The following is a 278,561-nucleotide window of genomic DNA, read 5'->3' as shown; positions in this document are numbered from 1 at the left end:
GCCCCTTGGCTCAAGGTCATGTGACCGCCGAACCAGACCCCCCCGGGCTGTGGTACTGTTCTCAAACTCCAGCGTCCCGAGAGTCTGGACTGTCACTGAGCACGTTCTGGGGACAGCTGCCTTCGAGGCCGGGAGAGCCGGGCCCTCGCGGGAGGCAGCGCGGCGAACAGGGCCGGCGGGGATGGAGGGGGGCCGGAGCCCGACGGCGCCTCCTGCTGTGGCCCAGAGGGTGGGCGCCCGCGGAGGGTGGGGCCGCCGCTCAGGCAGCCGAAGACCCCCGCTGGCCGGAGCCTCAAGGGTCGCCTTTGCTTTCCCCATGTCGCCCTGATTCAGCTTCGACAAGCCGTCCCTACACTTCCACCGGCGACCCTGCCGGTCCCAAGAAAGGCCGGTTCTCTCACCAGCGGCGGCCAGGGCTGATCGCCAGGCTCTGCCCCCACAGGACAGAGGGAGCCGACCTGGGGCTGGAGACGCCCGCGCCCAGCAGACGCCCGAGGGGGCGTCGCCCGTGAGCCCCTGCACGCTGTCAGCCCCCAGAGGCGGCGTCCGGAGCAGGAGGGCCTGGAAGCCAGAAGACGCTGTTTCTGGACGCTGCGGCGTTGGAGACAGTGACAGGGGCTGTCCCTTCGCCCCTCAGGACGCCCCCTGGCCCGGTCTGTGAGCAGAGGACAGACTGGAACAGGGAGAGTGTGTGTGCAGCTGCGTTCCAACCTGCGACCCGATTCCCTGGGCCCGTGCGGGACCTGCTGGAAGCCACCGCGAGGGACACGGAGGAAGCAAGGGGACAGGAGCGGCAGTGACACCAGTCCCAGCTCTGGAAGCCCCGTCGGCCCCCACGGCCCCGGCTGGAGGCCACCGCCCTGGAGACACAGAGGGCAAAGGGCACTCGGGGAGCAGGGGCTGCCCCCGCCCGGGCCGTCCTGCCCCCTTGGCAGCCACCCTGTCCCTCTGTCCCGCACCTGGCGTCCCTGCCCTTGAGGGGATGTCCCAGGCCCCCGTCCGCACCTCCCTGCTGGACTGTGGCCCCGTCAGAGGCAGGGGACACGCCTTCTGGGTGGGGCCCTGTGACCCTCGCCACAGCGCACAGGGGTCCGAGAGCGTCCGCCAGGCCCTGGCTCCGGCACTTCTCCGCATTCACCCGCCGGCCACTTGCGCCCCGCGGCCGGGTCAGCGCCCCGCTGTCATCCCGGCCACACTGTGAACTCACCGCCCCCTCCCCCCCGCCGCTGCCCCGGTAGATGAGAAGCGTCAGAAAGAGGACTCTGGCCCCTCCCCCCCGCCGCACCATGTGTTGCCGGTTCATGGGAGGGAGCACCCCCCCCCACCCCCCACACACACTCCACCAAGGCGGCGGGCAGGCGCCGCTCCCTGCGCGGAGGGCCTCCAGGAGCACGCCCCTCTGTTTAATGGGGCGCCAGGCCACGTGGGCCCCAGGAGCAAGGCGGGGCTGACCTCCTGCCTCCCCACCCCGGCTCCCGGGTCCCTGACTCGAGGCCTGGAGGCCCGGAGCGGGGACCGTCCGGGCGATCTGTTTGCGGGAGCCGGCCCGAGGCCCAGCAGCTCTCTGTCATCTGCCCGGGTGGCGGCCCTGCGGGGGGCTAATGAGAAGCGAGGTGTCAGGCGCGGGTGTCGGGGCGATTCCAGCTGCTCACGACGCCGACAGCAGGTGGGGCCACCTGCTCGGCCGCTGCTACCTGTGCGCACAGGCCCTGCCCCCTAATGAGCTGATTGCTGCCCGCGGCGGAGAGGACTCCCGGCCTCTCCCCCCTCCCGTCTGCCCACTGCTGGGCCGCTGCTCCCGAACGGGAGGCCAGCTCCAAGGTGGGCCCAGGAACCTTCAGGGGGACCTGCCCCAGTCTCCCGGGGGTCAGGGCGTCCCTGGGTGTCCCCGGGCCCAGGCTGGGGGAGTGCAGGATCGCTGAGCTGCCCCCTGCCCCACCCCCGTGCCTGTCCCAGGTGAAACTGCCCGACCCCCAGCCGACCCCTGCCCTCAGCTCCTGACAGACGCCCACCTCGCCCACACACAGCTCAGGAGTCCCTTCCGCAGGTGACCTCCCTGGGCCCCAGGCCCTGGCCCCGCCCCGGACTGGAGCCCCCCGGCCTGTGCCTGGCTCCCTGGCACCACCTTCCCGGGGCTGTGCCCTGACTCCCTGCTGCTTCCGGGACTCACGGTGGGTGCCCCCTGCTCTTCTGTGCCCCACACCTGGCCCAGGGGCAGGCTCGGTGCGGCTGCGGAGGGAGCGACGCAATGCACCCACCGTCCACACCCGCCACCCAGCTCGACCCTGCGTCCCAGGGCCCAGAGGCCAGCGAGTCGGTCCCCACGCCCCTCCCCTCCCCCCCGCCCCCCCCCCAGGAGCCGTGCGGCAGCTCCATAAATACCAGGGCTCCTCCCCTCTGCCCCCTGCTCTGCCCCCATGGGTGCTCAGGCCCTCACAGCGAGTCCCCCTCAGAAGGGGGCACCCCCTGCTGGGTGGGACAACGGATCCTAAAGCAGGCTCCGGGCTTTCTGAAAAAACAAAACAAAACAAAACAAAACGGGATCCTCCCGGAACCCCACTCCTCCCACAGACGGGGCAGCCCCTGGGCACTCCCCCACAGCGCCCGTCTTCCTCTCCCAGTTTCCCTCTCTGCCTCCTGGGCCCGCCCCTGGAGGTGCAGCGCCCGCCCCCAACGCAGGAATAAGCCTGGTCACATCCGGTTCGCAAGAAGAGGCTGCTGCTGCCCGTTCAGGGGGGAGGCACATTCCCGGGTGTTGGGGGGCAAGGGTCCCGCTGAAAGCCTGTAAGGAACCCCGGAGCCTCCTCCTGCCTCTGTCCCCCGCCCCCGCCTGTGTCCTGGAGGGAAGGGGGAGAAAGAAGCAGGACCCCGACGCCCGAAGCCGGCGGCCCGGCCCAGACTCTGAACAAAGCTGCGTCCGCGGAGCCGCGCGCAAGGCTCAGCGTGTCCACCTGCCCGGCTGAGCCCCGCCGCGCGCCGCCTCTCCGAACAGCTGGCCCTGGTGTCACAGCCAATTAGGCTTCGGGGGGAGTGAGAGGAGAGGAATGACACCGCGCGCTGACCCCCGCCGTCTCGGGGCAGATGTGGGGGCCGCCCGCGTCCCCGCACAGCCACGCCGCTAATTAATCACCTCGGCCGCCGGCCTGTGACAGCGCGGTGCGCGCGGGCGCACGCGGAGGCAGGCGGCACCTGCCCGGCAGCTGCGGGGGCGCCGCCGCCCCAGCCGCCCCCGCTGTCATCTGGCCCCGCACGCCTGCTTCTGGCAGGTTGTCACCGACGCCGCTGGGGTCAAAAGGAAGGGTGGGGACGAGGGGACACTTTTAAAGCCATATAATTACACAGAGCGCGGGTCGGCCGGGCTGGACGGGAGCCAGCCCGAGGCGCCGCGCTGCCCCCCTGCGGGGCTGCGCTCTGGAAGCGTCCGCGGGACGCGCAGGGATCTGCGTGGGAGTGAGGCCGGGGCCTGGAGGCCCCACAGCTAGGGTCTGCCTCGTCCTCCTTCCACGTATCCGCGCCCACCCTCCCACCCTGGCCCCCTTCCTCCCACCCTGGCCCCCTTCCTCCCTCCCCGCTCCCATCCCGCGTCCCTTCCGGGAGCGCGCAGCGCCTGCGCATCTTTCCAGCCGTGACTTAGAAGTCACCGCCCCGCCCCCAGGAAACGGAGCGTCCACCCCCTGCGTTTTCCAGTCGCTGCGCTCAGGACGCTGACGTGTGACGGACGGACCACGCACTGAGCGCGAGGCCCTGTCGGGGCTCCTCCAGGCCCCACGCAGGGTCTGGCGCCAGCTTTGCACTTACCGACATTTTCCAAATGACCCCGAGTAGGACCCGATCCTACGTCCAGGGGCGCAGGGGCGCGGGGAGCTGGGCGCGCACCAGCAGGGCAGCCCGCGGAGCCCGGGTGTCGCGCAGCAGGGCAGGGGCGAGGGGGCGGGCGGAGGAGAGAGCAGTACCGCGTTGCAGCCGCCGAGCACCTAGGCGACCCCGTGTGGTCGTCCTCTGCTTCCGTGGACCTCTGGGGCCCAGCCCGCTGTGCTTCTGTTAAAGCTCAAAACAATGGCCAGAGCTGTCAGCTCGGTCGCTGTGCAACATGTTCTCAGGCAAAACTCTGCCCCCGCTCCGAGACGGAACCTGTCCCTGTCACTCCTGCGCTTAGACCAGCCCCGGGGCTCCAGGGGCCGTGACGCCCAGGGGACGGCTCCCTTGCTCTCCGTTAGGACCCGGGAGCAGTCTTGTCTGTCAAATCCAGCCCGGACTCTGGGTCCCTCAGAGCAGAGCGTGGGAAGGGGGCTTCCGATTTCACGCCCCCCGCCCCCCGGGACAGGCTCAGGGTGCCTGCAGCCCTCTGTCCCCAGACGTCCGTTCTGGAGAGAGCCTGGGGGCTGGTCACAAACCCCCCGGTGGACAGGGACAAGAACGGTCCCCGGCAGCTACGGGCAGCGGTGGGAGATCCCGGCCAAGTTCTTTCCGACCTTCCCGGCGGTCTCGGGGGGTGGGGGCGGTAGACGAGCTGAGGACAGACCGGACAGGGGCTGGCAGCCTCTCTGCGCGGTCGCTGAGGCAACAGCTGCTTTAGCCAAGCGCTCGCGCGGTGCCGAGGACCCCGAGTCTTCTCTGGGCGGACGAGGAAAGGGAGGGTCTCCACCAGACATGCTTAGATCCCGGAAGCCCCCACAGTGTCTCTGCGTTTCCAGAGACAAGCCGAAGAAAATGCAAAAACAGCTTTGAAATAAGTGGTTTAACAAGCTCAGTAAGTGATACTTTAAAATGTCAGAACTGGAATTTGTAGCCTAAAGTATGTGAAAAGGTATCTAAACTAAACCGACAAGGTCACGTACACAGGGGCAGTGGCCGCCCAAGGCCGGTGGCCCAGTCCAGGGGGGACCTCAAGTCCCTTGCAGACACGTGCCCGGGACCAGCCCGGCCCCCCTTCCCGGGTGCCTGGCCTGCGACCCCTCTGGGTGGTACCGTTGGTGGCCAGCCTGAATGATGGCGGTGGAAAGGACATGCCCTCGATTTCACTTGTTCCTAGATTACATTTATGGGGGTGGCGGGGTCAACAGCGTCGTACAAGTGTGTGCACTTCGAAGATGGGCCAGGGTCAAATTCAAGCGCCCTCTTTGCTGCGTGACTTCGAGCCGCCTTCCTGTATTCAGCTAACACTCACCAAACACATGCACGCTCACAGATGCCACCTCACACACATGCTCACTCTCACACACACACTCATGCTCACACACTTTCACTCTTACACACACACTCACATTCACACACACTCATGCTCACACACTCACACACACACATTCACACACACACATACTCTCACACACTCGCACACAGTCACACACATACACACACTCACATGCATACTCACACTCACACACTTTCACTCTCATACACACTCACACTCACACACACACACCCACTCTCACCGCGTTCCCACATGCACGTCCTCAGTGAGAACATGGCGTCCGGAACTGCAGTGACCCTGGGGACACTGCGGGATGTTCTGGCCACACTCCCGACACAGAGCTTCCACTCGGGCGACAAGTGCCCTTCCTCCAGGCTGACACTGTGGTGGTGGACTCTGTGAAGTTGGGTGACAGTGCCAGTCCTGCAGCCACGTCATCGCTGGTCAGGACAGTTCCCTCAGAGCAACCACCAGCCCTGTGTGCGTCTCGTCTGACTTTTGACCCTCGTGTTGGATGTAACTTGTGCCACCAATTCCCATGTCACACTCGACATTTGTAACACACTTGCTGAGTGATGAATGGACTGGTGTTTGCTCTCTCAAAAGTTAATCTGCCCAGAAAGAAAGTTGATCAGTTAAAAATTTCTTCTTCCGCCCTGGGTGGTGTGGCTCAGTGGATTGAGCACCGGCCTGTGAACCAAAGGGTCGCAGGCTCTATTCCCAGTCAGCATACATGCCTGGGTTGTGACCCAGGTCCCCAGTAGGGAGCGCCTGAGAGACAACCACACACTGATGTTTCTCTCCCTCTCTCTCCCCTTCCCTTTCCCTCTCCCTAAAAATAAATAAATAAAAATCTTTAGAAAAACGTTTTCTTCTTCCTTTTCCAGCGTCTTGTTAGTTTCTTTTTAAAAAACGTTTCCCTGTGCTTGCTGCTGAACAGGGGTGCAGAGCTGCTGGGGATGCAGAGCAGCGCCCAACACCAGGCACCACCTCAGCTGGGGCCGTGTGTGTGAGTGTGATGATGCGTGCAGTGAGTGTGCACCTGCACTTGTGTGTGTGCGTGCACATGGAGGCGTGCGTGCATGTGAGGCCTCGTGTGTGTGTGCCGGGGGGGCATCGTGGCGTCTCTCTCGGGACAGACGGAAGGTCAGGTGCGGAGTGGGGCAGGGGCCCTGGGGTAGGGTCAGAATGCCGTCAGGAAACTTGCCCCTTGGTACATCTAGAAACGACTTCCGTGGGCAGATCTCTTCCTAGCTAATTTGCCTTTGACTATAAAATCAAAGTCAATAAACTAAAAAGCAGACGGGGAATTGGTCTGAAAAACAATGAGAAGGTATCCCAGGAAACAGAAACCAGAAGGGATTAAAAAAACAAACAGCCGACGAGTGGAACCTTGTTGGCGAAGTTTAAACCGAGCGAGGATGGCCGATGCCAGCGGCTCGGGGAGGGCAGCGGGCAGCGGGGCTCAGCGGAGGACCCGCCCAGACAGCAGGACCCCCAGGTAGCAGGACCCCCAGGTGGCGGGTCTGGGCCTACTCCTCGCGCAGGTGCGCCCCAGGTGGGCAGGGTGTCCTCGGAAGGGCGACGGCTCCACCTTGTGGTCACTCTCAGAACTGCAGCCCCTCGGCTGAAATTCCACACCGCTCGGGGCGCCGGTTGCGGCCGCAGGTGCCTCCTCTGTCCGCAGGGAGCCCTGCCCTCCTCTCGTGACGTCATAGAAATTACTTACGTGTCGGTGTCTGCCCCGGGTTCCTGGCACAAGCCCCTAGATTCTCCGCCACTTCCTGAGTGACAGGAGCGTCTTTTGTTCGACTGAGGTGGCTCTGGCTGGTGGGGGGGGGGGGTGCCCGGGTAGCTTTCGGGGGAACTGGTCACGGGGAGGCCCAGCGGACAGGAGAAGCTTGGAGTCCTCAGCCCCAGCGCGGCCCCGGAGGGCGAGCAGGGCCGGAGAGTGAGTTCATGACGGCTTGTACCCACGTGGCAAGGTCTCCATAAAAATCCCCAAAGTACGGAGTTCGGGGCACTTTGGGGTTGGTGAGCACCTGTGGGTACGGACCAGGAAGGGGCACCCCAAGTCCATGGGGACAAGAACCCCTCGCCTAAGGCCTCTGTTCATCTGGTCCTTCACGCGTCTCCTGTGACACCCTCTGTTACACAGCACACTGGCTGCCGTGACCCCTGAGTCCTGTGGGCTGCCCTGACCCGGGATGGAATCTAAGAAGGGGTCACGGGGGCCTCCGGTGCGCAGCCAGGCCGGACAGGAGTTGTGGGGACCCTGGGGATCCCCCCTGGCATGGACATCTGCCGACGGGAGGGGGTGTCTCGTGGGACGGAGCCCCTCAGCTGCGACGAGGTCAAGGCTGACTTCAGGCAAAGGGTCAGGACGGGACTGACCTGCGGGCACCCGGCCGGTGTGGCAGGGAGACCGCACATCCGGTGTCAGAGGCGGGCATGGGGTTTCCGTCACCCCCACCTGCGGCAGCCGCCTCCCCCCTTTAAAGGCAGCTGCGCTGACCGGTGGCCACAGCAGGCCTCGGAGGACAGACTCTGGCCGGGGGAGAGAGGCCAGAGGTCCACAGTACGGCCGGGCTGGCGTGGGGACATCGGCAGCACTGCAGTTACTAGGGAAATTCGAGCGACTTATTTTAAAGTAGGCTCTTTAATTAAAAATGGTTTTAAAAAATTGCCCGGGGTGTGGCTCAGTGGATTGAGGGCCACGAACTGCAAACCACAGGGTCCCACTCAGGGCACACGCCTGGGTTGCAGGCCAGGCCCCCAGTAGGGGGCGCTCGAGAGGCAACCACACATTGACGTTTCTCTCCCTCTCTTTCTCCCTCCCTTCCCCTCTCTCTAAAAATAAATACCTAAAATCTTTCAAAACACGGTTTTAAATAATAGAGCACAGAAGCGAAGAGCATAGTATAACCCGCCTCCCGTGGCCCCCATAGCTGCCATAGTTTATTCTGCGCCCTCTGCGCGCTAAATCGCCCCAACTGCTGCCGTTACTGCGAGACAAATTACATCATTTCCACGTAAATATTTTAGAAACTACCTCTCAGTCCAGACTCTGCAAGAACTAGAACAGTAATGCGGTGATCATGCCCCCAAATTAACAGTAGTTCCCTAATATCGCCCTCCGTCCAGTGTCCTCGTTTCTCCAGTTGCCCTGGGAGTTTCTGACAGTGGGTTTTGAGTAGAGACCCGGACGGAGTCCGTGTGCTGTGATTGGTTCCTACGCCGGTCCCGTGTGCTGTGATTGGCTCATACCCCCGCTACTCCTCTTTCTATAGGCTCCCCCTTCGGGCTGCCCCCCGCCGTGTGCGAGGTCACTGGGCAGACTGCCCTGCGGATCGGGTCGTGGTCCGGGCTTTTCTGTCTCACCGTGCGGCGACGTGTCCCCTGGGTCTCCTAAGGCCGGCACGGACGCCTAGGGGCTCGGTCACGCTCGGATGGGGTTCCGTCGCCCCCACCGCCGCGCAGGTGGGGCCGTGCGCTCCCGGGGCCGCGCCGTGACGGTGTCTGCCCGCCTGTCTCTTTGTCAGCCCTGGGGGCGGCGGGGGGGCGGCGCCGGCCGTCTCTGGGGGTCCGGGCCGAGCAGCCGGGCCCCTTTCGGGGCCACTGGCCCCCTGCCCACCCTCGAGGCTCGTTCCTCCTCCAGAGGAGACGCGGTGGCAGAACGGCGGAAGGCCGGAACCGCGCGCACGTGGGGAGCTGGCTGGGCAGGGGAGTCCCTCCCGGGCGGGGCTTACCTCCCTCATCGGGGACAGGGACCCAGGGCGCACGCCGTCTGCGAGGGTGGCGAGTCCTGGACGGAGTGCCTGGGACACGCCCCGCACAGAACACGGGCGTTTCTCGCCCCGGTTCCTCTGACTTCAAGACACACACACGGGCCTTCTTGTTTTTCTTGTAACTTAAGGTGTTTCAGGTTCAAGGACGTAGGGTGGCAGTAGAGGTGGCTTTTTCTCGGGCAAGTGCATCGAGCCCAAGTCCGTGATGTAGCTGGGACCCCAATAACCCCTAAAAAGGCTGGCTCTCTGGAGGGAGTGTGATCTGGGCCTGGAAGTTCCCCGCGTCCCGGAGGCTGAGCGTCCTGGGATTCCAGGCGCAGGCTCTGCGCGTCCCGTGCACAGGCCGACGGAGGGGGGGTTCTCGGAAGCACCTTGGGGGTTCTAAGATGGGTGCACAGTATTAGATGCTCAAGACAACAGAGACAGAACTCGAGGAAGCGATTGCCTCCTCGTGTTCTGTTATCTCCTGTCCCTTTCTTCTTCCCCTCCTCCTCCCCCTCCGCCTCCTCCTCCCTCCTCCTCCCCCTCCCTAACACAGGAGTCTGTCCTGGGGGTCAGATTCTGGAATTCGGCCGGGACTGTGTCCTGAATGTGTGTGCCCCCAGGAACTGGGGGTTGGAATCTACCCCCCAAGGGGATGGTGGTGCAAAACGGAACCGCCCCTGGCGGGGGGACGCTGGCGGCTAGGCTGGCCCACCAGACAGAGAGTGGACACCCAGCACTCACCTGTGGCCTCAAGCCACCAGCAGAACAGTGGCAGGGTCAGGGACAGAGTGTGTCCTGGGCTATTTTGGAGGGAGCAGTGCTGATCAGCGGCATGAGGAAAAAAATTTTTTAAAGATTTTATTTATTTGTTTTTAGACAGAAGTGAAGGGAGGGAGAAAGAGAGGGAGAGAAACATCCATGTGTGATTGCTTCTCAGGCGCCCTGTGCTGGGGACCTGGCCCACAACCCAGGCAGGTGTGCTAGACTGGGAATCGAACCAGAGACCCTTTGGTTCACAGGCCAGTGCTCAGCCCACTGAGCCACACCAGCCAGGCAGGGCACGAGGAAGACTATGATTGTCCACGAAGGGAGGAGGGGCAGTCGAGGCCGCTGCCGCAGGTTCCTGAGGTCCTTCAGCTTTCCGTTTTGCATCCTCGGCTTGTGGCCTCCTTGGGCCGCTGCTCCAGCTCCCCGCACCATCCGCTGCCTCCTGGCAGGACGCATATCAAGGAAACAAGCGTCTCCTGCCAACGTCCACACACTCCTTCCTGGCCGGAGCTGTTGCGTGCCTCCCCCCACACCCGGGAGGCTGGGACACAGGATGGGGGCCCACTGCCAGCCAGAGTGGGACAGGAGTCTCTGAGCCAGTGGGGGGGACGGGTGACAGACATGTCATTGGAGGGGGGACACTCCAACCACCTACTGAAACGACTGAGTCTCTGGTGCCCTGCACCCTCCGGGCAGGGGGACGGGGAGGAGCCTCAACCGGTGGCCAGCATGCGTGCCACCAACTCGGGCTTGAGCCAGACCCAGCGAAGCAACATCCCATTGCTTGTCCTTGGCGTCACCCAGCAAAGGCTGCGCGTGAGGTCAGAAAGGAGGGGTGGCCTCAGGCCAAAGGTCACGCAGCCACGTCTCTGACAGTTCTCGTCATGTTGCAGGGTCATTCCCCCATCCCCCCTGCCTGCCCCCCGCCTGCCCCCCCAGGCCAGAGGGCCCAAGGGTCTGCCTCAGCCTTGGCTGCAGGGCGCCGTCCTCACTGGGGAGCTCGGACAGACCCTGAGGCCCGGCCCTCCCAGCAGACGCTGACCCACGTCCCGGCCGACGGGGCCCGGGTCTCAGTGGTGTGAGCGTCTCCCAGGGAGTCTGGTGTGCCGCCCGGTGGAAAACCCTGCCCCCGGGGCAGCCCTCTGCAATCCTGCCCTCCCCACCCAGAACCACCAGGGGCTTCAGAAAAGGCGGCCTCAGGTCCCACCCGCAGAGGTCCTGGCGGACTTCAGAGGACCAGGCCGGGCCAGCATGGGGGAGCTCCCCCAGCTGGCTCCCATGTGCGTGCGGCCGCGTCTGGGAAGCGCCCCCTGGAAGGCAGGAGGGATGCGGGTTCCCGGGGGCAGTGAGACCGCTAAGAGGCTGCCCCTCCCGTGTGTCTGCGCGCACAGCTGTGTGGTGGCTCCTGACCTGGGGGGCACCGTGGCCCCTCCGGGGGCGTCTTACACATTTCAGATTGCTGGGCTCTGCTCTGTGAGGTTTTAATTCGATTGTGGGGGGCAAGGGGGAGCGGGGGCTGGAGTTGTTCTTGTTTCTGTTTGAAGCTCCTCGTGCGTTTTGGAGAAAGCCGGGGCTGAGGACGGCGAAGCCGCAGTGACGGCCATGGTGAGAGTCTCCGTGATAACGGCCTGGAAGGCTGTGGCTCTGCCCCTGGAAGCCCGTGTTCGTGGGGGACGGGGGCTGGGGGCTGGGCTGTACCCCCGTCGTGTGGTGAACTCGGAGGCACACCGCCTGTGGCGTGAGCAACCCGTGGGCTGGAGCAGGGCCCGCCCTCGCCTGCCTGCTCTTCTGTCGCTCAGCATGACGGGAAGTCTCAGCGAACGTCACCCAGGAACCCACGGTGCGGCCGAGGTGGTCTGCTGTCTGGAGGTACCAGCTTAAGGCTGCGTCCAACTCTCCACTTAGTCTGCTTAGACGATGTCACCGTGTCCCACCCCTGGCTGCCCTGCCCCATCCGGCTTTGGTCACACGGTTGGCCCGGGGTTGTGCAAACAAAACCACCAGCCTGGGCACGGCCCATGCCCCCTCCACCGCAGAGGGGACAGGCACTGGCAGGGACAGGGCCCCCCTCTCGCCCCCGTGGGCCCCTCAGCCTGGGCCAGCGAGGAGGCGCCGGGGCTGCCGGGAGAGATTGGAAAAGCGGGCGGTCCCCTTCCCGAAGTCCACCTGCTACACGGCGGGGAGGTTTGTGACCACTCCCTCACCGGGGAGTCCGTCGGCATCTGTGGGCGGGGACTGGGGCTCTTTTTTTAACTAGATGTGCTGGGGTGACTCTGGCTGACAAAGTTACGTAGGTTTCAGGCGTACGATTCTGTGACACGTCCTCTGTGTGTCACAGTGTGTGCCCACCATCCCCAGTCAGTGAGCTCTCCTTCCGTCCCCCTGTGGGTGGCGGGGCTTCAACGACCTGAGATGCCTCGGGCGGCCCAGCGCAACATGGGACTGTCCCAGCGAGAAAGCCCGTTTGCACGGAGCTGCCCGAGGAGCCCAGCTCTGGCTCTGGTAAACACGCAAGTTTTTGCAAAATTCTAATGTGCTTAGATTTCCTAGAAATGAAGACGCCAGGCCAGCCACAGGGGGTGCTGTTCTTTGTTTGTTTCGGAATTTTACCAGGTTTGTTTTTTAACTTATTTCAAAAAAAAAAAAAATAGCAATCACAGAATCTACTGCAACTCGGATGGCACCGAAGACGGCAGAGCAGCACATTCCAGTGTGCGTTTGGGTGACGCCGAGGAGGAGGCACGTGTCCAATAGCCGTGTCTTCCGGAGCACTGGGCCCCGGGATTTACATAATTTACACACTTACGTGCAGTATATGTCTAGGGGTGCGTGCATTTACTTTATGAGTTTCCTATTTTAGCTTTACTTTAAAAGGACTTCCCTTGGCCTCTCTCTTTACGTGGCAGTTAAGGTTTTTACGGACTGTTCTGGAACTTGATGCGTGCGAAAGCCGCAGTGGATTCCAACTGCAAGGAGCGCCAGAGTGTCAGTTAGTTCCTGACGGGGCCTCCCAGACGAGGCCCGCGCTCCCAGGCTACGGAGCAATTCTACGAGTCGTCCACTGGAGGGCGCCGGAAGCCCACCCAACGGGCAGGGCGCCCGCGGGAGCCCCTTTCTGCCAGGTTGAACCAATAGCCATGCAAATTGCGGCCGAGGTCGCCCACGCGGGCCTAGTTCTTCCCAAGCGCGTCCTCTCCTGCATCTTCGCTTTCACACGTGGGCCAGCGCCGGCCTGTCTTCTTCCCTGCGGTGCCGGGGGGGCCCGGCTGCCTCTCTCCCCGCATTGGAGGAATTCTCAGTGAGGGCCACGGCACGCGTGTGGGAGCCCACCCACAGCCCCCCGGGCACGTGGGCCGAGTTCAACCGTGGAGCCGTGTACGCGACAGGGCTCCTTTAACGCGGAAATGGACACACGGCTCCCGGAGGGGCGGAGCCTCGAGGTCTTTTAAGAAGCTGATTGGCCATCGGAAAACATTTTCCCGCGCGGCCGGCCTTCGCGGCCTTCACGTGGGAGGGAGGGGCCTCGGCCGCAGGGGCCGCGGGAGGAGCCAAGTTCGCCGGGGATCCGAACCGCTCCGGGGTGGAGGCGTGAGCATGCGCGCTGGCGTGTTTCTGCGGCTTGTCGGAGAGAGGGAGGCGGCCGCCGGGCCGGAGCAGACGCGAGGTGGGTTCGCCGGCTGCCACTCGGAGCTCCCGCCCGAACAGTGAGACACCCGCGTTCCGGGACGGACAGCGGGGAGGTGGAGGTTCAGGGACTGGTTCCCTCGGTGACGCGGGGTGGGGGTGGGGCGGGGAGGCGGGGACAGGGCGGGGAGGGAGCGCCCAGGGGCGCCTGCGCTACCTGGGGGTTGCAGGTGTTTACGATGTAACAGACTGAACCCGGGAGTGGAGCGCGAAGTGGGCGCTGCCGGGACAGTGGGGGGGGGCGGGGGAGGGGGCAGCCGAGCACGGGGCGCGTCCCCCTCGGGGTCTGTGCTGTCCCGGAAGGAGGGACAGTGTGTGGGGGGGTAAAGCCAGCCCTCTGGGGCCACACCGGCCCCGGACTCAGGTCTGGGGCTCCATCTCCAGCCCGAGGCCAGCCCGCGGGGCTCTGCACCTGCAGCTCCTGAGTTGCCCTGGAATGTGCGCTTTGCCGGAAGCTAGTTTTTAAAATGCCCATGTAATCGTCAACGGGGTGGTGGGGTGCACACGCGGGCAGAACCCACGTGTGAGCACCAGGCGGCGTCCTGCAGGGGCAGGTCTCATCGGCAGGCCCACCTCCGAGGGTGCATGGGGGGGCCCCCCTCCGAGAAGGGAAGTGGCCAAACGACCCTCCTCTCCGTGAGAGCATCAAGTAGGAGCCTTTCAGAGCTGGAAGGCCATGCAGGGGCCTCCGACCTCCTGCTCCAGGTCCGAACTGAGCCACCTGCAGCGCCAGGGCCAGACCAGCCTGCCTGCCACTGGTTTCAGCTGGGTGCTCCCCAGGGGACAGCTGGTGATGGTTACAAGTCACAAGTGCAGGTGAGGGTGCTGCGGACAAGCCTGGGGATGTCGCTGGTCATGGCGCTGTGCACATAGAGAGAATTACTGGGCCCAGGCGCCAGTGGCAGGGGGGTGGAGACGCTCTGGTTTTACCGGGCTCTGACCGAATCCCTGCACCTTGTGGTCCCTCCCCTGCCCCGTGAGCAGTACTGAGGCGTCGGGGCAGCAATCCCAGGGCCCCAAAGCCCACAGCACCCCCTGTCGGCCCCTTTCTAGGGGAGGTTTGCCCACTGGTCCGAGGGCTACCGGCAAACAGGAGAACCTCCGTGGTTTGCAAATGGCCGAGTTGTGTCTGCCTTCAACACCCCTTTTGTTTTGACCTTTCGTGGCTCTGTTCGCTTCTCCGTCCTCCCGAGAACCACCCACACTCTCTGTTCCCCGGGCTCCTAACCTGCACACCAGGCGCTGGGCTGAGCCGGCAACCCGGCCGCTCCCTGCTCCGTGGGGGGCCGTGGCCCCGTGGGGGAGACCGGCCTTAATGACACCGACGCCCCGTGAAAGGATATGGCCAACGGCAGTGGTTGCCCGAAGGCTCCGGGCAGCTCCTGTGACAGCTGACCGGGGCTCGGGGGATCCCTGGGGCGGGAGCGACCTGACCGGGAGTGAACTAGACCCCGATGGCGCGTGGTGATGGCAGGTGGGCGGAGGGTGACTTGGTGAGGTGACCGAGCCATGGGGACTCTGGGGGCTGAGGCTCGAAGGACCCGGGGCCGTGTGCTGGGGGCCCGGCAGACCCCACCAGAGGTCTGGCGGTGCGGTCATCCCCGTAGCTCCGGGGCCGGTGGGGGCGCCCAAGGGCATGTACGAGGACTCGGTCAGATTTCCATTTCAAAGTGTGGAAGTCAGACTCCAAAATAAAAAAAAAAACGTTGAACTCATTTGAAAAGCCAGTTATTTTTAAAAACAACGATCTGATTAACTTTAAAACATCTAATTAAGCCCTTGTGGCTTTTTCTTTCCTTTCTGCACGTAGTAGCCGGCGCAGGGAGAGAATTCAAACGCCCCGTCTCCCCTTTGCACACAGGCCGTGTGAGCCGACCGCGGGGGCTCTATCCTGCCGTGGCTTCCGAGGTCGAGCTTCCTTTGAAGATCCGTTGAATATTTATGCGTGTGTGTGTGTTTGATGTGAAAATCCCCAAGTCTCGCCGCGCCCTCCAAGTTTTCTGGGACTTTAAAGTGGGCTCATCGGCGAGTCTGTGGCATCAACGGCTCGCCGTCCACACTCTCCACGGTGCAGACCGTCGGTTTTCCTGTGCACGAGGCAAGTTTTTCTAAAATAAGCAAATGTTTCCTTTTTATTTTTTAGTTAGTTCATTTTTAGAGAGAAGGGAAGGGAGGGGGAGAAACACCCGTCGGCGGCCTCTCACGCTGCCCCTTCGGATGAGGCCGAGCCCTCCGTCCGAGTGGAGCCCGCTGGCCGGCGGAGACGTGGCCGACGGCCCTGGGAGCACCGAGTCACTCGCCACCGACGCGCCATTGGGCTCCTGAAAACTAACCCTCATCAACTCTCAGTCCTCCAGACTCAGCGGGTTCTCGTCCAAAGAACCAGGTTTTTGCTGTGGTTCAAATTTCTTCTCCCTGGCAGCAACTTGTTTGAAAAAAATGATCTATTTTTTAATGACTCTCCAGAACGGAATAAAATAATACAGCAGGCACCCGGGGGCTTCTTCTCACTCCAGCACCAACCCCGTGGGATCCCAGATCTTCTCGGAACCCGACGACACTGCACTGCCCTCCCTGGTCGGAGACGGGTCACCGGGCGGGGTCCGTGAAGACACAGACCCTAGCATCCCGGCAGTAAAGCAGACCACCTAGCAGGGGCAGGGGGCCCCAAAGGATCGTTGAGAGTTATTAGCTTGATAACGTCCGTGGTAACAAGTCCCGCACAGCAGATCTCCATGGCGATGCGCCTCCCGCCGGGGCCCCAGACGCCCATCTGTCCGCAAGGGTCCCATCGGCTGACGAATAAGGGGCGAGAGCTTCCTCAGGAGACCCACTGCCGGCGCCTCCAGCTGGCCTCCCGCCCGCACAGCACACACGGGGGCTGTTCCCGCGGCTCCCAGGGCCCCCGTCTGAGGTCGTCTGGGCCCCTGGGGGCGGGGACGCCTGTCTCCTTCCGTCCCTTCCTCCCCTTCCCAACACTGGCCCCCCGACAGAGGCGCTCCTGGAGCAGGCGGTTCCCTGGCGGCGGGGATGAGAACCCTCGGCGTGTCAGACCGAGCCCCAGCCCTCTGCAGAGGTCGTCGTCCGTCCGAGCTTTCCTGCAGGTATTGAGCTCCCACTGTATACCAGCTGCTTGTCGCGTGATGTTCACCGACCTGTGGCGTCCGCCTCGGGCGTGCTGGGCAGCCCCGCCGGCCGGCGCGGCTTCCCCGGGAAGCTCGTCGTGGAGCTCGGTGCTGGGCTCTCCGACGCCTCTGGGAGCAGTTTAATCCAACCCCACCATGACTGTGGCCTTGGCGGCCGTAGGTGGGCAAGGCCAAGCCTTCTTAGCCCCCCGAAGTTCTTCAAGTCAGAACGCTGTACTGAGTAGGGTCCCCGAACATGCGTGTGCCAAGCCCCGGCCCGTCTCCAGCCCAGGGCTGCCCTACCACGGAGCCTGGCCTGCCCACTCCCACGCGGCCCCACGGTTCCTCCCCTTCCGGCACAGAGAAGACGCCTGCAGTCACTCCGAGGCCGCGTGTGCCCTCTTCCTCCTCCTCCGCGCGTCGGTGGGGGCGCGTGGGGAAGAGCCGGGCAGCTGGGAGACGGGGCTTCAAGCGCAGACTCCACACCCGGCTTCTCTGGACGCACAGGTGGCCCGCGAGTGGCTCGGACCGGCCAGGTGAACGGCCAGTGGGCAGTCGTGACCCACCCGGTGGGGTGGGTCGAACCACAGAGCCGGGGAGAGCCTCCCGGTCTCGGGGGAACGGGGTGATGGTCGCAGGTCTCGGGCCTGTAGACTCACAAAGGTGGGGGCGCCGGGGACGTGGGGGCAGTGGTGGTGGGGGGCTGCCCTTCAGGGGGCAGGCCCTGGAACGTGACGGACAGGCGAGCCCACCTCGGACCCGCACTGTCCAGCAGAAACCCCGCGCCCGCCGCAGACGCGGTGACGCAGAGGAAGGCGGGAGTCGCAGGGGAAAAGGGGGGAAGAACCGGGTGCAGTTCCAATAGGATGTTTTACTTCACGTTTCATCCGGATTACCGTTTCAGTCCGTAGTCAGTGTAGAAACCGTGAGTGAGGAATTTTGACCCCTTTTTAAACAATTGGCTCCAAGCTCCTGCACACTCTGTGTTCAAACCGCATTTCAGTTGGACAAGCTGCACCTCGCGGGCTCCGGGGGCACACGTGATGGGGTGGCCGTAGGGGGCCGTGGACCCCATCCCTGTGTGAGCACGCTTCGAGGACGCAGGCATGTGTGGCCACAGGCGGGGAAAGATGCGTTTTCTCCCGCGAACGCGGCGGAAGCAGAGAAACGGGCAGCGGGTCAGACCCGACCCGCGTGACGCCGAGCTCTCGCGCGGCCCTTCCTGGGAGCGGCGCAGCCCTTGGGGGGGGGGTTCCCGGTGTCTCTGCGTCTGCACTCGGGGAGCAGCCGGGCCTCCGTCGGCTAACTAACCCCTGGAGATGCGCGGCGCCTCGCGCCTGCCTAGAACTGCGGAGGCGATGAGTCCAAGTCCTGGTAGGGCTGTGTTTTTACTCAAGTCTCCCTGGATCTTTTTTTTTTAACGTCGAACAGATTGCTGCACCGTTAACCCTTCGGTGTCCTGTCGTTGCCCGGGGAACTGAACCTGAACTTAGGGGACTGTCACTGGGGTGCGCAGAGGGGCCGCTGAGACACCCCGGGCCGCGGTGACTGGTGGGATGTGGGTTCTGGCGCCGCGATTCCAGCTGCTGGACCCGTTGGTCAGCCCGCGTGACGGCACGTGCAGGCTCCTAATGCACTCGCAGCTGCCCCTTCAGTGACGCACGTACGTGGCGCGGAAGGCCGGGCGGTTGGGAGGACGGAGCCGGCCACCGCCCCCAGGTCACCGTCTGGAGCAGGAGAGAGAGCAGTAAACATATTCGAAGTCGGCTGTTTGGGGGGAGGACGCCCTGGGCGCTGCGGGGAGACCAGGGAGGGAGCGGCGAACCCATTTGGGGGCACCCGGGGCTTCCTGGGGCAGATGGCCCCCGGGCTGAATGCCGGGGGGCCTAGGAGCCCCAGTGGGGGTGGGGGCGTGGCCGAGGAGGAAAGACTTATGCACATGCTACGATCACTCATGTACAGCTGGCTCAGCTGCTGTGGGACAGTCCCTGTCACGCCGGTGGCTCAGGGGCGAAGGCCAGCCCGTGCTGGGGACCCTGCAGGCCCCGTGGCTCTGGCCCCCCGTGGGTCGTCTGACCCCACTGCCCAGCGGGGCTCTTCTACCCCGGCCCGCCCCTCGCTGGACGTGTGGTGACTCGTTGGCTGGCTTGCAGGCCTCCCCCAGTGCCGTGGGGAAGGTGCGTGCCCAGGCGTCCCGTCCTGAAGCCGCTGGGGCCGCCTGTCACCCGGAGGAAAAGCCTTGGTGGGGGAGAGAGGCGCTGCACCCGTCCGGGCTGGCGCGGGGCCAGGGCGCCGGGCCTGCCGGCAGACACGGGGGCGGTGCCCCGAGCTGGAGACCGTGGCGGGTCGCTGGGCCAGGGCCCACTGCCCTCCGGCCCCCGGTCTGCGTCACTCTGGGCCGAGCCGGTGAGCGGGCGCCTGCCGCTGGGGACGTCACCAATGACCGGGACGCTTCTCACCAGCTTCAGAGTCCAGGACCGTGTGGCGAGGTGCCCCCCGCCGGCGCCGCCGGTCGAGGTGAACCGGCCGCCGCAGCAAGTAGGTCCCCAAGTGGACAGCGGCTCACCCACGGAACAGGGTGGGTTTGGGGTGAGTGACAGGCTGATGGAGCGGCCCCCATGCAGGCACAGATCAGGGACCCAGGGGGGCGGAGGGCGTGGCGTCTTCCACCTGCGGCTGCCGAGTTGCCTGGGGGCTGGCGGGGGGCCTTACTGTGAGTAACCCAGCGGTTCCTTCGCTGCGTAAGCCTCTCTCAAAACGCACAAGATTTAGAATTAAGCACCAAAACGTTGAAAAGACTGGACCATAGGATGAATGTCTCTCTCTCAGGAATCTGGAAAAACTGGCCATTTTGGTTACTGGGAATGTTTAGATTCTTATAATGACCCCTTAGAACAATAGTTTAGCTCTGTAACTTCAATTTAAAATAGACAATCGAATAATTGATTTAGTCCCAGAAATTTAGGTGGAAGTCCTACTAATTTTATATATGGTGTTAAAATATTTACGAGAACCTAAGGTTCACTGTATTTAAATCTAATTTATTAGATTTATAAGGATTACTTAGGTATGAGGAAAGTTTTTCAGCCAGATAATTGAAGTGTTTAAAGAGGAAATTGAATATGTTAAATTTATAAACGCAGTTTAAAGTTTGTGAAGGAGCTTAGCCCACATTCGGAAATGGAACCAAACATTAAGAGCGCCTCCTTCTCCCCCAAATACGACTCTTGAGATTGGCTCGAGTTAAAAATAAAATAATAAGATTTGCAAACTGACCTAAAAAGCTTAAGAGAGGATTACGTTTTGGGATTAGTGAGTCTAGTAAGTTGAGCGTTAGCTGCCACACCCAGAGGAGATGCATGATTGGAGTGTTCTGGCGCTCCTAAGCACACACGTGTGCGCACACGCGTGCACACACGCACGCACACACAATGCCTCAGATTCAGGGCTCCTGAGGTTCAGTCGACTTGGAACAGAAGCCCTGGACCGAGGGTCTCATGGAGCTGAGGAGACTCTGACTCAGTTTCCCCGTCCTCAGATTCTTCTCCCGGGAGTTTCCCGAGGGCACACCCGGCAGCTGGCGGGCCTGTTCAGCCAGTGCAGCACCCCCCCCATCCCGGGCCGGGTGTGCAGCTGCCTTTGAGGGGGACAATGCGCAGCATCCCCGAGTTAGGTTGTGTTTACGCTGCCGGGAAACTGGATATGAGCTGCCCGCGTAAGAGCCGTGATGCCCAGCACGACCCCACCACCCACTGATGAAAACAGACGCAGGCGTGGCAGCGACTGGAAGCTCGGGGTTCGAGTCTGGGGGGAGCCACGCGAGGCTGAAACTCAGCCACTGTTCGCGACACGGCCGAGGTGCCGGCCGTGCAGCCCACGTGCCCGGGTCCCGCAGCCGCGGTCCCGGGTGCTGACTGTTCGCGCCAGTTCCCGCTGCGGAGCTGCTGCCGGGCTGTCCCTCGGCGCCGACGGCGCGTCCTCCGCTCCCCCCGCTCACCCCGCTCTTCCCGCCTTGGGGGAGCCACTCCGGCACTGTCCTTGGCGGAGGGGTCATCGCAGGCACAGGTGGCCGAGGACCCCGAAATCTCGTGGCAGAGATTTGGCTAATCGTGAAAGAAACCTTGAAAACCATGAGTATATATTTTTAAATTTCTGGAAGTTTCATGAGTGCATTAGTGTAGGGATGGGGGTGAAGACGGTTGGCTTGTTATTTCGTGGCAGACACGCGGTGAGCTCGGAATTGTTGTGACTCCGGCTCTCCGTGCAAAACACCAGAAGTGTACCTGCGCTTTCTGCCCCCCGAGTTAGCCTCGAACGACATGTGTGCTGCGACACCACCCCGCAAGATTGCTCCCTTTGGGGAGCCCTTGCCACAGATCTCCCAGGCCTGGACTTGAGAAGGAGACACATCCTCCTTCTCACCTTCTGAAGCAGTAACCCGCAGCTCCCCATGGCCACAGGCGAGGAAGTCACGCCTTCAGTCCGCCTCCTGATGAGCCCCGCACCCTGCACCCTCCGCTCCTTCCTGTGGAAATGAGGGAGCATGGGGAGCTGCGGGAGATAGGCCGCCGCTAAATGTTTCTCAGTGATTTCATCCCAGGGGCCTTCGAACGCAGGCACAGGCGGGCCCACGGGCTCACACGGCCCGTCTCCCTGTCACACGGACGTGCACTCCACCCCACAGAGACATACGGAGACACACCCCATCACACAGAGACACACGCACACACAGACCCACACACCCCATCACACAGAGACACACATGCACACACAGACACACACCCCCATCACACAGGCATGTACACACAGAGACACACATGCACACACAGAGACACACATGCACACACAGAGACACACACAGAGAGACACACCCCATCACACAGAGACACACAGGCACAGACATGTACACACAGGCACACACACCCCATCACACAGGCATGTACACACAGACACACACCCCATCACACAGAGATACACATGCACACACAGAGACACACGCACACACAGACACACACCCCATCACAGAGACACGCACACCCCCCACCGCACAGAGGCGCACCCAGGAGAAGGGCTCATGGTTATTGTGCCTCCTGACGGTGGACTTCGATGTTAGTTGAGGAACTCGTTAATTCCGAACTCCGAAAAATATGCATAACGAGCAGGAGGGAAAGGACTGCCTGAATTTCTTACGCGGTTATTGGAACTGTCGCCTGTGTTTGTCTTCTGATGCACAGTTCATTCCTGTCCAAGGCGAAAAGCTTATTTGTCCCAATTATCTCCCCTTTTGTTTTGGCCACAAGACCCCCTTTCGTGTCATCCCAACCCTGGGTTGAGGGAAGTTGGGACATTTGGAAGGTTGTCGCCCCCACTCTCCATGGCGCCAGGCAGGTGCCAGGCAGGGGGAGGTGGCTCCCTGTCTCAGCTGTCCCTCGGCGCGGGGCCAGGCGTTGCCCGAGACCCCCGCAGCTCCGGCCACCACACCTGCAGGCGGCCCCTGACCCACCCTCACGGTCTCCTCCGGGAGAGCCTTCTCCTCAGCAGCCCCGCCCAGTCTGGTGGGCCGAACGAGCCACGGCCTTCCTCTAACAGGTCGGCAAAGTAGTGAACATCACTCACGCGATTGCCGTGCTCGTGTGCCCCGCCACACCGCCCCCGCCCAGCGTGCGTGTGACGGAACGGGGCCGTGCCGGCAGGGACATGACCTTGACTCCAGGAGGGAGCAGTAAATAAACGAGGGAGGAGAGACAAGGACGCGCCCAGCCCGCACGCTGGAGGGTGAGCGCGAGCTGGGGTGGGAAGTCGCTAAACCGGGGCGTCAGGAACCCCGGTGTTCGCTCCCCTCTCGGCCGGGCAGCCAGGTGTCAGGGGGCCGCTCACCCTCTGCCCCCTACTGGCGACTGCGCGAGAGTCCCACGTGCAGAGGACCCACGTGGCGTCCACTAGTGTCGTCCCACAGGGGCCCCTCCCCCGCATCTCCTCCTCCTGGGGTGTGGCCGGTCGGGCTTCCTCCCGTATCCACGGGAGAGTGTGCTTGCCGCCAGCAGAGAAGTTTGGGAGAGTTTGCTGGAGTTGGCGCCTGGAGGGAGTGTCTCAGGGCCCCGAGGAAGCGCCGGAGAACAGCGGCAGCGCCTGTCACGCACGTGGGACCGCAGGGGAGGACAGGAGGAGGTAGGGGACGCCGCGGAGTGGATGAGGGGGCGGGAGAAAGCAGGCGGGAAACCTCTGGGCTGGGATGGAGAGGCTTGTGCTCTCCTGTGGGGGGCGGGGGCGGGGGTGGGAGAGTTGGCAGTCAGGTCACCGCCCTCGGGGATGGCGTGCGGGCAGCTGGGCAGCAGTGAGGGTACTGTGCGCTCCTGTTCTGGTAATCGTGTTTTTTTTTTTTAAGATTTTATCTATTTTTAGAGAGGAGAAGGGAGGGAGAAAGAGGGAGAGAAACATCCATGTGTGGTTGCCTCTTGTGCACCCGCTCCTGGGGACCCGGCCCACAACCCAGGCCTGTGCCCTGACCGGGAGTTGAACTGGAGACCCTCTGGTCTGCAGGCAGGCACCCAGTCCCCGTGCGTGCTCACGGGGGCCCCGTGTACGGTGGCACAGCTCCCGTGCCCACCGGAGACCCGGCAGCGACGGGCAGGAGCCCTCGCTGAGCAAGCCGGCGGCACCTCTGCTTCCGCACTGCTTTCTGCTGGTTTGGGCGTTTTTCAGCATCTGTTTCTGATGGCTCCGGAGACACCCAGACACGTGGGGTCTGGGAGATAACACTGTTTCACGGCCCAGGAGGGACCGCGTGGGAGGGGCCCTGTGGGCACCGGGCGGTGTTGCGTCAGCCGGCCTTGAACTCCTTCCCTCTCTCTAATTGGGGGGGCTCCCTGTGAGCCCGCAGCCGGCCGGCCTGGGGCACCCGTCTGTCCCCGGGGCCGGGTCCCACCCACCCACCCGCGCAGCTGCTCCCCCCACCCCCGGGGCCTGCTGGATTTTGCAGTTCTTGCACTGAAGCAGGTAGAGTTCAGGGGGAAACGGGAGTTTACGATGGCGATGAAAAGCTAGTACAGCTATTGGGAAGTTTTTAAAAATCTATTTGACTAAAATGTCATTAAGACTGGACACGTCCAAGGAGCCCTTTGAAAACTGGGGGAGACCCAGCTTGAGGGCACGAGGGAATGTGCCTCACGAGGGGACGCTGCAGGTGACTCAGGTCAGGGTCGGCCGAGGGGCTGCGTCTGGCCGCGGAGCTGAGCCCCGGTGACCTGCGTCTCCTCCTGGCGTGCAGGGCAACTCGGGGCGGGGGGGGCGGCAGGGCAGCCGGAGCCAGGGCCTCCGTGAATCCGCGGCTTCATCACTGCCGCGCAGGTCCCGGAAATGTCTCGTAAATAACTTCTCACTTACCCTCGATGCACTCCCGTGGACCAAGAATCAGGTGCAACTACGACACCGACGTTCTGTGGGTGAAGCTGCTAGGGACCAGCATGAGGGCCCCAGGCGTCAGGTCACACGCGGGTCAAACATATCCCAGACCGGACACTGTCGTCTCCCGGTCATCTGTAACGACCGCTGTCTGTCGCCACCCGGAGGAAGAGGTAGGTCACTGCAGCTCATTTCCAGTTGAATAGAAACGACCCCTTTAACTGCCGATTTTGAAAACGTCCGATAAACCTTTCACGAAGAAACATGGCTGATCGGTGGCGACCATTTCTCTTTTCCTCCTCTGGAGAGGCCATTAAAATGGCAGTAAATAAAATTTCCAAATGTAGAAAGTGCAGCAATGAAGAGAGCGGCACAGATGGAAAGTTTAAATCAATTCCAGAGAGAGAGAGAGAGGCAGAGAGAGAGAGAGGCTGAGAGAGAGACCCAGAGTGGAGCGGAAGCTGTCACTGCCCAGCAGGACAGCAGGGCCTCCGCCACGTGACACTGTGGATTGTGGTCGGCGGGCCCGCAGCACCGCGTCACCCCCAGAACCCAGGAGGGGAGCAGACTCCTGGGGCCGGTGCCCAGGCCACTGGAGCCCGCTGGTGGCGGTACAGCCGGGGCAGCACTCTTGGCTTCCCTGATGCAGAGGGGTGTGGAGGGGAGGTGTACACCCCCCTCCTTCTGCCTTCCGCCTTCCCGCCTTCTGCGGGAACCAGGGCCACAGCACACGGGGGTCCTCTGCACCCAGCTGGCCCCACCCGGGGCCCCGTGTGCCTGCGAAGTCTGCCCAGCTGTCCCACGGGGGCTCACCCACACCCCGTGCCAACAGCCAGCAGCTCCTCGAGGTTTGCTGTGCGGTTGTTTTCGTACTAAAGCATCCTGGCAGGTGCGTTGAAAGTCAGGTCACTTTGCACGTGTGCTGGGGGGGTGGGGGTCTGCTGCTGGGCCCTCTGTCTGTCCCCTCGGTCGTCGTCAGGTCAGTCCAGGCCTCGTTACCGTGGCTCCGTAGGCGGTCTGCCGTCGGGCTTGAGAATCCCGCCTCAGTCTGCCTGTTTCTGAGGTGGTTTCTGGTGATTCCGGGCGTGCCATTTCCGCATGGGTTTCAGACTCAACTTCCCAGCTTCTGTTTTTGAAAAGCTGTGATTACCATGGTAAGGACTGTGTTTAATCTGTGCATCTTGTCCAAAAGCGCTGACCCCCTGACCACGCCGAGACCTCCCGTCTGCGGGGACACGTCTCGCTGTTTATCCCGGTGGTGTCCGGTTCTCGCCGGCAGACGCGAGTCTCCGGGGTTGGGGTCTTCCGCGACTCTTTGTTTAACTGATTCTCGCCTTTCCCAGGGTTGTGGGTGTGATTGGCCAATGGGATTTTTACACTTTCGTCTTCCAGCTCCTCCCCGGTGTCCCCTTCTGACCTCGTTTCTGGTGGCCTTCTGACCCCACTTGTGGGGTCTAGTCGCTTTCTTGTTTTTTTTTAAGATCCCATCAAGCTTTCCCTGTAAACGATTATTTCATCTGGGAGTGGTTCACCACCTTCTTGCAAACTTCCTGCTTCATTGTTTCTTGCCCCGGGGGAAGCCGGCGGTGGTCGGCGCTGCTTCTGCCCTTCGGCGGCGAGAGACTCGCCACGCATCACCGCCGTCGCCACGGAGAGCGGTCGGCTTCTCGGTGACACCTCTCCTCCGGGGGAGAGCCTCCTTCTGGTCCTCTCCCAAGAGTGTTTTTAACATCATAGAGGAGTGTTCAAGTTGGAGCATTTTTCTACCATCGCTGAGGAGATTATGAGATTTTTGTCTTGTCTTGTGTTACCGTGATGAGTTGCTTTGATGGGTTTTCGGCGATGCGGCCGGCACGGCCGTTTCGGAATACACTGTGCCCCGCCGTGGAGAGAGCTGGTTTTGCTGAGCGGGGCAGTGGGTTCACGGGCGATACCGACCCGGAACTTCCCTTTCCTGGCATGGCTTGACGACTTTCGGTATGAAGGTTATAACAACCTTGTGAAGAGATGATGGCGTTTCCTCTCCTCTCCATTGTAAATGGAGAGAAAACTCGAGAAGATTGCTGTCACTTCTCCTTCCGCACATCGGGCAGAGCGGGCCGGCGAAGGCATCTGAGCCTGGGGTTTCCGCTCCAGAAGGGAGGGCCCTTCGCTGCCAACGCAGTTTAGACAACAGACGGGACTGTTTACGCCGCCTCTTCCTGCTGGGTCGCAGACTCAGCTGAGTCTCAGGTCTTCAAGCTCACGGGGATTACTCCTATTGCATTTCATCCCCCAGAGGATTCCACTTTGGGCTGGTTTTCAGGTATCTCAATCCGAAGCTCTGGGAAGAGATGAGTTCCTTTTACTGTCCTGTATAAAACAGCCCAAGGGGCCTTGTGGTCACTCCCCTGGGCCGTGTTCCAGAAACGTCACGTCCTGAGCTCCTACCTTCTGTCCCCCAGCCCTCCAGCGCCCTCGGGTGCACCCCAGCACCCCGAGGCTCCCACCTACTCTTTATTTCGGCCGCAATGTTCCACGGAGCGAGTCATTGGTCCCTCGAAGCCTTGTCTTCTGTGGGCACTCAGCTCAGGTGACCACAGGCGATGGATGGCAAATGCCTGAGTGGCCACTGCATGCCATGGCCGGCCAGGGTCCACTCACCACGTGTAGAAACAGGAGCATTCACGCCTTTCAATGAGATCAAGTCAGAGATTCCCATCCTTTAGATTGCACTCGGGTGGGGATCCACACGAGAGGTGGACGCCTGCCTCGGCCAGGGGCTAGGGGTTAGGGGAGCAGGACAGTCCTGAGCGTGGCCGGATAAGGCACTTGTCACAGAAGTCGTACCCTGCCCAGCTGGGGTAGGGCCTTAAGAAGTGGAGGTGGGGAATGGGCGGTGCTGGGTTAGGAAGGGTGCCGGTGTGGGTGGGCGCGTCAGGACTTGTCAGGGAACCTGAGACACCAAGCACCTCGGCGGCCAGCCTGGGGCCGTGGGCGGGAAGGTCGTCGAGGGCGACAGGGACCCCTGTGGTCTGCGGCCGGAGGCGGGGGTGGAGGTCAGCGGGATGGACCATCAGGGCGGCAGAGCCGGACGGGAGGGACGGACGGTGAGCGGGAACTGGCTGGTCTCTCTGTGTCCCTCAGTCCAGGTGTCAGACTGCCAGGAGCTGCCCCTCACCTCGGCTCCCAGATTCCACGCAAATGCCCATCCCGGGGGCTCCGCCCACAACCCCGCAGAAGGGCACTCTGGGAAACGGAGTTCCCGGTCCCACCGAGGGCGGCAGGTGTCTCAAACACCCCGTCTTTCCTCACCTGCCCACTACCCCTAAAGGCAGCAGGGTGGGCCTCAGGCCCGCCGATGCAGATCTCGGGCGTGAAGTTTTACATGGTAAAAAAAACCTTCTGGGTCACGCCGAGGTGAAGGTGAAAGTTAAATGACACACACGCATCGCAGGGTCTGTGGAGAATTCTGACGTTAGTGACCACGTGGCGGACGGCGGTGGCGTGGCGTCCACACCTCTGCCCACCGGACCGGCACGCACGCGGAGGGGACGCACGGCTTGGCGGGCTCCACGCGGTTCACGTCTTCCCGGCTTTCCCGTCCTTTCACACTGAGCGTGGGACCCTTCGTGGTCGGACACTTCGTGAGCTGAAGCCACGCCGCCACGTCCCCCCTGTCACCTTGACCGGGAGCCGAGTGCTGACGGGCTGCCGCCGTGCACACAGCCCTCGCCGCCGCATCCCACCGACCGGACCCCGGGGCCTGGAACTTTCCGGCGCCCCGGGTGGGCGTCCGCAGCGGAGTCCCCCGTTCTGAATCCCGGGCGGGCCACTGGCCCTTCTCCTGGGCGCCCTACTCCCTCCGCCCCCAGGGGAAAGGCTGGCTCCCCTCCCCTCCCCCGCTGCACCCCCCTCGATAGACGTGCAGGCGTCAACCTTCTCATTCAGTGAGAACCACGGCCCCAGGCCGTGGCCCAGGCCGGAGGAGGCGCGGCCGCCTGGCCGCATCTGGGCGCTCCCAGCCTCCGAGAATCAGAGCCCGGGGGCCCAGGCAGGAGCTGCGACCCAACCTCGGCTGCCAGGGAAGGAGGGTCAAGTCCGACAACTGTGTCTGGCTCTCCTCTTTGGGTGGAGGTGGGGAGGGGGTTCCTCTGCCCCCGGGGGAGCAGAGGGGCCGGGCTGGCATCTAATTTCATCACAGAATCGCCCCCTCTGACCGTCCAGCGGCCTGTGCCCGCCGGGGCCGCCCCGCCGACTATATTTAGTCCATTATGAATGTGGAAGAACGCTGAGACTGATTCACGGCGACATCCCGCTGTCCGGCCCGATAACGTCAAAGCCATTAGCGGCGAGTGGACGTTCGCCCTGACAGAGCGAGCCTCGTGCCCTCCCCCCCACACCCCCGCCCGTCACGGTGGCCTGGACCCGGCACGCTCACCCTTCCGCTGCCCAGTATCACCGCCCGCCCCGGGGAGAGGGCAGGAGACGCCCGAGGGGGCTGTGGCCACGCGACCGTGTGGCTGGGACAGGGAGCCCGCAGTCGGGGGGCGGGGGGGGGGAGGCCTGGAGCTGAGCGAGGGGGTGGTACCCACGGGTCTCTCCTTCTGCCCGGGTCTCGTCCCCGCCTGTCTGGGTCCCTCCCGTCCCCTCTGCGTGTCCCCCCTACCACCGAGCTGCCGATAGCCCCTGTCTCACCGCGGTGCTCCCCTGGCGACCCTGGTGCTGTCGCCGCCATCGCTCTTCCTGCCCAGGTTTCCCAGAGGACCTGCTCCTCCGGGAACAGGCCAGGTGCGTGCTGTTCGCCTGGTTAGCTCCTGGCCGCGCCTGACTGTGGCCTGAACCTCCGTTTCCGCTCCTGCCAGCCGTGAGCTCCGCTGCCCGCCGCACTCCGGGCCTGGGGCAGCCAGCAGCGTGCGGCGGCTTCAGGGAAGAGGAAGAGGAGGGAGGAGGCAGGGGAGAGAGGGGACTTGAGGCAGGAAAACCCGGGGCCCAACGCTGACTGAGCTCTGCAGCAGGAGGAGGGTCTCAGCCACGTGACTCGGGCCTCTCGGCTACACAGGGGCAGGGGGGGTGGGGGGGGGGCAGTCTCCATGAGCTCCTGCGCTTCCACGCTCCGGCCGTGGGGGGCCACCCACTCCCACCCGGAGGCCAGCTGTGTCTGTAACTCGTCCAGGAAGTCAACTCACTTCGTGTACAGCTCCTCCAAGAGGTCAACCTACTGCGTGCACAACTCCTCCAGGAAGCCAACCTACTGCGTGCACAACTCGTCCAGGAAGCCAACCTACTGTGTGTACAACTCGTCCAAGAAATCAACCTACTGTGTGTACAACTCATCCAAGAAGTCTACCTACTATGTATACAACTCGTCCGGGAAGTCAACCCACTGCGTGCACAGGTCGTCCGGGAAGTCAGCCTGCTACGGAGCGCCCATCCCCTAGCACCTGGACGGGAGTGAGAGGCAGCTTTCCCAGTTCTTGCCCCCACGCCCCAGGAAGGGCCACCTAGAGAAGGGCTGACGGGCGCCGCAGCCCGTCACACAGGTGTCCCCGGCTAGTCCCCTCCGGCGTCCCCGTGCCCACAGCTCTCTGCTCTCACGGTGGACGTGCCCCACCTTCCGCCTGTGCCTGCATCTGGGCCAACAGCACGGGGTGGGGCGGGCCCAGAGGTGCAGGGGCTGCGTCGTCATCGGGGGGGCGGGCGTGCGTGGGGCAGAGCCACCGGTGGGAGCCCTGGGCGTGGAGTCCGCGTGTCCCCGAGTTCAGCTCTGCGCCCGCCGTTCGGAGCAGCGTCAGCAGCGACGCCGACGCCCCGCCCCGGTCTGGGAGCCCTCCTGGCAGCCACTGAGTGACTTAGCAAACCCTCCGGCGGTGGGTCCTTCCTGGAAACTGAAAACTAGTTAACGTTTATCTCAGCGGCTAGTCCCATCAAGTCTCCTGCCTCCCTGTCTGAGGCTCTGAACTAACGACGGCCTGCCCGGGAGCGGAGCAAGGGAGAGGTCGTCCGCCCTGACGGGGACCCGGGCGGCCTCAGCCCCTCCTGCTGACGGGGACCCTGGGCCGTGACAGCCTCGCCCCCCGGCGGTGGGTCATCGACACCCACGGGTGGTGTCTCCTCACCTTGGAGTCGGACGGGAGCATCCAGGGGGGCGGCTCTCGACCATGGCAGGGGCTCCCGCCCAACAGAATAGATACATTTTAAGGAATCAAGGCTGGAAATGTATCAGGACAAACAAAGATGCTACTAATGTCCAAAGTGTAACTATTTCAAAGTGGCAACTGACGAGTTTAGATAAAGGATAGGATACTTACGGTGCCCGCGAATCGAATCGCGGAAGAAGATTCCACCTTCCATTCCTACTCGATCCCGACCGCGTGATACATGTTTTTGCGGGGGAGAGAAATCACCGTAACATCAAAAGGTAGCTGCTATACAAGAGTAACTGTTCCAGGGCTGGTCACGTGTTTTCCTGTATTTACAGAGGGACGTGTTTTCTTGTTTCTCCGGGGCCTGAGCAGCTTGGCCAGTGATGACTGGTTAGTAGCACTCGGGTTGGTGTATTCAGACCCAAACAGTGCTCCCAGGGCCGCTCCTTCCCAGCTCCAGGGTCCGGCCCAGGACACCACGTGGCCTGCGGTCCCTTCACGCCACGACGGCCTCTCCTTCCTCCCGTGTCTGCAACACCCCGGACGCGCTGAAGGGGACACCTGGGCAGGTATGGGCAGGTATCCTGTAGAATGTTCTCTCGTCGGGTTTGACTGGCACTTAGACTGGCCTCGTGTCTTTTTTTACAGATTTTTAAAAATCTATTTGTAGAGAGAGGGGAAGGAGGAGAGAAAGGGGGGGAGAGAAACATGGGTGTGAGCGAGAAACATCCACCGGTTGCCTCTCGTAGGTGCCCCGACTGGGGACCGAACCCACGACCCAGGCATGCGCCCTGACCGGGAATCGAACCTGTGACCTTTCTCCCTGCAGGATGAGGCCCAACCCACTGACCCACCTGGGTCAGAGCAGGGCTTAGGTATTTATTTTAAGGCTTATTGTTTTGAGCAGCTTTAGATTTACAGAAAATTTGAGCAGAAAGTACCCGGAGCTGCTCCCCTATGCCTCTCCCCACCCCCAACAGAAAACACCCCCACAGCCCGGTGGGGCCAGGTGGGGTGGTGGGACAGCAGAGTCCCAACCCCTCGCCCCGCCCCCTCCCACCCCCACCCAGTGGGAAACATCGTGCTCAGGGGGCGGGGTGCTGCGCATTCCCATCCTGTCTGAGCTGCTCTCCGCAGCCAGAGGGCTTTCTTTGTAGCAGAAGTGTTACCAGCTCAGAGTTCTGTGCAGGTTTTCCGTTTTTTTTTTTTCAGCTGGAGTTAATTACGGAACAACTAGGAGGCCGTCTTGCCTGTGGTGTGAGCAGCACCTGTGGACTGGAGTTCTCCCCGCAAGAGCCGGCGCCAGCCCCTGGTGTCGGCCGCCCCCCGAGCTCGGAGGGTGGGCTGGCGGCCCCCCGAGTGCCTGCGGAGCCCTGTTTACAGGACCGGGGGCCTTCGGGCTGGGCCCCTTTCCTTCCTCCTTTGGTGGCTGGTGAGGAGACAGACATCTTCCAAGCAAAGCATCATGGTTTTGAACGGGGGACCTCAAACTTCGCGAGGGACTCGGGCTCTCCGGCAAGGGCGGCCCAGCCTCGGGTCGCCGGCGGAGTTACAGCTCGTCCTTGCGGCTCCCTCTGCGGTCCGTGTGCGTGCGATTCCGGGTCCGGGGTCTGACTCCCTTCTGGTCTGCCGGGGGGGTGGCCGGGGGGCTCCCAGCCCCGTGGTCTCTCAGAGACTCGCTCCCACGTCACGTCAAGGAGAACGGCCAGAAAGCAGACCCCACAGTGAGACAGCTTCAAGGTGCGTATCATCACCTTCTTCCCTCCCGGGTCCAGGTGAAAGGCATCGGGACGCCTCCAGGTGTCTGTGGTCTTCCGACATGTACCCGCCCTGGGCAGAACGCAGCTGTGGGGGAAAGCCCGTCCCGCAGCCCACACGGCGTGGGCTCCAGACCCCGGCGATGCCCCGGCCCAGCACCGTGCCCCCCTCGGCGCCAGGCCTCCGCCCCCTCTGTCGCAGTCCCGCAGCGGCACAGACCCCGCCTGCTGCCCTCGTCCCCGGGGCACTGGTTTTCGCCTCTGCGGCCACCGCGGCTGCGCCGTGCCTGCAAGAGGTGTTCTTGCCACGAGAAGGAAGACAGTTTCCCTCCAAGAACAGCAGCCCTTTCGACACTATGGGCCCCAGCGCTTCTCCCAGTCACCGACGTGCTCCAGGCCTCTGCCCCCCACCCCTCCCCACCCGTGAGGGGGTGTGACCCACTTCGGGGCGTGAACCTGCCTCCCTGTCTCCCTCTGCACGTTCCCCGGGGGACCTGGGACCGGCAGCCCGAGCCGCCTCCCCGACCTCCCGAAGTCTCGGGTCCAGGTCCCACGCACCGTCCTCTCACCACCCCTCCCCCACCCCCAAGAGGCCGCTCCTGCCCTTGCTTTGTCCGCGAGCCCTGCAGCCCCCACCTGCTGTTTCGCTGGGTTGGTTTGTCCGTTAGGGGACGGGGACCCCTCGAACACAGGCCTTTGCTCTTCCGCTGTGATGCCTAAGAGCTGCTTTTTCTTTGTTTTTTTTTAAAGGCCCACCCAAGGTATGTTCGTCGATGAGGGAGACAGAGAGAAAGAGGGGGTTGTGGGGAACCAGTTGCCTCCCACACGCACTCTGACCGGGGGTCGAACCCACAACCTTTTGGAGTGCAGGGTGATGTTCCAAGCCACTGAGCTGCCCAGCCGGGGCTGAGAGTCTCTCTCCTACGTAAGCAGGTCAGACCCCGAGCGCACGGTTCCGGGGTCTGTCACTTCCGTGGGTTTGGAGACCCCAGTGCCCCGGAGAGAGACCCAGAGCGCGGCGGCTCGAACTCCACCTTCCCCAGCCCGAGCGCGGGGTCTCCTGGAAGAGGGGCGTCAGCGACTCGGGACGCGGGGAACCGCTCGCTCACCTTCCTTTTTGGACCCTCTTCCCGTCTCCCGCTGCCCTCTGTTTTGTTTAAACGGTGCCAGACACTCGGGCAGTGAGCTGGGCCGGACCGCTCCGCACCCAGATGCCGGCGTCCTGCGGACGCTGTCGAAGATTTGTTTGCTGTCACGCAGCTTGTAGCCGCGCTGCGTCTGCAGAATCTGCGTCCTCCAGGTGAACAGCGAGCCAGCCGGTCCATCATCCAGATGTCTCCGGGCGTCTGGGTGTTTGTCATTGCCAGGGAACATCTGGATGCCGCGGAGCCGCTTCGGTCTGGATGCGCGTCTCCGGCGCGGGCCCGTCTGGGGTTCGGTTGTCCTGGATACAGCAGAATAAATAGCCTTCGTGGGGGGGGGGCTGGCACGGAGGCGCCTGCGCAGGGCTCCTGCCCTTGGAAAGCCGGCCACCGGTCCCCCTCTGAGACGGGATCAAGGGGAGGGGACCGGGGGACTCTCTGGAGGAGCCCGTCCCTGGCACGGGGTCGGGAGGGCGTGTGCCATCTGCGTTTGTGGGGGAGGAGCCTCCAGGACGGACCCCCGACTCAGAGGACAGGAAGGGGGAGCCCCGCTTGGTGCCACTTGCAGCCGGAAGTGAACCCCCATCCTGACTATGAGTGATGCCTGCCCAGACCTTGGGGACACTGGCCGCCCTCCGGGGACAGCGGAGGGGCGAGGGGTCGGGCGAGGTGGTCACTGGGTTCTCTGCAGCCCGGCCGCCCGCTTCCCTCGGACAGTGCTGCCCGCCCTCCGCACCGAGGACGGGGTGCAGGCGGCAGGACAGGCTGGCAGCGGGGACGGCGAGCTTCCCACCCGGAGGACCCAGCCCACGGCCGGGGAGCGTGCACGGTGCCGGCGGGGCCAGTGCCAAGACGGGGACAGCGCCCAGACGCCCCCGTGGGCTGGGGTGGGAACCCAGAGAGGCCGAGGGGCCTGGCAGCGGCTGGCAGTCGTGACCCCCACGCAGAAGACAAAGTCAGTGGTTGTCTACCAGTGAGAGCTGGTTCCAGGGGGAGGGGCTTTCTTAGGGTACGTTTCCATGGTGACTGGACAGGCCAGGAGACTGCCGGGGAAGGAGAGAGTGGAGAGCCGGGTGGTGTCCCCCCGGGGGGACAGGGAGGCAGAGGCAGCGGCCCAGGCCAGTGCGGCGGTCTCCAGCGCCCTCGGCACCAAGGCAGAGCCTGGGCTCCGGTTTCTGCTTTTCCGCAGGAGTCACGAGGCCACGGGGTCTGCGGGGAGGCCCCGACGGGGCGACCCCAGGGTCCGCAGACGGCAACACAAACCCCACCCTGCTTTCGGTTCCTTCGCCCACTCTCCTCACGGCGTCAGCTGCCTGGCCCTCCTCCAGGGACCCAAACCTGCCTGCTTCCCAAGCCCGGGTCTCCTCCAGGCCCCCGGGGGGCGGGCAGCGTGCCCCCCGGGGGCAGGTGGGGACCACGTCCTGCTGGCGGCCCTTTGCCCCTCCCCCCCTTGACTTCCTCCCCCTTCCCTGAAGGGGCCAGCCTCTGCGCTCCGGGGACGGAGTCCCGAGTCCGGTCTCCTGTGGCAGCTGCCCTGGGCCGGCGGGACTCATTTCCGACCCCGACCCCGACCCCGTCCACCGCCTCGGCTGGCCCCGCTGCTTCCCCCGCCCCGGCCACGGCGGGGATTCCAGAGGGAGGGTCCCATCGGCCCTGTGACGAGCCCCGGGCCCCGTCCTGCAGCGCCCCCGGATCCGGAGAGGCAGAGCGTGTGACCTTCAGGCTGCCGTGACCTTTGCGTGGGGCACACGGCTGGAGGCGCCACGGAGCCCCCCAGCAGACCGCCGACGTTGACACCCCTCCCCGGAGGCCCCCGCACACAGGAGGTCTGGTTGCGGGACACGTGTGTGGAGACGCCGCGGGTGAGCCGTGTCCGCCGCAGGACTGCCGTGCGGCCCTCTCCTGTCCGCCGGCTGGCGCACCCGCTCCCCCACCCCCGGCCACCAGGACCCCGGTGTCTGGCTGCTCACCTGCAAAACCCAGCTCTGACGCTGAGGGGCTGGGCGACCTTGACCCCCACGAACGTTCCCTGCCTCCCTCTGGACACGAGTGCACGGCGGCTTCGCCCAGAGAATCCGGGCGACGAGGGCGACACTGAGCGCGGCGCCCGCACAGGGGACAGCCGCCGACTCGTGGCTGCACCACCTCACCCGACGCCCGGGGCCGCAGCCGTCCGAGGTGGGGGCTGGGCCTCCGCTCCCCGTGGGCCCCGGGTAGCTTCCTGACGATGTCTCGGAGCAATGGGAGAGAAAACGAGACGTTAGTGACGGACGAATGAAATGTTACTCTGAACCCCAAATGGGGGAATGTGAAAACCATGTGTCATAACCTAAATACCACTAAAGAGCAAACTAATTTCCAACCTTTATTTTCTAAAAAAAGTGTCCGTTTCTGCTTCTGACGCCAGAGTCCAGTTCCTGCCCCCACCCCCAGCTTCCCGCCTAGAGCCACAGAGGTCCAGAGACCAGGGGCAGAGAGGGCTCGTCTGGCCACCACCGCGGAGGGGTCAGCGCGCCCGAGGTCCGTGCAGAAGTCAGGGGTCGGGTGCGGGCTGCCGCCCCTGGAGGAGGTGGGCCCGCTGAGTGCAGAGGGCAGCAGGGGAGGTGTTGGCGGCCCCAAGGGTGCAGACTGCGCCCCGACCTGTGCAGGGTCCCTCGGGGGCCCTGACTTCAGAACACAGAGGGTGACACCCCCTCCCTGCCAGGCCCCCTGCTCCCCGGGGGAGCCCGGAGATGGGCCACCCTGGCCACCAACCAGGCCACTCAGCCAGGGCCTCTGCCTGTGTTCTCAATCAAGGTCCCCCCGCATTTGCACTTTTGACCACAGACCCCTCCTACGGCCCTCCCTGCCTTCAGTGCCAGCGAGGCCGCTCGCCCCAGAGGCTGCAGGGCGGCAGGTGGAGCGGAGCGTGGGTCAGGTGACAGTGGGGGGTGGGGAGACCCAGGGAGAGGGAGCAGGGCCCAGAGCAGCGCCCTCCCGTGAGTGCCTCACACAGGGCCCCCGGAGAGGCTCGGACCCCAGGGCTCAGTCTTGTGGCGTGGGCCACGGCACTGTGCGTGTGCCGGGGACAGGGATGGAAGCGCCTGGACCGCACGTACGTCAGTTTATCTAAACACACTTCCCGGCAGCGCGGGGCAGGCCTGTCATTAGGCTGTAAACGTGCCTAATAAGCCTGTCTCCGCGCACATGCCAAAAAGGGCCTAATTAACTTCTTTTCCCTCCAGTCAGACGGCGGCGTGCGGTTCCCCGATGGCGTTTGCACGCTGTCTTTCTGCGCGTCAGCAGCGCGGCGCCGAAACAGCCCCGGTGACATCTACAAAAGCGCTCGTTTATAATTAGGACGATCTTGGCTCGAACAATAATGTCGCCGTTTGGAGCGGAGGCTCCCGTCTCTCTCACTGTAACGTAGGAGCCGCCAGCGGTCAGAGGGCCCTGGGCAGGCGGGCCGTGCGCGTGCCCAGAGCGGCTGGCGGCCCGGGTTTCGGGGGGGAGGGCAGCTGCCATCACAGATGACAGCCGGTCCTCTGGGCCAGGAGGCAGCCCCTGCTGCTGCCCAGGGGACGGCGGCCCAGGGACCGGGGCCAGGAGATCCTCAGATGCCCTGAAACGGAACCCCATTCCGACTGCACGTCAGAATTGCCTGCGGGAGGTTCGCTCCCCACCGACACCTGCTGGGTTTTGCCACGGAAGAATCTGACTCGGGGGATCCTGGGCAGACCCGGGGGCTCTGCGTTTCTCTGAACAACCAACAGGTAACTCTGACAACTTTTCTTTAACTGGGAAGAGTGCTCCCAACTCTCAGGAGCCTCGAATCAATCTGCGATCCCTGAGGAGCTGAGGAACCGATGGCCGAAACTCTGAACACGGGCCTAAACCTTAATAGTACTCCGATACCCATAAATCTGAGCCACACGAGATAGCGTCTTTCAGTTATCAAAGCAGCAGCGACTTCCTTTAAGCTGAGAAAGAGCTCCTGTTGTTTAGGGAGCACCCCCACTCAACAGCCACTTCGAACGATAGAATCTCCACGCGTGTGAGGAAAATAAGCCGGCGCCTTGGGAGAGAGGCCTGTGTTCACCCGGGGAAATCCGTCCCGAGGCCACACTGAGCGTGAGCCCCCGCGGAGGGGCGGGGGTCCTACCGACAGGGGGCCAGGGGGCCCGCCCCAGGTGGCGTGCTCAGGTGGGACACGGAAGCCGGGCGCTGGCACTCGGGGAACACGGTGAATAGGAGTGGAGGCTGGCCGCAGACCTGGGGCCGCAGACCTGGGCCCGACGGCCAGGGACGGCGCCGGGGGTGGTGCTGGGGCAGATTCGTGCACCTGAACGGGCAGCCCAGACCTGGCGCAGGGAGCCCGCCTTTGTGGGGGGGAGGTGGCCCTGCCCGTGAGGCCCCCCGGGAGGGGCCGGGCATGGCTCCACCTTCACATGCAGCCCGGCCACGGAGGCCACGGCAGGACACCCATCGGGGGAGCGGAAGGGAGGGGAGGAGACTGTCCAGGCGCCAGCTGCCGCTTCCCCAAGACCCGTCTCCCCAGAGCATCGCTCGGGGTGGGGGGGGGGAGAAGGCACAGTGGCCCCCCCACAGCCTTGGGAACCAGCAGCCAGTGTTCCCATCTCAGACGCCAGGGGTGATGAGTTGGCAGGGAGACAAGGGACAGGTGAGCGAGGGGTGTGCTCCAGCGCGGGCCCACCGCGGCGGAGGGGTGCGACCTCACCGGTGGCCGTGGCGGGGTGTGGGGACTGGGCAAACGGGGAGGGAGCCTGCTCTGCAGACGCACTCGCCGCTCCGCGCAGGTCTGGTCGCCGCTAACGACGTTTACATGCAAATCTGCAGGCGTGGGGCCCCGACAGTCAGTTCCAATAACACCTCGTCCTGAGCTGCTGGAGTTTTTGTTTGTCACCATCTAATTGATTTGTGTCCCTTTCAATAACTTGTTTCCTAGGGCTCGTCCCTCTCCGGGGCCTGCGGGACAGGTGGCCAGCCACCTGCATGTCTTCCTCCACTTATATTATCATCTTGTCACCTCCTCCCCCCCAGATGCCTGACGGCTGACGGGGACCGCTCGGAGGGGTCACTGGACGCAGCCGCTGTGGTGCTCCCCTGCCCCAGCTCTGGGAGCCCAGGTCGGAGCCGCCCCGCAAGGCCCCCCCGAGACGTGCCCCTCCCCCTCGCCCCCACCCCCGTCACCCAGTGGGGTCACTGGAACCGTGTCACTTTGCTCTGCAGCGAGAGTCACCTGACTCGGGCACAGCTCTGTGTTGTCTCGTGACACTTCTATGAGCTCTTCGGGGCAAAGGTGGGCTGTGTCTCCCAGCCCAGGTTTGCATGAGGTGTGGGACATGCATGTGCACGTACCCACACACGTGTACACACATACACATGTGGGCACGCACACTGTGGCTGTGCTCCGAGTTCTAGCTCCCCTCACCACTGTCGGCCGCCCCGTCTCTCGGGTCCCCTATGAGGGGCCAAGCGGGGGGACAGTGCGCCTGATTCGGGAGACCTCCCCGGGCCCAGGGCGAACCGGGAAGCCGGCCGCCCGCCGAGCCCAGGCCTGCGGACGCCAGAGGCTCCTGAGGGGCTTCACCGCGCCGTGCGCTGCCGACAGCGCTGAGCATCCCGGCTGCCTGTCGGGCTGGGGAGGGCTGGGGAGGGCTGGGGAGGACTGGGGAGGGGCTCCCTCTGTGCTGTGCCCACCCAGTGCTCCCCCTCACACAGCCCGGGGGCCCGGAGAGGCTGAGGGGCGGGGCCCGAAGCTCAGCAGTCCTGAACGCCCAGGACAGGGTCCTGCCGTGCACCTCTCGTGGGGTCTGCCAGTCGGGGGCGGGGGGGTGTGCGGGACTCCGGGGACACAATGCCTGGTCGCCCGTGGCTCTGACAGTGAAGAAACGGAATCCTCTCCCGGCCCCACCTTCTGGAGCCAGATCATCCATGGTCCACGGCAGGGGGCCGGCGTCTCATCCAGACCCCGGGCTCACCCGGCTGTGCTCCCGGCCGCACCAGAGCATGCCCGATGCCTCAGCTTTGTCCTCAGTGCCATTGCCTGGTGGCTTCAAAGCCACCCCCACCCTGGCCAGGTGACCCAGTGGCTAGGGGCGTCGCCCTGTACACCCAAACGCTGCGGGTCCTGTTCCCGGCCTGGGCACATACCTGGGTTCTGGGTTCAGTCCCTGGTCAGGGTGCCTGGGGGATGCAGCCAGTGGATGTTTCTCTCTCTTCCTCCCTCCCTGTCTTCCTCTTTCTCTAAAATCTGTGATCGTATCTTCAGATGGGGATTCAAAACAAAACAAAACAAAACAAAACAAATAAAATAAATTGGCTGCAAGCACTGCAGCCAGACAAACAGCCTCCCACCCCTGGCGATAAGAAGTGGAGGGTCCCTGGCTGTGTTGGGATCTGTGTCCCGTCTGAGTGAACCTGCGGGTGCGTCGGCCGGACGGGGGTGGGGGCGGGGAGGGGGTGGCGGCTGGCGGGGCGTCAGGGTCCCCCGAGTGTGCTCCCTGCCCTGGTCTTCCTCTTCTCTGTGCTGCCCCGTCCCCTGTAGTTACATTAGTCGTCCTGCTGCCCGCAGGAGCCCCCTGGTGGCGTCCTTTTGCATTCCCCAAAGAGCCTGCTCTGGAGAGGAGCTCAGAAACGCTTGCTGGTGGGTTGGAGGCAGAGAGACGACACAACCAGGAGTCAGGGCCTGGAAGTCCCGTCACTCCCAACGCCTGCGCCCTTCCGGGCCAGCCTGAGGCGTGTCCCCGGGGCGGCCCTGCAGAGGGGCCCCTTGGACAAGGGGCAGCAGGAGGTCTGTGTGGCGCTCTGCAGCTCAGTGGCCGGGCACACAGGTGTGTGCCCAGTTCCGGCACCAGGACCCGGCTTTGACCGAGCACGTCTGCTGCGGGACACGTGTGACCGTGAACACCGGCGGCAGAGTCTCCTGCAGTCATGGAGCTGGGTCCCGCCCCCATTTCTGCTCGTTCTGTCCCTGGGGGGCGTCTCCATGCCATGGCTCCTTCGCCTGCCCGAACCCCGCACAGCATTTAAAACCCTCCCGGACTCTCCCCGCCGGGTGGGGTGGGGTGGGGTGGGGTGGGGTGGGGGGACTCCCCGCTGTGGTCTGGGCTGTGCAGCCGGAAGTCACACGCAGTAAGACTATGAGTTGTATCTACACAGTAGTAGTTGCTACACGTATCGAGAGTTCACTACTTTCTAGGCTTGTGACGCGTTTTCGATACATTCTCTCCACCAGAAAGCCCCGTGAGGCAGGCAGGCGGGGCCGACTCTCCCGTGCGACGCGCAGACAGTGAAGACAACGAATGCACCACGAACTCCGAGGGTCGCCGGGAAGCGAAAGACCCAGGGCTGTGACTGCGTCGCAGAGGGCGGCGGCTCGGTGCCCGGGAACCGGGTCTGGAGGAGGGTGGGCACCCGGGAGGCCCTGTCCTGGGCGGGGCCGCGGGAGGGGTGGGCAGGGAGAAGCTTGGCTGAGGGCCCCCGCGGGCCGCGGGAAGGGCGTTGTGCAGCACACGGGGGCAACCACGAGGCCCACGGGCCGAACCCAGCCCGGCACCTTGCTTCTCCCCGGCAGCAGCGCCCCTAGCGAAGGGGTGCTTATGCGTACACAGTCCTAGAGTTGCACTCGGGCCTTTGGAGGCAGCCGCGAGGCGGACATGGGCCCGGGGAACACGAGTCTGACGCCCCTGGTGCAGGACCGGCCAGCAAAGCGCACACGACACTCTGCCCGCCGGGGGTCTCCAGCCTCCCGTCCCCCGCCCCGCCCCGGTCTCCTCCCGGCCCCCGGCTCCGCTCTGAGCGTGCCGGCGGGCACACTGGCCCCCGATGATCCAGGACAATCTCTTACCGCAATTGTATCTGCAGTGTCCCTCCTTGCCACACAACGAGACAAACCCGTGGGCTCGGGGGGCAGATTCTGCCGCCCCCACAAGCTTCAGGGAGGACGCCCAATCCCCGCGGGTCCTGGAGACGGGCGGAAGGGACGGAGACCCCACGCTTCCCGAAGACAGGCGCCGGCGGGGAGAGGCCCGGGATCGGGGGCCAGGCTCCCGCTGCCCGCCCGCCCCTCAGCCCGCGTGCGGTCCTCAGTCCTGAGCAGCCGCACCTGGGGCAGCGGAGGGGCGGCCGGGGCTCCAGCCTCAGGTCTGCGCTCTGCCCGAGGCGGGGGGGCGGGGGCCTTCGGCGTCCCGACGTGTAGAAGGGAGAGGTCCAGCCGGGCTGTTTCCAACCCCGAGTCCATCACACGCACCTGTCCTGTCTTCCTGCGCCTCGCCGGCCCCGGGCCAGGTGCGGGGAGGCGGGGCCGGGAGCCGTGCGCAGCTGCCGAGCTCCTCGCGTCTTCCCGCGGTGGCGTGCCGACAGATGTTTCTGAGTCGTAATAAAAGGTTAAGTATTTTAATAAAACAGACACATGTTGAAGGTGATCTGGGTTTCCAGTCAGCTCCCTGATACCCACGATTTTTCCCGCACATGCAAATGAACTGGAAGCTTATTAATGAGATGAGAGGCTCGGGCCTAATTAGCAGCGGGACTGGGGAAGGTTACCGGCGCTGATTCAGCAAACTGGCCGGATAATTGCCAGAGCTGGACTCCGGCAGCTTCTACAAAGCTTGTTAATGGAGCTCTCAGAAAGCACCTTCCTCCTGGCGTCCTGGCCTCAGGGCCCTGTCCAGGTGCCGTTGTTTTACCAGCGGGGGCCGGGGGGCAGGGGGCGGGGCTCCCAGATGGCGGGCAGAACGCAAACTGCCTTCCGCTGGGTCGCAGCCCCTCGGCGCGGAGACCCAGGGGAGCCTCGGGTCCTCATCTGCCTCCTGCTCGGAGCGGGGCAGCCAACGAGCCTTTTCACACTCGTGGCCTGTTTGACACTAGGCAGTCTGGTATTTCTGATATTATTTTGTAATCCTCACCCAAGAATATAAAATAAAATAAAATAAAATAATCGGCTCCAAGCACAGCAGTCAGACAAAATAAAAGAGAGAGGGGGAAGAGAGAGAGAGGGAGACATTGATCGGTTGCCTCCCGCATGTACCCTAACCAGGGATTGAACCCACAACCTTAAGGTGTATGGGGCGATGCTCCAACAAACCCAGCCACTGGGCCAGGGCTAAATACTAAATTTTATTGTATTTTTTAGATTTTATTAATTTTTAGAGAGAAGGGATGGAGAAAAGAGGGAGAGAAACATTGATTGGTTGCCTCCCGAGCGCCCCCTACTGAGGACCTGGCCCACAAACAGGCCTGTTGTGCCCTGACCAGGAATTGAACCAGCGACCTTTCAGTTCACAGACTGACCCTGGGTGCGCTGAGCCACTCCAGCCAGGGTCGGATGCTACATTTTCATGAGAACAACACACGTGGGTGGCGTGCAGCATGGCAGCCCTGTTCTTGGTGAGCCACGCCCACGAAACCTCATTCACACCCCACGGCAGCCCTGGGGGCCTGCATTCTGATGACCCTTGAGGTGCAGATGGGGAAACTGAGGCACGGGGTGATGTGCCTGGGGTCACACGGACAGTGAGGAGCAGAGACAAGGCAGAGACATTCTAGAAGGCTGGCTCCTGGATCCAGACTGGCAGCCACATCCCCACGCTGGGTCTGTGCCCTGACGTGGGGATGTTTAGGGAAGCCGGGCAAGGAAAGGGCCCCCACGCCCAGGCCGGCCCTCCGCAGTGGCCGTGGCCGAAGCAGAAACTTCTCTGGGCTTTGCGTGGAGGGTCCAGTGCCCTGGGACGTCCCCCGGCCCCGGCTCCTGTGCACAGCTCCTGTCCTGGGGCCCCGCGGGTCCTCGGAGCCGCTGCCCCGGCGAGAGGAGACCCAGGCGGCCTCCTCCCCCTGAAGCCGGTGTCCTGGTCTCCCTGCCCCCTCTGACCTTAATTTATTAACCTCCCACTCGGCCCTCGGCCCTGCAAGACTGGGTCTGGAGAGACGGCAGACCCCCGTCACGGGGCTCGGGGTCCTGGCCGGGAGCTTTCTCTGAATTCACGCAGACCCTGCGCTGAGCAGGGCGCGTTAGGTTTTAAGCCACGCTGACCCCGGACTGCAGGACCTCACGGTCCGAGCGGCAGACCGGAGGGGCAGGAGCCGAGCCGCTCCGCAGAGGTCACTCCGGCCGGCGCCCGTGGCCGGAGCAGGACCCCAGGTCACGCAGGCCGCCCGCGGGCTGGGGGTCGTTCCCGCCGGAACGTGCTCCCGGCGGGCTCCCTCCTACGGCCCTGCGCCTGGCCTGGGGAGTTCCACAGTCACGCTGGAGGAATAACTGTGTCTTGTGTGTGAAAGCTGGGGCTCATGTTCCCTCCACAAAGGCAGGGGGTCGGCTGTAATGTGGCGCGACCGCGAGGGGAGCTGCCGTGACGGGAGATGCGGTTTTCATTAGGGGCCCGGCCGGCCCTGCCCAGTGCCCTCCTCTGCTCCCAGCACGCCCGGCCCCCCCCCACCCCCGTCGCCGACCCTGTCACGTTGAGTCCCCACCGAGGTTCGTGACGTGACCGCGGCTCCATCTCCGGGGCGGGCCCCGGCGGAGACAGGCATTCCGTCCGCATCAGCTCAGCTCTGGGCGGAGGGGCTGGGTCCGCCCCCCCCGCCCCCAGTACTTCTCTCCCGGTTCCTGGGCGTCCAGAAGGGCCTGCCCCACGGTGGACGTTACTCCCTGCGCATTGAAACCGGGAGTGGGACAAGGAGGACCCCGGTGTGGGGTCTTCTCCAGAGTCACACAGCGGCCCCGGTGGTCCACCTCGGCCCCCTGGGGGTCTCCTTCCCCAGGGCGTCCTCGCCGGCCTTACCCTCTGGTGAGCTCCAGAACAGACACGTGCTCTCCCCTAGAATGTCCCTCCGCACAGTGTCGCGGGAGGCGTGGGTGAGTTCTCGTCACCGGACCTCAGGAATGGGCCTCGGAGAGTCGTCTGCCCTCGTGGGGTCTGGGGAGACAGGGGGCGAGACTGGCGAAGTTCGAGTTCGGGTCACCAAGGTCCTGGTGTCCACTGGCGTTGTCGTCACCCACCGTAATCTCCTGCCCTGGGGGCAGGCGGAGAAGTGGGGCTGAGAGGGAAAGGCAGCCCCTTTCCCGGGGGGTGGGGGGCGGCCACCAGAGCGTCTGGGACGAGGGGGCAGGCCCGGGGGGGTCAGGGTGCTTTCTTCGTTTGCATGTTTAATTAGGTGGGGTCTCCAAGGGCTTCTGAGCCTTTTTCCTTTTTGCCTCCTTGTGGGTTGTTGCTCTGCAGTTAGCGTCGGTGACAAATGAGTTGCCGGCGTATAAATGTCAGCGCGGGGGGGCGGGGGTGAAGTGTGGGGTGAAATACCGCCGTTGCCGGGGGAGCAGGCAGCGAGGGCTCCGGCCGTGACTTTTGAGGTGAGAGCGCTTCCAGGAGCCTGGCGCCTTCCTCGGAGGAGGAGAGGGACCCGGCTGGGGGAGACAGGGAGGTCTGGATACCCCTCTGGCTCGAGTTCAGCCCGTAAACCGCCCTCTGTTTGTCCGCTCGAGTGGTGTCCGAAGAAGCACTGCCTGAACCCCGGCTTGGGGGAACATTCCCTCCTTCCCCAGGAGCCTGCGCAGAGTTGCCGCGTGGGCGGCAGCGTCACCGGTCGAGAGGCGGGGCCGAGGTTCAGCCGTGCTTCAAGGAGCTCTGGCCCTGGTGGAGCCTGGGCTCACGAAACGATTGGCGGAAAATGCAGCCAGTAGCGAGCGAGCCGGCTGCAAACCAGGGGACAGGTGGCTCAGTGCCAAAGCCTTTTATCCAAGGTCCCGGTTCCATGCCTTCGCCCCCATTCCCAGAGCCCATGGGCCGTGTCCAGTGTCAGAGGAAAGTGACGCTGTGCCTGCTGTGGCTCGGTGGGTTGAGCGCCGGGGGCGGGGAGGCAGCGGGGGGGGGGGCAGGAGCCCGGGTCACGACCCGTCACGGTGACATTTGGACCTCAGAGGGAAACCCGACGAAAGCCAGCCCCGGCCTGCGTTTCGGAGCTGCAGACCCCGAGTCTGAGCCAGACAGAGCCGCCCGGGGTGTTAAGTGGGGGGGTCTGGAGAGGGTGGAAGGAACCAGTGCTGCGACCTAGAAGTCACGACTGTCCGTGAGAGGAAGGGGACCACTGAAGGACATTTCTTGCACCCGTGGGGGAGCCGCAGGGTGGTCAGGACGGGCTCAGGTGGGCTCGGCGTCTCGGCCGGCCGGCCGGAATGACCTTGGTGGAGGTCAGCCTCAGCCTCGCTGCTCTCCTGGGTAGCATGAGCGGGGAGCCCCGGCCAGGGGCTCGGTGGGCTGGAGCATCGTCCCGTGCACCAAAAGGTTGTGGGTTCCATCCCTGGTTGGGGGGCGCACGGGGCAGCGGGGGCAAACCACTGACGTTTCTCTCTCACATCGACACCCCCCCCCCGACCCCTTCCTCTCGGTCTCACATCCGTGGACAGGTCTCCGGTGAGGACTTACAGCAAAGCGGAGACACGGGCAAAGGGCCGGGCTCACGGGACAGCGCACCAGGGCCCAGACAGCCAGAACCCTTCCTCTTGCTCCTCCGCCCCACGTGGCCCCCAGTCCCTCCGTCACGGCGGCGTCACGGCCCAGCTCGGCGGCGGAGGCTCCAGCCCTCGCGTCCCCATCCCGGGTCTGAAGGAGGAGGAGAGACAGAAGGGCGGGTCGGGGAGCTTCTGAATAACAACAATCTCCACTGAGGCCTCAACGGCCAGCCTTCGGTCCGCTGGCCGCCCTGGAGGGGGTGGAGCCCACTAGCCCACGGAGACAGTCTCTCCCCCGGTGCACCGCCAGCCCCACAGATCCGAGGGCTCCCTGGAGGACCGGGGGGGCGGGCAGGGAACCCATCCTCCCCGCGAGCCCCAGAGTGCACGTGTGCCCGTGAGGTCAGCCCTAAGAGCACACAAGTCTGGGACTCTGCCCAGCCAGGGCCGCGACGTTGGGGGGGGGGCAGGTGGAGAGACCGCGGGACCCGTGGCCACCGTCCCGAAGGCACCGGCTCCAGGTGACAGGAACGCGCCTCCTTGGCTCACAGGCCCGCAGCCTTCGCAGGGGCTGTGGTTTCCCCGCCAGCGTGGTGCACACACGTCCCCGAGACGAGACGTCTGCGCGGGGTCCGAGTCTCCGCCGCTCCCTCCCCCCACGCAGGTGCGCGGCTCCTCCCCACAGGTGCGCAGAGCGGGCTGGCCGCCGACCCCACGGAAGTTCTCGGGATGCTCCTCCCGTCCTGCGCAGAGATGGGCTCCCTGAGACAACCCGCAGACAATGCGCGAGGAGGCGGAGGTCGGGGAGGGTCTGCAGGGCCCTGCGCGCCCCCGCCCCCGCCCCCGGGGGCCCAGAGGGGGCCAGAGCAGAGGGCGCCGGGAGGAGACCCGCGGAGAGTGGCAAAGAGGGTCATGTGCAGCAGCGAGCACCGCCGTATTTTCAAATGTCAGGTCCTTGCCTGCAAACTGCCGGCAATAAAGGCAGCCGCCAGCTCACCTTGGGACGTGCAGACACTTCTGGATTTACGAGCAAGGACATCTGTGGAGCAGGCAGAGGTCCAGGGGGTGGGGGGGCAGGCGTTCGGAAGCCGCGGGGATGGGACTGGACACCTGGCCTGGCTCCCCGGGAGTCCCTGCGTGGGGGCGGCCTCTCGGGACCTGCTCCCGACGGGCCCACCCCCGCCCTCTGTGCGCCGCCGCCGCTGCGTCCCCGCCGCAGCCTCCCGGGGAGAAGAGCCGTGTCCCAGTCACCCGAGACGCCCCTCAGTCTCCAGGACGTTTTGGGGGTGCTGTCACCCCCTGGGGACATTGCTGTTATTAACAGATTACGTTGAGATGGGGCTTCCTTGTTTTTGGGAGGCTGGGCTTTGTGAACGTTCCTTGTGAGAAGTGCCTAATCTTAATTCCCTTTCTAGAAAACCTCAGGACCTCTCAGAGGCAGACGCGACTTTGGGGACAGAGAAGGCGCTGCGGCGAATTTACCTGCCAGTAAGAAAGGAAAGGGGAGACTCGCTGGAGCAGCTGCGCGCCTGGGCTCTGGGGTCAGTCTCCCGTGGGTGTGAGTCCCGCTCCACGGCGTGCGTGCCACCTCCGGACAGGACATCCGGCTTCTCTGCACCCCAGGGGCCGCGTGGCCGCCGAGATGCAGGGGTTCAAAGCCAAACCCTTCCCTCCATGCCTGGCCTCTCCCCTCGTTGGTGGTAGGGTAACGATCAGGGTACCCTTTGCTGGTCAGAGGGACAGCTTTCTTAGTGTCCTCTGGTCTGACGGAAGCTAGCCCTCCGCGGGGACAGAGACCTTGCCCCACCCCGCTTGGGGGACACGCACATTCAATGCGCAGGCTCCTTACCCACCCCCCGCCCCATCCCCGGGGCGCGCTCCTGGGGAAGAGGTCCTGTCTTTGCTGAGAGGCCCCGCCCCTCCCGGCGGCCCCTTCTCCCGCCCGAGCCGTGGGACTCGCCGTGTAGAGACTGGCTCACGCCCTGGACAGCTGGCTGAGTTGGGTGGAGCCTTGTCCCACACACCAGAAGGTTGCAGGTTCGATGCCCGGTCAGGGCACACCCCCAGGTTGCGAGTTTAATCTGTCATCGGGGTGTGTTCCGGAGGCAACTGATCCCTGTTTCTCTCTCACACTGATGTCTCTCTCTCTTCTTCTGCCCCTGTTCCTCTCTCTAAAACCAATAAACATACCCTCGGGTGAGGGTTTTAAATCAAAGGGGTTGCAGCTGTGTTATGAGCTGAATGTCTGTTTGCCCAAAGCCCAGGTCCTAAAAGTTACCCCCTGGGGCGTGTTTCCAGGGCGAGGCCTCTGGGGGGCGACGAGGCCCCGGGGGCTGAGCTCTCAGGACGGGCCGGGGCCCCTCAGCCACACAGGGACACGGTGGGAAGGGGCCCTCTGTGGGCCTGGATGTGGCCTCACAGGACGCCGGGGACGCAGCCTCCACACCGAGAAACAAGTTCTCCCGTTTGCAGCCCCCCCCCCACCGGGGGCCGTGGGGGCGACAGCCACCCGAACAGACTGAGACGTATGCGAAAAGCTCATCATTTCGGGGGGAAGAGGAAGGACGCAGGGCGTTTGAGTTTTAGCGACCTTGCCTCCAGGGGTGACAAGTAAGCCCCTTAGGAGTACAGGGAATAGAAGTTACGTCACAACACCGATCGGGAAGAGAACGCACTGAACCACTGTCTGTCGTGTGGAAAAGAGACCTGAACTGCCACCGAGAACCCCAGGTCGCCCTTCTCTCTGAAGGCTGAACCTCACGCACCCACCCTGCGTGCTGGGGGCCCAGCCCTCCCCTCTCGGCTCCTGGGAGCACCCTCCACCGGCTGGGGCTCCGCCCACACCCCCCCACCCCCCTTGGCAACCCACGCCTTTGCAGACACAGCTGGCGGAGCCAGTGCCCTCCTCAGGGAACGGAGGGTCTCGTGGTGAGCTGCTCACCTGTCCCCCTGCTCACCTGTCCCCTGCTCACCTGCCCCCCTACTCACTTGTTCCCCTGCTCACCTGTCCCCCTGCTCACCTGCCCCCCTGCTTACCTGTCTCCCTGCTCACCTGTCCCCCTGCTCACCTGTCTCCTGCTCACCTGTCCCCCTGCTCACCTGTCTCCTGCTCACCTGTCCCCCTGCTCACCTGCCCCCCTTCTCACCTGTCCCCCTGCTCACCTGTCCCCCTGCTCACCTGTCCCTTGCCGGAAGACTGCACTGCCCCTCACGAGGCCTTTCTTTCTCACCCTTCTGTGAAAGGAGAGAGCGCTGTTTTGCATCCTATTCATAGAAAGTCAGACGGGCGATGGACGAACATTGGGAGTCTCTCAGGAAAAGGTGCTGAACAAGGACAGTGGCCTGTTTGGGAACCTCGCCCGGCCTCCGTGGACGCGGCTACCTGGACACCACGGGGCCATCCCCTTCCTTCTCGACCAGGTGAGACATCGCGTCACGTCCCCCCAGGCTGCCTGCGCACAGAAGGGCTCGTCAGTTTCAGCCGTGGACACGGCCCCGCTCGGCAGGCGTGAAGGTGTGTGGGGTGGCCCCCGCACGGAACCCCGAGCGCGGGCCGTGCTTTCTCCGGCCGCCCCGCAGGCGTGTGCGTGCCGCAGGTGCCGGGGGAGCAGAGAGCGGGGAGCCAGGCGGGCGGGAGAGGGAGGGAGACGCCTGAGCGCAGAACCGACAAACGAGTCTTTTTTTGCGCGTTAATCTCCTCACGGGAGTTCCTAAAAGAATATTTTCTTTTGGCTTTAATCATTTGAAAAATTTGACTGGAGATTTGCGTGATTAAGGACGGTTTTTAGAGAGAGATTTTTAAGTCACTCGAGGCTCTCGCCGAAACGTCCCTTCGGCGGGAGCAGGAGAGGAGCAGTGACTTCTGCAGGGCGGGGCGGACACCCGTCACCCCTCCTGCCCTGTCTCTCCTGACCCCTGTCCTTTCCCCTCCGTCTCTCTTCCCTCCTCGGGACCCCTCTCCGAGGGGCGAGGGCACCGTGCTTGTTCGATCTCCCTTCCATGCTGTTGCCCTTATGACCCCCCCCCGGACCCACCGCCCCCCAAACTCTGACGTGCTGGCAAAAGCACGGTTGCTTGGAAATTGGTCCAAAAAAGTTTCCTTGCCACCTGGCCGGGCGGCTCAGCTGGGGGCAGCGTCGTCCCGTGCACCAAAAGTCTGCAGGTTCGATCCCCAGCTGGGTGCGTACAGCAGGCAACCGATCAATGCTTCTCTCTCTCTCTCAAATCAATAAACGCATCCTCAGGTGAGGATTTAAAACATTCTTAAGAAGAATTTGAGAAGAAGAGTTTGCTTGCCTGCAGTTTTGGTACACGTGTCCCGATAACACTGTACTCGTGCCCACGGAGACTTGACTTCCAGGCCCGGCTTCCAGAAGACTCCACAGCGTGCGGAGCCTCTCCGAGGGCACAGCCCCCTGAGTAGGGAGGAGCGCTCCCCAGCTGAGCTGGTGGCTCGCTTGGGGTGGGGGTGGGGGCTCCCCCCAGCCCCGCCAGGGGACAGCGCCCAGGACGCCACTGGGATCGACGCCACCACATTGACACTGCCGCCCTCCCTCTGGGCCAGCGCGTCCATGGGCCGAGCTGAGCTGCGGCCCCGGGAGACCGAGGGTGCCGCTCCGGGGGCCCGGCTGCAGCCGGAGGCGGGAGGGCCGACACAGAGCCGGAGGCCGCCTCGGGGACGGGGGTCCTGGCCCACCCAGGCGGAGGCGGCCAGAGAACAATTTTATGGGCTCTGGTGGGAGGGGAGGGCAGGGTGCCCGGGCTGCAGTGGGTGCCAGGGAGCCGGGAGCCGCAGCGCCCACCGGGCCCAGAGTGGCTCCGCACACAGGCTGCACTGATCCCCCCGCCCCCCACCGCCCCGCTGCCGGTCAGAGGGGTTCCTTCCAGCGTTTTCCCGTGAATGCGTTTCCCTGGCTCCGGCGCGGGCTGCTGGCTGCTGGCTGCGAGGCGCGGCTCCAAACGGCCTTATCGGGACGGCAGCAATGGCCTGTTCACGGAGCCGACCTGAACCGCCGCCAGCGGAGCTCATCTGGTCCCGCCGGCCGCTCCCCCCGTGCTCGGGGCTGATAAGCACACTTCCCTCCCGACAAACGGGGGGTCCGGAGGGGCTGGGAGTGGGGGGGGGCTCCTCCAAGCCACACGGTTGGGCCCCAGCCCCCAACTGCCCTGCCTGGTCCCTGCTCCTCCCTGTCTCGGCTCCGGCTCCGGCTCCGGCTCCGGGGCGGCGATAATCGTGACCAGGCCCCTCCTCCAGGGCAGGCGTGCACCCGGCTGCGGATCCGCACCCTGCCCCGGTGGGCCCCTGCCTCCCGCTGCAGACGCCGCATCCTGCCCTCTTCGCGCCCAGCCCTGAGCAGAGGGCCCACCGGCCCGCCGAGGCCGTCCGCTGACTCAGCGGCAGAGAGCACGCACCTCCTTTGCAGGCCAGCACCCCAACTTCTCCCTCCGAGGAGGGAGCAAAGAGGACGCCCCTGCCTGCGCCAGATCTCCCTGCAGCGGGAGGAAACGGGGTCCTCTGTGCCAGCGCCTCTGCCCACCGGCCCCGCCCCGAGCGCTTCCCGCAGCCCCCGCCTGCAGGGGAAGGGCGGCCTTCCTGCTTGCTGCGGGCCCCCCGCCCCCCACCCCCCGGCGTCCACGGGGTCCGAGTCTGCCCCCACGGAATGGAGGGCATGTGCTTGGACGCAGCGGCTCGGAGTCGGCTGGGAAAAGGGACGGCAGGTGGACACGTGGGCCATTCCCGTGATCTAACGCGGGCGCCTCGGCTCTGGAACTCGGTCAGACTTGTGTCCATTACCCCCCACCCCAACCCCGCTGCTTGACCTCTCCCTCCACCTTGACCTTCCTCCTCACGCCTGGGCCCGCTGTCACACCTCACACCCAAGCCAGACACTGAAACCGCCCCGTTCACACGGCCTGTGTGCCCTCCCCGCCTCTGTCTCCGTGGGCGGCCCCCCCCCCCCCCCCGTTTCCAACACCAGGACCCCCGCCCCGCCCTCGCGCCTCCCCCGGGCAGATGCTGAGTCCCAGGCTCCCGCCTTCCAGGCCCGGGATCGAGGCCCCTCTCACCCCGGAGGCCGACGGACGCGTCTGTGCCCCTCGTCCTCCGTCCCCCCAGCCGGAGGGGCAGTTCTCCAAGCACCGAGGCGCCGAGGGGGCTGTGCGGGGCCCTGCCGCCCAGGCCGGTGTGGAGGTCCGGTCCGCAGCAGGGCGCACGGAGGGCGGTCATTCCGAACACCGCCCGGCAGGAGGGAGTCACTCTGTGGTCTGAGGGTGTGCGCCCCAAACGGCCCAGCTCTGGGGGCTGTGAACAGTGGCCGAATCAGGCTTTCTCGGAACCCGGGGGGGGGGCTCTCCCCACCTTCCAGGCCCCGCCCCTGCACAGGAGACGAGAAGCAGGCCCCTTCTCCGTGGGGTCAGCGCTCCTGCCTCGTCCAGAGACCAGCGCCGCAGCTGCCGGGCCGCCTGGGCGCGCCGGCCGGGAGGGTGGACGAGGTGGCGTACACCGCGCCCAGCTCGGGGGAGGGACACACGCATTAGGCTCCCACGGTTTGCACTCTGCACTGTCTCTGAGTGGGATGCTGCAACCACACTCTGTCTGGGTTCAGCCCAGACCAGCTCTGGCCCGACACGGCCGTCGCCCGCAGGGATGGAGAGCCCGCCTGTGTCTCGGGGGTTCCTGGGGCAGGCGTGTCGGGGGGCGCACCTGAGCAAGAGGGACAACTCATCCCAGCACTGGATGAGCCCAGACCTTCCCGACCTCTGCGGACCCTTTCAGGCCCACCGCAGCCCCGGGCGGGGATGTCTCCTGCCTGGGACAGACCCCACCCAGGCCCTCTGACCCAGGACATCCTGCGGCTCCTCCTTTAGTGCCCCCCCATCCCTTGGGCCATGTCGTTGACCAGGTTTCGGGGCCCCCAGACGCCTTCCCCCCACCTTCTCACCCTGCGCGCAGGGTCCCGTGGGTGGCTAACCGTGGGACGCAGGTGGGGCAGCGACACGGAGCAGGGAGGTTCCCCTCCCACAGCCGAACCCTTCGCCCGGGGCTCACGCCGCCCTCAGGCCCCAGCCTGGCCGTGGGCCTCCTGCCGCGGGGCCATGCTGGGCCCCGAGGCCCCAAGGAGGGACGGAGGGATGGAGGGACGGAGGGACGGAGGGACAGCTCACTGCGGACACCGGCTGAGACAGTGGCCGCCCTGCGGAGTCCCTCCTCAGGCTCCGGCTGGCCCGGAAGCCATCGGCCGCCTCGCGAGCTGCCGGTGTGCCCGAGAGCGCGGCTGCCGGACGCCAGCCGCCAGCCGCTGTGCCTGTCCCCGCCGCGGACGCCCCGCCCGCCCGCCCGCGTGCTGGGGCCACCGGAGACCTGACATTTGTCTGTTTGGAGAATAGATGAGTGCTGATTAGGCCGGAGCAGCTGGGAGCGCCGTGATATTTAGACGGGAATCAGGGGCCGTGCAGGAGCGGCAGATAAAGCCGGCCTCGCCTCTGCAAGCCGCCCTGGCCTGCTGCGGGGGGATTACCCCGGCCTCCTGTGGCGGCCAGATACAGTTAATTTCCTGCAGGAGCCGCGCGCTGGGCCGCGCCGATATTGCCGTGTTATTTAGACTAGAAAGGTCAGGCCCGCGATTGAATAGTCAATGACGAGCAGTCTTCGGGGACACGAAGCAGCTGGCGAGCAGAGACCCCCAAACCCAGCCCCCCTTCCCTCCTGCCTGGCTTCTGGCTGCGCCGCTGCGGCCGGCCGGTTCCTCTGCCTGCAGGCTGTGCCCCGAGCCCTCGGCGGGGCCAGGCCGGGCCGGGCCGGGGACAGGCCAGCGTTCCAGCGGCAGTCGGGGGAGGTGGGCGCGGTGCTCCTGGGCCGTCCGCCCTGGCCACCCGAGCACGGAGTTTCCAGTGGCAGGGGGTGGCTTGCTCCTCCTCGGGCCCTGGGGGCCTTGGTCCCCACGGGGCACTCAGTCTGCGCGGGAGCCAAGAGACGGTCTGTGGAGCCGACCTTTACAGCCCGTCCTGAGGGCGGGGCCCCTCGAGGAAGGTCGGGAGCACTCGAGGGAGTCGGGGTGCACCTGCCCGGGCCCCCTCCTTGCACAGAGTGTCTCGCTAACCCTGGCAGCCCGAGCTCCCACCCCACGGACACAGAGCAGGCCCCGCGGCCCAGCGAGGTCGGGCAGCTGGCGCCACGCCGTCCGCCCTGAGCAGCCGGGCAGGAACCGCGGGCCCGGGGCTCCCCGGTGCCGCGGGCACGCCCTTGCCTGTGCCGTGAGTACCCGGGAAGTCCCCAACGCCCATGCAGATGCTCCCCGACGCCTCACCCGCTCACCCCAGAAAGTGCTCTGAGACCCAGGTTTCCAGTAAACGCTTCTCTCTCGCTGGAAACCACCAGTGACCGTCACAGCAGCGGGCAGACCCCACACCCGGCCACCCGGCGCGGCGCAGGGCTGGGTGCCGCCCGGAGAGAGAGGACTGGGCTGGGGGTCCCCGAGGTCCCCTCTGCGTCCCGGAAGCCACGCACTTTGTTTGTTTTAGAGCTGGATCACAGTCGGCCCTGGAACAAGGTGGGTTTGAACCACACGGGCCGTTTCTACACAGATTATTTCCCACTGACCGCGGTCCGATGGGCAGCCCGGTCCCACACAGCGCAGGGTCAGCACCGCGGGCGGGAAGCTGCCTAACCGGGGGCCCCCGGTCCCGCAGTCGTTCCAGGGTGGACCGTGGCTTCTTACAAGTCCGGCCTCGCGATGGTTCTCCAGAGCACAGCCGGCTTCGTGGTTTGGGAACCTGGAGCACACAAGCAACAAAACAACCAGCAAATAACCCACCAGCTGACCAGGGCAGGTCAGCCTCGTGGTTCACGCCGTTCTGAGGGTCCCGGTGGGAGCCCCTGGGGCCCGGTGGGCATCGGTGTGGCCAGAACAAGGTCGGGGTGCGGCGGAGGGGCCGCGGGGGGATGGGCGGGGTGGTAGAAGGAGCCGGACCGGCTCCTGGGCTGGGGGTGCCCACCAGGGGGCGTGAGCTGCCTGGGGTACGAAGGCCCACTGGGCGGGACCCTGTGACCCACTTTCCCCGGTTTATGTCAGCCTCCCCCCCCCCGCCCAGGCAGACAGCTTGGTCACCATTGCCAAATCCGTCACGGGACGGCGAAGAGAAGCACCTGTTTGGCTTTTCCAAGTCTTAAAGCGTCGATGAAGACGTGACCTGAGGGCCCTGGCGCGGCGGCCGGCGTTCGGAGCGGAAGCTGCAGCCCGACACCCCCAGTCGGATCCCCCCTCTCCCGCAGGGGCCTCGGAGTCTCGGCCCGGAGTCCATTTCCAGAAGCTGCAGGGCGGGGGGGGGGCTCGCCACGGACGGGTGTCGCCTCCTTTAAAAGGCCCGAGTTCTCTCGTGCGGTAAGGTGCCGGCAATTCTCCCGCCTTCTTCCTCTCGGGGCTCCCTGCCGCTGCCCCCCTGCCCACCACCACCCCCCGAGCCAGAACCGCTTCCTCCCCGTCCGCGCCCAAACTCCGGCGGCGGGCCAGCGGGGCTGGAGAGGGGACAGCGGGCGCTCGTGGGTCCTGGAAGGCGGTGGCGGGGCGCTGCGGCTGAGCAGTCAGGGTCTCGGACAGACCCGAGGCCAGGCTGCTCGCCTGGAGACCCGGCTCCTTAGCTCTGGGGTCCCGCACCCTCGGGGACGCTGCTCTGGGTTCTCTGGGCTCTGGTTTCTTTGTCTGCAGTGAGTGTGATGGCACCACCCGCCTGGGACGGGGAGGGGACGGACCATGGGAGCAGGGGCGGGGCCCAGGGCAGACTCCGCCTCCCCGCCCGCTGCACGCCCACCCCAGAGGGCGGTCTCTCCAGGGCCGAGCGCGAGAGTGGGTGGGGGGGATGCGTGGTCCCTTCTCACCCCGCGGCTCTGGCGGAGGCAGAGACGGGCAGCCAGGACCGCAGTCCCTCCTCTGAACACGGCTCCGGAGGCGCACCCTGAGACGTGCCTTGGAGACAGCTTCAGGGCAGCACGAACCCCTTCACTCACTCACCCACTCACTCATTTGTCATTCATTCATTCATTCATCATTCATTCATTCACTCAACAGGCACCTGGAGACACCCTCCCAGGCAGGAGCCAGGGCAGCTGTGGGCGCTGCGCCCCACCGGCCCCCCGTTCAGGACGGGCCCCCACACCTGCCCCTTGCTCAGGGGACTGGGGTCGCAAGCAGGGTGCTAGAGCACCCTAGAAAAGGCAGGGCAAGCTGGTGCTGCCGTGTCGGGGCCGTGACAAGTGTCACCCCTCTCGGATGGGGCACGTGGTCAGAAGGACGACCCAAGGGCGCCTGGTGTCCGGCTGGCCTGTGCCTTTGCAGAGCAGTTTCCTCGTGCTGAACCCCACAGAGACGGGCGGGGGACCCCGTCTGGGCGGGCACTCTGAGGCCCGGCGGCGGAGGCTCGCCGCTGCCTCTCGGCACGGGCCTCCCGGGCTGGAAAAGGCCACCAGTGCTGCCCCGGGGTCCGTCGGGCCGCGCCCAGGGCAGCAGCCTAACGGCCGAGGCCCGCTGGGTGGGTGTCTTCCTCACCCTGCCCCCGGGTTGCGGCACCGGCTGCCAGCCCTGAGGTTTATAGGTGCCATTACCTATGAAAAATCTGTTCCATCGGAAGGCGGCCGGGGCTGGGGATGGGCGGCAGATTGCAATTTAACGATCAGATTAAAATATGCTAAAGCAAACAAATAAATAAGTAGAACGCCGGCAGCCGGGAGCCCCTCGCTCCGTGCCTCGGGCCCAGAGGCTGGGCCAGGGAGCGCTCGGCTCGTAAGTCAGCCCGTGGCAGGGTTAGTGGCTGCTGCCGTGACCGCGGGCAGAGCCGGTCTCCCCGAGAGATTTACACCCAGCGCACCGGAGGCTGAAGGGCCGGGGCCGGGGGGGGGGCGCCCGCAGGTGCGGGTGCTGGGGGTGGAGAGGGGGTACCCCCGCACGCAGCGGCCATGACGGTCCCTCGCCTGGCCCCTCCACGCGCCGCAGCCAGACCTGCCTCTCCAGTGCCCGTCTCCCGCAGAAAGACATGGAGGAACCGGAGACTCGGTCCTGCTCCCCGAGAGACTCTCGTGGGGACACTCGCCCGAGACCTGCACTGCAGACCCCGGCTTGCCCCCGTCCGTGAGAACGGCGCGGGCACCGGTGCCCCCGCTAGATGGGCAGGGAGCCCCCTGACAGCGGGGGGAGGGGTCTGTACTTTTGCTTGTGACACCCGGTGACAGTGTCCGTCCTCGGGGCCCCCATCACCCTGGAAGGCACGAACCCCACCGAGGCCCCCCCATCTCGTCCTCTCACCCCGCAGCCCAGCCCCTCGGCCTCCACGGCTGCAGCCACGGCTGTCACTGCCACGGACCCACAGAGCCCGAACTCGCAGCCACCAGGCAGCTCCCCCCCAGGGCCCCCCAAGGGGAGGCTGGGGGTCGCCGTGGCATCTGGCGGGAGAGGGAGGAGCAAGTCCATCCGAGACGGTCTCGCCTCTCCCCTCCCCCCCCTTCGGGGAACTGTCTTCCCACACTCCGCCAAGGGGCTGTCGCAGCACCGCCGGCACGTGTCAGACACACAGCCGGGACCGGGGGACGGAGCGCGAGCACGGGAGGAGCCACCGGGCGGGAAGGAGAGCGTCCGCGTGGGGGCCGAGGAGCCCGGCAGCAAATGCCAGCGGGGGCTCGGGGGAGGCCGGTCCGCACCTGCAGCCCGGACGACCGTCACTCACCCCGCTGCCCGCCCCCCACCTCCCCGGAGTCCCCGGGGCTCCCTCTCCCCCCGCAGGGCCCACAGCCCCTCGGCAGGCATCCGGCTGGATGAGCCGAGGGGGGGGGGACCCGTCCTCCAGCCGCGGGGGCTCCTGGCGGATTCGCTGTTCACCGGCCCCCTGGGCAGCTCGGAGCCACACTGTGCGCCGGGTGTATGCGGGGGAGCGGGGGGGCTGCTGGCTCTGGTCCCGCCCTGGGTGCGGGGGTGCAGGGGTGCAGGGGTGTGGGGGTGGGGAGTGACCATCGCCCGCCTCCTGGTTCCTGCGGAGTTCTCGGGGGACCGGGGTGGAGGGGGAGTGGCGGCTCCCACCCGAGGCAGGAGGGGTGGGATCGGGAGGCACTCGGGGTGCGAACAGAGTGGGTGGGCGACCCCAGCGCTGAGCCCGGACCCCCGGGGAGGGACGGGCAGAGCGTCGTCCGGGCAGAGGGCTCCGTGGATGGACGGAAGCGGGTCCTGGCGCACGGCCCAGGCCTCCCTGCCTCCGAGCAGAGCGGGCCTTCCGTCCGTCCCCAGAGCCCTCCCGCTGCCACCTCGGTGGCCACATCTTGCCCCTCTGTGCCCGGCCCGGACCTCCGAGGCTCCGGGACCCTCTCCTCCCAGCCCAGGTGCCGCGCCTGCCGTCCCTCCGCCGGCCCCTGGGTGGCGCTGTCACTCACAGGAGCTCCCGGTTGGTCCCAACTGCTCCCCGCGCTCAGCCCCACCCAAAACCCCCTGTGGACCTGCCCGTCTTGCTCCCGTGTGCCCCCCCCCCACCTGCCGCTGGGCTCTCTGCCCATGACACCGGGGCTCTGGGACGAGGGGCGGGGGGTGTGGTTCCCCAGCTGGGGCCCACACGGGCCTGGTCAGCCTGTGCGGAAGGGGACACCAGGCTCTCGACCTCCACGCCGTCAGGTTCCGGAAAGCACCCTCAGACCTGGCGTGAGGGCTGGGTCGGCAGGCCGGCCCCTCCGCGGAGCCGCGGGGTCCCCGTGGTTTGTCTTCAAACGTGCTGGGGCGCTGGGTGCTGGGGCGCTGGGAGCTGGGGTGCTGGGCGCTGGGGTGCTGGGCGCTGGGGCGCAGGCCTTTCCCACTCTTCTGCTCGCCCCTGCCCCGCCCCATTCCGACCTCGTCCTGCCCCAGCTGCCAAGACCCCACTCCAGGGGTGAGGACGGGCCGTGACCCTGTGGTCTTACCTGCACGGCCTCACACCTCCCCCAACATCCCCCCTCCTCCTCCTGGGTTCCTTCTGGTTTTCTTCCCCCCACGGTCTCTCCCCCACTCCCCCTCTCTGCCCCTCAGTGTCCCCCCCTCCTTGTTAACTTCTCTCTGTCCCTGCTGCCCTCGAGCCTGACGGGGTGCGGGTGACATGGCACTCCCTCCTGCGTGTGCGAGAGCTCTGGCCCCTGGCTGGCGACCTGCGTGGGGGGTCGAGGCACTTAGGGACGACCCTCTCCTCACCCCTCCCGGCCCGGAGTGGCCTCTGAGTTCGCCCCAGGCCAGACGCCATGGCGGCGTCTCTCGGCCCCGGGGCTGGTGGCCCCGCCGCCCCTCTGTTCGCGGCCCCGTGGCGTCCACGGGAGCCGGAGGTGCAGAGCCCGAGTAAGAGCCCCATTCTCCGTCCAGGCGGCCGGCGGAGAGGTTGGGGTGACCCCCCACCCCAGGGCTCACGGGCCGCCCCCCACGCTGCGTGTCCCCGAAGGGAGGCTGCGTCTGGACCACAAACGGCGGCGGAATCGGTTGCCGCTGTCTGTCTTCTCGTTTCGGGGGGGAAGGGCGTTGACGGGGGTCCGGGAGGGGGAACCACACCAGGGTGTGTGCATTTAACTCTTTGCAGCTCTGCTCTCCCCAGGGGCTGGTCTTGACCCCCTGGGGAGCCACGCACCGGTGCGAGTGACCGGCCCAGGGGGCCGGGCTGCCTTCCCGGGCTCCGGCCGTCCTCGGCCGCTGACCACAGGCGGGGGGCTGAGCCCCGAGTTCAGGGGACACACATGTCGGGAGCGTGTTGGGGATGGGGGGGTGTCTGTGTCCTGTCATAGAGGAGGACACTCGCTCCCTCCCCCTGGAGGGCAGCCCCGGTCCCGAGGCCACGCCCTCTGCGGAAGAGGTGCCGCAGCCCCATCTCCGATGGTCACGGGACGGCTGCCCTGGGGGCGCCCGTCGAGTGACGCATCCCCGGGGCTTGTCTTTTGCTCTCGCTTCTTCCTTTGGTCCCTGAGTGTGGCAGGTGCCCAACGCTGCAGGCGCTTACTGAGGGGCCGCAGGGCCAAGAAGGGGCCGCCTGGCCACAGACCACCCCCGCCCCCACCCCTGCCCAGGGGGCACTTGGGAACTGAAAGGCAGCAGGTGTGAGCGCCCACCCCCAGCCCCACCCCCAGGTGGGCGCCGACCAGAGCCCCGCCCTCCTGCCCAGGTGGGAACCGGGCGCTGCGGCCCAGGGGGCGCCGCAGCCGGAACTGGGAGACACCAGGTGCGCCCAGACCAGGCCCCCAAGGCCGGGAGTCTGTGAGGGTGGACACCCCTCAGGGGACAGAGGGGTTTCCACAGGACACGACGCAGTGAGGGGCGCGACTCTGGTGCAGCAGCCCCCGCCACCTGCCGGGGGCGGAGCTCCTCCCACCCGGCCCGCCCCCTCTGGGGGTGTCTCCCGGGCCCCACACCTCGCCTGTGACCGGGCCACAGATGAGAGACGGGGGCAGCTTCTCTGTTCGCGGGGCGCACGGCCGGCCTCCAGGCTCAGGTTCTCTGGGGACCCCTCCCTGGACTTCCCACCGGTGCTCGGTGCAGGGCGGCCGTCCCTGACCAGCGCTCCGGACGGCTGCTCCCTCTTGTGGCAAAGCTGCCACCTGCCCTTCAACAGCCCTCCCTCCCTCCCCGCCCCCCTTCTCCTCCTCCCTCTCGGGTGAGGTTGGTGGCCCTGAGGCCGTGCACCCCACGGCCACTGTGCCTGGGTTTAGAATGACCCGGGGGACCGTTCAGACCGTCATCGACGGGAGCCCAGCCCTAGGTGGGGGAAGGCCAGGGCCGGCACGCTGGAGAAAAAACACAGCACACGGGCGTGTTTTCTGCAACAAAAGAAACTATTTATTTGGAGTATGCATTACCAGTACAAATCAGGAGACTGCAAAACCTACACCGGGTCAGCATCGCCGGAGAACACGACCCGCGGCCGGTGGGGGGCCTGTGCTCTCGCGGGGCGGGGAAGCTTCAGCTTTCAAAACCAAACAGAGCAGAGCTTCAGGGGCGGGAGGGGGGCACAGCCAACAACCAAGGGAAAACACGTCAAAATAACTGGGAAGGCCAAGGGAAAATTAAAGAGGGATGTGCGAGAGGAGGACACGTCGAATGTTTTATTTACTTTAACAAAAGGGGGAAAGAAGGTTACAAAAAGGAGGTTCCAGAAAGCTCTGAGCTAGGGAGTGAAACCGCCAAGGTGATGTGAACCGCCCGTCACCCGCCGCGACTGACACGCCGGGGGGCGGCGCCGGGGCAGGAGGGTGCACCCCGCAGTGCACCGCCGCCGCCGCCGGGCTCCCCACGCCTGCCCGTCTCCCGCCCGGGGTCTGGCTGCTTCCGGAACACCCGGTCGTCGGTGACCTGGGAGACGTTCGCGAGGGGGTCTCTGCCCGGCCCGGCCGCCTTCTCTTCCCGGACCAACAAGGACATTCCAAGCCTCGCTCGGCTGCCGCAACGCCCAGCCCCGGAGTCTCAGCGGGGACTCGGGCTCCGCCTCCCCCCAGCTCTTCACCCGACAGGGGGACCCCCGGCCCGCCGCACCGCCCGCGGGCGTCCTCTGCCAGGAGCGCCCTCTCCGGCTGGGAGCGGCCCCTGGAATGCTGTTACTCGTCGGGGCGAGAGAAAAGGCGGCATCTCGCTGTGACAGGCACCATCTCCAAGGCAAAAGCCTTTCCCTGCGCGACGATCGAAGGTGCCCAGGCGGGGCCGTGAACTTGTGAAAGGCCGAAGGGGAGCCGAGCCCCTGACGTGGCCGTCCCCGGAGCGGCAGGGGCGCCACACCCTCCACGCGCAGGTGGGCCACGGGCGCCACCTGGGCCCGCCCTCTGGGCGCCGACTCAGCGCCCAGACCGAGCAGCAGCAGCCAGACACGGCCCCCCGGCGCTGCCGCCCGCGAGGACCGCAACAGCCAGGCCACGACCCCGACGGCGAACGAGAGCACCCCCCCCATAAACAAACCAAAAGCAACAGAAAACAAAACATCCTTTTCTGCTGTATTTTCAAGAGCAGGAGTAACGGAAGGAACTTATCTCTCGGTCTCGAGTTAAGAAACGCAACGGAGTGTTGGGTGCACCTCGGCCAACGCTCGCTCCCCCAGCCCTTTTTCGTTTTTCCCGTGTACAAAGGAGTAACTGTCACTTCCAAACGCCGTGGGACAGGAGATGGGTGCGCACAACTCGACACTGGGCTAGCATTCTTGAACTAATCCACAAATGCGAGGAGAGAAAAGAAAATGGGGGGGGGTGGCCGATGCGGCGCCAAAGAAACGCAGGGTGGGGGGGCGTCGCCCCGGGGAGGGGAGGGAGCCCCGTCCTGTGTCGCGTGCGATGAGGGTCGCTTTAGAAACTGTCATCATAAACACTGTTAAATTCAGGCCGCTTTTTGGCTTCCCCTTCTCTGAATGCACGAGCACATTCCGCACCAAACGCCGTCGCCAGGACCACAAAGAACGAGACACGGGCCGCGAGAAGCATGGGAAATGTTAATAAAGCTGAGAGGATCGTCGAGTATTTTTTTTTTAAGTTTTTTTTCTTTTAAATTTGAGTTTCTGTAGTTTCATCTTTTTTTGGTATCGAAGTCAGGTTTTTCTGGGCAGAAAAATAAAACTTGGGAGGAAAAGAGGGGGTGGGGCACGAGAGATGGGGGAGAGAGAAAGGGAGAGAGAGAGAGAGAGAGGGAGAGAGAGGGAGAGAGAGAGAGGGAGAGAAAGGGAGAGAGAGAGAGGGAGAGAGAGAGAGAGAGAGAGAGAGAGAGAGAGAGAGAGAGGGAGAGAGAGAGAGGGAGAGAGAGAGAGAGAGAGAGAGAGAGAGAGAGGGAGAGAGAGAAGGCCGCCGGTAGAGGACGGACTCACGGACTCGCCAGCCAGCGGAGCAAACGGAAAACTGGCTCAAGGAGGTGCTACCAGGCGGACGCACTGGGGGCGGAGACGGGGAGGCGGGGAGGGGTCCAGGTGGGCGGACCCGAGGGCCACGTGGGGCAGGGAGGGTGCCGTCCTCCCGCGTCCGCTGGGAAAGGAGCCTGGCGTCTGGGGGGGCACAAACTACGGGTAGGGGTTCCCGGGGAGGGGGCCTGCAGCCCCGGGCCGGCTCCGCCTGCCCTGCCCTTCGGAAGACCCTGCTCTCACGCCTCGCTGAGCCGAGAGGCCTCACGGCCACCGTGCCAGGTATCAGCGTGGCCACGGAGGAGGAGGAGGTGGGAAGGGGACACAGAGGCTGCACGGGACAGTGACAGTTGGAGCAGCTGCCGCAGGGCGCGGACCTGCCTGCCGGTGCGGCGGGCTCTGCGGATCTCCCCGTTGGCCCGGAATGGCAGCCCCCCGACCCCAGCGGGACCCCCCGGGAGAGCCCCGCGAGAGGTCAGGCAGCTGCGGGGCCCTGCGCTCCTGTCCCTGCCACCGAGGGCTGTCCCTCGACAGCCCCTCTCGGAAACCCGGCCGGGACCCAGTCCCACCACAGCGCCGGTGAGCACCCATGGGCGCCCACCGCACCGACTCCTCCCTCCACCGACACCCATACAGGGTGGGGGGGGCTCTTGTGTTCCTGACCGCCGGGCCACAGGGAGCACCCGGGACCTGCTGGGGCCAGCCTCGCCCCTCGGGGTCTCGCTGCCCCGGAGCCTCTGGGGCAGGGTGGACGGGACCGGGGCCGCCGCGCTCACAGGGCGCCCGAGGGGGGAAGCGCCGGCCGGGAGCCCCAGGCCCGAGCTTCCCAGCTGGGGACTGGTGTCCGCCCCGAGAGCCCGACCGGCCACAGCAAACGAACCAAAGAGCGACAAGACCCCGCTCTGTCCCACGCCGACGGCATCGGGTGTGACCACCAACCGGGACCTAGCCCAGGAGCACCGCCGCCCCACGCACCGCGACCTGGTGCCTGGCGCCGCAGATACGCTGCCCTCCCCGAGTTCACGCTTACACCTCGACCTCGAAGGGAACCCGCGTCTCAAGTCTGTCACACGCCCCGGCCGAGCCCAGGCCACCGCCCCCTCCGCAGGGGCAGGGCTGCACCTCCCTGCCGCACAGCCGGCCACGAAGGCCACGTGCTTGGGTGACACCGGGCAGCAGCTTCCTGGCACGCGCGTCGCCCTCGGACAGCCCCAGGGCACAGAGCTCGCCGCCAGGGCCTCGCTGGGAGCGGTGCCCCCGGCCCTCCAGGCCCTCCGGGGGCTGGTGCGCAGCGTGCCCGGCCGAGCTCTCACACGAGCGGCTCCTCCGGAACGGGATGCAGCGCCGCGGAGCACTGGGTGCGCCAAGCCACGCCAGGTCCCCGCGCACGGCAGACACAGGACAGACCCGAACCGAACCCTCGGCAGACGCCGTCGGCACCGCGCCGGGCTCCCCGGGGCTCGGGGGGCATGAGCAGGAGGCGAGGACACTGGGGACCCGGCTCGTGCATGCCGGGCGGGCGCTGGGGCGCAGGTGCTGGGTGCTGCCGGCACGGAGCGTCGGTCCCTCTGCTGAGGGACGGTCCCTCTGTCTGGGAGCGGCCCGAGGAGCCGCTCAGTCCCTCTGCTGGGCCGGCAAGGCGAGACGCCACAGTGGCCGGCGCGGGTGTCCGCAGGTGACGGGCCTCAGGCGGTGCTCGTGAGAGGCGTGTGTGTGCCTGCAGGCGTGTGCGCGTGTGTGCGGGGCGGCGTCCGGGCTTCAGGGCGCCACCCTCTCCTCCGCTCCATACCGTCCTCGCCGCGCCGCGCCGCGCCCGCACCGGGCTCTGCAGTGGGTTCTGGCCTCCGCCGGCTGCGCCTCTGGGCCCGGCTGCTCCGGGTCGTCGGGAAGACGGGACGCGGCCCTTCTCCTGCCGCTGACCTCTTGCCTGGAATCAGCCCGGTGCAGCCGCGCCCGGGCGGTGGCTGTGGCAGTGCCCAGGGCACACGGGGCTGGGAGGAGGGCGGAGCTGGGGGCGGGGAGGCCGAGGACGGGTGGCCTGGCGAGTTCCGGTGAGAGGCAGTGACCGCGGCGAGACGAGGGCTGCCTGGGCGAGGGCTCGGTGAGGCGAACGTGGCCCCTCAGACCAGCAGCGTGAGAACGCACCAACACCTTTATTGTTTCCTCTGCGTGTTTCCTCCTGAAACTCCTCCAGTTGCTGAAAATACCCTTCAGTGACGCGTCGGGGCGGGACCCGGGGGCCGAGGGCGGGGCGAGGGCCGGGCGGCGGGGGGCGGGGAGGGCGGCTTCTACCCAGAAAAGAGGGGACGGAGTACAAAGAGGTGTCCAGAGTGGCTGAAGCAGCGTCCCCCGGGGAGGGGGGCGGAGACGCGCGTGTCTGCTGGCTGCTCCCCCCTCCAGGCTGGCCGCTCCGGCGGGGGAGGCGCCCCCCTCGGCCCCGCCAGCGGGCGCGGGCCGGGCCGGGGCGCGCGGGCGGGGAGGTCAGTTGGAGGTGTCGGAGTGGACGCTGCCGGGGCCTTCTGTGGGGGACGTCACTGAGGAGGGGGTGGTCGCGTCCTGCCAGCCTCCGTTGGCCTGGAAGGGAAGAGGGAGAGACGCCAGTCAGTCCCCTGCGACAGCGGACGGGCCCAGGCACGGCCCGGGCCCTCCCCGCCAGCTCGAGCCGGGACCTTTCCGAAACGCCCTTCGGATTCGGTCCGCACCCGGCTTCAACGTCCAGGGGCTTCCGGACGGGGGCCCGTGTCCTTGCCGGGCCCAGGATGTCCCTGACCTCGCTTCCTGCTTCGGCCACCTGGGGACCCAGGAGTTCCTGTAACGCGGGGACCACTCGTGCCCCTCCGCCCCCTGAGGACACCACGTGCCCAGCGACACGCCCCCCACCCCCCGGGACTGTTTCCAACCGCGAGTGGGCGAGCCCCGTGGGCCCCGGCGACGTCTCCCCTACAGCCCGCCCTCCGGCTGTTCTTGACCGGCAGGCACCTGTGCTGCCACTGGGCGCGTCCCAGCCCAGGCCTGCACCGCCCACCAGACCGCGAGCACACGGCGGGCGGCTGGTCCCTGGCTACAGGCCACTCCCCACGGTGCCTGGCCTGACCCTGGTGTCAGTCAGGGGCTTGGAGGGTCAGGGTCAGGGTCAGAGAAGGCATAGGGACGTTCGGGGCGCTGGCGGTGGGGCCCGTGGTCTCGGGCTGGTGCACTCCACGACCCGGACTGACCGCCTGTGCCGAGCTGTGAGCGCCCAGGGGACAGCCCGGGGGCGAGCGGAGGCAGCGCCTGGTGCCAGGTGCGTCTCCTGCCCGGAGGGGGGGGGGCGGGCTTTCTCCCACTGAGCAGGCGCCACGGCGACACAGAACTGCATCGCCTGTCCTGAGCAAGTAACCGTGACGGACGACGTCTGCATCCCTCTGGTTTGTCCCCAGGGAGATCGGCTGGAAGAACATACACGGAACCCGCCTGCCGCGGCCCCGTAGCCTCACACCCCCTGGCAACTCGGGCTGGTCTCCACAAGGCCCAAGGACGAGGAGGAGAGTCTGAAGTCCCCAGGTCACCGCTGCTGAGCAGCGGGGGTCCCACGATGCACAGGACACACTTGGTCCCACGCAGCCTGAGGGCCCGTGCCCCTCGCCCCTCGGGGCTGGGACCCACCCGCACGCCACTCCCACCCCAGGACGCGGCGATGCAGCCGCCAGGTCCAGGCGGGGCCTCGAGCCTTCTCGTTTCGGTTCACGGGGCAGACGCGGCCCTGACGCGGGGCCCTCCACGCCCCGCAGATCGGGGACTCTGGAGGTTCCAGGTCCCCACGGAGTTAAAACTGGAGATTTGTTTCATTAGCTTCCCGGAGGTCGAGGGAAACCGGCTGGGCTGCTTTAGCTGCCTCTGGGTGTCCCGGGGCGGAGACTGCGTGGGTCCGAGTGAACAGCCCCGCTCAGAGCTACGGAGCGCACCGCACGCCGTGGGCACACACACAGCTCCCGCCGTCTCCTCACGGAGCGGACATGCGCTCAGGCGACACGGCACCGAGGAAGGGACTGTGCACACGCCCCCCCACGCGCACACAGAGGGAGGGGCGGCTGGACTGGACGCCCACGGCGTCCGCCCCGACGCCCAGCCGGGGCGGCCCGAGCGCAGGGCACGTCTCAGCCCCCGACGAGCCGCCCGCCGGCTGACCCCGCAGCCCCGGCGGTCCTTCCACTCCCACGGCCTCTGACTCGGCTTCGCTTTGCCGAAAGGCGCCGTCTCCTCAGGCGCACCCCGAGACCGCACGCCCCTCCGCGTGACCGGGTCCACCGGAACGCGCACACCCTCGTGGGGGCCACCGCGGGCCAGCCCACCGTCGCCCGTCTGCCGGTGCAGGAGGTGCCCCCGCCCCCCCCGCCCCCGGACTGCCAGGCCCACAGTGACAGGCCCCGGAGAGAGTCACACGCCAACTCCACGTCCCGGGGACGGGCGTCTGCAAGTGCGCCGAGGACACCACCAGCAATTTGGGTGCCATCACCGAGACAGGGCCACAAAGGCTGGGCTGGCAGCCTCTCATTTGGAGGGCTGTTATTTCTGGGAGGCACGGCCGCCGTCACAACGGGAACCCTCAGGGCCCTCACCTCCCCCCCACGCGCCCGCCCCTCTCAGGGCCCTGATTGCCCTGTCACCGGGGAGCACGCTGCTCACTGCTCTCCAGCGCCATTCGGTGCGGGCGGTCCTCGGGCCCATGGGGGTGGGGGCTGGGGGCACAGAGGGGGTGGGGACTCGGGGGGGCTGGGGGCGCAGAGCGGGGCCGCCTCCACCGCGCCTCCTCTGCTGGGGGGAGGGGCGGGGAGATCCTCACGTGGAGAATCCCGTTTACAGACGTGACGAGAGCGAAGGCTGGACACCATGCGTGTGCCTCGAGTCCTGCGCCCCTCGGCACGTCACGGCCGTGGGGGACGCCCCAGGACTCGGGACTCACTCTCTCCCACGAGCACAGCGGGTTGACCCCACATGCTAATTTGCCCCCTTGAGACGGTCCCAGAAACGTGCGCAGGGGCTCAGGGGCTGGAAGGAGAAGGGCGGGGGTCACGGGACCTCAGAGCCCGACGGCCGGGGCCAGGTGCTGCTCACGGCCGGTGAAGAAGGTGCCGCAGACGGACGTGACGGACAGACTCCATCTCGACCCGCGCAGGTGGAAGGAAGCACCCGTGTGTGCGAACGAGCAGCTGTCCCCCCGCCTGGCCGTGCCCCACCCAGGGGCACACTTAACTGCGGCCGAGACCGAGGGCGGCACCAGGGGCGTGGCAAATGCTCGGGTCACCTGCAGGTTCTGCTGGAAGACGGTAGGTCCAGCCCTACAGCCCTGGGTGTCTCGTCCGCCGGACAAAAGGGAGAGGAGCTCTGTGTGCTGACCGCACGCTGGTTCTCCCTCCCTCTGAGGCCCACACTCGTCCTGCTCCCGCCCGCCTTTCCTCCTCCCGGGGGCGCGGTCCAGCTCTCACTCCGGAGAACCCTCCGCGGACACAGTCTCCGCGGAGACAGTCGGGAGGAAGGTGGGGGCCACCCTCCACAGGAGCCCCCAGCACTCAGGGACAGAGCGTGCTCCGTTCCCCAGCTGTTTCCGAGCACGGCACCGGCGGGCAGCTCCCCACGTGCGGGTCTGGGGAGCCGTGCGGGAGAGGCAGGCGTCCTGAGAGCACGCCTGCGGGGCCAGTGCCGGGGAGAGCCTCCCCGGCAGCCACGGAGACGCAGACGGGAGTCGGACCCACGCGGGACGCCAGTTCGTGGTTCGGTGACTGACAAACGGAAGCACCCCCAGCTCGCGGGGGCGAGTTTGGGGGTGGGGGGGCCGTGGACTGCTGGGGGGGACGACAACTCAGTAGAGGTGCCCAGGGGACAAGTTCACGGTCCGTGTCCCTTGACCCATGCACTCCGTGTCCAGAGACGTGCTCAAGGAGGGGACAGAAAGCACACTCTCGGTCTCCTGCGCGGGGCTGTCGGCCAGGGCACTGTCAGTGACGAGAGTGAGGGAAGAGCAGGCTCCCAGTGCGCGCCCACCGCAGGGCCCGGGGCGGCGGGTCACGCCCCCCCACGGCAGGCCCCGAGGCAGGGGTCGGAGCCGCGTCTGGGAGACGGGCCGACGGCACGGAAGCATCCGCAACGGACTTCCCGGAAAACGAGCAGGCCACACGTCCGACGAGGCCACGGCGTCTCCGCACCACACGGAACACGTGCGCACACACACACACGCCGGATGGCTGCCGGGCAGATACATTCTTCCGTGTGGTCTCCCTGCTCTCTGCGCAAGTTCCGCGCTACATGCTCATCTGGCACCAAAGAGGAAAGCCGACACTTCAACGAAGTGTGTGACGGCAAGGCCCCTCCAGTGCGGGTCTCTGTCTGAGCGTCCGAGGCGCCCTGGCCGGTCCCCAGAGAGGACTGGACAAGGGACCGCGGCGGTCGCCGGGCCCATTGGGTTGGGGGCCTCGCCCAGCGAAGGAAGGCGGAGCCCCCCCCAGAACACTGACCCGTGACAGGTGTTCGCTGGCTGTGCCCCCTTCAGAGGGCTGCAGGCCGAACAGAGCCATTTGCCCAGACGAGGTGGGAGGTGCCCGGGACAGGCAGACCGGTCTCCGTCGCCGCCCTAACCCCCAGCGGCCGCCTCCACGCCAACACCCGCCCACGAGTGAGTGGACAGAGGAGCGGCGGCTGGCCCAGCTCCGGGCCCCGCGACGGCCCCTGCCCGGTTTGCTAGCGCGTCGACGCCTCTTTGTTGTCTGCGCTGTAGAACCACCCTGACTGTTCTAATGAACTTGAGTCGCGTCAGTTAACGCACGTAAACTGCCTAGCACAGAGAGAGAAGTCAGTAAGTGTTATTAATATAATTATTAAACGTCGTTTTAGCCGGTTAATTTCCTATCCATATTGTTTTTAATCGTCCTTTAATTTACTGCTTTATGAAGCCTGCTTATTCTATTACCCCGCGATGTGTCTCATCGCCCCTGCGTGCGCGCCCTCAGCCGCGGGGACCGCGCCCACGAGCCCCCGCCCACTGTGCTGCCACCTGCGGTGGCACTCGCGGCCTGCGCCCCGTGCTCGCTGTCCCGCCCTCGACCCGCCCCCCTGCGGCTCGCAGGGCAGGGGCGGCACGCTCTTCCTCCCCACCGCTCTGTTCTCACCTTCTCAGCTGCTTCCGACCTGACTTTGGGCGTCACCTCCTCTGTTTGGTCTGACGTCGTCCCTCTCCTGTGTCCCGGGGCCTCCGGCTGCCCTGGGCCTGGCGCCGCCGAGGGTCCCGTGCTGACAGAAGGGGCCGTCCGAACGGAGGTCCCGGCCAGCACGGTGATGTGGCCCCTGCCCAGGCTCCCTCCTGGGCCGAGGGCACCCCACTCCCGGGGTTTCCGCGAACTGTGCGCTCCAGGGAACAGGCAAACACACCCTCTTCTCCCGCGGCTGCCCCGGGTTCAGAGGGGCAGCCTTTGATGTTTCGCGTCTGGGTTCCCACAGGTCTCCACGAAGACACCGGGGCCCGGCCTCTGCCCTGCCACGTGACGGAGCGCGGTGCGGAGCAGGCTGTGCCCGGGGAGGGCCTCCGGCACAGTCCCCAGACTTAATTTCCACGCCAGAACCAGCCCATCTCAAACGTCCACGCGCCGCCCTGGAAGGACACGCGGCAGGAACCAAACCTGGGCCCTCACCACGTCTCTTCCACGCCAGCCGAGCTCCGAACTGTCACCACGAGGAAACACGGTGGATCCTCCGCCTGGGGGGTCCTCCCACCCCTCACGGAGCCCACGGGGCAGGGGTGGGCCTCCATCTGCCTGCGGGGCGGCGGGTGGGGGAGGTCTGCGGGGGGCGGAGGGGTGGGGCGGCACCCCAGCTCCGTGACGGTGCTCCCTGGGGGTCCCCTGGACGCCCCACCTCACGCAGACGGCCTCAGACCCCGAGTCTCCGTCTCCACAGCGGGCCGATGCAGATGCCGGCAGATGCCGGGAGCTACCGGGCACGCGGGGAGGCTGCGAATCAGCACTCCCAGGGTGGACGTGGGGGCCTCCAGTCACCCCGGCCCCTGAGCACGCGGCCAGCTGTCCTCCCGCCCCTCCCCTCCCCCCACCCCCACCCCCAGCACAGCCTTCGCTCTCACGGGGCCTCCCCAGTGTGCCCCGTCCTCTCGCGGAGAACCCCCGTGCACAGGCTGCCGAGGGCGGCCGTGACACTCGCTTCCCCGTGGAGCACGGCACGAGGCAGGCGCACTTCGGGGCCGGCTGATGAGTAAGAAGCCTGAGCGTGTGTGTGTGTGTGTGGGGGGGGGGGTGGGGGTGTGGGGGTGGGGGTGGGGGCTGCGGGAAAGGCCGAAGGAGAGCGAGGGGCGAGCCGCGGAAGACGAGGAGGGAGGCCACGCCACGCCACGCTGTGACTCGGCTCTCAGGCAGCACCTGCTTCTGCTCTGCAGCCTCCGGCGGCTTTTGCGGTGGGAATGGATGCGGGCCCTTTAAGAGCGGACACACCCAGTCAGAGCCCCAGACCTGTGCAGAACAGACTGTCCCGTCGGGTGGACAATGGGCCTGGGCAGGGTGTGGCTGCACCTCCGAGGGAGGGGCTACAGATGGACAGCAGGTGGGCGGGGCCTCAGGGGCTGGGCGGGCCGCCGGCAGGATGGGGACAGTCGCAGCCAGACTGTTCCGTGGGTGACCGCTCTCCCTCCCTTTCTCGTCCGGTTTGCTTTCTGAGACTGTGAGGACGGGGTGAACGCCAGAGAGTGAGGGCAGTAGGTCTGCACGCGAGTGTGCGACAGCTGGCGCAGTGCGTGTGCACGTTTAGTTGTGTGAACCGTGACCTCGGGAGGGAGCTGCGCGCACACACCGAACTCTGTCTGGCAGCTCCCGCGCCAGCAGCGGTCCTTTCGGCAAAGGTGCGCCGCTGACCGCAGAATAGGTAGGCAGCCCACGAGGGGCGGACGGACAGACGGACGGACAGAGGGTGTGGACGGACGCGGACAGACAGGTGATGGCGGGGAGTGGTGGCCGCCATAGGGGGCCAGTCCCCTCCCCGAGGACCAACGGTGGGAGAGGCCCCTTGGCGTGGAATGTGGCTCCCTGGACCGTGTCCTTGGGGACGCCACCCTCCCCGGCCAGGCAGCAGCTCACCGGGACAAGCCCAGACTCTGCCGGACAGTGAGCGTCTGAACCGGACGCACCGCCCAGCTCTTCCCTGTGGGGTCTGGCGGGACCCCGCCCCGAGCCGGGCGAGGCGGCTGGGCTCTGCTGGGGCTGTTCCGGCCACGGTCACAACGGCCTGCAGCAAGGACCCCGCACCCTGGTCGTGCCAGCCAGGGGCACACACCGCGTCAGGCTGGTCTCTGCTTCCCCCACCCCCACCTTCGTCCTCCATCCTCGTCGCCACAGCGAAACAACAAAACCTCCCCACGACCAGCCCTGGTTTTCCCTGGGGGCCCGAGCCAGCCATGCTGCCACCGCCCCCGCGGCCCCCCGAGCCGGGACGCGCCCGCCTCCGAACGGCAGCCTCCCCGGGCAGGCGTCCCGGCGTCCCAGCCGCTGTCACCGCGGCTGAGATGGTGGACGGCTGATCCGAGAAATCAGGTTGGACGGCTGTCCCGAGTCTGCGCTCGGCTCTCCTCCGTCTGTCCGATCGATTTCACTCCGCGCGGCATGGCTTGTCGCTACGGATTTCCCTGCCAGCCAGGAGCCGCCCAGCACCGAGGCCGGGGAAGAGGCCCCGCCCCTCCCGCCCACCCGGCCTCAGCCTCACCGTTAGCTCTGTGTTTCAGTCACCGCCCTTCGCCGGGTCGGAGAGAGGTTTCTCTTTAAGACCACAGACCTGGGTGCAATGGGCACTGGCCACCACTGCCCCTCCCCGGCCCCCCACCCGCCTCGTGGCGACATCCCAGCCACTGCCGTGTCCGGCGCCACCCATCTGGCAGCCCCGCACAGCGGCGGGCGTGTGGCCGCCGGTGCCACGCCAACACTGATCGGGTCTGACAGCCCGGCCGCGTGGCTGCCGGCTGCCACGGCTTCCGTGGGGAGAGTGCTGCCGCTGGCGTGGCTGATGCACGAGCAAGAGGGTGGGTGACCGTCAAGCCAAGGTGACCCCTGCTGGGTGTCACCGGGGCCCGCGGCTTCGGGACGGCGGGCGGGGGAGCGCGGCACGGCAGTCTCTTACACTGATGCCCTGCGGACTGTACATCTGACTGGCCGCGAGTCCGTCACTGTATCCTCCTGTCTGGCTGATAACATGGCGAAGGGTATCCACCTGGCGGGCGAACAAGAGGAGAGGTTAGTCAGGGGGGCGCAGGGACAGCGAGCGGCCGCCCCACGCGGGTGCCACGTGGGCCCCCCGGCGGGGCCGCCGCTCCAGAGACAGGCGTCCCGGGAAGGACCCCGCGGGGGAGGCCGGGCTCCCCCACCAGCCCCACCGGCCTCCCGTCTGGGCTCAGGGCGGCGGGCCGTGGCCGCGGGAAGCAGGAATGTGCAGGACCGCCCACCCTGTACCGGACTCTTCAGCGAAGCTGCGCCGGGCGCGGGGCTCGGGGCGGGGGTGAGGACCGTCCCTCCCGCCCCGTCTCCCGGGGAGCCTCCCTCTGCTGGGCGTCCCGTGCGAGTCAAGTGGGGCCCCTCCCTGAGAATGCAGTGTGGGCGGGGCTCACTCCTCCGAGGACCGAATGACGGCCCGCTGTCCGGTCACCTGACCCAGGTCTGACCACGGCTCCTCAGACCGGAGTCCAGGCCACTCCCCGAGCGAGGGCTGGCTCGAGGGTCGGCCGCTCTAGTCTGGACCATGCTTCCCTCCGTGTGCCGGCAGGACCCTGGGCGGGTGGGGGTCGGGAAGGCCCCGGCCTGCTGACCCAGAGCGCCCACCACCTTCGCCTGTCGGGCCTGGGGAAGGCGAGCTGCCCCGGGGGGCGCGAGGGCTCCCACCACCCGGCCTCCCTCCTGCTCCTCAACACGGCCTGAGACCGGCCACCGAGACGGAGGCCCCGGACCTGCAGGAGCACCGAGGGTGTGAGCTCGGTCTCCTGGCTGCGGGTCTCTGGGCCTCACGGGGGACGCCAGGCACTGCAGCACCTGCCCCCTCGGAGGCACCGCCGTGACGGCCAGCGCCGAGCGGAGGACCCAGGACGAGAGGGAGGCCTGCAGCGCGGGACACGCACGGCACCCCGCCCGTCGGCGCGCAGGACACGCCGCCCACCCTCCCCACGCGACTGACGGGCCAGAGCCGACGCGGTCACCCCGTGGGGGGGGACTCCCCACCACGACAACGGCTGTCTCTGCCCCGCTCCGGCCGGGCCGGGCCGCGGGGCCTGGCTTCCACGCCCCCGTCCCCCTGGCTCGCTTTCGCTCTCCCCTCTGCGGCGGCGGCAGCGGCGCGGCCGAGGGCCCTACCTGCGACTGCACGTTGGCTCCGACCTGGGCCCCTTGGTAAGAGTCCCCATTGAGTGACTGCACGCTCATGAACAAGTCTCCCGAGGTGGACATGTTAAAAGAGCTGGAAGAACCTGGAAAGGAAAGGACGAGGCACCTGAATCACAGAGAGGAAGAGGCTCCGCCCCCAGCCGGCAGCCGAGAGGAAGGCGACATGCAAAGCGGCCCCGACAGCACAGACACGCACACGGCCCCGCGGGCCTGGTTAGTAGCGAGAGACAGAGCGAGCGACAAGGGGGTCGGGGGCTCCCCAGGTGGGGCCGGTGCCACGGGGCGCCCGGCGGGGGTGGGGCGTCCGTCCCCACCCACTTGGTCTCCTGGGGCTGGGGACGGGCTCCAGACCTCGGACCCTCTGCCGTCCCCTGGAGTCTGGGGTCGGCCGGGGGCCGTGGGCCGGGCATGTGTGTGGCTGTGTCCTACGTATGCTGCTGCCAGCCCTCCTGCCTCCGCGCCGGGGACGGCCCCGGGGAGGGGTGCGCGGGGCAGTGCAGTGACGTGAGCGATGCCCAGAGGAGGGGACCGTCTCACTGGGGGGCCCACAGCCCCAGGAGGACTGCAGGACTGGGAGACCCTGTGAGAGTGGGCTGTCCCTCCCCGCCCCGGCCCCCGAGTGGGGCAGGAAGCAGCACTGACGGGCCAGGGGCTCTCGAGTGTGCATGGGGCGTGAAATAGTGACGATCACTGTTGTCGTCGCCATCACGAGTGGGCCTGGAGAAGAGCAGTCGGCCACCTGCGCCCCCTCCCAGGGACGGGCCCCCCTCGGGGTCAGCCTGGAGGCCCGCCCCGTGCCCCGGACCCCGGGGTGGACCTGGCCCCGACCCTGCCGTGACCTAGCCCCAGGGTGTGGAGAAGCGGGGCGTCATTCCCGAGGGATCGTGCAGTCAGCGCGTTAGGAAAGCAAGCCCAGCGTGCAAGGTGAGGCCGTGGCGCGCGGCACGAGTTGCGAAGGCAGCCCGGCAGAGGGGAGACCTTAGGGCCCAGGTCAGTGCCACGCCGCTGCTCCCGCCCCGGCTCGCCTGGGCGGCGCACTCCTGCCCTCGCTCTGCCCCACGGGGTCCGTGCCTCTGCTCTAACCCACTCCGCTCCCAGCCCGGGGGCCACCCACCACGAGGAACGGAAGGCCGGCCGGCGCTTCTGTGCGGCTCCCCCGAAGGCGCTGGCGGAGCTGGGCCTGGGGGGTGGTGGGCCGAGGTCGGCCGAGGTCCGGCTCTGGCCTGGCCGCCCCGCCGCCCGCGTGGCACCGGCAGCCCGCCCCCGGGGGGCAGGCAGAGGCCTCGGCGCAGCCTCACGGTGACCCCGGGGCCGCCCAGGCCTGCACGCCCTCCCGCCGTTCCTCTCGGATCCCCCTCCGAGCCCCAGAATCACGACCTAAGCGCCAGAAGCCATTGTGCCGTACGTGGGACAACACTCCCTCACGTAAACGTCGCCAGAGCTGGGAACAGCCGTCTCCGGGACACCAAGCCCTCACTGCGCCGGTGCCCTGGGGCCGCGCTCCCCCGGTCACACGCCAGGGACAGACACACTCGCGGTGCCGGCTGACGGCTCAGCGGGCGCCCGTGCCCAGGCTGGGAAACCGAGAGACCTCCGAGGGGCGGCCCGACACCCAGGGATGGGCACCCGCCGGCCGACCCGCGCACAAGGCCGGCGCGTCAGCGTTTACAGTCGCTGCGCACCGCGCACCGCCCGACCCGGCCCCTGACCCCGGTGTGTCTCTGGAGGCAGCAACCGCACGCAGGGACAGAAGTCTGCACGGAACCTAGATGCCGGAAGCCACGCTCTTCCTCCCGCGCTGGGGGCTGGGAAGAGCTGTCGCGAAAGGACACCCAGGAAGGGCGCGACCCCCAGACCGGCAGCGGACGGGCTCTGTGTGGCGTGGCTGCCGCGGCTTCTCAAAGGGCTGAGACAGCACCCTGCATGCTGCGGGCGGCCGGGGACCTCACCGTGCGTGGGTGGCCGTGAAACACGCACCCACCACTGAAGCCCGCTGCACCGTGCCATGCACCGTGTGGGTGACAGCCAAGGGCCCCAAGCTTGGCTCGGGACGGGGCGCGCACCTGGTGACCCCGGCTGCCACCAGGGCCCGCTGCACGCCCAGAGCTGGGCTGCCCTGAACGGGACCGAGGTGCCAGAACAGCTGGCCCGCGGGCGCCCGGCGCTGGCTGAGGTGGGCCTGGGGGCGAGCTGACACCTGCCCCCGAGGGCTGCGTTTCTGGGGGCCTCGGGGGGCTCACCCGTGTGCGGGAAGGAAAGGACCAACTCCCTCCACAATCGCAGGACGAGAATCCTGATGATATAAAGTCGCACCCGAGCGCGGGGTGTGCGGGCCCCGGGCCCCACCGACACTCCGGGCCCCCTTCCCTGTGGTGGGGAATGGGCTGCGGAAGGACCAGCCGCGTCCCTGACCTCCGGCCCCCCCCCCATCCAAACCACCGAAGGTGGGCCCTGGGACCACGTCCTGGGCTGTGCCCGGGAACGGGAGCAGACCTGCTCTCCCTTCCCGAGGAGCTCGCTGAGCTCCAGGAGGCGCCGAGGGCTCACTCACCGTCTCCGCGGCACTGCTAGGAGCCGGGCGCCTGCGGTCCGGGGACCGGAGCCCCGGGCAGACGGGGGCGGGCTGCGTGGTGAGGGCGGCCCCATGTCCCCCGAATGCCCAGAGGACAGCCCGGGGGGGCGACGCAGGCTTCCTTCTGACTCCCGCTCACGCCCCCCCATTGCCCGCGCCGCCTCCTGCTCCTCCAAACCCGCCCCATCGCTCCTCTCCGCCCGGCCCAGCGGAGAACGGCCGGCCGGCCGGGCCGACGGGAGACCCACGGGGCGGTGGGGGTGCAGGCCCAGGCTCCACCCCGGTTCTGGGAGCTCTGCTCTCTGTTCCTCTCTGACGTGCGGGGGAACCACGGGGAGAAAGACCGCGGCACAAACCTCAGTCGGCTGAACCCCTTCCCCGGCCTTCGAACCACAGACCCATGCACGAGGGCTCCCGCAGGCGCCTCAGGAGTGCCCGTCGGCCTCTGGGGACGGGGCCGGGGACGGGGACGGGGACCGCCACGCGGCCCGGGGGGACCGCGCAGGGAGCCGTGTCAGGGCGCTGATGGCAGCCCTCCGCCCACCCAGGAAGACCCCGGGCCTCCTACCTGGGGGGGGGGTGCAGGCGCGGGAGCCAGGGCCCCCCCCAACGGGGCCGGAGGACAGCCCGCCCCGGCTGGCCCTGCCGCCGCAGCGGCCCACCACACCCGTGCGGCTCAGCGGGGAAGCCCAGACCTGGGGGTGCGGGCCCGCGCGCTGACGGGCCGACCCAGCACGGGTGTGGGTGCCACCCCACGGCCAGCGCCTGTGACGCACAGGCCACTCCCTCCCTCCCTCCCTCCCTCCCGGACGCTAGAGGGTCTCCCGCCTCCCCCAGGGGCCTGTCTCCGAGACCCCGGCTCTTGCTCTTGCGGCCTCGGCAGCAGCACCGAAGGGGACGGTGCCACGCAGGGTCGCGCCAGAAGCACCGCGGACCCAGGTGGAACTGCGGCTTCAACCGGCCGTGTCTGCTCTCCGCGTTCACAGCTCCGTTCCCCCGTCTTCCTCCTCTCCCTCCTCTTCGCTCCGCCCACCGGGCCCAGCTCCGCCGGCACAACACCCCGTGTCCGCCCAGGGTCTCCAGACCCCCGCGGGCTGCCACGGCTGCTCGAACCGTGGCGGGAAAGCAGGCCCGGCGCGCACCGCGACACCGAGGGCGGTCGGGAGTGGCCGCCAGACACCGCGGGAGCACAGCTCCTCACGCGGAGGCTCTGGCGGGCGGGCCGGCCGAGGGCCTTCCTCGCAGGGGGGGCGAACGCGCACTCACGTGTAGCCGTGAATGTCCCTGGGTCCCAGGGCACGAGGCTCCAACCCAGACAGAACCCGTTCCCGCAGCCCACCCGTCCAGGGAGCCCCGTCTCCCCCTTTCCTTGTCATTGGGTCCCCCTTCAGATGGCGGATGAGCTCGTAGGTGGCGCCAGGAGCCCTGGTGACGGGGCGGGGGGTACCCTCCGGGACCTCTCCCTGTGCTGGGCCACGGTCCCCGTGCTGCGTGACGACGACGCCCGCGCCCCTGCGCACACACGACTGACGCCCGTCTCCCTCCTCAGGGGAGCTCGCCCGGCGCTGCTCTGTGCGTTGTCCCCTGCGACCTGGCGGCGGCGGCGGGGAGGCTCAGCTCCCACTTTCCGCCGTCGGTCACTCGGGGCCCGGAACGGTCACGTGACGCTCGAGGCGCCGACCAGCCCCTGGGGAAACTGGACTCAGAGTGACCTTCTGCAGGAGCCGGCTCACGTCTGCGGCACAGACCGGGGGTCGAGGTGCCGGCAGGCCCCTCCTCCAGCGCTCCGGAAAGGGAGAGAGTCACGGGGCAACCACGCGGGACGGCCACGGGGCCCGGGCGGGGCCGGGCCACAGCTGCGGCCAGCCGGCCGCGGTGCGGACAGACGGACACGACGCCGGGGAGAGCCGCTCCGACCTCTGCTTCCCTTCACAGCAGCTTGGCGGGAGTACCGCGTGTGCCGTTGCTCCTTCCGACAGAACCGCGCCGCTCCCGGGGAGCCAGAGAGAGCGCGGGCCTCGCGGGGCGGTCCCTGGGAGCGGCCGGGTCGGAGCTGCTTCCTCGCGGCCCCCACCGACGGGCAGGGGGCGGCCCTCTGGTTCCCACCCCGTTCGCCTGGATCTCTTGCCGACCGGACCGTGAAGGGGACAGACGGTGACGCACAGGAAACCCCAGCAGCGTGCGTGCTCTGCGGGTCCCCCGCCCGGAGCGCCGGGAGGGAGACAACTGGGTGGAGCCGAGCGTGTCTCTGCGTGTCCACACGTGCAAGCCCCGGTTGGGCTCCCCGCGGGACTCCACCGGACACAGGAGGCCGCGGCGCTGCAGCCCCGGGGTGCGGAGAGCCCCGTCCTACGAGCTGGTGCGGCCACCAGCTCACGACGCCAGAGGGGAACTGACGTGTCCCCAAGAACCACCCCGACACGCAGAAAGGGAACTCCCGTCAGTGGACAAACACACCTCGGGGTCAAATATCCGTGTACCCCCAGAAAGGCTGGACATCAGACTTGCTGTCATTTGTCATTTTGTGACCCAAGATATTCCAACGTGCGCCCCTCCAGAATCAGAGGCCCCCATTTTCCTAGACGCGCCCTCGCAGCCATGGGGTAAACTGTCATGATCTGAGACCAAACCTACTTAGTGAGGAAACATTTCTGGGTTTTCTCTAAAAAAAAAATAAGGCACAACATGCCTTCCAAAGTGCACACACACTCGGGCTGCAGTTCACGCAGCAGCGACCGAGTTCCACGCGGGCTCCACGCGGGACTCCGCACTGACGGGACGCCCTGCGGCAGCCGGCCTCTGTGGGGGGCGGCACGCACCACGTGTGTCCCCGGGAGTGAAACCGGGACACGGCCACGGCTGCCACTGCCACGTGGAGGCTGGGGCCTGAGTCATCTGAGTTAATGACCGGCAGTTTGCTCTGTGCTCTACGTAAAGAGAGCCAACAAAATAAACCAGTCAGGAGCAGCGACTACAGAAGGTTCAGGAACAATTGTCACCTGGCTCTGCAGGACCACCCATGCGGACGAGGTGTCTGCTGGAACGGGGGACGCTCGCGCCCGGAACCCGAGCAGGCGGGCGGCCCGGGGGCCGCGTCCCGGTGTCTGGTCCCGCCCCCTCCCGGGCATCTGGGGGGGATGTCGAGGTCACCCGTCCCCAGGACCAGCGCACTGTAACCAGACACTGCGCCTGCCCCCAGGCCAGCCCTTCCCACGGACCAGGAGCGCACCGCTCTTCCCGAACGGAGGGAGAGGCCGCAGTGGCAGCCGTGGCCGTGGCAGGGACGGCAGCCACCCCGAGGACTCTCAGGTACACGGCCAAGAGGCCGGGGACTCACGGCCAGGCCGGCGGCAGGGAGAGCAGGCACGGCGAAGACAGGGCCCCGCCCCACAAACTGAAGAGCGACTAACCGGCGGAGTTGGGCGTGGAGGGCGAGTTGGCTTGGCTCCCGTGGGCGGACACGTTGGTGGCCGTGACGGCCGTTTTGGCGGCGTAGATGTTGGCTTCCTCCTGGAACTTGCCTATGTTCTTCTTGTACCGGATCCGCTTGTTCCCGAACCAGTTGGACACCTGCGGCGGGAGGAGACAAGGCCAGAGCGTTACCACCACCCGCCAGGAGCACACGGGCCGGGGGGCGGGCGCGCCGAGGGGGCAGGCGGTCTTCTCCGGGGGAGGGGGGGGGGACGAGGTCACACCGCGCGGAGAAGGCCCGAGCTGCGAGAGGGCAACGGCGGCGTCAGGCGAGACCCTCGCCGAGCACGGCCGGCCCGGCGCAGCGACGGCAGCTCTCCTGGGGGAGCGGCTCCCTGAGACGGGGCCCCCCCAGCCAGGCACGCATTTTACGTTCGCTGACCCCTCGAGCACGACACTGAGACAAGATGCCTCTCAACGGTGAGTGCAGCTTTTGCAGCAATCTCCTCTGTCGTAGCAACGCTGACGCCGAGTTTGGCTACACGGACCTTTAAAGATCCATGTTAATTTCCGTCAACACCAATACATTAAATTCAAATTTCGGGGGTGCGGTCACTTCCGTGTGGACTGGCATCTTGCCTGCGTCGCACTGAGGCCCCAGCACGGTGGGACTGGGTCCGCAGACTTCCCTGTGAGTACCACGCCGGTGCGCCCGGCCCCAGGAGAGCGCGCCCCAGGCTTCCACGGCAGAGCCCACGCTCAGCGACCCTCACTTCCGCCCCCTGGTCCACGGGCTCCCCTCGCGAGGGTCCCTGCGTCGGGCTGGCCCGCCCGAGCCCCAGGCCCCGCACGCCACGCCCCCCCAGCCTGGGCCGGGGGGGGGGGGGGACGGGAGGCCAGCTGTCCTCCCCCTGCTCCCGCCCCGGCAGGAAGACCTAGGTCCCAAGTTCCAGACGTGACTCAGCACTGGAATGCCGTGGTGCTTCCACAGTCGCAGACAGACCACGGCCTGCCGGGGCGGGGGCTGACCACACAGGTGGGCATGGCTCACGGAGCATGTGCGTGGGTCCCGGCGATGGCCCACGAGGGGAATGCATGCAAAACCACACTTATTCTCGAGCACGTCAGCAGGACCGCACAGTCTCAGAAGCTGACTCCCAGAGTCCTTTGCGGCCAAAGTCCAACCACTGCAGCATCGGTACACGCGAGAGAAACACCCGGTAAGAACACGCTGTTCGCTGCACACCCCCGTGGGGCAGAGAGAGAGGCCTGCACCCGAGGACGCAGGGCGCCGCTGGGCCCTGGCGAGGTCGGACACGGCCCGTCCGGCCGCGCCCCGAAGTCCCGCCCGCCCCGACACAGCCTCCGCCGCGCACGGGCGGCCTGCCCGACCGGGGCTGCCGCTGGCTCCCGGAGCACGGGGGAGAGGAGAGGGGCCGGGGTTTCTCTGAGGAGCTGGGTGGGCGGGGAGAGGGGGACGAGGAGGTCGCGGGGGCGGGGGGGGGGGACTGCGGAGGGAGACAGGACGCGCCTGGGAGCTGACTAAACGGCTGCAGGGAGACGGGGACGGGGAGAGAGAGGGCGGAGGAGGGACGTGTCTGGGGACAGCTGCTGTCTCAGTGAGGGCAGTGGGCAGGAGGGAGGGAAGATGCCAGACACGCTCCTGGTGGCCCCCCCAGGCGACGGCCACGGCCGGGCGGCGTGCCGAACCAGCGTCCTCGCTAAGGGGCTCACCGTCCGCACACGCACAGCGGCCTGCTAGGCGCCGGCGGGCACAGAGGGCAGGGGCCGCCGGAGGCGGGGAAGCAGGTCTCCTGGGAAAACCCCGGCCGGCCCGCAGTGTGGACTCGGGAGGTGTGAGGGGCCACGAACAGAGCTGCGGCCAAGTCCCGCCGGGCGGGGAGCGCCGTCTGCAGACCTGCCACTGCGGGTGTGGGCGAGACCACTCAGGGTGCAGACCCGTCTCTTCCCGGGTCAAGGGCCGGTGAGAACAGATTCCTGGCCTCCTGTTCCTCTGCCCCGCAGAGGCCGATGCAGAACCAGGGTGAGACCCTGGGGCTCTCGCGGCTGCCCTCGGTGGGCGGCCCACCCCACAGCCCTGGGGCCGGGGAGGGCTGCGTGGGGGTCCAAGGGGAGAAGGACCATGGGCGGGCTTCAGGTGGGTTTTGGTGCACGGGCCTATTTCGGCTTTGGATCACGGGAGGACTCCCAAGAGAGGAGGTTTTGAAGGAACCGGGGATTTACGACAGACAATGGCGGACCACAGGCCGGGGTTGGTGGGGTGGGGGGCACGCAGAGACTTGAGCTGAAGACGGACTGGGGCTTCAGGGCAGGTGGCGGCAGGAGACCCTGTGAGAGGAGGGAGCGGGGTGGGGGGGGGACCGAGAGGAAGAGGAGAGCAGTGCCCAAGGGGCCGGAGGTAAGGGGGCCACAGGGGAGGGCGACTGTGACCCAAGAAGGGAGGGTGACCGTGAAACAAGGAGAGAGGGAGGGAGGGAGGAGGGGAGGGGCGAGGAAAGGAGGGGGCGGCTCATGAGGCACCCCCCAGATGTGGGAGCTGGATGGGGACACTCAGCCTTGTGCAGCCCGGGAGCAGCCAGGGCGCCCCCGGCCGACTGGGCCACGCTCTGATGCCCCCCTGTGCCCGGCTCGCCTGACGGCGGCGGGCGGCCTGGCTGCTCGGGCAGAGTGACGTGACAGCAGACGGTGCGGTGGCCTCGGGTGGGTGGCGGAGGAACGCGGTGACCCCACGGAACAGCCATCTCAGCAGGCCCTGACCTGGCTCTGAGTCTCCCCAGGGAGGGAGCGCGGGCTGCGGGCCGGGCCGGGGCGCCCCGGTGTCTGGGTTTGACGCCGGCTGGCTCCTGCACAGCCCCGCTGTCTTCAGTGGGGGCCTGGGGGCCCGCACCCCAGAACCAGAGCTCAGATAACACGGACGGCCCCACGGCTGACGCCCGCGGACTGCGGGGTGCAGGCTGGAGCCGCCCCTCGCACTCGGCGAGCACCAGGCACACTGATCCCCCTTGCCCCTGGACAGAGGGTCTGGGTTTGGACGGGGCGGTTGGAGACCCGGACAGAGCTGGCCACCCAAGCGCGCCCAGGGGCTGGGCTGTCCCCGGGCTGTGGAGACTGGAGACGACCTCCCACGGGGTCGAAGCACCCACGGAGGGCCTGGGCTGACAGGGAGCGGGCTCTTCCCACCCCGTCTTTCCGAAAGGGCGTGGCTAGGGCTGCTGCAGAGCCCCCGGCGCTGTCTTCACGGCAGGCCCCCCGCGTGGAGGGGCCGCTGTCCCGAGAGCCCAGCCCCACTAGGCTAATCACAGCTGACGGCGCCGCCCCCGCAGGGAGCAGCAGAGGCCGGGATGCGGCTCCAGAAAGCGCAGACGCTCAGCGCTGTCTCCCGCCGCCGCCGCCGCCTCCTCCTCCCGCTCCTCGCCCCTCTCGGAGGAGTGCTGGCAGCGCCCGTGGGCCTCCTCCGACGGACTGCAGGACCCTCCCTCCGGGCCCCAAGGGCAGGCCGCCGTGGCAGCCGTGGTGCAGACCGCGGGGGAGGCCCGGGGGCCCCTGACAGGAGTGCGCCCCCACACGCACTGCCGGCCTCCCCCCAGCACTGCAGCGCTGGAGGCCCGGTCCCTGAACGCCCACTTCCTGCGCCCTTCCACGGCGACACCGGCACCGGCTGTGGGGCAGCTCTTCGGGGGAGGGGCGCTCGGGGACATTCTGTCCAGCCTTTCCGATGCGACCACAGCGGCGTGTCTAAGTCCCTGCACCCCTTCGGTCCCAGCGAGCCCGCTAGAGAAGGCGTTTTCCGTCCCCGTCACCGGGACACCCCACCCCCGGCCGCACGGCCCCCGGGCTGGGCAGTGGGCGGGCCGAGGCTGCCCGTGTCTAAGGAGCGGCGTGAGAAGTGCAGGCGACTCTCCAGGTTCACGTGAGAGCCTTCTCCGCTCGGTCGGAGGGGGGGCCGGGCCCTGTTTCTGCCTGCCCCCCGCCCCCCAGGCTGCAGCCCCTGCGGGGCCCCAGTCCCTCGGGGTCAGGCTGGGCCCGGGGCGCTCACCTGGGACACGGTGATGCCGCACTTCTTGGCCAGCTCCTCTTTGGCTTCCTCGCTGGGGTAGGGGTTGCTGAGATGCGAGTAGAAGTACTCGTTCAGGATCTCGGTCGCCTGCTTGTTGAAGTTCCGCCTCTTCCGCCTGCACGGAGACAAGACACAGAGGACGGAGCCCAGTTCACACCAAATACGCGCAGCTGGGGAGGGGTCCGCCGGGCGAGGACGCCGGAGGCCAGAGCCCTCGCCGTGCGCGTGTCCGAAACACGGCGCTGCGCTGGCCTGGGGTGTTCACGCGGGAAGGGGGGCGGGAAGGGGGGCGGGGGGCGTGAGGTTTCGGCCGCCTCGGCCTGGACTCCCGCAGTGAGCGAATCCCCGCTGCCGGGTCACCTGGAGGCCGCACCACGCTCAGCCTGGTCAGCGGAGCGAGGAGGGTCCCACGGGCCTCAGGGCGTGGGCGGGGGGCGCCCACCCTCAGCACAGTGCCTGCTGCACGGACCGGGCCAGGCCCCCGCGCCTGCCCCTCAGGCACGCAGTTCAGGTGACTCGGTGTTCGCAGCCTGCGGGGCGGAGGTGGTCGCTCCCGCCCCCCAGCGGGGGGAGCTGGGCCCGAGGGTCTCCGCGTGAGTCTGCCACGGAGCCAGCACATCAGCTCGGACTCCACAGTGCGGCCAGCACGTGCGGTCACCTCTGTGCACGTCTCCCTCAGGAGCGGCTGAGCCCTGAGGTACAGAGGAGTGTCACTGTCTCTCTTCCCGCCCCGGGGGGGGGGGTACATGCCACCTGCCCCGGGGGCGTCTGGGAGAGGGCCCGGCGGCCTGACCTCCCGCCCGGAGAGAAGGGTATTTCCCCCAAGAGCGGCCGCCCAGCGGTGAGCCGACGCCTGCAGACGTGCAGGGGGCGGAAGGGAGGGTGGCTCTTTGAATAACAGCGTTTTTCTGCCTTTTAAGAAAAGTGCCACTTGAACCAATTTACAGTGAGGATTCCTTGCCGCCTGCTGCTGGGGGCCGCCTCACTGCGGACGCTGGTCGCCCCGCACTCCCCATGGCTGGCCTGGGGGGGCTCCTCCTTTCAGCTGGCTCCACCAGCCCGGGCCCTTTCTCGCCCCTGTCGAGACTCTTCCCTGCAGAAGAGCATCGCTGCTCAGCCAGGGGATCGAATTCCCCACTCGGCCAACAGAAAGCGGCGACCACCCCGCGGGACTGGAGACGCAGCTGGCGCGGCACTTCCAGGGTCCCGCCCGGACTGATCGGCGCAACGAGGTGCCTGGTTTTACCGGGCGAGCACCGTCTGTCCGCGGGTCAAAACCACACCTGTCTGGGCCGTGCCAAGACCCAGCTGTCCTCCCGAACCAGGCCGAATTCGCCGGAAGCGGGGCGGACTGGACAGGCGGCAGGCGTCCCGAGCTCCCACGTGACGGGTCCCCAGGCTTGTCCCCACGCAGCCTCGGGGCCTCTCTGCCCGAGGCCCACGGTGGTGTGGGGTCTGGGGCCTGAACCCCGAAGGCCGCCCTGACCGGGAGAGCCGGGCCACGGGGCCGTCCGCCCCACTGTCGGCACTCACGTCACGGTGTGGTGGTCGTGACACTGCCCACGCAGCGGAAGACAGCCGCTTGGGAACGAGTGGGCGGCCTGGGCCGTGCAGACGGCGGTCCCCACTCCCCCTCCTCGAGCCGGGCCATCTTCCCGAGGTGGCCTCGTCCGTCCGACGGACCCTGTCTCTCACCGCCCCTTTCCACGCTGTCTCAGTCTGGGGCCTGTTTGATCCCAGGACCAGGGGTTCCCAGAATTCCGGGAAACCTAGTGAAGCTGACACACTGATGATGACGCGACTAGAGCTAAGACTCCCGGCTCCTTTGCTACGGCGAGCAAGGCGACCGGCTCGGGGGCCAACATCTGGGACTTGGAGCTGACCAACAGCTTGGAGAGTCCGTCACTGGGTTTCGACGTGAGGAAATGCGCAGGCGGACTCAACACTGCGGACGAACACGGTGTTTGTCGGGGGCGGGACTGTGAACGGCAGGGACCCGAGTGGGTCGCACAGCTCGGCAGACGTGCCTCCCCCGCTGTCCCCCCCGCCATCCCCGCGCCGCTGGCTCTAGCCCGCTCCTGGGAGCCGCGCCCTGCTGGCCACTGCACCCGGCATGTCACGTGAGCCACCCCGAGTCTGGTCTCCTGTTCGCCAAAGCGGCTCCCGTCACCCACGTCACATGACGCCGCCGCACAGACACGGCCACTGCACATGCCGCTTGTCCGTCCGTCCCCTCCAACAGCCGCACTCCCAGCACGCACCAGCAGCCGGGCTAAGTCCCACCCCGCTGTCCCGCCGCGTCAGAGGCGGCGGGCCGGCCGGACCTCTTCCTCCCAGTGCGCCCTGCCCCACACCCCGCGCTGCTCTTCCGGAGGCGGCGTGGGAAGCCACCGTCCACCGTGCGGTGCCTGGCCGGCAGGCTCTGCGCCACGGCAGACCGGCTGGCAGCCACGTGTGGCTGCTGAGAGGCTGACACGTGGCTACTGAGCCCGGAGAGCTATGCAATCTCATTTGTTTCTGTTTGCTTTAACCGATTAGGACCTAAAGTCAAACCCCACACACGAGAGGGAGCAGCTCCAGACCGAGGCTCTGCAGAGACAGAGCCCAGGCGGCCTCCGGGCCGGAGCGCAGAGCCGGGGTCCACCCTCGGGGCGCAACAGGCCCCCACACCTCCTGCCTTCGCCTAGCCCGCGACACGCCAGTGTTTGTCTGAAGGGGGACACGCCCCCTGAGCACTGAAGTGCAGTGGGGGCTCCCCCCGCCCCAGTCTGGGGCCCTCCGCAGGGGTCCCTGGCCCCGCTCGGCTCCAAGAGGGGAGTGGCCCCTCCAGCCTTGCATCTGAGGATCTGGTTGTGCCACCGACGACAGTCACTCTCATCGCTCTCGTCATCAGCTGTACGATGACGTGCGACGGGAACGACCCTTGTCACCGCACAGCTGAGCGGTCCCCTGAACACTTGGTCCCGGACACGACACCAGGCTCCCCTCCTCGTCACCGTGTTTGTTCCTGGGGACGGACGGTCCCCGTGTTCCAGACACGAGAACCCAGCCACACGAGACTGCGTCACTTGGCCAGCGTCTCGCCGCTCTGAGACTCCGGACTGCCCGCCCCGCCCCTCCCCGCAGGGGGCCTGGCAGGTGTGGTCCGTGTGGTGTCCTGGGAGCCTCTGCCCCCGGAGGCCGGGCGCACCCGTGTTCTTGTCTCTGTCCTTCCCGGTGGCTGGTGCAGCGCCCAGTGGACGGCGAGAGTGCCGCTGGGCAGGCAGTGGGTCCAGCTACCGCCGTGCGGGCAGCCCTCCCCGACGCCCTTCCTCTCGGTGCCCCCCCCCCCCCCGTGCAGAGTCACCCTGCGCGGCCCCTCCGCCAGGGCACCATTGCCGCCCGCGAGGCGTCCTTCAAAAGTCAGACTGTCGCCAACCAGTGGGGGGGTCGAGGCTGAGAAAGATGTGTCTACAGCGTTGGATTTCGAGCACCAGCTCACTGCGTCTCCCTGCCCGGCCCCCTGCCCACAAGCTGCTTTACTTTCTGCAAGGAGCGGAGGAAAGGAGAAGCAGCGTGTGGTCGCAGCCCTGACAGCGCACCCACCCAGGACCACGGCACGAGGCGAGGCGCACGGCCGGAGGGCCGGCGCCGACTGAAAGAACCAGGGGAGCGTTGGCGCTGCATCTCCCTGTGCCGCGGGCAGTGGGAGCACGGGGTTGGGGGCAGCAGCCCACAGAGGCCTGTGCCCCCCGGCAGCCCCCCGCCCCGCCCCACCCTGCCTCTGGCTCACAGCCTGCCCGGAGCGGGAGGGGCTGCGACCCGCACGGCTGCCACCCCTGCGAGTGGGCCACCATCGGGGGGTGTGGGTCCGTGGACAGGGAGGTTTGGCGCAGAGCTGAAAACGGCAGCAGAGGCGCTGGCCGTGCTGTGGGCGCCTGCGCGGAGGGGGCTGCTGGGCGCTGGGGCTGCTGTCCCACCATCCCGGGGACGGGGCTGTGCCCACACCGGGGAGCGGAGGGGGACCCGGCCTCAGACGGGACCTGGGCACGGCGACGCGAGGCCAGAGCAGAGCTCGCAGGCTCCCGGCGACAGGAGCCGGGCAGAACCAGCCGGGCTACCGCAGAGGGCTCGCAGAGGACTCCTCCTGCCTCCAAGGGGGTCTCGCCCTGTCGGCGCGCGCCCTCCCTGCCCGGCCTGGCTGAGCAGCACGCACGCCGGCGAGGGGGTGCCCTTGCAGAGCGAGAAATGTGCGCCCGCCGCCCCGCTGCAGCCCAGGGGCGGCGCTCAGACACCCCCCGCTCGGGTTCAGATAGCTGCCGCCAGGCTCGGACGGCAGCGGGGTCCCACTCTTTCTTGGCACCGAGGCGGTGGAGGCTGGGGGACAGGAGTGGAGCGAGCCGAGTCTGACCTTGACCTTGAACTGGGTGCGGCAGAGCTGCGCGTCACTGCAAGAACAGACCCCGGGACACAAGGGCTCTGCCCCTCCCTCCTCCCCGGTCCCTTTTTAGAAGAGAGCTCAGTCTGGGCCCCGCTCCTCTCCTCCTCAGTATCTGCCATCGCAAACGCCGAGGCCAGCATTTTAACGAGGGGCGTTGCCATGGGGACGGCGGAGCGGTGGCTGCACGAGGGAAGAGCCGAGGCAGAGGCCGCCAGTCACCGGCCCCCCGCACCGTGCCGAACAGCCCACTCAGAGAAGCCAGGCTGGCGGCTGCTGGGGTCCCTGCCGGGCAGGGGGGTGGGGGGCACGGGGTCCCCCCTCTGGAGGACGCCGCCTGCCCTGGGCACCACCACGCCCGGCCGGGAACAGCGAGCTCCGGCTTACTTTCTCCCGGGAGCTCGAGCTGGCCCCCAGTGCTGCCCGGCTGGCACCCCCACGTCCTGTTCCGTGGAGCCCAGAGCACACCGGGGGGGGGGGGCGGAGACGCCGGGCCTGGGGCCTCGAAGACCACAGCGGCCAAACCAGAAGAAAAGCACAAGAAGAAAAGCACACAGCCCCAGGGAGAGAGACTGGGGCGCGGCCATCTGCACCCGATACAACCACGACCAGGACTTGGGCCCTGACGGCCCTGAGAGTTTCTCTGACGTTTTGGGGGTGTGCTGACGGAAGCCGAGGGCAGGCACACACGGAAGGGCCCAGGACGGAGAGAGGACAGAGGGACGACAGAGGCGAGCCCGGGCGGGCAGCTCCGCTCCCAGAAACCCACGGGAGGGGAGTGAGCCCCGGGGGGGGGGGCGGGGCGGCTGCTGTCGGCTCACGGGGAAGTCAGGGACGAGGGGGCCTTGGGGGCGGGTCCAGGGGTGAGCCCGGGACGAGCTGCCGCTGCCCACTGCTCCCCCGGCTGCAGGTCTCCGGGGGACCCTTGGGGTTTGGGAGACGCTGCCTGTGAGGAACCAAGGGGGGAAGGGGCGGCGTGGGCATGCTCCCGGGAGGGAAGAGAGCCCGTCCACTGGGGTTGTTTTCAGAAGCCGACGAAACACGCAGCGGACCCCGCCTCAGGGAAGACACTATCTGGAGGTGGAGTGCGGGCCGCGGAGGACAGCCACCGTCGGGAAGGGGGTCGTGGGCCAGCTGCCCGGAGGCTCCGCGGGAGGGGCTGTGGTCCCACCGCCCAGTGGGCTGGCAGCAGGCACCGGAGGCGGCCGGGGGCCTGCACGGACGCTCTGGCCTCGGGGCGGGGGCCCCAGCTGCTGGTTGTGCTGTGTGCACGGCTTCTGTCTCGGGGGACCTTGGGGCCCGGGGTCCCGGCTGGACTCTCCGGCCCCACCGCAGGCCCCGCGCAACAGCGCCCGCCAGGCAGGGAACGCCAGGCCTGGAGCCCACGTCCAGCCCCCGCGCCCTGCGGACCAAGCCACCGCCCCACCGGCCCTGGGTGCTGCCGCCGTAGCCCGGAGCGGGGCCCACGGTGACTGGCCCTCACGTGCTGTGGGAAGGGCCCGGCCCTCCGTGGGCCACTGCCGCGGCTCGAGAGACGCAACGGCCCCACCCAGGAGGTCCCTGGTGGCAGGTGAACCGAAGCCCCGCCCTTGCTGTCCCGGCAGCGCGGTCACCCTTACTGCCGGGACACACACCGGCCCCCAGCTGCCCGCTCCCTGCAGCTCCGGTCTGCCGGCCCTCCCACCCCACCCCACCGCACCGGCCGCCCGCGGCTGCGCTGGCTCGGCACGCGGCACGGGGAAAACGGGCCCCATGGCGGGGGTGTGGGGGGGGGCCGGCGGGGGCCACTCACCGCGCGTCCAGGAACCGGGAGCGCAGGATCATGACGGCCTCGCAGGTGCTCTGCTTCAGCTGCATCTGGATGGAGCTGAACTTGCGGTGGATGATGCTCACCATGCGCTCGATCTCCTTCGGGGAGATGGGCCGTGTCCGGCTCTGCTCGCGCAGCAGGTTCATCACGTGGGTGGTGAACTCGTTGCAGGCCTGGGGGGCAGGACACGGCAGGGTGAGGGGGCCCTCGGGGGGGCAGGCTGGGGGGCAGGACACGGCAGGGTGAGGGGGCCCTCGGGGGGGCAGGCTGGGGGGCAGGACACGGCAGGGTGAGGGGGCCCTCGGGGGGGCACGCTGGGGGGCAGGACACGGCAGGGTGAAGGCCTCGGGGGGGGGGCACGCTGGGGGGGGCAGGACACGGCAGGGTGAGGGGGCCCTCGGGGGGCGCCGGTGGCGCTTTGCCCGCGGGGAGGTGCAGGCGAAGCGACAGCCCACGCAGAAAGCCCACGGGACGCTAACTTACGGCCCTATGTTGGTTCTAAGAGGAAAGGAAATTCTCAATCGTTCTTTTGTCTCTTTCATGACCTCAGTACCGTGATACACGGGAACCTAACTTCGGTGGGGAGCTCAGGTCGCTGCCCTGCACCCCGGTGTCCACGGCGCAGTTTGGGGCCCACGAGGCGTGAACTTCGTGCCCCGTCTTTTACCCTGGCTCGGGAGAGGAGGGGTCATCGCCCGCTCCGACTCCCGCTCGCCCCGCATGAAAGCCCCGTTCGCAGGCCCCCGGAAGACCCCGCATCTCTGAGGCAAAGGGACCCGTCCTGGAGGCCCCGCAGAAGCAGCACTGACACGGTCTTCCCCGCCCCCCCCGCCGGCAGACGGGAGCCTCGTCGGCTCTGACCCTCGCCCCTCCACCCCAGGCGTCAGCTGCAGGTCACCGGCCCAGCTCCTGAGTGGACAGAGGCCTGGGACGGCGGGGGGCCCTTCCCGAAGCCACACAGTGCCCGGCGGCCTGGCCTGCCCCTCCACAGAGCCGGGGGCCTGCCCTCTGCTGCGGGTCCTGCCGTCGCCGCCTGCAGCCCAGCCCCCCGCCCGGCACTCCAGCAGCGCCAGTGCAAGGGGCGCTCGCGGCGATGCCGTCCGGGTGCGTCAGGTGTGTGCCGGGGAAGGCGAGGGGCCGCTCTGGGCTCCGAGGACGAGGGACGAGGGGGGGCCAACCTTGTCCCGGCCGCAGCGAGGCCGTGGGTGACAGCGTGGCGTCGCCGCGTGTCTGCAACACCGAGCCCTCCCTCCCTCCCTCCCTGTCAGCGAGGCCGTGACAGCAGCGCTTGTGCTGTCTGCTCCCCGAGACACCCCCCGAGGTCGGCTGGCCGACGCCACCCGGAGCCGTGTCCACTGGCTGCGTCTACACCGGGGACGGGGCGGCGGGGGAGTGCATGTGGGCTGGCCTGGACCCGCCTCCAGGTGGACGGGGGCGAACCCCTCCCTGCTCGAGGCCTCGCTGGGCCCGCCCGTGCGGGCGGGTGTGCGCACTCCTGGCCCTCCCTCCGGCAGGGCCGTCCCCACGGGGCTCAGCGCGGGCTGCGGGCGCAGCACCCCTCGCAGGGGCCCAGTGGACGGGGCCGCCTCCAGGGCCCCCTTCGCCGGGGGCCTTTGAAAGCCGCCAGACCCCTCGGTCCCCGTCCCCCTTCCCTGTGGCAGGGCCGAGTGCCTGGGCACCTGTCTGGCCGCACGCGCACCGGCCGCCCTCACTCCAAAGTGCTGGTCCCTCAGAAACCCAGCCCTGCGGGCGACCCTCCCCAGGCCTCAGCGTCCCCCCGGCAAAGGCCGAGGGGTTGGCAGGCGCCGCCTCCCGGCGCAGCGGGTACGAGCTGGAGACGTCCGTGCACCACGGTCCGTGCACAACGGTCTGCCTGGCATCCGCCTCCCCTCGGAAGGCACCGCGGAGACGCCAGCTCCGCATCCGACCTCCTAACCTCCTTCCCCCGGAGCGTCCCCACCCCGGCCGTGCAGCACGGGAGGGAGACAGACCCGGGCCGGAGCGGCTGGGGTCCAGGGCGGCTTCCGGCAGCCCCCGCCTCGGGGGCGGGAGGAGGGGTGCTGTGAGCGTGCTGGCTCCCCACTGCGAAGCCACAGCCCTCGGCTGGTGACGGTGCGCCTCGCTGCCGAGACGAAAACTCGCACGCTCTCCGCACCCACTCTCCCAGGGCCCCGCCCGCCCCGCCACCGACAGACAGCGAGGCCTCCACCGCCACCGTGGGCCGGCGAGACAGCGGCTCGGGACAGGCGGCGACGGCGCCCCGCGTTCCAGGGGCGGGGCAGGCGGATGGAACGCCACAACCCAGCCCCCTGCCGGCCTCCCTCCCCCCTCCCCGGCCCCAGGCGGCCCCGGCGGCCGGGCCGCCTCCGGAGCCCTGTGGGTAGCTGGGATGCCGCCGGGCAGGACCCCCGCGGGCGGGCGGGGTCCGGGACGAGGGGCCTGCGGAGACGTCGTGAAGACGGTGCTTCCCGGGGCCAGCATGGCAGCGGCCCCCGCGAGCCGAGCGGAAGGGCAGTCCCAGGCGCCAGCGCGAGCCGGTTTCTGGGGGCAGCACGCTGAGGACAAGCCCCCTGAGAAAGTCTCGCTCGGGTCCTGGGGTCTGCGACTGCACCCTGCTCTCTGCTCACTGACCTCCTCCCGGGGCCCCAACTGCGTGCGACACCCGTCCCCTCGGGGATGGTGCTGGGGCTGAGGGACCAGACGCTGTGAGCACGCTGACCTGGCCAGGCCCAGCCGCACTGGGTGCGAGAACGGGGGGCCCGCAGCGCCGCGCTGCAGAAGGCAGCACTGGACCCCGGTGTGGGCGGGGGGCGGGGGCTCGGCCCCTTGGAGCGTTGTCCTGGGCACCGAAGGCTGCGGGGTGGGTCCTCTGGTGGGGCACGTGCCGGAGGCAGCTGATGCTGCCCCCCCTTCCTCTCTCCAAAACCAATAAACACGCCCTCGGGGAACGATGGAAACGAACGTAACACGCGGGTCTCCGCCTCCGCGGTTTGGTCCTCAGGCCCGCCCGCCCCCAGTCCTTGGCAGCTGGGAGGGTGTGCTGAGAAAGGGGGCTCCCAGCCCCACGTGACGACGCATGATGACGCGTGACGATGTGTGACGACGTGTGGCGACCAACCTCCTCCGTTCCTGCTGACGGCAGCTCTAGGAGCCGCAGTATTTACCACCTCAGGGTGGGCGGGGGGGGGGGGGCCGGGTGGGCTCCCGTGTTCGGAGGGGTGGGGTGCGGGGCGCTCGCTCAGCACCGCGATGCTCACTGGCCGCCCGGTGCCCACCCGCACACCGCAGACGAGAGGAGACACACGGGCGACCGAGAGCGCGTCACCGCGTGCCCCCCCCCGCCCCGCCCCGCACGCACACAGTGGCCGCGAGCGGCGGCGCTGACAGGTCGCTCGGGCTCGGCAGGGCGGGGCCTGACCCCGAGGGTGCCCCGCGGGTCGGGCGACACGGTCCTCCCGGCCGCTCCCACCGCTCGGGCCGCGTGCTCTGCGAAGATGGACCGAGTTCTGCCTGCAGCTCCCTGTCCCCACCCCCCATTCTCTGGACGCGGTGCACGTCCAGTCCCCGGGGCCGCCCGGACAGCCGGCCCCCTGCACCTGCAGACGCGCTCAGCCCTGGACAGAGCGCAGCCGGCACCGCCCCAGGCGGCGGCGAACCCCGGATCCCAGGGCGACCCCGCCCCGCACTGGGTGCGCGCGCGGCCTGGGGCCCCAGACTCGTCACCTAACCTCTGACCTCACTGCCTCACCTGTGCCCGAGGGGATGACGACACCGCCTGTCCCGGGCACCCGACCTCAGGGTCACCCCAAGGAATGGATGTGATTGTGTGGCCACAGGGCTGCCCTCATTTTGGACGAGGGCAGAGGAGTGACCGGCAGCGGAGCCAGGGCACTGGGCCCCCCCTCCCGCCTGACGCCCGCCCCAGCTGCGGGTTAGTGGTGGTGGGGGGGCCACACTGGCCTCCCTCTGTGCCCCTGGCGTTCGCCCCGAGTCCCCGGGACGACGGGCCCAGGCAGGCAGCTGTGCCGGAGAAGGGCGTGTCTGACGGGCCCCGGGTCGCGTTCCCGGACCCACCTCTCCCCGCCCCCCGGCCCCCCGCGCCCCGGGGCCCCGCGGAGCCTACCTGCTCGTACTTCTCCAGCTCCGTGTGGTAGATCTGCCTGATCTGCGACAGCTTGGCTCTGTAGTCGGAGTGCTCCACCGAGTTGTCGGAGCCGGCCCCCCCGGACGCCGCCGCGGCTGCAGCCGCCGCCGCCGAGCCCCCGCCCTTCTCGGGGCCCGCCACCCCCTCGGCGAGCAGCATGTTGTCCAGTCGCATCAGCTGGGGGTCCGTGGGCTCCTCTTCCTGGGCGCCCCGGATGCTCAGCACTGTGGGGAGACAGAGGGGGACACGGGCACTGAAACTCCCATCGTTTCCTCGGGGTCGCCGAGTCTCTGCACCCCGCGCAGCGCGGCCTCGCAGCAGGGTGGCGCTCCCTCCCGTGGGCCCAGAGCCGTCAGGGTCACATGACGGGGCCGGGCGGGGGTGGTCGCCGCTCGCGGGAAAGAGGTCCTTCCGGGGAGACTGGGAAGAGACCCACGGGCGGTGGTGACGGGCGGTGACCACAGGGAGCCCTCAGGGCCACCGAGCTGCGCCCGTACAAGCAGTTAAAAAGGTGCATTTCACCCCAGTAAATGTGACGACACAAAGTTAGGAACAACTGCGTCACTTTCCTTTTCATCCCCAAACCACCAAATTTTAATGGAAGGAAAGTTGTCTCCTTTGAGGCTGGTTCCAGACGTCTGTGAGCCGGCGGGCGCTGTTCCGCCCTGACTCCGTCCGTCACACCGGCCCGGCCTACACTCCCCCTGCCCAGGGGCTGGGGTCGGAGTGCGGTCCATCGACCCCTGCGCCGGGCCAGCGGCGGTGCAGCTGCCAGGAGCAGCGGCCGCGGGCAGCCCCGGAGGCACAGCGGTGTCCCGGGAGACCAGGACTCCGCCCCGTCGGCCACCAGCCCGGGTGTCTGAACACACGGTGCCGGACTCAGAGGGCCAGGACTCGGGGGGTGGGCGGCGGCCAGGAAGGAGAGGGATGCCGTTTCCCAAAGCAGGGCAGCCACGGGGTGCAGGGGCGGGCCGGGGCGTCGGGGGATCCGGCGGACCAGCGGGAGCCAGGCGGGCAGCCCCTCCCCGAGTCGCACGTCCTGCCGCAAGCACGTCGCGGATCCACGCGGGCTGCCAGCCGCCACGTGTTTGTCGAGAGGGGACCTGGCGAGGCCTGCCCCTTAGAACCCCGAAGAACGTTCTGGGTAGGTAGTGACGGGGACAGAGGAGCAGGAGTCCCGAGTTCGTCCACACTTTGGGGAGGGGCTGGCAGGGTCCCTGGGACCCGGCAGGCGCAACGCTGGGCCAACGGGAGCGAGAGCCGCTGGGGCGGGGGGGGCTGCGTCTCGTGGGCCCGCTGGGCTGGGGCAGGGCAGGGACGGAAGTGCAGTGCGCGGGGACATCCGGACGTGTGGGGCGCTCCGTCACGGGCAGCACCAGCGGCGCCCCCAGCTTCTAACTAACAGACTGACGAGAACCAGCCCGGAAAGGGGTTCACGCAGAAACCCCAAGTCCCCCAGCATCACACACACGAGACACGGAGGTCGGGAGCAAGGTCGAGCCACTCCGCGGGCCACGGCAGCCGCCAGAGCAGAGGGTGGGAGGGTGGGAACGGGCCCCGGGCGCAGGGAGAAAGGCTGGGCGCTCGGGGGCGGTCCGCACCTGTGCGCAAACCCGCGCCCGCGCCCCAGGCCCTCCCCGACAGGCCCGCACGCTGACACCCCGGCCCTGGGGTGCGGCACAGGCAGCAGACCGCCGAGGGGTATTCTGCGGCCTCTCCCCAGGGAGGGCCCCCCTCACCCCGAGGCTGAGGCGGCTGTGCGGGGAGCTCCCTGCCCGGGGCTGGTCTTTGCCCAGCGAGGACTGGGCCCCGGCGTCACCCTGCTCTTCGGACACCGACACACAAGCCTGAGGTCCCCTGAAGCACAGGTGACCGCCCACAAGGCTTTGTTAATGAGAGCGCCACAGGGTGCCGTCTCCCGACCCGAATGCCCGTCCGTGAAGGTCGAAGGTCGAGGGTCTGCCCAGGAGTGGTGCCCACTCCGGCCCTCCTCCCCGGCCTCCGAGCGGTGGACCCTCCTGGCGCAGGGCAGGAGGGTGCGGGGTGATGGCTGTTTCTCTGCTGGGCTTCACGCGGTGAGTTTTAATTGCTTTATCAACAAAAATATTTACGGCTCCTTAAAAAGAAGGATCATCTCTGAATCACTCTGGACTGTTCCTTCGGCGTCGGCGTGGTTGTTGAAAAGCCTGGGCTGGGGCAAACCCCGCTCCAGCCGGCTCTCCCGACCCTGACGGCCAGCCACCCCCGAGAGGCCAGCGGCCACGAGCGACTCCTGCTGGTGGCTGGTGGGGGGTCCCCCTGGCTACCCACAGCCCTCTTGCACGGGGCCCAACACACACCATCTCACGGTCATTTCTGGTCCCGACCATGGAGGCATCTCCATGGGGCGCACGCACCTCGCCAGGGCGGCCTGCCCACGCCTGCCGGAGGGGAGGTCCCGGAGCCTCCGCAGCCCCTGCGCCCCACCTGCCGCGCTCACCCCACCGGCTCCTCCGGCTACCAGATCCAGTCACGGCGGTAGGGAGCGGGCAAGAGCAGCATCTGGAGGCTGAAGGGCTGGTTCCAGTTCTGGTGGCGACAGGGCGGGGACCAGGACACGCCTCCAGCCCTGTTCCCACGGGCTGCAGTCGAACTGAGACCACCACCCCCTCCAGCCCTCTGAGCACCCCACCCACCGCCCACTCCCTCGTTTAAACACCGACCGCGGAGCACAGCTGCGCACAGACTCCGCACACCGACCTGGGCGCCGGTTCCCTCGCTCTGGGCAGCACCCTGGCTTTAAGTAGAAGGAGGAAGGAAAGGGGCGTGGGCAGGGAGCCCCACCCACTGCGGAGGGCTCAGGAGGGCCGCAGGGGCGAAGCCCTGGTCCACCGGACTCTCCACCTCTTGGACGAAGGGTCCAGCGAGTCCCGGGCAATTAGAGGAACACAGCGGAAGGGTTAGCATGTCCCTTGGATTTTATCATTTCTCGAGTCCCGTGAAGACACTTTGAAAAGAGAAATCAGGGTCCGCTGAACCGAAATAGAACCGGTTTCCGAACACGGGCCGCGAGAAACGGGCCCGGCTGACATGGGCGGCGCCACGCCGCCCACGGTGGTGGCTCGAAGAGACAACCTCTGAGGGAACACCGCCTCAGGGCGGGGACGACGACGAGAGGAAGCCCTCCGCTCCGGACGGGCCTGGCCGCGTGCTGCCGTGGCCGCGGGGCGGGGCCGTCCACGCGCTGTGCGCACGGCCGTGCCCACGACAGGCAGGCGCAGGGCTCTGATCCGGGAACCCCGCCAGCGTCCCCAGAGGCGAGCGGGGGGGGGGTCGCCGGGTCTCAGCGGAGTCCACGCCACCTGTTTACACCCCTCAGGGCGGGCGCTCGGCGAGCAGGAGACAAAGTGATTATTTAAAAGGTCCTTTTATCCCCACGCACCCCCAAGCCTCAGCCGAGCCCTCGCCTGGACCCACAGCCACGAGCGCTCGGTCCCTGGGACCCAATTCCGGCCGCAGTGCTGCCGCTGGTGCAGTGCCCATCACAAGCGACCAGGGCCCCGGCCCCTGACGGGCGGCGGGGCGGGTGCCCCGGCCTGATGCAGGCTGAACCCCCCGCTCGCGCCGCTGCTCAGGGGCTCCGACAGTCCGGTCTGCGCGGCCCCGCTGCCGAGAACGGGGCCCTGCCCTGGATGCGTCTGCAGAGGGGTCCCCGACAGCAGGCTGCACCCTTGGGTCCCGATTCCTAAAGGGGTGTGTCCTTCCCGCACAGGTCCCGGCCGGTGTCGGGGCAGGTGAGTGGTTTCTATAGAAACGGTCGCTCTCCCTCTCCACAGCGTCTGAGGGGACATCAGATGAGGGGGCTGTCCCAGCTCGAGTCCCCACCGTGCTTGCATTGTCCCCACCCGAGGAGAAAAGACGCCGCGGCGCGTCTGGGACCCCGGGCGGGGGGGGGGGCTGGCCGGGGCGGGAGGACAGGGCGGAGCGGCCCAGGCTGGGCCTCGGCAGGACGGGAGCAGCGCGGCGGCAGCTCCCGGCAGCGCCCACTAGAGGGCACTGTCCCTTCGCTGAGGACGGGTGGGCTGGGAGGCTGGAAGCTTCCAGTCCTGGGGCGGCTGCCCGCTGGGAGTCACACCTGCAGGCCGGGGGGAGGCCAGACCTGCTACAGAGAGGGCTGTCCTCAGCTGTGAGCAGCGGTGCTGGGGCCCAGGCGGGCTAAGGGGCAGACAGACGGCAGGGACAGACAGCAGACGGGTGTCTGGGAGGGGGCGGCGGACAACCCCCCTCCCGCTCTCCCGCCAGGCTGTCTGCCTGCTGTGAAAGCACCGGGCTCCCCGCGGGGGGGGCCCCCCCGCCGCCCTTGTCCTTGCCCTCACCCTCACCCTCACGCGCGGGGGGCCGGGAGGAGCGCCGGAGGGAGGCCGGAGGTCTCAGGCCTCACCCCAGGGCCGCTCTGCGCCCTACCCCGGCCCCGCGTCGGGCAGAACCCTGGACAGAGTCCGGCCCCGGGGTGTGGTCCTCGCAGTTCCCCGCTCAGAGCAAAGTGTCCCCACCCGGCCCCCCCGCCCACGAGGTGCTCGCGCACACAGCTCAAAAGGCACCGTCCGAGGGCGGAGGGACCGTCCCAAGTCGCGGACACAGACTGAGGACACAGAGGCAAAGTCGCCGGGTGGAGCCCAGACGGGGACCGGGGTCTGGACGCGCCGCCCTGGGCTGCGCGAGGAGGAGGTGTGCCCCTCACGGGAGGCAGCTCGGGGGGCGCGCAGTCGGTCCTGCGTGGGGCGAACACTCAGGTGTGCGCGGACCCACACTGGCCGGGCCTGGCCGACTCCCCCGCGGGGAGAGGACAGCCAGACACGCGGTCGGGGGCAGCAGGTGCTCGCGGCCCCCGGCTCCTCTGAACCCCTGCAAACACGAGGGCCCGCGGGGGGCCCAGTCCCCGGACGGGTCCCTGGCTGCGCACCGTCAGGGCGCAGGGAGCAAGGTGGGGGCTCCGACCCCCGCGATGAGTCGCATCTCTCCCGCTTCCAGCCAGCAGCCCTGAGGCCGGGGGGGCGGGCAGGGGAGGTGCTGGGGACCAAACGGTCCCCGGGGGCAGACCCCTTGTCCTTGTCCCCTTCCTCCAAAGTCCTTTGCTTCTCACAGACCGGAGGCCCCGCCCCCGGAAGAGACTGGAGTCACTCGGTTCTTCTCAATCGCAGTTGGGACTGAAATCTCGCCCCGATGTCCTTCACCCCTAAAGCTCGGCTCCCGGGCGGGTCCCTGGTGAAAGCCCCGTCTTTGTGCGTGTGACAGTCTGTCCGGCTGGAGACGGCGCCTGTGGAGCTCCGGTCGGCCCGGCAGGGGCTGCGTGCCTGAGCGGAGGCCCGCCCCTGGTGGGAGGTCTGCGACACGCGGCTGGCCGGGGGGAGCCGTGTCGCCTTGGCAGGTGACCAGTCCCAGCCCAGCAGGCACTGGACACCACTCCGTGCCGCCCAGCGAGCCACCCCGACCCCCCACTCAGAGACCCCGAGGTCTCGAGGGTGCAGCCCGGGGCTCTTCCCGCCGCCGTCCCGGGCGAGAAGCCGGCCCAACAGGAGACGTCTCCAGGCGCCGGCCCGAGTCTCCTCCGGCCCCTCCTGCTCCTCTGCCCAGAGCCTGTGACGTGAGGAAGGAGCCCCCGCCCCGCGGAGTCTGGGGCCCCTCCCGCCGCGGAGCCCTGGCGGGCCTTCCCGACCGGGCGGGGCTCGGCGGGGGCGACGTCCCGGAAGCGGAGCGGCCCTTCTGGGAAGCACTCAGCTCGGCGGCGGCCTCGCCTCAGGCCGGGCGGCTGGCCTGCAGGTCGTCTCTAACGGCTGCTCTCGCGTCTCCATTAGAGGATGAATAAGTGATGACCAGGCGAGGGCGGGGGGTGCCCTCCAGACACAGGTCTGGGGAGGCGGGGTCCGGCCCGGCTCCGGGAGGGGAGCAGACTCCCCCCCCACCGTGGGCCTGGCTGCCGGGCGCGGAGACGCCCCCGCTCAGGACACGGACACCCCGGTGGGCTCACCGCCCGGGTGCTGCCCCGTGTCTGGGGGCTGCTGTGCTTCCCACCCCTCGACGACACGGGGGGGGGATGACAAACAAGTCAGCGGTCCCGGGAAGGGGCAGCCTTTCTGTCCCCACGAGGCTCGTGCCGAGCCTCAGCCGCAGGGACCCCCAGGGCAGGGCTCCTGGCGCACGCGGTGCGCCCCCACCCGCCTGCTCCTTCCGGAAGACAGCGACCGCTGAGCGCGCGGTCACTGCCACCACTTCCGACCCGCTGGTCACCACGGACAAACCCTGCCACTGATCGCTGCCGTGGCCCGGCCGGCACGCTTCCCCTCCCACGAGACGGTCACCCGCCCGTCTGCAGACGAGCCCCACGGACTGAGGGGTGCAGAGTGAGGACAGGGGGCACCACGACGGCAAAGGGCGGGCCCCGGCCAGGGCCCCGTGCGGGCTCTGTGATCAGGACTCGGGGCGCGCCCCTCTAGCCCGCTCCGCCCCTCTGCCTCTGTGACGTGGCCCCCCGTCTCACTGGGAGCACAGCCCCTCCCACCTGCAGGCGGGAAGTGGGGTGAGGGAGACAAGGACACGGGTTCTTCTGGGAACGGGGCCAGGAGGACTCGCTAAGCCCGACACGGGCTGTGACCCCGGCCGCCACCGCTGACAGCTGTTTTGTGCCCCGTGCACTGTGACCCTGCCGGCATTCACGGGACGATGTGAGCTGGACAGTGTGTCTCTCTCCTGCCTGGGACCGGGGAGAGCGGCGGCACAGGGAGGGGGGAGGAGGCCGGTCTGAAGTTCCTCCCACCACAGCCCCCCCACAGGCTAGCGGGGCCCTGACTTTCATGGCCACTGGGAGGAGGGAGACTTTCTCGCTTCCCTTGCAGCTAAATGTGGTCACGTCTCTTGCGACAAAATTTTCCGGTCAGCGATAGATGAGTGGAAGTTGCACACAAAACGCCGAGGAGTGTCCAAAGGAAGGAATGCCTTTCCTGCTGCTTCCTCTCTCCCGCTAGCTGGAAGGCGAGGACAATGGCTGGGGCTCGGGCAGCCCCTCGGGGCCCCGAGTTGGCCTGGGGAGTGGGGCCGCCTGAGGGAGAGAAACCAGACAGCAGTTCTCAGGGGCCGGGGACCAGCTACGTGGTTGCCTGGCACTGGGTGAAGACGGGAGGGAAACGCACTTGTATTTTGTTTGAGCCAAGCGACAGTGGGACTCGGGGAGAGGTTTTGTTTTACTTTGTTTGTTCTCGGCAGCTTAACCAAGCCAAGCTAACACAGGTGTGGAAGGACGGACGGACGGACACTGTGGGATTTCGTCTGTCCTCCTGAACAGACACTTCAGCGACGAGGACGCGGGGAGCTAGCTGGCACCCTGCTGCGAGCGGTCAGGGGCGGAGGGCGCGACTCCCGAGCGAGCACGGGCGGTCCTGTGGGAGGCGCTGGGCCGGGCTGCGAGTGCGGAGCCTGGCGCCCGCAGGCCCTGAAAAGCACGGGGGTCTCCAAGGCGCTGGGAGAACTTCGCGGCGTGCCCTTGAAGGCGGCCAAGAACTCTGCGAGCTCACGTGTACAGGAGAGACAGCTCCCCGCCAGTCTGTCCCTCCCCCGACGCCACGCTCACACCCAGACGGGACACACGGCACACTCGCTGCCCGGGGCCCCGGCGGAGGCCGAGCGGTCAGGCCCTGCACGCGGTGAGGGCGCGCTGGCCCCCACGAGGCGTGCCGCCGCCGCTCTGAAGAACAGGAAGGGACGCCCCGCGCAGCAGAGACAGCCGCCGGCCTGGCCTGGGCTGGGCTGGGCCCGCAAGTCGCGGCACGCACACACCGTCCATAGCTCCCCCACCTCCGTGGGCCTCGGTCCCCCTCGAGGTGCCTGCGGGCTGCTCTTGGCGGGGTGGGCCCGTTCGGGTAGGAAAAGGGGCCTCCCCGGGCGCAGTTCCCGCACGCGGAGGGCGCGCTGATCGGGACCGTCGGCAGGCGGAGGGCGGAGAGACCGGGAGAGGCACCCCCAGGAAGGAAGGCCGGGCAGAAAGCGCAGGAGGAGGATGAAGGGAGAGACAGGGTTCGTGCAGCGAGAGGCATCCGGCGACCAGATGTGGTGGCCGGGACACAGCACGGGGGCCCGCCCTCCCTCCGAGTCCTGTGTCACGGGGCCCTTCCCCGCACGGACTCAGCTCCGCGCGGGTTCCATCCTGCCTTCCGCTGGCCGTGCCCCTTAGTCCAGGGCGCGGCCGCGTCCCCGGGGACAGAGTCCCGGCCCCCCCGGGGAGCAACGCCCAGCAAACCCCTGACAGCTCTCATGTGCGTGCGCCCTGGGCGGGCCTCTCCTCTGTGAAACATGCTAACTCGTTTCTTTCTCCAGTATCCCACCCAAACCCCCTCCCCGAGGGCTGCCCATGCGCCGGGCGGGGTGGGCTGTGCGCCCGGGGGACACAGAACGGGAGACGAGGGCCCGCCCGAGCGGGGCAGCGGTTCCTCCGAGAAAAGCAGGCGGACGGCTGCAGCGGCGTGGCACGGGGGGCACCTGCCCGCCCAGAGGCCCTGCGTGCGACATGGTCACAGAGAAGCGTGCTGACACTGACCCCCATGTCCACATTCTGGTGACGGCCGCCGCAGGCAGGTGTGCAAACAGCTGCCCGTCAGTGTGGGCGCAGAGCGGGACCGGGGCTGGGCCGGGGCTCACGGTCCCCTGGCCGCCCCATCCTCCCGCCACCAACGTGGCAGCCCCTGGTGGGACTGGCCTGCCTGAGCGCTGAGACGAAGTAAACCCCAGGTCTCATCTGGGGACAGGGCGCCCTGCCCTCCCCGAGAGGGGGTGGGGGCCCCGAGGGCCCAGCAGCTCCCACACGCCCACGTCACGTGGCAGAGAGGCATCACAGACCCACTCCCTCCCCCCTGGAGGCAGGGGCTCTGCCCACGGTGCCCCCCCACTGGACCCAGACCGGAGCTGTACCCCACATTGGAGTGGCACCCCAGACAGGAGCCGGGCTGGGAGGAAGGGGCCAGGCGGCTCCCGGGGCGGCGGTGGGGGTCTCCCTGCCCTGTGGTGGGTGCTGGGCCCATGGCTGCCGAGGTCACCGCACCCCACTCTGTTCCACGGTCCTCCCCCCTCGTGCGGCCCTCCCCACCCAGACCGTGGAGTCTGGGGACAGTCTTGCACGTGGTGACCTACGGCTGGGGTCCTGGGGGCAGAAGCCCTTGGCTCAGAGTCTGGCCTGTCCCCTCCCATTTACAGCACCGGAGGTGAGCATTCAGCTGCTGGCGTGGAGGCTGAGAAGAGCACTGACACCCAGACCCCACCGCTCGTCCCCCCCTGCCGCCGGTAGGAGAGCTGGAGCCCGGCCCGCCAGCCCCCGGAGCCAGCGCACTCAGAGGCTGACACACAGTTGCGCCCCGAGAGGAGTCCACGGACACCGGTCTCGCCGGGCGTGCAGCACACACCGGACCGCGACCAGCGTGTCCTCCGGAGCAGGCCCCGCCCGGCCCCCGCCCTGCCCAGGAAGGTCAGCAGCCGGAGTTCCAGCCGTGACGTGTGGCCAGGGCCTGACTGGCCCTGGCTAAGGGCCCCGTCCACTCCTGCTGGGCTGTGGCCGCTGGCGCCCGGGGCACCTACAGGACGGGGAACGGCCTCAGGAGTGACGGCATGGGAGGCAGCCGTGGTGAGACGGGGACACGCAGGTGTCACGGAGGGGGGGGGGTCTGCTCCTGTTCCTGGCAGAGCCTGGCAGTCGCTGCACCTGAGCGCGTTTTCCAGGCCCACTGAGAGCATCGCGCCCCCAGATCACAACCCAGGGAGGCGTCGTCTTCCTCCGCCGGCCGCAACAGCGACTCGGCAGTGCCCGCAGCGCAGGGGCACGGCTCTGCCCAGTGACGGCCAGGCCAGCAAGCGGGGGGCGCCACGGGGGGTCAGAGGGCGGAAGTCAGAGGGCGGAAGTCAGAGGGCGGAAGTCAGAGGGCGGCCTGCACCGGCAGCCAAGGCACGGCCCTCCACCCGGCCAGGGCTGTTCTGCTCGTGTGCCCTGCTCTGCCGGCTCTGCCCGGGCAGCCCGCCGCCCAGAGGTCACCGTGGGGCCGGCCAGCTGGCCCTTCCCGGAAAGTGTGCCGGGCTGCCCCACCATGCCCGCCCGCCCGCCCACCCACCCGAGTGGGAGGAAGGTGGGGGGCGGGGGCAGCGCTGTGCAGGGCCCACACTCCAAGCCGCAAGTGCGGTTTCTACTGGAATGTTCCGGATCAGCAGCGGTCCTGCTGACAGGGGTCTGGACAAGCACACTCGGGCAGCGGCTGGTCGGACTGGGGTGAGCGGTGCTGCCTCCTGGGCTAGGATTTAAAACGTAGGAAAGGATCCGAAACCGTGTGCCTTTCGAAAATGGAACAACCGTGCTGCTGAACCCTCAGGGCTAACGGCAAAGCCCGGGTCTGCCTGGGGAACCTGCTGCGAACCAGCCCCGCAGCGGAGCGCGCTGCGGGCGGAGAGGGGCCGCCATGGTGCCCACTGTCCCCGCCACCCCCCCCCCCCGGCCCCAGGAGCTTCCTCCGGGTCCCTGAAAGGCGCCTCGCGGCGGGCGGCGGGTCTCCGGGTAGACGAGGTCTCGGGCACGGAGGAACAGACACGGGCGCTCCTGAGCCCTGGGGGCCGCGGGGTCTCCGCGCCCTGGGGAGGCCCAAACACGAAGTCAGCCCCCCCCTCCCCCCGGAGCTGGTCCCGCAGCCCGCCCCCTTCCTGTCGCCCAGCCCGCGCTCCCTGGCGGGCAGGCGGGCGGGCGGGCGGGCAGGTGGGTGACTGACTGCTCCCTTCCGCTGTAATGACTGCTATTAGCGGGCCTCGCCCGGCCCACCACGCTCGACTTTCAGCCCCTTCCCTGATTGCCTGCGGGGAACGCTGTGTCTCACGGGCTGGGTTTAACAGAGGTGTAATAAACGCCGAAGAAGAGATATTACCCAAAATAAAAAGTAGTTCGTCCCCCTGTGGCCAGGATCCCATGACTCACAGCCACGCTCCCTCCGGCTCCAGCAGTTTCCATTTGCGTTCTTTCACTTTTTTAGGGGCCCCTGGGGGCGTTAGGAGAGCTGTTTAAGAGAAGAGGCAGAGCGCCTGGAGCCGCTGTCGGGGGCGGCGTGTCTGCGTCCCAGACAGGCCAGGGAGCCCGGCGCGGGGCCCGGCCGGCCGGCAGCCCAGGGGACCGCGGTCGGCCTCCGGGGAAGGCAGCCGGGCCCCCGGCGCGTGCGGTTCCGGGCGTGGCTGCAGGAGGCAGGGAGGGTGCAGGGCCGGCTGGGCGTCTCCACTCCCGCCAGCACGCGCGTGCACACAGGGACTCGCACAGTGAGCCGTGCGCACACAGAGACTCGCACACGCGTCCTTCGGAGGGACAACAACGATGCCAGGGCCCCATTCGGCCGCAAGAAGCCCCGCCCCTTTGGAGGCTGGGCATGTTTTCAAACGGGGGCCGCTCGGCCCGAGAGGAAGGCGACGACCTGGACCCCCGGGGCCCTGGCAGGGCCCTGGCAGGGAGGGTTCCCAGCCCTGCGGGTCGTCAGGGCAAAGGAAGCCGGGGCTGGAGGAGGGCGGCCCTGGGGGTGGGAGGGGAGCGCCCTGTGGAAGGCTGCGGTCCCCAGGCCACAGGAGGCACCCACAGGAAACTGGGGGAGAGGTGATGGGCGTCAGAGGTCACGACAGAGAGCGGGACCACGGCCTGGCCACGTCCTGCAGGACAAGGACCTGGGACCGGCGCACCCAGGCGCAGGAAAGCTGCAGACCCACCCTGCGCCCCGTACCCTGCGCCCTACACCCTGCGCTCAGCCCTCTCCAGCCCTACGTGCACACGCCTCTTCCCGCGCCATTTCGGGGGGCCCTGAGGAAGCAGTTGAGGTTCAGGCGTTCCTGTGCTCCAAGCCCAGCCTCCTGCTTCATGGGTCAGTGTGCCAGGCTGGCCCTCGGGCCCGTGTCCCAGGAACCAGGTTTAAGGCGCTGAGGCTGCCATCCTGGATTCCGAACTTTTGAGCAAGGAGTTTGCATCTTCTTGCCCTGGGCCCCACACATCAGAACGTGTTTTCCAATTAAAACCTTTCTGGAAGTAGTGCCCCGATACCACCGGTCAGAACAGGTACCTCCCACTCAAGGCACCTTCCCTTCCATGGCCAGCGTCTGCGTTTGGGCCGGGGGCAGGCACTTTGGGACACCGCCGGAGGAGAACGGGCTCCGGGGGCTGCGAGTGAAGAGGAGGAAACGGGGCGAAGAGGAAAAGGACAGAACACGTCCGGGCGGCACGCCGTCCCGGGCTGGAGCCGGGGGGAGGGGACCGTCCGACGAGGAAGCCCCGTTTTCCGCGGCCGCCGCGGGTCAGGAGACTGCGGTGCGGGGCGGGGCCTCGGCTGCGCACCAGCTGTGTGACCGCGGGGCCTGTGGGGCCCTCGTTCAGATGTCCAGCGGGGCGATGTCGACGACTCGAGGACACACGAGATGAGAAAATGCCCGTGTCTCCGGTGACCCTTCTCACGCCTACACACGAACCGGCGTGTCGTGGTCCTGCCCCGACGTGCAGCCCGCTGCCCTGCTAAGGCCTGCCCCTGGCCTGCCCCCAGCCTGCCCCCCGACACCGGCCGGCCCCCAGCCTGCCCCCGGACACCGGCCGGCCCTGCACGCACGGTTCTCCCTGGCGTACTCGCGCCCCCTCTTCTCTGCCGCCGGGGTCCTCTCTGGGCAGCACCAGCTCTGTGGTCACCGCACGTCGCTGCCACGGAAGGCCGGTCACAGTGGCCACGCCGTCAGACCTCAGTCTGCCGTCTTCTGCGTGGCGACAGAGCTCCCGTCGGAGGGCAGGACACTCGGCCCTCCTCGTGCACCTGGCAGCCCGCCGTCGCTGGGATCTCCCGCCCCGACTCACCGGGACAGCGCGTCTGCGGCACCCTGCCGCGGCCTGGGGTTAGTGTGCAACCGGCAGACGGAGCTCAACGCAGGCTCCCCAAGGAGCCCCCCCCCCGGATGCCACCCCCTGGGTGCGCTGCAGGCACCGGCAGCCTGCGCTGTGACGGGCGGGTCAGCCCCGCGTCACCGCGACGGGAGCAGGGAGCAGGCTCCGCTGTCACGCGCGCCGCGTGGACGTGTGCCCTGTGGAAAGCCGCGCGGAGACGCTGGAGTCGTGCACATTGCAGGACGTCACGCAGAGGCGCCCGCCCCTCCTGTAGCACACGCAGGTGATGGGGGGGGCACCAGCCGGGCCTCCGCGGGCGACTCCCCGGCTCTGGGGCAGGGGGCGGGGGCGGGGCCCATGGGCCAGGACTGGAGTGGAAGTGGGCTCCCTGGCAGGAAGTGCCCACCCGTGACCTCGGAGACCTGGGTGTTCTTCTCCGGAAATAAAGGCGGTGGGAGGAGCCCTCCCTGCAGAGGCCGCAGGGCGCACCCAGGTCCCAGGGCGCTGGCAGCAGAGTGACCCGGGAGCCCGAGCTCCCTGACCCCTCACGCCCTTCTCTCGCGGCCCTCGTGGGAGCGGCACCGGGGCCGTGGACTGGGCAGCCACACCCTAGAGGGACACTCTGCTGGGGGCGCTCTGGGTCACCCCGGAGGACGCACCCCGGGCCGGAGGGTCGCTGCCGTCCCCGAGGACCGGCCCGAGAGGGGTCGGAGCCCGGCCTGGGCAGCGCCACCCAGCTCAGGGCAGCGTCCCGCCTCCTTGGCGCAGACATCGTGAGCAGAGGAAGGCGTCCCTTGTCTCTGCACACAGGCCCTCTGGTGGGGCAGGGCGGTCGCCTGGGGTCCGAGTCAGAGCTGAACAAGGAGAACGGCCCTCCCACTGTCTCGCCCAGTCAGGGACGCACGGGGGCTGAGGCTCTCATCCTAGGCCAGCTGCAGCGCCATCTGAGGAGCCCGCCCTGTCCCTGAGAGCGGCTGACGTCCCCGCCAGCTGCGTGTCTGACGGCGGCTGTCTCCCCGTCAGGAAGTGTGGCCGCAGCAGGGGGTCTTCACCGCTGGCAGCATTCTCCGACAGTCCTCTTCGAAGGGCACAGCTCCGCCCTCCTTCCTCACCCCTTCCCCCATTCTGACGCCTGGAATGCAGACGAGAAGGCTGGTGCTCTAGCAGCCGCCTCGGATCACGAGGATGCCGAAGGATCACACTTGTTTTCTGTTGTTTGAAATGGGGTGGGTATGGTTTTTGTTACAGTTATGCCTAACCCTAACACATTCACACTGGGTTTGAACTGTGACTTTGGTTAAATGGCTCAACCTCTCTAAGTCTGTTTACCAACCTGTAAAAAGTAGTAACAATAAACTCACCTCGTCAGAGTTACTGTGAGGGCCAAAACGGAGACAATGCATATGGAGAGTTCTTTGAACACCAAAAATTGTCCTGACTGAGTACCATTGCTAATGTTTTCCAATTTATTTCAAATTAAAGTAGGTCAATGATTTACAAATTAAACCTAGCTAAAAAAAGGGACTCTGATTTCATTTTTCTGGCAAGATTTTTTTGATTGTCAGAAAGTGAGCCCAAGGCGTGTAGAAGTGACCACAGTTATCACACACTTCTAACCACTGTGTTCCCAGGAAATCTGTGGCTACGAACAGGGGACGGTGGCCTTTCGAGTCCACTCAGTCCCAAGGTCTCACCTGCGTCCCCACGACCATCCGGGTCACAGACGCCGCGCCAAGAACCCTGGCGGCTCCCGGGACTCTCGCCCCCACGCTGCACAGCCCGGCGTCCACACCAGGTCCCCTCCGAAAGGCGGCCCCACACGCCAACGTGGAAAGGAAGCACGTTTATCTTTCAAAGGGAGTCGCGTGTCTGAGAACCACGGCCTCTGCTGGGTTCCCGGGCCTGCGGCCTCCGGGGTCGGCTGCGGCCGTGGAGAGGTGGGAGGCGGGAGGCGGCGGCCGGGGGAGCCCGCGACCCCACGCCTCTGTGAAGCGCAGGCGGATCCTCGCAGCGAGCGCGGGAGCTGTAGCCGAGCCGGTCTCCGACGGCACATAGGGACGCAGTGGGAAAGGACCTCTGTGGGGCGCGCGCAGGGTGTGGTGAAGCAGCAGTCAACTGACAATCAATCAGCGCAGAGGAAACTCGGCCGGCGTGGCCCCCTTCCCTGACGTTCCTGGCGGGCATCTGCACGAGCCACCCCCCGGTAAACCTCTGCACCCGCCCACCACCTCGCACTCCCGACCTGGGGGCTGGGGGCGCCCCACACGGACCCTAAGGAACAGAGCTGGAGGTTCACAGCACGCAATCCTCTTGACCAGAAACGCTGATAAAAACAATGCCCCGATAAAAGAACGTATTCAAGGTTAATTTTCCTGACTTCTGAAAACACTCCAAACCCATGCCTTTCAGCACGCACACACGTGTGCCTGTGCACACACGCACCCACAGACGCTACCTGTGTGCAATGATCACACGGGCACACCGGCACGCCCGCTGTACGTGCGTCTTCTGCTCTGTGTGCCGGGTTGCTGAGCGGGCTGCACACGTCTGAACGTGCAGAACAGTGCCGCCCCGGCCACCCACGTGCCCCTAAGTGGCGCGCGGTGAGGGGACCGGCCGTTTAAGGACACGGAGCAAGGAAGCGGTTGTCCTTAAGGTTCTTGCACAACCGCGGGGTCGGAGCCCAGGCCTCGACGACACCCAGAACCACAAAGGAGAGGGCGTGGTGGGGAGGGCGGGCAGAGGCTGCCCGCGCTTTCAGCCTGTGGCCTCAGTCCAAGTGCCATACTGGGGGGGGCCAGGGGGCGGAAAGTACCCCCCCAAATAAGCACACATTTGGCTTCCAGCGCGAGTTCGACCCACGTGGCCAACAGGGCTGCGTCAGGACCCACCCGGGGAGAGAGAGGCCGCCCGAGAAACTCCTGCCATCACGCCTTATTGTGTTACTCCCACTCAGCAGAGACAAAGAGACAAACCTCAGCCCCCGCTTTCATCTATAATTGAGCCCGGCCCAGAAGGACGGGGCACAGCCCATCTGTGAGGCAGGCGGCGGCGGCGGCGGCCGGGGGGACGGAATATCCAAATCGCTCCGGGCTGCTCCGCGGCGGCGGGGGCTGCAGGCGCGGCTCTGCCTGGGTGGGGGGTGGGGGTGGGGGTGGGCGTGGGGAGGACCGGGTTTTTTGATGTGTCTTGTTTTGCTGTTGTTGTTGCTGTTTGGGGGCAGGAATTAACCCAACAAAATGCTATTCTCAGAGAGAGAGGGAGAGAGAGAGAGAGATGCCACGCCATGCTTCATCCGCTTAGAGCCCTCTCCCTTTAGAATCCGGGCCCTGTTGTTCTAGAATCTTCCCTCATGTAAATAGGGAACCTATTTCGGGGGGGTGGGCGGAGCTGAGCCGCTCCTTCCGATGCCCCTAATCAGGGCTGCCGAAATGTGTGACACGGTAAACGGCTCGAGCCCCTGGCAGCAGGCGCAGTGGAGTGACAGGCTCCATTTAAGATGTCACTGCACATAATAAAGTGTAAAACTATACTTAAAATAAGCGAGATAGAAACAATAAACTTGACTCGGTATTTGAACTCTCGCAGACGCGCAGAGACGGGGCGGGGGCGGGGGCGGGGGGCGGGGGCGCATGTGGGCTCTGGGGCTCCAGCGGCTCCGGGTGAGGGTCAAGGGGCCGGATCCCGTGTGGACTGGCCGCTGACTAGCGCCCGGCCAGAGCCCGGGGAGGGGGGTCGGTCCACAGCCGCTGCGAGGGCCCGGCCCGGAGACCCCGTCTGCTGGGAGAGTGCCCCAGAGGGCAGCGTGGGCGCCCCGGCCTCTGGCTCCGGGAGTCCCTCCAGCCCCTGCGCCCACCCGCCCGCCCGCCCACCTGCGTGCGCCAGGCAGCCTGGCATCATGGCAGAAGGGCTAACAGTGTTGTCAAGGCTGGCTGGCCCCAAATTGGAGCGATACTTTTTTTCCTGAAGGCCCTGCAATTACTGTTCCACGTGGGGGTACAGTCAATGTCAAAGCTAATGTCTTCCTGATGTTTCTTTCTTTAAGAAAGAAAAACAGTCACAAATGGAAGCCAGCAGGCGGAGCTGAGCTGGCCGCTCAGGCTTCTGCGTCATCGCGGGGTACAGATGCGGGCTCCCCACGCGTTGGCCTCGGGGGGCTCCTGCACCCCCGGAATCCGAGTCCGTGTCCCTCGAGCGGGCAGAGTGGGAGCGGCCCTGCCCTGCCGCCCCCGCAGCGCAGGGCCGGAGCCCGGGCCCGGCCAGATGACCTGCCAGCCCGTTGTCCACACACTGGCCACCGCCTCCACCCCCCACCTGCAGTGGTGACTCGGGCAGGGACGCTGCCCTGTGCTCTGTCCGTCAGTCCGTCTGTCCAACGACTGCAGGAGACGACGCCTCGGACGCAAGCCCAGCGGCCTGGCCTGAGGGGCTCCCACCCGTGCGTGCGCGCACGCGGCCGGGGTCCGGGTGGGGGTCCAGACCGGGGTCCCGGAGGGCGGCGCTCTGAGCGGCAGCCCCTGCCCCCAAGGCGCCCCCACCCTGGGGTGGGCGGTGTGCATCCCGACGCCCCCTCAGTCAGCTTTGCGGCTTTTGAACCCAATGCCCCCCACCCCCTCACCGCTCCCCGGGGAACCCCGACTGTGCCGGGACACAGGCCCTCAGAGCGGGAGTCAGGAGCCACGGGCCGTGACAGCAGGCGCACAGGCTGACGCCGTAACGACCTGGGAGACGGCGCTGATCTCCAGCCGCCGCTGGAACGGTGGGACGGCCCACGGCGTTCGGCAAGCACTAGGCCCCCGCTCTGAGTCCGTGACTCTGTGCAGGGGGGAGGGGGGGGCCGTCCGTGGGCTGGGGGGCAAGGGCTGGGTCGGAAAGGGCCATGCCGACCCCCAGGTTGGGCAAGCGTCCAGGGAGGCCCTGAGCAGGCGCTGCCCCCGACAGCCACGGCGCATGCTCAGCGGACCCCCAAGGCCCAGGCGCCCCCACAGCTGGGAAGGGGCACCCCACAGCGCCGACTGCAAGTGCCAGGGCGCAGACACTCAGGGCGGGGCTCCGTCTCATTGCTGGCTCCCGCCCGACACCGAGAGTGGCCTCGGACACTGGCCGGACCGTTCCCACACTCCGGGGCGGTGACTAACAGGACTCGGGACGTTTCCCGGGTCAGCACGACCTGGGCGGTTTCCAGGACGAAACCGGCTGGGCCAGGGGCAGTGACGGCGTGATTTAGAGGCTGAAAAGGGCCTGAGAAAATGCCTCTTGAAACTTTTTCTCCTTTTCTGTCAACACGCAGGTGACCGCAGGTGGGGCGTGTGGGACGGCGGCGTCATTCACGGGGTGAAGAGGGTGGGCCCGGACTCTGCCGGCCTCCACCCTGCAGGCCCCGGGAGGGGAGAGCGTGCCCGCGCGGTGGCGGCCCACACTCCGTAATCAGCCCCTCTGAGGGCCTCCTCGGTCACCCTTCACACAACAGCAAAAAGACACAAATCTGCAGCGAGGTGAAGGGTGAAGAATCCAAAACGAGGACCAATCATTATTAGATTATGACGGCATTCCCTTAGATCTTTCCAGGGGTCATGTTAACAAAATGAAAATACAAGATTGCAAGACTTTTTCCATTTGTACGCCACGAGCTTGAACCCTCCAAGTCACGGCCAGCCCATCAGAAACAGCCCTGAAGTCCATCAGGTCGCCCCCTGCACCCGCCAACATCATGCACACACGTCTCCTCCATGGGAGCCTGCGTCCCCCGTCTTCCTGCTTTGTCCTGTTCTTGGTAAAAAGAAAAAAAAAAAGGAGCATCTTTCTCATGACACAAACAAGCAAACAAAGAAACAAACCCCAAACCGCTAGTTTGGTTAGTTTCCAAAAAAGGGCTGAGTGCCCCTGTGCCCCTCCTACTTCAGGCCCCCCTTACAACCCCCAGGGCACCCTCCAGTAAGAGCACGGCTTCTCCGAGTTGCTCCACAAACGTGCAATGTTTCTCTTCCTCTAGACTTCAGCTTTGACGACTATTGGAATTAGGCTTTTTGCTACATTGTCACAGAAGGCACTCTGGATTTCAATCTCCACTCTTCCTGGGTGCACACACTTGTGTCATGATCCGCCTCCGCGCGCGTGTGTGTGTGTGTGTGTGTGTGTGTGTACACAGTACCCACACACCCAGGGTCTGCACCGAAGGCGCCGCCTGTCCGTCCGTCCCACCAGCACCGGATCTGGGCGCTGAGGCGCACGCCCGGAGCTCCCGGGCCGCGTCTCCTCTGGCCAGTGGCTGTCAGGGCTCTCGGACTGTCACTGCTCCAAATGACCAGAATTTATGCGACTTTTCCCCCGGTCTACGTGCACAATGGTCGGATGCCTGAAGACCTTTTAGCCAAATGCATTTTTTAAATTGCAGCAAAGAAAAACTATTTATAAATACGACTGTGAGCACACGTCCTCAGCATTTCAATGCACAATCTCTGTGGAGAAGCCGCTGCTGTGATTTCTGCTGTGCTCAGCGACGCCCAAGTCACAGGGGCCTGTTAACAACCGGGGTTTCCCACGGGAGCCCATTTCCCGTGCGACTGGGGATGGAGGCTGTGGGGGACCCACGAGCCCCGTTGTGACACGGACTTGAGTTGCATGGGGCGGAGCGAAGGGCCCGTCTTTGAGCCGGCGGTCCCTGTGCGGTGCTGTTCACAGAACGTGACGATGGTGGCTCGTGTCAAAAGCCACCGTGCAGACAATGCCCTTCTGCAGACCGCCCTGAAGCAGAAGCCGGCCCTAAAACCGGGCCCGAGCGCCAGCGCAGATACTCCCGTGGGCCAGCGAGCTCCGCAGAGGGAGAGCGGCGGGCGGGGGGATGCGGCGGGAGCGGGGGCGGGTTTCCGAGTCGGGTTTTACAGCGAGCGCTGACTGGCACCGGGAGGCTACCTCGGGCCCCCAGAGCCTTCTTAAACCCCTGGCAGGCTGCCAGGGGAGCCCCAGCCCGCGGCGCGGGAAGCGCTGGGCTGGCAGCCCGTCAGGCACGGGGAGCTGCGCGGTGCCCGGGGGGCGATAACACTTTCCAGAGCGCTCACGCTAACAGTCCCGTGACGGGCGATTCCAGGGGCCCGAGGTCCCTCTCCCCGGTCCCCGGGCTCGGGGCTCGCGTCCGTATCTGCGAAGTGCACGGCCACGCTGCCGGCGTCCTGGTGGAGTTGGGGACGCGGCCCTCGGCCGGGCCGCACCGCTCGGCCGGGGTGTCCACGCGACCGCGCCCGGCTTCCCCTCACGGCCGCCCTGCGAGTCCCTTTATTGAGCAGAGAACGTGTTGCACGTGGGCCCCGAGGCATTCTGGCACCGGGCGCATTTTTACATCCTCAAAACCGCGCACAGCTCCCCACAATGAACACTCGACAGCGGTCCCGCCAGGGATCGCAGCTGGGGGCTCGTCCCCAGCGCGGTTCCCCCAGAGCCGTGGCCGGGGCGGGGGAGGAGCCCCCGCGGTCTCCCGGGGCGGCCACGCAGAGGCACCGTCCACGGCCCCGGCTCTTCCTCCGAAGGTCCCAGGGGAGGGGAGCGGCCCCCTCAGTTTCTCCAAACTCGCCCTTCGCCCCTCGGCCTTCACAGCCCCAGCTGCCCTCCCACGGCGGCCTCTGCTCCCTGCTGTGCCACGTTCGAGGCGAACGGGGGCTCGCGGCTCTCGTTTTCTGGGTCACGGAGGGAGGTCAGACTCACGCAGGTCCTTCTCCCACGCTCCCAGACGAAGGAGGCGCCCTGGGCCGAGGTCCCCGGAGCGCCCCCCTCCCTGCACCCCGTCTGTTCCGGGACTGCGCCCCGAGCCCCATCCCCGCCGGGGGGGGGTGGGCGCCCGTCCCCGGGCGCGGGCAGGCCGCGGCCTGCAGCCGCACGCGGGCCGGTGCCTGCTGCACGCGTTGAAACAAACCAGTCTCCCTTCTCCCGCTAAGCAGTTAAATTAGAGAGTATTCAATTAATAACAGCTGAATATTCTGTCACATTTAGGAAGATGTATGGTGAGACAAGCGAGCTGTGATGTATCTGACAGAAATGATAAAGGCTCTCCCAGCGCAGTCTGGCAGATACTTGGCTCCCGCCCGTGCGCCCGCCTGCTCCGGAGCGCCGGCAGCCCGGGCCCGGGCCCCAGAGCTGCTGCCCGCCCCGCCCCCACTGCGCCCCGAGAGCACGGGGCCTGCGTCCCCCCCACGGGCGAGCCGGGCACGCACGGGGCAGGCGACCACCGAGAGAGGACCACTACCCGCGCTGGGTCCACACCCCCTTGTCTGACACCTGCTGAGGGGAGACAGGTGGGCCCAGGCTCCAGGCGCCCCCAGACAGAAGCCCCCCGGGGCCCTTCACGGGAGGCGACCGCGTGCTGGGGATGGGGCCAGGGCCGGGGACGGGGCCGGGGCCGGGGCCGGGGCCGGGGCCGGGGCCAGGGCCGGGGCCGGGGATGGGACGGGGCCGGGCCCGACGCCGAGCCCGCCCCGAAGCCCACCCAGCACGCACTCGCCCGCCTTTACTGTCAGGAAAGCAAATGCATCTCTGGACCCAACTTAAATCCACTGGACACTCTGATGCCCACACACACGTGTGTGCGGGCGTGCACACACACACAGAGAAAACATCCCTCCCGAGAGAGTCTGTTGAACTGACACTAGTCCCAAAGACGCGGCGACAGACACGTCCCGGGTGCAGAGGACACGTGCCAGCACAGAATGGCGCAGGGAGGGCCTCCCCCCGCCCCTTGCCGCCCGCGACGCCCACGGCGGAGTCCCGTGCCCCGCCCGGATCGGGCCGTCCCTCCCTCTCTTCCGGGCCCACACACCCCGTCTCCCTCTCCGCCACGCCTGGGCCCCCGACGCCCTCTGGCGTTCGTGCGCGCAGACCACTGGGTGCCCGCGTGCGCCCTAGGACAACTGCAGGGCACGGGATCCCACAACTTAATTAGATCGGTGACTGTCAGGAGCGGGGAGGTTCTGAATTTATATTTTAATTAGTATTTAACAGCACTTAATTCGCAACCCCCCCGCCCCCCTCCACATTCAGCGCTCTCCCTGCGCTGCGTTGCTCTGGCCGGTTCCCGGGAGGTCTGGGTGCCTCCGGCGCCGGGGCGCCCGAGGAGGCCGGCGGGCCGGCCGGGGACTGGCTCGGGCCACGTCACCCCGCCCACGGGAACGGCCTGCCCCGACGACAACGGGGTGTGGACCTTTTTCTCTTGTGGGTTTTACCTCTCGTCTTAAACGCTCTTGTTTGAGGACGCGTTTCAGTTGCTCAGAAACAAGTTTCTCCTGCAGACCCAGGAAGGGCGAAGACAAAGCAGTGGTCGGAGCAGCACGCTAGCGTGGCGGCGGCCACGGCACGGGCACCACGTCTGCGTCCTCACCAGTGGGGTCCCCGCCCTGCACCCTCAGGTGTTTCTCACTCGCACGAAGACACACGCACACGCACACGCACACACGCATCTGAGTCCCAGAGGCCAGCGCACACGCAGCGGCGAGCCTCCGGGAGCACACAGGCACACCCCCCAGACCCGCAGACTCCCGAGTGCAGCCCTCGTCCCGGCCCCCGTGCGGAGCTGACCGCACCGCAGGGGCTTGTACGGAAGAGATGAGATGGGCTTTCTGAAAAGACACTGCACCGTTTCTCCCGTGCGGTGACGTTTTCGTGTAAACCCTAACTTTTCACTTAAAGCAAAGAAGGGCTTACGTCTGCACCCACTCAAACCGCCCTCCCACATCCGTCGGCCGGTGGCAGCCACACCGAACAGGGGCCTTCCACACCGGCCTGCCGGGCCACGTCCTCCTGACCCACGCAGCGGTGCTCCCATCGACGAGAGAGTCAGGCGCTCCCATGTACGCACCCAGCGACCCACTCCCGACCGCCCTCCCATCCGCCTTCCATCCCTCTGTCTGTCCATCCATCACTCAGCTGTGCACTCACCCACCATCCATTCGTCCACCAGCCATCCCTGCACTCATCCAGCCCCTCCTCCTCCATCTCCCGCCCGCTGGTCCATCCGTCGTCCACCCCGCCATCCGTCCACCCACCCACCCACCCCGCCGTCCACCCCGCCATCTGTCCACCCACCCACCCACCCCGCCGTCCAACCATTTTCTGGCCACTCTTCCGTGAAGTGTTGGTACAGTCACAGGGGCCGAGCCCTGCTGATCCCGGTAAGTGCGTGTGAGGAATCAAATCGACCGAAAACACCCAGCAACTCGAAACCGACCATCCGAGTACGTGGCCCAGGCCACTTTGGTTTTGCGGACAAGCAGCATTTGGGGAACTCGAGAAAGGGGAAAACCACAAATGGGTCGTCATCTCCGTGTGTCTGCCCGGGGCCGACGGAAGTAACAAATGCTCTGCATCGTTACTTCCTCCTGTTTCTCAGGCAATGCTAGCCTTTAAAACTCCCCCGAAAGAGAATCAACCAGTTGTTTAAATGATAACCAGGAAGTCAGAGGGAACGTAAGACATCCCTGTGCTGCTGCTGCAGGTTGTGAGTTCAGTCAGCCCGACACTGGCACATGCTCCGAGGTCAGTTACCCAGACTCTCCGCACCCCTGCCCACCCCCGCCCCACCCCCCTGCCCACGGTCTGCAGACGCGCCGCCCCGGAAGGCCTGCTCGGAGGGCGGAGAGCTGCCACGTTCCGGCGGCAGGGCCACCGGTGCTGCCTCTGGACCCGGCCTTTCTGGGCCGCTCTGATCTCTGCGGAAAGCCGCGAAGGGAAGGCAGGCATCTCAGAGGGCTTTAGATGTGCTGATTTCCTCTCCCTCTGGGGGCTACAAAGTCCCCCCAAGGGAGGAACTAACTGCCTGGCCGTGTCCGAGCGAAGCCATCAGGCCTGTCTGGAGTGGTACGCCCACCCTCCCAGCTTCCTCCCGCCCTGCCCCCCAGCACCCATCACACCCCGTCATCCTGCAGGGCTGGGCGCTGTTTCCGAACCCCCGCTGGGGACCTGCGGACGTGTGTCGACCTGCTCCTCGCCCAGAGTGAAGGACGACGTCGGGGCGCTGGCACCTGTGACCGTGAGCCCCTCCTCTCCCGAGTTCCAGGAGAGCCTCGGAACACAGCCGAACTGCAGTGTGCCAACGCTTCGGCGGTGAGCTCTGAGGTTCGTGACAGAAATCCCAAGAAGCCAGAGGCCTCTGAAAAACACGTGAACCACAGGAAAAGAATCTGCTCTTTGCCGGCGGCCCCTTTCCCTGACGCGTCACTTAACCTCGGTGCTGGAGACCTCGGCGCCCACCGCAGCCGCTCCCGACGCCCGCCAGGCTGGCCGCAGGCGGCCGGGCCAGCGGCCTGCGGACCGGCGAGGGGCTTGCCTCCTCCGCCTCCACAGGCCAGACGGGGGCCTCACTTCCACCTACCTGTCTCCCGGCCCGGCCCCGGGGACCCACGGCTGCTTCCAGGAGCCAGCAGGGACGGGGCAGCGGAAGGCAGCCGAACCCACACAACGTCTCTCCCCCCGCCCCTGGAGACACACACACGCACGCAGACACACGGATGCACACGCGTGCACAGAGACACACACACGCGCACACACACGGAGACTCGCATGCATGCCCACGTGCGCATGCGGGCACCCATGCACACAGACACACCCCCCCGTGTGCTGTGGGGCAAGCACGCATGGTGTGACCTGCTCTCTCTGTCTCGCACACTGGACGAAGGGCCCGGACTTGAGAAGGAAGCGGCACGGCCCACTGTGGTCAGCGGTGCGAGAACTCACGTGGGGGCCGGGGTCAGGACCCGAGCTGGTGCTCAGTGGCCCGGGAGTCGGGCGCGCCGCAGGGCCCGGGCCCGGCCAGGCCTCGAACCCTCACCGCGCGGCGGGGACAGCGGCAGACTCGGCAGAGACCGGAGGGAGGACGAGATGAGAAAGCGCACCCGTTTCTGGAAGAATTTCGTGACGCGTGAAGCCTTCCTTTAGGACCCCCTGCGGGCGGCCCCACACTGAACCAAGGCCAGAGCGGCCCCAGTCCAGGGGCCCCGCCGCAGACCGGGGACTGCCAGCACCCGGCGGACACCGTCGCCGAAGCTGGGAGGAGACGCAGGTGCAGCGGCTGAAACACTGTCGCCTTCGAGACGAGGGCCAGCGGGAACCGGGACGAGCGTCGCCGAGAGGGAAGGCAGCGGTCGCCGTGGGCCCTGCGAGCACAGGTGGGGCTTCCGTCCCGCTGCCGGGTTCCCTGTGGCGAGGCCCCTCGCCCTGCTGAGGACGGCGGGGGACCCCGTCCAGGGCCGAGCCCTGACAGGAGGCCTCACTGTGGCGGCGGCGGCGGCCGTCTGTATTCCCTGTCACCCCGACCTGGTGCCGCTGCTGCCACTGCTTCCTCTCTGGGCGCTTTGAGTCTAGACGGCGCAGCTCGACGAGGAGATCTAAACCACCTCACACGCTTTCTGTTGACAATCGGTGACATCTGAAGGCACTTCACCTGTAGTTCTGAGCCTCTTCTAGCATACTCGTGTTACAGCACTTCGGCAAAAAAACGATGTTACGCCGGCTGGCGTAGCTCCATGGATGGAGCGCGGGCTGCGAACCAAAGTGTCACAGGTTCGATTCCCAGCCAGGGCACATGCCTGGGTTGCAGGCCACGGCCCCCAGCAACCGCACATGGATGTTTCTCTCTGTCTCTTTCTCCCTCCCTTCCATCTCTAAAAGTAAATAAATAAAATCTTAAAAGAAAAGACGAATCTGTCCTATTAAAAAAGAACAAACGATGTTACTCTGGCGTTTCCTAAGGGCAGGGAGAAGCGCAGGTGGAGGCAGACGGTCGTCACGCAGACGCAGTGGCGTCCGTCCATGCGGCCAGGGCTTGGTCGTCACAAAGCACGCTCCGCACCAGCTCGCGGTGACGGCGTGCCAGGGTGGCGTCCGGGAGACGGCAGCCCGTGGCTCCCATTTCCGGCCTTCGCTCAGCCCGCGGCCCGAGATTCCCTCTGTGTTCCACTGTGACGCTCAGGTGTCCGGCTCTGTGCTTCTCCCTGGAGAGGAGGCACGGCGGTGCGGTGAAGACACGGGTTTTCACACCCGCTTCGCCAGGAGGGAGACCCGTGGCCTTGAGCGGCTTGCTCCACCTCTCAGACTCAGTTTCTCCGGCTTGGAAACGTGACCACGAGCACCGCCTTGCAGGCTGGGCGCAGAGGAGAACATCACTGCGGCCTTGCCGGTGAGGGTGCCGGTGAGACAGAGCCCGGTGGGGGCAGGTACCGGCCACGACGCAGCCCCGTTGCGGCCTCCACCTGCACTGCCACGGAGGACACTGCCACGGAGGACACTGCCACGGAGGACACTGCCACGGAGGACACTGCCACGGAGGACACTGCCACGGAGGACCGGGGCCTGCACGGCCCTCGAGCTGGTGCCGCCGACAGCAACAATCCCTGAGGTCGCCCACGTGTCTCCCGCCCCGGGCCAGCGGCACTCTGGGAGCAGGGCCCGGGTGCGCCCTGCGTGTTAGCCCCTCACCCTCGAGCACGCGTGTCCAGGGCGAGGTGTGGACGAGAGTATTCGCCAAGCCACCTCGACGCACGGGCACTCGACCGGCCACCGGGGACGCAGACCCACCCCGACACCGGCTGAGATCTGAGACACCCCCGCCCCTCAGGGGTCCGCAAGGACACGGGTCTGACCGCGTGGAGGCCGCACACACGCCAGAGCGGCTGCAAACGGGACCCGGCCTCGCACGAGAGGGGCTGTGATCGGGACGGTCTGCGTGTCGGACGGACGCGCGGTGCGGTGCCGGGAAGCTCTCCAGCAACCAGCGGGGAGGGCGGCAGCTGGGTGCGAGGGCGGGCGCGCACGGCTCTGCCTGCGTCTGGAAGGAGTGGCCGCGCCGCTGGAAACCCGGGCCCCCGGCGCCCCGACTGGAGCACACGCAGTCCCCGGCCCGTCAGGGACAGACACCCCGCGGTGGGGGCTCCCCCTGCTGGAGCTCCTGCACCACTCGCCGCCCCTCGAGCAGGGAAGGTGCCCTTTCCAGAACCCCCGAGAACCTGCTTTGCAAAGACGGGTGTTTTTTATTGGACTCTCAGATAAAACCACAACTCTCGGCTTTCCTTCTTGCTCATAAGTGTGTACCCCCCGCCCCCCCGCCCGCCATACCAGACACAGTTCCAGCTGGAAAGGTTAAAGAAATTTCTATTTTAAAAGAATTAAACCTTTGGCCGTCAGCTCCAGGTTTACAAGCCCCTCTCGGAATTGGAGGTGACACTTCTCTGCTGTTAGCAGAGGTGATTTTCACCTAGCACTTCACTATGGCTTTCGCGGTGTATAAATCAGGCACCAACACACACGCCGCCTCCCCCTCACATGGCTGCCCTCGTCTAGCGACCGTGAGAACGAAGACGACCAGGGGACCCATTACGACGCTCCCCCATTTATTAGAGCGGCGCCGTGAAAAGGAGAGGGCGGCAGGGCGGGCCCCCGCCCCGTGGAGCCCACAGGGGCGCCCGCGTGTCTGCGGTTACGTCTCCGTAGGGAGGAGCCAGAGGCTGGAGGCCCCAGGGGGCTGCCCTCCCCACCTCTGGGTCCGAAACACGGTGCCCTTCACTTAGGGGACCCTCCCGGGCTGCTGGTTCGCAGGAACTGCAGTTCCAACCTTCCAGACCCGCCCAGAGTCTGGAGGAGCGCGGGCGCCCACGCGGCTGCTGGGTGCGCTGGGTCAGTGAGCAGAGCCTCCCCGAGGGGCTGGGCCGGTCCAGGGCCGGGACGCGTTCTGTGAGCAGAGAGCCCTGGGCCCCTGGGCCGGCTCCTCCGCTTATTCTCAGAAAACGCGCAGCTCAGGCTGCACCCGGGCGGGGCGGGCGCAGCTCCGCACCCGGCGCAGGGGCACCCGGCGCAGGGACGAAGAGGAAGGGGGAGAGACAGCTGTCGCCCCGGCAAACTCGAACACCCACATGTGTGACTCACGGGCCACGAGCTTTCCACGCTTGCACCGTTACTGCGGCTGCTAGGCTCACTGCCGTGCCGGGTCTGACGGCCTCGGATCTCCGTCCTGCTCCCAGGAACAGAGCGCAAGCACCGACTCCCGTCAGCACAGCCTGCCTTCCCGCAGAGCCCGGCAACGCCTGTGTCGCGACGCACCGTCACTATGCCAAGAGGTGCCGGTCCTGCACGGGTCTGCGTTCGCCGTGGGTGCCCGAGAGCTCAGGTGCCGCGCCCGTGCCTGGCGCACGGCAGACACACGTCCCGTGTTCCGTGAGCTCGCGGGCCTGCTCACCTTCGTGCCCAGGCACCCCACGCAGCAGCACTCCCCATGTGGGAGGCGAGCCCCCAGCGCCGTGCGCGCAGCCCGCGAGGCGGCAGGCAGCAGAGCGGCCCCGAACGGGGCCCACAGCCAGACGGCCCTGAGCTGCGCTGCCCCCTCGCTTACTCGGACGGCAGGGAGGGGAGTGTGGAGCCGTCGAAGGTGCGTGTGCGTGTCCCCGGTGGAGTCCCCCAGGGCCCGTGTGACTCCGGACACCCCGCCCGAGGGCAGGGCGGCTGGGAGCCCACATGAGAGTGTGTGGGGCGCCCCCGTGTGCACAGTGTCAACACGAGCTCGGTGACTGGGATGAGAACATGCTCCCGGTCCGTGAGGGATGGGCACCCACACCGATGTCACCAAACAGACCGTCACCCCAACCAGCAACCCTGGCGCGCTCACAGAGCCACTCCGGTCTGAAAGACTCCGAAGTCCACCCCCCCGTCCACCCCCCCACCCCTGCCAGCAACAGCGGGAGAGGGGAGGGCAGCGGGCTCCGCTGGGGCTGTTGGGCGGGGGGGTGAGGGGGGCGGCCGCCGAAGAGGGCGAGACGCGGGGCGGGGGCACCAGGCGGCCGAGCCCGGTTCTCGGTTTCCTCAAGCAGCCGCCACCGTCGCCCGGCCGCAGCCCCCGACGACGCAGACCCGCGGGTCTCCGGGAAGGACTCACTCTGACGCTGGCCCGCTCCCACGCGGAGCGGTCTGGCCACCTCGGAGCACACACGCGGGCGGCTCTGCGGAGCGGGAGGCCCCGCGTGCCCAGGCTGCGCCTGCCTCTGGCACCGGTGGCGGCACCTCCTCTGGTTTCTCTTTGTGGACAAGGTGGTTTGATCTCACTCAGGAAGAGCCGGAGGCGTGATACCACCTTGGAAAACGGCCTGGTGGTCTTTTCAGGAACTCAAGTGCACGGACCTGCCACGCGCTTGCGGGCCCACCCAGGTCCCCGTGACGGCGAGAATGCCACGCCGCACAAAGGTCCGAACGCCGGCGCTCGCTGCAGCTTCGTGCGGAGAGGCCCCCGCTGACGTAACCCAGCAGTGAACCGACCGTGGCGTTTTCCCACCGTGCAGCACTACTCGGCCGCCACAAGGGCGGAGCACACCAGCACACACACACGTGGGGGGTGTGCGTCACGCTGCCATTCCGGGGGCCGCCCAGCCGGCCAGGAGAGGCCGCGGGCTGCGGAGCTTCCGGGGAACTCCGCCAGAGAGACCCGACCTGCAAGACAGCAGCAGGGCAGGCCCGCTGGGCAGCGGGGGGCCGTGGGGGGCACCGGGAGCTGCTGGGGGGTAGAGAAACGCCCTCCATCCGGACTGGGGTGCAACTGTGCACACACAGTAGGTGTGCTTATCTGTGTCGGTCACACCTCGAGTTGGCCAGAAATAAACATTTTAAAAAAAGAAGAAAGAAAAACAACAGATACCAATATGGTAGCACACACTCTGATGTATTTCCCTGACTTCATCGCAATTGATTTCTTGGTTCAGGGGTGGACCCCGCCCCCCTGCAGACACGTCAGGGAGCTGGTCTCCCGGTGCCGAGGGGGCATGGTGGGCAGCAGGCCCTCCGGGCTGCCGGGGCCCCGAGTCGGGCGGGACCGCCCGTGCGCGCCCCACCCCACCCCAGGGCCTCCCCGCGGGCTCGCAGCCCCTCCGGAATCCACGGAAAGCTTCTGGTGAACGGAGACCGGGGCGTCTGGTGACCCCGGCTTCCCGGCCCCTCCACACTGCCCTGCACCTCCCGTCGCCAGGGGCCCGGGCCACTGCGAGGAGGGCACGACGCCAGGGCCACGGGTCGTCTCAGCGTCTCTCCCCTGCCTCCCCCCCCACCCAGCGTCCCGGCGCGGCTCCCTCCCTCTCCCCGTGCTTCCCTCCCGCTCTGGGGGCGCCGTCCCCTCTCTCCCCGTCCGCCCGCCCGCCCGGCGTCACTGCCTCACGTGTGACTGACAGGCACCTTCTGACTCCCGGGGCGCCCCCGGCCTGTGCCTCTGTGAACCTCCGTGTGTTTCTGGAGGACGGTGCGTGCGCCATTGTTCCGCGCGTGGCTTCCCCCCTCTCCTTTGCTCGGGGGGGGGGGGAGCGGCTTTCTCCACGGGGCAGGGTGAAAGGGGAGTCGGGCGGAGATGCCGGAGCGTGGAACGAGAGGGGAAGGCGTCAATTAGAGAAATGCGCCCCGCCGCGTCCCCCTCGTGACAGGCGGGGTGAGCGGAGCTGACAGCCGTGGCCCTCGCCGGCCCTGGCAGAGCCTCCCGCCTGGCGGTTCCCGGGCCAGCGACACACGCACACTCACACCGGGCGTGCCCCTGCCGCCCCCCCGCCGCCGCTCCCCGTGACGGTCCTCAGGGTGATCTGAGGCCCACACGGTGGGGGGGGCGGCCCCCGGGCTGGCTGCAATGAAGCGGGGGGTGAGGGAAGAGGCTGGACAGGACCTGGCGGCCTTGCCCTTCGAGCCCCCCGCCCCCCGTGGGTCCTGCAGGACACCCACTCCTGCCGGGGAAGGGAGGGGCTCACACCGCGGCCAGGCCCCCGACTCCGGGGAAACCCACAGCTCCGAGTGTGGGGTCACGCAGCCCCCGGTCAGCGGTGGCGACGGCTGTCTCGCTGCGCCTTGCACCCCGCCCCTCCGCGCCGCCCAGCCCCCCGAGGGCCTCACCGGCGATAACCCGTCCTCAGAGCCTTGGCAGAATCCAATCACGACGGATACACTTCTTCCTCCGACTCTGAGTGAGTCTTCCCGCCGCTGACAGCCACCCCGGAACGCTGAGGCCGGGCCCTGACCGCGGGCTGACGACCGGGTGGGCCGGCACTGACAGAGCGACCTCAGGGGGCCCTGACGAGCCAGCCTCCCCAGCGGTCTGTCCCCACGGCCGCTCGGCCCTTATTAGAGCCGTCGGTTCCGAAGGCCGATGGCCTTGCTGCATCTCCTTGCCTGCAAACGACAGCAGGCGGCGGAGACGGGCCCGAGCAGTGTCGGCGAATCACAGCCGACCCGTCCTCCCCCCCTCGCGCCGCTGTGCCTGCGGCCCGTCCCTGCGGCCCCCGGCGGGGCCCGTGCACAGCCGTGATCCCGTGCGAGCTCACGCGTGGGCACACGGACACCACACGCACACGCTCCTGCACCGCAGAGCCACGCACACGCCCCACGTCCACTTGGCCGCGCTGCACCTGGGTGACGCACACCTGAGCCCGTTTCCTTTGGCGTCTCCGAGCGTCCAGCACGTTCTCTCTCGCGCCGCCGAGCGCTGAGTCCAGACTTGTTGTACCCGAGCGCCTCAGTTTACCGAGACGGCCCACGGCTTCCCCAGCGACGGGGGTGCTGCTGCGGCTGCCACAGAGGAGCCCGCCCCGGTGCCAGCAGGGCGCACGCGGCGCAGTGCCGACGGCTGCAGGACACGCACAGTCCAGCAGACTGAGCCCCGGCGTCACACGGCGACTGGAGCCGCCTGTTTCCGACTGCGCAGCGTTCCCGGACCGCGGAGACGTCTGGAGTGGCCCAGGCCCGCCGTCCGCCTCGCCCGACAGTGCTCGCGGGGCAGCCCGGCGAGCAACGTCCCAGCCTCTCCCTTCACCGCGCCTCCCCCCCGACCAGGGACGGCCCTGCAGGGGCCCAGGGCGGCCCTGGAGGGAAGGGGGCCTCGGGAGACCCCCTCTGCGGGTCAAGCTCCATCAGACCCAAGGCCACCATTGCCTTCCTCGTCCCTTCCACGCTGCCCGGACCCTCAGCAAGTGCCACCGGAGGGGGCAACGCTCCACTTGCCAAACCGTGTCTGTCAGTCCTGGCGACGGTGTCGTGTTGACTGTACCGTGACTCATCACTGCAGGGAACGAACTCAATGCCGTGTTATCCTCGGGGCCTAGCGCTGTGTGGTTGACACACGACACGCCCCCAGAAACCGCTGTGACACGGATCTCTCCCAGTACAGCTGTCCCGCACAGTGGGGGGAGCCAGCACTCGGGGGGCCTCAGCGGAGGGCACCGGCTCGCGGGACAGACAGACAGACGGAAACGGCTCCAGAGGCGCAGGGGGGGACCGCGGAGGCAGCTACTCGGACAAGAGCTACCAGGGGTGGTTAGTCCCAGAGCCCTCCGGGGCTACAGGCCACGTGCTTGAGGCGCGGGAGTGAGCGGTCCACGGAGTGAGCGGTCCACGGAAGGTGACCCTGGTCTGCCACGTGGGAGAAACGCTTCCCTGGAACCTCGACGGGGAACCCGGACTCGCGGTGACGCGCGCCTCGCGACAAACCCCCCCCCCCGCGCGCCCCGCGAGGAGGCGGGCGCCCTGGAAGCACACGCGGCACTCTGGCGTGTGCGTCCACGGTGCGCACGGCGCGCACCCCCGGACCCCGCGCGCGCACCCCCGACGCCCACCGCGGTCACGGTCCGCACACATGGGGGGACACAAGTGCGTGCGCACGGCGCGTCCACACGGACACGGCAGCGGGACCAAGGGCGAGCGCCCTGTGGGCGGAGGCAGGCAGGCCGGCCGGCCGCCCGGTGCCGACGGGCGCTCCCCGGGACACACGCCGCCCGAGCACTTCTGTGGGCGCGGCAAGAAGCGAGCACGCGAGAGGACCTGCTTTGAAACACGGCTCGGGCTCACTGTGCGAGCTACTTCCCTTCGGGCAGTGCCCAGTCTAGCGGGAGATCCGGAACTAGTGGATGGAAGCCGACATCTCTCATGGGACTGATCCAGATGGGAAGGGCTCCACATTTTTCTTTGTAAACGTACAGACGCCCACTGGGCGCAGGGAGAACCGCTCGCTGCTTCCTCAGCCCCCACGCAGGCCCCTCGCGTGGGCTCGGGGCCGACGGCACTCACGTGCAAACACGACCGTTTCCACGAGCCGGCGGCGGCGGTGCCCAGGACAGACACACGGCACACGTGGCCCAGGCACCTTCCCGGCACCAGCACCTGCATGTTTTGGGATTTCCCACTCAAAGCAGACCTTCCCCTGACCCCACTTTGAAACAACCTGTCCTGGGACTTCCTTAAAAGACACAGGGACCCGGGTCATCCCGGGGGAAAGGTGGCACAGGAAACCAGAAGACCGTTGCAGGCTGCCCTTGCGGGGGCTTCAAGACGCGTGTGACCCAGGGCCACAGGGTCTGGCAGGCAGGAGGCGCCCTGGGCCCCTGGCGGCATCACACCCCGTGGGACACAGTGCTGAGGGCACAGCCAGGGACACAGTGAGAACAGGGGCCTCTCGGGCAGCCGCAGCCCCCTGAGAGGGACAGGCGGGGCCCCCTCCCCTGCGGGCAGAATGAGCTCCGCCCACGGACCGTGAGAGGTCGAAGTGAAGGCAGCACTGGCATGCGGGGCCTGGTGGAGAACGGGGAGCCTCTGGGGGCGACGCCACCCACAGTCGCACGAGCGAGGCAGGAGCACCCTGAGGGGAGGTCACAGGGAAGGTTGCACGCAGGGAGAGAGAAGTCCGGCGAGGAGAGGACGAAACATGCGCCCGGCACCCAGAGGCGGGCAGCAGGCTCCCTCCCGAGACGGGGAGAAGGGGTCAGAGCGTGCACGTGGGGGGGGCGGGGGGGGCGGTCCGGGACACGGAGGGGCGTGGGCACTAAGGCGAAGGCGAGTCACAGCTGGAGGAGGCCGACGCAGGACTCAGGAGAGGGGAGCGCGTCCCGGTCACCAGGGCACCAGGCTTCCTGCCCACTGGGGAGAGCAGGGGCTGGCAGAGCTCGGAGCTGGCAGAGGCCGGGGCGGCCCTGTCCCGTGTGCTGGGGAGATCCGGCGCCTTCGCCATTCGTCCCCGCGAGGACGGACCCCGTGCTGGAGAGTTCGGCACCTGGGAGGACCGGCCCGGCCCAGGGCTGACGCCCGGCCTCCTGCTTTGCTTTTGCTCTGACGACCTGAGTGGACGCCCCGAGCTCAGCACCGAGACGGAAAGCCGGGCCCGCACGAGCTCCCAGGTCGCCCGCGGAACCACAGAACCCGAGTCGTGCTTCGCTCCTGCAGGCACCTCCTGGCGGGCCTGTCCCCAGCACGGTCCCTGCGCTCTCGGAGGCCGCCAGCGGTGGGAGGGCCGGGCAGCAGGGGCCCCGCGGGGGCCTGAGCGCCGACCCCTCCCGCGCCTTTGGCCGCCCCGGGCCCCGCTGGCGACGCCGGCGGGTCGGGAGGTCTGAGCAGGCCCCGGCCCCGGGGGCCCGGCGACGCCCGGCGACGCCCGGAGGCCCGCGGGCTCACGCGGGCCGCCGCGCCCGCGCACTCGTGTGGCAGACTTCATAAGGCTGGGCTCTTTGACTGGCGTTGAGTTTATGTGAAAGTAATTAACAGTAATTAATCCTTAATTACAGTAATTAGCCAAGTCGCAGTAAATTAAACCACATCTGGAGCAGATGAGGGCTTCCGAACGGGAGGCCGGGAGAGGCGACAACCGGGGAGAGGCTGACTTCATCTGACAGCGTCTGATTAACTCTACCTGTTGCGGGCGCCTCATTTGCATGTTGTTTTTGTTTGCGTTTCCCAGGAACCCTTTCCCCGCAGCCACGGGCGGCCCTCCGTCCAGCCGCCACGGCCCCGCAGCGGCCCCAGACCCCCGCGGGCGGCCGGCTGCCTGGGCTCTGTTTATACGCCGCCCCCCCGCCCCCCCCAGCAGAAATATAAATAGCAGGGGCCTCGTCAAGTGACAGGCTGGAATCAGAGGAGCCAGGCGGGGCTTGGCGGATGGAAGGGGAGATGATATGCACCATTAACACGTCTGCGGGGGGAGGGAGGCAGGCAGGCGGCAGGAAACCGCAAGGCGCTCGTGAGACAGGTCAGGGGGTCGCAGTCCCTGCAGAGGGGGCCAGCGCCCGGCAGGGCCGTGGCCTGCAAGTCACAGACGCGGGCACGAGCTTGCGTGTACACACACATACACACGTGTGTGTGTGTACACACACAAGGAGCGTGCTGGCAGAGAAACACGTAGGTCCGGCGTCTTTCTGACCTCATTGAGGCGAGGGCCCCCCACCGGGCACCCCGCTGCTGCGCACGAGGGGCGCACACCACACCCCGCGCCCGGAGACAGGCGTGCCCGAACCCCCGAGGGAGAGAAAACACGGCAGCACGTTGCAGCGACGGTGTTCGGGTTGCTTCTCTAACCCAAGGGGCCGGAGCCAGCCGGGTCCGTCTGCCCTGCCCGCCTGTGCGGGCCCCAGACCTGCCCGGTCCCCACTGAGCCGTGGTGGCCGCAGGGAAGGGGTGCCTTTGACTCAGCACCATGTTTGGGGCGGGGACAGGCCAGGGCTCGCGGGAAAGGCGAGCGCTCTCCGACTCTGACACCTGACTCGGTCGCGAGACCAAGGACGACACAGCGAGCTCCATCTGCGGGCTCAGTCGTGCCCGCAGACGGAGCAGCCCAGGACCCGGCCCCCCGCTCCCTGAGGCAGGCGCTGCCGAGGGCAGGGTCCGGGCGCCCCACCTCTGGGCGCACAGCTGGCATCGCCAGGTCACGGCCAATGAAGACAGGAGCTTCTGTAGCCGGTCTGGCTGGGGGGCTGGTTCCGCACCATTCCTCCACGCTGGCTTTCTTCGCCAACGCCATGGACCCTGGGCTAGCGGTCAGAGGCCGCGTCCCTGCACAGGGCACAGCTGGGCCGCGGGCTCGTGCTCTTGCTCTGGCCCACCTCCTCCGCGCCCAAGGGTGCCCTCTGCCACCCTCCCGTGACTCGCCACGGCCTTCGGGCATCCTGATGACCGCCCTCAGACCCCAGCCAGCCAGTGGCTCTGTGGCGGACTCGAGGTGTCCGACACAGCCGGGTCAGAAACTGGGTCTGTCCTAAGGAGGCTCAGCGGGGACGCTAATGGCACCCCCGTCATCACATTACTGGGGGGGGGCTAAAGGCCGAGATACTGATGCACGGGAACTATTCGGTTGTGTGTAATCATTATTGTCACCTGCCCTTTGCTTTGGGCACTTAAACGGAGAAACAGCACAGTGTGCTGGTGATCAGCACCGGCTCTGGCGCCACACTGCCTGGCTGCGTGCACTAGACAGGCCCCTCGTGAGCTGTGTGACCTGGGGTAAGTTAGTCAACCTCTCTGGGCCTCCCGTTCCTTAGCTGTAAAAGAGGAGCGAGACTTACACCTGCGTCATCTGCTTTTTAAAAACAAACTGCCTAAACAATGCCGAGTATAGCGGCAGGCACCTATTACGTGCTCTACAAATGCTGCCCACCATACACCGTATAACGTGTAGTGTATGTAGAGACGCGTTCTCTTCAGACAGCGCCTCTGGGGTCTTTGTGTCTGTGTAGAATGCATTCATGTTAACTTGTGAGTCCCTGGAACGCAGGCCCAGCCCGCACTGCCTTCACCGATAGCTTCTCAACGAGCACCTCAGGGTGACGAAGACCAGGAAAGGGGAAGGAAAAAAGGCAGGCACACGCACAGGCCCGGGGGAAGACAGCGAGGGAACATTCGAGAGGTCATCCGCGACCCCGGACGGCGAGCGGGTCTGCAGACAGGGCACCGCGCAGGGGAGACCCCCGAGGGCCGGGAGCGGCCGTCCCAGGCTCACGCCCTGCCTACCTGCTGCGGGGACTCAGCCCCACGGTCTGAGGTCGGTTACCGAGGGCGCCCGGACGCTGCCCCGCGCCTCTGCCTCGCAAACGCGTGTCCCCTCCTTTGTCCAGATGCCCTGTCAGACGCGTGAGGGGACAGGTGGCCGCTGTCCCCCGAGCGGCAAGAGGACCATGCCTCGCCCGGGCCCGGGCGCCCCGGCCGGTGCGGCGTCAAAACCTGAGGCCCTGAGCAGAAAACGTGTGTCTGGAGGAGACAGGCACCCCGGCTGAGAGGGCCCCCACCCCCGCTTCCGGCGAGGGAGGGGCCGGCGCTTCCTGCTCTGCCTCCCTCTCAGGGTGCAGACCACGTCCGAACGGGGAGAGGCTGTGGTTCTGAATGACGGGCTGGCCGCTGCCCGTGGGGGAGTGTTACCACGACAATAAATAATTCCTGAGGAGTGCGCACCACTCCCCTGCTCCCGGCCTCCTCCAGGAAAACAGAGCACCTGCCAGGGTGCCCCATGGAGGGGGCCCGTCCCTGCAGGACCTCTTCCGAGCTGTGCCCCCGCTCACCGTGGTCCCCGCCTGGACCACAGCCGCACGGTCCTCGCCGGAGGCAGTGGGATGAGGGACCGCCACCCCCTGCCCCTTCGTTTCCCTGTGTCCTCCGCAGACGAGGGAGAACCGACCCAAACGCCGGCGGACCCCACCCAGAACCCCGGGGCCGAGCGCCTCTCTGGAGGGACGGGCAGCTCTGTGCACGCCCCTCGCAGGCCGGCAGCAGGGCGCACCGCTCTCGTGGGAGCCGGGCGAGGGCCTCCTGGCACACCGAGGGCCCGTGTGCGGGGGACCCGCGCCGCGACACGGGCAGAGCGCCTCCCGCCGTGTGGCCGCGGGCAGCGCCACAGGCCGCCCTGGTGCGCAGCGGGAGCCGGTCAGCGCGGGGAGGGGCCTGGGAGCACACCCCGCCGAGGTGCGAGCGCCCCGGGGGTGCCGGGCAGGCCGCGCGAGCACCCAGTCCCTGCGTCCCGGCCAGTCGTGACGGAGCCCCCTGCGCGGGAAGGGTCCCACTCGACGTCGCAGAGTGCTGTGAAGGCAGGAAGCCACACGGATCTCGGGACCCCCGTCTCGCGCCGTGCGCGCCCGTGGGGAGCTGGCGTCAGGCGCCCCCGACTGCTGCGCGAGTCCACAAAACGGAGCCTTCGGGGTGTCTCTGCGCCATCGGCTGGTGCTGCAGACGGGCGGGTGAGGGCGGGACGGAGCCTGGGCAGCCCCCACGCTGCGCACCCCAGCAACCCCTCCTCCCTCCGGAGCGGGACCGGCCCCTCGGAGGTGTGCATGGAAGCCAGCCGAGGCGCTGCAGCTCCAAGGGGGCTCCGGCGGCAGGCGCAGCTACCTGGTTTTGGGCGTGCACGTGCACGGGGGCCCGGCACGGACCTGCCCCGCCAAATGCAGCCAAAGCTGAGCTCAGCAACGCCCCCCACACAGGCCCTTCCCGGCTGTGGGCTCTGGCCCTTCCTCTCATCTGCACGGTTCAAATTAATTATACACTTTAATTTCATGAATTATTAATTTGACTCTGACTCGGCAGCTTATGATTCTCCGGCGCTACAGACGCTACAATTCCAGCTTCATTAAAGCCTCAGCAGCTGCCTGGGAGACGGACGTTAGCTGGGGGGGGAGCCACAATAAAACAGAGCTTCCGCACCCAGCGGCCGTCCTCAGCTGCGGCGCGCAGGCAGGGCGGCCCAGCAACAGGCCCCGCCCCTTCCCAGCAGGCCTTCCCTGCCACGGGCCCAGGACCCACGAGGTCAGACGGCACAAGGGGGTTCACCCCTCCGTCCCCCCAAGCCCCTCCCTTCGCCCCAGCCGCACTCGCCGACTCTCGCTCTGGTGGCTGTGAGGCTGGCGGCCCCCGGGGACGAGCCGCAGCGGTGCTGACGCACCGGCAGGTGGGCAGAGCCCCTAGGGCAGCCCGGGAAGCGCCGTGCGTGGGGCTGCTCCGCTGCCAGGCCGGCGGTCCGGCTGCGGGAGGCGGTGAGGGATGGGGCGGACGGTGGTGCAGCTGCAGCTGGCGGCACGCTCGATGCTTCCGCACGGAGACCACACGCTGCCGGGGCCTGGGGCCCGCCGGCTCACTCGGCATCTCCCAAGTCCCAGAGTGACGGCCTCGCACGCCACGTGGCCGGCTGTTCTCCCGCCACGGGACGCTGAGCAGGGCGGGGAGGGCGTCCCCAGCGGTCCCTCGCTTCCTCCCGGGCGGTGAGAAAACCGCTCGCCTGCAGACGCAATTCCGTGTCCGCCGTGTGTTCCTGGATGACACTCGGCAGCTCCCCTTGGAAAGAAGTCCTGGGCTGGGGGTCACGCGCTTCTTCACACGACACCAGCCCAAGGGCCCGCTCCGCCGGCACCGCAGCCGTCAACAAGGGGGCTGCGGCCGAGGGAAGGGGAGAGCAGGGCCTCGGCCCCCTGCCCCCACGACGGGCAGGAGAGGGGCAGAGGGAGGGCCCAGCACCCCGTCCTCCTGCGTCTGTCCGGAATGCAGCCCTCTGCCACTGAAACACTCCTCAGAGACACGAGACCACAGCCCTTCCTCCCCGCGACCTGGTGGCAAAGCCACGTGCAGAAGGAAAAGGTCGGAATTCAGACATTCCCTTTGCTGCTTCAGAGATCCGAGGACCTCGGACCTGCGGGGTTTGCAATCGACGGAATTAATCACAGGAGACGCCGGCCCTCCCCACGGAGAGATCAGCAGGCACAGGAGCCCCGAAGGACCGCGAAGAAAGACGGGGCGGGCGACACGGGCGGGGGGGCAGGAAGGGCTGGAAACCGCGCGTCCCAGCGGGCAGGGTGCCGCCCGTGGACTGCGGTGGGAGGGGTGCCGGCCCCGGCGAGCGGCAGGAAGACCCTCCCGGGAGACAGCGACGGTGTGGGAGCCTCAGGTCTCTCTGGTCAGGGACAGCCCGGCCGGCCCCCCCGGGCCCTCCCCCGGCAGGGGGCCTGCAGCTCCGTCGGTCCCCGGGGTCCAACGCAGAGTCGCACGTGAAAGACACACGTGTCTGACAGGAGAGTCGTTTCACGGCACGCTCGGCCACGCTCAGGGCGGTCTCCTCCACCCACACGGGAAATCTCCGAGGGCGGGGGCTGTGTCGGCCCTGCCCCTCTGGTGCCCCGGGCCTGAGCCACGGCCCGTCGGTCCCAACGGAGGCTCGGCGATGCCCTTTCGGTGGCCGGCCGGTCCCGGGCTGTGGCCCGTCTCCGGGCCGGGCGGGGCCGGTGCCAGGCGGACAGCGGGGGAGGGCAGGCGGGCCGACAGCGAGACCCAATGCAGCGCTCGCTCGGGCTCCTGCCCGGGGGCGGGACCGGGCCTCCAGCGGCTCGAGCGTTCCAGCTGACCACAGCGAATGGCCAGGGAGGGGCCAGGCGAGCGCTGGGGAAGAAACACTGCTGGGAAACAGCAGCGCCGAGCTGAGTGCGGCCGCCTGGAGAGCACGGCCGCGCCGGTTTTCCAGTCCTCGTGCCTCGGCCCCGCCCTCGCCCAGCCCTGCACGGGGGGGGGGCGGGGGGAGGAGCAGGAGGACGAGGAGCAAGACAGGGAGCAGGCGCTGCACCGGCCTGGCAGCTCAGGGGCCGCCGGGCTGGGGCCACACCCTGGACAGAGGTCTGGCCACGCTGACGATCGGGGGCAAGTCCAGAGACCCTCCGGCTCCCGACCCCCGAGGTGGCCCGGTGGGTCGCCGCCGCAGGGCCTGCGGGGGGAGAGCAGCGAGCTACAGGCCCTGCGCACGGCTGCCCTGTCCGCCCCCAAGCACACCGGGAAAGACCCGCCTGCCAACTCGGAGACGCAGATGCCAGAGACAGGAGTCGACAGCCCGCCACGAACCCGAGGTGCTTCTGGACCCCCGGGGTTGGGAGGGTCTCCACAGACACCCCAGCAGCCCCTGCTCAGCGCCACCTTCTCGATGGCCTGAGTCCACCCAACGGACACCGCCCACCAAGGGCAGGCATCCTGGGAGGCCCACCCCGCCTGGGGAGACGCTCCCAAAACGTGCCCTTGGCTGTGGGGATGGTGCAGCCGCTGTGCAAGGACACACCTGGGGAGGACCCAGGGGAACCCCGGGCCAGCCCGGGCTCCAGACTGCTGCACACCTGCCCGGGGCAGAGGCCACCGCCCCTCAGGGTGGTCGCTGTGACCGTGATGGCGGCCCCACCTCCCTGACCCAACAGCACCCACGGGTGCTGCTGAAGAAGGCACTGGCCGGGCTGGAGGTGCTCGGGTCCCCGGATGGTCTTTCTCCGCAGGGGCCCCAGTCTGGGCGCCGCAGAGGCCCGCCGGGGCTCCCATTCCCCGCAGCTGCCGTTCCGGGGCCTCTCCCCAAGGTCCCGCGGGCCAGGCCCTGGTGCCCCAGGAGAGCCCCTGCAGCTCTGAGGCCGAGCCGTGGTGAGGGAGGGGGAGGCCGGCCTGACGGGGGCGGGGGTGAGTGTCGGCCGCGTCGCCCAAGGCTCTCTGGGGGTCAGCCATGCCCGCCGAGCCCCTGAGCCCAGGCGTCTGCAGAACGGCCTGCGGTCAGGACACCTGCCCGCGGCACGGAGGGAAACGCAGGCGGGACAACGAGGACGGCTCCCGGCGCGGAGAACAGGGGCGGCCGCCGTCCCCGCCTCCCCGGCGAGAACACAGCGTCAGGCCTGCCTGGGCGCGGGGCCTCCCGGCCCTCCCCCCCCCCCCCCGTGAGGCTGGACGTTCTGCATTCGGTACAAATTAGTGCCTCACGGTCAGAACCGACTGCCACAGGCGCAGGGCAGTGCTTTCCCGGGGGCACGTGTGTGCGGAGGCCGGAGACGTTCACTCGACTGTGACGCTTCCCGAAAAGGTCAGCGCGGACCCCCGAGTGCCACCGCGGGGACGCTCCCTGGGTGCGCGGCGGTGCGGTGCGGTGGGGGGGGTCCGCCTGCCCGGCTCGCCACGGCCGCCCTGCTCTGGTCGCCCGCCACCGGGCAGCGGCAGGCCGTGTGCCGCAGGAACCGGACGAGCACACGCGTGCACGCCCACGTGCACACACACACGTGCTCCACGTGCCCCCGGAGTCGCGGCGGCAGGACCGGGCCATCGCTGGTACGAAGTGACCCGCAGGACTGGGCCTCGGTTTGGGTGGGGGGACGGGCGCAGACCCCCCCAGGCACCCAGCAGAGAGGCCCGTGCCCGGGCCTCTTCCCCACGTCAGGGGGTGACGGCCCGGGGCCTGCACCAGGCGGCCCTCGCGGAACGGCGTCGGGTGCGCCCCCCGTGCTGCACCCCGCGGCTTCCCGTGGACTCTGCGGTCACAGCCCCGCCGGACAGCCTGACGCGTTCCGACGCTCAGGCCAGTGGAACGGGCTCACCCGGCTGGACACCCAGGGCCTCCTGGTCCGTCTGCCCTGCACCCCAGCACGCCGGAACCCGGGCTCTTACTCCACCTTCCACCCGAGACGCGAGAGACCACCTGCTCCCCGACGTCCCGGCCGCAGGACGGGGCACAGACGGAGACGCGCCTCCCCACCCCCTCGAGCCACACCGGCGTGGGGGTGCGGGAGAGCGAGCAGCCCCTCCTCGCAGGGTGCGGCCCTGACCGTGACCCCCGCGGGGACCGCACCCCCACAGCCTCCTCTGCCGCCGCTGGCCGGGGAGGTCAGCGGTGGACAGGAACCGGCTAGGGAGCCAACAACGGAACCCCAGGGCTGCTCCGAAACCACAGTCTCCCCCTAGTGGAGGCCTGCTAATTCGGTCTGGAACTTCGTGTTTGGTGGGGCCAGCCAGGGCTCCCGTTTCCAGGCTGCGCTGGATGACGATGCTTTGTCTGTCTCTCCCTCGGGATGCGGGGCCCTGGTCCCCGCAGGGGGTGTGTCCCGAGGGGCGCGTCCTGATTTTCTGGTCGGGGCTGGGGTGTCGGACTCCCTCCGCCCCAGAGCTGACAGTCAGTCCCTCTGCTGGGGAGGCATCGCTGGCCGCACCGTGCATTTGGAACCCCACCCCCGCCCCAGTCCGGACAGAGGCTGGTCTTGGCGGGGAGGGGCCGCCAGGGCACCGAGGACCCCTCCCCTGCACGGTCTGCGGTCTGCGTTCACCAGCGGCCCCGGGGGGGGGGCCCCTCAGGCCCGGGTCTGGCCCTGAGTGCACGGTCCGGCAGGTGACGGCGGAAGCAGCCCCAGCGCCGTGTTCTTCGACAGGCTCCCGGGAGGCCCGAGAGCCCCAGGCCGGCACCTTGTCAGTGCCGGTGGGACCGGGCACCTCACCTGGAGGCCCCTAACAGGTAGGCCACCCGCCGCTGGGCTTCCTTTCCGGCTGCCAGGAGCAAGTGGGACGGGCTGCGGGCGGCGGGGACTGCGGGCCCCGGGAGCGCCGTCCTCCGGCCCACCTCCGCCCGGTCCGTCCGCCCTTCCCAAGCGTCGTGCCCGCTCTGCCACCTCCTGCCGCCCCCGCCCCCACCCCGCCCCCGAAGGTGACTGCTCTCGGCCTCCGACGCAGCACTCGGTCTGTGCTGCGGGGCCTACGTGGGCACCACGGTCCACGCCACGCTGTCGTGCCAGGAGCCAGCTCTCGTGAGAGGAGGCTTCCTAGGTCCTGCAGAAAGGACTCACAGACGTCTGTCCTTGTTCCTGCCACAGCCTTGAGCTCAGCGCCAGGCGCTGGGTGAGAGCCCCTCTCCCGCCACGTGGCGCCTGCCGCTGCGACAGCCGGGGGCCTGCTGCTGGGTGCAGGCGCGGGCGTGGCCGTGGCGCGCCGGGCCCTGCTCTCCTGGCCATTCGGCCTCTGGCCAGCCCGCCCACCTTCCGGGCTCCCCACCCCGTCCCGTCCCGTTCCGTCCCGGGGGCTGAGGGTCCCACTTCCTACTCAGCCACCAGAGGCCTGAAGGGGCCGAGACCCCGAACGAGGGATGCCGCGGCCTTCAGGGCCGAGCCCAGCACCTGCCGCAGACCCGGGCCGTGGGGGGGGGTGTACACGTGGCGTCACAGGTGCAGACACCGCCCGGAAGCCAGCGCACACACGCCTCCTGCGACCTGCAAACACGCGCTGGCACGACCCACAGGCACGGCGTGTTCCCGTCACGGCCTGAACAGCCGGGCGCGCGTCTCTGGGACGCGGGCGAGAAGCAGGACAGCTGTGACGCCGGTGTCACCCCGTCCCTCCCCCACCCCCAAACCCAGACAGACACACACACACACACACACACTATGTCGCTCTGCCTGGGACCTGACTCTGCGAGGGGCAGCTTTCAGGCTCTGTGGGGCCGTGTCCTGGGCGGCGACGAGAGGGCTCGGCAAGGGAAGGGCCGGCGGGCAGTCCGGGCCCGGAGTCCGGGTTTGGGAGGAGTGAGGGGACTGGTTGGTGCTCGGGGGGGAGGGGTTTGCCCCGGCCGGGTGCCTGAGGCAGGAGCAGGCTCGGGTGGCGCAGGCCCTCGGAAAGGGACTGGCTAGCCCTCCCGTGGCCCAGCCCCCACCAGAAGGCCGGGCCCTCACACAGAGGCTGGCCCGGGCACAGGGGTCGGGTCCCCAGCCGTTCGGACCCCAAGACGATCGGGGTCACATAGGCAGAGGGGAAACGGGTGAGGTGAGGGCCCGGCCCATGAGCCCCACGGGTTCTGCTCCCATCTCGGGGACCAGAGAGAAGGGCCCGGAGCCCTGCACTGCAGAAGGACCCTGCCAGGGAGACCCGCGACACCCGCGCACCCCAGGGCCACCGGGCCTTCCCGAGGCTTCGGGGCCAACCGGCCCCTTGGAGATCAGCAGAGAGAGACCCCAGGGTCCTGCGGGACCCCCGCGGCACAGGCGGGAAAGCCTTCCGTCCAACGGCCGGGGACCCCACCACCGTCGCTACTGCTCCCGGGAGAGGGACCCGGGAGACGAGGGGCGGGGAACTGGCGCCCAGCCCAGGAAAAGCCCGCAGCGGGGGCCGTCCCCGGGAAGGGAGCAGCCAAACCGCCGTCACCGGCAGGGGCGCGCGACCGTGCACAGAAAACCTGAACGGCCCCACCGGAACACCACGGGCGCTGACACAGGGACTCAGCAGAGCAGCAGGACGCAAGACAAATATCCGGAAATCAGCTGCACTTACATGTACCAACAGTGAACTGTTAGCCAGGGAAACTGAGACAGTCCCACTGACACTCACTTCAGAAAGTACGATGAAGTACCTAGGACCACATCTGACCGAAGACACAGAAGGCCCACACTCAGAAGACCAGGACACACCGAGGAAAGGCGGTGGAGGAGACACGGGGGCGGACGCAGGTGCCGGGCTGGCGCACGGGAGGAGTCAGCGGCACTACGGAGCCCATGCCGCCCCCAGAGCAGTCCGCAGATCCAGGGCGATTCCCACCAAGATGCCAAAGGCGCATTTCACACAGAACTAGCACAAACACTCCAGACTTCGTGTGGGACCACAGAAGACCCCGGGCAGCCACGGCGAACCCGAGGAAGAGCAGAGCGGGAGGAGCCCCGCCGCCTGGCATCGGACTGTGTGCGTGACGAAGCCACAGTGAGCACAGCAGCCCGGTGCTGGTCCCTGCACGGAGACCGGCCGCAGACCCCTGGGACGGAACAGCACACCCGGGGACACGCCCACAGCCGTGCGGCCCCGGTGTCGGCAAGGAGGCCAGAGCACGTGGTGGGGGAGAGAGAGTCAGTGTCGGCTCTGGAAACGTTAGACACACACGTGTGAGAAACGAGACGAGACCACCTTCCTACACCGCCGTCCTCCATACAAACCCTAAACGAGACGGGCAGTGCAGTCTCGGGCACTGCTCGGAGCTCTGCGCAGCCAAGGTCACCATCGGCAAAAGGAAGAGACGGCCCGCCGACTCGGAGGACCTGTTTGCCACTTGTGCATCTGATCAGGGGTGAATATCCAAAGTTTATAAAGAACTTACACAATTCAACACGGAAAAAACCCAATTAAAAAATGGGCAGAGGACCAGAATCAACACTTCTCCGAAGAGGACATAGAGACGGCCAACAGACATATGAAAAGGTGCTCAGTGTCACCACTGATCAGAGAAATGCAAATCAGAGCCACAGTGAGATGTCGCCTCCTCCCTGTCAGAATGCCCGCCATCCACCAACCAGCAAACGACGAGAGCTGGCGAGGGCGTGGACAAAGGGGACCCCAGCGCACCGTCGGTGGGCACGCAGGCCGGGGCGGCCACCGCGGACAGCGGCGTGGAGACACCTCAACACACTGAGCGTGGCACTGTCTACGACCCAGCGGTCCCACTTCCGGGAACACACGCTCAGGAACCCGAGCGCTGGCGGGAAAGGAGACACGCGCTCCCGTGTTTGCTGCAGCGTCATCCGCGGCAGCCGAGGTCTGCGGGCAGCCTGGGGTGAGCAGATGCAGGAGCCGTGGCACGTTTACACAGCGCAGCGCTGCTGGGCTGCGCAGAGTCACGAGCGCCTCCCCAGCCTTCCGCCACAGCGTGGGTGGACGTGGAGAGCAGCGTGGGCGGACGTGGGGAGCAGCGTGGGCGGACGTGGAGAGCACCACGCCGAGTGAAATACGCCAGTCAGAGAAAGACAAGCACCGTGTGGTCTCACGCACACGTGGGATCTGATGAACAAGACAAGCTAACAAACAAAACGGAAACAGACTCAGGGACAGAGAACAGGCGGACAGCTGTCGGCCGCTGGGGGCTGGGGGCTCGGTGATAAAGGTGAAGGGATTAAGCAAAAGAAGAGAAAACAAGACCACGGTCGCAGACCCCAGTGTGGGCAGGGCCAGAGGGACGGGGCGGGGGAGGCGGAGGGAGGGAGGGAGGGGTGAACAGTGAGGGCGGGAGACCAGACTCAGGCAGCAGAACACACAGCACAATATGGGGACGATACATGATAAAACTGGACCTCCCAAACCTATAGAATTGTATCAACCAATGTCACCCTGGTAAATTCAATGTTTAAAATCAGAAAGCCTCTGTCTGGGTTTTTTAAAAACAGACTAACAATCTCATTCCTTCTCCGACCTCGGGGCCGTCCCCCGAGCCACCAATCGGCGGGTGGAGTCGCAGCTGCGAGCCACGAACCCGGGTGAGGACAGACTCCAGGGCAGACGGACGGGTCTGCGCCCCGGCGGCCCAGGGGCTCCAGTCCCCGAGCTCCGTGCATGCCAGGGCCCCGAGGATAGCAGCGCAGGGGCGGGGGCACCCACGCCCTGCTGCTCCGTCTCTGCACCCACTCCCACTGGGTGCCCCTGGAAACGCACCCCGCCCCCGGCAGGCCCAGCCTCCTCCCAGCACGGGAGCCTGACCCTGCACCTCCTCGGGGCCGGTCAGGGTGGGCCGGCCGGCCAGCCTCGCAGAGAGCAGGGAGAGGGCAGGAGGGGGGGGCAGGGGGCGGACACGGACAGACAGACAGACAGCTGGACAGCAGAGAAGACAGCCCGATGCACCTCACAGTGGGAAGGGATCTGCAGAAGGAACTAGGGCAGTGCAAGTGTGCTGCTGAAGGGAGCCGCACTGCCCGAGCCCCCCATTCACCTTGGGGCGTCTTCCTCCTCCTCCTCCTCCTCCTCCCCTTCCCGGGCGCACAGGCCCGACCTGCGGGAGGCGCCACCCTCCCGTGTCCTCCACACCTGCTCTTCAGCCACACGCAGTCAAGGCCCAGAGACCGGTCATTCGGGAGACAGAGGTCTATAGGCCAAAGCTGGCTGTCGGTCGGGCTTTACGCCCCGAGGTCCAGGGACCAGCCCCAAGCCTCCCCCCACCCCCTGCCGCCCCCAGGCTCTCCCACGGGCGGCGATCGGGTGTCCGTGCCTGCACCCGCCCCGCTCTGCATCTGCGCATCGGCTATCTGCCCAGGACTCCTAGGGCTTCGGGGTCCCGTCCTCGTCCCGGCACCCTGCACGGGGGAGGGGGAGGGCGCGGGGGAGTCCTGGGGGAGGGAAGCTGTGCAGACAGAAGCCAGGCCAGGCCCTGCCCGCCAGGAGGGGACCACGTGCAGGGCGACGGCCGCACCCCCGGAGTCCCGGACCCTGCCCTGCCTTTGTCTCCCAGCCCCGCGCCCGTGTTCTCCCGTTTGAGGGGTGGCCCTCTGCCCCCCCTGCTGACTAAACATCCCCTCGCCGCACTCTGACCCCCAGGGGGCACATTACCGCCGCCCGCCCCCTTCCTCCGGGAGCTGCGGGAAGCGAGACTAAAAATAGGCCGGGCCGGAGAGCGTGCCACTCGACTGCGCCCCTGTGCGCACAGATCTGCTTATTTTGGCCCATCTCTCCCCGGCGATAAGGCTGCTAACAGCCCGTTATCAGCCAGTCGGGGAAAATGTGCTCCAGCCTGATTAGGCCCGGTCCCTGCCAAGGTTATGAACAGCCGTTATCGTTTTCCCGAACAGAGTAATCCGGACAGTATCAGCTCACAAACATATGGGCCACACAGAGAAGATAGCCGCTGACGGACACTTCATTTTAATTGTAACGAGCGGGCAGCCGCGGCCGGCCGGCAGAGCGGCCCGCTGGCAGCGGACTCCGGCTCCAGTCCCCTTCCCTCCCTGGCTCCCACCGCCCGCGCTGCCGGCGTTCCGGGTGGCACCGCGGACAGGCCCTGCCCCAGACGTCCGTCCCCCGTCCCCAGGCACGACCCTGCCCCGAGGAGCAGCCGGGGCCTCCTGGTTCTCGTGGGGAAACACGCAGGGAGCAGAGGTGGGCGGGGGAGCCGCTGCCCAGCACAGCTCCTGCCCTCCAGCCCCCGACTCCACCCCGGCGCCCTGCCCCCTCGCCGCCCTGACCGCGTCCCCCAGCCCACGCGTGCCTGGCCCCGGGGCCTGCAGACAGCAGGCCCCGACCGCGGGGCTGGGAACATGTAAGGAGCGTCTGCGTCACGTCCTCCAGCCCCCACGCCCACGGGCACGCTGACCGGGGCACACTGTGGGGGCGAGCCCGTGCAGGCAGGGGCTCTGGGTCCGGAGAGCAGGTCGCCAGACCCGGGCTCTCCCCGTGCGGTTGTGACGACCTCACTTCTCAGGCCTGTCACAGGAAGTCACGTGGCTGCAGGACAGAGGGCAGAGGGGGGCCTCCCGGGAAGACGAGGTCGTCACCGTAGGGTTCTGGTGGACGCTTCTCTTCCCTGGCGGCGAGTCCGCAGGACGGCTGCTGTGGGCAGCTGGCCAAAGGGGCCGCCCTGTCCCTCTGGAGGGGCGTGAGGCTGTCCCCTTGCGTGCCACCACAAAACACAGGTGGGCGGAAGGGGGAGGGGGCTGCAGGCCGGGGCGCCTGCCTGCCTCAGAGGCAGAGCAGCCTCCCGCGGGGGGAGTGGGGGCGCCACGGGGCTCACAGCAGGAGGGGCCGGCGCAGGGACAGCAAGGAAGGTGAGCCCTGGTGTCCGCCCCTGACTCCGCCGCCCCCGCCAGCTGCTCCTCCCAGGGCCCGAGCTTCTCTGACTCCAAGTAGCTGGACACCCCGGACTCCGCCACCCTGGCCGGTGCCTCTCCTCCGCCCCTCCCCCTGAGCCCTCCAGCACCCGTCTGCCCCATCACCACAGACAGTCACGCTCCCCACGGCCCATGCTCAGCGCAGTGAGGTCCAGTACGGGAAACGTCCCCGTGTCCACTCTGCGCGGGTGGCCTCCTCATCGGGGGGAAAGGACAGAGCAGGAGGGAGAACGGGGGAGAGGTGAGGGGCTCGAGTGGAAAGGCCCTGCCACACCACCGCGGGGACCCCCTCCCTGACTCGGGGTGCCAGTTCTGCAGGGAGAGCACGGTGCGGCCTTGCCCGGGAAGAGTTCACCAAGCACTGCACACACGTGTGTGTGTCACACACACACGCATTGAGCTCACACCCTGCACAGACCTGCTGACCCACCCTCCGCACAACCAACCCCAGGCTCACGCCCGAGCGGCCTCCTGGCCGCACCACAGAGTCGCCCGGGTCCCGAGCGGCTCCCAGCCGGGGTCTCGGAGGGCCCCCACCACCTTGCGAGGCTCCGCGAGGCCTGAGGGGAGCCCACCCACAGGGCATTCGGACCCTTAAAACTGAGTCTGCGGGGTCGTTCCTGTGGCGACACTGAATTCAGAGAGGGGAGAGGAGGGGGTTCTGCCGCTGGCAGAGCCGAGCCGGGGCAACTTCTGTGTTACCTCCTTTCCTCGACTGCTCTTCGGCACCGGCCTCACCTTGCTCTCCCGACCATACACCACGCGGCTGGGAGGCCTGGAGGCGGCCGCGGAGCAGAGCAGCCACCGCCCTGGGTGGCCCGCGGGCGACAGGCACCCTGGCGGTCTCGTGCTCAGGCCCCTGAGGGTCCCGAGGGTCTGGCCCTAACCAACTGCCCCCGAGCCTGACAGACCGCAGCCCGGCCCGGGGGTCAGCTGGCTCGGGGTCGCTGGCTCCCACCACGGCGCTTTCTCCCGGCCACCTCCTCCTGTTCTTGTTTTCTCGCTCTCGCCGTTCCCACGGACGGAGCTCTGCCGGCCAGCTTCGGGCTCAGGAGACTCGCGGACTTCCTGCCGCGAGCAGCTGGCTCCCGGGGGGCCGCGCCCCCCTCGCCCCGACCCTGCTCCTGGGACGCGTGCACGTTCGGGGGTAGTGGGGGGTGACAAAGTGACCGTGATGTTGCGGGGCTGCCACCGTCCCGTCCGGGCCGTCCCAGGCCTCGACTCCATGCCTGGGTCTTCTGCACGTTCCCGCCGGGCCTCGGACCCTGCCCCCCGGCGCCAGCAGGGCGGGAGCCGGCCCCCCGCACTGACCTGCTGTGGAGACTGCGGGGGTGCAGAGCACCCAGCTGCGCGCCTGCCACCGGTGACCGTTCCTCCCTCACGAGTGAGGCCCCTCACCGGCGCCCGTGCGCCCCGCACACAGCTGTGGTCCTGTCGCTCTGCGGGGGCGGGTTCCGATCCAGCCGCCCTAGGACACCCACGGCCCCTTGGCCACTCAGCCCGTCTCCTGGCTTGTGTGGCCTGTGGTGGTGTGGGCACTGCCCCGCCTCGGACTGGCTGGTAGATCGGCTACAGGACAGCACGGCCCACCAGACACAGACACTCGAGGGAAAGCAAAACCCGGACTCTCCAAGGTGCTGCCAGCCCTCCCCGGCGAGACAGATCCTGCCCGGGGGGGCGCAGAGCCCTGCGCACGCACCCCCCCCGCGCCCCCCACCCCGCACACGCCCTCGCCCCACACAGCTGCTCGGTCGACATCACGCGGGGCCCAGCCCCTGCCGTCCACGGCCCTGCCTGGTCCCCGCTGGAAACCGAGGCACCTTCGGGCTGACGCCCAGGCACACGCGTCCTCGGCCCCCTGTCACTTCTTGGGGACACCCAGGAAGAACGGCTTCTCGTCTCCAGAGCCACGGGCTTCCCCCTTTTCCCCGAGACGGGCGTCTCAGGTTGGGGGTGCCTGCAGCAGCCACGCGCCTTCCCGGGACCAGCTCTCGGGCACGCGGTGCGTTCACTGTGGCGTGGGGGCTGCCTCCCCGCCTCTGCCGTGGACCACGGGGGGCTCTGGAAAAGGTCCCCGCTCCGTTAGTGCCAGGCCTCCCGGGAGACAGGGCCGAGTCCTCCGTCTCCGTCTGTCTGTCTCCCTCCCTCTCTCTCTCACACACACACACACACACACACACACACACACACACACAGTGGTGTCTGTCCCCTCGGTCACAATCCCATCCTGGTCGCCCACCCCTCCCACCCCCGCCCCAGGCCTGGCTCTGCTGGGCTCCTCCCTGGCCCCCGTGGGGACTCGGCCAAACATGGCATCAACGGGTCCGTCCGCACGGCGAGGCCCGCTGAGCCCGGGGCACACCCCCCCGGGGAGCCGGGTCCAGCCAGGGTCTCCTAACGGACTCAGGGCTCCCTGTTTCCTGTTCTCCCTGCTCAGGCCCTCCCAGACCCCGGGGTCCATGGCCCTGTCCACTCCTCGCGGCAAGCCGGCCAGGGGAGTCCGGGCGTCCGGGACGGCACGGGACCCAGCTCCCTGGGAGCGCAGCCCCGAGGGCCTGGGGCCCCTTCTGTGGGCGGCCTCCTCCGGCCCCGGGAAGCAGGGCCTGGACCCAGGCGGTGACGGGCACGATGAGGACGTCCCTCCTCCCCGGGGTCTCCAGCTGGCGTCGTCCGGGCTCTTGTGACAATCTGGCCACGCGGCATCTAGCCTGCACCTGCTCAGGCAGCTGTCGCGGGGCCGGCAGTCCAGCACATACGACATCCTCCGACGGCCGAGTTCAAAGGCAGGCAGACCACGTGTGCACACGTGTGCGGCTCCACAGACCACGATGAACACCACACTGGCCTGCGCACTTACAGCGTGGAAGCTCTGGCGCGGTGTCCTCTGGTGGACGGAAACCAGGGGTGAGCACCGGGTTGGCGCCAGGCTCGCCACAGCCGCCTGGCCAGGCCCCCGGGCACTCCCAGCACGCTCGCTCCTCTCCCCGGTGGGAGTTCCCGCCCAGCGCAGCGGAGGGACGCCGCGCAGCTCCACACGCCACCCTGGCAAGGCTCCGGGGCAGGGCGCAGCGACGTGCGGCGGCATGAGGAGGGAGACGCGGTGTCGCCCGGCTGACGTCACCCGGCCCCCCGGGCCGCAGAGCGAGGGCTCCACTGGACAACAGAGTCCAGACCCTTTCAGCTAAGAAACCCCTTCGTAGGTCACACGTGTCGGGAATTTTAAAAAAGAAGAAAACAAACAAAGCCCGCGTTATCTCAGTTATTTCCGCAGGCCCTGGGGCCACGAGGTGAACTGACGCCGAGTCCCACATCAAAGGGCCGTCCACCCGGAGATGCTTCTGGAACCTGGGCAGCAGGCAGGGCGGCCGGTGAGCGGGCGGGCGCCCGCCGGTCAGACCCCCTGAAGAGGTCGAACAAAACGCGGACCACAAGCTAAAAATTAAAGGCGCGTTGATGGTACCCCCCAATCAAACGTGCCAGGTGAGAAGGTTACGACCCAAACCACCTCTGTGCTTCGGGACACACGCGTCCGCACACGTCCGCACATGCGTGCATGAAAAGGCAGAGGAGCAAACACACGTGAGGTGCTCATCGTGAGGTAGCAGAAAAAGAAAATGAACGCCATCGGGTCCCGCAAGCGGGTGTCCCGTGGGCGCCGGCCCGGGAACGCGGGGCCCTGGGAAGCCGCAGGCAGACTGGGCCGTGCGGCGTCGCCTGAGGAGCGCGGTGGGGAGTCCGTGGGACATTCCGACCCCCAGGGGAACGCGGGCGCAGCGGGTGGGCGTCCGTGGGAGAGAGGGGGGGCGGCCCTGTGACAGAGAGTTTTCTGGCCCCGACGGCAGCAGCACGGAGGTGAGAAACCTGATCTAGAGCGTCACACACAGGACGAGGTTCCGCCAATCGGGTCCCGGGAAGACTTTCAGGGAACGAGAGACGAGAAGTTGGAAATGCAAACGGGACCTTCTTTCAGCTGTGCCGTCACGGCCACAGCAGAGCTGCCTTCCTGGATGCCACGGCCTGTCCCCTCACCCGCAGGGCGCCCCGGAGACCTCCCACCTGCCCGGGCCCCGCACCTGGGCCCAGAGGGCTGGAGGGTCGGCCAGGACCGAGGAGGAGGGCTTCCCCGAGACCCCCGCAGGGGCGGGTCCTGCACGCCAGCACCCGTCCGGTCCGACGGGGCTCTGCGGCTCGGGAACGGCGCTGCTTCTGAGATCAGTTAAGGTGTAAAATGTGCGTGCTCTGAGCCTTTAATATTAATAAGTCCTGTAACTAGCAGTTCCTCGTAGCTCCGGATTCTTGAGCACAACTAGAAAGGGCACTTATCCTGAAAAATCTAATAAATTTACAGTTTTATATACTTCCTTCAATTGTGAAAGTCTTGTTCAATAAACTTTAAAATGCCACTACAGAGCAATAACACAGACAGTATAAACCCAGCCCTGGGAAAGCTGTGTAGCCAGAAATTGTTCCCCTTTCTGCGAGAGCAATAAAGTTTTATATGTTTGAACTGACTGTAAAAAGGTTTGAATGTTGGCGACTGGGGAATAATCTGTCTTCTTTATAGTTATTATCATATTTCCCACAAGACCCCTTGGTCTGTGTCAATCCTTCCTGTGTGTGACACCTTTGTACTGTCAGCAAAAGCAAGGCTACTTTCTTTTTTTTCTAACTGTAGGACTTGTATCTGTTTTCCTTCAGATTACAGCTAACAGGAATAAATTATTTCTGACAACCATCTATTGTGGCATTTTACCAAATAAAGCTGGTTGTGAGCGGCTTTTTCGTGAGCGAGGGGGCCTCCCCTGCTCCTCGCCGCCCCCCCCGGCCGATCCGAATGCAGTGCGGGCACGGTCACGCCGGCGGAGATGCCGATGAAGAGAGATTTGCAGGAGAGAGCCCCCCGGAACTCAGCGGCGGCGGCGCCTCCCGGGTGCCGTCAGCTCTGCGTGGGGGCGAGCTCAGGGACCGGGGAGGAGGAAGTGGCCCGGGCCTGCCCGGCCCAGCTCAGGGGGAGGCCGCGTCCAGCGGGCTCTGGGGCCAGCGTCCCCCAGGCTCTGGTCACAGCCGGGAGGGGAGCCACGGGGATGGCCAGCGGGGACAGCAGCCCCAGCTGCCACACAGGCCTGGGCTCTCGGCAACGGGTCGTCTCTGCCGGAATGAGTTTAGGCTCGTGGTCATCAGCACAGCCCCTGTGTGTGTGTGTGTGTGTGTGTGTGTGTGTGTGTGCGTGCGCGCACGCCTGTGTCCACACCCCACAACTCACCAGCAGGTGCAGGGGTCGCGCCCCCGTCCCCGCCCAACCCAGCGGCATGCCCGAGTCTGCACTGTGGACCCCGAGCTCGGCCGCGCCCCCAGATTTGGAATCAGAGGTGGAAACGCCCAGAGAGGAGCCGGAGACGTTCGCGAGCACCAGGTCCCCGCGGTGCAGAGACGCGCTGTGGTTGGCACTGCTGGGCCGGACGCGGTCTCACCCACCCGAGGGTGCCGTGAACCCAGGCAAAATGGCCCTCTGCAGACCAAATCATGGCCAGGGTTCACTGACCCTGTGACCCTGGGGCCACGGCTCGCAGACGGGCGTGGTGCCCCCGCGAGAGCACTCGGGGCCCCTACCACCTGGCGCTCGCGGCGCAGACACTCGGCGGGGCGGCGCCCTCGGGCACAGGGCCCCCACCGCCAGCAGGGACAGGCAAACGCCAGGCATGGACGGCACCATCTGGATCAAAGCAGGGGCTTGAAAACACCATTTTTTTTTGGCAAAATGCTATTTAAACAATTTTTATTGGCTTAACTTGGGGGGGGGCATTGATGTGAGAGAAAATCGTCAGCCGGTTGCCTCTCGTACACGCCCTGACCGGGAGTCGAACCCGCGACTCGGTGGGACGACGCACGGCTCACTGAGCCACGCCGGTCAGGGCGGGCGGAATCCACGTCACGTGACACCGTTTGCTGTTTGATGCTGAAAGCAGAAGTCACGGCGATACTCCGGAGTCTGCACCTCCTCCGGCCCGCCAACACTCTCCTAAGGACGGCTCCGCGTGTCCGGAGAGTGAACACGCGAGCGGCTTGTCCAGACGAGGACGCGAATGCCCAGAGAAGGCGAGTGCCTGGCTCAAGGCCGCCCAGCAGGCACCTAACTGCCAGGGCTTGGATGGGGGCCCGCATCGACCGGACCCTCAGGATTTTGGAGGTGCTTGTCTCGAGCGAGACACGGGGCTGGCCACACCCAGGACACACGGGTGGGGGGAGCGTCTCGGGGCCCCAAGGCTGGGGAACAGCACCTGGCTCGCCGCCTCTCCCCGCCGCCCGGGCCCCTCCCACCAGCCCGCCTGGGCAGGGTCCGCACCCACCCGCTCACCGTCGGGCCCAGACAGCCCCCGCTGTCCTGACGCCGCCGAGGCGGTGACACAGGCGACTGCGGTCGCCCCCTGCCCCTGCCCCTCACTGCACAGCCACTGCAGCGCCGCACAGGAAACTCTAGTGGCAGGAAATCTATCTTCGGGTGTCACCAAGGGAGCCAAGTCACCTGAACGTCCCCTCTTCTTCCCAAGTGGCCAGAGCCCCCTCCCAGGTGTGCAGTGGAGCGGCCAGCACAGCCCCAAGCCCCCGATGGCCACTCGCGCCCCCGAGGCTCCCCGTGTCCGGGCAGCCCCAGTGTCACCAGCCCCCGGGGAGCGGCCGAGGCCGGGTGACGCGCCAGCGGTCACAGAGGCTGTTATGACGCGCGTGCACAGCGCAGAGGGAGGCGGCGCCCGAGGGCTCGGCCCTGCCACAACGAGCACCCTGCCCCCGGCGGCGCGGGCCCATTACCTCCCGTGTCTCCTCGCGGCCACTCGCCTTCCCATGAGCACCCTGGTCTCGGGATGAGTCCCCCTCCGCCTCCGTTTCTCTATCCATCACATTTAACACTCTGACAGTAACAGTCTATAATGTTTCTATTCTACAAAACCGCTCTGTCAACTCCGGCTTCCAGAGCAGCAACTGAGGAAAATAAATAACAGCGACGCGGGGCGGCCGCCGGCCTCCCCGGCTGGGCTTTTCCATGTTAGAGATGCTGCAGAGGAGGGAGGGAGGGGGGCGGGGGTGGGCGCCAGCACCGAGAGCTCCGCCGAGCCCCACAGACACCGCGCGGACCTGAGGGGACGGCCCCGAGCTTCCCCTCAGACAGAGAAGGGGCTCCTGCCTCCTCAGCCCACCTCCACGGTGGCACAGGGGGGCGGTACCCCCCCCCACACGGGCGCCTCGCCCTCCACCCTGCAGCCAGAGAATGGGGGCGGGGGCTGGACACTGCGCACCGCGCAGGGCACCTCCCGGAGCCCGGCTTTCTCCGGGAGCCAGAGTCCGGGGGGGTGGGGGGGGGGGACACACTCTGCCCTGGAGCAGGCAGTCCGGCCCCAGGGGCAGGCCGGGCCGGGCCGGGCCGGGCCGGGCAGGACGACTGGGAGGTACAGCCCTGGGGAGCTGCCTCGGCTCCACCTTCCCAGGGGTTTACCAAAACCACGTTTCTCTGCATCCTTTTGGACTGGAATCATTTAGGGACAATTCTGTTTCCATCCAGCCTCTTCAGAAAAACCCAGACGAAGAAATGGTGGATGGATAATCCTGAACACGCTCTGGCCCCTCTCCACGACACAGCGGCTGACCCCAGGGATGCCCGCGGCTGGTGGGGCTCCGTGGGCCCTGGACACGAACTTGTCTGCTGGGCTTGGCGAGTTCCCAGGCCCCCGTCACCGTGGCACTGCTGCCCGGGTCCCCGGGTCCCCACAGCCACTCCGGGGCCACGGTGCAGAATGCAGCTGCGGAGGGGACCTGGGTGCCTAGCCTGATGCTCACGGGCTGCGGGTCCCTGTTCCCGCCGTGCTGCGCCCCCAACTCTAACAGGAGGCCCCCCCCCCGGTGGCCGTGAGCTCACCCGAGCCGGCACCGGGGGTGGGGAAGAGGGCGCCCGCTGTTCATAAACGCCAGTGACGACTGTGCGTGTGCTGCGGCGGGAGCTGGGTGAGAGCCACGGGTGACCTAGGAGGAGGGGCCTGGGCGGTGGCCTCGGGGTGCCCTCAGGGGTCCCCCGCCCAGACGGACACGCACGCAGCCTCCCCGGTGTTCTGGTCCCGGCTCGTCGCCGCCCACCCTGGGTCTGGACAGCGGGACGCGAGGACGGGAGCGCTCGGGACAGGAAGACGGCAAGAGGCAGAGGACAGGACGAGAAACACAGTGCCGTTCCCAAGCCCGGAGCCACACGGTCCCACGTGGCCCTGACCGCTGGGGCCAGCGAGCACGAGCACCCTGGGCACTGTCTCGGCCACGGCCACGGCCACCGCCACTACTGCGCTTCGCACCGCAGAGCGGGGACAGACACTTCCAAACTGAGAGGCACCCGGAGGCGGGTCTAGCTTTGTCCCCCGACTGCTCCCCAAGGGCCGTGCACTCCCCCCCTCACAGGTGGCCGAAGAGAAAGGGACAGGCCCGGGCGCAGCCCCCAGACGGCGGGAACCCCGGGGGCTCCCTCACGCCCGCTCCCCAGCCCGGCGCCCACCGAGGGCAGCCGCTGCGAAGCTCCAGAACACCCCGCGTGGCCGCAGCGGGTCTGGTGGCCGAGGCGAGAGGGGCTGGTCCCGGGCGGCACCTCCTCTCCGTCCACTCGGCCCTGGCACCGCTCACGACCCAGCCGACCGAGGCGGAGGCCGCTCTGCACGCGGCTGGCGTGTGGGGGCGTGACAGGAGGACACAGAGGACGCGGTCGGACGCGGTGACCTGGTGCCGTCGTCTCCAACGGCCCCGCCTCACCACTGCTGCTCTCGGGGCTCCGGACCCTTAACTTGTCTGCTCTGGCGGCAGAAAGGAAAAGGCGGCCTCACAGGGCCGAGGTGTCCCCTGGGGACAGGGTGAGCCTTCCCAAGAACTCCCTTCCCGTGAATCAGCGTCGCGGCCACGCGGGGACCCAGGGGACGACAGAGGACAACGCGCGATCGGCACAGCGCCCGCCCTCGAGGGTGTGTAGTTTAGTGAAGGGGGGGGCGGCGGACGAACAAATGGCTAAAACGAACGGTTGAGCAGAGGGCGGAAAGTGAGGAAAACCACGCCCAGGAAAGCCGTGGCGCCCGGGCACAGAGCGCGGCAGAGGGTGTGGCCGCTCCCACCGGGGCGAGGGCGAGCCCCCAGGCCGCCCCAGGGCGCGGCGCTGGAGAGGCCACCCCGCTTCCGGCCACAAAGGGCCCGCTGTCAGTCGTCGGCCCAGGTTCAAATCCCGCTGAGCCAGTTCGCACCTGGGCCTCGCAGGGCTGGTCCCTCCGCCCTCTGACCCCAGGGTGCTGGTCGGGTGGCCGAGACCAGGACGGCCTGCGCCTCGGAGCGCGTGCAGGCCGCACGTGACCAAGTGGCGGATGAGTCGGCCGGGCCCGGGCAGACCCGCTTTGACGCCAGTGAGCGTCAGGATCACCCCTCCCACCCCTCCACCCCCCGCAGGAGGGGAGGCCGCCACCTCCCCACCCAGGGCCCCCCAGCAGAGGGACGGAAGGGCGGGGACGGGACACCAGATCCCGCAAGGCCTGGCTCCTCCCGGGACAGGACACCTGGGAGCCTGAGGCTAAACTTCGGGGACGCCTGGAAACGGGGTGGCTCGAGCCCCTCGCACCCCGTCTGAGACGGAGTGGGGTGGACGCCGGAGAGCGGGCCCCTAAGATGACCCACGGCCACAGGGAACTGGCCGCGCTCGCCTGCGAGGCCCGGCCTCCGTGGGGCGTGACCAGAGCCGCACCCGGCCCCACGCCCCGCCCCAACTCCCTCGTCCTTCCCAGTGCCAAGCCCGACCCCCGGGGCGCCCCGGGCAGACACCCCACAGACACAGGCCCGAGGACGGAGTCTGGCTCCCCCGGCAGGCGAGGCCGCCGACGCCGGGTCTGCGCAGCACAGCACAGCTGCCGGCCGTGGCCACGCCCCCGAGGTCGGCGGGAACAGGCGCGCTTCCAGAACAGGTCTTCGCTGTGCCAAGTTCGCCCCACCTCGGACTCCTGTGGAATCCACGTGCCGAAGGAATTACACGCTTCAGTCACCGACAACGCGTGTCTTTCCACGTCACAATGGCCGCCGGCCCTGTCCATCTTCCTTTCCGCACAGCCCGCCCCCTCTCACTCCGAACGCTGTCGCCCCCGCAGCCTGGGTCCTCTGGGCTGCACCTGAGGACCCCACCTCCCACCTCGCTGCAGCCCGGCACCCCCGGCACTTCCCAGCCGCGTCCTCCAGTGGGTTTCAGCCACGTCCCCTTTGCTCCGGTGACCTCCGGGTCTCCGGGGCTCACCACGGGCCTACCTCTGCCACAGCCAGGGCCATGGTCAGTGCCAGCCCCACGGGCCCCCTGGACCCGCTGCGTCCCATTTCCCCTGCTTCCCAGCGCGCGCCCTGCAGCCCGGTCTCAGCGGCCCGCGCACAGAGAGGCCCCGTGAACAGCCCGCGCACAAGGGCACAGGGGCACACCGTTTCATGCAGCACGCCTAGGGATGTGTGGCCACTCCCGGGCGAGCGAGGACTTGCTCCCAGACCCCCTGTCGCCGGCCCCCGCTGGTCTATCCAGGTCCGACGCAGGCACCTGAGGAATGCCGGGACCGGTGGGGGACGAGGTCTCCACAGGACTCCCTGCTCGAACTATGAGTGATTACGGAGCCCCTGCCCTACGCCCTCGCCCGCCCTGGAACACTGCGGGAATACAAAAAGGCGCTGGCCTCCGGGTGTTTACGGCCCCGTGGGCAAACACGCGGGGGCCTGGAGGCACCAAGACTGGGAGCTGTCGGCCGGAGTGGAGGGGCCCGGCCGGAGTGGAGGGGCCCGGCCGGAGCACGGCTAGTGTCCCCGGGAGAGGCGGCCTGCAGGGGGGGCAGCAGGGAGGGCGCTCCCGCGCTGAGGAGACGGTTTTCCCGAAGGTGCAGGAAAAAGGGCGGGCACTGCAGGCGACTCGACACGTCGGTGGGAAACCCGAGAGGCAGGTGGAAATGACCCCGGTGGGGCGGGCAGGCCCGGCCAGACCGCGGGGCCCACCTGCCCCGCGTGGCCTCCCAGCGTCACACACGCTCCCAGCGGGGACCAGGTGCCGCCGTCCACAGGGCCCGCCGTCCACAGGGCCCACCGTCCACAGGGCCCGCCCACGGGAAGCCATGAGCCCCACGGGCCACAAGCCGCGGCTTCCCCTCTGCTCAGGAAAACTCGAGGAAGTTCAGGGGCCTGAAAGGGGCGTTGCTATGGTGATCCCTCGAATCAGTTTAAGATTAAAGACAACCTGCAAACCTCAGGTCTTGGGCCAGTGTGAGTCACAAAATTCCTCGTGGCGCCCTTGACGTCTGACCGCGGCCCTGGGCGGAGGCTGGGCTGCCCCTCGGGACCTTCCGCCCCTTCCAGGACCGCGCCCCTCGCTGCTCCGGGGCGCTGTGGCCTCGCACGGGAGCCTGGCGCGGCCTCTCCGTGTGTCCCGGGCCCCCGTGTGCGACGGGGACGGGGACTCCTGCTCCGCCTGCGTCCCCAGGGGCCGGCGAGGGCCGCCTGAGTCCACGCGCGCCCGCCGACCGCAGGCGTGCTCCGGAGACGAGACCCGTCCCTGCGCCCCAGACTGCGGTGCCGCCTCCCCAGGGGCCGGGAGGAGCGGTGTGTAAGCGCCGACTTCCAAAGTGAGGACGGCGAGCCACACACAGGCCGCCGCCGCACACTCGCTCTTCCCCTCGTCGGCCCCCGGCCCCCCGGGGACCTCCGGCCTCTGCTCGTCAGGGCCTGAGCAGCCGCCCAGGAACCGAGGTGCAAGGCCCCCTCCGAAGGCAAGCGTGGCGTCTCCACCTTCCCTCCCCCGGCCCTTCCTGTCCGCCTGTCTGTCCGTGTGACGCGCCTTCCCCTGCAGAGACCCGCAGCCCCGCCCCCGCCCGCCGGCCTCCAGGGCCGTGGCGACGGTCGCCCGTCATGGAGACCTCGGCCTGCAGGCGCGGGGCGCGCGGGGCGCAGGGGGCGGCCGAGCGGGGCCGGGTCAGGACGTGTGCAATCAGAAGGGTTATCTAATGCTAGTTTCACTCTAATTGAGTCAGTACCATATGTCACCCTGCAATAACATCGCGAGCAGCATGCGACTGAATACATATTTAATTCACATAATGGGTACAGCAGTAGAAGTAATCAAGGCAGTTTGCCATAAGCCATAAAGAAGCGTCGCTTGTTCCTATCAGGGAACATTTGGCACTCGGGGAGAGAGCCGCGGCACCGGGGAGAGAGAGGCTGCCTCACCGCAGAGGCTGGGGGAGGGCGGGGGCGGGGGCTGGGGGGGACCGGGAGGGGTGTGGAATGAGAGGACGAAAGCCGGGCACCGATTCCCAGCGAACGAAAATCAATGGAGGAATACTGTCGGCGGGTCGCCGGCCATCTCAATATAATTAACAATAATGGGCTTATTGGCACGAGCTTAATAACCGAGCATGAAGTGTGCCCCGGACTTGCCCGTGCCGTCCCCGGTCCTCCTCGGTCCCCGCCGGCCCGGGACGTGGACCTGGCCACGGAGCTTCCCGGTGCCTGTCCCCCCCGCCCCGCGCCGGGACAGGCGTGTGAGGACAGGCGTGTGACTGGGGTCTCCCCGCCTCCCCCAAGGAGGTGATTAATTCGCTCGGCCACGCTCATCAATATCTTTGGACAGATCAACTGGAGTTTTCATTAAAGCCATATTAATGTCGCCGAGACACAGCTGTGGACAGGTTATTCTACGAAAAAAAAAAAGAAGAAAAAGGAGGAAGGAGGAGGAGGAGGAGAGGAAGAGCCACCTCCGCCTTGCGGGCTCTGGCGGGGTCGCGGGGAGCCGGCCCGCCCCTCGAGAATGCGCCCCCCGCCCCCGTGTTTTGATGTATATTTCATGAGGGCAAACACACATTCGTTTCACTTTGGGAAGGTGCTCACTGTAATGTATTGTCAGTGGCGCCAGCAACGAGGGGACATTAATTTCAATTCTGATGTTTAAACACTTTGGCGAGTCCCAATTACTCATTCCCGGCTCGATCCCAGGAGCCCGGATGGCCGCTGGCTCCGCCCTCCAGCCACACGGCCCTTCCGGGGGGGTGGAGGGCAGCAGCATGGCGGGCGCCCTCGGCAGTGCGACGGCTGCCGCCGTCTCCGTGCAAAGCTGTGTGAGGACCGGGAGACCAGCTCCGCCTCTGTTCTCAGCCTCAATCAGAGGCGGCCGGCCACTTCGTGGAGCAGAGCGGAGCCTGGCCAGCCAGGAAGGGGCCGGCGGGGGAGGGTAGGAGTGGGGACAGGGCCAGGCGCCCCCTCCCCCGCCCCGAGGACAGCCTCAGGTGCAGCGTGTCGGAGGCGGTGGCCCCGGTGCCACGGAGGGGCTCCAGGCGGCAGCGGCTGCCGCCCGGGCTCTCTGCAGAAACCTGCGTGCAGCATCTCCCTCCGGCCAAGGTCAGGGTCGCACGTGTCACGGGAGGAATGTGTGGGTGAGCCTCGTGGTCGTCACTCGCTCCCAGCTCGGTTTCGACAGCACCCGGGACTGTGCCCAAAGGTCCCTCGGCCACGCACCGAGCCCCCCTTCCAAGCTGCTGCCGGTCCGTCCACACAGCACACCAGGGACCGTCTCTGCCCACAGGGGCCGCGGTGGGCACCGCAGGAAACGGAGGGACCCTCTGTAAGAGTGGGAACACGGCCCGACATCCAGCCCGGGGCAGGCCGTCTAAATGCAGCCGCGCCGGGTCTCACAGACACAGCCTGGCCGAGGGGAGAGAGGGGGTGGCAAGAGGGCGGGACATGCCAGGCCCTGGGGTGAGGGGCTGGCGTCCACTAAGGACGCTGCCACAAAGACCAGCCTGGGCAGCCACCTGGGGGGCCTGAGGGGAGGGGCCTGGCCCATGCTGGGGACACCGCGGCCCACGGGTCCCACTCAGTGCCCGAGGCAGGGCGCGTCCGGAGGTCGGTGAGACCTGAGAAGCGTGAGGAAGAGAAACCCGTCCGGTTCTCATCAAAATCACCTCCTCCCTGAGCGAGGGCTAAGCCCATGCTTGCCCCACGCACAGGTTCCCGAACAGAGCCCGGGACCAGACGCGAGACAGCAGTCCCGTCGTGGTGCCCGGACGGCTGTGCCGGCGCGGGGGACTCAGACTCCGGGGGCCCGCGTGTGGCCTCGCTCAGGCTCCCGCGGCAGCCTGGCACCCGGCTGAGCCCTGTGCACGTCCCCAGAGGCTCCTGGGCCGCCCGGGGGCCGGCAGCTGCAGGCACCGATGCCGGTGCCCCCGACGGAGAGTGCACACAGGTAGGCCACCGTCGTCCGCTCGCAGGGCTGCAGCAGCCGACTCCGAGGGCTACGCCCAAGTTGAGACGGTGGGAGAACCACATTCCCGGAGGCTTCCTCTCCCTCCAGCCTCCTCAGAACACGCTTGGGGACCGCTCTCCTCCTCCTCCTGAGGCTCTCAGCCTGGTCTGGAGCAGGCCTGGCGTGCGTCTGGGAAGCAGAGACAGGGCGACAGGCTCCCGACCCCACCCAGAGCTGCTGCGTCCGGGCAAGGGCCCCGTCTGCAGGGAGGGGGGTGCCAGGACAGCCGGCGAGGGACTCAGATCCCGGACCCCGGGGACTCGGCCTGGCAGGACTCAGCGGGATGGATCACCCAGAGCGCTCAGGTCTCTCCCCCCGCCACCACCCGCCGTCCGCCACGGGGGAGGGAGCGGCCGTCTGACAGTGGGAGAGACGCAGAGGCACCTGGGACGGGGCTGTCCTGACCACACAAAGTCAGCTTTTTTCCCTTCACAGTGGAGGGTCCAGCTCATGGGCGGAGTTGATAGTTGACACAAACAGCAGCTTTTAAGTGACTGAAGTCATCGCTCTTTTTTTTAAAATATGTTTTTTAATTTTTGGTTTATTATTGGCTACCTTTTTTTTTAAGATTTTATTTATTTATTTTAGAGAGGGAAGGGAGGGAGAAAGAGAGAGAGACAGAGAAACATCAATGTGTGGTTGCTGGGGGCCGTGGCCTGCAACCCAGGCATGTGCCCTGACTGGGAGTCGAACCTGCGACACTTTGGTTCGCAGCCCGCGCTCAATCCACGGAGCTACGCCAGCCAGGCTTGAAGTCATCACTCTTAAAGTGGAAGTTCCTAGAGATCAGAGATTTCCCGTTTTGGGTACTAATGTGTTGTTATTCCACATGGGACGGCACGGCACCTAGTACGTGCTCAGTGACGGTTCGTTCCCTTGGTGGACGGATGCACGGGTGGGCAGACGGACGGACACACGTGTCCCTCCTGTGGGCCCGGAAAGAGCTGCTCAAAAACCACTGAGTGTAAACACCCACAGAGAGAGCGACTCCCGAGTGCAACCTGTGGGCCGCTTCCTCCCCGGCCCGGAACACCGGAAGGGCCCGTCGGTGTCACGGGAACCTGGGCGCGCTGCAGAACGAAGGGGCCGCTCCCCTTCTCCCCGCCAGGCCCCCGGCCGCCGCGGCGCATCACGTCTGCTCACGCGTCTGCAGCGAGGGCGTGCGTATGATCACGTCCCTGCAGCATCTCGGCGACACGCTAACGCGTGCTTACCGAGCACTCGCGTCGTGCACACAGAAGTACCTGAAGGTGCTCTTCTGTTTGCGTGACTATTTCTTAAACGCCCCCTCCCCCGGAGTCTTCTTCACACCCCTGCTCCATTTAGCGAGTTCCCCTGGTTCTCAGCACGCACCGTCGTCCCCAGAAGCAGCGGTGCGCCTGCGCCCCCAGGACCCCAGGCGAAAACCCGGAGGAGGGCGGGGCGGAGCTGCGCTACTGTCTTTCCACGATGACTCCTCGCTTCCTCACTCTGGCCTGGCCTGGCTGGGGGCAGCACAAACGTGCAGGCCGGCCACGCCGAGGCCGGCTGCCCCGGCCCCCAGGTCTCCGAGCCGCTGCGAGGTGGCTGCGAACAGCCGTCTCCGGGGGGCCCGCACGTTGACTCCACAACTGATATTTTAAACCCTGGGAAGTCCAAAGGTTTATTCCAACTGCCTAATTAACTTCTCAACTTCTTCATCTGCTCTCTAGTTGTGTTCCCTCGGGTTAAAATAGGTGTGTGTGTATGTATGCATTACGTGTATACACAAGGTCCGTCTGGAGAAGTCCAGCCACAGCGACTATAATGGGGACAGTCCGTGTGGCATCTGCGTACCCGGGCAGCCGAGGAGCGTGGACTGGAAGGCACAGGCGTGAACAGGGATGACCTCACTGTACTGGTCAGTCGGGGGGTCGATGCCGCTGAGAGAGCATGTGCGCTGTGTGGCCGTCACACTCAGAAGGAGCGAGTAGAACAGCGAGTCTGCATCAGATTTTGTGTTCGGCGTGAACGTTCCAACGTGGAAACTGTTCACACGATCCAGAGGCCGCAGCTGCGGGCAGCTGGTGACTGGCAGCTTCATCACGACAACGCGCCCACTCACGCGTCACGTCTCGTGCAGAGTTTTTTTGTGAAACGTCAAATCGCCCAGGTGACTCAGCCTCCCCACCCCTCCCACAGCCCAGATTTGGTGCCCTGTGACTTCTGGCTTTTCCCCAAACTAAAATCACCTTCAAAAGGGACGAGATTTCAGATCATCAGCGAGACTCAGGAAAATACAGCGGGGCCGCCGATGGCGCCTGGGAGAGCTGTGTGAGGCCCCAAGGCGCCTGCTGTGCAGGCGCTGTGGTGTGCCTGTCCCGTGTACAGAGTTTCTCGTACCTTCGACAGATGCCTCTGTTTCTCACAGTGCACGGCTGGACACCTTCCGGACAACCTGGCACACGTACACGTGTGCGCCCCCACCCACCCACGCACCTCCTTTCCCGTCCCCTGGACACGAAGAGCAGGAGTACAACCGGTTCCCCCGCCTCGTTCTCAGGCTGTACTCCTTCTGGCAAGAAGAAAGTGTGCAAGTTCACAACGCCACGCCCACGCACAGTCGGTGCGCCCCGAGTGTCTGCGGCGTTGCGATCTAAGCAGACAGAGCACGAACAGCACTCAGAGGCCCAACCGCTTCCTTTCAAAACATGGCGACGCCCTCCAAGTCCCCTCCGGGACAGAAACACCGCGTGACCGCACTACCGATGCCTAGAAGACTTAGAAATGCCCAGCCAGCACCGACCAACCAGCCCTGTAGTGGGTGCTGGAGGCGTGGGCCCACTGGGTGGGAGGTTACAACTGGATTCCTTTGAAGTTGTAATTTTAAAATTATTCATGTTCTTCGGACGCCCTCAAAACAAGCTTCATAGCTTTCTTTTTAAAAAGGCACCTGCATGTTTGCTGAGAGGTCATCCAGAGCCTGCGCAGTGCTGGGCCGCGGTGGGCGCGGGGCCACGCGGGGACTGCGGTCTCCAGCAGGGAGGAGGGGGGCGGGGCCGAGGGCTGTGATTGACACTTCAGAGAGCCGGGAGGGGAGAGAGGCCCCGGCCCCTGAAGGACAGGCCGGAAGCCGGAGGGGAAGCCCACAAACGCCTTCGAACATTTTCGCCAAAACTCCCGGGGCAGCGGGCAGCCCAGGGCCAGGTGTGCCGCCTGCCAGCCGTGTGACGTGACATCGGCGGTCCCCCGGCCCCCCCCACCCCGGGGTGTGCAGAGGATGGACTAGGGTCGCGGTGAACTGTGAACACCGCGCCCCAGACGGGGGTTCGCTCCAGGGGCGCTGGGAAATGACGCCGTCACACTGCGCAGGGTGGGCCTTCCAGGCGGGTGAGCTGAGACCTCTCGCTCTGACCGTGGGTCCCGGGCCGTGGCCTGGCCCAGCTGGCTCGGACTCGCAGGCGCCCCCCCACTCTCCAGTTCGTTCAGCCAGGAGTCTGCGTCCCAGAAGTACGGCGCCCCGGGCGGCTTCCAAGCTTTGGCAGCATCTCCAGACATCTCTGCCTGTTGAGTTGGCATCGGGTTCCTGATGGTACTTGGTGGTTCAGAATTAATTCCTCCACCCCAGAATCGCCCAGGACACCCCACGCCTCTGGACGCTCCTCTCAGGACCCCCGGCCCCTGGCGTTCGCACCGAGCCCCTGGGCCACCTCTCCGAGCTGGAAGGAGGGTTAGGGGTGCAGTTACCGAAAAGGGGTGGAACGCTGCCCCTGCACAAAGCGGGGGCCACCGTGGCGGAGCGGAGCGGCGTCCAGGCCACAGGAGGAGCCTCGAGATGCGTGGGCTTTGGCCCCAAACACCAGGATGCCAAGGCCCCGGGTCTAGAGGCCAGCTTCATCCTCCTTGCTCCGGTGTAAGTCACGACCCCGGGACCACCAGGCTCGACCCCTCGGAAGGCCATCTGCTTCTAGAAACAAGCGTGCTAGGAACACGGAAACAATGCCACACCACGTGAAGGGGGCCCAGCCTCCATGCACTCAGGGAAGCAGAGACAGGGCCGGCCGGATGACGGCCGGACAAGAAACCGGCCCCGTGATGGCAGGCCTGCCAGCTGGGGGACCGCCAGGGCGTCAGCCCAGGGTCCCCCCGAGTGTGCCCCAGGTCCCCAGGGGCGCACACCGACACTCGTTCAAGCGCCCTGCACTTCCCCGCCGGGCCCTACCACTGTGCCACAGAACGGGAAGGAGAGTCTGCGCTCACCGGCCGGGGAGGACCGGGCAGGGGGCAGGGGGCTGGGCCGCAGCGCTGAGGCCGCGCCCGGGCGAGAACGAAACCCAGACCTGCGTGCGCACGTCAGCGTGCGGACAATCGGAGGGGCACGGGCACGCCCGGCACAGCCGTGTGGTAGTAGCCAGGGACGCCCGCCGGGGAGAGCACAGTTCTTGCACAGAAACGGCCGAGCGGGGGAGAGAGCTGCGGCTGGAGGAGAAGGGGAAGCCTCTGTGGACACGGAGGCCCCGGGACCCTCCGAGACTCCACCGGAGTGCAGACACTCGCTCCCGGCGCCGCCATGAGAGCCGGGGCCTAAATTATTGATCTCCCTGCCTCCATCAGCACAACGGTCACGTCCCAGGACCGAGATCCGAGCGCGCGGCGCTCTGCGCGGGCGGCAGCCGCCGGCATAATTAGGAGAAACTCTCATTACTGGGGCGGGGGGGGGCGGGGGAGGCCCGCGGACACAGGCCCGGTGGCGGGGCCGCGGCTGTTCACTGTCCTCCTCGGGGTCCGGAGACGGCCAGGCCACGCCCCCAGCGGGGCCCACGGTGACAGCCCATCCGAGGGAGCAGGGACACGCAATTCCCACACGAGACAGCCTCGCGGGCGCGCTCTGCCGGGGGGGGGGGCGGGGGCAGAGTCAGGCGCGGGCTGCCGAGAAGTCCTCGCCGCGACCGGAAGGAAGGGGGGGCGGGGCTGGAGGCCGGGCGTGCTGACCGGGGAGTACGGGCAGAAAGAAACACAAAGAAAGAAAGGAAGAAAAACCGCCAGAGCGAGGAAAGCACATGAAAAATAAATAAAAAGACACATATTAATAATGGAAAACCCACTGTGGGCTTGCTCCGATGTAATTTATTCGTTCTTTGAGCGTACGAGAGGTCTGCACGCCGGCAGGCTCCCTCCCGGGAGGGCTCCCTCCAGTGCGGCCCCAGGCTGGCGGGCAGCAGGGGGCACGCCCGAGTCCCACACCCACCCCCGCACCCACCCCCAGCCTGCTCCCACACCGCCGCTGGGCCGTGCTTCCTACGGACCCCAGACGGAACTGGCGCCCCCCGCCCCACTTACACACACAAAAATCAGCCTTTCACACACGTTCCCAGAAGCAGCCAGACGTGTGGGGAGGGGGCACACAGCAGAGCAGGGTGGGGGGCGGGGGACGGGGCTGGGGACGGGGCGGGGGGCGGGGCTGCAGCCGCGACCCCGAGCAGGACCTGCCGCCCCCACCCAGGCCCGGCAGGGCGCACACACTCACACACACGCAGCCCTGAGGTTTGCCCACGTTCAACGCCACCGTGCCGTCACCTAAGAGACCGTCCCCACTGAACCTGGCCCGTGGCTGGAGAGACCCTGCCACACACTGGGAGCGCCCGAGACGGACTGTCTTTACTGCATCCTGGTCGTTGATGAAATCCCCCGGCGACCGAGAACTAGCTCTGGACGGGCTCCCGCGCCGCGAGGAGAAAGACCAGGAGGAAGACCTGCACCGGCCTTAGAACAGGCCGGCGAGCACCCGCCCGCCCGCCCACGCCCGCCCGTGCTCGCGCGGGGATTAGCATGGGCCGCACATCGCGCGCGGAGCGGAGCACCGTAATGTCTCGGCTGGCGCAGCGCGCAGAGGAAGGCGGGACGTCACCGCTGATAGGGAGGAAGACTTGATGTTATTTATCAGGGAACACTCACCAGAAACGGCGTGCTCTCCATTTGCATCAGACTCGGCGCGGCCGCCTCGGCAGAGCGCGCTCCGGCGCAGACCCGGGCAGAGACCCTCCAGCGGTGCCCCCCGGCTCTGTCACGGGCCCACGGGCCCTGGCTCCGGGCTGCCTGGCCACGTCCCTCACGGGTCCCTCGCTGGCCCGCCCACGCCCACTCCTTTTCCTGCACCAGCCCCCTTGGGGGCTCCGAGGCCCCCGTTCCAGCCTTCCTCTCAGACCTGCCCGCACGCCCGCACGCAGGCCGCTCCTGAGCGGTCGGGACGCCTCGAGGAAAGGCCCGCGCACAGAGCGCCCCGGTGGACTCCCCCGAATCCAGGAAGCACAGGAGTCACGTGGGCGGGGCGGGGGCGGGGCTGGCACACACATTTTTAGCACCAAGGAGCGGTGGCCTCCAGAGGAAATGCTGAACCCCCCACCAGAGGCTTCTCCCAGGACGGGGTGCGGGGTGGGGGTCTCACTGCTGGTCCCTCGGCCCCAGGCCCCCCGCCACCATGTCTGCAGCGTGGCGGTCGCTGGGGCGATCTGGACATCTGCTGCGGGTGAGCGCCCCGACCATCATCTCGAAAAGAAGAGGCCCCAGGCCACCTCCCTGCCCTCCCCGAGGGTGTGTCGGCCATGGGAAGCCAGCCCAGCGAGCCCTTCCGCCGCGGCCGCTCTCAGAGATCCCTGCGTGGGGTCGTGGTCGCCGGCTGCCCGCTGCTCGGGCGCCCCTGCTCTCGGGAAGTGGTCAGCCATGCGGGGGAAAGAGGACAGGCCCAGCCCCCGCGGTGGCAGCAGCTCGGGAGCTGGGAGGCGAGGACAGGCCCCGCAGAGGTCCCAGCCACGAGGGTCCCTGACAAGCGCCCACCGGGAGCCTCCGAGCCAAACCTGCCCGGGTGGCGGGGAGCGCCAAGGGCCGAGCGCGCCTGCCGGGGCTGCGAGGCGGCGGGTCCGCTGGGGACTCGGGAGGGGCGGCCGGGCAGCGTGCAGACGGGCGGTCGGAGAGGCCGAGGCGGGCCCGAGAGCCCCACTTCTGGGAGGGCCACGGGGCCCGAGCTCAGCCGCCCTCGGACACGCGCAGCGGGCTCACCTGCACGGCCGGCGGGCTCACCTGCACGGCCCGCGTCCTCTGTGCCGGCGGGGCGCCCCGCCCCGACCCCACGCTCCCGACCCCCAGGGCGGCGGCCTCTCCCCGCCCGAGGAAGGGGCCGAGAGTAATTACGCAGAAAGCGGCTCCGGAGCCGCACCGACACGACAGACGTGCCGCGGCGTTCCCTCTCAGAACGGCGCTCCTTCTCCCCAATTGCTCATACAGAATCATAGCCTAATAGCATCCCATTAACATAATTGCCGACAGGACTAGTGTTCCGTGTCTCAGAGCCATTTACTTACTTCACCATAAAGAATACCAAAACAGCCCTAAAACCGCGGCACGGAGGGAAGCAGGGGTGGGGGATGGGGCCGGGCACGGGAAGGCCTCACCCCTCTCCGGCCCCCGGCTCCAGAGCAGGGCTCCAGCCCCGGAAACACAGGGGCCTCGGATCGCGGGGAGCGCACAGGGCCTTCCGAGCAGACTCCCAGGCAGACGTGTGCTAAAACCTAAACGGATTCTGCCAGGCGAAATGAAATTCCCATTATTTTTAATTAATCCTTAATTAAAATATATTACTCCGCAGATTCCGCAAATCTCTCTTAATATGCAAATGTGGCCCATTCAAGGATATTTACATATCATTAATTAAAACGGCACATTCTTTCAGTCTAACAAGCTGAGGGGCTGGGGCTGCGCCACGCTGGCGTGAGGAGCCCGTCCGAGCGCCCCCGAGCTCCTGCGGCGGAGAGGCGTCAGGCGCCGGCTGCGCCCGCGGACGGCGAGCAGGAGGTCAGGGTGCGTTGCACCGTGACGCTCGGCAGCACGAGGGCCCCAAACACCCTGGGGCCGTGGCCGAGCGGCCCCAACACGGCGCGCAGCTCCCCGCTGGCCACACCCCCCACCCACGGGTGCTGCTTCGGGAGAGGGGAGGGGGCGTGCGCGCGCTGACTCACCCACCGGCCGCTGCAGAAGCAGCGTCTCTCTGAGCCTCGAGGTCGACCACACCCGCAGGCGGCCGGGTCTGGCGGGAAGCGTGAGCAGGGACACCGGCCCCGGCCCCCTGGGCCCCTGCTCAGACCGACCACGGGGGACGCCCAGCAGCGCGTCTCTCGGTGGGGCGTGGGGCTCAGCGGCACAGAGTCTGGTGTCCTGCAGAGACCAACTCAGGGCCCCGGAGCCAAGGGCCAGTTGGGGCACCGACGGCGGGGGGCGGCCTGACGGCACCGTTCCCAACCGCCACGTGGAGGGGAGGAGCTCACCCGGGAAAAGTACGCAAAGACGGACGCCCGTCGCCTTCCCGCAGGGACAGACGGGCAAGGGTGGCCTGCTGGCCTCGTCTGCGGGACTCTGCGGACCGCCCGAGGCCGGGCCGGCCCAGCAGCCGAAGGCCGGGGGCCAGGAGCAGGACCTGCGCGCACGGCCAGCCTGGGGCCCTGAGACCGCGGGAAAGCCCGCGCCGGAGGGGGCTGCGCGCGGAGACGGGGGCCGTCACCTGCTGGGCGCCTCACTCAGCTCAAGCCACCTGAACGGGCACCTCAGCACGGACCACAGCTGACTCTGAACCTGGCCACCTGCGGTCACTTTGAGCCGTGGACACCAAGACGACAGAGCCCTCGAAGGCCGGCGGCCCCTGTGCGAGACCGAGGATGTACAACCGCACCAGGGCAGGGGCCTCGTCCTCAGGCCCAAGCAGCTGCGCGCAGGGTCTGAGCCCCGGCTGGAGGCCGCGAGCCCAGGCTCCCGTCTGGGCCCGGGCGTCCGCCGCTTCTCCCTGCCCTGCAGGCCCTTGGGCCGGAGCGAGCACGCTGCCAGCGGTTATTTTTTCTAGTTGTAAACTCCTGGGAGGCAACGACCTCCGCTCGAGCACTCGCCGTTCGCTCGGCTCGGCTCGCTGCCGCAAAGACGGGGACCCAAGGTGCCTGCGCACAGGGGGTCCCGGGGAGAGCTGCGAGACAGAGGGCGGGTCACGAGGTCGCGGGCCCGAGCGGTCGCAGGGCCCGGCCTCCCGAAGCAGCGTCGGCCGGGGAGGGGCACCAGGACACTCGCCAGCTGTGGACGGGAGTGGGCAGCACCATCGCGAGTGGGCGGCACCGCAGGTGCTGAGAGCGGGCGTGGCTTCGTGCTGGAAAGCAGGTCCAGGTTCGAGTCTGCGCGGCCGGCGGGGTGAGGAGGGGCGCTCCGGCCGTGGCAGGGGCCCTCACTCAGCCCCAGGAGGAGCCCCTGTGGGGCCGTGTCCTCCGCCGACCCCCACGCAGGCTCCGCGTCCCCCTGACGACGCGAGCGCTGAGCGGAGGGGCCCAGCCTTCCGGCAGCTGCTTCCCAAGCCCTGGCTGGGGTTCACTCCCCGGAGCCCCAGCAGGCAAGGGAGGTCCCCACGGCTCCGCCTGGAGCCCAGACCCGTATTTTGGGCCTCGCCCCCATTCCCCCTGCGCGGGGCCAGGGGCCCTCCCTCCCCAGCCCGAGCAAACCTGCCTCCCTCCCAGAACTGCTCTGGCCGCTCAGGAACCCGGTCCTCATCCCCGCCGCCACCTGGTCTCCACGGGAACGCAGCCCCTGAGACGGCATCGGACCCCCCCCCACCCCGCCTTCCTCACAGGCCGCGGTTCGGGCGCAGACAACTGGTGTGGCTCCGGCTGGCCCCGAAGGGCAAGGCCCGGAGGTCAGAGGGTGGCCCCTCCGCACAGGCAAGCACGGGCCCTGGGTCTGGGGAGCTCGCAGAGGCACGAGGACGCCCCACTGCTGGCTTCGGGGAGGCGTCCCGGCCGCAGTCGCCCCGTGGACTCGGCAGCCACGCCTCTCGTCCCGGCTCTCAGCCCGGCTCTCGGCCCATCTCCCCCGAATTCACGGCAGGGCCCGCACTTCCAACCAGCCCGGGCCTCCCGCCCCCGTGCCAGGGCAGCGGGCGGGGGGGGGGCGTGCCATCCAATGACAGGACGACGCCCTTCCCAGACCATCTGGGGACACCCTGCGAGTGCCCCAGGCCCTGGGAGCTCAGTGCACACCGTCTCCCCGCCGGACGCTCACCCCCCACACGGAGCAGGCGTCACGGGGGCACGGCCAGTCCGCGCACGTGCCCCGGAGCCGGGGACGGCACGCCTCCTCTGCCCCCGCTGCAGGGGGAGACACCCCCTGTCCCCCGCCCCGTCCCCGTCACGCTGCTCACGGCAGGCAGCAGGGGCGGCGGGACCCACCCTTCCTGTGACCCCAGGCACGTGCTCGGTCACCACCCACCCTCCCCCGGTCAGCGAGGCCAGCGAGGCGGCGCGGGGCGGAGGGCCAGAGCGGGGTCTGCAAACCGGCCCCCGCTGCTCGCCCGGCCGCGCCCCGAGCAGCGGGTGCCCTGGGGCAGGCTCCCTCCCGGGCCCTCGCCCATCTCCTGCGCCCGAGAGCAAGCATGAAGGGGCCCCTGCTGTGCAGGGCGTGGGGGGGGGGTCCGGTAACGCAGGCAAAGCGATTGCGCGGTACCTGGTGCGAGGGAGCGCGATACTCTTCAGCTGCCGTTCCTCCAGGGCATCTGCCAAAGCCTCCGTTTGCCGGTCGACGACCCAAGGTTGGAGAGGTTCGGGAGCCCGCCCGAGGTCGCTGAGCCTGACCTTGCGCAGTAGCAACCGCCGAACAGGAACCACAAGCCCGGGCTGGACTCGCACCGCCGGTGGGGCCCCACGGCCCCACGCTGCACTCGGGACAAGGCTGCAGCCCCGCCGCGGTGCGGCTGGGCGCCGCCACGGCCCCCCCTGCCTGCACAGGTCCCCGCCTGCCAGCGTGTCCTCTCCCGGGCCCTCCGTGTCTGCGCTCGCCGCCCTCAGAAAGGCAACAACCGGAACACCCGGGAGTGCGAGGACCACAGAGTGCACGCCGCTTCCGGCGGGCCGGCCCCTCCCCGGCCGAGCTCGGGAGACAGACGCCGGAGAGCTCGCCGCCCGGTCCTCAGCGGTGTGCCCGCGCAGGCGAACCCGCTCCGGGTGCTGGAGACAGTGTCCCGCCCGCCCCGCCGCCCCAGACAGCCGGTCCCGGAGCTCTGCCCGGGGCTGCTGCCTTTCGCCCGGCTCCACACAGGTCGCTCCCCGTCCCCGGCAAGCACCGCGGGCACAGCCCCGCTCCGTTCTGCGTCTGCAACGGCAGAGCGCTCCCTCGTCCGCGTGCGGGGCAGAGCGCGCCGTCTCGGCACCGCTGCTGCAGCCACAGCTCCCGGGAGGAGCCGTCCGCTGTCCCTCGGGCCTGCCGTCAGACGCAGGGTCCCCGGCCGACGCCCCACTCACACTCGGGCGGGCCACGTCCGTGCATGGCCCAGTGTAAGAGGGGACACACGTGACACGTGCAGACAGCAGACCGGACGGCGCACCGGCCCGGTCCGTACGGCAGCGGCGGCGGCAGAGCCGACACCCACGGGCCCCACCCACGGGCGGCCACGAGCAAGGCCCTCCCCAAGGGCGGCGCTGTGTTTGCCCTGTGCCCTCTCCACTCCGCCCCGCAAAGGGCTTCCCTCCGCGCCCTCGGCGTCCGTCACTCGGTCGTGAGCCGGCGCGGCCAACCCTCCGGTGGCACCGACGCCTGCCAGGTTTCAGCCACATGCCAGAGTCCCCTCCGCGTGACTCATCGGAGAGGAGGGAAGGGGAGGCGGGGCCCGAGGCAGACCCGGGAGCCCCCTCGGTCTGGAGGCGCGGCCCGGACGCCTCTCACGCACGAAACCCGGTCTCAGGGCGGGCAGGGCAGACGCTCCGCGCTCCCCGCTGGCCAACCCGACGGAACACTCGGAGGAGGCGGATTCCGTGGATGAATTTTCTGGCTCTGCAAAATGCGGGTTCGAGTCGCCGGGAGCCCACAGAGCCTGCGGGGGAGGCGGCGGGGACGGGGCCTCCGAGACGCGGAGGAAGCGTGGGCCTCCCGAGCTCCTGTTCGCGTGGAGAAGGTGCCCACGCTGTCACCGGTCGCGGGACCCGAGGTCTCGTCAGGACACACCTGCCCGGCTGCTCCGCCCGCAGTGACGGGCCCCGGCCGGAGCGCCAGCGTCACTGACGCGTCAGGCCAATAGAGGTGACGTTTCCGACCCCGGAGGACCTGTGTCCGTAGAACCCAGGAGTTAGCGTCACGTCAAGGCCACTCTTTGGTCAACTAGCCAGACAATGAGAGTGTTTTACTTTGACTCTCCTAAGAAATACCACTTCTCAAACGTTCAGGAGCGCGCTGTGTTGACGCTGCGCTGCCCCTGCTGCTGCGGGCGAGGACAACGCAGCCGCGCGACCTCGGCGACCTCTGCGGGCGCGGTGCGGCGCGGTGCCGACTCGGCCCGGCAGCTGCAGCCCCACCCCCCACTCGCGCTCGGCGGTGAGTCCCTCCTCCTCCATGTCGGACCCTCGCAGGGCTGTGGTGGTCTCGCGGGGAAGCCAGCCCACCTGTGCCAGGGGAGAGCCCCTTCCCTGAGGGTCGGAGTGCAGGGCCGAGACTGTGCCCAACGGTCCAGAGACCTGGACCTCCGGAGCAGCGAGCACACACTCCGGGGTGACGGCGAGAGGACGGTCCCCAGACCAGGGCCAGACACGCCCCCGCGGCCTCACCGGGACCCTGGTGACAGAGCGCCCTCTGGGTGGTTCGGGGTGCCCCAGCACCAGCCCGCACCAGCCGGCAGCCAGATCACCCCCGGCACGTGTCTGCAGGACACAGGCCGGCTCACGAGCAGCTCTCTTGGCTGAACTTTCAGAAAGGCGGTTCTTTCCCAGGTTACCTTCCCCACGGCGTCCCCGACCCACCAGGACACGGCCAGCAGGGCCGTCCTCCCTTCCTGGCACGTTCCGCGCGCCTCCCTGGACTGCGGATGTCACAGACCACCTCCCTGCGGCGGACCCCTGAAGGCAGGGGCCGACCTGGTTGCCCCTCACCACAGCTCCACGAGGGTCCCGCAGGAGCAAACGGACACTTAAGGTTCGGTGAACTGCTCTGGCCCCTCCAGCGACCAAGGACAGCAGTGTCCTCCCTGAACGGACCTCTGGGTCTAAGTCACCGGGTTTCTCGCCATGGATGCCGTGCTGGGGGTGGGGGGTGGGCGGGAAAGGCAGCAGGGCGGCCACGGCTGTGGTGCCCAGACCTCTTCTCGCAGACCCCCACCCCCACGCTGGCCCTGAGCAGACACACACGTCACCAGGGCGCGCTCGGAGAAGGGGAGCACTGAAGCCCCCCACCTTAACAACCCCCCTTGAGCCTGCTCCTGGGCCGATGCGCGCAGGGTGGCCGCAGCGGCAGCTGTACTGGAGAGACCAGCAGAGAGGGGCGGATCCCACTGGGTGACACACCCGCACCAGCGGGTCCCGAGGACTGGTGTCTCGCCACGACGCCACCGCTAACCAGGGGACCCAGGGCACGTGGGCATTCAAGTGGCAACTCCCCCCCACACGAGCCCACACCCACTCAGACGGGCATGAGCACACACCTGCAAATGCACACGTGAAGACATGCAGGAACACACATGGCCACACACGCGCACATGAACACACACTGGAATACACACGGGCGCACGCGAACACTCGCGAGCACGCACAGATGAACACACACGGACGTGCGCACCCCCGCCTGCCTGGGTCCAGGTACACGCACCGGGCTCGCTCTCGGGGAACCCGCCCTTCCTCGCTGTTCCGAGTCTGCCGGACCACCTGGCGGAGGCTCCCGGACCACCCCGACCTTCACAACACGAGCCGATTCCAGCCGGACACCGCCCACCCGCCGTGTCTGCAGAGCCCCTGCCCGCAGCTTTGGCTTCGGCTCCGGCCGGCGGGGCCCTCGAGCCGACTGCACTGGCCGCGAAGAGGATGGTGACGCTGCCGTGAAAGCCCCAGGTCAGCGCCGGCGGGCGGGGAGGCGCAGCCTGGAACCGGGGCAGCCAGCGCGGTGAGAGAACGCCCGGGAAGGGGAAGGCGGAGCTGCTGGACACTGAGCCGCAGGAGGGGCCACTTCAAGTTCCCACTGGGGGCCGGGCACCGACCCCGGGGAGCCAGGCGAGCGTGCGTGCGCTCCAAGACCGGAACTTCAGGTCGCCAGCACCAGATCACCTTCACAGGCAAGGCTCACGAGCAGGGGCAGGAGAGCGGTGCCAGCGGCAGGCAGGGCCCGGCACACAGGGTCAGCGACAGCTGGCCCCAGGCACGCACCCTGCGTGGTGCCGCCGCCACCTGCGGGGGCCGGTGGAGGTCGCCTGCGACGACAGACCAGAGGGCGCTGCCGCGGCGGGGAGGCCAAGGAGGGGCTTCTGAGGCGACGGCGAGTCCTGAGCCTTCGCTGGGGTGTCACCGGGGTGACCCCGCCCCACGGCGAGCTCGCTCCCGTGTTGGGACTCTGCACGCTGAGCCGTCGCCAGCCGCCCCCCGCCCCCCACCCCCGAGCGGGTCCAGGGCGTTGAGCAGTGTGAGCTCTGGAAGAGGAGGACCTGAAACGGAACCCTGCCCTCTCGCCTCCCAGCCCCGTGACCTTGAACATGCTCCCAGCTGTACACTGGGAGAACCCGTCCACGGCCGCCTGCAACTCAACACTCCAACGCTGCGACGCCGGTGACAGAGGCGGCGCTCCGTAGCTGGCGTAACGTTACACACACATGCACGGAGGAGGTGGCTCTCCCAGCTGGGGCGGGGCGCTCGGCCCCGCTGGGTCCTTCCCGCCTGTGGTGACGTGCTCCGCCCACCGTCAGGGCGCGCCGTCTGCGGCCGGGCAGAGCCTGGACCCGGGAGCTCACGCCTGGCCTCCCCTGTTCCTTCGCACGCAGGCACAACACACCACGCGCCCGCCACACACACACGCCACGCTCCCGCCCGGGCGCTGTCTGTCCTCACTTGCTGCTGTCTGCTGGATGAGGGGCCCAATCTGCACGGAGCTTGTGAATAAATCAGCGGGCAAAGACAGAGGCCGAGAAGCCCCCCAAGGCGAAGGCGCGGGGCCCCACGCGGGGAGAGGCCCCCGGGCCCCGCCGGGACTCGGGGAGGTCGCCGTGGGCAAGGTGGACGGGGTCACAGGAAGGCGCCCCTGTGTGGCGGCCCCCCCGTCCCCCTGCTCGTTTTGGAGGGCTGCCTATGTGGTCTACACACGCCCCCCCCCCCCGCTTCCCTCCGCACCCTCCCGCTCTCGGGCTGGGTTTAATTTGACACCTCGAGCTCTGGTAACGAGGTGGGGAGCGGCGCGGCCACAGCGGAATTCATTAGGGCTCCACACTGCAGGGCCCGCGCTCTGTGCGTTAATGACATCGGAGGGTAGGGAAACGAGACAGGCGCCACGCGAGATGAAATAAACATGAGCACTGTCAGCGGTGACAGCCTGAGCAACGGGGACAGAACGGGCCAGGTAGAGACCTTTCCCGGGCGGCACAATGCGAACCGACAGCTTGCAGCGCCGCCCCCCTCCCCCGCCCCCGCCCCCAAGGCTGCGGGGTGAGAGGTGAGGGTGAGAAGGAAGTGAGCATGGGGAGGGAGGAAGAAAACACAATTAAACGATCAGCTTTAACATACAAATCTCATTTACCAGTTTAGTGCTGGCGCGCACCGAACACCTCGCCTCCCTCCAGGAGGCGGCGTGGGGGGCGGGGCGGGCGGCCGCGCCACGCTGGGCAGCTCCTTCCCGGCCGCTCCCGCCAGCCTGCGCTGGCTCCCCGGGCTGACAGTCTCCCAGCAGCGTGGCTCTGCCCCCCCAACCCCAGCCCGCGCCCCAGACCCCGGCTCCTGAGGCCACCGGCTCCTGAGGCCCCCGGGAGCGCTAGGAGGCGGCGGCAATGCCAGAGGGCGCAGGGGCGGCGGGGAGGTCGGGGAGGAGGGCCCCGGCCTGCCCTTCTCCCCCAGGTGTGGGGGAGGGGAGCGGGCTGACAAAGAGGGCCCAGCGGCCTGTGATGGACCCTGCAGCAAAGCCCGGCCTGTGCGCCCGGGCAGGGTTGAGACCTGCCCCCCGCTACGGGCTGCCGGGAGGGTCCCCGGCCTGGCACGGCCTCAGGGGCCGTGGCGCGGTCTCCCTGGCACGGGATGCGGACGAAGTGCGCTGCTGGGATCCAGCCGAGCCGGGGCCGTCTCTCTGAAGGGAAAGGACCGTCTCCGCAGGAGCCCAGGGGGTGCCCCTCCCTTCCCCGGAGCTGCGCGAGATGAAGGTGGCCTCCCCGTCTCAGATGGGCTGGCTCCACAGGGCGGGCCCCCGCGGAGCCCGCAGCGGCCCCGCAGAGCTGGGACTCCCTTCCACAGCCCTCCCGGCCCTTCTCCTCGCTCCGGCCCCCTTCGGACGGGGTGCTGGGAGCCCAAGCCCGTCCTTTACCGCCAAATGCTGTTCGTTCAGCCACGGGCCTCTCAAGCAAGGTTTCCCCAGAAACCCCCAAAGCTGGGGCCGTGACTGGGAGGGGGAGGGACCCGTCTCCCCCCACGGACCAGCAGGGAGGGAGCGCGGCCAGGCTGGGTCCGGGCAGCAGGCGAACCGCGCACAGGCCCACGCAGGGTCGTGCTGAGTCGGCTGCGCGAGGGTGAGCTTGCCCTGTGGCACCTCGGCGAGTGTGGGGCAGGGGAGGTACTCGCAAACGTGCCGCAGGGTCTCGGCGAGCGCAGGAGAGCCCAGCACCAGGCCCTCGTGCGTCGTGGCTGTGGAAGCCAGGCGGCCGTGGCTCCAAGCCACAGGCACGAGCCGCCGATGTCGGAGAACTGCCTGCCTCTTTCACGCCCCAGGGCAGACAGACAGATCTGGGGGGTCACAAAACAGGATCACATTCCTGTCCAACGCGCCCCAACGAGGCCTGAGGCCCAAGGCCCGGAGAAGCCCGGCCAACGTTTTGTCTGCAGTGCGCACCGAGCGTCTCGGGGGGCGTGAGGAATCAGACGGAGGCGCTCGCGCCGGAGCACGAGCTGCGGTGCCAGAACATCGCAGCAAGGTCTGCGTTCTGGGAGAGGCACCGGAACTCCCGCCCCAGGGACCAGGGACCAGGTCCTCGGCCCTCGGGTCTGCCTGCCGGCCGCCTCCCACCTCCCCCCAGGCCTCCAGGGTGGCGCTCTGCGGCACGAGCAGCGCACCGGGCCCGGCGCTCAGCACCAGCCCCAGAGTTCGGGCGGAGGCCGCGTGCCAGGAGCGAGCCCAGGTGCCCCGCAGCCAGGGCGCAGACCCACTGCCCACTGGACGCGCAGGCTGTGCGGGGGCGCCGTGAGGTCCGCTCCCCCAAGAAGGTGAGGTTCTCGCCTCCACAAATGACCGCTGCGGGGAGGGGTTGGGGGAGGGGGGTGGAGGTCAACGCGGTCACCTCCCTGGGGTGACAGAGGTCAGGAAGGCAAAGTGACGTCCCGAACTCAGCAACTCAGTGGCCGGGGGGTCTCCGCGCTGGGCTTCCCCTGGCTCTGGGGTCTGCCGTGCCAGCCCCCACCCCGTTCCCTCTCCTCCCCGGCACCTCCTCGCGCACAAAACGCCGTCAGTTTGAAGTGCCTGGGGCTGGGAGAGCGAAGGGGCGGTGAGGATCCTCAGAAACGCAGACGGGATGCCCCCTGGGGGTCGGGCTGAGCTGCTCCACGGGCTTCCGTGGAGGACACGGAACCCACGAGACAGAAGGGCAGGAGCTCAGGCTGCGGTGGACTCCCCCCGCCGCTCCCCCACCGGGACCAGCCGTGAGCACCGTGCACCCCTGCCCCCGGGGCCTGAGGACGGAGAACACCGACCTGCTGGACACGCGGTGCCCGTGTCTCCGCGGCGAGCAGCCGGAGGGCACAGGTCTGACGCAGCTTCATCGCCGCGGAACAAAACAAGCAGGAGCGTTGGCTGTAGAACAAGAGCGCCTCTGTGCCAGCCGCGGCAGGGCCCGCTCGACCAGTCAGTCCTGAAAGGGGGTGGAGGCCCCCAAGATCACCCAGCAGTTTCTCTCCTCCCTGCAGGGAGGGTGTCTCCCCAGGTCTGCTCGTGTGACGACGCTCTCTGGTGTCTCCCCCAAGGCCGAGGGTCCCCGAGCTCTCCCCTCACGGGCGAGGGGCCTCGGCGGGCTGGGCTCCCCCCGCCCAGGCGTCCGGCGGCGGTGGGGAGAGCAGGGGCGCACCCGGGGGCAGCCCCCACGGGGAGCCTGTGCGCCCCTTTGGGGGGCCCCGTGTGCGTGGCTGCGGGGACAGGCTTTCCCGCCGGCCCGCCGGGCTGGCCGCGCAGCAGCACTGCTGGCCGTGGCCGACTTCGCCAGAGACTTCAGGGTGGCTCTGTTGAGGGGTTTTAATGAAACAGAGGGGGGAAGGATGGCAACAGAAGGTTCCATTTCTTCGTTCCTCGGCCTCCTGCCCCGGCACGTGCCCCCGACCCGCGTCCCCTCCACCCAGCCCAGCTCCGGAGAGCGTCGGCCGGCACAGAGGGGGCGGGGACGCGCTCCAGGCGGGGACAGGAGAGTGCCCGTCGTCAAGGCCGGAGACTGCGGAACCGCCCAGCGGCTTCTCAGCTCCGGGGGGTGCACTCTGGGGCACGTGGGGAGGCGCGTGTTTCGTCCCAACGCCTCCACAGGCGGAGGCCACGCTCCCCACTCACGGAAGAGACAGCCTGGCCGCGAACGGCGGCGTGACGTGCCCAGGGGCCCGTGGCCTGCGCACCGCACCCAGCGCGGGACCCGGATGCCCCGCTTCCCCGTGCCCTGGGTACACCCAGCTCCCGCCTCGCGAGCCCGGCTGCCCACAGAGAACCTGCAGGGTCCTGTCACCAGGGGGCGTCCTTTCTCCCCAGGACGGTCTCAGCACAGCCCCAGCCCCTCCACTCACACGTGTGTGCGTGTTCCTTGGTGGAGAGTGAGTTGGTGCCCTTGTGCGTGTGCTGTCAAGGACGACGGCCATGAAGTCTCTCAGGAAGCCACTCCCCTGGCCCTTGGCACCCCTACCCTGGGTCCTCAGCTGCGGTCCCGGTGCTGCCCCCACCCCCCCATCCGGCTCCCAGCTCTGCTTGATCTCCCCGCCCCCCCCCGCCCCCACTCACGCTGAGCCCTCCCCACCCCCTCCCCCTCTGCCTCAAAATCAAACAGCTAAGGAGTTTGTTCAGATTCCCTATTCATCAAGGAAATGAATTCCATATGCATAATTCATTTCTTTTGTGAACTTTCTTCCCCTGCGGGGACTTCGAGCTCCCTGGTGCACTGGGGACAGAGGCGGAGACAGGAGGAGGAGCGCGGGGGGCACCGTGCCTTTCCCGAGCAGCCAGGACAGAAGGGGCCCGGGGTCTGGCCTCTGCGGGCTGACACCTCGAGCGCCACATTCTCCGTCTCCAGAGGAGGGGGCGCCCTGTGCTGGTCATTAGGGGCCAGGGGGCTTTGTCCTCCAGGGCGAGTGAGTGGCCCAGGGAGCCTGGGGGCCTCTTTCGAAGTGCAGGGGCTGGCAGGCAGGGCGCAGCCGAGGCAGCCCCACCCTGCGCGTCCCCGCTCTTATTAAGAACCCAAACCAGACAAAGAGGCCCGCGCCGGGCCCACCGCACCGCGTTGAACAGCTGTTGCGCTGGGAGAAAAAGCAGTCCCTGGCCCGAAGTCAGAGCCGAAAAACAGCTTCATCAGGAGGAAGACTCACTTCCACGAACTCCAGCCTGGAAGCGAGGAGCAGCTGAGACACAGACCTGCGGGCCAGGCAGCCCCCCGGCCCCCTGGCTGAGGCCGCCTTTCAGGGGGTCCCACGGACCCGCAGGACATCCTGGACCGGCCGGCCCCCGCCAGTGACACTTCAACAGCCGCCCAGGGTCCCCCGAGTTCAGGACTGGCCCGATGAGCGGCGGAACAGACACCAAGGCCACGGTGGAGCCTTCCTCCAGCGCAGTCCGTCTCGGGGGACGGGCGTTCCCTAGCTCTTCCTCGGCGTTTTTTTAGACGCACCTTTGTTTTCTCTAACTTCTGCCTTCCTCCGTCTTCACGAAGAACGGGGGTAGGACGAGGGGGTGGGGCGGATGCTCATCTCAGATGCGGGACTTCTGGAGCCGGGGTGCGGAGCTGCCTCGTGGGGGCGGGCGGGCGGGCGCCCTGCACGCGGCTCCCCGGGTGGACGGGCCCCGGGCGCTGCCTCACACGCAGTCGCGCGGTCTCGCCTGCCCACCTTCTCTCTGCGCGGTCGGACACGGGCCGGCAGGAGGGGGCCCAAGAGCGAGCGGGGAGCAGAAGGGGGTCCACCGGCACAGCGCGCCCTCGCCGAGACTCCCGTGGGTGAGCTTGCGAAGACAGGTGAAACCCTCCGTGGCTTCCGTCTGGTGCACGAGAACCAGACAGCAGCTGGCCGGCACTCTTGCCCCACCCACCACACGGACGCACACGCCAAACCAGCACTCCACGGGGCAGCTCGGGGCGCCGGCCAGGTGCAGAGTCCCCGTCGGGCCGCTCCGGGCCCAGGGCCCGGCCTCGGAGAGCGAGCGCACGCTCCCGCAGGAACAACAGAGGTGCCGGGACGTGCACGTGGGAGAGGACACCGGCGGGCCCACTGCCGCAGGGCGAGCCCCATGCCCACGCACAGGGGCGCCATCAGACGGGGCCTGTCCCGCAGGGGCCGCGCAGCTGGACGGACAGACACGCCCCTTGCGGGCCACCTGATCTTGGACGTGAACCGAACCCCTCGAGCCCCATCTGTAAAACAGATGCCACAACTTCCTTTTCCGTAGAGCGTGAGAACGTCATCAGATTCAGGCACGTGGAGTAGCGTGGGAGCGTGCCCGAGAACGTATGGGCGTCATACGTGCAGCATGTACCCACTAAACTGCGACTGTACGTCCAGGTGTGAGCTCATCTAACCACTGGAAACACACACAGGGGCGCGGACAGGCACGGTGACAGACAGCTGAGGTGGCCCAAGGCAGGAGGTCATCTCTGGGGCCTGCAGACGGAACACCGCGTGGCTGAGGCGCCCCACGCCACGCCCTGCTGCTCACGTGGATGGCCCCCAGGCAAGTCACGGGGAATCCAGGCGAAGGAGCCCCCCGCCCCTCCCCGGGCCGTGCTCCGGGTCCCGGAGGGCACCCGTCCGCACGGCGGACCAGCGGGGGCGGGCCAGACACCTCTGCACCACAGCAGCCCAGCCCACTCCCCGCGCTCCATCTGGACGCGGAGGGGCGTCGCGCGGCCTCGGTTCCGGGGCGCCCGCCACGCCCACGCCCCTGCTCCCCCCCCCCCCGCCTCCGGCTGCATCAGCACATTTCCGCGTGTCCTGACGGGTGCAGACGGATGGGGACCATCATCCTCGGTGAAATCACTGTCTCATCAGGTTGCGCCAGCCTCCAGCGTCGCCACCTCCGGGTGTTCGTTCCGCTGGGCCCCCAACAGCAGGATCGGCGGCGGAGTGCGTGCCCAGAGGCCCTCGGCGAGACCTCCCGCCCCACCAGCCCTCCCCCCGCGCTTTCCCCTGAACACCTCCTCCGCCTCCGTCAGCAGAAGCCACCTCTCCACGCTCTCGCCCGTGACAGCCGGGCCAGGTCAGTGACGAGAGGTGGCCTGTCCCGACCCATGCAACGACCCCAGTCAAAGCCCAGAGCAGAGGGCATCCAACCCGCTGTCCCCAGGACAGGGCTGCGAACTCCCCGAGGGCGGCGGTTTTGTTGTTTTCCTTCCCGCCCCGCACAAGGTCCACTGTTCCCTGAGCAGGCGGTGCGTGCTCACTGGGCCCTGCCGACGGCAGAGGAGCGGGCTGGCTGCGACGGAGAGGCCGGACCACCGGGACCTGTGCACGGAGCTCCGCCCCCCACCCCCTGAAGACCCCACAAGGCAGGCTGCAGGGCCACTCGGGCCCACGGCCGGAGGAACAGCCCCAATGTGTTGCCACATCGCTCCCGGGAGAGGTCCTCTCCCAACCAGAGACACACCTGGGCGGTTCTGCCCACGAAAGCGGACAGGTGCCCCGAGCGTCCTGGTCTGGCACCACACCGAGCAGCCTCGGGGACGAGAGCGGGGCGAGGCGCCCGGGGTCCACCTTCAGTTCCGTGTCGTAGCAGCAACCCCACGGCCCTGCCGCACTGGTCCTCACCAGGGCGCCGTCTCCACGAGGTGCAGCGAGCTGGCCCCCAGCCCCAGGCCGGGAGGGGGTCCCTGCTCACCTTGCGCGCGCACCGTTGGAACAAGCTCTAACACCGTGGGGGGGGGGAGGGAGCAGAGGCAGGAAGGGGCGCCCAGAAAGCAAAGCGCACGTTTCGTAATTCATCCACGAACTTCCTTTCCAGGGCGACCTGTAAGAATCAAAGGCTTCGACCTCGCCACAGCCGTGACCCCCGCAGGGGGCCGCAGGACTGGGCACAAGCGAGCCCGGTGTGTGACGCCGGTGGGGGCCAGGGGCCCGTCCTGGAGCGCCTGCCGGCAGACAGAGCCGCTGCCCCTCACAGCGCGCTCCAGCTGAGAGCAGCGCAGGGTGGAGCTGAGACCCATGGGAAGGCTGCTGCCACCCTGCTCCTCCTGCCACCCCATGCTCACCTGGAGATCGGCGGGGGAACCCCACGGAGTGGCTCGGGCCGCGCCACCTGCCACCTCTGGGGGCCGTCGAGGTGTCTGCGCATCTCAGAGAGAGAGGGAGAGCCGTGTGTAGCGTGGCGCCCAAGGCAGGGCGTTCCAGGTGTGGCCAAGCGGGCGGCAGCTGAGGGGGCCTTCTGGTGGAGGGGAGGGGCCCGCTGCTGGTCTAGGTGAGGTCCCTGGGCGTCCTCCGGGCCCGAGCTGAGCCCCCCTCCTGGGCGCCACAGGGCAGCAGCCAGGCCCCCTCCCCGACACACACAGGTGAACGGACCCCTCCCTTACCTCCATGCTCCCTGCCCCCACCCCCAAGCCAAAGGCTGAGACGAGTTCCACGAGTCGGCGGTGGCACGGGGCCCAGACGGTGACCATCAGCCGCAGCTCGGGGAGCACGCGGCCGAGGGAGCAGGTGGCGTGGACTCCCGGAGCGACACTGCTGTGCGCTCTCTGCGGGTGGGTGCCCCCCAGCCCGGAGGGGCGGGAGTGGAGGAGGTAGCCAGTGTCCTGGAGAGGGTCTGGGGGAGTGTTAGAAGGTCCCCCAGAAGGTTCTGAGAGGCCAAGCCCCTCTGTGGACAGAGGAGTCGGGCTGCCGGCAGGCACCTGGACAGCAGCCCGTGCCCGTGTCTGCCTCGGGGCCCACGTGACTGTGAGGACAGGGGCACGCCGCCCGGTGCGGAGAGCACTCGCAGTGTCTCCAGGTCCCCACGCTGGGCCGAGAGCCGTCGCTGAGTGGGGCAGGGGGCGCTGGTGACCCCCAAAGCAGGCTCACCTGCTCCGGGGACCAGGTCAACATGCTCGTCCCTGCTTCGGAGACTGAAGCGGAGACAGAGAAAGCACTTAGTAGGGCTTCAACCAGAGAGGCAAGGCAAGAGCCCGGAGCCTCTGGGGCAGAAGCCCTGCCCGTCCAGACGAGGCTGAGAAGCTGCAAGCCTCACCCGGCCCGCTGCCCTGAGCTCGGCGGGGCCCCCAGGGGCAGCCTGCCGTCCGTCCTGGGGACGCGGCCGACCCGGTAATGCCAGGTGCCAGCTGCAGCCTGTCGGCTCCAGGGAGCTCCTGGCTGCGCTGGGCCTGCCCGCGCCCCTCCCCGCCCCCGGGCTGCGCTGACCGCATCAGCCCCAGGGTCTGCTCCTCCCGGGGCCGGTGGTCTCTGGGCCCCACTCCACCCCCCTGCTCCGCAGGGCCTGTCCCGTCGCCTGTGACAGGCAAGCAGCTCCCTAACTAGTCCTGGAGGGCCCCCTCAGAGACAAGTCCTTCCCCGGGTCCGCGGGAACCCAGTCTCCGCCCGCCTCAGGGCGGGGGCGGGCGGCTCTGCTGGGGGGACGGAGCCCGGAGACCAAAGCCGAGGTGACGTCTGCTCTGACAGGCTGGCCTTCTCCCCGGCGACGCCGCACACGGGCCGGCACACGTGCGCCCTCGGGACCCTCACACGCACCCCGCGGGGCAGACGCTCGGGACCCTCGCACGCACCCCGCGGGGCAGACGCGGCCGCACTCCCGGGCGAGGGGACCAGGCAGAGGCCTGCTCGGCCCCGTAGGGGTGCGGGTGGGCGGGGCCTGCGGCCCCGGCCGGGCTGAACGGGCTGCCGTTCCACGGTCCAGGGAAGGGGCCGGCCGGGGGTGGGCGCAGGGCCGCTCCCCTGTCCTCCCCGCTGGGCGTGTCTTCCCGAGGCGCCCACCCCGCAGGCTCCTCAGACTCCACCCGCGCCGGGGGCCCAGGCAGGCCGGCTCTCCGCCCCAGGGGCCTCTGCCAAGCCGGCGCCCTCCACAGCGGCAGTGAACAGGCGTCCTCGCCGCATGGGCGCGTGCGGAGGTGCTGGTCGGAGCCGGAGGGCCGCCAGCACAGAGGCCTGCCTCTAGCCCCCCGGCGGCTCTGCTCCTCGGCCTCGTCGCGGGGCGTGCGCGTCCGTGCCCACGTGTCTGTCCGGAAACTGGCGGCCGAGCGACGCTCACACGCGCCGAGTCGGGACTGCCAGGCTCTGCGAGGCAGCACCCGGGGAGGGGGGGCGCGGCTGTCCCTTCCGAAGGCGCTCTGGCTCGGGGGGTCGACGGGGGCTCGCCTGAGCAACTGCGCACAGTGACTGCAATGGGAAACCGAGGGAGGCCCTGCACGGTCAGGGCAGCAGCCGTGTGGAAGCGTGTGCGTGGGCATGTGCCGGCCTGGGTCACGGGCTCTCCCGGGGCTCGGGCCGGCTGTGACCCAGGGGCGCCGCTCCATTTCCAGCAGACCCAACAGGAGGAGGCACAGAAAGAGGCGCAGTGACCAGGCGGCCGCTGTTGCTAGGCAGCGGGATTATGTCCCTTCCCGCTGCTTGGCAACCAGCATCTCCATCACACACTCACGGTGCCTGCAGAGGCGACGGTGCCCTGAACTGTGGTCTCTCGGCTCTCAGAGCAGGGCGGACTTGGGGGGGCCCCAACAGGTCCCGATGCCCTGAGGGGCCCCCAGCACGACAGCCCCATGCAATCACAAAGTCTCCCCGTGGCGACACTGGTGCTGGGACCTGACGGCGGCACAGATCCGTGCGCGGGCAGCCACGCGCCCCGGCGGGGACGCCTCTCGGTCAGCAAGCTTGGCCCCCCCCCCCCGCCCCGAGGAGTCGCGGTGGACAGACCTTGTCCCCGGGGTGGGCTGTGAAGTGGCTGGGGAGGAGGTGAGAGGGCCGCGCCCCTTCAGCAGCGATGCTTCCTTCTGGGGTCCTGGACCCGGCCCACTGTCCCCGTGGGTCACCCTCCCCTCCCGGGTCACAGCCGGCCGGCTCCCCAAGAGCAGGACCACAGCCGCCACCCCTCGGCTCACCGAGAGCTGCCACGCTTCGCCAGGACGCCCACGGCCGCCTGCTGCCCGCCCCCCGGAGAGGCAGAGGCAGACCCCCGGCCCCGGCGAGCACGCCCCTCAGAAGCCGAGGCTTCCAGCCGACCGCCCCGGCCCCTCGGCGCCCGCTTCCCGGGGGTCGGGCCGGGCCCGCGGAGCAGGGGTGTCCGTGCGCGCTCCTCGTGGCGGCACCGAGGCCCAGCCGCTCCGCGGCGGGTCTTCCCCAGGAGCCCCGCAGCTGGGGGCAGGCAGAGCTCTGAGCTCTGCTCCGCGCCTGGGAGGGGCGGCTCCTGGGACCCTCCAAGGCCCCCTTGGGGTTTCAGAACGCCCTGATTCTCCTTGGAATGTCAGCCCGGTGGCATCAGCCTCGGTGGCGTCCTCTCCTCAGCCCCGCCCGGAGAGTCTGTCCCCGGTTAAAGTCAACGAGGCCGGGCCCCGAGCTCGGGAAGGGAGCCCCCCACGGGGGGAGCTCGGCTCCTCAGCCCGAGCGGCAGCTCCAAGGGCAGCCACAGCGACACCGAGCAGCACTCCCTCCATCGCTGGGCAGCAGGCGGGCAGCGGGGCAGCACTGCGGCACCCCCCCACGCGCCCGGCGCTGCCCTTCAGGGCCGCCACGCACAGGCACGCGGCGCCCGCCCCCCCGGGCCCTCGGCTTCTCTGCACCCGCAGCATGAGAGGGGCCGGCTGCTGTTCGGGGTGGACAGCTGTGCAGGAACACAACCGCCGCCACCACAATCACCACCACAACCAGGACGACGACGACAAATGGAGGCCCCGGGCCCTCCCAGCGGCCAGGGACCTGACGGCACAGCCCACGGAGGACAGACCCCCGGGCTTTGACAGAGCCAGTGTCCGTCCACACACGAAGTCACACGGGGTGAAAGGGTCCGAGCAGAGGGGGCTCCGTCCCCTCTCCGGCCTCTCTGCGGCCAGCCAGCGGGGACCAGGGTTCCAACCGTGAGGCCTCAGCAGTCACAGAGCGCGCCAGTGCCACCAAAGCCCGCGGGAGACACCACGTCCCCGGTGAAAACCCAACAGCGTCTCTCGTGAAAGGAGGGACGAGAAGAGGATAGACACTAAAAGGCAACCTCACCAGGCAGTCTCCGAGGGGCAGTGAGTCCAAACGCCCAGCAGGCCAGCAACACGCTGGACCCGGCCCCCCACCTCTCCCCACGGGAGTGAGGCGCCTGCGCGGCGGCCACGCCGCTGGGACGGCCCTGCTCCGAGGCGGGCCTCCCGTCGCCCCTTCCCCTGCGCTGGCCCAGCCGACTTCGTTTGCGCCCGCTTTTCCCTCTGAGTCTAAAACATCTGAGGGTAACTGAGATCAAGAGGGAAAAGGGGGAAAGGAGGGAAGGGTGTGGGGAGTCAGGAGTAAAGCCTGGGGGGCACCCAGGGACTCGAGGCCCCCAGACCCGCCAAGGCCCATCCAGTGCCGGGGCCGGCACGGGGAGGGGCCGGGTCCAGCCGGCACGGGAGAGGGAGCTGGCCTCGCGTGCCCCAGCCCAGGAGGCCAAGTCCACGGGGTGGAGCTGCCCTGGAGAACAAGGCGCCAAAGCTCGGTCTTTGCTGAGCGGCCGGGGGCGGGGGGAGGGCAGCAGGAGGGAGGAGGGGGGGAGGTGGGAGAAGGGGAGGGGAGGGGGGAGAGGGGGGAGGGGGAGTGGAGGGGGGAGAGGGAGAGGGAAAGAGGGAAAGAAGGGGAGAGGGAGAGGGGGAGTGGAGGACGGGGGATGAGGGGGGGAGGGGAGGGGAGGGGAGGGGGAGGACTCCGTCGGCGCACCGTCAAACACACCGGGCCGGCATTAACGCGGGGACCCTCCGCGGATCCTGGCTACAGGAGACGGGTCTCCACTGAATCAAAACCCGCTCCGCTGTGACATAATAGATGTAAATTAAAACAGAAAATCTATCATGCCCCTAATGTTCCCCGGTGGCTGCGTGCGGGGATGCGAGCGCGCGAGGCCCCCGCCGGAAGGGTGATGTATGGCGGGGCTGGATGGAGGGCGAAAAGCGTGGCGAGCCGGGCCCGGGAGTGGCGCAGCCGCCGCGCTCCCCAGACCCAAGGGCAAGAGACGAATAAATGTTGATTAGGGCTGATTTTGTCCGACAAACGCCTGTCGAGTGACAGTTGGGCTAAGCTGCACTGAAAGAGAACCATTAATCTTGGTCTGGTTTAAGTAGAGTATATTAATTTGTGTCATTTTTACTAAGTCGCAGGGAGAAGGGCCTCTCGGTGCTTTGCATGGGACCGCCTTGGTGGCGCGGCCCGCGGCCCCACCCCCTCGGCCCCCACGTTTTAAAGCAGATACCGCGGCGGTGGCGGCGCCTTCACACGGCACGGCAGGGGAGCGGGGGCTGAGAGGCCTCTCTTGGATTAAGAAAATAAACTCCCAGGGTGTTGGCATGGCAACAGCATTTCAGATGAACTGCTATATATTCAGTGATTAATAAATTAACATTTTTTACAGTTGTTCCTCCTTCCTCCCCTCCCCCACCCGCCCCCCCCACACGCACATCTCAACCTTCCCTGCGCTGCGCCTCTGCCCTCCCATTAGGAGAGCGCTGCGCCCGCTGGCCGCCCCGAGTCCCCCCCACCCCACAGCTGCCATCTCCGGAGGAGGGCCGCGCGGCCTGTCCCCTGGGAGGTGCCGGGTAGAGGGGTGGTGGGCGGACCCCGAGAGCCAGGCCCCAGGCCCCAGGCCCCCGAGGGCAGGGGAGCACACCCCCAGATCTGCAGGGCCTGGCGCGAGGACTGGAGGCGAGGTCGGGCAGCCGCCCCCCCACGGCGGTCACGCTGCAGGAAGGAGGTCGGGGCCCCGGGGGGCGGCCGCCTGTCCTGAAGGCCCGCACGCCCGCAGGCTCCGGGCCGTCCGGCAGACGCAGGGGAGACAGGGGGACGGACGCTGGGCGCGCGGGGTCGGCCCCGTCTGGACCTTCCAACGGTCCCGGTCCCGAGGCCCCCCGGACAAAGCCATCGTGCAACAGCCCCGGGCTGAAGGTGACCGCGCTCTGGGTCGGGCCCCCGCCTCCGGGCTGAGGGCCGGCCCGTCCAGGCCTGCTGGGGGCCGGGCTGCACTGCGGGAGCTGGGCTTGATGTGATGCGCCCGAGTCATCCCGAGACCGTCCTCCGGACCCTGGTGTGCGGGAAAACCGTCTCCCGTGAAGCCGGCCCCTGGTGCCAAGAACGCTGGGGGCCGACCGCTGCCCTAGGGACCTGCCCGCTGGTCAGGCCGGGCGAGCCCGGCGGGTGCGCGGGGAGACTGGGCTCTGCCGGGGGCCAGCGGCAGTGACCTCGGCCCTGGGCAGACAGACACCCGCTACCCTGCCTCCGGGGAGCCCCCCGACTCGCCCCAGCCCCCACCGTGGCAGGCGCTAGAGAACCGGGGGGCGGGACACGGGGGGGGGGGGACTCAGGAGCCGCCCCCACGCCAGGAGAGAGGACAGACTCTCCACGCAGGCCCAGGGGACGAAGCCGGCCCTCAGGCGGTGGGATGGTGACGGGAGGGGGGGCCCCAAGGCCCCAGGACTGGGTGACGCCCTGGGTGGGCCCCTTCCTCTCCCACAACCCATGAGGGAGCTCAAGGCCACGGCTAGAGGGCGAAGAAAGTGAGCAACAAAACTGAACTACGAGGCCTAACGCCAGGCGGGCGTGGTTCCAGTTAGCTGCTCAGGCACACCAGCTGGGACACAGGTGACCCAGGAGGCGGCGTCGGTCAGGGCCCCGAGGCAGAGAGGTCCAGCACCACGCCGGAGTCACCTGCACGGGGATGGCAGGGTGGGGCCCGCAGGCCGGGGTCCTAACCACCCCGTGACGAGGCTCCGTGCAAACTCCCCAGGCCGGGCGCCGCTCAGACTGAGACGTCTGGGTGGGACAGCAGCGCGAGCCTGGCAGTGGGGCCACCGGCCCCAGAAGTGACGTGGTCACAAACGGGACCGGGAGAGAGGCCTCGAGCGGCACGGCAAACGGGCCAGCCCCACCCGCTGGGTGGCGCTCTGCAGGCCGGGCAGGAGCGCGGTCCGTGGTCCCCGCGAGGCTGGCGAGCAAGTCAGCGCACGCCCTGGCTTTCCCTCCCCGTGAAACAACGGTGGGGGGGGGGGTGCTTCCCAGGCTTCCTCCAGCTCTCACCCTACAGGAGCAGGTCTGGGGTCCAGGTGCCATAAAACGAGCTTCCCACTTTGGGGTTATTCCCAGAGTCACCCTAATAACCTCCTCTGTGCCTCCATCTTCACCCTCCCCCCACCACCACGGGCGGAGCGCAGCCCAGAGCTCCTGGTCCCAGGGTCTGGACCACAGAGGCCAGGAGGGCCCCTGGGTCTGGACCACCGAACCCTCCTCACCCACCAGCAGCAGAAAGGCTCAGGCAGAAGCGTGGCGGGGCGGCTGCTACAGAGCACTAGACCAAGACACAAACACGGTGCGAGCCGTGTGGAGGCCCCAGCGGGCGTTCCACCCGCCCTGCACCGCCAGGTCCCCCGCGCTTCCAGAAATCAGTCCCGACTGGCGGGATCTGCACCCTCGCCTGGAGACGCCGGCTCCCGTCCCACCCCACGCCCTGCTGAGAAGGGCCTGCGGTGGCCTGTGGGCCGGTCTCAGAGTCCGCACGGGGAGCCGGACCCCTTCCCTGCCCCTGGCCCCAGAGCGCCTGGGCTCCCGCCCCCTGGGAAAGTGGGCGGCCCCGTGGGCGGAGTGCAAAGCCGCGCGAAGACAAAGGGCGCTGGCAGGGGCCGCTCTCCGCACCCTCAGCCCCGTACGGCCACGTCGGCGAGGGGCCACGTCGGCGAGGGGCCACGAGGCCTGTCCGCAGCTCAGCCGGCACGGTCGGTCGGTGCCGGGGCGGACGGGTGCGAGGCGCGCCCTGAGCAGTCGGGGCGACAGCAGCAGAGGCAGGACTGGCCCGGGGAGGGGCGGTGTGAGCGGAGCTCCACTCAGTGCCAGGGACTCGGACAAGATGGCACCGGGGGCAGGAGGAACGGCTCAACGGCCCGTGACTCGTGGCTGGTGCCACTGCGCTCATGGGTGTCCCGGCCGACGGCCCACGAAAGCTGGGCCTGGGGAACACGCAGGTCGCCACCCTGCCGCTCCAGCTGCGAATCAGCGGCAGCCGCCCCGGCCGCCGGAAGGGTGTCTTTAACTAGGAGAGTCACCGGCGGAACCAACCTGTTCCTGGTTCCTTGACTGGCGCTGTCTCCCTGCGTTTGTTACACAAGCTGATTTATCTCAGGGTTTCTGGATGCATGTTCGTTGCTTTCCTCTCGTCTGTTTCAAGTGCGTCTGACCTAAGTGCCTAGCTGTGAAGCCGCTACATTGTTTCCACGTTCACGGTGAACGGGACCCAGCCATGGTCCGAGGGTCCCCTGGGCCGGCTGTCTTTCCTCTCCCACTCTTGTGGACACGCCCGGGGCCGCGCGGCCCCTCCAACAGTAAAACAATCGACGAGTTGAGTGAGTGGACTCCCCCCTCTCTCGGTGTATGATCTGCATTTTGCATCTTAACCCAGTAAAGGGGTCAACAGAGCGGGGTCGCTGCTGCTTCCCTCTTTCACTCGGTTTTTCTGCTCCCTCCCCTCCAGCCCGCCCCCACCCCGCAACTCGACTACTCGCACGCGCGAGCAGGGTGCTGCGGCGCCCCGGCGCTGTCTGCACCCAGGTCCGCGAGGACGTTCCAAAGGCCCTCTGAACCGCACGGGGAGAACGTCTCCCCCACCCACCGGGCTCCTGGAATTACTTGTTCTGTCTGATCTAGAACTTTCATCTAGCACCTCAGCCCGGTGGAGGCTTTCAAAGGAGGTCTTTAAAAATAAAATAATGAGCCAGGCGACAGTTATGCGCGTTAACCTGCCAGGAAAAAAAGAAGCACTGCTGAGCACCGGGCAGCCCTCCTCAGCCCCGCCCCTCCCCCGAGGCCCCGCCCTCCCCACCGCAGCCCCCGCACTGTCCCCTGACCCGCTGCCGGGACCCTCTCCCTCCCGGGACCCTCTGGGGGGGGGGACAAAGGCACTGTTACAGTGAGGTCAGACTTGCCACCTCCCAGGCAGAAAGCCCACGTGAAGATCTAAAACCGACCTGTCCCCTAAAATGCCACCTCGCCCAGACACACAAAATACCTCGCCCACTCAAGAAGCTCGGAAAAGAAAAACACATCCGGGATTCACTCTCCTGCCACCCAAGAGCGGACCACAAGCTCCCTCTGTGCCCCTGCCCAGACGCCGGGCTCCACGGGCTCCTCCCTAGTCGAAGTCGCTGGCGGCGCCCCTCCCCCACCGGTCGCTCCCATGAGCTTTTCTAATGACTTTGCAAAATGACAGGGAGAAAATTTTACATTGTTTTATTCACCTTCCTGGAAAAGTAGCTTTTATTGATAGCATTTCTCATATCATCTGTGATTTTTGGCAAACTCACTCACACTGTCTTTCAAAAAAGGAACAGTCAAAATATTGCCCCCGCGGAACACACAAGAACACACAAACGCACGCAGCCGCACCTGCACGTGTCCCGGGCGCGGCTGAGGCGGCGGCTGAGGCGGCGGCTGAGACGGCGGGCGACCGGAGTCCTGCCCTCGCCAGCAGCCGGCGCGGGACTGCACGGTCGGGGGGCCGCAGGGCCCCACCGCCCGCTCACTCCGGCCAGACGACCCCTCCGCGGCGGCTGCCCCGGGTCCCACAAACATGCCGAGGGGGCCGACGGGAAGTGGACCCAGCAGTCTCGCCCGTCAGAGAACTCCCGTTGGAAGAGTCACCTCGCCGTGCCGCAGCTGCGGCCCAGGGGCCCGGGGAGGCGGGCTGCCACCCCAACCGCTCCACGCGCCCGGGCCCCTCGGTGCCCCCTTGACCGCGGCGAGCGCGTGGGGCCCCAGCACGCAGGCCAGGACGGGGCGAGCCCAGGAGGCACACAGAGCCCACGGGGGTGGGGGGGGCGCGCGGCGACCTGCAGAGACCGTGCCTCCGAGGCCCCCCCCCCCGCCACAGGGCCGTGCGGCGCAGGGGACGCTGCTCAGCGTCCGTCCACTCACAGAAGCCATGCGTGGCCGGCCACGCGCACGGCTCCGCATCAACCCAAATGTCGTTTATGTCGTTTGGGTCTTTCTCAGTTTTAAACCGTGAGCAACCCTGTCTTCCCATTCCCGAGAGGACAGGTGGCGGAGGCAGGAAGAGGGACCCGCGCAGGCAGGGACCGCCGCCTGAAGGCCGAGCTTCGGGCGGAGACACGCACACACCCACCGCAGACGGCAAGGCTCAGGGCCCCGGCCCGGCCTGGCGGAGGGCGTGCCGTGGGCCCCCCCCCACCCAGGCAGCGACTCGAAGAGTCTGGCCCGACGACGACGACGACGACGACATCACTCCGCTCCACCCTGAGCCGGGACGGAGCCGTTGCCATGGCAACAGAGGTGCTTGCGCGGGACCAGAGCGAAGGGAGACCTAAAAGGAAAAAGACAATATGTGGCCTAAACCGAACCGTGTGCCAGCGAGAGGGGGGCCGTAAAGCCTTTATTGCCACTTGTTAAGGAAGACCCGAACGGCTCACTCGTGAGCAATAAGGCGGTCAACCCAAACTCCGGCACTAAAAATTTTACGGCCCCCACATATCACGGACTTGCAGGCGGAGAGGGAAGCGGGGAGCCGCACAGATAAAGATCTCCGCAGGTGCGCTCACCACGCCGGCAGGCCAGCGCCACCCGGACTCCGAAAATGCCACCTTCTAATGGAGTCGTTAGACCCACCGATGTCCTTCCCTCATCGGCTGTCGAGCCCCAGGTCCCGCCGATGGAGCTCTGAACAGCGAGGGCAGCCCCGCTGCGGCCAGGAGCCGGGCAGCTCCCCAGGGCATGCAGGCTGGCTGGGCGCACAAGGGGGGACGCCGGGGCCCAGCGGCAACGCCACCACTAACGTGTGACTCACGGTGGCATGCAGTGCTCCCTGCCGCCACAGAGACGCCTGGTCAAGGTGACCTTCCCGGGCTGGACGAGCGAGGACCGCGGAGCCCAGTGCACGGGTTGAGAGGGCTCCGACTGCCCCCGCCCCTCGCCTCACCCAGAAACACGTTCCGGGAGTCGGCCGCACTCCCGCTTGCAGCCGCACCAGAGACCATGGCACTAGGCACAGTGACTTGAATCAAGCCTGCAGGAAACCATCTGCAGAACAGACTCTTAAAACCACATTTGGAAAGTGAGGGACGACTTCTGCAATTCCTCCCCCAAATTCAGCTCCTCGCGGGTCCCCTCCAAGCGAGGGGCGCGTGACCCAGGCGACGCCGCCGAGCTCTGCACCGCGAACAGACGCCCCAGAAGCCACCCAGGAGCTCTGCCCCCGGGGTCCCCGCCGCTCCGCCCCCGGGGCCCCGCTGCCGCTCGGACAGGCCCGGGCTCGGCTGCCCGCACCTCCCCTGCCAGTCCCACCTGCAGCCCCGGCAGGAAGCCCCCGGGGCCCACGCGGCCTGACCCTGCCCACCCGCAGTGCTGCGTGGGCAAGACGAGCCGCGGAGACGGGATGTATCGGCACCCAGATTTCGGGAGCACAGGAAGGGGGGTGCCAGCCTGGCTGCCGGAGAGAGAGGGAATGTGCGTCCCCGGGGAGGCTGCGGCCCACCCGGGCCGAAGCTGGGAAACGCGAGGGACCTGGTCCAGCTCCCCCGTCGTCTCGTCCAGCACCCTGGCTTCCCGCCTCTGGGGACTCCGCTGAAGGGCGCTGCGACCTCTTTCTCTGCCGCTCTGGCTCTCTCTCCACTCCCAGGGCCCCCGCGCGGCTCCGCCGCTGCCCGTCCCCTGCCGCGCTCGCACACACAGGAGGCCCCTCTCGCCGGACCCAGCACACTGAGGCTGCAGGGGGCCCAGGGGCGAGGCCAGGCCGCGGCAGCCCCAGGTCGGGGCCGGCACCTCCCGAAGCCAACAGCACGTCTGCAGCGATGGACGTCCGGCGGGCTCCGTTTCACGAGGTGCTGAAATGCGCCGGGGGACCGAGCCAAAGCCCGGGCTTTGAGAAGGGACTGTAAGACAGACTTCCCTGGAAGGACCTTGGCAAATGGTTCCTCGTCCCTTAAGGGGAGAGAGGGCATTTCCAATCAGGGGAGTGGAGGCGCGGGCGCCGCGAGTGCGTTTCGCTGAAGCCCTAAGTGCTCTCGACCCCCCCGCCCCCCCGACAAGGCATTAGTGACTCGAGATTTAAGACGCCCAATTAATTTTCTCCAGCCACCAGCCACAAGGAGATGCAGGAGGAGGTTAAAAGCTAAGTGTTTAATTAATATTAAATTTATAAGATTCCCTACCACAGAAAGCATTGTAAAATGGAAAAGCAGTTAATTTTATGGTCGCTGTGTATTCCTCCGCTTTGATCTCTGGTCCACGGTGTGCAGACGCCGACCGTGAAGGAGCCTCTGCACTGGCGCGCTGGGCGGCGGTGAGGCAGCGGCGGCGGCGGCAGAGGGGGCCTGCGAGGGGTCCTGTGGGGGGGCCTGCGGGGGGGGGCGGCCCCCGGGCTGGTCGGCAGCGTCGATCGGCACCACCTGCACGTGGGTGGTCAGGGAACAGCCCGTCTGTCTGTCTGTCCGTCCGAGCCACGCACACGGACAAGGCACGGTCACGTCCCTCGCTGCTCAAACCTCGCTCGCCTGGAGCGCAGGACCAGCAGCCAGCAGCTGCGGTCTCGGACCGAAGACGAGACGCGGGAGCAGGGGGGACTCGGGGTGGACTGGGGAAGGACTTTCTGAAGCCAAGGGTTGTCGAGGCTTGAACTGCTCAGGGGCCAGACCACAGTGTTGCCTCTGCTGCCGAGGGAAACTCTGGAACTCGGAAAACGTACCTTTCTGGAACGTTCTATGTACATTGATCCGTTTCTGCCAAGGGCTCCTCCTGCCCAGCCCCCACGCAGACACCCGGGCCTGCCCTGCACCCGTCATGGGTGACGCTGGCAGAAGTCCCAGGGGTAACGGACGGGGGACAGGACCAGACCTAGCGGAGGGGGGGCTGTGCTGAGCGGGGTGTCCCCGAGGCTCACGACGCCCTGGGTCTGCCGGTCCAGGCAGGTGTGGGTCCTCCGCCTGGGCCGGCCCAGGGCAGTTAGCAGGCAGGGCGGGGAGCACGTGCCCCGCACACAAACGGGGGGTTTAGGCTGCAGAGACACCGGGCACCTGCCTTCCCCGGGACGTGGGGGCCGAGGAGGGCGCAGAGGCGGGCCAGGGCCGGGCGCGCGGGGAGAGCAGGTCCTGCCCGCAGGACTCTGTGTCCCGTGCCCGGGAGCCCAGGGCACTCCCGACTCCCGGCCCGACTCCGCCTCGGCCGGAGACAAAGGCCTAGTGTGGGGAGCAGACCGCGGGAAGGCGGCCCGTGAGGGTGTGGGGGGAATTCACAGGAGGGGTTTTCTCCTTAAAAAAAAACCCATCAGGGACCTCATTATAATTTCATTATTAGCAGCAAAACCAAATAACCGGCAAGAAAAGGCGTCTCGGCTTACTAGTAACACACGCACACACACGCGCGCAAAGATGAAAGAGCCCGGCTTCAAAGCGGCCGCTAATTTCCCGGCTTCAAACGCCGCGGTGAGGGGGACGCCGGTGCCGAGTGCGCCCTTCCCGCCGGTTCGCTCAGACGTCCCCCCGCCCGCCCCACGCCCCCCCCGCCCCCCACCCCGCAGACGCGGACGCTCTCCCCCCGGACCGCAAACGACAAGGATCAGGTGTGGCGGCAGGGCCCCCGGTGCACGTGCTCTCCCCTCCGCAGCTCTGCCAGCGAAGGTGCGGGGGCGGGGAGGCAGCGGGACAGAGTGACACCCATGTCGACACTGGGGCGTGCGAGTGGCTCGGCCAGCAGAGCCCCCACGGTCACCGGATCGAGCCCGGGAGGGGCCCCGTCTCTCGAGTCCCAGAGGGGAGACTGCAGAAGAGGGAAGGGCAGGAGAGACAAACACAGGAGTCGCCGGGGGCACCAGACCCACTGGCCTCCGTGACCCCTGCCCTCGGGACAGGCTTCGGGGGCACAGGCGCTGTGGCCGCCACCAGCGGGCAGCCGCAAGCCCGCCACGGGCAGTGTCTAGGTTTGGGAGACGGGCCGTCTCGGAGGTCGAGAGGGCCCAACTTAGTAAGGAGGGTGAGGCACAGTTTCCCGTCTTTCTTTATAAAACTGCCCGCACGCACGGCGCCCAGACGCTGCGCGGGAGCCGCAGCGTGTCCCCCAGGACAGGACAGCGGGCCCGTCCCCACGGAGGGGCGCTGCTGCCCTGCGGGCCCAGCCCACGTGTCTCCTGGTCGCCGCGGAGCAGAGGCCCTGGGGGGCAGCTTCACGAGTGCGTGTGCTGCAACTACAGTGGGTGTCGGAAGGGACGGCCACTTGCTTGGAAGTCAACAAGCAGCTTTGATGGCAGAGGCTGGGTGGAGGCTCCTAACGTTCGTGAATGCAGTCTCCTTTTTAAGGCGAAAAAGTACAAGAACCACTACAACGGAGTAGCTTCCTTTTCAGCTCCTGCGGATGACGGAGAAACGCACCTGGACGAAACGCCGAGAGGACGGGACAGCACCTTTGCGGGCGAACAGCTTCCCGTGCGTCCACATAACGTCGGCAGGTGCGTCTGCGAATGCGCACGTGACTGCGTCCCGTTCACAGACCGTGCCCGTGGGCGCACGGGCTCACCGAGCCTTTCCCACGGCTTCACGGCACCCCTGGGCCCCAGAGCCGCAAAACGGGAATCCCCGCCCTGGGCGCGGGAAGAGCCCAGCCGAAGACAGGCCTCCAGCCACGTCACCCGCCGGGGGGGGGAAAGCCACGTCTGCACACGCCTCCCTCCGCTACGAACACGAGCAAGACGCTGACAGACACCGTACGAGTCCCCTCCCAGTTTACGCGGCCGCCACTGGTGGCTTCTAACGCAATAACGTTTCCCTTCGGCACGGGAGCCTATCTTCTTCCATCTTCTGTGTATACATCTCCCGCTACAAATTGCAAGAAAGGATATTGCGGAGAATAACACAATCAAAATAACATTTCTAACAAAGATGTATGTGCATGATCGATGGCAACAGTAGCGATTGCTTAGGAAACATCAGTAAATAATTCTCCCGCACGGTTCCCCTTGCAGGAGGCGGGCAGGAGGCAACACCACCCCCCCACCCCGAAGACGCCCCACGCGGACGCCCACTCGGTGCTCACCCCCCCACACACCTCCTCCCCTCCCCCCCATCCCCGCTCATCCGCCCTCGGCTCCCGTCCGTCTGCGGCCACTGGCAATGGGATCTGTCAAGCCCCCTAACAACTTGTTGTCACAGCCCATTACCAAACTGCATATAGTTATATATCCCACTAATTAGGCTTCTAAAATATCATTAACATGTCTCTTGATCATTAGCATAACGCATGAGGCGTCCTCCTCAGACACGACTCCCGTTTGTTAACGTGGTCACAGGAGGCGCGGGCAGGCTCGGCAGGAGCGGGGGGCCGCCGGGAGGGTGGGGGGTTGGGGGGGCACCCGGGAACCGTGGGGCGGCGGAGACAGCCACCCACAGGGACAGACACAAGAGGGCGCGGAGGGAGGGCAGGGGCGGCCCGGGAGGGGGACACGGAGAAACACCCCCGGAGAGCGCCCGCCGGTCGGCGCCCCCGGCACTCGGGTGGGGGGGCGCTCCGCAGGAAGGTGGGACCGGAGGCGCCCTTCCCGCTTCGGAGGCACGAACGCTGCCGAGGGAACGCGCCCGAGAAGATGGTTTCCAACCTCCCGGACAAGACGTACAGAAACCCCCTCCTTCCCGGCCTCACGCCCGCTGGGCACACGTGGGGCCCCACCTCGCCCGTGGCTGCCCCGCGCCGCTCAGGTCCTGGCGGCAGAAGCCACAGGTGGTCCGGTAGGAGCTGCGGGGGAGGGCGGCCCGCCCCTGTCCCTCACCAGGCCCTGGAGGGACATGCTGCCCGTGTCTCTGTGCCCGCTGGGGTCACGCGGGTCACCTGTGTGCAGGGGGCGGGCCTTAGCTCCGGAGACGACGGGTGCCCTGTGCAGAGGAGGCGGCTGTCCCCAGGAAGGGCAGCTGGGTATCTGCGTGGCATGTCGACACGTGTGTGTGTGTGTGTGTGCGCGCGTGCACCAGCCATGTGCCACACAGGGCCGCAATGCCACACTGCCAGGGGAGCGTGCCTTGAGTCACGTGGAGAGGTTGCCGCATGCTGCTGTGAGGACTCACGGGACAAGGACAGAGCGCCTGTACAGTAGCCGTTTAGGACGGCGGCAAGCGGGTGGCGGGCAGGGAGTCTGAAGAACCTGGAGAGGTGAGTTCTGAGCACGTGCAACCGCGTGCCCAGCGCACCCTGAGCCTGGCCCACGGGAGGACGCCGGTTGGGGCAGAGGACAGCAGCCTCAGAAGCAACCAAGAGCCCCCCTCCTCTCGTCTCCACGCCAGAGGAAGGTCGCCGCGAGCTCAGAGTCCCAGGTGCTGCCAGCCTCTCGGCACAGAAGACGCTCCGGGCGGCCGTGGGCTCTGGGGTACCCGGCAGGCACGTGGGATGCAGGCGGGTGGCCCACACTGGGCAGTGCAGACAGAGCTTGTCGCAGCGGCTCCGGAAGTGGCGTCAGCAGAGATGGCCCTGACACCTGTCACCCGCGGCTTTACACCACCTCCTCCCACCGTGAGGCTGTCCCAGGGAGACCGTCCCCAGCCCAGCCTTGCCGCCTGCAGCACTGCGGGTCCCAAGGCCACACGGAAGCGAGCTGGGTCAACTCGATGGCCCCCGGGGGAAGAGTCCGGCCCAAGTGACCCTGCAGGAGCAGCCCTGATGGTGTCCCCACAGTCCCGTGACCCGGTGTGACCCATGACACACACAGGGCTCCCTCCCCCGAGGGCACACACCTCAGAGCTGGCAGACTTGGTGCAAACAGCCCGGCTGTCTCGTTCTTAAAGACGACGGGGCCAGCTGGTGGGAACACCCACCCAGATGCTGCCCACGCCTTGCTGGCAGACACGGGAGCCGGCCGTCCTCGAGGGGCGCCAACGAGGACGCTTTCCCAGACCCACAGACCCCTTCTCACGAGGGGGACTGCACCGGTCGGGGGAGACGGCGCGTCTCAGGACCCTCCCCTCCCCACGGGCCCGCCGTGGCCCACGCGGGCAGGACCCAGTCGGTGCTGGGCGATGGGGTGGAGCCCGCAGCCCGTGGGGTGCTCCCCCCACCAGCTCACAGCTGCTGGGCCGCTGTCGACTGTGGGGTCCGGAGCCCCCCTCTCCCTCTGCACGGAAACCAGAGGGCGGGCAGACCAGAAGGACGGCGGAGGAGGAGGGGGGAGGGCGGTGTAAACCAGGGAAAGGATAAACGGAGGAGAAATCTCTTTGGCTTTCCTCTCCAGACCTGCAGCAACAGCCACAGAACGTTCCACGGTTTCGACAGCGCGCTTCGCACCAGGCCTGGCTGCAGGCTGTGGGGACGAGCCGGGGGGTGGCAGGTGAGGGCGGGGGGGGGGGCATTCTCTACCACACATGAACATGCATGTGCACACACAAACATGTGTGTGCGCGCACACGCACACGAACTGGTGAAAGGGCCTAAAATGAGAACGACTTTTTAAAGGTACGAAAATCTGACGTTTACATGCACACACAGTGCTTCAATCGCCTAAAATTGCTCTAATGAAACCGAGCCTCCCAGAGAGACTCCGGAGACCTGCTTCGTTATTAAAGAGAAATAAGACGGTAAAGGAGGTCTGAACCTTGACTTTTAGGCACAAATGGGCGTTTCCAGAGAACCCGGGCACGTTCTCCCATCACAAGCTTGCTCAGACAGGCAGACGCGGATTTCACAGGCCCGCCTTGCTGGGAGGCGGCAGGGACGCCCGCCCCTGCCCGGCCGCTGCTGCAGTGGGTCCCCGACCAGGGGAGTCGGGCTGGGGGACGGCGACGCGGGGCTCAGACCGGGGCTCCTCCCCGGGCCCGGTCTTCCGCCCCAGGGGTGGGTGCAGAGGAGGCACCTCTGAGCGAGGGCCCCTCCGCCGCCCGCCCCGTGCTCACACCCACGGGCTCTCCATCGCCGAGGCCCAGGGTCCCCGGGAGCCGGCACCCTCGGTCAGAGAGAGTCCGTGGTGGAGACGACGGCACGGCCCACCTCACGGGGTCGGTGGTTAGGAGACTTGGACACCCCCGGTCCCCTACCCCCGAGCCCCCGTGCCCTCACTGGGACCTGCCGAGAACCTGCGGGGGTCTCCCCGGAGCCTGGGGCACGTCCAGACCCCCACCCTGCGCCCGGAGCGGGAACCCTCACCCAACAGAACTGGATCATCCACGGGTGACCTTCGGGGTCCCCGGCTTCCTGGAACAGTGTGCGGGAAACGGGGCGTGTCTGTCTGGGCACGTTGTGCCTTCCGAGGGAAGGCCACCGCTGTCCCCAGAGGCACGGGGACGCGAGACCCAGCAGTGGAAGGCCGTGCGCCAGGGGCCGGCAGCAGGCGGCAGCTGCCGTCTCAGGAGCGAGAGCGCGCCCACGGCCCCGTCCGTCCACAGCGCTAGCCCTGCGGGTCCCTGCCCCTCGGCTCCCCACCCGGGCCCCTCCCTGAAGGGCCGAGTGGGTCCCTGCCTGGAAGACACGTCAGCTGCTGCGGGGCAGTGCGGTGCGGGCAGCTCGCAGGCAGCGGCACTAAGACCTCCTGCCCGGCCACACTGGCACAGGGGTGTGCGGGCCGCACCCCCTCCCCCCCCCACGCGGGTTCCGAGTGTGCCCCTGAGCTGGGGAGCGGCGGCTCCGGCAGGGCCACGGGCCCCACCTGAAGGCGGGAGAGGGGAACCAAAGGTGCTGCGGAAGGGGGTGTGCGGGCCGGGCCCTGTGGCGGGGGTGCTCCTGTGAAATCCCTCCGGTCTCGCCCCCCACCGAACCCTCAGTTGCCCCGAGCTCCGTCTGGCGTGGGGTCGTCGGGGATGAACCCACCCTTTCTCTGCTTCCTGCCGGACTACTCCCCTTTGCCTCTGAGCCCCGATCGGGTGCCACCGAGGTCAAAACGAAGCTGGTGCCGATGAAAAGGTGGGTGCCCGTGGTGACAGCCAGCCCGTTCTGCCCTGGGACCCAGCTCACAGCCGGGCGGCTTCTGAGCGCCGTGGAGCGCCCCGCACCCGCGCGCAGGGCCGGTCTGACCGGTGGCTGGGGGCTCCCCCTGCTGCCTTGCTGACTGGCCGGCCGGAGCCTCAGCTCTGCAGGCGAGGGGCCGGGTCCAGAGGCGCAGCTCCCCGCAGCCCCCCCCCGAGTTCTCCAGAAGTGGTGTCTGCGTGACACTGAGGAGTGGCCCAGAGAGGTCATTTGCTCAAGTCCAATTTTTTTTTAGGTAAAACCAAACTTATCTTCCCCTTTTCAATTATTTTCCGAAGGATCTCGGCACCAAAGCTGCCAGCGGAGGCGTGGGCCTGCGGGGCAGACCGGGCCGACCTGTCCCGGGGCGCTGGGCACCCGGGGTGGGGGCGGGGGCTCGTGCCCGTGTCTCCACCCCACGCGTGCGGGGGCTGTCCCAGGAGAGAGTCGACGGGGAATCTGCGTGGGTCCTTCACGTGAAGCTTCCCAGCGCTTACTAACAATGCGGCTGACGTGGGTGGTGAGGGGGCATCTGCCCCGCGAGGGAGGCGAGAGGGTGAGTGGGGAGGGGCGCTGGGGGCCGGCCGGGCCTTTCTGGAAAAGGGCGGTGCTCACGGCCCTGCCCCCGCCGGTGCCCTGCCCACTGGGGGGCAGCACAGGCTCGAGAAGTGCGGGCGGGCCGGCCGGAGGGCCGGGTTCCAGTCCGTGGGGGCCCGGCCCTGGGCGTGTGCCGAGGCCCAAAAGAGAGAGTGGGATGGGGAGGAGCCTCCAAGGGGAAGCCTCGGCCTGCGGGCAAGGGCCCCCACGTGCGCAAGTGGACTGTCCCCTCGTGGGAAGACGGCGCCGCACAGGGACCGACAATGAAGAGAACGCCAAGGCACGCGCACACGCACACACACACACACACACACACACGCGCACACACACACGCTGAAACGGAGTGTTCTTCGGGGGACTCGGAGAACCCTCGTCCGGGGAGGAGGGCGCCAGGCCCGGCGAACCCGAAACCGCCACAGACCGCACCCTGGCCCCCGGGGCTGGGGCGCAGGGTGGCACAGGAGGGCCGGCCCTGGAGGGAGCTCTCTGAGTCACCACCGTCCCAACCTGCCGGAGAGGCGAGCGCTCCCCACCACACACTGCAGCCACGGGGAGCCCCGCCCCAGGCCCCGCCCCTGCCGTCTCAGATCCACACGAGCGTGTGTGTGAGGCAGCTGGCCCGGGTGGAAGGTTCACTCCGTGGCCGTGAGGCCTGGCCCCGCTGCAGACGCATCTGGGGGTTGAACCTTGTCCCCTTGGCCCCATTAGCTGTACCCAACTGAGCTGACTAGCCCCAGACACTGGCCTTGGTTCTACTCTCTGCGGGAAATGAAACTTACGGGCACCAGCACGTGGCCCAGTGGCTTTGGTGTGTAACTTCAGGATCTTTTTAAAAATTATGAGGCGAGCCCTGGCTGGCGTAGCTCAGTGGATTGAGTGCGGGCTGCGAACCAAAGTGTCGCTCGCAGGTTCAATTCCCAGTCAGGGTACATGCCTGGGTTGCAGGCCACAGCCCCCAGTAACCGCACACTGATGTTTCTCTCTCTCTCTCCCTCCCTTCCCTTTCTAACACATAAATAAAATCTTTAAAAAATATTAAAAAAATTAAAAAAAGATTATGAGGCAAAGGCGAACCGTTTCATCCCTAACAAGAAAGAAAGAGTGCGGAGGTCACATGATGTGACCTCTGGAGCTGGACTCCAGGTGGGTTCAAACCCAGGTCTACGGGGCAGCAGCTGTGTGACCCCAGCACGTCACTCAGCTGGATCTCGGGCTCGAAACTTGTGAACTAGGACAAACATGCGCCACCCCCAGCGGAAGACAGCGAGGCTTCTGGGAAACGGCCTGCGTCCGTGGACCCGGCGCGGTGCCCAACACGCAGTCCGCACCGGGCACGCCAGCCATCACCGCTGCACTGAGAGGGCCCGGCGGGCTCGGGAGACGCAGCCCCTCTCCAGTCGGCGTCGAGGAAGCACAACTGTGGGCACTTCCCCAGCCGCACTGGTGTTTTTGCCGTGTGATTTGTCAGGAAACGTGCGGCTTACACCCTCACTGAGGACTTCAGTGAGCAGTGGGGATGACCTTGGCCAGGCTTCTGCCCTTGAGAACAGGCTCCCAAATTAATAACCTCAGCAGCCATGAAACGGCGCCAGCTGACCGGTGCGCCCCCAGGGGCGTGTCCCAGGGAGGCACACCCAGCGCGAGGCTGAGCGACTGCGAGGAGCCGTCCCCGGCCCAGCCGGGTGCGTCCCGACGCTGCAGCGCAGACCGCAGCCCGGCAGCGGGAGGAAGGACAGGTGAAGGGGGGCCTGGGGACCGAGTGGCAGTGGCCCAGCCAGCGGACACGGGACCCGGGGGCACAGGAGAGCAGAGAGGCACCCGGACCGGCGCTGGTGGCTGCGTCACGGGCTGGCCCAGACCCGCCCACACACTGACCGGTCCCCAGCTTGGAGAAGGGCCACTGCGAAGTTTTTCCTGGGAGTCACAGAGCTGCCGCTCCAGGGGCCAACGACGGACGGCGTCCGGGCCGGCTGTGGACCTGCCTCGCCACGCACACGGCCACGCCCCACGAGGACACCCCCGGTGTCCCGTCCCGGAGACCCCAGGGGGAAGGGGCTGCACGGCGACCACCTGGACGGCACCTCATCGCCAAATTCAACAGCCCGGCACCTCCTGGACTCCTGGCTCTTAACCTCTGACACCGTTCCAGGTGTGTCCGGCCCAGGACAGCGAACCACTGAGGTCCACGGGCGTCTGGTCCCCCCCGTCCTCTTCCCCCGCCCCCACTGCTCCCGGAACTGCCGCAGGAGCTTCCCCAGTCGTGGCGGGCACGACCCGGCGCCGCCCCAACCGGCAGAGTCTGTGCAGAAACACAGCCACACGGGTTGGTCTGCTTCCTTGGCCACGCCCAGTGATGGCGTCTCATTGCCAGCGCTTCCCTCCCATCGGTGGTGCGGCGGCTGGCCGCCCACGCAGCGGGATGACAGCGAGCTGGACCCAGGAGGCCGGCGCGGTCCCCAGCACTCGGAAGGCCAGAGTCCGCAGGCCGGCGCCGGCGGGAACCACCGCCGTACGTGGCCAGGTACGTGGTCAGGAACAGCGCACCTTAACATGGGGTCACGTGCCTGAAACCGGGAGAGACCGCTCCAGAAACACGATGCTTCCGTGCTGTTACGTTTACGTCCCCCAGCCCAGAGAAAACCGGATGTGGAGGAAAAGGCAATGGACTCGGTTTGTAAAGACTCCGTGTGGTTACGTGAAGGGCGATTTCGGCCACCAGCGGAAGTGGAAATACAGGGCTCGGCCGGCCCGGGGTCGTCGACGAGAGGGAACCGTGGGCTCCGGCTGCACGCCTCTCCCCCGCCCACACACGGGCCGCCCCGCGTGGAGACTGCGTGCGCACACGTCCCACGACCACGGGAGAAGCGCGGGGTTGAAGGGAAACTAGTGAAAGCTGAACTTGCTCAGCGTTGACGGCCACGCAGAGCCTCCCCTGGCCCGCGCGCCCCAGCCTGCCCGAGGTCGGCACGCGTGTCGCGGGAAGCCGAGTTTAGATCTGCAGAACACGAGGGGGCGTTTTTAGAAGCTGCTTCTGCGTGTGGACGGGGGAAATGGAGGCGGAGCCTTCGCCGGCCATGGGGCAGAACCCAGCGTCGAGGCGGGACCGCCGCGGGAGCCGGGGTCGCACACCGGCGGCACGGAGTGCAGCAGGTGGGGTGGGAGCGGGGGGAGAGGGCGGCGCCCACAGCGGACACGCTGACCCGCAGGGGTGGGGCTGGCGCCCCGAGGGCCACCCGGCTCGGCCCCGGGACAGGGACAGCCTCGTTCCCAGGGCGGGCGGGCGGCGAGCCTCGTCCCGACACAGGTCTGCGCCCTCGGCCCGGTCCCCCAGCCGCCCCGCCTCGGCCCCTCACCTGCGAGGGAGAGGGCTGGGCGGTGGCCCCTGACACTCGCCCGCCCCCCTCGGAGAGGCCCCCTTCTGCTGCCGTGGGCGCCGCGGGCCCCCCCTGGGGTGATCAGAGTCACGTGCTGCTTCCTGTGCCAGTCGCTCGGGCAGAGTGGCGCTCCTCGCGGGAGCTCCTGTCCTGTTTCCCCACTGACACCCCACGGGAGTGCCCGCCGGGAGGGGGAGTTAGCTGGCCGAGCCCCATGTCTCCGGCCAGGCCATCAGTGTCCACAGGGGTCACCCCGGCTCCGGGAGAGGGGACCTGGGCTGCAGTGGAGGACTGCCGTCCCTCTCTCCCTTCTGGGGTCACTCCCCAGCTCACCCCCGGCCGCGCACCACCCCAGGACGAGGACCCTGGGAGTCGGGACTCCACGCGGGGACACCGCTCCAGGGGGCAGCTGCCGGGCCATCCACTGCGTCGGCCACGCGTGTCTCAGCGGCGCAAGGCTGGCTCAGGCCGGAGAGGAGGGTCCGAGCCCCCAAGCCAGACCCCTCACCGCCTCCCCTCTGCCCTCCCGAGCCCAGGTTCATGTGGGCGGAGCTGGGCCACACTCTTCCGACCCGGCCCGGGCAGAACGCTCCCTCCCAGAGACCCTGGAAAGCCGCATGACGTCATGCGGCCTGTGTCAGGGTTATAAATGGGCCTGGGAGGCCGGGGTGTAACCCGACTCTATCAAAACAGCGGCCCTGGGGAAGAAAGGAGACATTGTTGGGCCTCAGCCCTCCCGGGCCGGCCGGGCTGCAGGCGAAGGACGGGAGGTGGGAGACCAGGCTGGGGGGAGACCGTCCCGCAGGCCCTGCCCCCGCTGCCCAGGGCCAGGCAGCCACCGCCCCCCGCCCCGTGTCCCCGTCTCCGGGGGTGGGGGCTCGCCCTCCTCTGTGTTTTCCAGGCCGAGGGGGTGAGCCGAGTCCTGGTCACCGCCTGCCTCTCTCAGAGCGGAGCAGCAGCAGGGCCGAAGGCAGCACAGCCCACGGCCCATTCCCAGTCTGTGCTCCGCAGGGCCCCTCCAGACCCACGCCAAAGAGGGACCGGCCCCCACAGGGGCGCACTAAAGGGCAGCGGCTTCGCCCGGAGACGGAAATCTGAAGGTGGCCCGCACCAGACACACACCGCCCCCAGGAGGGCCCACGGAACCCTCCGGCACAAGCAGGGGGCCTGCGCTCAGAGACACGCACGTCGTTGCCAGGGAAGGGCGGGCTCCCGGCCGGGGACGGGCGAGGAAAGGAGGTCAGGAAGACGGGGGGCTGGACGGACCCCGATCCAGCCAAAGGGCTGGCACAGACACGGAAACCTTTTCATGATAAAAGAAGAGGAAAAAGGATTTACAATGAGAGAAAGTTCAGAAAATAAAAACCCAGACAGATGTGAGCCGGCCCGGCTGGAGACAGAATTCATTCTGGGCCAAACATTTCGTTTCGTTTCCCCTGCGCTTTCTCCCCCACTCCCAGCTCGGCCTCCGCGGCGGCCCAGCCAGCCCGGTGCCGGCCCGCCATCGCTCAGGACAGCGGGGCTGACTCGGGGCCCCCGGGCCCCCGGGAGGGTGCGGAGCAGCCTCCGGCGCGTCCTCCGGGTCTCCCTTGTTCCCACCCAACTGTTGCTAATCCCACCATCGCCCTGCCAGGAACGCCACCTCTTACAAAAGCTGCCCCCACTCCCCAGCGCTGTCCCGGCTTAATTAACACGCAATTAGGAAAGCAGGCTGCGCAGACCACTGGGTCCCAGGCTGCTAAGCTCGCTTTTGTGGGAAGCCCACAGCGGCGTCTCCCCCAGGGCACCCCAGGGACCCCGCGCTGCAGTGGGCTGGCCCTTCCAGAGCGCTTTCCCACAGAGCCGGGACCAGCCCTCCCCGGTTCAAAGAAGGGGCGGGAGGGGCCCGGACCACCCTCCACGCTCAGAGCCGACATTTCCCTCACAAGCCCGGGCCCCCCCGGGCCCTCTGTCAGCAGGGAGGCTGTTCCTGGCGCCGGAGAGCGTTGCCTTAGGACCCACGGGCCGGCGGCAGGCGGGGACGCAGGCGGGGAGGCAGCCTCAGTGCCGACCCTGAAGGGGCAGAGGAGACTCGTGGGTGCAGAGGCCGGCCCCCGGACGGGGGCACCGGGGACCCTGCAGGCCCCAGGGCGTGCTGGCTCCGGAAGGGTCCTGGAGTCACTGCCCCTGGCAAGGAAGTGTGCGCCGGGACCCGGTCACGCAGCTCCCTTCCCTGTTGGAGGTGGCCACGCACGTCCCCCCTCTGCAGGCCGGTCACTGCATTCGTTAGGAGCGGGGGGAGCGGAGACACCACGGAACAGTCACCAGCCCTGAAGTCACGGCGTTCCCTCTCCGCCCCCTGGGTGCACGGCTCTTTCCGAACTCTGAAACGAGGTCTGAGGGGACTTCACCCATGGGCTCGGCGGTTTGCTCGGAGCAGTGCCCGGCTCCGGAGAAGGCTGAGGTTCCCGAGGCCGGGGGGCGGGCGTGGGGAAGGCCTCAGGGAGCCTGAGGGAGAGAAGGGAAGGGGGGGCAGAGCAGGAGGGGCGCGGCGAGCAGAGACACGGACGCGGTGCTTCGAGGAAGGTGCCCGCGCGTTTCTGAGAGGGCACATGCGTCCTGCCCGCTGCTCCTGTCCCCGCCCCCCCCGCCCCCCCGTGCCCGTGTCTCGGACCGCCGGAGGAGCGAGCCGGGCCCCAGCCCGCAGCCCGCGGAGCAGCGGGCGGCTGGGCAGCAGGAAGGGCCGCTGCAGCCCGCGCCCGCTGGGCCCCGAGACACTCGGTCTCCTGCTCTGGACCTCTGGCCTTCTCGGGCGGGAAAACAGCCTGTGCTGGGAGAGGCCCCCTGAAAAGTCTGACACCTCCCTCCCTAAATTTATTTTCCCGTTAATGAGAAAAGGGGGATTTATTGTTTGAAACAATGTCTGTTTCATATCAACTCTTTCCCCCTGTTTTTCTCCAAGACACTGGAGCGCCCAAGAGCCCAAGAGCAGATGTTTCATATTTCAGGAGAGCGCCGTCTCCCCCAATTCCCGAAAGATTCCTGGAATTCTTATATTAACAGAAATTAGCTGCCGAGAAAGAACCATGAATCACGAGCGGGCGGCCCCCTGAAGTCTCCGCCCCCTCCTCCCGACCCCGTCCACCCCTGACACGCCGGTCATCCTGCGGGTTCACGGAGAAACCCCGGAAGACGTGGCGAGGGCCGGGAGCGGGGCGGCCTCCGTGAGCAGAGGGGCTGGCGCAGGACGGCCAATGTCAGGGCTGCGTGGACGCGGCCCCGAGCCACCCCCCCTCCCCCCCCCCGGCCCCGCCCAGCCGGGCTTCGCCCCTCGGCCAAGCGGCTCACCGGCCTCGGCCGCCGCCTCTGCCCGGAGGGGGGACAACCCACGGCCGGCCCCTCTCCCTCTCGCTGGAGCCCCCAGATCCAATGCGAGCGCGGCGAGCGGACCCCACCCGTCGGGCACTCACGGCAGCGCAGAGGGTCTGCACTGGAGCCACCGACACGGGAGCTGTGTCCGCAGGACGCTGGACCGGGGCCCTCACTGCCGGACACGGAGCCGGGCAGAGGCCGAGCTCGGCTGGGCTCTCAGAGCGCCCCCCCCAAACCCCCCGTGGCAGGTCCCCGAGCCAACCCGCTGCAGGGGGGCTGCCGCGAGCCCTCACCCCCTCACCCACCTTCACTCGGCGAACCCCGGGAGCGCCTGCCAGGCCCGGTGCCCGGTCAGCACCTGCTGAACAGTGAGTGGACGCGTCCCCAGCGTGAGGCGAGCGGCACAGGGCAAGCCGCCACCAGCCCCGGACCTGACCCCGCACCCGCAGTCGCTGACAGGCCGAGGCCTTCCTCCCGAGGCCCCGGGCCCGGTGCAGGGTTCCCGGGCTCGGCCTCCTCGCCACCCGGCCGTGGCGCCAGACCTACCAGGCACACGCACCCGCGCTCCCGCAGGGCTCACGGGCAACGGGAGGAAGACTGCGAACAGACCCACGTGGCGTGGCTTGGGCTGGGGGGGCAGCGTCCGGAGGAAGGCCACGCTCTCCTGACGGGGCCGGACCCACAGTTCTCCACTCAGCCCCGGCTTCCAGGACGCCAGCCCCGTCTCCTCCCCCCCGACCGCCCTTTTGTCTCCCCCTCTTCCACCCGCTTCCCAGCTGTGGCGCTCCGGGGCTCTGTCCGGCCCCCCGGGGTCCTCTGGGTGCCGCCTTCGGGCGACCCCATGACCTCTCACCCGACACCCACTGCCCTTCGTGTACGGAGGACCCCGAGTTTCTGCCCCCGCCCCCGTCCGCACAGTCCGGGAACCCCCCACACAGGCCGCTCACAGCCAGACACGCCCACCTGTCCAGGACCTTCCCAGCGGCTCCGTGGGGCCTGCACCCGGCACTCGGCACACGCGCCGGCACCACCGCCGGGTCTGCCGCGGCAGACATTCTGAGCGCAGCCACGGGCTGCCCCGGGACGGCCCCGCTGTCTGCCACCAGGGTTGTGTGACGCTCGGCCTGGTTTCACACAGCAGACTCGCGCCTCAGCCACACCTGCGCACCCTTCGAGATCAGAGAGCCGACCCACCCCAGCATCACCCCGGAACTGGGGCGCCACCCCGGAACTGGGGCGCCACCCACAGGGTAGGGCTGCGGTCCCTGCCCCCAGCCGGGGACGTCCCGCATGTGGAGGACAGAGCCCCGAGCTCAGCAGCTCCCACGGGGGGGCAGGGGGGGGACAGGCCGTGAGCAAAGACAACACGCGATCGCCAGCGGCCCCCACCAGCCGCAGAACTCAGGAGAGAACCGGGGTGGTGAGCGGTGTCCTAGGTATACACACGAGGACTGTAACTTGTGAACCACAGAAACAACGTAAATCCCTAAACACGGAAGGAACGGCCCGCCGTGCCCTTGGTCACGGCCATGGCCACCAGTCTGGTCACCGTCGCTGCGGCCACGGGACCGGCCTCCAGCCCGGGGGCACTGGAGGGGCAGGCGCCACCAGCGACGTCTGAGCCCGCGGGACTTCCGTCGGGGCGTCTGGGGCTTCCCAAGGCCTGAGCACCGACAGCGCAGGCTCCGCCAGGCCCACTTCTCTGACGCCGGTGCCGGCCGGCGCTGGCCTGCTAGCGGCCGCGCGGTCCACGAGCCTCGCCCCAGCTGCCCCTTTGGGCCGGCTGCGCAGTCCGGAGGGCAGGGACCCGGCACCCCGCACGCCCCAGCACTCGACGTGCGCGTCTTCCCGGTCACGGGGTGCACAGGGTGCGCGGGCTCGGTCCCCGCTTCTGACGGGGAGGCGCCCACGGGCCCCCGGCATGCCAACGGCCGGGGCAGGTGTCTGGAGTGAGGGGACCGCCGTGTGCTCAGCCTGAAGCAGGACGGCAGCCGCCAGCACGGCCAGCACAGGAGTCAGAGACTCGGGTCCAGGGCCCTCACTCCTCTGAGGACCCCACGGGCTGGACTCACGCGCATCGGGGCCACGCACCCCTGAGGGCGCGCCGGACACTCCGCGTGGGCTCCCGGAGAAGGCGTCCTTCCCCGCCAGGACTCGAGCGCCGTAGCGACTGCTCTGCTGTCCCTCCACCCCTCCCCGTGCGCCCGCCCCACCAGCCAGCTCTTCCAGGAAACCCGGTGGGCCTCGCCCCCACCACGCCCGGGGGCGCCCTCCTGGGCACTCCCGTGACTCTCCCCGGCCCGCAACCGGGGCCGGGGGGTGGTCTCTGAGGCCTCCCCGGCAAAGATCAAGGATGGCACCCCACCTCTGCGGCATGAGGGGGGGTGCGGGTCTCGTCGGCCCCCCCGCTGCTGCTCGTTTATCGGGAGACAGAGGACGCCGCCGCAAGTCCAGCGTCTCAGAGTGAAGTGTTTCCCAGAAACCCAGTCCCTGACGTGAGGGGGTCTTAGGGAGAACCTCCAAGAACGGCCCAGCTCTGCTCCCAGACGCGCTTCGGGCTCCTTACGGGGGGTTCTCGCTGTTACAATGTAACGCAGGCCCCGCAGCAGCTCACCCGCCCCCGCCAGTCCTCCGTGAGGGTTCTGGTAAGTTCCGGTGGCAGCCGGCGGCCTCTGTGATACGCAGGTGCACGAGCAAAGGCCCACGGGACAGAGCAGAGGCCCTGTCCACCCGATGCGCTAAGGCTGCATCGTTAGATCCGAGAGGAGCGGCCGTCACCCAGGGCCGGGCTGCAGGGCACACGAGGCCCCCAGGACACGCGGGAGTTGGGGGTGGAGGAGAGAGGAGTATCGGCTCGGGGGCCTCAGAAGTCGGACCGTGACGGGAGGAGTGTGGGAACACAGTGGGGGGATGGGCGGCGGGGGACGCGAGGCGGGATGCGGGGCGGCAGGTGGCCGGCGGTGGGCCGGGACGGTCTGTGTAAGCTCTGCCTCCCGCGGTGTCCTCACTGCGCACGGAGCGCTCCGCACCCTGTCTGCCGAGGAGCGAGGGCTCGAAACCACTGCCGCCGCCGCCCAGGCACAGTTCCGGGCCACTAGGCTGAGCAGCCCGCCGGGCTGAACTGGAGACCGTGGCGTGTGATGTGCGTGTCACTCGGGGATGCTCTGAACACCAGGACGCAGAAGGTCAAAGGGTCTCCCACACAGTCTGTCCTAAGTGCGCCATTTGAGGGGCAGTGGATTTGGGGTCCGCCACTCCTTAAACCCAGAAGTTTAACTAAAAAGAGCCCACTGCGTGGCCCGGCCTGCATGCCGCAGCTTAGAGACACGTGTTACACTGAGCCACGCACAGACTTTCGGAACGGGCGGATCCTTGTGCGTCTTTCTGACGGTGCGTGTTTTCACACAGTGGAGGGGCTGCAGGTGCGGTGCCCCCTCCACGCGGCGGTGGTGACGGGCCCCCACCTCCGCTGGCCGCTGCCTCTGAGACAATGTGGCGTTACTCTCCCCCAGTTTCAAATTTTAAAGCCAAAGGCTCTCACACTGCTTGACTTAGGTGGTTATGCAAATTCTGTCTCTTGCAGGCATCCATTCCGAACTTGGCTTAAGCAGAAGGCGACCACAAAGAGAGAAAAGGAAACACGGGAGAAAACTGAGCCGCCCCCCCCCACCCCCGTTTTCTGTGGGAGAAGAAAGAGACTGCCCACTGAGCCCGTCGTCCCGCCCTGTGCCTCCCGGTTCGGCCGAGAAACGTCCAGGGGGCGGGGCTGGGGAGAGGGAAGGACAGAGGTGGACGATGAGGTCGGACCCGGCTGCGAGGGGGGAGGACGGAGGGAGGAGCTGAAACCGGACGCTCCGGACCTTCTCCGCGGAACCGCTGACGTCGGCCAACTGCCTTCAGTGTGTTTAAAGGCAGATGTCGTGCAAGTGCCTTGGGGTCGGGGGGCCTCCGAGGACGGAAAGAAACCTGAAAAACCAAGTGCCCAGAGAGCCCCCGAGGCCAGAGCCCTTCCCTACAAGGGGCGCATTGGGTCTGTGGGTCCCCCTTCGTCGGAGGACGAAGCGGAGCGGGCGGAGGAGCCCTCCTGCTCTGGGAGGCTGTGGGGCGAGGGCAGGGCTGGGTGCCCAGGCCTGGGTGAGCGGCGGGGCCTCATGCCCGCGGGGCCTCATGCCCGCGGGGCTGTGTGTGGCCGCGGCCGACTCCTGCGTGCAGGGGTGGCTGCAGCACCTACAGCTAAAGGCAGACACTCTTCCCAATAGCCAGACCTTTGTTCGAGAAACTACGCAAACAAGAACATCCGAAACTACAAGGAAAACCCACAGAAACAATCACTGCCCAGCAGGCTCCCCAGTGCTCCAGCAAAGAGTGCTTTTGTTCAGGGTCACGAGAACAGCCTGACCCTCAGAGCGCTGTAGGGGGTGCGGGCTGGAGGGCGGGGCCCCAGCAGCCACCTCCGCTCGCGCCCACGCACCTGCGGACAGGTGGGTTTAACCACTGGGGCCTGGGGACTGGCTCGGCGGCTTGTGTCCCGAGGCCACAGGGAGCCATCAATCAGTCACACAGCCGAAGCAGCGGTCCTGGGAGGGAGTCCTGAACTCCGGCCCCTCCTGCTGGGGGAGGACGGGGAAGGGGCGGCTCACCCGATTCCGGGTTCACTAACAGCTCTGCCTGAGCGGATTAACTCCGAGGCCCAGGCCCAAGCCCGGGCCCAGGGCAGGACCACCTCTGCTGGGGCCGGGGCACCGGGATGCGGGCGCTGCCCTCGGCCAGGGCCAGGGAGGAGGACGGCCGGGGGGCTGGCCCTCATCCTCCCTGCTCCGTCGGTGGCGCTCTCCGCAGTCCCCTCGGAGCCATGCGGGCTCTGAGAGAGTTCACCCCGCAAGCAAGGGAGCCCCGCACCTGAGCGCCCGCCCGCCTGCAGACCTGCACCCACTGGTCCGCGGAGACACGAGGGGGGGGCTCCGAGGGAGGCAGCTGGCGGCGAGGCGGGGATGCGGGGGAGGCTTGTCCCCCACCGGGGCCAGGTCCGTGTCCGCTTGCCCCGGTCCCAGAGCCCAGCCCCCAGCCCCTCCCCTGCCTCCGGAACCTACACTCAAGCCCACGCACTGCGAGACGGCCAGGCCCCTTCCGGATGGGGTCCGGGCCGAGGGCCCCAGGACGCGCGGGCTCCCGGCTGGGCCCCTGCGGTGCGCCCTCGCCCAGCGCTCAGCCTGCGGGCTCCGGGCTGTCCTCACCCCCGGGGCCTCCAGGGGCCCCGGAAAGCTGTGGCAGGTCCAGGTCCTGAACGTTTCCATCCCCGCGGTCTGACTGCACAGCGGCAGCACAGCTCGGCCCTTCCGGGCCAGTCGGCCCCAAACCTTCTGTGCAGAGTCTCCCGTCACGACACTGACGCCGTCAGCCCCAACAGACCCACTGGAGACTCGGGGGGGAGGGGCAGGCGCACCCGAGCGAAAGCGGGCCGGGTGCCGTGGGTCCCGGCGCTGCCCCGCCCGGCAGCTGGGAGCCGGCCCTGGCTTCGCAGAAGAGCCGCTCTGGGGTCTGCGCGGCCCAGAGGTCTGCGTGGCGGGAACACGCGGGCCTCGGCGCCGGCCGGGTCACCTCACGAGAGCGCGGGAGCTTCTTCAGCAAAGGGGCGACGGCGGGGGAGGGCCGCACGAAGCCTGCTCCCTGCTTAGCAAGCCAGCGGGAGAGCTGAGAGGGGGAAGGAGTCCGCCGGGAGGTGTTTCTGTCTCCCGCCCCCCCCCGCCCCGGGCCGCAGGCTCTGGGAGTCCGCGGCTCCCCCAGTGTGTCCACCACAGCAGGGCGGGGGGAGGGGCTCCCCGTCACCCGCACCCGCACCCAGGCCAGGCCGGCCCCCCCCTCAGGGACAGCCTGCCCCCGGCCTCCTTTGTAAGTCAGCCCTCACCAGAAAAACGAGGGGTCCAACCTGCTCTCCCCCCCAGGAAGGACTGAGTTTGGGAGGGGCCCCCAACACCATATTCCCACAGGAGCTCGTAAACAATGACACCCGAACACGTGCCAGCAGCCCCAGACTCGCCCGAAGACGCCGGAAGAAGGGAAACGGGAGGCGGGGTGGCTGGGCAGCAGGAGGCAACGGGCGGCTCAGGCCCTCTCACGGGGAGAGGGTCTGGCAGCCGAGCCCAGGCCAGCCTCGGAGGGCAGCACGGCGGGGCAGAGGGCGCCGTGGGAGAGACGGGGGGTGGGGGGGAAGGACACGTCGACCAGGCTCCTGCCTCCCCTCCGCAGAGGAGGGAAGGAGAGAGACAGAGATGGAGTCTGGTGTGAGGAGCCCACGTGTGTGCTGGCAGGAGGGAGGGCTGGTGAGGACAGACCGGGGTTCGAGCCCCAGCCCCACTGCGTTCCCGGGCCGGAAGCGGGGGAGTCCCTCGGCCTCCTTCCCTCCACCCCCCTTCATGTGAGGGGGGGACGACGCCCCTCCTTCCCACCTGCAGCCGGTTTGAAAGGTCACATGTGATGCTGGAAATGCAATGTGCTGTGCACTCCGAGGCACTCCACAAATGTCAGGCTATTTTAGGTCTGAGGCTCTCCACGGAAAGTGTGGCCTTCCAGGTAGCCCTCTGTGGGTCCGGAGGGTGACAGGGCAGAGCCGAGTTGGGAAAGGCGGCCCCGCTGCCCGGGAGGAAGAGCCAAGGACAAAGCCTACTACGGACAGGCTCTCCAAGGACCTCTCCGCCTACCAAGGGCTCTGGCCGCCCAAGTGGAGATCAGTGGGCAAGCATCTGCTCGCCAGAAAACTCTGGGAGTGAAATGAGTCCAGCCCCAGCAGATGCCTCTCCTGGCTCAGAGTGGACGGCAGGACGGGGCGGGGGGGAGGGAGGGGGACAGGGCCTCCTCCCGGCAGTCGGGCCGAACACACACACACACCAGAGACCCAGGAACTGGGAACCTCTAGCAGCAGGTGACCCCAGTCCAAACCAGCCTATTAAAAGGCTTCTTGGGGGCTCAGGGTTACGAGCTAAAATTCATCTGTGGTCTCACAGCAAGACCCCCAAACGAGGCCATGAACGTCCCTTCTTAAAGGTACAGCCCTAAACCTAAAGAATTCATGTGGGAAAAGCGCACACGGGCTCTGGGCCTCGCGGCCAGAAGGCACGGTCTCCTGGCTGGGGACCTCCAGGTGGGTGTGACGGATGGCCTCTGCAGGCCGGCAACTCGGGAAGGGAGGCAGCCGGTCAACTCTGCGCCCCCAAAGGCTCTCTCAGACACCATCATCCCAGCAGAGCAAGGTGGTCCCACGGCTCTGCAGACCCGGGTCGTGTTTTCCCACCTCCAGCCGGACGCCCACACGCCCCTCCACAGACCGCGGGAGGCGAGGTCCCCGGGCGGCCCCTGGGGCCAGGGAGCCCCGCCCCCGGAAGGACTCAACGTGACTTGAGGCAGGATTTTCGAAGGTTCTGAACCCCATGCCCGGCTCCCAGAAGAGGGCTCCCGCTGCCGGGCAGCTCATGAACCAAAGCGCAGCACAGGGAGACCGCCGAGGTCGGCCCCTTGGGCCGGGGACACGCAGCACGCCCTCTGTCCCTGCAGGACCGCAGCAGGGACCGCAACGCAGACCCCAACCGAGGACAAGTCGCTGACCCAGGTGTGCAGACCCTGTGTCACCCCCGGCTGCGTGCGTGGCCTCGGCCAAGAGCCCACACTTGCCCGCACCCTGGGGTCCCCCGGGTGACGTTCACCTGGGGAGGCTGAGACACCTGGGAGCTCGGAGGTGAGCACAGAAACGAAGTCGAGGTGGCCAGCCGTGCCAGAACCAGGACCGCCTCCGTCTCCGGACGCTGCTGGGAGCTCCTGCCGTCCCCACCTGACCCAGGAGGAGACTGCGGGCGGAACCCTAGACGCTGGTACCTGAGATCAGGTCGAGCGAACACAAGCTCCTGCCCCAGAAACAGCGCTCCTCCAGCCGGGGCCGAGCCCCCCCCACACACAGGGGTGGCCCGCGGGTGGCGCTGGGACGTGCGAAGCCACTGAAGAGGCCAACAGCCCCCAGCAACCACCGACCACGCGCAGGAACCTCGTGCCGACGAAGCCAAGCAGAGGGCCACCCCCCACCCCCCACCCCCCACCCCCCACCCCGTGTCTGTCGTTTGGGACTCAGCCAGGAACAGCAGAACGCGGCTCGAACAACTGACTTTCTTTTACTGGGAGATTCCTCTCGTCTTCTAGTCCGCGCTGGACTCCACCAGAGGCCCAAACAGTAACCCTCTGCAGCAGCTGAGGCAGCTGCGCTTCCCTAGAAGGCTCCGCCCCCCCAGCCCGGGCTGGCTGTCTCCTCTGCCCCTTTTCCCCGAGGGGCCCGTCCGCCAGGACGGCACCGGATCCCGAGTCCCGCGGAGCGCCTCCCACGCCGCTGTCGCTGAGTGCTCCAGGGCCGAATGCCGACGGGGATGGCCGTCAGCGATCACAGCCCCAACCACCCTCACCATAAACGCAACTTTGCGCCCCGGCCGCCGGAGCGGGGACCACGCACGGCCCCCCCGGACGGAGACGGCTGCTCCAGGCGGCGCTGAGCCGGGCCGTGAGGTGAGCACACGACTCACGCGATGGGGGCTCGGCAAGCGGCTTCTCTTCTCCTTCCCTCCTCCCGAAGAGGCAGCCCAGAGCCGTCACCACCCCCCCGCCCCGTACCTGACCTTGTTTGCACGAGGGCTGCTGCTCAGGCTGGGTCTCGGAAGACGTCACCCACGCCGTCCTCGACCGCCCACAGCCACTCGCCACGTGGGACCTGCCCTCCGACGGTTCAGCTGCGCCGCCGAGTTCGTCCCCAGAGCCACGTGCCAAGGCACGTGCACGGGGTGCAGGTGGGGCGAGGGAGCGCGGTGCCCAAGCCCCAGGCCGCACCGGGGGCCTCCACGCAGCGAAGCCCCCCCCCCAAAGGGGAGTCTGCACGTGCAGCAGGAGCTCCTGGTCCCACCTCCCAGGCAGGGGCCCCCCCCACCGCCCGCTGCTGGAAAGGCCACAGGGGACTCTGGGGCCGTCTGAAAGCCTGGGACCCAGGGGGGTCCTCCCCGAGCCCAGGCAGGGGACAGAGGGAAGACGGGAGCGCAGAGAAGCAGCGGGACCAGGTGCTGCTGTCCTCGCTCCGCAGACGGCGGGGCGCAGACCTGCGGTGGGTGGGGAGGGACACCCGCCGCCCGCGGTCTCCTATCAGCGAGTCGGCCTCCGGGGCCCCGGCGTCCTGCTCCGTCAGGGTCGACGGCCAGGCTGGCCTGGCGCTGCCGGCCGGGTGGCCGCCGCCACGGGTGGCTCCACGCGCCCGAAACGCAGTCTGCACACTGGGATGGGCTGTGGGAGTGAAACCCGTGTTGACTTTGAAGGCTGGGCACACAAACAGAACGTAAACTACCCCATACGTGATCTTCAGGTTGATTGCAGGCCGGAAGGGTATTTAAACGCATGGGACGAGTTTTAAAACTAGGTTCACCTATGCCCTTTTATCTTTCTTTAATGCAGTCATCGCAAATTCAAAATTCTCTGCTTAAACCTGAAGCACAGCTTCCTCTCGGTGCTGGATGAGCGAGAGAGGGGTCTCTAGGGCCTCGAGCACGACTGGGACGTTCCATTTCCTGCCGTGCGTGCGTCCCAGCGGCCTGCCCGTGACCGACCGACAGACCGGGCAGCAGAGGGACGGGATTTGACTCCTGTTCCTCCAGAGGCACCGTTTCCTCATCTCCAGGGCGGAGACGACGCCCCCTCTGGTGTGCAGGGAAAAGGGACAAGGACTGGAGAGTCACGAAGGGCTACGTGGACAGTAGGCCACGGCGAGGACCACGCACGCTGCTGCCACCGCCTCCCCAGTGTCCTCAACGGTGTGGAGGGGGGCGGTGTGGGGAGAGCGTGGCTCCTCCCAGCACAAGGGGACCTTGAAGTTGCCCAGTCTGCCGGCAGCACAGCCACGGGGCGGGGGGGGCTGGAGGAAACCCGACGGGGAGTGAGCCCACATTCTGGGAAGAGCCCGAGGTCCCGGAGGTGCGAGACGCTTCCCACCCCACAGGACACAGGGCGGCAGGGCGAGTCTGGCCTCATAAACGCTCAGAAGGAAGGAAGAGAAGGAGCACTGCTTTCACAAAGTGAAGGTCGAGCATCCTTTGCAGCTCCCCTGACAAGCCTTACAGGTAAGGTAAACACTTGCATCTTTAAGACTGAACCAGACGGAGACGCTAGGTGGTTTGACCTGGGTTGTGAGCTGTAACCACTGCAACGGGACTTCACACCACGACTCCCTTTCTGGTTGATTCTTCTTGTAACAGTGTGCAGCCACGAGGGGGGCCCAAGGAGAGATTTGGAATGGGGGGCCCAGAACTCAGGGTGTCCAGGAAATATTAGGACGTCCTCACCCCGTCCCCCAGGTGTGGGCTGGGGGAAGGGCCACAGGGAGCAGGGCCATGGAGAGCTGTTTTGAACAGCAACAGCTTTGCAGCTAACCCGTGGTGTGGTCATTTAACATATCTGTAACATTTAACGGTTGCACGGATATGTTAAATAGCTGTGCCCATGCTCTGAGCTAAGGAGTAGGAAGTGACTTCCACCCAAGATGTAACTGGGAGGCAACTCCCCCTGGTTACAGCGCCTGCGTGAGAGCTTGGAGATGACTGGCTCCACGCCATGGGGCCACGCCTGCCCAGACCCACGATGGCAGCCCAGTAAAGCTGGAAGGATAGGGGAGTGCTGGCAGGTGTAGCCGATTGTGGGAGGAGTCAGAAATGGGGCTCCAACTGGCGTGAGGATTTAAACGGAGACATGGCAGCCATTGGAGGGAGAACTGTTCGGCTTTGGCAGAGTGGAGACCCCTCGAAGCTTTGCTAGGGAGAACCACGCGGCTTTGGCCAGAATGGAGACCCCCTCGCAGCTTTGCAGAGAACCACGTGGCTTGATCCTGGCCTACGACACAGCTGATGGCATCGGGAGCCTGAATCAACTTCTTTTCCTGAGATATGTACCCAAATTAGGGCAGAGAGAGAAGGAAGGACTGTGTGCCTCTGTGGGTATCCTAAAGGACTTTGATATTTTAATGAAAACATTAGGTCACTACTTTAAGTCTGTATGGCTTTAAATACACATTTCCTTTTCACAAATCTCTGGCAGTGAGAGACTCTTTCCTCTGGCGGCGGACAATGCGAACCTAGGGGGGGTCCCTTTGGTAATGGTGCACCGTATGCCCCTCGGCCCCGCTCTGTAACAGTTCTTGGCGACTCCCGTGGGACCACAACTGTCTGCAGCAGACCGACCCCCTCAGGTGCGGGAGAGTGAGACTCAGCGATTCTCCCCGTCTCTACGAATCTCTCTGCACGCCTCCTGAGGGATCGGCCGCCTATCACGCCTGGGAAGATTGAAAGGAAACGAAACGGGGAAGGGAGCGGAGATGTGGAAATGGTTTGGTTGAAAACTGGTTTCTGAACGCCGTTTTGGAATCATGGAGCTGTGGGTAATGGCTTGGTTAGCGTGCTGCTCCCAGGTGGCCCCAGTCTGCTCACTCAGAGTTTTGGAGAGCCCAGGGGGCACCAAGGGAACCTGTCCTCAGGTGTGGGGAGGAAGGGGACCCCTAGGCTCTGTAAGCTGAGCCTGCATGGGGATCGGACAGCAAGCCGTGTGGGTGCACCGCCATTTTGGGTAAAATGGAGAATGAGCCACGTGAGTGCCCCACCGTGGAGGGTGGGTCGTGCGTGGGCACCGCCACCCTGGATGACGGGTCACGTGAGAGCCCCGCCATCGTGAACTGGGCAAGGTGGTGGGCTGAGGGCTCTCTTCGGGTCACGGGCTGTGTGTGCTGCTTCCGTGTGGGCACTGCGCCGGTCACGTTCTCTGTGTGACTGGTTCTGATGGGGATGGCTCTCGTTCTGAAGGTCATGAACTCAGGTCCAAGGGTGACCATCTGACCTATAGGGTGTTCACAAGGTCTGAGCTTCAGAAAGCTGCAGGACGTCCCTGCGAATCTGGGGACGTTTAGTGGAAGGTGCCTGTCGTGCTGGGGACTTCCGGCTGCCACGTGCTGAGTTTAAGTGTAGTCCTCCCCAGTGTGGGGAAGGAACCAGGATGAAAAGTGAATGGTGGTTAAATCTGGATGGGCAAAAAAATATGTATAAAGGATGTGAAAGTTTTAAACCTGGAGGAAAGGAAACCTCTGCGCCTGAAGACCTGGTGAAGGTCACCTGCAACCAGTTGGGGAGCACGCACGCCTTTGCCGCTCGGGACCCAGGAAGGGTCACTCGGGGCTGACGGGTGCTTCGGCCGGAGGCGCAGGAGCGTGTCTCTGCCGCGAGGCCGGGCCTGAAGGAGCAGGTCTCTGCGAGGCGCCGACGGACCGGACGCACTGGTGCAAGGGAGCGCCCCTCTGGGGCTCTGTTTTGGATTTTGCTCTGAAAACGCAATTGAGGATTCCAGGAAAGGTTGAAACTTCATACTCTGTAGGAAAGTGAACAAGGAAAAGGGTTCTCCTTCACACTTTGTATTTTTCTCCCTACCTGATCCCCCATAATTTGGCATTCGGAAGGAGTGAGTGAAGACATATGGTTTCTTTGCATAAAACCAATAAGACCAGTTGTTAAGAGTGGTTTTGTTCACCAAGACTTTGACTGGAACGTCACGTCTGAAGGAGGCATGTATGGGTTCTGGTCGTCACCAGAAAGCCCTGAGGAACTGGGATTGACTTGCGGAGCTAGCGTAAGCCCACGAGAAAAGCCTGGTACTTTGGTTGGTTGTGCGGTTTGTGGCCGTCTTTCCAGGGAAGGAACGAAGGTTGCTTTCATGAAAAATGGCCAAAAAGGAACCTGTGGGCACAATGGAAGCCTCAAGGATGTGAGTGAAACACCCGGTACAGGCGAAGCCAGATGGCGGATGTGTGGCTCTGCTCTGTGCCCTGAGGGGCGGACTGAGAAGTCAATCTAAAGGCTGCCGCTGTGAGTTCCAGCAAAGTGGACTTAGAGATCATAAGTGATCCAGGCTGCTCTTGGTGTGTTTATGCAAACGAACAGGCAAAATTAAAAGCAGGAACTCAAAGTAGTCCCTTTAATGACAATGAGGGTGATCTTGAGGACAAAAATTGCAGTTCTAGGAAAATCACAATGCTCAGTATTGGACACCAGAATGGCGCAGCTAACTGTGTTGAAAGTTTGTTTTCATTTTCAAAGTTGAAACTGGGTTTGTAATATCACCAAAGATGTACAGTTTACAGGTACGGAGGACCTGTCAAATTGCCATTGCTAAATGTCATTGCAGAAATGGCCTCGCAACTGAATGTCTTCCCAAAAGACAGTCTCACAGGCACAGAGACTGGTTTGGGGATTGTTGTGTGAATTAACCTGTGTGTTCCTCCTCCTCCTCCTGAGGTCATAGGGCGCATGCCTAGGACCTCAGTACCTGAGTGACTGGCTACAATGTAGGCCTCATTTAAGGAGCCCATCCTCATCATCGCCCCCTGAGACTCAGTGGTTTGGCTGAACTGAGTGGTTGGGTTGGTGAGCAGTTCAGGCGGTCTGAGGGCCTCACTTTAGAACTGATTTTCCCTTTTCTGTCTTGATGGCTTGGACAGGAAGGGTTCAGAAATCTGAAAGGAGGGAAATCCTAATATATTCCCCTCAGCCCAAGTGAAGTACAGTAGGCCACAAGGGCTTTGGGTAGGTGTGGCATGCCTTGTACACCCTCCTCCAGATAAGCCATTCTTTACCTAAGTCCCTGCCTTCGTCATTTAGTGGGTTTATGATTTAATTGTGCCTTCCAACTCTTTCCAAATCTGTCACCTCCAGAATATGACCAGGACGCCAACGGTCCAGTAATGCCAGCCTTTGGACACCAAGTCTGCGACTTCCTGGTGACAGCCCACTGACCAGGATTCTGTGAGGTCCTTCCCCTTACAGGAAGGACTCCCTCTGTGCTACACCCCCACCCTTTCATGGTACTCCTGACCCAAAGACAGGTAGGACAATGTCTATGTCCAGCTGGAAGCAGTTACAAGATGAGACCTTTGTGCACTGTCCTCTATATGATTATAAAGTGGGTGTATGTCTGAAAGAAGGGATTATAACAGGGTGCAGCCAAGAGGGGGGCCCCAAAAAGGGATTTGGAATGGGGTCCAGAACACAAGATGTCCAGGAAATATTAGAACGTCCTCACCCCACCCCTCCACAGGTGTGAGGTGGGGAAGGGACACAGGGAGCACCATGGAGAGCTGTTTTGAACAGCAACAGCTTTGCAGCTAACCCGTGGTGTGGTCATTTAACATATCTATAACCTTTAATGGTTGCAGATATGCTAAATAGCTGTGGCCTTGCTCTGACCCAGGGGGATGGAAGTGACTTCCACCCAAGATGTAACTGGGAGGCAACTCCCCCTGGTTACAGCGCCTGCGTGAGAGCTTAGAGGTGACTGGCTCCACGCCATGGGGCCATGCCTGCCCAGACCCACGATGGCAGCCCAGTAAACCTGGAAGGATAGGGGAGTGCTGGCAGGTGTAGCCGATTGTGGGAGGAGCCGGAAATGGGGCTGCAGAGGAGGACTGGCGTGAGGATTTAAATGGAGACGCAGCAGTCATTGCTGGGTGGGGAGGGGAACTACTCAGCTTTGGCAGAGTGGACACCCCCCCCAGCTTTGCCAAGGAGAACCACGTAACTTGATCCTGGCCAACGACACAGCTGATGGTGCCGGGAGCCTGAATCGACTTCTTTTCCTGAGATGCAGGCCCCCAAGTTAGGGCAGGGGGAGAAGGAAGGACTGTGTGCGTCTGTGGGTATCCTAAATAAACATTTCCTTTCCTTTTCACAAAGCTCTGGCATTGACAGACGTCTTCCCTCAGGCCCACAGCCGCTGCCCAGTGGGGCATGCAGACAGCAAGAAACGAGGGCCACAGCCACGGCCTCCACGGCCCCTTCCCCTTCTCCGCTGACCTTCAGCTCACCGGCCCTGCAGAGCTGAGGGGCCAGCCAGGGCCAGCCGGGACCCAGGACAGCCGGCAGCGAGGCCAGCGGGGGGTGGAAGATGCTCTGTGAATTCCTCTGGACTCGGCGGGGAAGGTGGCCATGGGCACCCACGAGCAACCGCGAAGGGTCCTGCTGCTCTGCTGGGACGCGTGCCGGTGACCTGCACGCTGGGGCGTGAGCCCGCGGGGGATCCCGTTTGCCAGGCTCCCTGCTGCCCCTTTCAGAGCGGCCCTCGGGACAGGGCCCAGCGGGAACAAAGGCCCTCCTCCCTGAGGCCGGGCTGCCGCCCAGCCCCCAGCCCTTCCTCCCCGCGCCCCCGGCCGCGGTGGCCACTCAGACACAGTCCTCCACTCCAGAGTTACTCAGGAATCACATTCTTAAAATAACTCATCAATTATACCTGTCAGCTTGCCAAAAGTGCCACAGGGGAGGTGGGGAGTCTAGACAGCATCTCTCTGAGCGGCACGGCCCCTCCGCCCCCCACCCCATCCACAGAGGACCCCCCCAGCTTCACAAGTGGCCTCAGCACACCCCCCCCCCAAAAAAAAACACTGAGAAGAGGCAGGAGTATGCGGCTGGAACGTGGACACTGTCTCCTGGCCCCTCAGCCCGGGGACAGCACGGGCCTGTCCTCTCTCTCCTCGTAGACCGGGAAAACCAGCCCAGCCTGCTACCGGCAGGCCCCGCCCCCAGAAGCCTGGGTGAGGACACGCCAGAGAGAAATGCCCTTGTGTTGCTCCAGGGCGCACACGGAGTCCTCGTCAGCGCCGCTGGTGCCAGGAGAGCAGGCTCACACCGACGCACTTTTCAGCTGGCGGGGGTCGCTGGTACTTAAAACACGCGCTGTGTGCAAACGCTGCCGCCGCACCCTCGGGAAGCGCGTTCTCCGAAGCAGGGCGAGTCCTCCAGCGGACGCCCTCTGTGCCACCGAGCCAGGGAGAAGCCCCCTGCGACCCTGGATGCATCAGAACCCGAGAGGCAAGGCCCTCCCCACAGGCAGCCCTCGGCTCCAGAGCGCACGGTGCCGAGCCGCGCACGGCCCCGGCGTCGGGAACGGGCCCTGCGTGTGCACGGAGCGGAGCGCACGCAGACGCCGCCGGGGCCGGTCTGGGCAAGGAGCTGCGAGCCCCCACACCCCACACCCCACACCCTCCCTGGGGAGCCAGCCACCCTCGGCTCCCGGGCTGAGAGCGGGACAAGCGGGCACAGAGGGACCCACCGCAGTGCCCCCCTCCCCCGGGGGGCACGGGACCCTCCGGGTGCCCTGAGTGTGGGTGTGCGCTCCGAGTCCCCCCGACCGCACCCGCCCTCAGCTCCCAGCGCCGGCTGTGCTTTGTTCTGTGTCTGGTTTACAGCTGGCGTGGACAGTCCCCAGCCAGGAGGAGAAACGAGAGCCCCGTGTCCTGGCTCCTTGGGTCCACTCCCTGTCCACCCTGACAGAGCAGCTCCCAGCTGACCGCCGGCTGCGGAGGGCTGGCGGAGGGCCCTACTTCCAGGGGTCAGAGTTCCCCGGGGCTTTGTGACTCAGGGAGGAAAAAGCTACAGGTCTTCTGGCCAGGACGCCCACCCAGACCCCACGCTGTGGTCCTCTCCGTTCTCACCAAGGCACGGACCTGGCCCCTGAACCTCCCCCTCACGGCAGAGGCCCCCTTTTCCACCCCTAGCCGCCGGCTGCCTAGACCCCTGGCATTGCCTGAGCACAGGGCCAGGGAGCAGCCCGGGGCCCCGAGACGCGGCAGGTGGGCAGCCCCCAGGGAGGCCGCACCAAGTGCACGCACGCGCTGTCCTCTGAGAAACACGCGTGGTGACTGGGGACACCCAGCTCGACCTGGGGCGGCGGCTCTGCCCACGAGACCTTGGGAAAGTCACCGCCCCTCCTCTCCCCAGCGAGCCGGTCCTGGGCCAGGAATCGCGGGCGTCTGCCGGCCCCGTCCCGTGGAGGCAGGTGGTAACGTCACCTCCACCCGGAGCCCTCGCAGGGGTGAGCGAGAATGGATGAGCAGGCATTACAGCCGGTGTTCTGCTCGCCGGCCATAAACAACTCACCTTTCGGAGGTAAATGGGCTCTCGCCGGCACCAGGGAGCACTTGGCACTCTGCCAGCAGTAATTTGGTCTATGGTCCTCTGGTGTCCGGGAAGGCTAATCCACCTCCAAAGGTGAGCCCTCGGCGTCCGGGAACGGCCGCTCACAGCAGGGCGTGCGCCTCTCCGCCTCCCGCTCCGTGGCCGCCGGCCGGCCCCTGCGAACAGCTTGGGGAAGCTCAGCGTGCGCTGGGGGGGCGGGAGCCCTTTCTGGGCCTGCAGCCCCCTCCTCCAGTCTCCTCTCCCCCCGCCTCTACCCCCCCTCGGTGGGCTTCTCGGGGCCCGGCTAGTCACCGGGAACTCGGCTCCGTCCCACCCTCCCCCAGGGCCCCTCTCGGGCCGGGCCCTCGGCATTTGATTCCCGTCTGTCACTGAGTGATGGGGACACAGGGTGAGGAGTCAGGAAAAGGTCTGCACCACTTTGTTCGAGTCTGGATGCGAACTCTGGATGAACTCTTCATCCGGGAGGGGGCTGGGGCGGGGAGGAGAGGCCGGCAAGGAGCAGTCGCTGCTCTCTGGCTCCAGACTCTGGAAAAAAAGGGCGCGAGAGCTTCTCTTTAAACAACAGAAGGGGAAGGAAGGCATGGGGGGGGCAGGAACGGCCCCCTCGGAGAGGAGCGGGCAGGGTGGGGGCGGGGTGTCCGAGAAGACAGCGGCCGCCCCAAGGAGGCCGCGGGCCCTCGCTGCTGTGGGCCGCCCGCCAGGACCCAGCGTGTCTCTCCCCCTCCAGCCGGCCGTCTCTGCTGTTTTTTTCCCTAAAGCGAAGGGAATTCCTAATAAAGCCACAGCAGACTTGCAGAAAGACAAGGGAAGGGAAAGGCGCCAGGGAAGGGGAGACGGCTCAGACTGACGGCCGTCTGCAGGCCCCGAGCGAAGCCGACACACGTCTGCACACGCACGTCGCCGTGTGCACAGCCCTCCTCCCTCCTCCCGCGAGTGTGAGTGTGAGTGTGAGTGTGAGAGAGAGAGAGAGAGAGAGACTCGTCCCCGACCCCGAGCCGCAGCTCTTTGAAGACCACCGTGAACCTGCAGTGGAACCGCCGCAGAAGCCAGCGTGTGTCCTCTGGGCCCGACAGCCCGGCAACAGCTGCCCACCCCCCCCCCGAGGACTCGTTCCCCTCAGGGAGCCCGGGGCCAGCACAGGGAGGGGGCGGTGAGGCACCGGTCCCCGGCCTCCCCTCCCCACCAGGCCAAGGAGAGCTTCCTCCGGCCTTCACTCCGCCAGCAGCAGCACCCTCCTCAAGGCCGCAGAGGGGCCTGGTCTAGGCCCTCCCCACCCCCGCTCCCGAGAGGGCGCTCGGCAGCAAAGCCGCCCGAGCAAGCGCAGGACCCGCGGGGATGGTGCTGACGGGACCTGTGTGGGGAACCTGAGCTGCTCCTCCTCGCTGGCCCAGCGGGCACCGGGGAGGGACCCCCCCCCCAGGGAGCGGCCCTGGCAGTGCCAGCCCGGCCTGAGCAGCAGGGACTCCAGCCTGGGCTCTTTCCTGATGGGGGAGGGCGCTGGCAGGAGGGGGGTGGCAGTCTCCCCCCCAGAAGAGAGAGAGGCTGCAGGTGCTCACACGGAGGGGGGGCTCACACAGGGTGCGGGGGCTCACACTGCAGTAGGGAGGCGTGAAGCTGCCCCGGGGGCCCCCACTTTGCCTTTGCCGTTTTCCCGGCCTCGGGGCCCACCACCTCTTCACTGTGAAAAGAAACACAACCCCACTTTCGACTCGCTGCTCCATTTGTGGGGACGACCACCGTGAGCTGACGGGAAGCCCTTCCCCGGCACCTCGGTGGGCCCTGCAGGAAGGACGCTGGGGGAAGGGTTGGCAGGCTCGAACAGCATGGGCCTGGCTGCTGGGGGCGGGACGGAGGACAGGGCGGGCTCTGCAGGCGGGAGGCCTCGGAGGGTGGCGTGAAGGAAGGTGCTGGAACCGCAGACCCTCCCTGCGGGGCTGCCGGGTGGAGTCGGGAAAAGGAATGAGCCCCAAGCCCCACGCCCCACCCCGGAGGCCCGGGCGCAGGCGGCTGGGCTTGCCAGATGGGAAAACGGGGCCAGGGGGCAAACCTGGGGGCCATCGCTGCTGCCCCCCCTGCCCTGCCCCGCGCTCCGGGCACAGCGCCCGGCCCCACGAGGGGAGCTCGCTGCGTGGGGGGGGGGGGTGCGTCACAGCCCGGAGCACACTGCGCAGAGGACGAGAGGAGAGGAGCATGCCTCTCGGGCACCGCACGGGGTTCGAGTCCGTCGCCCACACACATGTATCCTCGGGAGACCGTGAGAGACCATGAACTCCTGGGGGTGGGGGGACTTTTTATTGATTTTTTTTAGCAGCAAGCACTCAATAAAAGTTAATAAATTGATTTTTCTCCTTTTCCAGGTAAGCAGGGAAAACGGTGTTTCAGTTTTCGGAATGTTAGCTGAGTACCTCCTGCAGGCCGGACGCACAGAGGCTGGCCCGTGCGCCCAGACACTCGCCGCCTGCCGCGGAGCCGGGCTGGGCAGGGCGGCTGCGTGCAGGGCGGTGGGGACACTGGCCCCGCGGCTCGCCCCGGTCCGTCAGCTGTCGCTGAGGACACTGGCCATCGTGTCACCTGGCATCTTCTCAGCCGGGTGACGGGAGAAAGTCTGCGCAAGCCTGGAACAAGAAAACCACCTGCTTCCCCGAAGCAGCTGATTCGTTTTCCATTCCAAATGCTCGGAAATCTAAGGCAGACCCCGTTTCTCCTCCCACTTTTGCTGCCAGGCTGCAGCCGGCCTCCGCGGGCCCGGACCGAACAAGGCCCCGGACTGGCGAGGAGACAGGGAGGCGCCCCAGAGCCCGTGAGCCTTCGGGCCGCACGCCGGCACTCCCTGCCTTCCATCTTTCCGCCCGGACTCGCTCTCCTGCTCCCCCTCATTGAGTGAATCTCGCCGTGTCGCTTGTCGCTTTCGGCAAACCGTCTGAGCTCTGCGTTGGCGCGAGATGGGCCATAAATAGGCCCATCGGCCCCGTCACGGGAACCTCTGAGAAACAAGGGCATCGCCTCCCTGGTGTGGCCACCCCCAGGAAGGAGAGCTCGCGCGGCCACAGGAGGACGCGGGGGGACAGCACAGACGCGGGCACCGGAAACGGGCGCCGAGCCGGGGCAGGAGGGCCGTGCCCCCCCCACAGCGCTGTCTTCCCTCAGTCCTCCCGCCGTCACCCTGCTTTCTGCCTGGTGCATCTGGGCACCGGAGACCTTGCGTTCCCTTCCCGTCACCAGGGGTGACGCGGCGACAACAGGCCGGGTCTGCGTCACGTCACCTGGGCGCCACTGCCACCCGGGTCCCGGGTCCCTGAATGGACTGCTCTCCAGCCCAGCCCCACTCCGTGGAGCAGACGCCCCTCCTTACGTGGGTGGAGCGCCCCCCCCCCACTTACCAAAGACGGGCGCTGCTCCGCGGGCCGTCCTGACAAGAGGGGCCTGCGACGGGGGACGGGCGGCGCTGGGCCTCTCCCACAGCCCCCTCCGCATCCCCGAGAACTGTCTGAGCACGCGCCTGGGCTGGGAGGGTGGCCACACACAGAGGGGACAGAGAAACTGCGTGACCAGGACGGGCAGGCGACATGAAGACGCTGTCTGTGCCCTGCTCCCCATTCCTGCGAGATCCCAGGCTTCTAAGAGGGAACCAGGAAAGGTGATGTGGGCGCATGTGCGCACACAAACACACGTGTGCACATGCAAACAGGCACACACACACATACACGAGCGGCAGTCTCCTTGGGCCACCCACGCAGACAAGCCATGCTCGCAGCCGGAAGGACGCCCGCGTGCTCCGGAAAGGCGGCGGGCCGAGGCCCCGGGGGAGAGCAGGGGACAAGCCCGCGGGGCACTCGGCGGTCGCCCTCTCCTGGCGTCCGGCGGCCAGCCACAGCCCAGAGGGGCCGAGTCCGTGACCAGAGCCTGGGGAGAAAATGACCTGTTTCTGGACAGGTGAGGAGGAGTCCACAGAGTTTTCTTGGAAGGGAATGGAAAGGGCTGTCGCTCAGAGGGAACCAACATGTCTGTGGGCAAGTCTTCATGCAGCGGGACTTCCCGGGTAACACCCACCACACTCCTCCTCTCGTTGGCTGCGTGACCTCGGGGGCCGTCGTGAAACCCTCGGCATCCTCACTGTGAAGCCCGTGCGGGAACAGCAGCCCCACACGCGCTGGTGCCCAGGGCCGCCCACCGTGGGGCCGCACACAGCACCCCCGCTCCTGCTGACACCCCGTCCTCAGCTGCAGCCCGAGGCGACCCCGCCCCCTCCCTGCCCCTCCTGGCCCAGGAGCGCCCCTCCTTGCCAGTGACTGGGACGCGGTGAACAAGAGTATAAGGCGACAGCTCGGCCCTCCCACCGCCGGCCACCGCTCCTCGGCTGACCACCAGGGCAGACGGTGTTCCAAGAGCCAGAAACACCTCCCAGGCCGGCCTGTCGCAGTGACGGGCCGAGCCCGCCCTCGGCCAACCTGACACGAAGGGATGAAGGGATGGACGGCAGCAGCCTCCCTCCCGGCGGGGCAGGCGGCCGAGCGGATCCTGGCGAGAAAGCGGCCTCGGGGCCCCAGGAGACGGGAGGTCCGACGGCGCAAGGCCTCCAGGAGGAGCGTCAGGGCCCCGTCTGACCGCAGGAGGGCGCGGAGGACGGCGGAGGGCTGCCGGGATGAGGAGGGCGTCAGCATGGACGACGGGGCGACACGTGAAAACTGAACGTGGGCAGGGCGCAGCCCGCCGACACGCACACGCACACGGGACAAACGTGCGCGGAGTGTGAGTGACCGGACCCGGTGCCCCGAGCGTCGGGAGAGCGTCGCTGGAGCAGAGGGGTGGGCCTGCGTGCTCTCGGCGGCCCCTGGGCAAGGGTGGCGGTGCTCACGCTGCCCAGGTGAGCAAATGTCACTGAATGCCAACCCGGCGGGTGGTGAGCTCCAGCCGTTGTAGGAAAATGTCAAGTCCTCTCAGCTCACGAGGTGGGCAAATGCCACTGGGGAGGCTGGGGGGGCCCCGGGAGAGGAGGAGGGGCACGAGGAGAGTGGGGAGGAAGGCAGACGGGAAGAGGGGCCGGCCGCAGGCTCGGGGGTGGGGGGGTGGGTGCCGCTGAACTCTCCCAGGCAGGCACGGCCTTCCCAGCACACGCCGGGCCCCGAGCGGCCGGCACAGTGCTGCACTGTCGCGGGCACTGGGGTTCGGGGGGAGTGGGTGGGCCAAGCGGCACGGAGGTTGATCGTCGTGACTCAGGCCCTCACTGGGCCACGAGCCCCTCGCAGGTAAGCCCAGGACTTGCACACCGGGAACCGGACCGGACCGCTCCTCCTGTCTCCCGACGCCTTGCAGAGACGGTCCATCCACACGGCTGCAGCTGGGTCCCACGAAGCGCCACCACGCCCTCCCAACGCTCCGAGGCCGGGAGGCCTGCCTGGGGCCGGGAAACGAAGCCATGGCAGGAATTCACCGTCAGCTCCGCCCCCTGGTGCAGTCCAGCCCAGCCCGAGGGCTGGGGCGTCTGCCCCCACACCTCCGGAGCAGACGGCCTGCGTGCGGAACGCAGGGTCCGGGCCCCGCTGAGGACGGGCGCCCCGGAGGCGAGGGGAAGACCGAGCCCACTCTCGGCTGCGCAGGCCGCGTCTGTCCGTGGTGTGAGGCCCTCCGACGTGGGCGCCACACCGAGTCCCTGGACAGCGAGGGGTCGGGGTCGGGGTCAGGGTCGGGGTCGGGCGGAGGGCAGCAGTTACCACCCTTCTCTCTGCCACCACGCCGATCCCACTGTCGCCGTCAGTGCCCGCACAAAGTCACAAGGAACTCACTCGGGTACAGCAGGAGCCCCGCCCCTGCCTCCGAGTCGCACGGAGCAGAACCCCACCCCGTGCGGTCAACCAGAGGCTGGGCCGGTGGAAACTGAGGCAGGGCGCGTCCACAGGTTTTCAGAGTAACCAGGGGCCTCGCCCCCCCTCCCGGCCCCAGCCCCCACGCTCACTCGGTGGGAGGCGCGGGAGGGTCCACCGCGGGGCCTGCACTCGCGGCCTCGAGAGGCTGCAACTGCGCGGTGTCGGGAACCAGGCTCCGTGTGGGGACGGCAGCGACACACCAAGACCGTCTTTCCCGGCGGCTCCTTCTGCAGGAGGACGAAGTGACGTGGCTCAGGCCTGCGCCCGAGGACAGCCCCGTCCTCCCTGGCTCCGCGGTGGGGCGGGGGCGGCACAACTGTGGGGGGGGAGGGGCAGGCAGCCCAGCCGAGGCCCCAGCCCCATCTCGGAGGACTCCTGCAGACACCAGGCCCCCGCCGGAGGCCGTGCTCCGGGGCGAGGCCAGCGCCGTGCCAGCCGACGGGGCTGTCTGGGGCGCCCGCGGACCTTCCTCCCGTGTGGGAAGAGATCAGGCCAGGCGACGAAAGTGAACGCCTCGGGCTGTCTGAAGGCACATCAGGTTCTCTGGGCTACAAATCTCCTGGGGAAAACCAGGGCCCCCCACCCACCCCCGCCAGAGCTGCGGAGCAGAGAGGACGCAGGCAGTCTGCAGGAACCTCGGGGGCTGGTGTCTGACCCCCCCCCCCCGAGTGAACACCAGGCGCAGGAGCTGGAGCCGTCCCTGAAGTGAGAGACGGCAGGCAGGAAAGCACGCACAAAGGCACACGCGTGTGCGCGAGCACACCCGTGCCTGTGCCGTGCTCACCCCTGCCGACCTGCACGCCTGCAGAACCCCGCCCACCGCCCGCCGGCCCGCACTCTGCACCCGGGCGAGGCTCCGGCCTGTGCAGGCAGGCAGGCTCCGCGGTGCTTGCGAGGGGCCCTCCGGGGGCCCCCGCAGAGGGAGCGAGTCCCTGGGGCAGGCCCCTCCCTGGGGCGGGTCCTCCCCTGCCGTCCCCGACGGAGCCGAGGAGGAGGTGAAGGACGGAGGACACGGGGCCCCAGGGAGGGGCCGGGGCCTGGGGGCTCTGGTCGCGCCCTTCCCGGCACCTCAGCACCGATCCGCGCGCACCGGACCGCACTCAGGTCGCCAGCGTGGTGGGGCCCCACGGACCCCCCTGCGAGGCCGACCGAGCCGCCCTCCAGCAGCACCCAGCCAGCCCCCGGGCCAGCTGGTGGGGCCGGCACCTGGGCCTACTCGGGCGGGGCTCCCCCGCCCCCTCCCCGGCCCCCAGCCGTCTCAGGGTCCCCGGAGCACCCCGGGGACGCCGGGTTCCCCGCCCTGCCTGGCCGGAGCTCTCGCATCTCCGTCTCCTCTGGCCACTGCTGTCCTTTCCCCTCTTCGCCTCAGGCCGAGGCCGCTGCCGCTCCCCCTCCCACCCTGCGGTCCCTCCCGGGCCTCCATCCTCCGGCTCGCACACGCGCCCCTGGGCTCCCACCAGGCTCCCCCGACCCAGGGGGCTGGGGTCACGGGCACCCTGGGGAGGAGGCCACATAAAGGAGAGCTGTGCCTGCCGTGACTTTGCTCATGGACAGGAGCCGGCACAGAGCCTCGGAGCTCGCCCGGAGCTGCCTCCCCGCCCGGACACCCCGGGAGGGGCCCTGCAGGCTGAGGGCTGGCCCGCGCACCTCCGGGGCCTCGGAGGGCCTTTCTCCGTCGGGGACGGAGATGCGGGCAAACCGTCCACTCAGTGAGTGACCCAACTCGGGGCAAGGCTCTCCCAGCGCGCCAACACCGGGCGCCGCGTCACCTGAGGCCGCCAGGACACCGCCCGATGCTCAGCCCCACCGGCCACGACCACCCGGTCCCGTCCTTGCCCCGCAGGGCGGCCCGGCCCTGTCCCGGAGCACGGCCCCCTCTCACGCGCCAGACCGCACTTCCCCGAGGACCGAGGGCCGGAGAACTGCCCTCTGCGCGTCCTCACCGCGTCCGGAAGCCCCGCCCACAGGCCGGTGGGAAGCCCGCTATTTCAGAGCTTCGGCAGGGCGGGCGGTGAGCACGGGAACTCAACTCCAAGCTGGAGAGCAAGCCCCAGCCCCCCGACCGCCTGGCGGCTCCACGCGGACCCACAGGGCACCTCCTGCGTCTCCGACCCTGCACCCACACGTCTCTGTGCTTTCCCAGCCGGGGTTCCAGTCCGGGACGGACAGCCACAGGCGGCACCTCATGGCAGAAACGGAGTCGGCGGCGCAGACCAGCCCGGGGCCGGGCTCCCACCGGCTCTGCGAGTCGCTGCCGAGTGCTTCCATTCACAAAAACCACCAGCCTGCTGCCCTGCCAGGCCCCTCCTCCAGCCCGGCCCGGTGGACAGAGGTGGCCGTGACAGCACCACAACCCGTGTCACCTGACTGTCTGGAAGAGACAGGGAGTCACGGGCGCGCGAGGAGAAGGCGCTTCTCTCACGATGCTCTGCCGGCTTTCTGCCCTACGAGGCCCGGGCCGGGCAGGGACCGTGCGGGGCTCACGGCCCCAAGAGTAGGGTCACACTGGGGGCTCTCTAGAGCTGCCATTCCACGGGCGTGGAAACCGGGGGCCCAGCGGTTAAGTGGCGTTCTCAAATACCACGTGAACTTGGCAGCCGTGGGCGCTGGCCGCAGGACCCCCGACCTGGGGCCCACGCACCCCAGTCACAGCACAGGCCCTGGGCCGGTCCCGCCTGCGGTCCGTGCCCGCCGGTGCCATCCTGGGGGACGGTTTGCCCGCGGTCCGTGCCCACTGGTGCTGCCCTGGGGGACGGCTCGGAGGCTGCCGAGCACCAGGGGAGGAAGCATGAAGCCAGGAGTTGGGGGAGGAAGGAGAGAGGAGGAGGGAGGCGGACGGCCTCCGTGGTGCCCAGTGCAGACACCCCCCTCCCCGGGGGAGAGCCCCAGACGTGCTTTCTGGGACGTACGTCCCCGAGGAACCAGTTTCAACGGCCACAGAACTGCCAGGTCACGTCTGAGGAGGAACAACCGTGTGTCTTCTGTACCGGAGAAACTATGCCAAAAAAAGAAAAAACAAAGACTTACGCATCACCCCCCCGCCCCCACGGCCGAGCCAGGGGCACGCACGGACCCCCCCACGCAGCTCCGGCTCCCGGGCTCCGGCGCAGGAGAGGCACGTGGGCTGCAAACCCCGAGGACAACAGACAACGAAGAGTAAACCGTCTCGTTTATGTCTGGGTCGATCACATGCCGACATATTTTAGGTACATTTGGATTTAAATAAAATCTATTATTAAAATTAATTTCAGCTGTTTCTTTTTCCTTTCCTTTAAGTGGGCTACTGGAGAATCCGAAACGTTGAATTTGAAACTACAAGTGTCCCCTCGCACGGGATCCCTCGCGAGGGCTCCGGGGCTCGGGGAGGAGCGGCCGGGACCGCTGCTCCCGTGCCGACGCCCCGCCGGCCCCTGAAACAGCCCCGGGAGCGGTCGGCGCGCCTTTGGACCCGGCAGCGCAGGAGGACGCCCGGCCCGGGCAGACAGAGCCGCACGAACGTGGGGGCGCCCGCTCTCCGCCTGCGGGTCCAGAACAGGAACCTCCCGGCCACTTGCGGAGCCACCCCGGCGAGGCGAGCGCCGTGCGAGCGTCCTTGTCCGTGCCGCCTCCCAGCAGCCCTGCGCAGCGCCCCCTCTCTCCCGTGCGGAGGAGGAGACCGGAGCTCCCTCCAGCCCCCCAGCACGCCGGGGTGTGCGTCCACCCTGGCTCCCCCCGAGGCCATGCTGACTGTCCCGCCTGTGTCACCGCGCGTCCTCTGAGGAACGGGACACTGGGAGCCCCCCCGAGTCTCGCCCCTGAGACTCGCCCGTCCGCCTCCCAAAACGCCCAGAGCTCGGAGAGCGGTTCTGCCCAGCCCCGACCGTGCCCACGCTGCACCACACGCGTGCGCGGACCCCTTCTCTCCGCGGACAAGGTGCGGCTCCAGGAAGGCGCGGGGGCCAGGCCCAGCTGAGGGTCATCCACGCCGAGGCCGAGCGGCACAACCACCGCGGCCGCCCTGGGGGGCGGCCTGGCCGGTCCGCAAGTGCTGAGCACAGGGCCAGCCCCGAGCAGCAGAGCCGTCCTCGGGCCGGATCCGAGAGACGGAGACACGTCCGCGCAGAGCAAGCGTGCAAGCGCCCACCGCCACGCCGACCCAGGAAAACCACGGAAACGCCCATCGGCTCCTTAACGGACGAACACACTGTGGCCCGGCCACCAGGTGGAACACTATTCAGTCGTCAAGAGGAACAGAGCACTGGTGTGTGCCACAGCACTGCTGAACCTTGAAAACTTCACGCTACGTGAAGCTGGTTACAAAGTTTCCCGTCTGGTTCCATTTACGTGAACACGCCCCGAGCAGGAGCCCGCAGGCACAGATGAGAGGTTACAGGTGGCGAGGCAGAGAGAGGCGAACTGGCCACCGATGGTCCTGGGTCTGAGCAGGTGGCGGCCGCACAACTGTGCGACCCTACTAAAACCACACACTCCAAACAGGCCAGCCCCACGGTTGATGAAACACATCTCAAGAAAACTGTAGGATGATAACAATGAACTACTCTGTCTCAAGGCTGTCGTCATGACGAAAGTCACATCCTCCTTCAACTAAGACGACAGTGAGCGGTCCCGCTGCCCTGCCTCCGTCCTCCTGCTCTGGAGCCGTCCGTGGCCTGGAGGAGCCCGCGTGTCCCCAGAGGGAAAGCATGTCTAACCGTGATTACGTAACACCGCCCCGCTGCCAGTTGCCGATGCGAGGAAAATGCCATCCCTGACAGACGCCGTTCCGGGTTTCCAGGGGCTGCTGCCCGGCGCGGGGATGATTGAACACCTCTGCCTGTGCTCCTGCCCACATTCCCCTCTCTCCTTCCAACCGAGTCCCAGCCTTTTGGCCAGAGATAGCTACTCCTCACTCGAAGAGAATGGCAAGAGAAACAAAGGAAAGCAAATCTCAAATTCAGCAGTTTTGGTCCCTTTTCAGCACAGAATCACAGAGTCTTGGCGTTGGCTTGGTCTTCGGGGACCATCTGGTGCGAGCCTCTCCTTTTCATACAAGGAAGCAGGGCCAGAAATAATAAAAGCTAACAGTTATTGACTATTTCCTCTGTGCCAGGCGCTGTAATTTACATGTATTACCTCACTGCATCCTAACAAGCCTCTAAGATAGATACCGTTATTATCACCATTTTACAGACGAAGAAAACACAGCACAGAGAGGGTTAGCAATGTGAGTAAGGTCACACAGCTAAAAGTCTACCGGCGATACAAGGCCAGGTGGTCTGGCTTCAGAGACCAAGCCCTTAACCACGGCTAGAAGCGGTCCTAAATTTACGGGAACAATTTGCCGGTCATCTTGTGACTATTCAGAGGTAGGTCTAAATCTAGCACAGGTACGACACGCCCATCCCAGTCCCGGCTGAAGGACAAGCACGTCCGTGGGAGATGGGAGCTGAAACTGCGACCTGAACCAAAAAGCATCCATTGTCCACCCGCGGCGATCCCGACCCACCAGTGATGCGGAGGCCGCGCAGCGCTGCCGGGGCCGGGCGGACCTCCGGGAAGCCGCTCCTGGCCTCATTCTGCCAGAGAGGGAGAGAGCCGTCACGATGCGAGCTCGTGACAGTCTACACCTGCGCTTTCTCTTCTGGAAACCCCTCTGCCGCATTCTGAGAAACGGCACCTCCAAGGCGCAGCCAGGGCAGAGGGTTCCGCCAGAGTCTCCTCACAAGCACCCACGGAGCACCCAGGACTCAACGCTAGACCAGCGGATGTGTCTCTGCCCCGAAAGGGTTAACACCACGCCGTCCGAGGAGACGGGGTCGGATACGAGCCCTGAGATAATTGATTATAGAACCTACAGCATCTTTTATTTATATAGCCCAGAGAGTGCAAAGCACTTTGCAAACAACTCATTAATCTGCCACTTATTTTATTTATCAATCAGTGCATTCCTTACACCGCACACCCCGGGGTGGGGCCGGCAGTACGTGGCTCCTCCTGCGACCCGGGCTAAACCGCGGACCGGGGGCCGCAGGGTCACGTGCAAATGAGTTACAGCTGCCTCTGAGGGCTGGCTGGGCCTGGGACACTGCCCCATCAGGGGGCGCGCAAGAAAAAATCCACGAAAAGGAGAAGGGACGAAGCTATATTTAGGCTCGCTTCCCCGAGTGGAAAGCACAGCAGTGTCCATGCACAAGAGACCTGAGCCCAACATGAAGGCCGAGCGCCCCCAAAGCGGGCACACGGGGGGTCTCTCAGGAGTAGCCAGGGTCAGGCTTTCCGTGAGAACGGAAATGCCTTCCCATGTAAACACGCGTCTGGCACGAGTAACACCCCTTTTTTATTGCACAAAAATATTTTATCACAAAATTGTAAGTGTGTAGCTCTGTGACACAGCATCACACTCCAGCACACCATATGACACTTGAGGTGACACGTTCAAATTGCCGTCCATCTCGTGCGCGACGTCCCCGTCCCCGACCCACCACACCCAGCGCCGTGACTTCTGCTGGACCCTGTCTGTGCAACAGCTGAGTTTCGGCGTGTTTGCTCATTGGAAGTATCTTTTGTGATCTGCCAACAACGGCGACCAGAAATTCGTGCATCAGGAGGGCGCCGGGGCCACCCTGTGCGAGAGGCCTGGCACTGGCGGCGGGCTGCACACAGGACCGTGCCCCCACCCCCGGCAGCCCACCCGCTGAGAGCCCACCCCCGCACTTGCGAGGCCGCAGTCCTCCCCTCTGATCTGCACTCCCCCAGCGCCCTGGGCCTCTCGTCTCCAACCCTCAGACACGCTCCCTTTGTTAGCAGACGGGACGGACACCCGATTCCGCAAGTCCGTTCGGGTAGGTGCCCTCTGCACCCCCGCCTCCCCCCCTCACATGCCAGAACTTGGTGGAAACAGATCGCACCCAGGTGAGGAGGAGGAGGGACACCTCTCCAGGCGAGCGCCACGGTTCGCGTCCACATCACGATGAATAAATAGTTCATGGCCTGATCACGTTACTCCTGCCTCACACACGGCTGTGCCTCGAACGCGGTGAGGTCAGCGAGCAGCTCCCTGCCCCGGATTTTCTCCCCTTCTGTCTCGCTCAGACCCGGGGGGGGGGGGGGACACACGCACACACACACACTTGAACTCTGCTCCAGACAAACTTCTGTGGAAAGCCGCTTCGGCGGTCTCCCCTCCTCAAGGCACCGGACGGCGGGCGGCTCGCGCAACTGCCGAGGGTCCTCGGCGCCGGTTCTGTGCTCCCGGCCTCGGGCCGTCAGAGCCCTTTTCCACGACCCACGCTTCCTCCCGGGGCCCCACCCGCAGGAACCCACGCACGAGCGGTGCTCCCGGGCTGGCAGCAGCGGGCGGAGGGCGCCCCGGGAGCAGCTGCGGCAGCGAGGGGCAGCGGCGGGCGCAGGGCAGAGTGGAGAGTGGACAGGGAAGCCCACGGGGCCCCGCCGGGGGTGCTCCGTGAGCACCGGGAACGAAGGACAGAGCACAGAGGACCGTCGAGGAAGCCAGAACTGGTTCCCGGCTCTCCCAGCGATCCGGCTTCACGGCAGCGCAGCAGCCGGCCCTGGAAGGTGCCACGGGCCGGCGCGCGCCGACGTGAAAAACCGTCCCCGGCAGTTCCCGGCTCTTCCCCGCCGCCTGCGACCCCCCCCCAAGTGAGGGGCCCGCGGACTTTCTGTTGTCCCGATAGTTAACCCTGCGTGACTTCTGGCGCAGAATTTACAAAGGAAAACAAGAGGTGTTTTTAGCATAATCAAGGTCTTCGTCTGAAACGTGGTCTGGGACTTCTCGCTCCTCGTGCCCGCCGCCGGCCCTGCCACGGGCACGCGCACACCCGGGGGGCCTCGGAAGGCAGGGGTCGGACGCTGGGGCCCAAGGAGACGCGGCGGCCCGAGGCCCGAACTCTGCATTGCACCTCCCGGCCCAGAAGGAGCTCAGAGGAGAGGACAGCCACTCTGGAAACACACGTCCCGGGGGTGGGGGTGGGGGGCGTCCAGATAGGGTCTCCCTGCGGCCGCTCGAGACCTGTCTGCCCGGCACCTCGCTGGGACTCTCTCCTCCTAGCACTTCTTTACAGAGCAGAAAGGCATCAGAGCAAAAACTTGCTCCACACCCAGAGGCAAGAAGACACATTTTTTGGTAATACCCCCACAGTAATTTCTGACTTAAACACCGATCAATCAACTGCACTGGGGCTGCTGCTGCCTGTGTTGAGTGTCGTGTGCCTGTTCCTTTAAACTTCTGGAAGGTCGGCGAGAATCTTCGCTGAGTCTCCCAACTGGAGTCATTAACAAAAGCAAAAGAGCAAAAGCAGCAAATGAACGCAATGCCCGGGCTCCTCCGAGGCCCACCCGCGTCGGCGAGCCGGCCGTGAACCTGGCGACCCTCGCGTGACGAGACGAACCAGCGAGGCCCACCCGAAACCCAAGACGCCCGGGATGCCTCAGAGGGCGGCTCAGAAATCCTCGTGAAGTGCGAGGGGCTCAAAGGACGCGGCACAAGGACGGCCCGTGTGTGCCTCTCCACGGGCTCCGGTCGGAGACCCGTGCCGGTTTCCAGCCCGCGCCCAGACCCACCCCGCTCACCAGGACCTGCAGCAGGGCCCGGGGAGGGGCGGCTGCGCCCCGGCACCGGCGCCGCGCCGGGCGGCCCCCCGTCCCGCAGACGCCCAGCCTTCCTCCCGGAGAGGTTCCTGCCAGTCCCAGCGCTCGCAACACACGAGCGGGAAACCAGAGGGGAGGGCCTTTTTCCTTCTTTTTCTTTTTTCTTCCTGTCTCTCCTTTTTTATTTTTTAACTTCCACTCATTGAAGCCTTCTCAGTCCAAAACTCCGTGTGTGTGCGTGCGCATCTCCCCTAACACGGCGGTGATGCTGATCATTTTCAATTTATGACGCTTGACACGGCGTTGTTTTAATATATTCTTCTAGAAACAACACATAAGCCCTCGGTTTAGATTTTTAAAAATCTCCAAATACGAGTGCCATTAAATGACAGGCGATTTTTTAAGACAATACATACATATATACGTGCCAACAATAAATTACACCTTTGCAGTGTATTCTGACCGACACGGCTGCCCCTGCCCCAAGGGCTGAGCTAACGTGAATAAGCCACACGCCCCCGGCCCGCACCGGAACCAGACCTCCGCCCAGACCCACCCGCTTCCATCGACAGCCTCAGCAGGTTTCATTAGAACCTGGAATTAAACACTGTGGCCACCACCTAGAGTTCAGTGCCCTGGCGGCCTCCTCCCGGTGAAAACCCGATGGAGTGTCCTCACAAACAGAGTCTCTCCAGCCTGGGCCATCAAACACGCTTTCGTGTCTTCACTCCACACTCCAAGAACCAAGATCAGCCACAGAACACACGCTAGATCAGACACAGATTTCACCAAACCAAACATTTACGATAAAAAAAGAAACCAAGGTTTTCAAAAAGACGACGGCGAAGAGAGAAAAGGGGAGGGAAGGGGAGAGAGGAGAAGCATGTGCGTGCACTTGGGTCGCCGGCCGGGAGCCGACAGGGAAACTACCCAGTGTGCCGCACCGAGAGAGCCCTGCACGCCGGTGTGCACGACCCCCGACCTCTGCAGAGGGGCCTCGCCGCCGACACCACGCCAGGGCGGCCCTGCCGGGGCGGGGAGGGAGGGAGGGCCAGCGGGTGACCTGGAGGCCCGGGCGCCGCTGCCCAGGTGCTTTGTCTCGGGCGCTCCGTGCCGCGCCGGGAACACTCAACAAAGGAGCTGCTCACTAATTTTTCATACAATTCCAGCCCCAAGTAATTACATAGTCCACCACACGGCCACATCTTGAAACTATTTATTTTTTAAAAGAGAAAGCCAGAGCACTCTCGGACAGAAAGCCACCCTGGGTGCCCCCCACCCCCCTTCCGTGTGTAACTATCAATGTAGATCAGCCGGGCATGCAATCGTGTTTATTGTCACTTGCACCCATGTCGTGCCCTTGCTTACACAGCTCCGGTGTGAATTATTGGCTGTTACACTCCTCGTTGTGGGAAATAAATAAATAACGCGGCTGTCAGGTACTCCGCGCGGCTGAGGGCCGGCGCCACGTCGGAGGCCGGCGGCCGCTCACCTCTGCGTGCCCGGCTCTCCGTCTCCGTCTCCCTGCCCGCTCCCCCACCCGCCCCTCGGCTCTGTCTCTGCAGGAGGCCGAGACTCGCCCACTCCGGGAAACCAAGGAGTAAAATAAACACACGCGAGGACACTGCCGAGTGTCCTTTCCCAGGCCTCTGTGGTCTAGCAACACCGACTGGTGACTGCTCCTTTTTAATCGCGGCTTCAGGATCTGAGTGCCCCCCGGGGTGTGTCGTGAGCCTGTCAGTCCCCGCCAGGAGAAAGTGGAGCACACAGCAGGAGTCGGCTCGCGGCGTTGCGCGCTCCCCGGCCGGCCACGGCCCTGCTCCTGCTCCTGCTCCTGCTCCCAGGCCGCAGGCCCTCCCCCGGCCGGAGCCTGCTGCTGCAGAGGCGGCCGCTCTGCAGGCCCTGGCGAGGGCCTCTGGGTGCTGCTGCTCCCTGTGGCGGCGAGACCGGGGGAAGGGAACTTTACACAACTCCCCCGAAATGAGTGTTTGAAATGTGGGCCAAGATGTGCTCCTTCAGGAAATGGACGTTTACTTTCACATTTTCCCCCAAAAGGCACGTCGTCCCACAAGCTTCCCTCCAGAGCCTCCAGGCCCTCGGCCCCCGTGGGCCGGGCGCTGGGAGCCGAGGGGAGGGGAAGGAGGCAGCCGGCCTGACAAGGACGGTCCGCGAAACTCGGCCCCCTCCCTCGGGGGGCCGGGGCCGGACGCCCCACGGAGCCCGCGATCAATCCCAGAGTACTTCCACTCTGCAATTTTAATATCTAAATAATGGGCCCTGGCTGCCGGTGACGGGAGCCCGTCGGCCAAAGAAAAGGCTGAGACGCCGCCGCCTCGGTCCTACCTGTTTTCTCTTTGATCTCACACAGCACATTGAACAAGGCCGGCTTCATCCTGTGGCAGTTCAAAGCGTGTTTTCTGCAAGAGAGGAGCAACAGCACGGCTTAGGTGGGCCGCCAGGCCCAGGCGGCTCGTGGTGCGACGTGGGGGAGAACCCAGCGTTGGGCCGCGGTCACGCCCCAAGCACAACTCCGTGGCACGCTTCGGCGGTTTTATGACTTAATGTACAGAGCCCCGCCACGCAAAAAGAAATCACGTTAATGAGCAGGGGGAGCAGGGACTTAACTACAGAACTAAACTAACCTAAATGATGCCCATTTAGGCAGAGCCGGGATTCTTTTTTTTTAAGTAGTTTAATCAAAGTGGAAATCTTAAACCCATAACACTGTCCTGGGCAATCAAAAGCGCAAAGCCAGCGCATGGGTTCACAGTTCCAGAAAATCTATGTCACCCCCACAGCCCAGGAGCAGCCCTGCCTCTCGGGCTGCGTGTGTTTTCAAATTTAATCCGTCCATGTGCTCGAATTCATTCCGCAGATTTCCCCGTATTCTCATAAACACAAGATGCTCGAAAGGTCTTCTGAGCAGAACTGGCAATTTATAAAATTTCAGTCCCCGAGTTAAAGAGTATGGAAATGCATTGCCAGGGGGCAGACATGCCCATATGGGGAGTAAATTCATTTCTCTGTGTTCACATCATGCCTCCTGCGCACACAGCGCTTATTTGCAGGTGTTGAAATTCAATTATTTACAATTAGGACCTTGCACCCATTGGGGGAAAAATAAATACAATTCTGCCTCTTAGATTAGCAGTTTACCTGGTTCTTGTGCGCTCTGCATTCAGAATGCACGTGAGGAACGAGACAATACCTTTCTCTTCATCTGACTGTGGGAGCACTTAGCAGAAAGACACTGTTTTGGAAACAGAACACTGATCGTATCAGCCCTCAGTCAAGGGAACTCTGTGTGCTAACTAAAATCAGTGTGCAAAGAGAAATGAAAGCCCCTGGCACTGAACATGCACGCGATTCTTTTTTAATCCCTTTGAAAGTTAAAAAAAAAAAATAGATACCCGTCTTGAAGAACAGAAACCAGAGCATGCCCTGTGTGCTCCACAGCAGAGGAGGCACCAGCTAAGACTACCAAACAAATACACACATTGTATCTAAAATACTCATGATTTACTTTGTAGAGGATAAACATATCGTAGGAAGGCGCAGCCGTGAAAGGAAAACCAGATCCAGCATTTGCCGAGCGGAGTTACACCGTGACCCGAAGAGAAAGCCTAGTGGTCATTTAGTTGTGAGGGGTGAAAAGAAGGGTGGGCGAGGCTTGAACGTATCCAAGATCTCTTTGGAGGGCCTTTTAAAACAGTTTTCATTAATTGTATTCTTATATATAGGCCCAAATGCAAAAAAAAAAAAAGGTAAAAAAAGAAAGAAAGGAAAAAGAAAAACAAAAGCAAGCCCAGGCAGCTTTCCTGAAACACTGCATGTCCGCAGCACCTCGCCGGGGGGTCGGAGAGCGAGCAGAGCCCTGAACCCCTGCTGTGCCCCGCTCTCGGCAGGGAGGCCAGTGGGAGAGGGGACCGCCGAGCCGCGGGTGTGCCTAGCCGCACAGAAAGGAGCGGGACTAAACACCAGGGAAGGGGAGAATGCCCAGGCTTCCCGGCCCCTTCCTTGCCACCAACTCATTACTAAGGCAGCTCACTGGCTCGTCTGAGTTTATCTTCCTGGAACAATGGAACAGGGAAATGGGTTCCGACTGAGAAGGAAATGCCCGTGGGAAAGCTTCCACCCACCCACCGGCTTTTCTTCAGAAAATAAAATTCTAAAAGAACACGGGTTAATTTTGGAAAACTTTCCCCTATTTACAAAAATGTAGGCTAGGTCCAGCCTTTGCACCTCTCCAAGTTTGCAAAGCCCGGTGAGCCTCAGCACTTCTGAGCTTACATGTTGCATGTGTGAGCCACCGAAATGAGAGTGGAAATCCCAACGCCCATGTTTTTAACTGCTCCTTCTCGTTCCTCAACTCAAATCCCAGTTTCCTGAAGACAAACATACATATAACGCCGCCTTTCCCACACAACCTCGTCACCCGAAGTACAGGGATCGTACGTGAGAGTGTGTGTCAACCTGCTGAGACTTCACAAAGCTGGGTAACTGCTAACACCTACGTGGTCACGACACTGTAAAAATTCTTCCTTTCGAGATGGGCCTTGGGCGAGCTGTTAGTGGCTTGCCAACGAGTCTGTGTTTTGTTTTGAAAGAGAATTTACCGTAAAATCCTGGAGTGGGGAACTAGATCCCTGGCGGTGGGTTAAGCTGAGAAGCCACACGGCTCATTTATGATGTCTCCCTTCTGACCGTCATGCCCTCCAGGACTGGGACACGTAAAATTCACATGTGCCTTCCTTTCTGTCTCGGTGCATTCTAAGTGGTCCTGAAAGTGGCATGGGGGGGAGGCATGCCTGCATTCTGTCCCCCACCCCTTTTTAAAGGACCACACGTCCCGTGCCGTGGAAGGTCAGTACACAGACTCAAACTGAGACAATAAAGTTGAACTAAATATCACAGTCTCTTAAAACTAACAAATACGTCTAAAAGCAAAATTACCTTTTCTATCTTCCCATCGGCTTTTTTGCGGGGGAAAAGAATTAAATGAGTATAAAGTATTTTCTGCAGAGTTGACAACTAGTAACAAAGAATTACCCTGCCCTTTTTTTTTTAAGGGAGCAGAAAAGAGAAGAGATAAAAATTTATTTTGGAGGAGAAAAAAATCAGGGAAGAAAATCAAAAGTCTGCGATGTAGGTAAGGAGTCCGTAAACCTGCAAAGCAAGTGTTGTTGGGACATTTTATTTTGTCGTGTCACGGGCCCCTCGCGGAGAAGACACGGAATCTGCCCACAACTTGCCAAGCGGCTCCGAGATACTTTTTTAAAGCCGCCGAAAGTGCGGCCGCCGGGCCGCGGCGGCGCTCCGCGAGCCGGGCGTGTGCGTGGGCGCGGGCGCGTGCCTCCGCGTCCCCACGCCCGCTCCCGCCCCGCACGGCCGCCGGGCCGGGCGACTCCGCCGGCGGCCGCCACGCGCCTTGGCCCGCACGGCTCCGCCATGGAGTTGCTCGGCGGAACGGGGAACGAGACAACAATTTAAAAGAAAGCGCCGTGTGGCTCCGCTTCCCATTGTTTCCCCCGGCGAGAGGCAGAAAAACAAAAACACCCAAGAAAGGGGAAGAAAAGGCGGCCGCTCACCTGGCCTGCGCCTCGTCCAAACTCTGGTCCGTGATGGTCATGATCTGCTGGAGGATGTCCCCGATGTCCTGCTTCCTGCCGCCCTCCCCCTCGGCGCCCGCGGCGCCGTCCTGCAAGTGCTGGGACAGGCCGGGGTGCCCGGCCATGCCGACCCCCGCGTGGGCGTGCATCAGCCTGGGCTGCTCGTCCATGTCCGCGCCGCGCCGCCCGGCCCGGCCCCGGCTCGTGCGCGCGGCCCCGGGCAGCTGCGGGCTCCGACCCGGCCGGCTGTCTCCGGATCCTTGGCAGGATAAACAGGGCAGGCGAAGAAGCGCCGAAGAAAAAAAAATCCCTTTGCCTCCCTCTTGGCAGGGCGGTGGGAGGATGGGGCGCGGGCGGGGGAGGGGGCGTGGAGGGGCGCGGGGCGCGGGCGGGGGCGGGCTGCCGGGGAGAAGGGTGTCGACTCCCGAAAAGCGAGGAAAACGAGCCCCCTTCCCCCTGGACGGAAGCGATCGGAGCTGGCCCCGGGCGCGCGCGGTCCGGCTCCTCGCAAGGCAGGAATGGGCTCCGGCGCGCGGATCGGCGGCTTAATCCCTTTGCAAACAGGCTCGGGTCGGGAGAAAGCAGCGCCAGGCAGGGGGCTGGCGAGGCAAACTTTCCCCCGCCCCCACCGGGCCGAACGGCCGCCGAGGGGTGGGCGAGCCCGAGCCCCAGCCCCCCGCCCGGCGGGCGCAGCGCGGCTCGCTCCTCCTCCGGCTCCGCAAACTCCGGCAGCCCCGCCGGCTCCTGCTTTTGTTTAGCTCGGGCTCCGGACTCCAGAAGCGCACACACAAAACCACAGCCGAGGAGGAGGGCGGGGGGGGGGGGGGGGGCGGGCGGGGGGGGAGGGGTGGAGGAGGGGGGCGGAGGACCGCGGGGGGAGGAGGAGAGGCCGGGCCACGCCCCCTCCTCCGATTGGCCCTCCGAGAGAAGGCGGGTCACGCCCCCCTCCGTGATTGGCCACCGGAGGGAAGACGGCCCCTCCTCCCCTGCTTGCCTGCCTGCACCTCCTCCCGGGCCTCCTTGGGCTCCTCCTCCCCGGCGCCCTGTCAATCAGGGTTCAGAGGTGGGCCGGGAAGGAGGCTGAGCGAGGCCCGGGCACCGGCCCTTAAAGGTGCCAGGGACCCTGGTCCGGCCTCGGCGGTCAGCGCCCAGGGTTCCTGCCCGCCTCTCGAAGGTGCTGTCCGTGGAGAGACGTGGCTCCGCTTCCACGCGAGCGGGTCACATTAACACGCGAGAACACCGAGCGTGGGGGGCCCCCAGCCCCGTTTTCCTCCGGCTGTGACGTGGCCGTTTGGAGCCGTCCGTCTGAGATCCCCAGACCTCCGGGAACCGCGGAGGCACCGGCCCGCCAGCGCCAGGTCGCCCTGCAACCGTCGAGCTCTGATGTCATCAATAACGATCTCCGATCGGTGGCAAGTGTAATAACAGATTTTCAAAAATCGCAGCAGAGCGCAGGAGCACGGAACGGTGGCATTTTTGTTGCATGAAAACTAAATTATGGAGTAGGAAACTAAATAACGCTGGAGAAGAAAAGACTAATAAATAAGTTCACAAAATGAAACCGGTTCAACCTGTCTCTCCCTTCCCCCTGGGGGAAATTAGTTATTTGGCTTAAATACGTAATAAAGAAATGCATTATCACAGTCTGGTTCTGGTTTTTAATATAGTCTAATAAGCATTATTAACTGGGATAAGAGGGGAACTGACATTTATTGAATGCCTACTATGCACCGAGTAATTTGCACGAGTTATTTTATTCAATACCCACGCTATCTCTGGGGTTACGGGCGCTGTTCCCACGGCACGGGGCGGGCGTCAGGACGGGGCAACGGCGGGTCCGGAAGGTGTCACAGGCGGAAATCAAACCCAAGTGCGTGCGCCCCGTCCGGGGCAGAGCTGCCGCCGCACGCCCGCCCCGGCCCCCTGACATGCGGGCGGTGTAGAACCTACGCTTGCACCTGCTGGCTGCCCACCGTGTTCGGAAAGCGACATAAGCGTCTGAAGGATACACGTGCCGACAAGATGACTCAAACTGAAGACAGGTAAGAAAGCATGGAAAAATTGAACAGGGTCAGGGAAAAAAAACCCCAGCAAGAACTCCACAGCTACGGCCCCACACCACTGCTCCAGGCAGACCACGAGTTGGCCTCCCATCGGCCCAGCGGGCGAGGGGAGAGGGGAATCGGCCTGGGAGCACAGCCCCCACAGCCCCGGGACGAGTGACTTAGGATAGCTAGAATATTCTGGAATATAGCACATGCTGCCATGTAGCCAGCCTTCTCCCTGGACAGCAGCCTAGCCAGAGGAACTGCCAGGTGCTTTGAGAGCCTCAAATAAAAAACGTTCTTCTTTTCATCAGTCCCCGCTCCTGCCAATCATGACGAAAAACAGGTTTGGCGAGATGAGGGGCACTTAGGAAAGGATTTCACAACAGCTCCCAACGCGCCACTTGGAGCTCATTGGCACGAGGGTGTGTAACGGGGGGTCATCGTCATGTTTACGATGTCATGTGACTGCATGACCACTGTTGTGCCCACACGCACACCCCGACTTGTAAACTGGGTTTTTAACCAACACTCATAAAGAGTTAAAAGCCGTATCCTCGAACCGCACGTCAATTGTAGTGAGTGTGAACGAGCATGTTCCTTACAACAATGAAGTTCTCACGTCTGAAAGCCTGAGAACGAGTGGACGCAGAGCCTGTAAGAATTCAGTCTGTGAGCACGTAATTCCAGCCGGAAGCCTGGCCGGAGTTCACCAGGCAAAGCATTGCAAAGCGTCCCACCCGTACCGAAGGTCATGGTCACCCAGGAACAGGTTAGTGGGGACATAAGAAATGTGTGCCACGATACTACTAGTGAAAATCGGGATTGATCGGGCGCTTTCCAATGATTATGTGCTATTATTTGCAAGGTGCTTTATTAATTTAACCACCACCATTGTCTGGCTTCCATATCTATGCTTTTAATTGTCACCCTTGGGAGGTACTGAAGGATGTTTCCAGATCCCATAAATGCCACAGGAGGGAGGGTCCTGCGCCTTCAGCTCCGTGTACGGATCGAGGTGGGGACCCAGTCGGACTCCGAGGTGGGTCTGATGGACACTCTGGGCCAGGAAGTGGGGCAAACGCGTCTGACGGGAGGGTGGGTCCCTCTCCAGGCACGATGGGAAAGACCAGAAAGGGGTGGCTGGGAGGACATGGAACCACCCACTCCCCCCCCCCGCCCCCGAGGGAAGGGGCCTGCTGCTTGTTTTAAGCTGGGGAACGTGCAAGTATGCCCTGGGAAGAGTTACCTGGTGGCCCGACATGAAATCTCCGGAGAGGGCAAAGCGAGGAGGGCGCACGGGCACCGTAGCCGAGGGACGTGTTCCGGGACGTGGCGACTGACGGCTGTGTGTGCGTGGGAAGGGTGCGGCGGCGAGAAGAGAGCGTGGGTTAGTCCTGTAGATACAACCTGTCGAGCCCGATCACTTCGGACCGAGGACATTACCACTTCGTTTGCACAACTTGAACCGCTTCCTCGTGAGGTTACCATCCCCGCTTTGCTGACGGAGAAACCGAGGTTCCCAGGAGTTCGACTACCTGACAACATGCGCATCCAAAACCCCTCTCATGTTTACTGCACTACAGACAGGGGAGGAAGTGGAGAGGAGAAACTGCCGCAGGTGAAAGAGGATTAGAGTTAGAATCTTCGATTCGCGCGCAGGAAGTTCTGAGAGTGGATTCCACCCCTTCTGGGTTGTGAGGGCGGGCCCCCGCGCCGCCCCGTCCCTGCGGCGCTCTGGTTCTAACGGACGTCTGGCAGACACGTGCCGGGAAAGCGCTCGGCGCTGGGAACCACCCTGTGTTCCTTCAGGGCAACAAAGGGAGCCCGCCGAACCAGGTTTCAGGGACACGAGTCTTCTTCCTCACAGCCTGACCAACCAGCACACTGGTTCTCAGTCTGACCTTGGTCTAATGCCTACAAGGTCACCTTGCCAGGTGTACCTCCAGGTCAGGATGCGGTTTACTCGGAGGATCCTCCCCCAGGCTCCACGAGAGGCCCACGAGCACGTACGCTCATCTTGGTTAACGGGTGATGGGCAGGGCGCAGGGAGGACGCACAGGGACCCCGGGGTGCTCCCCAGAGAGCACAGAGGTCACAGAGGCGGGGCCCCTGGCATGGCGGCAGAAATAAGCTCACTGCCACCCGGCCCGAGATCCTGTGAGTGGATGCCCATCTGTGTATGTTTACGAGTGTTTCTGGACTGGCTTCTCAATTTCCAGAACTCTCCTGCTTTCGTGGGGGAGAAGCCCTCCTCTGCCCCGAGGGGCAGGACCCGAGAGCGGGGCCGAGGACCCACCGGGGGTGGGGCGGTCGCCGGCCTCCCGTCCTCCGCTGCGCGAGGACCCGCAGCTCCCCCCCCCGGGGCTCTTCCTGGTTGTCCCCAGCGTCTCCATCGTGCGCTCCCTTGCCTCCCACCCCGCCTCCTGTCCCCTCCCGGCACGGCCCTGTGCGCTGGCCTGGCCAGGCAGCCCCTGAGCAGCGCAGGGCCCACCGTCCCCCGCACGGAGCCCTGGCGTGCGGTCTCAGGGCAGGGGTCGCGCCCCCCCCTTCCATCATGAGCCTGGGGAGTTCCGGGAACCCCTGGACATGACACCCGGCGGCACGTACGACTGCCCACTGTGCTCAGGGCCGTGCCCACGATGTTTACGAGAGACGTGAAGACCCGACGGAGGAACATTGCCCAGCCCTGGACAATCGGGCAAAGCAAACGGCGCAGCGGGCCCTGCATTGGTTGGCGCTTGGAAGCTGAGGTCTCTGAGTAGACGGATGCCTCCGCTTCCTCCAGGGCAGGCCACCGGGCCGGGGACAGCCCGCTGGGACTGGCCATTGAGTGACAGTCAACGTCAGGCCTAAAGAGCCGCAGGTACCCACCCTTGAAAGCTAATCCCACGGAAGGGGGCGGGGCTCTGTGGCGGAACACTGTGGCCATTGTCTTGTTTGGCACGGGCTGCCGCGCCGATTAGACAGTGGATTCCCCGATGTCACGGGGCTTGCGTTCTAGTGCAGGAGGCCGACTCCAGCTAAGGAGGAACTGTATGAGCTCAGGGGCTCGTACACACTCTGAAGGAAACAAAACAGGGCGATGTCACCTGGAGTCGGAGGGGCGGCACCCAGCAGGGTGGCTGGCGAAGGGCTTCCTCAGAGGCCGACGCCGGGGCTGAGCCTGAGTGGCGAGAAGCCAGGTGCGGGAAGAGCCTGGGACACCGGCGTCGGCGCAGTGGGGTGGGACAGAGAACCAGGGACTGGAGCATCATGAGCGAGAGAGAAAAGCAGACAAGGATGGGGTCGGTGAGGGTGGCAGAGGCAGACGGACCGTGGAGGTCCAGGCCACGGCAGGAGTTTGGCTTTCATATCGGACGCATGTGACACCCCCTGGAGGGACACTCCGCATCGGCCCAATGAGCATCTTTGGACGGCCCACGCACCGCAGCAGTAACATGCCGGGCCTGGCCCCCGCCTTCGGGACCGTGCGATTCCACCGAGGTTCAGATCAGGGAACGCAGCCACCGCACGCCACCGGAGGACGGCGCGTTTCATGGAGAAGAGGAAGTGGAAGGGGCTGCAGGGAGCGGCCTGGCCGCCACTGTCCACGGCGTGGTCGGGGAGGGCACGCCGAGAAGGGACATCCGGCTCTGACGTGCAAGGCCAGGAGCAGCCACGGGGGCCGGGCGGACGGAGTGGCCGAGAGCATGGCTCTGGGTCGGGAAGGGACGTGCCCAGGATGTTTGAGAGACAAGAAGTAAACCCAGGCTGGCAGAGGGGCCTGCAGTGCGAGCCCGAGGCCACGGGCAAGCTTGCTCCAGGGGAACCAAGCAGAAGGCCCCGGATGGAGGGTTTCAACAGGGTGTCCCCGTCTCTGCAGGCTGCGGTGACATCATCCAGCGGGCCGGGCGGCGGACGGACAGCACACACTTGTTTCTCACGGTCCTGGAGCTGGAAGTCCACGGTCAAGGTGTGGGTTCCGTGTCGGGCGAGGACTTCACATGGTGGGAGGGGCAGGGCACTCTGCAGGGTCTCCCACGAGGACACACATCTCGTTCCTGAAGGTTCCACCCCCACGACCTAAGCACACCCCCGGCTCTGGCCCCGACGCCTTCCCCGCGGGCATCAGAGTCCCCACACAGGAACTTGGGAGGCACAGATGTTCTGTCTGTGCAGAGGACACGTTGGCGGCGTGGGGCGGGGGGCGCGGGAGCAGAAGAATGTTCGGGAGGTGGTGCGGTGGCCCGCCGTGCACGACGGCCCCGCGGGTGAGTGTGTCACTGCTCTGGGCGTGGCGCCCCGGGACTGGATCCGGGGACTTCTCTGGGCAAAGCCAACAGGACTCACTGGACGCAGGGACCAACAGAGGCCACTCAGTAACCCGCCTCAATGTTCCCTGTCTTCCACCCCGGGCGTCCTTGCACTCGCACTGCCGCGCTCAGAGCTGACGAGAGCACTTCACCTCGCAGCTCAGATGAAACGTGGCCGTGAAACCCAGAGGCACTTACAGAGTCCCCAGAAGGGAGCTTTACCGAGGGAGTCCCCAAGGTCAAACCACGTGGATGACCCACGGCCATGTGCCAAACGACCCCCAAATGGGAGGTCACGGAACATGACCGTTTGTTTGTTCTTGCTCACAAGTCCACAGACCAGCTGGGCGGTTCTGCAGAACCGGGTCACGCTGGGCGGAACTCCACTGGGCTTGTAGGAGGGGGTGGGGGTGGGGGCCGGGCCCTGCCCGGGCCGAGACAGGCTCACTCGCGTGAGGGCTGGCTCCCTGTGCCGGGCCTCACGTTTCTTGTCAGCCCAGCTCACTCCTGCCTGCGTGGCTCCTGGGGTTCCAGAGGGAACCTGAAGGAGCACCATGTCTTCCGCAGCCTGACCTTGGACCTGGCCCAGTCGTCTCTTGACCACAGCGAGTCCTCTGGCCAGCTCAGAAGCAAGGGCTGGGAAACTGGCCCCCCAACACCAGGGGTCCCCAGACCCCCGCCTGTCAGGAACCAGGCCGAAAGTGAAGCCCCCCTGAGCTCCGCCTCCTGCCCTGCACGCCCCCATCTCCTGTCCACAGGCCCCTGCCGCCGAAAAGGTTGGGGACCGCTGCCCTGCACCACCTCTCTCTGCTAAAGATATTTATTTATTTACTGATTTATTTTTAGTGGGCGGAGGGAGGGAGCAAGAGAGGGAGAGAAACACCCATGTGCAAGAGATACACTGATCGGCTGCCTCTCGCACACTCCCAGCCAAGGACCTGGCCCGCAGCCCAGGCGTGTGCCCTGAGCCTGGAACTGGCGACCTTTGGGTCTGTGGGACACAGCCCAGTGCACTGTGCCGCACCGGTGAGGGCTGCCCCGTCTCTCGGTGACGGCAGCTACAAAGTCACAGCTCGGGGGGAGGGGGAGGGACTGGGACTGTCTGTGGCGTCGGGGACGGGACAGGTCCTGGACCCGGGCCTCTGGTGGCTCTCGCTCACCCTGCACATTGGGCACCACCGCCCCCCTGCCCCAGCCGGCAGGAGGCCGCCCGCTCCTCTGTGCCCGGCAAAGACCGGCAGACCCAGCGGGCTGCGCGCCCCGTGCTTCCCTCCTCCCTCCCACCTCACGACGTGTCCCGACAGCGGTGTGCCCGGCTGGGTAGCTGCATGGCATGGCTTCCTTGCCCTCGGGCCCGGTCGTGCGTCATTACTCCGGGCAAGGAGGTACAAGGATAGTGTCCTGGGTGGGACTCCTGGGACAGCAGTGTTTTAGCCCTTTCTAGCGCTAAAACACTGGCCTTTAGCTTCTCACTTGCTGCCTGGGGCGCAGGCCTACCGTCGGGAGATGAAAGAACCACTTTGGGGCCACGAGAAAGGTGCTTCTGTGGGCAGCCAAAAGGGAACCGGCAAGGGCCTGGACCCCCCGGGTCTCCGCGAAAACCGCCCTGGGCCTTGACCGCCCGCCTGCGGGTTTCCTGTTACGCGAGACCGCACGATTCCGTGTTTGCTGGAGTCATCGTCACCGCTGTCCCGACACTCGACACTCGCAGCCGACGCTCTCTGCACCCCCACAGCCGCCGAAGGGGGTCACGGGAGCCCAGGCCGACGCGAACAGTGCGCGTGACTCAGTGCGCGTGACTCAGAGAGGAAATAAAGAAGCCGTTTCCCCCTGGAGCAGAGATGGCGGCAGAATCGGCTGCTTGTCCCGGACCATCGACCCTGGTTGGGCACCCGGGGCGGGCAAGGCCCGGGAACCCCACTGAAGCGAGCTCGCCGGGCCGTCGCCCTGCGGACTGCGGCGGGCACTCCGAGAGACGGGCGTTCTGGGGAGAGAGTCTCGGGCTGGTACCCGCCCACGTTTCCCGGGACCGTCGCCCGCAAGGCCAGCCGGCAGCCGGCCACCCGCCTTCCCCTCCCGAGCGCCCTCCTCTGCTGTTTCTCTCCGCGCGAAGGCGTCTCCCCCAGCGCGTCTCCTCGGCCGGCAGAGGTTGCCCCCCCCCCTCCCGAGTGCTCCCGAGCGCGCCCCTCCAGCTCGGACCCTCCCGAGCTGCCCACCTTCTCAGGGCACCTTCGCCTGTCGCCTGGACGGCTGCGTCAGGCCCCCGCCCGCCAGAACGTCCCGTCCTCGTCCTCAGAGCACACTCCTGCGAGGCCGCGCTCCTGAACGCCCGTCTGTCCTGCTGCCCCTCCGCTCCAGGCAGCAGAGCCTGCGTGTGGGGGGCATCTGAACACGCCTGCTCGGCACATGTGCACTTCCGGCGTCTCCCCCCCCCGCAGGTGCAGGGCGTCTCCAGTGCCGTGTCCCTCCCACCCCCTTGGCATGGGCGCCTGCCCCCCCCCACCCCCGAGGGAGCCGCGCCCTCTCGCAGCTCTGCAAGCCGGTAGGGGCTCCCCAGGGGGGTCTCCCTGTCTCCTCTCACCGGTTAAGCCCAGCTCACCTTCCTTCCCGACTTCCCTGGGCAAAACGAATTATTCGTGCTTCAGGGCGCCCCGCACACGGTCCCTGCCACGGCCCGCCAGTGGGCTGACTGCGCGCCAGTGGGCTGACTGCGCGCACGCTGAGGGGGCGTCCCTGCGCACCCGTGAAGGATGGAGGGGCCAGTTCACCTTACGGACTCCTTCTTTTCTCCCTCTTATTTCTCCCAACTAACACAAAGTGGAGCCCACATCTTCATGTACAGAGGGAAGTATTTCCAGACAATTATTTTGGGGGAAGGATTCATGTTTCCCAGAGAAACTCGACTTAGGGTTACGAAGGCTCCTTAGGTCCTTTCCAGCTCCAATTCTATGCAGCTAGCTTTTAAAAAAATCTCAATTATACGCCCTGGCAGGGGTAGCTCAGTGGATTGAGCGCAGGCTGCCAACCAAAGCATCGCAGGTTCGATTCCCAGTCAGGGCACATGCCTGGGTTGCAGGCCACAGCCCCCAGCAACCACACACTGATGTTTCTCTCTCTGTCTCCCTCCCTTCCCTCTCTAAAAATAAATAAATAAAATTTTTTAAAAAATAATTGGCTACATTTACAGTGGTTCACATACTTAAAAAAATCTCAATTAGACAACTAATTTCCCTTTATTTGTATCTATATGTAGATAAAAAGGGAATCGAAACCAGTGAACTTGACCTTCCTGAAGCAGCACCTGGGCTTCCAGCAAACGTCAAGGCAGCACGAGGTAGCTCAGCCGGCTAAGTGAGACGGTGAGATGACGGGAAACTCCGTTTCTCCTCATTGCATCGCATGCTATACGGCGAGCGTCAACTATCTAAGTCAACACAGTATCTCTCTTCCATCGACACTGCCTGCCTACGTTGGCTGGGACAGACTCGTTGTTGCAGTGACGCGTCCCCAAATTATCAGGAAACCGAAAACAAGAGATCACACCCCAGACGGGGCAGAGAAGACAGCGGAGCCCTCATTCAGGATTCTGGCTGGACTTGGCCTTCCCTCCTGGGCCAGTCAGGGGTGAAGTGTCGACGGCAGTGTGACACTCGGACGCACAATGCCCTGTGGCCTCCGGAGTGAAGGCGGTCCCTCCGGCATCCGTGCGAGTGCGGGGAAGCTCACGCTTTATTCTGGAGGATTATTCACTAACAGAGGAACTGAAATTTGTTTTGTTCTTTCACGATAAAGCAACACCTGTCACACCCAGGGAGGCAAGAGGGGCTGCAGGCTGAGTCCCGTCACCAGTGACCGGTGACGTCATCAACCGTGCCTACGCGATGGACGCTTGCTGACACCCCAGGAGACAGGGTTGGAGGCCTGCCAGGCTGGTGAGCCCACGCGGGTGCACCTGGAGGGGGCGTGGAAGCTCCCGGCACTCCTGTTGCTGGTGCCTTGCCTCAGGCACCCTTTTCACTTGGCTGTTTCTGGGTTGCACGCTGTGTACTGAACCAGAAACAGTAAGTAAGGTGTCTTCGAGAGTCCTGTGAGCTGTTCTGGCAAACTGTCACACCCCAGGAGGGTTGTGGGAGCCCCTGATATGAAAGGCGGTCAGTCAGAAGTCCAGGAGGCCGGGGGTCCAAAGCGGGGTCAGTCTTGCCTGACAGAGCCATTACCTTGGGGGTCTGATGCTAGTTAGCTCCAGGCCCAGAGTGGCTCAGCATTGCCTTAAATTATACGACACCCACCGGTGTTGGAGAATTGGTTAGTGTGGGGGAAAACCCTCACACATCTGGTGTCAGAGGAGTTTTGTGGGTAGAAACAGGTCTGAGTTGGGACACGACAGAATCAATGCTGGCCGGAAGTCAGGGGGCCGTCTGACGCCCTTACACGCTGAGACCCTCACGCACGTCTGCTCACCTAGCCTGTGTGTTCTGTGTCTTATTACCGTGGCAACAAGGAAGTCCTTACACTCGTGGTAAGGCAAACAGTAAGGGGGAGGGGGGGATTGGCAGTTCCTGGTGACAATGTGTGACTTTCTTTATTGGTAAGACAAAACCTTTCTCAGAAACCCCCAACGGACTTCAGCTTAACAGGACTAGTCAGAAGTGGTCATGTGACCACCCCTAGCTGCAAGGGAGGCGGAAACACAGTTGTCGCTGTGGCTAAGCAAATCATGATGCATCTCCCGGCACTGGTATCTCATGGTCACCAAGTCAGGATTTTCTTAGCACAGAGAAAGCGGGGGTGGGGATGGAAATGGAGAGACAGCCACAGGTCCCTTCTGCTGACGGGCTCTCTAGTTTTTAAGTCCCAGGAAGTGGGATACCTCGAACTCTCCAAGGTTTCCATGACAACATTAGAGTTTTGCCCTCGGCTTGGAAATGTCCCCGATACCTGCAGCCACCTGGGGAAACTAATCCCAGCCAAGAATCCCTCGACTGGTCCCGTCCTCAGGCACTAATCTCTGTTATTTCCAGCAGCCGGCAAAGTGTCTGCCTTACGATGTATTTCAGTGCATGTTTAATGAATGTGCAGGCCAATTCTTAGAATCTCTGAAAATTCTGGGATTGTTAGAAGGCGGCAGCTCATTCTCAAATCATCATAGATCAAGGCCCTGGGGTGGGTGCCAAGAGTCCTTCTGGTTACCTGAGGAGTGACCCAAAAGGCAGGACATTTTCTGGTTCTTACAGGCGAACAATACGCAAATCCACAGGTGTGCCTTTCTGCAAACGATGAAGGACCGCTTCCCAGTAATGTGCTGTATGCGACTCATGAAGGGTATTGAAATTGGTGCATCTCCAGAGCTCACTGATGCCCACACTATTGAAGAGACTGAGGGCCACCCTCTGATTGATGTGGTAATTATTGCATTTGAACCCAGGCAAGTGTTTGGAATTCTAACAGATTTCCATAAGGACTGCTTGACGTAAGTGCATCATATCTTTTTTTTTTAAGATTTTATTTATTTATTTTCAGAGAGGGAAGGGAGGGAGAGAGAGAGAGAGAGAAACATCCATGTGCGGTTGCTGGGGGTCATGGCCTGCAACCCAGGCATGTGCCCTGATTGGGAATTGAACCTGCGACACTTTGGTTCGCAGCCCGCGCTCCATCCACTGAGCTACGCCAGCCGGGGCTCAGTGCATCGTATCTTAAAAGAGATGTGTCTGCACAGAAAACCCTTGGCGTAGGTCATGAGAACAGTACACGTGCAGCTTCCAGCGGCAGGCTGTCCTCCGGGGCCGCCCCCCGGGAGCGCTGCCCGCCCTCTTTCCCTGCCGGGACCCCGCTGCCCAGAACCAGCAGGAGCCAGCAGGGCTCACGGACCCTTCCGGTGTGTTGAGAGCACTTCCACCCTGGGCGGGTGGCTCCGTGGACTGAGCGCCGGACACCCACGGAAGGCGCACTGGGCGATTCCGTCGGGGCACGTGTCTGGGTTTCGGGCCGGGGCCCTGGCTGAGGGCGTGCGAGAGGCACCGGACTGGTGTTTGGGCCTCTCTCGCACGTCCGTGTCTCTTCCCCCTTTCTCCCCCCCCTCCCCTCCCCTCTCCCTAAAATTAGTAAAAAAATCTTACTGAAAAGTACTTCCTCGTTTCTAAGTAGCACACTTAGACTGAACTCACTGACTTTCTCCGCTACTTTCCTGCTACGCTGTGTTTCAGGCACTGCCCTTCGGTGCTGGGGAATTTCCCTGGGTGATTTTGGCGACACTGGGATTGGGAATAGGAAACACACATGGGCTTTGTCCTCCTTCCTGCCACAGAGCTCCTGCACCCCCTGGATTTTCCCGGTGATAAGAGCTATAAAAGTGAAAGTGCAAAGAAGTGTCTTTTGTTATTTTCGTAAATAGCCTACTTCGACTGCACACGTTTGGAAAGTCCCTGGGGCTGGAAAGGGGCTGGTTGTCAGGGAAACGAACCAGGCACTGGGGGGGAGCTGGGACTTCCAGTCCTACCTCTGTACCTCCGGGGAGGGCAGGGGGGCTGGAGATGGCCTTCACCTCCAGGGGCCAACGGTGTGAGGGACCGTGCCTGCACAGCGAGGCCTTCAGGGAACCCTAGCCAGAGGGCTTGAGGAGTCTCCAGGCCGGGGCACGTGGGGAGGTGCCGGGCGGGGAGCACCCGCACTGGGCGCGGCATCTCTCCCGCGGACCCTGCCCTAGTAGGCGTCTCTTCCTCCTGGCTGTCCTCACATCCTGCCCTTTTATAAGACACTGGGCCCCAGGAAGTGAGCTCTTTTGCTGAGTTCCCCGGGCTGGTCCCGAGTCCTGGGAATCCTGATGTACAGCCAGTCCCCCGAAGCGCAGGTGACAACCGGGGGCTTGTGACTGGCGTCTGAGTGGACGCCAGCCTGCAGGGCTGAGCCCTTGGCCTGCGGGATCTGCCGCTCACGGAGGCAGACGGTGTCCGAGTGGAGCTGGACTGCCCGACACCCTGCTGGCGTCGGAGAGTCAGAGGACGGGATGGTGGGGGGACCCCCATCTGGTGGCCAGAAGTACTGACTATGGAGAGAAGAAATAAACTTTTCCTTTTAGTTTGTAAAATAATTCTTCCAGATTTTAAAATAACTTCAGACATTATTCTCTCTCTGTAAAACTTGTATTGTGTGCTACACCTCCTGGGTTAAGCCTCCAGCTTTTTCCCTGCATAGATTCTGTTTCGCTTATTTGTTTGTTCTACCTTTCGGGGTGGGGGGGTTCTTTAACTTACTTTCCCAAGCCTTCTACCTGACTTCTCATTTCTGTTACATCTTTAATCCCTACGTTTCTCATTCTCCACTCCTCTTCTGCAGTGCATTTTCCCCATCTTGTAGAATACCTTGTCTTACGCTCTGCAGCGACGAGGTGAAGCAGGGGCTGGTTTAGGCGTGTGTTCTACGAGCCGTCTCGCTGCCCAGCCCCCCTCTGCGTGGGTTTGCATTGGCCCCTGCTGTCTGCACCCGTCTGTCCTCCGGGGTCCGGGGCCCTCGTCCCTCCGCCTGCGCCCCCGGAGACTGTGAGGGGCGGCTGCCCACGGCTGCCTTTCAGGCGACAGAGAACCAGGCCCGTCCCCAGTCCTTTGGTTGGAAACTCCGAGGTGGATGGTTCTGCCGAGCTGAGGGCAGGTCCGCTTCCCCGAGAACCGAGAACCGTCCCTCGCCTTCAGTCTGGGGACGCGTGCTCCCGGCCGGCCGGCATTCTGGGAGGCGGGCAGGGGAGGCAGCCGGGTCTCTCCCTGGGTGTGCGCAGAGCCCTCGCCTGTCTTCCTCAGGGATGGGAGACGGCATCCTTGCGGGTGGCCGGTGTCCTGGCGCATGACCCCGCCCAGGGCTGAGGAGCCCGAGGGTGTCGTCTGGGAGGGGGACGGAGGCGCCTCGCTGTCCCATACATGCCCTGCTGTGGCGGGGGCGTCCTCCGACACTGCCCGACGAAGTGGGCGTTAGCGCTGGCCCCGGGCTGGCCCGGCCAGGCCGTGGCATGTCCACTTTGATGAACTGATTTCCGTTTAAGCAGCCACAGGTGGCCAGCGGCCACTCGACTGGAAGGCACAGACCCTCTGGCCACAGTGCCTCCTTCCGGAGGAGTTTAAACACACCCTCACCCCAGCTGTCCGTGCCGCCTTCCGGGGTGACCGATGCCGTCCACCCCGAGTCTGCTCTGGCTCCTGGGAGGAACACCGCCCGCCTGTAGCTGCGCTGCGCGGCCCGTCCCCGCCACACCCAGGGCCTCCGGCAGCGGGTCAGGTGGCGGGGATGGTGCCGCACAGCGCCCACGAGGACATGGCCATCGTCCACGCGCTGACCCGTCCACCCGCCGCCGTCTGCAGCACCATCCCTGCCCTCGCTGTTGGTCGCACCCTTCCCGCCTCTGTCCCCCCTTCCTGCGGGGTCGGCACGGGCTCTGGAGACGACCCCGGGACCCAGGCTGCCCTCGTCCCGCTGCTCCCGTCCTGCTGCTCAGACGACTCGCCCGCCCCGGCCGGGCCGCTCCGGCCGCTGCAGCACCGTCCACACGCCGAGGCTGCGGGTCTGGCCGAGCCCCAGCCGGGGGCTGCGCAGGACTCCACCGGTGAACGCATCAACAAATGAAAAAAATCAATCTGACGTCAATCAGTAAAAAAATTTTTTGAAAAATAATTTGACCCCAAAAAACAACTTGCTCCCTGATTAGGCCTCATTGCCGGGTGGGTCGCGGGCGCCTCCAGAGTCCCTGCCTGTGTGTGGGGGGGGGACGCCCGGGGGCAGGTGCTGGTGCTGAGCGGGTGCAGCAGACGGATTTCCCAGAGACACGCTGCCTGTCTGGGTGAGCGAACGGGGCGGGGGGGAGGGGGGCCGACGGGACCCGAGGGCCCGAGCGTGTCCCAGGCCGCACCCCGCACTCTCCCGCTACTGAGTGCGGCGTCTTATCATGCCTACATTGCACCAGAGAAATATAATTGTATTGACATTGTGCAGTAGAAATGTAATTCTATTGTATAATATATAGTATGTCAATATGTTAATTATTATACTGTAGAATTGTTATATTTTAAACTTCTGGATGTTATTCACTAGTAAACTATAAAATCCATGACGTGCATTGTGAACACAATTTTTTAGAAATAAGAAAATTATCACGTTCACCAGGAAACGTTGAACTTTCTCTAAACAAGACTTCTCTGTGTGTGTGTACGTGGACGAACTGGGTCGGGACGCAGGCGTAATTCTCACTGTGGGTCGTGTTCAAAAACGCCCCGACGTCACCGGCTTCCTCAGCGTCACAGACTGCGAAGATTTGTGTCCACGGCCTCTCCGGCGCGGGGTGTTTTTAAGTGCAGTCCCACCTCGGTGCTCGTCGGCTTCAGGACTGGTCCAACCCTGTACCCGTCGCGTTTGGACGAGAAAAAGACGTTTCAGCGCTTGGCTCTTGCTCCTTGCACTCGTAGGAGGCGCGACTCCGCCCCGCGGGAGGAACGCTGCATCGCTTGCACTGGCTCGGGACGCGGGACGCGTGGGTCTCGGCCTCGCTGCGAGCTCCCTCCGGAGCGGCTGACGCCCAGCACCGAGGCGCCCCCGCTGCGGCTGGGCCTGGGGGCCCGGGGCACTGCAGACGCAGCGGGGAAGCATCCGAGCCTTCACTGCGGGGGGGGGGGGGGGCAGGGGGAGAGGCAGACAGAGTGTTCCTGGAAGGTTCCTCCACGTCGGCCCTGCCTGGCTCTCGTCGAACTGGTTCTCCTCACAGGAGAGGAGAATGGGCGAGCACAGACACCGACAAGAAATGACGAGACTTTGACTGTTTTAGACCCGTGACTCGTTAGTTATTTATTGAATCGGGAATGACGCACATACATAGTTACATTTAAAGGTAGAAAACAGCATGTGGTTGAAAATCTTCCTCCCGCCCCTACTCTCCTGCAGCCCGTCCTGAGTGGAAACTAGTCTTCCGGGATTCCTATGTACATACTCTAACATATATGCTGTTTTTGACACACTAGGAAAGCGGGTACATGCTCTTCCCTCTTTTCACACACGGCAGCATTGCATACACCTGCTCTGAGCTTTGCCACTTTCACGCAGCCGTACATAGTTCAGATTATTCTATGCCGGTGCACACCCTTGCCCCGCTTTCATGGCCAGGTGGCACTCCACCGTCTGCGTAAACCGCACCTGGCCTGACTGGTCTCCTGTCGCCAGGCAGCTGGGCTGTGTTAACTTAATTTTGAAAATAACCAGCGGTGGTGGGAATGACCAGTTTTTACACAAGTCATTATGCATGCATGCCCAGGTATCTGTAGGGCCGCTCCTAAATTCGGAACGGCCGGGTCGAAGATATTTCTCATCTGGAGAGATGCCGCCGCGTTCCACCGCCCTCCCTGGTGGTCCTGCCGCCTTCTAACTTCGCCGTCGGTGTCACCGAACTCTCGGTGTCTGAGAGTCTCCACGTCCGCCCCCTCGCCAAACCAAGGGCACCGCAACCTTTACGACCTGCGCCACCCTGACAGGCGACAGGCGAGGGAGCGCCTCGGTGCCGACCTCGCTTCCGTCTCAGCGCCCAGACTGAGCCCTGCGGCTCGGGCGGAGCCGCCTGCCTTTCTCTCTAACCAAGCTGTTTGCCGGCACGCTCGGCCCGCCTCCCCTTGGACCACTGCCGATTAGTCCAGATGCCAGGAGGTGTTCACGTACCAGAGAGATCGGTCTTCCGTGTTCTGGTTTGCCGGTTTTGTCGTCTGTCATTTAGCTTTACTTATTTTATTGATTTATTTTTTGCCATACATTTTTTTTAGTCCTCTGTCCTCCAGTCCAGCAGTGTTTTATCTGGGGGTGTCTTGGTTTGGGGGAAAGTCCGCAGGCTTCCGCGGGGAGGGCACGAGCGTCGCTCCGTTCCTTGAGGGTTGGTTTGTCTCCCTGAGTGTGTCTGAGAGACGGATCTAACTCGACATTTCCCAGGTCGGCACTGAGTTGCTCCACATATGATAAGACGGTCTCAAAATGTATAAGAAAAATGCTTTACAAACTGCAGGAGAAATAAATAACCAAATTCACGATCTCAGGCAGGCATTTTTAACACATTCCCCTTAATAAATGATAGGTCGGATATTTTAAAAGCCGAATAAAGTGGATAAATTCCTAGCAAGACCGATGGAGAGACAAAGGAAGGAGACAATTAGGAGTTTAAAAGCGCTACCAACATAGAATCCGTAGCGACTAAAAGAGAAGAGGAGGATATTGTGAACAAAGTAGCCAATAGTGCAGTGACGATTCTCTACTAAATCAAACTTACTAATGGCCACGGAAATGGAGAAAAGGTGCATGATCCTACAGCCGTTACAGAAACGCAGTCTGCAGCAACTTTTCCACAGAAGATGATCCGGGCCCGGAAAGACAAGACAGGCTTCACTGTCGTGTTTCCACGTGACAATGACGGAGCGAAGGGCGTCGTTCTCACCCGCGCTCTTCTGGAGAACTGGGGACGGGGGGGGCGGGGGGGCATAAACACGTCCTTGGCACTGAACGTCAGCGCCAATAAGCCACAAGGTCATTGTAAGAAAGAAAAATGAGAGCCCTGTCTCTTTCAGGAACAGAGACACAGAAACCCTAACAATTAAAAAAAAATACTATCAGCAAACCAAATCCTTCAACATGGAGAAAGGGTATACATGACGACGGAGTTGAGTTTATTTGTTAATACGGGTTGGTGTTGATTAAAACATCCATACATTTGGATATATTAGCAGAAGAAAGGATAAAGTAATAATACTAATGGAATACATGCAGTCAAAGCATGCAACAGACCAACAATCGTTCACGATAGAAAGCCACTTGTAAACTAGGACTGTGAAGGAACATTCTTAGTCTGTCAGAGGCTGTCTGTAAGAACCCTACAGAAGACATGAATCTTTTTTTTTAAGATTTTATTTATTTATTTTCAGAGAGGAAAGGGAGGGAGAGAGAGAGAGAGAGAAACATCAATGTGCGGTCGCTGGGGGCCGTGGCCTGCAACCCAGGCATGTACCCTGACTGGGAGTCAAACCTGCGACACTTTGGTTCGCAGCCCGCGCTCAATCCACTGAGCTACGCCAGCCAGGGCTAGGAGACGTGAATCTTAATGACTACGTGTTGAAAACACTTTCTCTGAGATCCAGAACAAGACCAGGATGCCCAATGCCCAGACTAATACTCTTTTGGCCAGCGGTTCCCTCGGGGGCGTGAAGGAAGGGAGAATAGACACATGCAGGGACGTAAGGAACGCGCTGTCTTGTTTGTGCACTGCACGCGTGTGCAGAGACCCCCGTGGGGTCTCATGGTACCTGAGTCTGTCGGCGGTCTTGGTGAGTATAAGCTCAGTGAGCAGGAATCAAAGTATTTCCATATCGACTATAAACAGAAACTAAATTTTTTTAGAAGTAACCATTTACAATGCCACTGAAAAATATCAAAGACTGATCAATAAATCTAACAAAACATGCACGAGGTTCCTGTGCAGAATACTTTAATCACAATTGACTTAGAGAGATCATTGCAGAGACAGACGCTGTGCTTCTAGGCCAGCAGGTCTGACACCTACAGACCTCAGTTCCTTCGGTGTCGATTCTACTGATCTGCATGGTCAGTAGAATCCCAATGGGACACTTAGAGGAACTTCACCAGCTGATCTATATCTGTGTCTGTATCTATGTCTATACCTGTGTCTGTATCTGTACCGGTATTGTATCTATGTCTGTATCTGTACCTGTATCTGTATCTATGTCTGTATCTGTATCTGTATTGTATCTATTTCTGTATCTGTATCTGTGTCTGTATCTATTTCTATATCTATATCTATATCTGTATCTGTATCTATATCTGTATCTGCATTGTATCTGTGTCTGTATCTGTGTCTGTATCTGTATCTATATCTGTACCTGTATTGTATCTATATCTGTATCTGTATTGTATCTATGTCTGTGTCTGTATTGTATCTATGTCTGTGTCTGTATCTGTGTCTGTATCTATATCTGTATCTATATCTGTATCTGTATCTATATCTGTATCTGTGTCTGTGTCTGTATCTGTGTCTGTGTCTGTGTCTGTATCTGTATCTGTGTCTGTGTCTGTATCTGTATCTGTATCTATATCTGTACCTGTATTGTATCTATATCTATATCTGTATCTGTATTGTATCTATATCTGTATCTGTATTGTATTTATGTCTGTATCTGTACCTGTATCTGTGTCTGTATCTGTATCTATATCTGTACCTGCCTTGTATCTATATCTATATCTGTATCTGTATTGTATCTGTATCTGTATTGTATCTATGTCTGTATCTGTATTGCATCTGTATCTGTATCTGTATTGTATCTATGTCTGTATCTGTATTGTATCTATGTCTGTATCTGTATCTGTATTGTATCTATGTCTGTATCTGTATCTGTATTGTATCTATGTCTGTATCTGTATCTGTATTGTATCTATGTCTGTATCTGTATCTGTATTGTATCTATGTCTGTATCTGTATCTGTATTGTATCTATGTCTGTATCTGTATCTGTATTGTATCTGTGTCTGTATCTGTATCTGTGTCTGTATCTGTATCTATATCTGTACCTGTATCTATATCTATGTCTGTATATGTATTGTATCTATGTCTGTATCTGTATCTGTATTGTATCTATATCTGTATCTGTGTCTGTATTGTATCTATGTCTGTGTCTGTATCTGTACCCGGTGGAGCTACAGGACCAAAGAGAACCTGCAGTAGGTTTCCTTCACCGTCCCCAGGCAGACAGCCACACGGACTTACACACGGAGATGCGGTGGCAGGACAACCAAACAGGACAGACAGGAGGACGCCCAGCCGAGGACCAGGCCTGGGCACGTGTGAAACCTCCCCTCGGGCCGGAGGTGGCGGGTCAGGACCTGGCGGACAGCTGGCCCTTGGCGTCCCTGAGCTGACACGCAGCTGCTCCTACGGGAAGACCAGGACGCTTAGTCCTACTTCCCCCTGCAGTGATCCCAGGCGGGTTGTGCGCTGTCGTGAAGTTTCTAGAAGATAACGCAGGAGCTCGTCTTCCTGGACGTGGGGCCGGAAGGCGCTTTAAACGGGTTACCGCGGCAATAATCCACAAGGAAGAGGGGCCGGTCTGACACGTTAAAACAAAGACGGCCTCGCCACCGGCGGTCGAGGAGATGGAAAAGGCCGGCTGTTCAGTGGGAGCAGTGGGTCCTTACGGACCGCCAGGGAACGGAGAATTAAAACCGCGGAGTGGGGTGCTCTACGGCTCCCGGCACGTCTGCAGCGGGAGAGGCAGGCGGTCCGCGAGCTGGGAGGTGAGGAGACGTCAGGACTCTCTCACGCTGGTGGCTGAGACGCAGGCTCTGGAACACGCCGTCTCCTGCAGCTAGACATGCTCACACCTGAACACCCAGCAGGGTCACTGTGACGCGTGTGTCCCACAGAGCGTGGGCACGGGGGCACAGCAGACGCGCAGGGATGTCCGTGTCCGCGTCACGTACAGCAGCACCATGCTGGACACAGCCCACCTGTCCCAACAGTGGGCGGACAAACATTCCGGAATATCCATGCACCGGGACAGCCCACGGCAACTCCCCTGCTACGTGCGGCGACGCCGGCAAGCCTCCCCGACAGGAGCTGAACGAGAGAGGCTGGAGGTGATGGACGCTGTTTACACGATGCTCAGACCGTGCAGGATCCAACCAAACCAGTCAGAGGCGCGTGCGCAGAGCGTCGAGAGGGCGTCATCGCCGTCAGAGCCAGGAGAGGAAGAGGATGGGGTGCGGGGGGCCGCGGGCACTCGGGGCGGCTGCCCGCCACTTCCTGTCCGGGAGGCGGTCACGCAACGCCGACGTCACGGGAACGCCACGGACACAGTCACCCGTGAAGCCGCGCGCTGGCGGTGTGCTCACGTTTATGGGCACGTGATGCGTTTGATAACAAAACAGGTGTATGAAACGGACACGTTTTATCTCCTTATTCACACAGTCTGCAATGGTGAAGTTCACAGATGCAGCTGAAATAAAAACACCACGAAATCACACTTACCCCTCTTAAATACTCCGATCTAGTCTCTTCCATTCCACGTCATTCTTCTAAAAAAATGCTGGTGTGACCCCCACACGGATTTAGTGGCTCACGGTTTAGAAAACATGCATCTCTAGCCCGTTGAAAACCTCTGGGGACTTCCGTGTAGGGACAGGGCGTTCCAAGTTGGGGTCGGGGATGACCCCTCTCCCGACAGCAGTGCCGGTGGCCCCAGGGGCCGGGACCCCACCCCCGACGACCTTCGGGCAGGGCCCCCGGTGGGCGCTGCTGCTCGGGAGGGCCCTTCGCTCCGAAACGCGGCTGCGCCTTCACGGAGAACCCTCGGGTGAGTGTTTCTCAAACATCGGTGCCCTGCAGAGCGACCCGGGCATCCTGCATGGGAAGGGGCCGGGACCCCGGGCCACTGTGACGCCGTGTTTCTGAAGGTGGCACGTTGAGAGAGAAAGGTGGTCCTACAGGAGGGGCTCTGTGCCCCTGGCGTGTCCGTGTTCAGGACAGGCAGCGTGCTGGGAGATGACACGTCCGTCACCCGCCGGGGGACAGGCCCTGGGAAACATCCCCGGGCTCCAAACGCAGGGACCCGCGGCAAGAAACGAGGTCCTTCCTCTGCATCACCGCTGCGACGCGGCTGGAGCCGACGGGGGTGGGGTGGGGGGCTGGGGAAACTGAGTCCGGCCCCCGAGGCCGCAGTGGGTGGGGCTCACAGGTGCGCGGGAGGCGCTGCTGCGGTGGCTTCACGCCTCGGAGGGGAGGGGGGCTGCAGTGCTTCCCCGTACTCCCGGTTTTTTTCACCCCAGTTAATTGTTCTTCCTAAATGGAATGATCTATTTTTGGAACTAAAAGAGACGCAGTGTAGAGAGAAAGGAACTGACAGAGCGCAAGGCGGGGGGGGAGGGTGTTGGCCAAGGAGATGCAGGAAGACGCCGGCCCGGCGGTGTCCACACCCCACCGTCCACCCCCGGCGTCCACCCACGAAGGCCAGCGGAGGGCGCCCTCTCTTCCTTGGAGCCGGCGGCCGGGGCATTCTGGGCAGGGGGGGTTGCTTAAAGAACGAGGGACACGTGACATTTAAAAATGTGAAGTTCTGGAAACCATGGGGACCGGCAGGCCTCGGCCTGACAGCCACCGGCTGGTCCTGCGGTGGGGACACGTGCACCGTCGGACTCCCCAGGACAGAACCCGTTCCTTTACGGTGCTTTTTACACCAACGTATCTGAAAGGCACCACGGCCTCAGTCCGGAATCGTGGGACTGTCTCGTGGGCGTGACTGCAGACCGGTGAGCCGGTCCCCTGAAGCGTGGACTCTCACATGGGGCTCCATGAACTCAGGGCGGTGGTCCCGTCCACCTGAGCCGCCCCCTTAGCCACGATGGCCACACACCTGCAAGGCCAGTCGGCAGACACTGGGCCTGGCCGATGAGCTACCAGCATGGACACAGGCGTCGTCCGTGCCGCCGCCTCTGCAAACTCTCTCTGGAAGCCCTGGGGGTTCGGATCCCCCTTCCACGGAATGTGTGCTCGGAGCTGCGGTGAGCTGCTCCCCCCACGCTCCCCACTCCAGGCATGCGATTGCAGCAACATTTTAAAAAGACTCTCAGCCCCGGCTGGTGGGGCTCAGTGGATTGAGAGCACTGGCCTGCAAATCAAAGGGTTGCCAGTTCAATTCCCATGCAGGGCACATGCCTGGGTTGTGGGCCAGGTCCCCAGTAGGGGGCGTGCTAGAGGCAACCACACATGGATGTTTCTCTCCCTACCTTTTTCCCTCCCTCCCCCTCTCTAAAAGTAAATAAATAAATTCTGAAAAAATAATTAAAGTCTCTCTGATGCTTTTGAGTGTTTAGTGAAACTACCAAGCAGAACGCACACAATCTTTTCCAAACACACAAACTTTTGCCCTTCGAGAGAGACAGCTCCGGGGACTGGCGGCCCGACGAGGAAACACACACATGAGAGAGGCGGGTCTTCCAAACGCCCACGTGGATGCTTTCACAGCCTGGGTCGGCCGGCGCTGAGATGAATCCACCAGGGAAGAGGAAGAGCTGCAGGCTGCCGGACGGGGTTGGGCTGGGGGTCCTGGGCCACCGGGCATCAAGGTGTCCCCTTCCCGGCCTCGCAGACGCCGCCACCCCGCAGCGCCCCGCGCCCAGGCACAGTCAGCCCCACTGTGTTCTTTGATGTCACCCGGACGGCGAGCCCTTGGGCCGGGTCTCCTTCGAGTTGTTTGCAGACGAAGGTCCAGCGAGAGCAGAAGACGTTCGTGCCCCGAGCACGGGGAGAAAGGGCCCCGTCACACCGGTCCCTGCGTTCACGGAATCACCCTGGGGTTCCGGGGCCAGGGCGGCGACTTCATGTGCCACAGCGGCATGGGCGGCGAGCCCGTCCCTGGGGGGAAATCTGACGACGGGCACTGCATCCTGATGCACACCACACGGGTCCTGCACCTTGTCCGCGGCGAGTGCGGACCCAACGCAACATCTCCCAGGTCTTCCTCTGCACCTCAGAGCCTGAGTGGCTGGACGGCAGGCCTGCGGTCAGCGGCCTGGAATGACGGCGTGTGGTGGCCGCGGAGCACCGTGGGTCCCCGCGTGACGAGCCCGGAGCCCGGCGAGAAGACCGCCGCTGCTGCCTGGGACGACGCCCGGAGGTTGGACTCGAGTTCCACCCTCTGCGGCTCAGGAGGGCAGCCCTGCCCCCGCCTCTGCCGGGAACGTCCCATCGCTCGGTGCCCTCCCCGCCGTTCCCCGGGTCCCTGTGTTCCTCGGGCCCTGCAGGTCCCGCTGGAGTGCGGAGTTAGGCGCAGGACTATGAAATAAAGACCCAACGAGGACAACACACGGAAACCTGTGCCCTGACCCACGTGTGGGTCCGCACGTCCAGCAGACAGCGCTGCCCGCCTCCCACACGTCTGCCTGTTTGGTCGCCACCCACACCAGCGGGAGGCTCGGACGCCGGGGTGGGGGCAGAACACTGCTCGGGGACCACGGGATGTCACGCAGGAGGCTGTGGCTCTCTGTGCTCGTCACGCACGCCGTGTGCATGCGTGTTCACGCATGCGTGTCGGGTGGGCCTGTCCGACCCTGGGCCATTTCTGCACGCCCGGCCTCTGGTGCATGCAGACGAGGCCCCGTGGGGCGAGCCGGGGTGTCTGACCTTGTGGCGTCTGTGAGCCACGCCAGAAGGAGAAGAGCTGTCGTGGGCCACACATCACACACACAAACACTAATGAAAGCAAAGCAATCTCATGAAGTTTTAATAAGTTTACTATTTTGTGTTGGGCCGCCTTCCTAGCCATCGTGGGCTGTGTGCGGCCTGCGGGCTGCAGGTTGGAACCCCCCTGGGTCGCAGACAACGCGTGAGGGGTGGCAGCTGGCACGCCTCCCCTTGTGCCGCTTTGAGAGAACGGACGACCTTGAGCCCAGACTCACCCTCTTGACGCCTGCGTGCTCACCCGTGACCCTGGAAGGACAGCAGTGCGCGTCCCTAGGGCCACCGTGAGGGTGAACTGGGCGGCGGGATGTGAAAACACAGAATGATTCCCATCAGTTGATCGTGAAGAACGGTTGCTACAACCTGTTGTTGCTAGTGTTAGGATTATTTCTTCTACATGGTCGTCTCCCCTCACCACGATGTGGGATCGATTGGGTTCTAGAAACTTCGGGAGAGAGACGTCAACATCGGGGAGGTGCGGCCCCCACACAGAGGTGGTGGGTGACAGACAGCACCTGCATCACAGAGTGGGGAGGGAATGCGCCCGGAGAGCTGGGGACTGTGTGGCTTGCTGCCATCGCACGCTGAGGGCAACCCTGTCCCTGGCTATCGTCGCCATCTTTGCTTTGTCATCAGCTGTCCTGGTCTTAGGCTGACCGCGTCTCCTGACAGCTTCCCCAACCTTCGGTGAGTGACAGGAGCCCGATGTCTGGGATTCCAACGGTCGCCTGTCCTCCAGGGGAACACCCACCCCCCCGGAGCGTACGTTCCATCTGTGGGGTACTGGGCGGTTCTGGACCAACTCCAAGGGCGTCCCCAGTCCCCAAACAGTACACACCATCTCCGCTCCAGAGTCCTAAAATTCCCGGTCATCTGTGACACCTCCTTTTCTGCTATCCCCACATCCGGTCAGATTCCAGTCCTCGTCCCCTTGGCGTCCACAGCCTCTCTTGGGCCTGGTTCCTCTCAGCTCCACGCCGCCACCTTCTCGGACGCTCCGGCCACTGCTTGCCGGACCACGACGGGGCCTCCTCGTCACGGTCACTGCTCCCTCCGGTGCGTCCCGTCCACCGCCCACCAAACTCTCCGCATCCGCACTCCGTTCTTATTCTTGTGCTCTGCCCTCACACTGCCCATCTTCACGTAACGGTGGGTCTTTACTATCAGCTTTTGACCCCCTGCCCCTGCGAAATTCGTCATTCGTGGTGATAAACACCATCATCATCACACCGCGTCCCTGAAACACGAAGCTGGCAGAAAATCCTGGCTCTTCCATTGGGGCAGTTGGCGTCTATGGAAGCGAAACGGCGTGTAGGTCCGTTTTTTTTCTCTTGTTCTTCTATTTTTTTTTTTGGAAAGACCATTCCCCACCCCCACCCCGACCCCAACACACGCACCATGGAACAGACCTGGCGGTCAACGCCTCTGTGACGGCAGCCAGCTGGGTTTGTCTTTGGGGGACCTGGTGGGTTTTGAATGACATGGACACGGGCATGGCCGACCTACGGCCCTGTCCACCTGCTGAGCTGGGGCTGTTTCGAGGACGTGCCTGCCGTGGGTCCGCGAGGGCCATGAATCAGAGTCGGCACAGGAAGGGGTAACGGCCGGGCGTCCTCGGCCAGTCTGCGCCGAGTCTGTGTCACCACGTCACTGCAGGAGCCGCGGGGCAGCTCTGCAGCCCACTCCCTCGTCTCCGCCGCAGCCAAGAGCCCGGGCTCCGACAAGTAATTTAAGTGGAGTCAAAATCCAATTAACTCGGCAACTCCGTGAACCGTGACATCGTTCTAGAAGATGATCTGAGTCAGAGAGTTAGAAACCCGAGTCATCATCGCCTGCTGTCTGCGAGAGCGCCGGGAGGGAGGGGCCGAGAGCACAGGGCTTGGGGAGGGGCCGAGAGAGCTGGGAGGGAGGGGCCGAGAGCGCAGAGAGGGAGGAGCCGAGAGAGCTGGGAGGGAGGGGCCGAGAGCGCCGGGAGGGAGGAGCCGAGAGAGCTGGGAGGGAGGGGCCGAGAGCGCAGAGAGGGAGGAGCTGAGAGCACAGGGCTGGGGGAGGAGCCGAGAGCGCAGAGAGGGAGGAGCCGAGAGCACAGGGCTGGGGGAGGGGCCGAGAGCACAGAGAGGGAGGAGCCGAGAGCACAGGGCTGGGGGAGGGGCCGAGAGCGCAGAGAGGGAGGAGCCAAGAGCAGAGGGAGGGCAGAGGGAGGGCGGAGAGAGGGCGGGGCCTGGTTGTCAGACAGGGTCCCGGAGGGATGGCTGTGGCTGACGTCGTCCGCGTCTGCGGTGTCCCGGGACTTCTGGGCGCGTTTCTGTCCCTAAGAGAGGAGACTGGGAGGCGGCACGTCTGCGCGTCCTCGGTAAGTTTCAACGAGACCGCATTTCCAACACGAGAGCACGGTGACTTTTTATTGTGCTGTGGTCTGATATTATGGTACATGTTCGGATATAATATTGTTTTTCAATCATTCTGTTGCTCGCGTGATTGCATCAGTCACATCTGGGACCAGCGAGCCATTGAGAAATGCATCTTGAAACACTGAGTCCAGGCCCGTGTGTGTGTGGGGGGGTCAGGGGGGTGATCGGGGTGGAAGTGTGACGTCACGCACACACAGTCGTGAACACGGGGGTGGGCAACAGCAGGCTGGGCATTGCATATAATACGAATTGTATTATTGTTATTATAACTTTTGCACATATATTACACAGGTTCCTAAAGCTACACGAAGAAGCAAATCTGTTATTTCTGCAAGGCTTTCTCTGCCCCCCCCCCCAACACCTGCAGAAGTGGCCTCTCCCTCCTGGGGTCCCCGGCCTCTGCGGTCCCCACCACCTGCCTGGTCGTCCGAGCCAGCGAGCCGGCACGTCCTTTGGCCGCCTTCTGCCGAAGCTCTGGTACGTCACTGGCATCTACAAATTTCATCTCTGAAATGTCTCCCATTGGGACTATTCAAAATGCCAATGGGAGTGTGCCATCCCCTTGATCAAGAACGCTTCCCGAGTGTGGAACAGAACAAGGCAGGGTGAGTGACCACAATCTACCCCAAACGTGTCTCCTCGCTGTCATGGCCGCCTGCCCCGACCCTGGCCTTGACCGAGAGCCACGCGTCTCACCCGTGACCAGACCTTGTCCCTGGGAGCCTCTGGGCCTCTGGACGCACCGGGCCCCTGGCCAAGAGCTCGCTGGTGCGGGGCCGGGCGCCTTCCAGGCCCCAGTGTCACCCTCACCGAAGGCCGCCTGGGTCCACCTCCTCCGAAACCGAACAGCGTTCTGCCTCCGCGGTTTCCCTGGTCGGTGTGTTCACGCCCCTGTAGTCACGTTCCCGAGGCTTCACGGTGACGGGGCAGCAATCGGACCCGGAGCTCCTCGGAGCCAGGGGCTCTGTGCCGCCGACCTTTGCGAAGCCTTGCAGACGAGGGTGAGCGACCCAAGCAGCGCAAGGAAGGGTCTCGCTTCCCAGCGGGATGCGAGGGCAGGGGCGGCGAGAGGACACTGGGCAGGCCGTCAGCGCACTGCCAACTCGGCCACTCGGCTGCGAGGCGCAGAGGCAGCGCTCGTGGTTCTCACGGCGCAGACCGGCGCTCCAGGAGACAGGCGTCTCCCTGCCTCCCTGCCTCCCTGCAAGGCGCGTGTTCCCGCTCCCTTCATTAGAAGGTGGGGCGTGGGGTTCACTCGCTCAGCTGTGTTCCCCCCACAGCTAACAACCAAGCACACCTTCCCCGCTCAGGTCACAGGAGCGGCTTGAGGGAAGAGCCCGGCGGGTGGGTGCGTGTCACCGAGGGTGTGCTGAGTGATGACGACGGTGACCAGAGGGAGGAGGGTGGGGAGACACGCGGCAGGAAAAGCAAGGCTGCTGGCTGCCGCGGCCGGGGAAGGCCGGCCGGCACCAGAGAGGAAACGCTTCTGCGGTGCGCGCAACTCAACAGGGGGAAGGGAATTCATTCTAGACAGAACTCGCGGGGGGCTCTGTTCTATAAAGCTAAGTACGTTGGTAAGTGTTTACATGTCATTTCCCCAAGCTTCTCGGGCTACAGAAGCTTCCGGAAACCCCGAACATCAAACCTGGCTGTCAGCTTCAGCTGGTCCAGGAGTTTCTGGGGAGTGAGCTCAGAGGAGTGTGGGCCCCCCCGGGAAGCGGTTTGAGGATTTCTGTGTGCATATCTGTATCGCCTGTGACGTCCTGATACTAAGATGGATGTACAGCTTGGGTGGTCTGTAAGGCGTGATTGTGGCACTCAGAGAAAATTCTTTGTTTGCAGGGAAAACTCGAAGATTTGTTAAGTACTGGCCTCACAGCAGACCGCGTTTGCCCAGGGAGAGGGTCCGGGCCCGGGTGTGGGGGAGGACGGGGGGCGACCATGGGCACAGCACAGGGGCCGGGGCGCAGGGAGTGGACAGGAAAATGGCGGGAAGCCCGTGACGTCATTTGATCACCAACGGAAAACTAGAAAATTAGTTTTCGGTGAAGGAAGGAGCCGTGCATGCAGGAGGTGGGAAGGGCGGCAGGGACAGGGGTGGACAGGGGTGGCCAGGGAGGCAGGTACCCCCCCCATCTGGAGGCAGGGTGCGAGACGCATCCGAATCCCGTCCCTCAAGACAAATGACAGAGTGAAGGTGGGGTTGCGGGCACGGGAGAGGGTGATGAAGGAGGAAGAGCAGAGTCCACGGCGGGGAGCGGGGGATGAACCACGGACAGGACCGGTCTCCCGAGATACACTCGGGAGGGGGCGCACTGCGCACATGGTCAGAGGGCAGGACCGTCACCGCGCCGGAGGAGACGGCGCGGCCCAGCGGGCAGGAAATGCACCGCGTCTCGGTGAGCGCCAGCACAGGAGGACAGACAGGGGAGCCGCATCCCAGCACAACCCACGCGGCTTGCAGGGACGGCCGCAAAGTGAGGGCCGCGGTCATCACAGTAGCCAGGTCAAGCTTCCCCCATGTCCTGGGAGAACCGGACCGAGTTCGTGCAGAATAATGCAATCACCACACGTGCGCTCACACCCAGGCTGCCCGCCTCCCAAGGGTCCCAGGGGCTTTGTGCCACGACACCGAGCAGAGCGGCCTCGGGGCCTCGCTGGGATCGCAGCCGGTTTCGGACCCACAGCCCAGGGCAGGACCGTGACTTTCGGCTTCAGGACTGAGTCCAGGCAGGCTCAGAGCCTTGGGTGGGGGGGGCTCTCCACGTGCAGAGACCACACCGCAGATCACCCGCACCGGGGACAAGCGTGTCCTTTCTGTGTGTGAGTGTGCACACGTGTGCAGGTGTGATGAAACAAACATGGGCTGCAGCGTGAGTGGGTGCATGGGCGTCAGCGAGAATGGATCAGACTTGCCCTGGGCCGGGTCCTCGCAGAGCGAAGATGCGAGGGTCCAGGTCCTCGGGGACACACAGAGGAGGATTTCGGAGGGACTGGAACAATGCCGGCACTGACGGGTCTCCCTCTGGGTGCGCAGTGTCCCGGGGCAGCAGCGACCGGCACGTGAGCAGGGCTGGACTCGGGGCTCCCGACACCCAGACCAGGCCCCCACGTGCCACCACAAGGCTGAGAAGCCAACGGCCTCAGTTCCCATGGTGGTTCAGCAATCTGTGAAATGGGGCTGGAGGCGGCCGCCTCGGAGGGCGGCACCGCACGGCAGAGCCCACGTCGGCCCTGCTGGCCGCCTCCTGCTCCGCTCTGGCTCTCGCCATGGTCTGCAGGCCTCGTGTGGGGCCGCCTGCCCCACGTGTATCTCCCCTAAACAGCGGGTTTCCGGAAAAGCTGGGCTGCGTGGTGCTCTTGGTGGCACTCGAGAGGTCGGCAGCACACTGGGAAGGTGACACAGCGCCTGTGTGTTCAACAGCTCAGCCATCGGGGGACAGGCTGACCAGCCGGCGGTGGTGCTGAGTCCCACCTACTGTGCGCATGTCCCCCACACAGTGGGGCAGTGGCTCGTACTCAGTGCAGGAGGGACGTCACTGCAACGTCACTGCCCATTATAAAAGGACAAATGCTAGCTTTCTTGCTTTTGCTTTTCAAATATTTTTTACTGATTGATTTTAGAGAGAGAGAGAGAGAGAAAAAAAGGGAGAAAGAGAGAAACATGGATTTGTCGGTCCACCTACCGGTGCATCAGTGGTTGATTCCTGGGCGTGCCCTGACCGGGGACCGAACCTGCAACCCTGGCCTACGGGGACGACGCTCTCACAACCGCGCTCTCACAACCGCGCTACCGGCCGGGGCGCTTTTCAGTCTCCGCCCGGCTCCCATGAGGCAGAGGCTGAGGGTGGCTCAGAGCCACCACGTCCGCACCAGGCAGCGAGGCAGCTCCCCGAGCACGTCCAGGCTCTGCGTCCCGGGACCTGGGAGTCCGCGGTCGCCTGGCACGGAGAATGGACTCCGTGGGCCTGCCCAGGGTGCAGGGCGACGATGAGAGGGGATTGTCGCGGGTCAGTCTGGTCGCCCCAGCCGAACCACGTGAGTCCGGACCACGTGAGTCCGGACCGATGGAAGTGGAGTGACGCCATTGGCTCCGGCGCGACCTGCCTCTGCTGGGGTGAGGGTGGGCGGAGAGGCCCCCCACCAGCCCTGGGAAGGTGGAGCCTCCGCAGCACGGGGACAGAGACCCCAGGGCCGCCACCACCGGGAGCTGGGCTCTCCCAGCGACCTGGGGGAACCGGACCTGGGTTCTCCCCGAGAGCCTCCAGGAGGGGACGCGGTGGCCGACACCTCCTCTCACGCAGCGAGACCCCCGGACTCCAGACTGGCCATGAGAAATCCCGCGCCATCGGCGCCGCTGCGCGTGCGCGTGCGGGGAGGCTGCCGCTGAGAAGGTGCCCATGGCGCCTGCACCTCGCTGACCGCTGTGCCCGCGCAGCCCCGGGCCCTCCCGGGTCCTCACGACCCAGAGCCGCACCGAGACTCCCGCCGGGGGTCGGAGCCAGCCACAGTGCACGCCGACCACCCCTCTCTCCTCGTGGCGGGGCGCGGGCCCGGCCCTGCCGTGTCGACGCCGTCTGCTGCAGAGCGCTCCGGGCTCCCATCTGCTGCAGGCTGGGCGCGGCGGCTGCGAGGCCCGGGCTCTCATTTGCATTATTTAGTGCGCCGCAGCGGCGCGTCCGGAGCCCGGTCACGTGCGGAGTGACGTCACCGGCACGCTGCGTCTCTGAAAGCCGGGGAGCGCGCAGAGCGGCGGCATCAGTCAATACCAATTTCCACATCTGGATCGATACTGGCGATGGCTCTGTAGCTGCGGAGGCTGCTGCTCACGCCCGGGGGAGGGGCGGGGAGCCGGCTGTGTTGATTCCCCGGCTCCGGGTGGGCCCTCTCTCCCTCTTCTCTTTAGAAGAAATAAATGCACCGAATCAGGACCCGAATTTCCGCACCTGTCAGCCCGCCTGCACCCCACTTCTTCCCGTCCCCCGCTACCCACAGCGGCGTCCCCTCTGGCCGGCGGCTCACCCCATGTGCAGGCGCCACGTGCTGGAGGGCAGGCAGGGCTGGCAGGGGCCCGACCGGATCTCGGCCTCTGCTGCAGGGCCCGGGAGGTCGCTTCCTTTGTGAAGGCAGGGGGACAGTGTGGACTCACGCCCTCTGTGTCTCTGTGCATGTGTGTCTGGGTGACGTGGAAGGAAAATGCTCCTTTGGGTGCCGCCCTGAACCTGTGGCTCCGAGGGACCGTCCCCCACACAAGAGGGACCGCGGTTGGAGCTGCTGGGGGACGGCCACCGAGGGGGAGGCGGCTACCAGGGACGTGCAGGGACGCCGTCAGCTCTGCCGGGGGCTGTCCTGGGGTCAGGACCCGCCAGCCCTCGTCCTGGGAGTGGACGGTGTTGGTTCCGCTGCACAAGGCCCAGTGGACAGGCCGTGCGTCCGTCTGCTGTGAACGCACTGCAGAGAAGCGGACCCCTCAGGGGGACCACCTGGAGGGGGGACTGTGTCCCCTTGGGGCCCTGACGTGGCGGGAAGCTGAATCTCCACTTGCTGGATGCTGCGGCCCTGACCGTGCCCCGCTGGACCTGGAAGGCACAGCCGGTGACTCCCGGGGGCGGTGTGCACCAGCGGCCGCTGGAGGCCACGAGGGGCCGGAAGGAGCGGCTCTTCTGGGCGGGGATCACACAAGCGCTGCCCCTTCTCCATCCCTTACGTCTCCTCCTCCTCCCGGCCTCACAACGCACTGCCCTGCACGTGTCTGACCTGCCCCTCTCAGGACCTGCGCCCTGCTCCCCCCGCAGAGTGGAGCCCAGCAGGGAGGAGGTCCCATGGTGGGGAAGGGACCCCCGAATGGGGAATTGCGGACCCAGGGCCCCGCTGCGCCCGTTGCGCCTTGAGCGGCAGGCGGCAGGGCAGAGGGGCTACAGAGCTGCCCCCGCACTTTGTCCGGGGCTGACGCCCGAGACCGAGGCAGGATCGCGGACGCCTCACGGCCGAGCTGCCCCACTGACCGCAGCCTGGCGGTCCGCGTGGACCTCGGCCCGGTGCCGAGTCCCTCTGCCCTTCCGCGAGGGCCCCGCGTGCCCACGCTCCAGCCGCTCTCCTGACAGACAGGCCCGAAGCACCGCCTGCCGAGGTCAGGTCTGGGGGGCAGCGCATTCCTGGAATGATCACGGCTTTCCTTAAGTGCCGGTAAATCCCCCTGAACTGATCTTCCCCGAACGAGGTGCGGAGGAGCCCGCGGAGCTGAGTGGCCGTGGCAAACGCGGCCGTGAGGCCGCACGAGTCTTCCTGCTCCGCCCACGTCCCTACAGCGGCGCCCACCCGTGGCTCTCCGAGACCTCGCTTCCTGTTCGCCCGAACGGCCCGGATGGAAGGGCAGCAACGAGTTTGACTACGAAACGATCAATGCAGGCATGAACAGCCCCGTGAACCTCCCCATAAAGCACCCCAAACCTGGCCAGCGCCCAGAGCGAGTGTTTCCATCGTCATCACTGGTTTGCTGTCGGCGGCTCCCCGGGTACCCCAACGAGAGGTTTGCGGTGTGAGGTGGTCCGCAGCACCCGGGGCTCGGCTATGGGTCCTGGTGGGGGGTGACGAGGATGTCTTGTTCCCGTGGTTTCACCGAATTTCCTCTAGTTTTCCGGAGGGCTGTGCTGTCTTTCATCTTGGGGTTCGGTGAACGCCCTGTCTGTGACGCCTGCTGTCCTCGGGAGACAGTGGCCGGTTCAGTGCCCCCAGCCTGGCTGAAGAAGCTACCACGACTCCCCTTTACGGGGCGGGGGTTGCAAGGAGTCCCTCTTTCACTGGGAAGAGGACAACAGAAATACAGAGGTCCCCCTGGGCAGACCGACTCCGCAGCCTCCGAGTCGATGGCTGGGGTTGCACGCTTGCCTGGTTTCCGCATGGCAGTGGGTGAGCCACCCTGCTCTGTAAGGCACCTCGATGTCTGTCCCTGCGGGGTGCACATGAGAGCCACTCCAGGCTGCTTGGTGGGGCACCCCCTGCTTCCCACAGAAGTCCCCGCCCGGGTGAGCAGGTGCGGCTCGGTGACGCCACCCCCCAGACGCCGGTCAGAGGTCGGTGGGAGCAAAGCCTGGCTGCTAACTCACATGGCAACAGCTGCGGGTCCCGCCACATGCTTCATTTCTTTGTTACCTTAGCTGTCTAACTGGAGGGCTGCTAGCCCGATTCCTGGGTTTGGATGCCAAAGTCGTTAACCTGGATGGGTGGGCCGAACTCCAGCTGCTCCCTGGGAGACTCGCTGTCACATGGAGGAAGAGACTCATAAGTGCCCGGGCGGCGAGACCACGGCCGCGGCGGTTTTATTCCCATCGGTGCGGCTGGTTCGCTCGCTCTGTTCTGCGGCCCAGACGGCCTCTTCGCCTCACCCACGTCCTCGGAACCGGCAAGAAACACCGAGACGTGTCCGCCTCAAATGATTTCACAATAACGGGTTTATGTTTTTAACAGCTGTTTTGTGTGATCTGTGTGGGACTCCCCACACCCCACGGGCAGGAGGGGTGGGCAGCAGCGAGGGGGACTTGGGGGGGCAGGGTCTGGGAGCTAAGATCACAAAGACCCCAGAGCAGGTGGGAAAAGACCACCTGCGGGCTGGACTGCCAGAGGCTGACTGTGGCGGCCACACACCCTAAGCCATGTGCAGGTGCCACTTCCAGGCCCAGGTCGGGACGTGCAGGGGCAGAGGCGGTCTGGGGGCCGGGGATACACCTCAGAGGGATCAGCGGAGAGGCGGTTGGCACCCTCGGGACTGGGCGAGAGCACGGGGCGCCATCACAGCCAGAAAAGAAACGGGGAACTTGGAGGTTTGCAAAGACCAGCATCAGCAGCAGGAGGGAGGCTGGAGAGAGTCCGCCGGGCGAGGACAAGCTTCCAGACGTCACGGCGCATGCTGAACCGTGTCACTGCGACTGACAGGTGTGACTGGGGGAGACTGGGGCGTGCCGGCGGCGCCTGGAGCACGGGGCCGGCAGCCCAGACCGGGGCCGTTTGGGGTGCAGATTCAGGAGCCCCTGGGGCTGAGGATGGGGGGGGGGCAGCGAGACGACCAGCCCCCTGCAGAGTTTGTTTTCGGGGAGAAGAGAGGAGAGATGCGGCAGGAGGGAGACACAGGACGGAGCACAGGCAGGGCCACGGCTCTGAGTCTCTTCTCGTATTATTGTCTGCTGGGTCATTGTCCACACGAGCAAACCTACTTGGCCCTGCCCTGTGGGGATCGAAGGAGACTTTGTGTTTTAAGACGTTGACATGTTGGTGAGACGCTTCAGTGAAGAAAGAAACATCGACGCCATGGGACAGGAAGCAGCGGCAGGGCCGAGTCCTCAAGCGGAAGAGAGGGGAGCGGGTCCAGGCCTCGGGGGCGCTGGGCACAGTCACGGCCAATGTCCCCGAGGTCGGAGGTCCGACTTCGCCCGGCTGGCCGTGCGGCCGCCTTTACAACCACTAGGCATCCTGCCTGCATCCATAGCTCAAACTATTTCTAATCAGAGAAAACCTTTCTTCTC

The 278,561-nt window shown here is 66.0% G+C and overlaps 1 protein-coding gene across 2 annotated transcripts; it reads right to left on the bottom strand.

Annotated features, from left to right (window-relative positions):
* Window positions 1-63,940: 63,940 nt before the first annotated feature.
* PBX1 (PBX homeobox 1) lies at window positions 63,941-243,397 on the bottom strand. 2 transcript variants are annotated; one of them, XM_045838533.1, is made up of 9 exons: window positions 243,025-243,397; window positions 239,780-239,853; window positions 94,061-94,305; window positions 89,920-90,110; window positions 83,690-83,825; window positions 79,632-79,791; window positions 73,620-73,732; window positions 72,400-72,489; window positions 63,941-64,830 (listed from the first exon to the last, which is right to left on the bottom strand). In XM_045838533.1, exons 1-9 carry the CDS (start codon window positions 243,213-243,215, stop codon window positions 64,738-64,740), a joined length of 1,293 nt encoding a protein of 430 aa, XP_045694489.1. In that variant the 5' UTR covers window positions 243,216-243,397; the 3' UTR covers window positions 63,941-64,737. The 2 variants fall into 2 exon arrangements, with proteins under 2 accessions (XP_045694489.1, XP_045694490.1); XM_045838534.1 differs by lacking the exon at window positions 73,620-73,732.
* Window positions 243,398-278,561: the final 35,164 nt, after the last annotated feature.

Source organism: Phyllostomus hastatus, unplaced genomic scaffold (assembly GCF_019186645.2).
Source record: "Phyllostomus hastatus isolate PE091 unplaced genomic scaffold, TTU_PhHast_1.1 phas_contig_283, whole genome shotgun sequence".
Classification (NCBI taxonomy): domain Eukaryota; kingdom Metazoa; phylum Chordata; class Mammalia; order Chiroptera; family Phyllostomidae; genus Phyllostomus; species Phyllostomus hastatus.
The sequence above is the reverse complement of the archived record's forward strand: the minus strand, read 5'-3'. Positions and strand labels throughout refer to the sequence as shown.

Bases quoted from the DNA above. Each gene is read 5' to 3' on its own strand.
- PBX1 (XM_045838533.1), bottom strand. From the start codon at position 243,215: ATGGACGAGCAGCCCAGGCTGATGCACGCCCACGCGGGGGTCGGCATG. The intron at 90,111-94,060 runs GTAGGCTCCGCG...CCTGCCCCCCAG, and splicing joins AGCTGGAGAAGTACGAGCAG to GCCTGCAACGAGTTCACCAC. The intron at 72,490-73,619 runs GTAGGGCCCTCG...TTCGCCCGCCAG, and splicing joins GAGCCAACGTGCAGTCGCAG to GTGGATACCCTTCGCCATGT.